At 42.8% G+C, this 288358-nt stretch overlaps 4 protein-coding genes, 1 long non-coding RNA gene and 1 other non-coding gene across 13 annotated transcripts; 3 read left to right on the top strand and 3 right to left on the bottom strand.

Annotated features, from left to right (window-relative positions):
- Nucleotides 1-60346: 60346 nt before the first annotated feature.
- Nucleotides 60347-60453, bottom strand: LOC117197400 (U6 spliceosomal RNA). Its single transcript, XR_004477988.1, has one exon. It is a non-coding gene; the product is annotated as a U6 spliceosomal RNA (small nuclear RNA).
- A 22650-nt stretch (nt 60454-83103) lies between these two features.
- ITIH5 (inter-alpha-trypsin inhibitor heavy chain 5) lies at nt 83104-157320 on the bottom strand. Of its 2 annotated transcripts, XM_004281699.3 has the most exons (14): nt 157108-157320; nt 148026-148070; nt 137416-137579; nt 136377-136478; nt 134300-134550; nt 120561-120730; nt 116856-116972; nt 97723-97891; nt 93994-94303; nt 92399-92955; nt 89527-89580; nt 87440-87556; nt 86333-86710; nt 83104-84764 (listed from the first exon to the last, which is right to left on the bottom strand). In XM_004281699.3, the coding sequence occupies exons 1-14, from the start codon at nt 157195-157197 to the stop codon at nt 84475-84477; spliced, it is 2814 nt and encodes a 937-aa protein (XP_004281747.1). In that variant the 5' UTR covers nt 157198-157320; the 3' UTR covers nt 83104-84474. The 2 variants fall into 2 exon arrangements, with proteins under 2 accessions (XP_004281747.1, XP_049561586.1); XM_049705629.1 differs by lacking the exons at nt 134300-134550; nt 136377-136478; nt 137416-137579; nt 148026-148070; nt 157108-157320 and adding an exon at nt 130132-130367.
- A 390-nt stretch (nt 157321-157710) lies between these two features.
- Nucleotides 157711-166118, top strand: LOC125963487 (uncharacterized). Its single transcript, XR_007475517.1, has 3 exons — nt 157711-157788; nt 165204-165332; nt 166008-166118. It is a non-coding gene; the product is annotated as an uncharacterized LOC125963487 (long non-coding RNA).
- A 13236-nt stretch (nt 166119-179354) lies between these two features.
- On the top strand, nt 179355-216778 carry ITIH2 (inter-alpha-trypsin inhibitor heavy chain 2). Its single transcript, XM_004281700.4, has 21 exons — nt 179355-179562; nt 182259-182333; nt 185255-185287; nt 186846-187015; nt 190135-190239; nt 192748-192910; nt 194532-194639; nt 195459-195587; nt 196952-197068; nt 199316-199484; nt 200438-200563; nt 201947-202128; nt 203000-203185; nt 203559-203698; nt 205537-205706; nt 207451-207588; nt 211832-211945; nt 212393-212591; nt 213146-213318; nt 214556-214667; nt 216631-216778. The coding sequence occupies exons 1-21, from the start codon at nt 179479-179481 to the stop codon at nt 216776-216778; spliced, it is 2841 nt and encodes a 946-aa protein (XP_004281748.1). The 5' UTR covers nt 179355-179478.
- Nucleotides 216779-223718: 6940 nt separating this feature from the next.
- Nucleotides 223719-261505, bottom strand: KIN (Kin17 DNA and RNA binding protein). Of its 2 annotated transcripts, XM_033409104.2 has the most exons (13): nt 261326-261505; nt 257491-257585; nt 255241-255284; nt 255034-255156; nt 254006-254187; nt 251532-251580; nt 250513-250570; nt 237888-238017; nt 235676-235726; nt 230851-230919; nt 229941-230040; nt 228358-228458; nt 223719-224635 (listed from the first exon to the last, which is right to left on the bottom strand). In XM_033409104.2, exons 1-13 carry the CDS (start codon nt 261437-261439, stop codon nt 224573-224575), a joined length of 1179 nt encoding a protein of 392 aa, XP_033264995.1. In that variant the 5' UTR covers nt 261440-261505; the 3' UTR covers nt 223719-224572. The 2 variants fall into 2 exon arrangements, with proteins under 2 accessions (XP_033264995.1, XP_049561775.1); XM_049705818.1 differs by lacking the exon at nt 257491-257585 and having other exon boundaries at nt 261326-261456.
- A 144-nt stretch (nt 261506-261649) lies between these two features.
- Nucleotides 261650-279570, top strand: ATP5F1C (ATP synthase F1 subunit gamma). Of its 6 annotated transcripts, none has more exons than XR_007475441.1 (10): nt 261651-261777; nt 268706-268740; nt 269256-269387; nt 272424-272628; nt 273227-273370; nt 273495-273559; nt 275209-275494; nt 275756-275852; nt 278644-278680; nt 279429-279570. XR_007475441.1 is itself a non-coding variant. In XM_004281702.4 (10 exons), exons 1-9 carry the CDS (start codon nt 261722-261724, stop codon nt 278648-278650), a joined length of 897 nt encoding a protein of 298 aa, XP_004281750.1. In that variant the 5' UTR covers nt 261652-261721; the 3' UTR covers nt 278651-278680; nt 279429-279570. The 6 variants fall into 6 exon arrangements, 4 of the variants coding, with proteins under 4 accessions (XP_049561699.1, XP_033265082.1, XP_033265080.1 ...); XM_004281702.4 differs by having other exon boundaries at nt 261652-261777; nt 275209-275364; XR_007475442.1 differs by lacking the exon at nt 278644-278680.
- Nucleotides 279571-288358: the final 8788 nt, after the last annotated feature.

Below are 288358 nucleotides of genomic sequence, written 5' to 3'. Positions count from 1 at the left end.
AAATTTATTTATTTAATTTATTTATTCGGCTGCGTTGGGTCTTTGTGGCTGTGCGCAGGGGCTTTCTCTAGTTGCGGCGAGCGGGGGCTACTCTTCCTTGCAGTGCGCGGGCTTCTCACTGTGGTGGCTTCTCTTGTTGCGGAGCAACGGCTCTAAGCACGCGGGCTTCAGTAGTTGTGGTACGTGGGCTCAGTAGTTGTGGCTTGTGGACTCTAGAACGCAGGCTCAGTAACTGTGGCACACAGGCTTAGTTGCTCCGCAGCATGTGGGATCTTCCCTTACCAGGGCTCGAACCTGTGTCCCCTGCATTGGCAGGTGGATTCTTAACCACTGAGCCAGCAGGGAAGTCCCAGGACATTATTCTTTTTCAAATCAAGAGGCTAATATGTCCAAAGTCACATACCTTGTCCAAAGCAGGTGCAAAATGAGCTCCTGTTCTGTCTTCCAGTCTAAGGCACTGGCCACACTAGACCTCGGTTTCTCTTCTGTGCCTCTCAGTACTATGACATAGAATTATTTGTATCTGAAATAGCCCGTATAAAGAACTCAGGGTCATTTTCTAAAAAGCATTGAGCATCCAGTAAGCACCAGATATTTAGAGAACTCTCATGTGTTCAGCAAGGAAACAAGACTCACTTTCGAGCCTTGCAAGATGCTTGCCAACTCTGCAGGAAGATGGGGTTTCCAAAATCCTGTACGGTTCAGTGCGGACCACATGGCTGAGTTTGGGGAAATGAATCACATGCAGAAGCGACCTCCTCCTCTGCCAGGCGGGGCCACCAGACATCCTTACCACCTTCCATGACCTTGCGCCTCCCTGTCTGCTTGCCAGGAGCAAGGGCCACTGAGATGGGGGAACTGCACCGTGGACGCTGCCCAGGAGAGCTGCTGATCCTGTAAAGTCCATGAGCAAAAAGGGAACTCGCATGGTGTTAAAGCACTGGGATTTTCAAGCCGTCTGCCCCAGAGGTGTCTCAGACCCTGTCACTGTCCCACCCTCACCCCCTGAGTCCACCCAAGAGGTCCCCTGCAGCCTCAGTCTGGAGGATCCTTACTCAAGGAGCCAGTCTCTCTCTACCCAAGGGCTTTCTTTGGGCACAAGTGTTGCTTGTCCTGCATAAAGAACAGGTAAGAAGTGCTAGAGAGTTAATGCCTTGAGAGCAACCCTTAGCCAATAAGGGATGGAAGTTGATGGATAGAAATCTCAGCCTTCTTGCTTCCTGGGGAAAAAACTGTAATGTACGTTCTACATAGACTCTCAGACGTCTCAGGAGGGCTGAGCCCCAGGTGCCTGCAGTGTTATCTTCTCACTATCACATCCTTTTTAATTTTCCTTCCTTTGCATTTTCCTTTCCCACCCCCAGTATAGAAAATTTGGAAAACAAGCCTCAAGAGGTAAATGAAATGTCTCCATTATCCCATGGTTGCTTTTAAAATTTGGGTGTACAGACAGAGAAAGATAAATATCGTATGATATTGTTTATATGTAGAATCTTTAAAAAAGGGTACAAATGAACTTATCTACAAAACAGAAATAGAGTCACAGATGTAGAAAACAAAATATGGTTACCAAGGGGGAACCAGGGGTGGGGGATAAGTTGGGAGATGGGGGTTGACATATACACACTACTATATATAAAATAGATAACTAATAAGGACCTACTGTATAGCACAAGGACCTCTACTCAATACTCCATAATGACCTATATGGGAAAAGAATCTAAAAAAGAGTGGATATATGTATATGTATAACTGATTCACTTTTCTGTATAGCAGAAACTAACACAACATTGTAGATCAACTGTACTCCAATAAAAATTAATTTAAAAAAACAAAAGGGCTTCCCTGGTGGCACAGTGGTTGAGAATCCGCCTGCCAATGCAGGGGACACGAGTTCGAGCCCTGGTCCAGGAAGATCCCACATGCTGCAGAGCAACTAAGCCCGTGTGCCACAACTACCGAGCCTGAGCTCTAGAGCCTGCGAGCCACAACTACTGAGCCCGCGAGCCACAACTACTGAAGCCCGTGCACCTAGAGCCCGTACTCCTCAACGAGAGAAGCCACCACGATGAGAAACCCGCGCACCGCAACGAAAAGTAGCCCCTGCTCTCCGCAACTAGAGAAAGCCCGCGTGCAGCAGAGAAGACCCAATGCAGCCAAAAATAAATAAATTAATTAAAAATAAATAAATAAAATTTGGGCTAAGCCTTTTTGTACTCTCTTCTCTGCAGATACATTTGAACAAAATGGGATTCCATTGTATAAATAGCATTGTAACTTGATCTGCTCATGTACTGAAAACCAGATGTGTAGCCTTCCACGGTACTCCAGGTATATTTTAGGAAGAGGATTAACTCTATCAGTCTGTAGATTCAAACTGTGCCAGTATTGTAATTTAGCTTCTCCCAGGCCCACCTGTTATACTAAAGTAAAAATGCCCAAAGATCAGGAAGAATTCAAATTTACTTAGCACACTCCACGAGATCAGAGATTTTCTTTTTTCCACGTTGCTATCTCTGGAGTCTATAATAATGCCTGGCACAATACACTTTCAATAAAATACCTGCTAAATAAAGAAACGAATAAACAAAGTATCTGACACCACCTTAGTGACTGGATTAGGCCTCCTGTATAGTCAGTTATGGAGAAAAATCAGTGTTTAATAACCAGCGTCTTGAGCAGTTGGTTTCTGGGATGATTGCTTATTGCCTTTGATCTACTTTATTACTTTATTCCTAAGTCAGACTCTTCTTGTATCAACAACTGCTTTTCAATAACAACCTAACGCACCAGAAGAGGAGTGAGGTTTCCCGCGGGCGAGATGCCCCTCATTCCTGTTGTGAGAACTTTCCCTTTACTACAATATTGCGTCCTTGTAGATCATTCACACGGTGCTGCATTTGCTGAGAAAATGCTTGAGGGCATTTTACAACCCATAATCTAGATTTTCTGTCTGTTGCCAATTTGCGATCTTCAGTAACGTGGCTGCATGCCTGCTGTTCAACAGGGGCCACGGACCCATTGTCAAAGAGCTTATGGCCAAGAGTGTCACTGACATTTAATATCCTGAAATCATCAGAGACCCTGAAAACAGAGCCCCGGGCAGGCTTTTAGTTTTTTCCCTTGAGCCAGATAGGATCTTCATGATTTATAGTAACATTCCTTTTAACGTTCAGCTCGTAGAGTTTTGAGAAGTGTTGCATAGACTTGGAGACCATGTCCAGGTCCAGTTTCATGCTATTGTCACCATTCCAACTATTGGTGATTTCAGATGTTACCTGGCTGAGTAAAACTGAAAACCTTACTCTGAATGGTACTTTTGTTGTAGTGGCAGACTGGTTCCCCAGGTGCTGTATTCCACACCAGCAGTGACTTTCAAACCCTCAACACCCCTCCAGGCTAAAGGAGACACAGACCCACAGGCTGGCTCAACCCCCATGCAAGCCTGCCTGTGCTACAAGGTGCGGTCTCATTTTAGGTGGTATCCGCCTTTTCCTTCCCTGAAAAAATTAGCTTCTTGGCATAGAATGGTGATGATCCCCAGAGAATGACGGAGGGGAATCATTTAGAAGGACAGTGCATCAGTGGCCTTGTTACTAACATCATCCCCATTACATCCAGCTGTCATAGGGCCTTAACGTCATGGACACGCTTCAACGTGAATTAAATGGAACCAAAGAGAATGAGCCATTGTTGGATGTCTCTTCATGACTGGCTTGCATAGGTGCAGGGGAGAGCATGGAGGAGGTTGAACAGAGAGAGCTCAGTGGGCTGAGGCTCCACCAAACACTGAGCTCTGCTGCGCTCAGTGATGAGCAAGTTTCCTCATTTATACAGTAAAGTGGCCAGATTAGGTCATTGCTGAAGAATTGCCAAGTTCTACAACTTTTGGAGGCACCTAAGCGCAGAAATATATTTGACACAGACGTTTAAAGATTAAGAAAGATAGGGGAAAGGTCAATCTTTAATACTGCATTTCATCAAAAAATCCTTACATCACCATTTGGAGTCAGTTGCTGACATGGATGAAATGCCAGAAAGATAATGAATGATTTCCAGTATAACAAAAAATGGAATTACATTTTAAAATTAGTTATGGTGTGCTCCTCAACAAAGACTAACGGAGAAAAGTTCTCTCTGAAAATCTCAGTGAGAGAGTTTTAGGTGGATGTGACTGTGGGTAGTAGCACGTTAACATGTAGTATGTGAACACAGAGCAACATGGAACTGCCCTCAAACTCTGCCGAGCGTCCCAGCATCCTGGATACGTCTCTAAGCTAAGAGTCAGTAGGACCACAGTGGAGATTTTGTCTTTACAAAGGACTTTAAAAGTGGGAATCCACCTCTTTGCCTAAAACTCGCCGAAGAGAATGAAAAACCAATGTGAAAAGTATGCTCTAGGGATTTCCCTGGTTGTCCAGTGGTTAAGCCTCCATGCTTCCACTGCAGGGGGCGCAGGTTCAATCCCGGATCAGGGAACTAAGATCCCACATGCTGCGCAGCATGGCCCCCCAAAAAAGTACACTCTTAAGTTTTGCAGATCCTGATATAAAAGTAAGAGGATGGTCTGGGAGAGCTGGAGACCTGGATAAATCCCCCAGCAAATGTTTATTCAGCATCTATTAGGCGCCAGGGACTGTAGGAAGCTCTGTGTCAAAGAACTAAGGAAAAGTGTTCACAGTTCAGAGTCCGAGACTGACAAATAAACAACCGAAAAGCACCACGTTGCCATAGTGGGAGAGAGGTAAGCAGGGGCTGCTCTGCTAGATTATGGGTTTGGTGGATTTTCACAGAAATTATTCTGTGGAAAGTGACCACCAGGCTGAGAAGGACAAGAGGGACGGGGATGAAGGTAGGGCTAAGTGCTGGCCTTTAGTTTCCAGGTGGAGAGAACTATAAATGAAGAAGCCCAGAGGGGAGGCAGGACATCCCCCAACTCATGTGCAACTTTGGGCAAATTTTGCCGCACCCCTGGGCCTCAGTTTTCTCACCTGTAAAATGAGTTGAATGAATAAGATGATCACTTTTAGATGTGAATTTATACGAAATTCTAACACATAGTCCATATGTCCTTCCTTTTAATAACTAATTCATTAGAATGGTTTTGCTCTCATTCAACCTATGATCATTTGCAGCGCTTACTTTAAAAATTAAAATTAGAATTGATATAAGGAAAGACTTAGTGGGAGGGATTGGGAATTAAGGACCTACATAAAACAGCAAACAAATCTGAAGTTATTTATCAGGGTGTAGCACTTGTTGTTTATATAAGGAAATTACATTTTTAAAACTTTGTTTAACTTTATACAATCAAGGCTTCTTGCCAAATAATCAGCCAGAAAACCTTGGTAAAGCGACTCTGGGGGAAAAAAGTAAAAAAGACTTATTCCAAGCACATTCTGATACAAATTAGAAAATGTTATGTAGTGGATTATCTGTTGGGTGGAGGGTTTTGCCCTTCAATCTTTGGCAGATACGACCTTGACTTGAAAAAAAAAATCTGGGAAATGTATCAAAGAGGCAGTGAAAAGAAGCAAAAACCACCAAAGTGGAAACTTCACTGTGGGACTCAGGTTGGGGGAGTGGGGCGGATTTGTCCCATTTCTTTGGGATGATTCCTCAACGTATCATTTCCACGTTTTACATCTCCTTTTCCCCCTCCCCCATCACAAGCCTTTTCATAGGATTCAGAAGTAGGGGCAGCCCGAGAAGAAGAGTCGAACATATAGAAATCAGGAATAGAAAGGGTTGATGACAAAAATGGGAAAGTGTAAAGAAGAATTGAGTAGAAAGGGCAATTTGGAAAAAGGAAGAGCAGACTAGGACTGTGGCTGGAACCCCAGAATACTAAAAACAAGACCACAAATAATGTGGGCTTCATGGTTTTTAAATATGTTTTGTTTTGGTTTTTTTCCCTAAAAGTAGAACAGAGGTATGGATATGAGTGCCAGGGATGGAGTCTAGGGCCATCAACAGAAGAATGGATAAAGAATATGTGGTGTATATATACAATGGAATATTACTCGGCCATCAAAAAGAATGAAATCATGCCGTTTGGGACAACATGGATGGACCCAGAGGGTATTATGCTCAGTGAGATAAGTCAGACAGAGAAAGACAAATGCTGTACGATTTCACTTATATGTGGAATCTAAAAAACAACAGCAACAACAAAAAACCAAATGAACACACATAACCAAACAGAAACAGAGTTATAGATACAGAGAACAAACAGGTGGTTGCCCGAAGGGAGCGGGGCTGGTGGAGGAAAGAAACAGTCGAGGGAGATGAAAAGGTACAGACTTCCAGTTACAAAATAAATGAGTCAAGGGGATGAAAGGTACAGCGTGGGGAATTAAAAAAAAAAAAAAAAAAAAGGAAAGAAATAGAGCAGAGAAGAGGTGTGGCTAGGAGTGCCAGGGATGGAATCTAGGCACCAATGTGGCAGGCACACTCCTCCTTGGATCTCACCCCCTGGGCTGGGGGGAATCTGTATTTCCAGAGCGCTGAGTTGTACCAGATGGCATTTTTATTCCTGGGCTTGAAGGGCTTTTATAGGAAAGGTGCAAGTTGATCTTTAGGGTTCAACAACTGAAAATTTTAAGGTTTCACCCAATGGGGTCTCTTGGGAAGGTGCACCATCCTTTACTCTTTACCGTATATATAGACATGCGCTTCTATTTCCCCTGAGGTCTCAGGAGAAGAGTGGGAGGAGGGGATTTGCTGGACCCAGAATATCATGTACACACATGATACCTCTGCTTCCTCAGACCACATTCTGAGGCTTAATCAGAACCTGCCTTCTTTTTGATGGGAGTTAAACGTCATATCTTGTCCTCACTTATACTTGACCTGCCACAGCCTTGTTCAGCAAGGTGTTAAGTCTCAGTTAGTGAATAAAAAACACTTGAAACTCCTGGATATACACCCAGGTGCCCTGTATGCCTTCCTAATCTTTATTTTGAAGGACTTTCCTTGCCTGAAGCCCTTGACCTAATAGCTAAGGATGTAGCAGATAGTTCGGATTTGGAGCACATTATTCCCTGGGGGTCAGGTTCTTACCCTTGATCCCCTGCAAAGGAATTTCATACATATGAATTGTCCTTATCTTATTCCACATGGCAAAAAGTGTTTTAAAAAAGTGCCTGTCTAGCATGAGAAGTGCATATATCGTCAATTTCAACTTTCACGTTTCATGACTGGCCATAGTTAGAGTGAGTTTAGGTATTTAAACCGAAATAGTTAAATCCTTTCTTTCTAGGTCTGTTTTCCTTGTGGCCAAATGAGGAGGAACATTTAGGCTTCTTGCTGGTAAAATCCTGTGGTCATTTTTCAGTCCCAGGCCAGTTTCTCGTGAATGAGTTCTTTTCTTTATTTCCAAAGGACTGGGTCATTTAGCAGGCTGCCTCTCCCCTTCCAGAGTACCCACAGCTAATGGAGTCATTGTCTGTCCAGCTCAATCTCCTTGTGCTTTGCTCTTTCTAACGAGCTCAGAGCTAAACGCTCAGATCTTATTGTTTTAAACCTCTTCTGCTCATCACTGTAGAGAAAGAGACAAGGGCAGCTGAAGTAACAAACGTGCAGCAGCTACAAAAGCGCCAAAACCTCAAAAATTATTTACATTGGTATTCGCAGTTTCAAGAAACAAAACATACTCTTACCTTTCCCGATGAACTTATTCTATTCGTTATTGCACTTCTCACGAATTCTGGTTGGGAACTGCTGCATTGATTTCACAGCCCCACTGATGGTTCGAATGGTTCGAATGATTGATGGTTCGAATCCTACAGCTCGAAAGTGTGGGTCTACCAGCTCCTGCTTTCCTAAAATGACACCGGAAGCTGTCATGTCCTCCTAATTCCTTGATGCTCAAGGGTTGATGTAGTTACTGCAACTATTTTCACTGGACCGTTGGGCTCTTCCTCTGAGAACACCCCTCTCCAGCTCTAGACTCGAAGAAACTCTTTGGTAGATGAATAGATGGGACACAGGAGGCCACCCAAGCATTATCTAGGCTCACGTGGAGTAGATGACATCCCCAAAAGAACAGCATATGACTTTGAAGACGAAAAGTAGTTTCACTGTACTTCATCCTACCAACATCGAGCATCTGACTGATACCTGACTGAGACTGGGGAAAAAGCCTGTGGTCATTGAACTGGTGAAGTTGTTTGGCCTTTTGGTGCCGTGCTCCATCCTAGAGATGTAAGCAGCCCAGAAAAGCGCATAGATAGTGAATGTCCCCAAATCCAACTAATTCACTGCTCAGTGCTCTGACTAGACATGTCAGAGTCACCTGCCTGACCCTTGCTAAGCAGGTACATATTAGAGACATTAGTTCAGAATTCAAGGCTGTCAAAGGATTCAAGGATGCGTCCGTGAACTGAAAGATTGTCCAGATGGCAATATTCCCCAAGTTGATCTTCAGATTCAACTCAATCTCTATCCAAAAAGGGCTTCCCTGGTGGCGCAGTCGTTGAGAGTCCGCCTGCCGATGCAGGGGACACGGGTTCGTGCCCTGGTCCGGGAGGATCCCACATGCCACGGAGCAGCTGGGCCCGTGAGCCATGGCCGCTGGGCCTGCGCATCCGGAGCCTGTGCTCCGCAACAGGAGAGGCCACAACAGTGAGAGGCCCGCGTACCGCAGCAAAAAAAAAAAAAAAAAAAATATATATATATATATACATATATATGCCACCTTTCTTCTGCAGAAATTGACAAACTGATCCTAATACAAGAGGCCCCAAATAACCAAAACAATCTCGAGAAAAGAACAAAGTGGGAGGACTCACACTTCACAATTTCACAACTTGCTACAAAAAACAGTGATCAAGATGGCGTGATGCTGCCATAAGGATGAATATACAGGTCAGTGAGTCCAAAAATAAGCCCTTGCATTATCAGGCAATTGATTTTCAGTAAGTGTGCCACGACAATTCAATGGGGGAAGAGTAGCCTTTTCAACAAATGGTGCTGGGACAATGGGACACCCATATACAAAGGGATGAATTTGAGCCTCTGCCTCCCACCATACATAAAAATTAATTCAAAAATGATCAAGGACCTAAGTGTAAGGGCTAAAACCATAAATCTCTTAAAAGGATACATAGGTAAACATCTTCCTGACCTGGGATGAGGCAATAGTTCCTTCCCCCCAGAAACAGTATGCTTGACCTTAAAAGCTCCTGCTTTGTACAGCTCTGAAGATCAGTTCCACACTCAGTGAATCGTTACTCTTGTTACAGTTCGAGCTCCAAGTGCCAGCTTTGAAATGCAGCTAACGGTGCAGCTGAATGCTTGTATGCCTGCTTAGATGGTGTGTGAGCACGTACGTGCACACACAAACACACGCACGCGCACACACACACACACAAACGTTGTTCATTGCCACTCACAAAGCCCAGATCAGTCTCTTCTAAGTTTGGGCTCCTAGAAAAAAAATCCTGTATATGCTTCAGTTTAGGAAGGAGAAGAAGTTCATTACGAGGAAGGGCAATTTCCCAGGGTGAGCCAGGAACAGTACAGTCAGGCTGGTCTTGAAACTGTTTTAAATATAGCCTGGAGGATTTTCTACCTTCATAAACAGAAATGAAACTGGGTTTCAAGAACCACAGAACTACCAAGACCAGATGGCACGAATGTTCTGATCCTCTCTTCAGAGACTCTGAAAGAGGAAGAAGAAAGAGAATCCTTCCCAAGGAAGTACGTGCAGCTGTGGAAGGGCAATGGGGGGCTTTCCCCGAGCCGCAAAGTCATCACAGCCGTGCAGCATCTGTTGGGGGTGAGTACTGAAAAAGCCCATTTTCTGGATTTTTAAGCAGTTACTATGGTTACAGTAGCAGCCAATCTAAAGCAGCATTAGAGAGCTCAACACAATCCTAGCTACAACATTTGCTGAAATGTGCTGCAAAATATTATATGAATGAACTAAAATGTGTCGAGCATTTGCTGTGTACCAGACACTGTTCCAAGAATGTTACCTGTATTAACTCATGTAAATCCTTACGACCGGGATCCATTTTACCAAAAAATGTAAATTGAGACCCAAAGAAGTTAAGTAATGTACCCAATTCACAGAGCTGCCCACTAGGGTTTAGTTTCTGGCCATCTGACTCCAGAGTCTGGGTGTTTAACCTTCCTTCTCTGTTGCCAAACAGCCCAAATAAAATTGCAAAATGAAATTGTCCATCCCTGGGTGTTTTCCGTTTCCTGTACTGCTGTAACAAGTTATCACAAATTTAGTGGCTTAAAACAATACCAATTTATTGTCTTACAGTTTGCGAGGTCAGAAGTCAGAAATGGGTCTTCTGGCCCAAAGTAAAAATGTCAGCAGAGCTGCATCCCTTCTGGCGGCTCCAGGGGAGAGTTTTGTTCTAACCTTTTCCAGCTCCTGGAGGCTGCCTGCATTCCTTGGCTTGTGGCCCCTTCCTCCATCTTCAAAATACATCACCCGCTTCAATCTCTGCCTTTGTTGTCACATCTCCTTTCACCCTGTGTCCCCTGCCTTCTCCTTACAAGGACCCCGGGATTGCATTGAGTCCACTGGATAATCCCTTGCCTCCCTACACCCCCTACAACTCCCACCCCCTCTCCACCACATCCATCGCTCCCTCCGTGGAAATCGGCATCCTTCTTACTATTTATCACGAACCGTCTCACATGAACAACTTAATTCTGCATTTGTTTAAGCGCTCCTATTGGATAGGAAGAGGCTTGAAGGCAAGTATTTCGGCACCCCAGGACCCCTAATATGCTCCGCCAATGGTTAAGTGAGATGGAATGCCTTTTAAGTACTGTAGGCTTCGACTAGGCAGCAAAATATTAAAACCCCAAATCTCAGTTGCAGCCACATCAGAGCCGTGTGTCTTAGGGACACTTTTCAGCCAACACAGTCTGGAGCAAGCCGTGCCCTGGCTCCTGTGAGCCTCATGAGCCGCGAGCTCAGCTGGGGGCTAAAGCACTACAAGAAAAATAGCTGTGGACTCGACCTTCAGAGCAACAGGTTAAAACTCTTGATTTATGACTCTTGGCAGGAACGACTGGCCCTAGGCCCCGGGGATAGCACCATGGCAGCCGGCCAGCCCGTTGGGGATCCACCAACCCAACCCACCTCCCGGTGAGGACAAAGCTCTGGGTTCTCCCCACTGATCCGGATTTGTATAACGGGAGACGATCGGAAACTCCAGAGGTTAACTGTAAAGACGGGGACACCTCTCGGGAATAACTGTGAATTAAATAAACGCTTTGCTATTTTGCCTTTGAACCTTGACTCCCCCATCTCCTGCCCAGGGTAGATTCCTGCCAAGTGTCTAGAGCCTTCCTGCTGATCCCAGCTGTTTCTTCCTAGAGGCCGCCTGGCAACCATTCAAATCTTGGATTCTTTTCTTTTAAAGGCCACTAGTCTCCCTCCTTCTCTCGGGGCTGCGGAAGAGAACTGGACAGCATATCCTGATACAAGTACCCACGCTAAAGTGCTCGTGGCTAAATGCATTCCCCTCCAAGGGCCATTTGCGTCTTAAATGCTGGCTTCTGGGCACTGTCTTAACACACGGAAGTGAATCTTCAATGGATATTTATTTTCTAGGAAGAATGGGATGGAAGTGGGGAGTTTTCAGCATCTCTTAAAAATTCATTTTGAGATAAATGTTCTTACAAAGTAAGGTCGTTCCTGCTGGCGAACTGACATTTGTGTTGGGAGAGATATAGGAGGCTGTTACCAAGCTGATCTTCAGGGCATATGAGCAGTTTATAGGCTTGGGGGCCAACAGACAAGTGAGGGAGTTGGAGGGAAAAGTGTGTTTTTAAACAAGAATATAGTTAGTTTGTAAGAGAAAGGGTCTTGTCCTAACTACTAGAGCATTTAAATATTCTCCTTCCCTTCTAAAATTGTACATTTTCTTAGTGTTTTTTGGATTACTAACTGTAACAGATATATAAATGTTTAGAAAACTTATCAGAATGGAAATGCAAAATGGCACACTCACTTTTGGACGTTGCAGCTTCTTGTAAAACAACATATTCTTAACATAAGATCCAGCAATCACACTCCTTGGTATTTAGCCAAATGACCTGAAAACTGTGTCCACACAAAAAGCTGCACGGGGTTGTTTATAGCAGCTTTGTTTATAATGGCCAAGGCTTGGAAGCGACCAAGATGTCCTTCAACACATGAATGGAGAAATAAACTGTGGTGCAACAGACAATGGGCTATTATCCTGAGCTAAAAAGAAATGACTTATAAAGCCATGAAAGGACATGGAAGAAGCTTAAATACATATTATTAAGTGAAAGAAGCCAATCTGAAGAGGCTACCTACGCACTGTATGATTCCAAACATATGATGTTCTGGAAAAGGCAAAACTATGGAGATGGTGAAAAGATCAGTGGTTGCCAGGTGGGATGATGGTGGGAGGGATGAATAAATGGAGCACAGAGAACTTTTAGGGCCGTAAAACTACCACGTGTGAGACAACAGCAAGTGAACCCTCGGACCTAATGCAAACTATGAACTTTGGGTGATTAGGACCTTGTCAACGTAGGTTCATCGTTGTACCGAATGCACCATCTGATAGGGGATGCTGGTAATGGGGAGGCTGTAGAGGGGTGCAGAGGGGATACGGAACACTTCTGTCTCTTCCTCTCAATTTTGCTGTGAACCTAGACCTGCTCTTAAAAAAAAAAAAAAAAGAAATCTTAGAAGAAAAAAAAAACTTCCCAGTATTGATATTTTTCCTATAGGTTACACATGTTCGTAAATGTTCACTGCCCACATTCCCCAAGTAGAACCGTAATGAATTTTAGGGCAAAAGGACTCCTTGCCTTGAGATTCTCAGAATATTACCCACCACAATATTGTTGTCTGCCAGGTTATAAAGTAGTCTCCCATTAATACGGGTGATTATCTTGTCATAAGGATTAATTTAGGATCCTAAGCTCTTTTATTCATTTAAATTTTGTATGCCCTTACTGTATTTATTTTCTTTATTAAAATGTATATATTGGGCTTCCCTGGTGGCGCAGTGGTTGAGAGTCCGCCTGCCGATGCAGGGGACACGGGTTCGTGCCCCGGTCCGGGAAGATCCCACGTGCCGCGGAGCGGCTGGGCCCATGAGCCATGGCCGCTGAGCCTGCGCGTCCGGAGCCTGTGCTCCGCAACGGGAGAGACCACGACAGTGAGAGGCCCGCGTACCGCAAAAAAAAAAAAAAAAAAAAAAAAAATTTATAGAAAATTTAGAAAAGAGAAATCTTAAAAAAGTCTTCCATTATTCCACCACCAGGGATTCTTCAGGTAATTTTTTCTATGCACGTTTATTTTAAAAAATCAGGATTATACCATATTTAGCACACTCTTTTTTACATTCACTAGAGTTTGTATGTCTTTTTACATCGCTAGATATTCTTCTGTGTCATAGACATGCCAAGTCCATCTGTAGAGACCCTACCCTCTCCACCCAATTTAGGACTGGAAAAGGTGCCCTGAGGGGCCTCATGATCACACCTCATAACACCTCTTCACTCACTCCACGGCCAGTGTCCCCCTACTCCACATCACACACACTCGCACGCACACACACACACACACACACTCCCTCTCTAGCTCTCTCTCTCTCCCCTGATGGGGCCAATCAGATTCTCTCTCCCAGTAATTTGGAATCAGGCTGTGAAAGTCTGGTCTGTTATAATGACCAGGATGGAGGTCTTTGTACTGACTTGTCCTGTGAGTTGGCTGGGACTGGTGAAATCAAGATAAAATGCTACCTGCAAACAGAAGTTATGCAGAGATATCATGAGTAAAGCAAGCGAGCTGATCTACAAATAGAAGCAGGGTAACAGCGTGATCCATGGAGAGGCAAGGATGGGAGACCACAGGTATCTATGGGTGAAAAGGTAAGTAGTCTTGATACCTGATTTCCGCTTCCAGCTCCTATGTGACCTGGTGAGTCTGTTTCCTCCAGTGTTCATAAGTTTATTTTGACCTTTCAATATTTTACATTCTTACTTTACTTATTAAGTGAATTTCAACTGAAGAGCATTGACTAAGACAATCTATAATGTCCTTTCTAATAGCTGCATAGTTTTCTCTTGCATAAAAAAAATCATAATTCAAGTAGTTCCTTGTTGGTTATATATTAATTTGCTTCCTTTTCTTAACTATTCTAAAGATCACTAAAGTAAATATCATTGCACCTAGATCTTTGCAAATATTTCCTAGGGTACATTATTAGATGAGGAATGATGGGTTAAAGGAAATGAATATCATTCCCAGTACCGTTATGTATGAAAATTCCCGTTTTCTGCATCTTTACCGATACTAAGTTGACAATTGAAAAAAGGAGCCATTCTGCCAATGAAATTAGCTAAAAATACTGTCTCTCAGTATTAATTTCTGTTTCTTTGATGGCTGGAGTTGCACATACTTCCATATGTTTATTGCTCGATCACTCTTCTTCCATTATGAAATGCTCATTCGTGCCTTTTACTCATTTTCTTTTATTTACTTGTTTATTTATGTCTTCTTGATTTGTGAGTATTTTCTCTTTTTAAAATTAAGAAGTTAAATTTTGATTCTCACTTACTTTAAGGTTACTTTCTCCTCATTAATTATTTGCCTCCTAATATATGATATTTTGATATACATTAAAATATATTAGTATAGTCTATACAAATTCGTATGGTCTATACTATATTTGTGTAGTAATATTTTCCCTTATGGTTTATTCTTTCAATGTCACAACTAGAAAGGAGTTCACCTACCTAAGATTACACACTTATATACTTTCATTTTTAACTGGGCACGTTGAAAACAAAAATGAAACACCGTGGCACTTGGAAATCAAATACCTAAATGACATAAAATGGAGACACAAAGCAACATATATATGCTGAAAGACAAAATCCATTACTAAACTGTTTTTAAATTTTAGGCTGACTGAAAGTTACCAATTATGAACCCATTCTTTCTCTAGGAAACAAAGCAGGAGTTTCATCTCAGATTAAATTTATTTAAAAATATTTCCATCCCGGTTACATTCACCTGCATTATTTAAGCCCTTAAAAATTACTAGGGATAAAATGAGACAAGAAAATATTAAGTAACTCAGGTGGCAAAGACTTGTATCTATTCCTATCTTTCCCGTGGATAAAACTGCACAGAGGCAATGATGAGAAAATTCACTCTAGACCTCTAAATGCATATCACCCTATCCTTCGTGTGGTGGCATAAGAAGAGTTATCATCTGAATGTGAAATGCTGTCATCTAGTGGACTGCAGACTTCACCATCGACCTGGTTCCTATTCAGAAATGTCCCTGGAGAGTCTTAAATTGGTGGCCACGGAAGTCTGCAACCTATAATTCACATGATTATTTTATTATCTTTTTTTTTTTTGGTCTTGTGCCAGAGAAAGAAGTAAAACAATGCATTGGGAGTTACAGTAATGAGGATACAGCAGGGACCAGGGAGGGGAGAGCTGGGGGAGGAGAGTAAGAGGGGAGGTTGAAACCCATACTGTCAAGGGTACATTGCAAACTAGCTGTTGTGAGGTGTTCTGTTCCTGAAGTAGAGATTATTACCCCATTTTACAGATGAGGAAACAGAAGCTCAGAGAGGTCTAGTGACTTCCAGTGGTCACACAGCCAATGAGTGAAGGAGCTAGGATGGTGGAAGTAACAGGAATAAGTGAAGAGGGTCAAAATCTAGCATCAAGTGGGTGATGGAGACCAGCTTTTTAATTAACGGATGGCCTGTGGGTCTCATATCAGTCATCAGGGGCAGTGTCCAGATGGGCAAGTTTAGAACTGAGCACTGAGTGCTGTCAATTCAAGCATAAAAATACACGTCTTAGTAAGAGTGGCCTATGTATACATAGGCCACCTGCATGTGGGATCTTAGTTCTCCGAACAGGGATCGGATCTGCGCCCCCTGCAGTGGAAGTCCGGAGTCTTAACCTCTGGACCACCAGAGGAGTCCCTCCAGGCCCTATATTAACCCTTTGCTTCAGAGTCAGAAGTGCTTGCTAATTGATTTTGTGTGAGAATTCGGACAACTGTGTTGCAATTCTGTGCCCTGGTTATGCAGTAAGACCCAAACCCAGCCAGGATATTCCCCTACTGAAAATGGAGAGATATGCCTTCTCAATAATGTACATATGCTTTTAAGGAAGGCTGTGCGTCCCTGCCTACATCGTAGAGCTGCATGAAAATGCTGTCTGCAGCCTCAGCTGATTCTATTCAAAGTGTGTGCTCTGCTTTCCTCCTAAATAAAATCATTTCCAGGAATACGAAGCACATCTCTTTTTTTGGAGACTTCCTCTTGGCAGGACCAGTACGGTTGGTTTATAAATTGCACGCAGGTGTGCAAAATAGATCAAGGTTCGCTGATAGGAGCCCACTTGCTACACCTCCTGCACGATCAGATGCGCCCTTAATGAGCAGCTCATCGCTTGTGCAAAAGTTGTTAGCTCCGGCCACTGGGGCGGCTATGCTGGATCCAAGGGGCATTAGCCGTCCTCCTCTTGGAAAAGGGACACGAGCTCCTTAGTTTTGCAGATCCTGTAGTCAAAGCACGACCTCCCTGTTTAATTTTTCACTGATTCATATTTGAAAGAAGTCCCTCTGCCTCTGGGTTAGGCCATTTTCACTGGTGATGTAATTTGCCTTTTTTTATTTTTTTGCTCTCAGATGCTATTGGAATAAAATCTTTACAGGAGAGATGAGATGCCTGCTGGACATTCCTCTCCCAGAATCTGATGCTAGAATGCAGCCGAGTGAAATGAGTGTCGCTGCCCCTAACAGACACTGACAAGGAGAAATTCTTTGGCTTTGCGGACTAATGACTTTGTGTGGACTCGTTCCTGGAAGTGCGTGTGTGTGTGTGTGTCCCAATATGTTGAGTACATTTTTTGGATCTCTGGATCATACTGACTACATGAAACTTAAAAACCACACTGGTGCTCCACAGAGGCTCATAGTCTCCCTCCCTCAACCCGTGGCTGGGTGCCTCATGACTTCATGAACAAAAGAAGGAAGGGAGATGAAGTTTAGGGAAGGAGCAGAGAGGGCAGGAGACTCTGGTACACAGAGCATTGCTCGTTGGCTCACTTACCCACGTCTGCCCTATTCTTTTTTTTTTTAAATTTTTATTGGAGTATAGTTGATTTACAATGTTGTGTTAGTTTCAGGTGTTCAGCAACATGAATCAGTTATACATAAACATATATCCACTCTTTTTCTAGCTTCTTTTCCCATATAGGCCATCACAGAGTATTGAGTAGAGTTCCCTGTGCTACACAGTAGGTCCTATTATTAGTTATCTATTTTATATATAGTACTGTGTATATGTCAATCCCAATCTCCCAATTTATCCCTCCTTCTCATTACCCACCCCCCGTAACCATAACTTTTCTTTTTTACATCTGTGACTCTATTTCTGTTTTGTAAATAAGTTCATTTGTACCCTTTTTTTAGATTGCACATATATCATATGATATTTGTCTTTCTCTGTCTGACTTACTTCATTTAGTAGGACAATCTCTACGTGCAATCTTGTTGCTTCAAAAGGCATTATTGTCTTCTTTTTTATGGCTGAGTAATATTTGTGTATATATATATATATATATATATATATATATACCACATCTTCTTTATCCATTCCTCTGTCGATGGACATTTAGGTTGCTTCCATGTCCTGGCTATTGTAAATAGAGCTGCAATGAACATTGGGGTGCATGTATCTTTTTGAATTATGGTTTCCTCTGGGTATATGCCCAGGAGTGGGATTGCTGGGTCATATGGTAGCTCTGTTTTTAGTTTTTTAAGGAACCTCCGTACTGTTCTCCGTAGTGGTTGTACCAATTTACATTCCCACCAACAGTTCCCTTTTCTCCTCACCCTCTCCAGCATTTATTGTTTGTAGATTTTTTTGATGATGGTCATTCTGAGCAGTGTGAGGTAGTTTTGATTTGTAGTTTTGATTCACATTTCTCTAATAATTAGTGATGTGCCCTAGTCTTTCCCTCTCGACTCCAAGCCACACTGGGATTGTAGACTATCAGTGTTGAAAATCCATGGGATTGGACTGCCTTTCCTCTTTCGGGCTCCTGGAAGCAGAATGCTGTAGCCCAAGGCCATTATACCTTAACAATAGGAAGTTGTGATGGTTGGTTTTACACATCCGCTTGACTGGGTGAAGGGATGCCTGGATTTCTGGGTGTGTCTGTAGGGTGTTTCCTGAAGAGATGAGCATTTGAATGGGTGGACTCAGTAAAGAAAACCCCCTCCCCTAGGCGGGGCACATCTAATCCACGGAGGGCCTGAAGAGAACAAAGTGGTGCAAGAAGGTTTGTTCTCTTGCAGGAGCTGCAGTATCCATCCTCACCTGCCCTGAGACATGGGTACTCCTGACTCTCAGGCCTTCGGGCTTGGACTGAACCACACCCCCTCGCCGTCAGGGGTCTCCAGCTCACAGATGGCAGGTGGGGGTCATCTCAGTAACTGCGTAAGCAGATTTCTTGTAGTAAATCTTCTCAACTGTATCAATTTCTACAAATCTCAACTATCTATTTCTTTTCTATTTTTCCTAAATTTATTTATTTATTTATTTTTGGCTGCGTTGGGTCTTCTTTGCTGCTTGCAGGCTTTCTCTAGTTGCGACAAGTGGGGGTTACTCTTCGTTGCGGTGTGCGGGCTTCTCATTGCGGTGGCTTCTCTTGTTGCGGAACACGGGCTCTAGGCGCGTGGGCTTCAGTAGTTGTGGCGCACGGGCTTAGTTGCTCCGCGGCATGTGGGATCTTCCCCGACTAGGGCTCGAACCTGTGTCCCCTGCATTGGCAGGCGGATTCTTAACCACTGCGCCACCAGGGAAGTCCTCAACTATCTATTTCTATATCTAGCCATATCTATAGTTATACCTATATTTTTATCTATCTAGATGAGGAGTACATAGATATAGATAAATATAGATAAATAATAAATATATAAGTAGATATAAAGGTAGAGCTAGAGCTGTAGATATAGACATAGGTGCCCTATTGGTGCTGTCTCTCTCAGGGACCCTGACTAATACACAGATGAAAGCCAGAAGGGAGCCTCAATTGGTTGGACACAGGACCACCCACGATGGTAGGACAGATGAAGTGGATTTTCCATGGTACCCACAGCTCACGAGGATCACAGCCTGGGCGAGGCAGCTGGTTTTCGGGCTCCCCTGTCCAGTGATCTCTCTGTCCAGCACCACCCTACTCCCTCCACAAGGCTCAGCTTCCCAAGTCCCTTCTCACAGGACTTTTTGGCAATGTTTGGAGATATTTTTCATTTTCACAACTTTGAGAGTGCTAGTGGCATCTGGTGGGTGGAGACCAGGGGTGCTGCTAACATCCTACAGTGCACAGGACACCCCCCCAAGAACACAGAATTATCCTGCTCCACACTGTACGGTAGACAGAAGTAGAAATAAAATGGTGTACACATTAAACTCAATGTTACCTCAACACAAAAGAAATCTAAAAACAACTGTAACTGCATTGTTTTGCTCTATGTTATAATGGGCTTACGTCTCAGAAAGTCTACTGGGCAGCTCTTTCGTAGTTTCCATTTCATTAGTACTGCACAGAGAGTGTGTCGTTCTTTTTCTCATCACTGTTAGTTTCTCGCCATCTCGCCAGAAACTCACAGCAGAGGAGGAAAAAGAAAACAAAATTCAGTTCTCATATTGAGTGAAGTAAGTCAGACAGAGAAAAACAAACATCATACGATATCGCTTATATGTGGCATCTAAAAAAATGGTACAAATGAGCTTATTTACAAAACAGAAATAGAGTCACAAATGTAGAAAACAAACTTATGGTTACTGGGGGGGATAATGACAAGGAGGGATACACTGGGAGATTGGGATTGACATATACACACTACTATATATAAAATAGATAACTAATAAGGACCTACTGTATAGCACAGGGAACTCTACTCAATTCTCTGTAATGGCCTATACAGGAAAATAAGTTTTAAAAGTGTGGATATATGTATATGTATTATATAACTGATTCACTTTGCTGTACAGCAGAAACTATCACAACATTTTAAATCAACTATACTCCAATAAAATTTTTTTAAAAAAGGAAACAAAACTCAGCAAGATGAAGGTGAGTAGATGAAATGGAACTCAGCTACTGCTGACCCCAAATCTGAATTTTAGAGAACACTGCTCTGATATTTTTTCCTCACCATCATCTATCCCTTGAGAGCACTAAGTTAAAAATGAACCAGTCTTGCTGTACAGCACAGAGAGCTATATTCAATGTCCTGGCATAAACCATAATGGAAAGGAATATAAAGAAGAATGTATATATGTATAACTGAGTCAATTTACTGTACATCAGAAATTAACTTCGTAAATCAACTGTACTTCAATAAAAAAAAACAAAGAACCAGTCTGCAATCTGGCTCTTGTTTTGTATATTTTAAAATATAGAGATACAGACACGTTCTTTTAGAGTTTCAGTCTTTTAACCACAAGGAGAATCCATTTCAGTAAATGTCTGTAAACAGGGCAATTGTGGACCAGAATCTGTTAATGGGCAAAGCCAGATTTTTTCCATCCAGTCTCTTCTTTTAACTGATAAATCTCCCCAGAGTGAAAATGGAGCCACAAAATGTCACAACAGGGAGTAAAACACCGTGGGCACTTAGTGACTCAGAAGTGATTCTGCTTCAGCCCTAGAGCGGCAGCAGCTCTGTCTAGAGCCGTGTGGCTGGGAGATTTTCATTAATGGTATGGGGCCCCAGGATGTGTTTTGCAAGGTCTTCAGCAGGGCCTGCCTTCCTGTTTATCTGCCTCGGCGTGCTCTCCCAGAACATACAATTCGAAACACAAGTGGATGTCTTGTACAATTCAAAGTCAGAAAAGACCAGAATATTTTAAATTGGGATGAAAATACAAAGATAGCAGCTCTGGAAGATATGTTTCCCCTAGCTCCTTTCCTTTGAAGGCTGCAATGAAGCCCGTTTATAGAACTTGTCCTTGCCATCTAAGAGAAGAGGGGATATGAACCCAATTATTTGGTGGCCAACTTCACCCCTAAAATAAAGGAAACTGCAAAGCTGTCTTTTACCAGATGCCCAGGCACTGACAGAAAACTGCACGACCAGAGTTTTGTATCCATTCCCTTGGGGCATGATTTAAACCAAGAAATCTGTCATCAGGAGACAAGTGGGGAACCACTCCAGGGATGGCTCAAAAATGATGGTGAAGGGTTTTTGTCTCCCTCTCAACCCTGTAAAATTAAGTGAAACTGATCTCTGGTTGATTATTAAACACTTTGCATTAAATGGCTGGGGGATATTCTGCTCATTAAACCCATGACTCTCAGCAGAGCTATTTCTGCCAGATTTTTTCATGGGGGCGGGGGGCGGGCAGATAATGAGAAGGAAGTAATGGTGTCAAGTTGGCAAAACTCCAGAGGAAGTTAAAAAAAACTTCTGTTAGTAACATCACCTGCAAAATGAATGCCATTCTTTTTGAGATTAAGGAACCAGGTGAACAAATGTTAAGTCAGCACCTTTCCTATGGAAAGCAGTTACTCACTCTGGCGTGTGGAAGAAAAAGTCCAAAGGAATTTTTTCCTTCTTTTTGGAAGAGGCATACATATAGGACAAAATATCTCATTCACTTCATATGGAACCTTTGAAGTATTAATGCCAATTCAGGTTAATGTGTTTCTCTTTATTTTGGTTACCAATTATAATTGTCTCTGGCATCGTTTGTTTGTGCCTTTTAAAAGACTTTGCACACCAGTGCCTATACCATGATAGTTAATATAAATGAGGGTTCCTTTGTTTCCTACAGAACACTCGATGGGGCTCAGCAGTGTGGGTATAAGAGTTATTGTGATGTATTTATTTACTAGATGTGTTTTCTTTCCATTCACATGGTTTTTATTTTTTCCCCCACTTTACTTGAAATCACATCGTCCTCTATCTATCAGGGGATAAAAGATGATTACCTTTTTGTTCAGAATCCACTAAACTAATACAGTTATTCTGTTTGTTGCTAAGCAACGCAGCTGGGTTACCCAGAAGAATCTCACTCCACTGTCAGATCCCGGTTCCCTTTTGATAAGTGACCAAGGAGAGAGTTTGCTGATGGGAAGAAAGAGCTTGTCACCTAGAGACTTGAGGAATCAAAAAAAAATGAACCGTCCCAAGTTTTGCAAAAATGCTTTTATCTTAGATAAACAAATTATGGTGTATTCATACCGTGGGATACTCTTCAGTAATAACAAGAAAGGACCACTGATGCACAAAACATGAATGCACGTTACACGCGTCTGAAAGAACGCCAGACACAAGCGTATGTACTACGTGTATTTCATTTTGTGTCTGTGAAACCCTAGAAGAGATGAATCTAATCTAAAGTGACAGAAAGTGGGCAGTGGTTACCTGGAGCTTCAGGTAGGAGTTGTCTGAGATGGGGCACAGGGAACTTTTAGGCATGATGGAAATGCCCCACTATCTGTATATTGATTGCAGTAGAAGTTGCACAGATGCAAACTGAAATGAAGTTTAAATGGGTGTATTTTATTGTATGTATTTGCTACCTCAACAAAGATGCTGTAGCTATTCGCATCCTACTTATTAAACTTAGATTTAGTTGTGTGATTTTTAAGACTAGGAATATCTTTTTTCTATTGAGAGTCATTCTTTTACAAGGGAAAGAAATTCATGTCACGTAAGGAAAGTGCAACTTAATTTTTAAAGAAGAGTTTTTGCTTATTTTTTTAAAAAAAGAAGGTTTACTTGAGAAGTACTGTAATTAGTATTTCTCCCCTGGCTGCTTTTTCCCTTTCCTTTTTATTTTTATTAAAGTTATACATGTGAATAATTTAAAGAGTCTCCTGATCCACAGAAACAATGACTTTCAACTGTTTCTCTTGGAATTAATTTTGCATTTCCAGTAAAATCCTTGTACTGCTGCTGCTCGACTTCTGTTTTATTGGTTTCTCACTCTAGAAGTTTAGTATTTCAGTTATTTTCTCTCTCTCTCTCTCTCTCTCTCTCTCTCTCTCTCTCTCTCACACACACACACACACACACACACACACACACACACACACACACACTTCTAGTCTCTCATCTGCCTAACGCGGTTATAGCATAATGTTGTTTAACGTTGGAGTTTAGCTTATTGTGACCATGTGAATGCCATTCATTCCTGAGACAGGTGGTAAGCTATGATTATTTTTCCTTTCCTGCACACTTTTTTGTTTTCCCTGTAGTACGATGGGGATGGTTTTTTGGTTGGGTTGGTTTGCTCCCATGAGTATCGGTGACCTCCAGGCTCCCCCACAGCTGTAATCATGGACCCTCCGCCCCCTTCACCCTGTGTGTCCCCTTCACCCCTCACTGGATCCCCTGTTTGCCTGTCTCTGTAATGTTCTTCAAAAGGGTAAGTGACAGGTCTGCTTGACCTGAAACATTTTTAATCTGCCTTCATATACAAATGATTGCTTCTCTGCGCATAAACAATTAGATGGAAATTCATTCCCTTTCTGAAATTTGAAGCTACTTCTCTAATTTCAGTTTCTAGTGTTGTTTTGTGAGGTCCATGCCATTCTGATCCATGTTGCTATAGGAAACCGTTTTCTTCCTCTGAAAGATTCTCACAAAATCTTCTTTCTATCGTCCCTGGGTTCTGAGACTTCACAGTGAGGGGTGATTGTGTGGGTCCATTTTCACCTATTGTGCTAAGGACTCAATGGTCCCTTTCAATCTGGCGACTTATTCCCTTATGTTCTGGAAGCTCTGAATTGTTCCTCTGATGATTTTTTTCCTTCCTATTAGTTGTGTGTTTGGATACCCGAGACCCATCTTCAATTGTCTTATCTTTTCATTCCTACTTTCTATCGCTTTGTGCATTTTATCAGTTTTGTCTTCCAACATTTCTCTGGAGTTGTTTGTTGCAGTCATATTGTGATTTCCAAGGGTTGCTTCCAAAGATGTGGTAGTCTTTTATTTCTCTGCATATATTAATAAATGTTTCTTAAAATTTAGTTCTCCCTATATGGTCACCTTCAAGTTTCTGTTTTCTGTATGTTTTGGTCTCTGTCTTAGTCTGTTAGGGATGCTATAACAAAAATACCATAGACTAGGTGGTTTAAAAACAACACACATGTATTTCTCATAGTTCTGGAGGCTAGAAGTCCAAGGTCAAGGTGCCACAGATTTGGTGTCTGGCATGAACCTCTTCTTGATTTATGGATGACCACCTTCTCACTGAATAGACTTCATCCTCAAACAGAAGAAGGGGTGAGGGAGCTCTCTGGCGTCCTTTTATAAGGGCACTGATCTTATTCATGGGGGCTCAGCCCTCATGACCTCATTACCTCCCAAAGGCCCCACCTCCAAATACCATCACATTGGGGGTTAGGTTTCAACATATGCATTTGGGGGGATGATGAGCATTAAGCCTATTGCAGTCTCTCTCTTTCACAACGAAAGCTTCCACAGATGTCTGGTGATCCTTTGTGATCCACGCATAGTTAAGGCTAGAGCATTAAAAGGCAGATCGGATGCTCTCTGTAACGTAGATGGGGTCTGTTGCGTACAGCCCCCACTTTCCAGTCTTCTGTCAGGTGGGGAGGAAGTAGGAACAGCTCAAGGACCCAACTGCTTCTTGCACAGACTTTCACCTAATCCTCTTGTTTTCAACACCACTTCCAACACTATTCTAAGGGTTATCAGTGCAGCAAATTCCTGAGCCCCCCAGGGTCCTGCTTCTTGGCTTCTATTAATGCAGGCTTGGAATTTACCTTTCTTAGATCTGTACTTCTTTCTACCAAAGAGATACCTTCCATTTCCCGCTTGCAAATCCCCGCCCACCCCCATTGCCTCTCTTTTCTTTTCCTTATCTATGTGAGTTTACATTTCATGATGACTGTTCTTTTGATAACCTCCTTTGGGTTGCTGTATGAAGTTTTAGGAGAGAATAAAGATGCATGCGTGAGATTCACCTGCCATCTTTCACTAGAGAAAATAATCTTTAGAAAGGGTTTTAATTTTATATTTTGGATCAGCAATAGAACAAAAGGAGTTAGAAAAATATACTCGTGGAGACAAAGTAGATATGGAAAAATACACAGAGAAAAGGTTGACCAAGCAAGACACACAACAGAGAGGGACAGTGAGATCAATGAAAAGACACAGACAAGTATGAGATAGCAGCTGGTGGGATGCTATTGCTGTTCAAATAATGTCCCAGTTCTGTGACAGAGGACATCAGGGGCAGAGGATTTTTTTTTTTATGTAATCGACTCTAGCCATTGAACAAACGCCGTGGCAGGATGGTTGCCTGTTACATGTAAGGACTCTGGACTTAAGCCTTTAATGCAACTGGGCTTATCTCCTAATAGGTTAACTATTCCCTCTCCCACATCCTTGCACCTTGTAACCAAAAGGAAGAGACCCTGCTGGTTACAGAGAAGGCGAAGTTCTGTGCACACAGGGCACACAAGACCCAAGGTGACCTTGCTATCTTTGGACTGAAGAATCTCTCAGCCACAAGATAGTTTAGTCTAAATACTACTTATAAGAATGAAATCTCCTGCAAACAACTAAAATATCCAACACTGGAGGGACAATTTACAAAATGCTATTTTTTTTGCACTTCACACATCTATCTCTAAACTTAAAAACAAACCTGCAAGATTGTTACTTGCATCGCCGTCTTACAAATGACAAAACTGAGGCTCAAAGAGGTGATGTGATTCGCCCAAAGTCATTTAAATTTAATTCCCAAGCCAAGTACTTATTTCCCTATATCATGCTGCAAGAGAGGCAAGACGTCCTTTTCAGACCTCCTCTTCTAGGACTCTGTGTTTTTGTTTCTTGAGCTGATTTAAACTCAGCAGAAATGTCTTAATTATTACAAACCAGGGAAGCAAGAAATTGCAAGTTTCTAAAGCTTCACCAGCCAGAGAGAAGCATTTCAAACAGGCAAAGGGGCAGATACTTAGAAAACCATTGAGCTACTGCCACCGTCAGAATTTCCAGGGCTGTGAGTTAAAGAGGAAAACAGCACAGATCTATTGGCAGGTGGCCAACGGTTCTGTCTGCCCTCACAGCACTAGATTTTCAGAACTCTGTGCCCTTGACTGATGGAAACCCTGCAGAATACATTCGAAGTATCATTATTTTGAAACTTGAGAGGACCACAGAAAAATTCTGAAGGCTCTTTCTCGAGCGAAGTTTCAAGATACTACAGAAAACATAAGCCCTCAAATGTGGGGATTTTCCATTTAAAAAGTACAGTATGTAGCAACTTGTGACACAAAAAAACCCCAGCAAAACAGCTGTTCCTTTGGCTGTTTCCTAACTGGGGCTCAGTGGAAGAGATTAGTCTTCACAGGCTTACTTTGAAATCAATCTACACATGAACCGGGACCAGAATCAGAGAGACCACGGAAGCCTTGGTCGTTATCCTGTGTTTCTGCAGCAATTGTGCTACAGTGTTTCCTGCACACCATGCAAGCAAGCATTTGAAGGAGAGCCCTCACTTTGCAAAAGATGAAAAAAATCAGCCGTCCTTTGCCAAGTTATCTGCGTTATCGGTGACAAGCCTGAAATGAAGATTTCACAGCTTTATTTCATCACCATTCTAAAAATAATTCACACTGAAATGTAAACTACTGAAAATGCATTAAGATGCCACCCTCTCTTGGGCATTTACATTTAAACTAGAGGCAAGGGAGGGAACCTTAAGGCAAAGACGTGACCTTGTCCCTGCAGAATTTCAGGTAGGAGGGAGCCAGAAAGGACCTGAGAGATGATAACACACACACACACCCCGCCCCGTTTCCTCATCTATAGAGACCTTGGGCATAAAGACGTAGGTGACTTGCTGTGTTAGAACTCAAACTCCCCAACACCCCAGTTCTGGGTTTCATCCACTTTGCCGGTTTCTCACTCTCTGTGGAAGGCAGGGCTGGCTTTGTGACAGAGGGACCCGTGGATCCGCAGGACTGGATGGCTGACATCAGATCTGCTCAGGGCAAGCTCTCAAATCATCTCAGGTTTTATCATGTCGGTGAGGTAGGGATGGGGGGGTGACAATTCTTAGAGAGAAATTCAACACAGAAACGTTTTGAAGTAGCATTTTGGCTGTAAGGACCTTGACCTGTGGGCACAAGAAAACCCTTCTCTGCAGCCTCAGTGCCATTATTCATTTTATTTTCAATCATGATTTCATATAACCTCTAAATGTTTAGTGTGTAGATTGTTTGAAGTGTCGGCAGTGCGCGCCCTACAATAGTTAAAGAGGTTTATACACGCCTGTTTTCTTTTTGGAAAAGGCTTAGTTTAATATGCAGACGTCTTAACAGCAAACCTGCATCTCCGCAGATGACCCCACAATTGCCTGTTTCTCTTCTTCGACTCGCTCACACTCTCTTTTCTTTCATATTCTTTTTCCTGACTTAGGTATGCATTACTGTTGCTTAGGATAACAAGGACCCACCAAATAATTATGACTAAGTATTCTCTTGGGGGATTCAACATTTTGAAAAGACAGCCAAAAGAGTTGATTCATTTGCAGAAAGATGGCATTTTAGGGAAGTTATAGAAAAAGTGTCAGCAACCGTATTTTGCTCAAAGCTTGAAATTTAAAGCAGGGAAATGTTGTCATGGTAGTAATCCAAGTAGAATTAAATTTCTAACAACCAGGGTGGATCCCGGGGAGAGGAAAAGCTGAAAAGTTCACAAACACACTTAATGTACAATAGGAAATACCTTTGTGTACACCTCTTCCTTTTGTTAAGTTGGCATCCCCGGTCCCTTACCTGCACATTTCAGCAGGTGAAGGACCAGGAACTAGGACACTGGAGAGAAAGGGCCAGTTTTGCTAACACAACACAGATTCTACCGATTGGGCAGCCCTCAGAGTGAATTTGCACTGAACCAGGAAAGAGATGGAAACCCCAAGAGAAAAAGACTCACTTGGTCTCTTTGCAATATTACCGTGGGCTCTGCTTACCGCCCAGGTACCAGGGCCTCGGTTAACATTTTAAGAGCAGGTTTCAGTTCTCTTTTCCTCTGCTTCTAAGGAGGACAAAGGGAGAGGAAAGAGACAAAAACTCAGGACCAGGGGAATATGAGCAAATATTCCTTCTCGAGTGGGTCCCGGGAGCCAAGGAAAAACACGCAGCCTTTCCGGAGTCCTATAATGTTGGATGAATTGTGTTGTCTCACAATTTGTAGGCCATACCCTTGAGAACAAGGTACACGGAGGCACTTAACATAGCGCTTGGCACTGGTACATGTTCTAGAAGTTCTTGTTAAATCTTGATCCAATCTGAGTGTCTAGAGCCTGCTGTGTGCTCTATTGTGAGAACGGACTTTCTTTCGTAGGGTACGATTTCTAGGGATAATTAGCGAGTCGGGCACTGTGGGTGGGGCAGGAGGAGGGAGGGGGGATTGAGAATTCAGGGGGCAACACAGCTCTGAAGATAGAAGGACAAGGGAGCAAAGACTGCCAGTTATTACCGATACCCATCCATTCTCCCTCCTCAAAGAGCAAACCTCTAGGGCTTCCCTGGTGGTGTAGTGGTTAAGAATCCGCCTGCCAGTGCAGGGGACATGGGTTCGAGCCCTGGTCCGGGAGGATGCCACGTGCCACGGAGCAACTAAGCCCGTGTGCCACAACTCCTGAGCCTGTGCTCTGGAGCCCGCGTGCCACAACTACTGAAGCCCGCACGCCTAGAGCCTGTGCTCTGCAACAAGAGAAGTCACTGCAATGGGAAGCCCGCGCACCACATCGAAGAGGAGCCCCCACTTGCTGCAACTAGAGAAAGCCCGCACACAGCAATAAGGACCCAACGCAGCCAAAAATAAATAAATTAATTAAATAAATTAAAAAAAAAAAAAGAACAAACCTCTAAACATCACATACACAGGCACCGAACATTGCATTTCTTGGCCTCCTTTGCAGTTGAAAGTGGCTGTGTGACTAAGCTGTGGTCCATAAGATGTAAGTGAAAACATGGAGGGAAGTTTTCTTGAAGGGCATAGACTTCTGGGAAGAGTCCTTTTGATGTTTCTGCTGTACATCTTTCTCTTTTCTTCTTTGAGGGTGTGATAGCTGGAGCTCCAGCAGCTATTTTGGACCATGAGGTGGCCTTGGAAATGAAAGCCATGCATGCACTGACAATGTCAGAGTGGAAAAGATCAGAGCATGAGTCCCCAAAGACCACCTTGGCAGCCTGGGACTGCCCATCTGCAGAGCTCTGTGACAGAGGAGCAAACTTCTACCTTGCTGAAACAACTGTTATTTTGTGGTTTCTGTTATGTGCAACCAAACCTAATGTTAACAAACCAAGAAATCCATTTTCTTTCATCCTCCAAGTGACCTCAAATGGATGGGGATGGCTTACCATTAACAGTTACCTACATCAAGTATAGTGACAGTTTTTATATCATTCAATGAGTGAAGATAACTTCGTTTGAGGATTTATTTGATTAAAACAGTCTTTTTTTTTTTTCCACTCATGCCCTTTCTAGTTTGCTATCAGATTTCCAAGAAAGAGAAAGAAGTCAACCTGCTCTCTGTGCACAAGAGGTTTCCTGAAACACCACCAGGCAAGAAAAATGCAGGAGCACAAAAACCCTCTACATTTCTCCCACAGTAGTTCTAGAAATCCCAAGAGGAAGGTCTCACATTTGCTCACAGCAAGGTCCTTTGCCTAATCACACTTTCCCCTTCCTGCTCTCCATCCCCCTGAAACTGCCTGGAAGGAATGAATTTGCTTCTGACAAGTCTGGGGCCCCAGCCAGCTCCCCCTCTGTCCAGGTCACTGTTTCTCCATGCTCTGATTGGGTCCAAATGCATCCTTTATATCTTCCCACACATTTGCTCCAACAAGAAGGTCTGGTGCTTACAATATCTTAAGTAGCTTTATAGCAATGTTATTGAAGGAGTTCTTTCACTACGTACTTGTTTTTTCATCACAGACCCATTTCCCTAGAATCCAGCTGGATTGCAAGTCCCTGTGGGGAGTTTTATATCTTATTATTCTTCACATTCCTCACACTTCTCATAGTGTCTTAGTCTGTGCAGAGCTGCTATAATAAAAACACCATTGACTGGGTGGCTTATAAGCAACAAACATTTATTTCTCACAGTTTTGGAGGCTGCAAGTCCAAGATCAAGACAGAGGCAGATTCAGAGGGGGACCTGCTTCCTGGTTCATGGAAGGCGTCTTCTCATTGTGTCCCCACATGGCAGAAGGGGTGAGGGGCTCTCTGGGGCCTCTTTATAAAGACACTAATCCCATCATGGGGGCTCCATCCTCATGACCTCATCACCTCTTAATACCATCACCTTGAGGGTTAAGATTTCAATATATGGGCTTCCCTGGTGGCGCAGTGGTTGAGAGTCTGCCTGCCGACGCAGGGGACACGGGCTCATGCCCCGGTCCGGGATGGGCCAGGGAGCCATGGCCGCTGAGCCTGCGTGTCCGGAGCCTGTGCTCCGCAACAGCAGAGGCCACAACAGTGAGAGGCCCGCGTACCGCAAAAAAAAAAACAAAAAAAAGATTTCAACATACGAGTTTGAGGGAGTGTAGGTCACAAACATTCAGACCATAGCACATGGTACTTGATACCTGGAAGGTATTTATTACATTTTTTGAGTGAATGAGGGCTTCAGTGGCCAGTAACACGAATCCATTTATTCTCACTTCTAACCCTAAACAGGCATCCTGGAACCAAACTCAGCTCTCGCATGTCCCAGCTCTCGTCCTTAATGGCAAGTTCTTCCCTAGAGACTCTTTTTCACCCTGAATATCAAAAGGATTTATCTTAGGTTCTCAGGTTGTGATCCTTGCCACGCACAACACTGGATATCTAGAGGGGCCGGGGGAGAGGAGACAGCCTTTTGCCTCCGTGACCCTGATACACTCAATGGGTCATCCAACGCGTTCCTACTTCTTTAGGTCCTTACTGATGGGCTCAACCTAGCAAATGAGGGTCGGCATTTAACTGTGGAAACACGTGCCTAAAGCATTCCAAATCCCCAACGCCTGACTTTTCTCTGCCCCTCTACGTCCACATTCCTCTGTGGATAGAAAAAAGGAAGAGGCACGATAAAATGGTAGCATCACGATACCCGCTTGGGACTGGGCAGACGGAGTACGAGAAGACAACTTTGAGGTGCTTGGGCTAGACTCCCTCGTGGGGCAACTTTTCAGTGATGGGGGGTGGTTAGTTAATCCCTTAGAGGCACACAGCAGGAGAGCACAAGATGGACACAAAACTGAGCTCCTGAATCCAGATGTAGGAAAGAGGACGGGTTACTATCTGTTCACTTCCTGTTGCAGAGCCACTGGGCTGTCCAAATACAAAGGGCAGAGGCGTTAGCCCATTAGAAATCTACAGCAAGCTCTTCCTGAGGAAGGTGGGAAGTGGGGAGTTGCTCTGTTGCAGAATTCTCCAGAGCGCGGGGTGGGGGACGGCAGTCACGGTGGGGACCCAGGGCCAACAGGACAGGGAAACTGGCTTAGGAAGAGCCTGCGACACCAGCCTCCTTTAGTTTCCCTGCATGACAACACTCTCCATCCCGTTAAATCACAATGGAGTGTACATCCGTCCTGTCTCCTTATCATATACCCAGCAGAGAACACGTTGTCTGACATGTGTTAGGAACCCAATACAGATCTGTTGAGCAAATAAATGAATACACTCACAATGAAATTGCTGATCGCTGTGGTTTTAAAGCAAATCATTGGGAACATTGCAAGACGTTAATATAGAGCAGATGCAGCACGAGAAGCGTGGGTATAAAAATGGGCACGTGCTTCTCTTAGGCCTAAGGATTTTGAGAAGCCAAGTAAGAAACCTTACTTATAGCTAATAAGTAAGTGCTATAATGGCTTATAGCGCTGACCTTTATGTCCAGTTCAGCCATAGATTATAAAACTTACAGAGGCTCATGCATGGCCCCGACAATGTTCAGAAACTCTTTTTCTCTCTCTCCTTCCAAGCCGGCACCTTGCTCTCGTGGAGAGACTAGGAGCTGAGACGCCTGACTTCCAGGTGAGGTTCTGACAGCATTTTGTGTGAGTGTGAGGACGTGTGTGCGGTAACCTGGGTCCAGTGATTTTCTCTCTCTACACCTCAGGGATGGGATAATGGACAGAGTAAGTCCTGTTTAGCTTAACTCACAAGTTTGTGTAGCTACTGAACGGAGGAATTCATGTGAAAAACACTTTTAAAAACCCAGAGTCTAAGAGGCGATGCATTATTCCCATTTTCTAGCTTTTTCTGTTTTCCTCCCATTTCTCATGTCCTTAACTCACATGCCTTCTACTTTTCCAATGGTTTTATCTTTTCCGGTTGTGTTTACGCGGGTTTGTCCTCTTCCTAAAAATGCTGGAAAACTCCTTCTGACCTGTGAGCTCCATTTGATTTTGTCTTTCATAAAACTGAGCAAAGGACTTCGTACAAAACATAAGCTCAAGAGATTGGATACAGTTCCTTTACAGTAGGACTTTGATGTTTATCCATTCTAAATGTAACAGTTTGCATCTCCTAACCCCAAACTCGGAGCCCATCCCTCTCCCTCCCTCCTCCCCTTTGGAAAAGAATATAAAGAAAAGAATGTATCTATGTGTATAACCGTGTCACTTTTCTGTACGCAGAAATGAGCGCAACACTGTAAGTCGACTATACTTCAATCGAAAAACAAAAACAAAACAAACATAAGTTCAGCACACTTGGTGGTGCCGAGCGGGACTCTGAGTAAATTGGGGCATAAAGGGACAGACAGGCTGTCTGAACTCGGGGAACCCAACAAAGTAACAGTATTCTCCAGAGTTCACAGCTTGGACATAATTATGTTCTCAGCTCTGTGAGGAAGCTCCCCTATGTTTTTTTTTTGCGGTACGCGGGCCTCTCACTGCTGTGGCCTCTCCCGTTGCGGAGCACAGGCGCCAGACGCGCAGGCACAGCGGCCATGGCTCACGGGCCCAGCCACTCCGCGGCACGTGGGATCTTCCCGGACCGGGGCACGAACCCGTGTCCCCTGCATCGGCAGGTGGACTCTCAACCACTGCGCCACCAGGGAAGCCCTCCCCTATGTTTTAAGCAAAGTTCGCTCCCTTGACTTCCCCATTTCTCCAATTTCCTTTCCAAACGATACTTGAGTAACGACAATTTACTCAGTGGGAACTTCTGTATCCAGAGAAAAGAAGCTAAAACTCTAGATTCCAAACCGTGCCAAAGTAGAACATATACACATTGGGTCAACAGAGTTTTTCTCAGGACCCAGAATTTCATTTTTGGCCAAAAATAGAACAATAGTTTGAATAAGGAGAGGACTTTATCCAGCCAAGCATCTCACTGCCATAAATGACTCACAGCTCAGAGAAAAGACGAAAGTACTGAGAAAGCCTCTCTCCCTGGTGTTCCCGTGTTTGATATTCCCTAGAACAACAAGAAACAATTGCTACACCAAACATTTAGCGAAAAATTACTACATCAAATATTTAGCAAGTCAACCTTCATTATATCATTTAACCCTCAAAAAACAATACCCACAACACAACACATCAATCAATATTATTATTAACATCCCTTGACCAAGCAAGAAACTGAAATTGAGAGAAGATTAATAATGTGCAGAGGGTCACCAACTAGAAGCGGCAGAGCTGGAATTTTTTTATTTTTTTTCAGAGCTGGAATTTTAACTAGGTTTTCTGGTTTGTTTTATTTTCTTTGCAGCTAATTTATACATTTATTTTGGTTTTAAGGACCACAGGAGTAAGAAGTTGATGCTGTTCATACTTCAGTAATATTATCATTTAAATGATACCAATGGCTAATGGGATTCCTAAGCATTTTTCCTGCGGAGGCTTTGTGAAGCTACCTTGGTTGTTCACACCAGTGGTTCAAGTCCAATGTCATGAGGTAGCAGATGATTTGAGCGGCTCCAGGTCACTGAGCTAAGCTTGGGGCTATCAGGGGTTCCACACATCCTGCCTAGTCTATTAACTTGATAGTGATGATATGGTCAGAGTGGGTTTAAACATGCTGTTTTCCAATTTTCAATGTAATTTATAGATAGTGTAGACATTTCTTAAAAATAATAGAAAGTTCAAAATATAACAGAAAAAAACCTCCCTTATAATTGCTACAAAGCATAGTTGATAGAACGTTGGAATATTTGTGCTCGGTTTCCTTCCAGCCTTCCTTTCTAAGTCCATAATTGGCATCGTGCTTTGTATGCCAGAAAAGTGCCACTTCGTTCATTTAATATCATATTTTTTATCTCCATGTCACTAAAAATTATGTAGAAAATTTTTGTTCCTTTCAACGTGTCATGACTTACCGTAATCTGTTGAATGATTCTCCCTGTAATAGGAAGTTTCGATTATTTCCTTTTAAAAAAAAGTCATAAATAACCGTGGTTTTCTTGGGTTTTGGTTTTTGGTTTTTTTGATTAGTACCCCATCCACAGAGTGGAATGGCTGGGATAGAGGGAAGGAACGTTTTCAAGCACCGGCAATGGAATATGTTGCCAGCTGTGCTAAAAGGCTGTATCGATTTGCACTCAGTAAGGTGGACACTCTCTTTGTGGGGTCCCAGGTCACCCAAACATTTGGAGATTCCCCCCTGCAGCCTTCTAGGAGTTCCCACTGCCATGTCCATGACAGCTTGTTCCTTCACTTCACAGAGCCTGTTCCCTGCCTGAATAAGTGACAGAACTGGAGAAGGATGTCCCAGATCCCTTTCAGTAATCTGTGTCTGCACACCCTAAGCACAGGCATGGGGGCTCTTGGGGCTCAGGGGTCACCCTGACACACCTCCTGGCCGCCATTGCCCCAGGCACATGGCGTGTCTGGGCCATGGGATGTGAATGGTTCCTTCTCCTGCACACCAGTCTCCCGCGCAGGTGGATGGCAGTGGGGGGCATTTTGCAAAACAGCCAACCTCAAAGACCCTCCTCCTGGCTACGCCCCTCTCTTCACAGCCTTCCCTATGATCCCACCTTGCAGCTGCAACAATGGGGCGCTTTTGGACCGCCTGGGGTCCCCTTACAAGCTCTCCTGCCTGTGGGCGCCTCCAGTACCATGATGTGTAAGTAGAGAGTTCTGGTTTACTTCCTTGGGAAACCTGGTACTTTAAACCCAAACACAGAAAAGTGGTCTGAGAGTTTATTCTGAGTCCCACTCAGACTTGGGCTGTTTGCAAACATGTTCCCAAGGGGTAGGGAGCTCTTGGTCAGGTTTTCATTAGGATTAGGGAGACGGTGGGATGGCATCAGTGTGGACAGTGTAGGGGGGCGCTACTTAGCAATTTTCCTTGGGATCAAACGATGAAGAACTTGTGGGTGGTGAGAACCTGCTTGGACCTGCAGGATTCCAGCAACGGAAGGGGTTAAACCAGAAGCTTCTCCTCGTCAAGGATTTTGAGTCCACCAGCTGGTTTGCCACGTGAACTACAAAGGACCACAGACTCCCGGTCTCTGGGTCAGTCCCGATCCGTGGGGGATGATTTCCTCTTTAGAGAGGAGAGCTTTCCAGTTTGACCAGGATGAATAGATCTGATGACACTTGTTGTTGCGAGCATTCACATCTCTTGTTCTTAGTCCTGTGATTTTCTAGGTCAATGATATGATGTCCTAAATTGTGAATAAAAGCCAGCTTTTTTAAAAAAAAAAAAAAGGGACTGAATGCCTATGGCTTAGTATACACTCTTCTACTGAAGTATGATTATTGAGTCCATCTGAGAGGATGAGAAAAGTCGGGAAGTGATTCTTGTTCTTTAGAGGCTGAATATATGGCAAATTATTGATCAGACCTCAGTCCAGTCTTTGCAAGGTTAACTTTGTCTTAATGTCTGAAATGGAAGGAAGTGTTCTTGATGCAATGATTAGAAGTTAACTCTCATTTCTTCTATTTCTTCGGGGTAGGGGAGAGAAAGCTGGATTCCACAGCCCTGAAAGCAGGGCCTGGTAATGAGGCAAAAGCAAGAGGCTATAAATACTCGGGCTGACAGAGCAGCAGATGGTTGGGTTGGACGCGGATGGCGGGGAGGGAAACGTGCTAAGTGGGATTGGCATATGTTTCCTCAAGTCTTTGACCTGCTTGTTACTCTGAAGACTTTATTAAAGGCTTGAAAAAATTGATGTGAAAGTTGTGATCGCAAAGGAAAGTTGGAAAAGAAAATGGGGGAAAAAAAAAAGAGATTCCTTGAGGCATGAGACTCTCTCTCCCTATGTGATTGATTTGTATTATAAGTAATCATTTTATCCATCCTGAAAGATGTCAAAGCACCACACCCAATTTCCCTTCCCCCTGCCCCTGGCCACTACCCCACTAGCCCTAGACTGCAAAGCAGAAAACCAAGAGAGCAGTTGGGCTGTAGGCCTGAGGGCAGGTGCAGAGCTGGTTTGCACCCATAGGAACTTCCTGTTGACTATCACCTTGGGACCATCCACGCGGGTATTCATTGGGCCGCCCAGCCCTGAGGTGAGAACGGCCCTCCAGTTCTGAGCCCTCTATTCAATGAAGTAATACAGTTCCAGAGTGTGATACCAGTTTTGCTCGTGTTAGACCAAGACAGGTTTCTGTTTAGCTCGAATCAGTATTTCCTTTGACTGAGATGTTACCCATTGGCCTTATTTATTTTATTAAAAAAAAATTTATTTTATATTGGCGCACAGTAGATTAACAATGTTGTGTTAGTTTCCACTGACCTTATTTATGATTTACCCTTGGTTCATTATACTGTCAACTCCCTGTGGGCAGGACCCTCCTCTTCCCTGCTCTTAGCATCGGGCTTCTAGCTTGAGCAACAATATGCTTCTTCATCGTCCAACTGCGCTGTTTGTGACTCACTAGATTACAAATTCCCTGATTGCACAAGTCACGTCGCCTCTTGTTTTAATGCTCCAGGGCAGCTGGCAAGGGGTCCTGTGCCTCACATTCCACTAAACGTGGAATCTGATACTCTGTGGTGGGCAGAAGACATTCACTTCTCTCCACAAAGGAAAAAAGGATGGAAAACGGGCAGCTGTGGGTCCACCTGTACCTGCCAGATATACTAGGACCGGGGTGCAGAGGGTCAGACTGTGCAGCCAGTGTCCATCTAGCTGTAAGGTGTAGATGGAGGAAGCCTAATACTTGTCTTCATGAACGTGATGCCGTATGGGAATAAGAATCCCACATCTTACAGTCAGAGTCCTGGGGCCAGGGGGGCAAGTCAGTATCATTGCAGTCTACAGGGGGTCACATTCTGGTATGAGGCAGTGAGTGGAGCAGTAGAGGGGAGGGACCCGGAGGTGTGCCAAGGTCCCCATCTTCTTTCTCCAGGCCACTTGCCCACTGCTTGGAGGTGCGGTCCTACCTAGAAGAGCTGTGCTTTGGACCGGCCACGGGTGTATTGCTTCCTAAACTGGGTCTCTGCTGCCCCACTAGCAGCCTCCCAGGCCTCCTGTTGGCAGCTCTTGGCCGCTAACGGTCTGTGGCTCATTTTCATGTTTGTTTGCCATAGAGTCTTAGAGTTAGTGGTGATGTAAGGACTTCAGAGAAGGTGAACCAGTTAAACCTGGCAATTAGAGAAATTTATTTGAGCTGCCAAATAGAAACTGTAAGTACAAAAATATTTTGAAACAAACGAAAATGAAAATAAACACACTAACATTTGTAGGATGCAGCAAAAGCAGGACTGAGGGAATTTAAAGCAATAAATGCCTATATTAAAAAATAAGAAAGATATCAAATAAACAACCTAACTTCGTACCCCAAGACAATAGAAAAAGAGCAAACCAAGTCCCAAATTAGCAGAAGGAAGTAAATAATAAAGAGTAGAGTTGAAATAAATGAAACAGAATTTTAAAAGTTTAAAAAATCAATGAAACTAAGACTTGCGGGGGTTTTTTGGTAAAGATAAACAAGATTGACAAATCTTTAGCTAAACCAACTAAGAAGAAAGGAGAAGATTCAAATAAATAAAAGCATAAAGGAAAGAAGAAACATTACAACTGATATCATAGAAATAAAACAAATCATAAGAGACTAATATAAAAAATTATATGCCAACAAACTGGGTAACTTAGAAGCAATAGATACATTTCTAAAAATATATAACCTACCAAGAATGAATTATTAAGAAATAGAAAATCTGAATAGACCAATAAAGAAGGAAGAGACTGAATCAGTAATCAAAAACCTCCCTACAAAGAAAAGCCCAGGACCAGATGGCTTCATTGATGAATTCTACCAAATATCTTAAGTAGAATTCATGCCAATCTTTCTCAAACTCTTCCCCAAAATGAAAGTGAATGAACCATTTCCCAAACTCATTTTATGAGGCCAGCATTACCTTGATATCAAAGCCAGACAAAACACAAGAAAACTACAGACCAATATTCCAGATGAACATAAGTCTATAAAGAACTCATACAACTCAGCAAGAAAACAAAGAATATGATTTGAAAATTAGGCAGAAGAACGGAACAGACATTCTTCCAAAGAAGACGTACACATGGCCAACAGGTACATGAAAAGGCTCTGCATCGTTGGTCATCAGGGAAATGGAAAATCAAGGGGTATTTAAATTGCATTGGAGGAACGGCTTCAGTAAGTAAAAATTTTCAAGAAGTCACTGATACATAACTTCTTTCTTTTAAAAAAAAAATCCATTGCCCTGAGCCAATGTAACTCAGGAAAAGTGTATCTAACCTCACAAGGGTGGACGGGACACTCGGAAGATTTGCTCTCCTTGCTTGCAAGGAGAACTGGCTCTCTGATCTCTGCTTCGCAGTTACCACCTTCCCTTCCCTCCCTCCCTCCCCCCATTTGCTTCTTGTCCGCATCTGCCATCCAGGTGCAAACACGCGAGGCTGTACAAGTCTGAGTGAATAGCATCACTCCTCTGAACCTTCCAAACAGGCTCGTCTTTTCCTCGCAGTGTTTCTCAAACAATAAAGAGCAGTTTCACTCCTCAGGAAGACCAGCCTGTCTGGAGTTTTATCCTTCCTGAGACCGATGAGGCATATGCTTCTGTAAGCGCCTCTATGATCAAACTTTTCCTCTGGAGTCATTATATGCTTTCTTATAACGTATCGCGGAAGAGGTCGTCTTCGCTCGGTAAGATCCTTCACCACTAAAGAAGGTTTATACGCACACTCATTCCAGATGTATGTCTGGATATACAGTACATGCTTGCCAAACAAGAAAGTACAATATTCATGATTCTTGTAAACGCCTATTTTTTCTGGTTTGGATTTTTGGTTGTTGTCGTTTCCTTTTTGTGTTCATTTTTTGTGAAAGGTGTAAGGTGTGTGTCTAGATTCTTTTTTTTTTCTTTTCTGCATGTGGGTGTCCAGTTGTTTGGCGCCGTTTGTTGAAAAGACACTAGTCTTTTCTAATAAGGTTTTTTTTTTTCAATAACGTTTTCTGGACGACTGCTTCTAGGTTGGACAGGAGCCTACCACCAAGCACAGTTGAGGAAATCTGTTTTCTGCAGTTGAGGCTAAGTTTATTGGGCAGAGTCCAATTAGATGATCTCTGATATTCTGGGCCGGTCCTGGGATAAAATCTAGAGCAGTGATTGATTTAAACCTTAGAAATGCTTACGATCATTTCGCACACATCGCTCCCGGCCCTGCCTCCATGCCTCCCTCTTCTCCAAGTGTCCAAGTCCTATGCCACCCGCTTGCAGCTCCAGACTTCAGCTAATTCTAGGCTCCTAGCACAATTCTTGTCTTTATGACTCATGTGGTATTGGGCTGTTTCATGATAGGAAAGAACCAAAGACCCGAAGGTATAAACTCCTGAAAAGACCACTCTCTCCCCCTCCTCAACTATATTTCTTTGTAGCAGGAACAATATCATAAACTCTTTGAATCGCATATAGCTCAGGGTATAGCACAGAAGTGAATGCATAATTTAATAAATGCTCGTTAGTTATTTGATTGACTGGGAAAGTCCTTGTGAAAAAGGAGGAGTAAGTGACTCTCGACCTGTGAAAGAATGTATACAAACCTGATCTTAAAAACCACAAAGGAAACCATGACTTTATCAAAGGTCTTTTACTGGCCGACACAGCCCTTTGCAAATGCTGTCTGTGCAACTAGAAGGCTGTCAAATAAAAATGCATTTGCTGCAATATATACAATGTGTGAGTGTGTATTTGCACACATATACATATATATGTGTGTCTGTGTGTATATACAGGAAATTATTAATCCTTGCAATTCTTCATGTTTCCCTGTTCTGCGGTCATGACTTATAAATTAGTGCAATTATCAAAGTTAATATGTTAACATTTAAATATTCTCTTACTGGGTACCATTCATTTATTCGTGAATATTTAATAAGTTTGGTAGAGAATAGTGAACAAGACTGGCCTGGACCCCATTCTCAAGACCTATTTAAAGGATGCTGCTAATATAAACATGTATTTGAAATGATTATCTATTCAGAAAGCATGTCCAACAATTAAAAGCAAATGGTTTTCCCTCTTCTCCATTGTTGGTTGGGTGTTAAGCATATCCCTGGACCGTTCGATACAATGTCTCATTTCTTACTGCAGATAAATGCACTGCTTTTCAAACATCATGTTGTTGTAGCCTTAGAGATCTCCAGCTTCAACAATGTAAGTTGTTTTTTTTCCCCATGTAGCCAGGAACTGGATCAATAAAGTAAAAGCATAATGACTTTCCCTGCTTTATTTTAGTATGTTATCTGATACTATTTGCTTTCTTAGTCTTAGTCAATATTGTTGTCTCCCAGGAGGTGCAGATGTTATCTCTTCACTCAACCCATTTTTCCACCATCCTAAATAAAAAGTCAGCCGGGACAAAGGATACTGACTGTGCCGATAATTTCTTAAGTGATTCTCAAGCAAATGAGAGTGCAGCCTAATTTCTATCCTCATCATTTCCTTTGCTATGACTGTGAGCCCCAGTGGCCGCACCTCTCACCTTGAGCCCCCAGCTGCCTTAATGATTAGGACTCTGTTTTGCGACGGGGCAGCGCTCGGCCACATCACTCGGCTGAGGCCCTGCACACAGCACTGACCGCTCAGTGACACATTTCAAAGCTCAGGCACAATAAATGTGCTGCCTTATGCAACAGGAGGAAAGAAAGGCATCCTTCCACCACAGCCCGGTTTTCTCAGGATGTAGGAAGTTTATGACATTGTGGAGGCACCGTACATCCCCCCTCCTTGTTTCGTAAACCTGCTCTTTACTTCTTTTCCTCCCTCCTGAGTGCTTCAAGGGCTCCTTTCAAGGGGTTAAGAGTCTCAAAGACAAATTTTGGAGCTGCCCGGTATGATTGAGAAAATGAGATTCCTCATAGAATAATTACATTCAGATCCCCCTTTTCCTCTGGCTTCTAAGCTTAATTCGATGTATGGGGGGCATTTCTCCTTCCATGCTGGACTTTCACACCAACTGTGACAATGGTACCCAAGAAAGCTGGTCAGTGATTCCTCATCAACCATGTGAAAAGTGGTTTCCCAAGAAGCATCAGCAGTATTTTCCTATGAATTCACCTCATGCTGTGACCATGGTCCTTGTCTGGGCTCTCATTTTATATACAGGTAAACGGAGGCACAAAAAAATAAAGTTTTTTTTTTCAATTTTTATTGAAATATAGATTCCTTTCCATTATAGGTTATTACAAGTTATTGAGCATAGTTTCCTGTGCTCTACAGCAGGACCTTGTTGTTTATCTATTTTATATATAGTAATCTGTATCTGTTCATCTCAAACTCCTAATTTATTCCTCCCCCATTTTCCCCTTTTGTAGCTCTAAGTTTGTTTTCTATGTGTGTGAGTCTATTTCTGTTTTGTAAATAAGTTTGTTTGTATCATATTTTAGATTCCACATATAAGTGATATCATCTGATATTGGTTTTTCTCTTTCTGACTTACTTCACCCTGGATGACAATCTCTAAGTCTATCCATGTTGCTGCAAATGGCATTATTTCACGTTTTTTTACGGCTGAGTAATATTCCATTGTATATATGTGCCACATCTTCTTTATCCATTCATCTTTTGATGGACATTTAGGTTGCTTCCATGTCCTGGCTATTGTAAATAGTGCTGCAGTGAACACTGGGGTGCATGTATCTTTTCAAATTATAGTTTTCTCTGGATATATGCCCAGGAGTGGGATATACCCAGATCATATGGTAGTTGCTGGATCATATGGTAGTTCTATTTTAAGGTTTTTAGGGAACCTCCATACTGTTCTCCATAATGGTTGTACCAATTTACATTCCCACCAACAGTGTAGGAGGGTTCCCTTTTTCTCCACACCCTCTCCAGCATTTATTATTTGTAGACTTTTTGATGATGGCCATTCTGACCTGTGTGAGGTGATACCTTGCTCAAGTTTTGATTTGCAAGAAATGGAGTTTTTGAAAACCATAGACTTAGTACACAGAATGCACTGTCCCTGGACCGGGTCCAGTGTGGCTGTGAAAACAAGACAGAAAGTGGGGACTGCTGTAGATTCGAATCCCAGCTCTGACGTTGAGTCACTGGGTGACCTTGAGCAAATAATTTTGTCTTATTTTCCTCATCAATATAAAGGAAGAGTTTGAATTAGAGGCACGGGGCTCTAGGATGATAACATGCCCTGAGTTCTGGTTTCGTTTCACAGTAGGATGAAAGACAAATGTTTAAACATATTTACGATTGGCAACTTAGGTGCACAATGGAATAAAATACTTTTTCCATTACATTATAATTTGCAACAGGGGAAAATATGTAGGCTGAGGAGTTTTGTAAGGAGAACTGTGTGGGAGTCACCAATAAACTATAGCCCTTCAAAGCTTTATATAGGGACTACACTGGCAGTCCAGCTGTTAAGACTTCGCCTTCCAATGCAGGGGATGTGGGTTCGATCCCTGGTCGGAGAGCTAAGATCCCACATGCCTCAGGGCCAAAAAACCAAAACATAAAACAGAAGCAGTATTGTAACAAATTCAATAAAGACTTTAGAAAAATGGTCCACATTTTTAAAAAAGCTAAAAAAAACCACAAAACCTTATCTACCAGGTCGTCATCTTTTGTGCCTTTCCCATTTGAGAAATTTTACCCTCCCTTACTTGTCTCGTCAAAGTGAAATAAGGGCTGAAGAGGGTCGTTTTCTGAAGTTCCATTTTTTTTAGCACCAGTGGTTCCTGACTTTCAAGCTGCTTTTTCCGAAACATTAAGCATAAAGTGTAAAGTCTGGAGCTGATTTCTTTTCTCTTCAACGTTTATGAGAGAGACACTCACTCATTCGTTCTGCTTTGAATATCAAATTATTTCATCCACCCAAAGATGAAAATTCTGCACACAGGTCCTAGAATAAATATATTACATTAAATACCTTTTGTTCTGCGTGAAATCTTACCTCTTCTGATTTGCAGTCAACTCCTGATGTATTTTAAACAACAGAATGAAATATGGATTCCTTTGCTGCCTTCTTTCTGGATTTTTCTAGATTAGCATTTCTTAACCTGGAGAGCATGGACCCCACCTAAGGAGCTTTCCCTTCTGGATGGTATAAAATGGTTTTGAATCCTCTAAATAGAGTTTAAAAGACGTCAAGTGTCTGTCTATACCTGTAATCTTTTTTAACCTTGGGGAAAATGTTGAAGTTTTCATCCCATCTTCAAGGGAAACCATAATTTCAAAAGGGTAAGAATCACTGCTCTAGGTATTAATTTAAAGGATTTGACTTGCTCACAATATCGGACTTCTCTTTTATTTTTCCACTTTCTTAGCTGATAGTAGCTAGATTACTTGAGTTAAACTAAGGTCTTCATTTGAACTAGTGAGTGCCTATGTTTTAAAAAATACTCAAATTTCTGAACTGTCAACTTTGTAGATCAGAACTTCTACCAGTCTGTAGACGTCTATGTACTCCCGTCCTGAACGTCTCTTTGTGACCTGTTCGGTACAAAGTTAACATGCTACATTTCTTGATCTTAAGAAAATCCTTTTGTAGAATGAATTTATACAAGATTGTGAATATCCTGGAACTTGCAATCTTTCTAAAATTGCATGTCTTAGGAATAAAGATGCAGACATAGAGAATGGACTTGAGGACACAGGGAGGGAGAAGGGTAAGCTGAGACGAAGTGAGAGAGAGGCATGGACATATATACACTACCAAATGTAAAATAGATAGCTAGTGGGAAGCAGCCTCATAGCACAGGGAGATCAGCTCGGTGCTTGGTGACCACCTAGAGGACTGGGATAGGGAGGGTGGGAGGAAGACACAAGAGGGAGGAGATATGGGGACATATGTATATGTATAGCTGATTCACCTTGTTATACAGCAGAAACTAACACTCCATTGTAAAGCAATTATACTCCAATAAAGAATGTTAAAAAAAAATTGCATGTCTCTTGGGAAGATGGTTATAGGTTTTTTCTTTCTCTCTTTACCAAGCAAACAAACAAAAAAATGTTATAAACCCTGTTTTCTAGATCTACAATTGAGCTACCAAATCAGATCACCTTAGTGCAATTTTACACTCCCTTTTCCTTCCCCTTTCCTCCTTCCTGTTCACCAGTTTTGAATTTTGACTGAGGTTAAGTGTATAAAATGTCTCCTGGAAAAATACTGGCAGAAATTGAGTAAATACAGAGATTGAGTACATCTGACCTGTATAATATAGTGCAATTTATAGTATATGCCAGGAAGTTTCCTCCTTTCTGCCCCACTATCTGCAAAATGAATCACGTTAATATAGTTGCAATAGTCGCTTTGAACCGTACCCATTTAAACGGACTCCAAGTGCCTACAGCCATCTAAAGTAACAAACCCAGGTGAAAAAATAAAGATATTCCTGTAGAAACGATATTGGCAGAAACTTCAATTCCATTTAATTCGTGTATTTACTGGTCGCCTCTTGAATGACCAACACTGGGGGAAATACCAAGGAAGTAAATGTGAGTGTCTGACCCCATGGAGCGTTCAGTCTTATTGAGCAGGTGGGCTTTGCCTCTCTGAAACGGCAAGGAAGCCACATGTGGAATAGAGTCTGGCTTAAAGCACGTGCTCATTCAAATGTATGGATACCAAGGGGTGGGGGGGGGGATGAATTACGAGATTGGGATTGACATATATACAGTTTTGATACTATGTATAAAATAGATAACTGATGAGAACCTACTGTATAGCACAGGGAACTTTACTCCATGCCCTGTGGTGACCTAAATGGGAAGGAAACCCTAAAAAGAGGGAATATATGTCTATGTATAGCTGATTCACTTTGCTGTACTGTAGAAACTAACACACCACTGTAAAGCAACTGTACTCCAATAAAATTTTTTAAAAATCTACAGGAAGTTGGAAGAGGGCTGAGTCGGAGGCACTAAAACAGTCAAAGACAGAATTCTAAAGATATACTTGGATGGAGCCCAGGAGGTGGAGAAAGCATTTGAAACTGGGGCAGTAATATAACAAAGGCTCTCCCGGAAACGGGGAGAGGATTTACAGGACGGGCTGAAGTTGGCCGGGAAGAGAGTGGAAAATGGAGGGTGAGGGGATGAACCTGGGGCTGCTGGAGGCAAGGGTTGGGTCTTGGCCTTGCTGATACACTGGTTGCTGGAGAAAGAAGGGGTGAAGAGGATGGACTCCCAGCAAGAGGGAAGAATCCCCTTAACTTTGGGCACCTCCAGGGTCAGTCAGTACCTGTGACACCAAGGACACACCAAAGGTTTGGACAGATGAATAACAGAGAGAGTAAAAGAGAGGATTGGGTAACGAGAAAGGGAAGAGGAAGAGAAAAAAGTGAATGGATTCATTTCACTAGGTATCCTGTGACCAGGACTTGATAGGGCCAACCTAAACTGGTGGAGTTACTGTTTCATGAAATGCTTTAGTGGGTAAGGAGATATGCCCATGTAATAAACAAAACTCCTCAGACGTGTTCTGATCCTCCCAAACCAGTTTCTTTCCTGGGATCAAGCGTTCCTTGACACAGATGAACAACTTCACTCACCCCTAGTCGTTTAGGAAGTGACCAATAAATGCATGAATTAAACCGAATTGAAGTTTCCATCAATATAGTTTATGAAGGATGACCTTGATTTTTTTCTATGTGGATTCCTTAACTTAGATCCCACTCTACGGTTGGAGCCCACTTAAGATGGGATGATCTAACCCCTTCATACCCATTAGGGTGGCTACTATCAAAAAACCAGAAATTAACAAGAATTGGTAAGGACGTGGAGACGTTGGAATCCTTGTGCACCATTGCGGAAATGTAAAATGGTTACAGCCATTGTGGAAAATAGATTGGTGGTTCCTCAAAATATTAAAAATAGAACTACCACGTGATCCTGCAACTCTATTTCTAGATATAAAGCCAAAAGAATTGAAAGCAAGGTCTTTTTCTTTCCTGATACTCATTCATTTTTTTAATTGAAGTACAGTTGATTTACAATGTTGTGCTAATTTCTGCCTTACAGCAAACGGATTCAGTTATACACATACACACATTCTAGTTTTATATTCTTTTCCATTATGGTTTATCACAGGATACTGAATATGAAAGCAAGGTCTTGAGCAGATATTTGTGCACGTTATTCACAATAGGCAAAAGATGGAAGCAACCCAGATGTCCCTCAACAGATAAACGGATGAACAAAGTGTGGTCTCTCTATACAATGGAATATTATTCAGCCTTAGAAAGGAAAGAAATTCTGATACATCCTACAACATGGATGAATCTTGAGGACATGATGTTAAGTGAAATAAGACAGCCACAAAAAGACAAAAACAAATGCTGCGTGATTCCATTTCTATGCGGTACCTAGCATAGTCAATTTCCGAGACTGAGAGTAGCGCGGTGGTTGCCGGGGGCTGGGCGGGGAGGGAGGTGGGGAGTTATGCTGTTACGGGGACAGAGTTTCAGTTTTGCAAGATGAAAACATTCTTGATAAGGATAGTAGTGATGACTGTACATTATGAAAGTACTTCATGCCACTGAGCTGTACACTTAAAAAAGGTTACGGTAGTAAATTTCATGTTATGTGTATTTTACCACAAAAAAAAAAAAAAAATTGAAAAAAAAAAAAAGTCTGGTCTAAAATGACTAATGTTGCCCGAGGCTCCACCCGGTGGAAGGCCCCCTGCTGCAGCCTCTCAGGGACTGATCCCTGGACCAAGCTGCTCGTCAGATGCCCTATTTAGCAGTTAATTATTTCTCTTTGATACTGGCTTATTCATCTTTTAATACAGCAGTTTTACTGCCTCTGATGATTATTCTGTCTCCATGATTCTTTTAAATCTAATGAGGCGTGGCCAGCTCTGCTTAACAAGGCCACACGTCATTAGCTTCTTGTCTCTGTGTCATCCTGTCACCCTCAATCACCACATGACCAACCGGGCACTCACTGGTCACTTGTCATTGGCAAAAGAGTGTGAAGTGACGTGCTGTCAGGTCAGTTAGCGGTGGTGTTTAATAAACTTCCAGGACCACACACAATCCTGCCTTTTATCCCCGCCCCCCGCCCCCCCCCCCCCCCCCACCCCGCCACAATCCAGGTTGAGGGAACCTGTCTGAGGGATAAATCCGTTTTCCACTAACCCAACGATAAGATCTTTAGGGAGGGTCCTCTGCTTTCTCATCCTCTGCTCCCAGGAATTCTAATGTTTTGTCTCAAAAGCCCCCGCAAGAAGCAGGGAGGAGTAATGCACTGAGCACGGGCTTTAGTCAAAAGACGTTGAGTCAGTCTTGCTGAGCTGTTGCTCACCAACTGTGTGGCTTCGGGCCAACCACTTAACCTCTCTGGCCCTAGTTCCTTTCCCGAACAACAGACTTCTGAGGGTTGTCTCAAAAGCTAAATGAGTTCATTGCTACCTATGTTGCCAAGCTACATCAGCCTGGAAGGAAAAGTAAGATAGTTCCCTTCAGTCTACTTTTGAAATGAGTTAGGGTATAAATTCACATGGGGTCAAGATGGTATCAAAAATTTATTTCTTTAGGTTTTCTTTCTCCCCCGTACCGATCTTCTGTTGCATCACTCCCAAATCATTTGGGAGTGGGAGAGTAGGGGTCTATTTATTTATTTGCTTCCAAGCTCATTCTGAGTCTGCTTCTATAAATGAACTTCAGTGGCAAGAGCACAGGGAAGACTTTCCATCTTGTCGGGGTTATTGCTCTGATCTCAGAATGAATCTCAAACACACTTCCTGAATAGAAGGTCGGTTTTCATCTGGGCACACAGATTTCTCTTATTTTCGGAAGACACAGAATCAAGTCATTTGTCACACTTATCACCTTAGGAACTTGATCAGTTTATAAGAAACGTAACAAACTACGTTTCCATGCTTCCAAGTCTGGAAAGACCACTGCACTGTTATCCTCAAAAATCCCTTCTTAGCCCAAAGCAGAAGACCATGGGGACCAAGTGCCGAGTCAAGGTCGACCACACTGGGTGTTCCCGTGGCCTTGGGGACTGCTGGCTCCCAGGAAGCTCAGGACCACCCCCTCCCAAAGGAAACCACAAGACTCTGTTCCCTCACTGTCCCAGCATTGCTGCCGGGGTGTTTCCTTCTGGTCTGTGACAACCACCTGGAAGTTTCTTTTTCTCACAAAGGAATAGAGTGAGAGATTTGGGAGACTTGGGTCCCCGTGAGTTAGTGAGCCCTGTTCTAGGGTAACAAGGTCCCTCTGCTCCAGACCCACAACTTCACATGGAAACTGCAGAGCCTTCACTCGGTTTTTGATTTCCTCGTGATTTTGCCATTTTGTCCCCAGAACACTCACCTGAAAGAGAGCTGGGCTGGCTCAAAGGCAAAGGAGGGGAACTGGTCCCCGAGAGTCCTGTCTGCCTTAGGCTGTGAGCTCCCTGGGGACAGGGCCGCATCTTCCCTAGGCTCCTTATGTCCATGGTGCTCAGCACAGCACCTTGCATGGAATCACACCCAGCAAGTGTTTCTTGAGTGAATGAATGAGTAATGAACGGGTGCCTCCCTGGTAGCCCCTCCCCCGACCTTGCAGACTGGGACCCACTTCTATAGCCATCAGGTCCTCCATCAGGGACACTCCTCAGAATATTGAGGGATGAGTGACCCTCGTTCCTTCACTTCGAGTGAGGTTTCCATTCCTCTAGCAGCTGGTTACGAGGGCAACCTCGACTTACCGAGTCAAACTGTCTTCTCAAATTCATACGTTCACTCATTAATCCACTCTTTCTTTCAACATAACTAACTGAGCACCTGTCAAGCACCAGGCAGTATTCTTTTTTTAAAACATAATATATTTGCACAACTCAAAGTCCAAAATTAGATTAAAAAGATATAAACTAAGTTTCCCCGTACAAAAGCACTGTTACTTTTTTTTAAATTTATAAGCAGGGGATATATGTATATGTACAGCTGATTCACTTTGTTATAAAGCAGAAACTAACATACCATTGTAAAGCAATTATACTCCAATAAAGATGTTAAAAAATAAAATAAAATTTATAAGCAAATAGAAATATATAAATCTGAGTTCCTGTGTTAAGAAGCACCCTTTATATACTGTTTGGTACCTGGATCTCTCCATATCTACGCATAGATGGCTTCCTGATATTTTTTATAGCTGTATAGTATTCCATTACCGTAAGTGCCATGGTTTATTCAACTTGTTTTCTATTGCGGGGCATGGGTTGTTTCTAATCTTCTGTTATTGTAACACAAACACTGTCACCGTGCACTTTTGTGCACGTGTTATTATACAAGTGCATCTGTAGAATAAATGTCCAGAGGTGGGGTTGCTGGATCACAGAGTACATGCGTTTGCATTTTGGGGAGGTCAGATTCCCTTCAAATAGGGGTTTGCCCTTCTGCAGCCCCACCAGCAACTGTGGGGTCCAGGCTGTGTCCCAAGGAATGGGGCTGCAGTGGGACAAAGACAGACAGGAGCTCAGCTCTTATGGAGCTTACATTCCAGTGCGAGCAGCCTGCAGACAACCTTTACGTACAAATAACCAAGATAATTGCAAATTGTGATACAATGCCGTGAGGACAATAAAACAGGGTTCTGGGGTGGAGACTTAAGCAGGTTGGTGAGTGAGGGTGAGCCGTGCTAGATGAGGGGGTCGTGGAAGGTCTCCGAGGAGATGACACTTCATCCAAGACCTGAATGAGGAGGCAGCCATGAGGTCAGAGGAAGAACATTCCAGAACATCTGAGGGGACAACATGAGAAGGCGTTTAGGCTCCTTCTGGAAAACCGTCCCTGCCCACCTCACCCATAGGTAGACCAACATGCCACAAGGTCAAGTTCAGGGATTCCTGTTACCCACTAATCTAGGGCTGTTGAATTGAGTTGTTTGAAATATTTCCAATCCCAAGAGTGTGTAAAGCCAGGTGAGATGGAGAAAAGGTAGGTTCACTTTGCAGCTTAGAACCAGATCTTAATGTTGTTCACACGTAAGATATTTCTCATAATTTTTCAGTTTCTAGAATCTAGTAGATAATACACTTCTTTAAAATTGTGCTTTAAAAAATATAACATAAAATTTACCACTTTAACCATTTTTAAGGGTGCAGTTTGGCAGTGTCAGGTGTATTCACAGTGTTGTAGAGTCTTAAATTTTTTTTTTTTTTTTTTTTTTGAGGTACGCGGGCCTCTCACTGCTGTGGCCTCTCCCGTTGCGGAGCACAGGCTCCGGACGCGCAGGCTCAGCGGCCATGGCTCACGGGCCCAGCCGCTCCGCGGCACGTGGAATGTTCCCGGACCGGGGCACGAACCCGCGTCCCCTGCATCGGCAGGCGGACTCTCAACCACTGCGCCACCAGGGAAGCCCAAGTCTTAAATTTTTTAACTAAAATAAATAAATAAATAATAAGCCTAGGCTGTGAAAAAGGTTGAAACAAGAGAAAAATCACTAGAATTTGCAGCAGAGTTATGTGAGTGCCTGTGATTTCAAAGTTCAAGGGAAACCAAAAGAGGGAACATCACTTATGGATGAGAATGAAATTGAGGGTCTTTGACGTCTGGAAGTGTCCTTCCCCTAAAAGATTTTGATTACAACAATAGCCTCAACTCTTTCTCACAGCCCACTCCCATCTAGGTTAGAAAATTGCTGCGTTTTTCCAGCTCCCACAGGCACTTTCATGTTTGGTAATGAATCGCATCTTTTACTCAGCAGTAGAAAATAATTAGTGCCAGGTGGTAAATGACTGGATCAAATCAGTCAGCCTCAGGCAGGTCAGAGGTCTCTCAGCGGCTCACCTGCTCACCTCTGTACCATGGAGAGAGGATGTACCTATAGATGATCCAAAGAATGTAGCTCTACTTCAAAGAAATGAAATGGGAAATCTATTACTAGTGGAAACAATATAGCTGTGAGCGTCATCTTCGGCCGTGAGAAAATCCACTGTCCTTTCTTCCTCTTATGCTTAATTTTTCCTTGGACTCAGGGTGCCACATGACAATCATCCACTAGATGGCGCCATCCATCTGTTTAATCTGTCAGTGCGCAGCCCTTCCACTGGGTTGAATCCAATTTTGAGACTCGAAAGCTAGAGGGCAAGATTTCCTCAGAAATGACTTATCAATTAAAAAGAAAGTAAAATAAAGACCGCTTTGAATATAAAATGCCTACAAAGGTCCCAGTCTCCCAGCTGCAAGGCTCAGTTTGCCACGAGGAAGCAATTGACGCGAGGCCTGGATGTAACGAAGCCTGGATGATGCCTTTCTGGAGGTGGACAGAAGACATCAAGGAAAGAAGCTAAGATTCCACGGAACACCATTTCTAAGTTTCAGTAAATTTTGTGACTGCCTGGAAAATGCATCCTAGACCTGTGTGCTTCATTTCACCTGACTGCCCACCGGGGCAAGAGGGTTCCGGTTCCCCCCTCCCGTGAGCCCGGGCTGTCATCTGGAAGTCATCAAGCCACTTTGGGAAATATTTGATGTCACTTCTGTGAATGGCGCTCAAGTTTCCAGGCCCTTCCCTGGGTTTGAGCTCCAAGGGCACATTAGCAAGAGGAAGAGAACATTTGCATACAGGGGTGTCCTGGCAGCTCCAACCACAGGGTGGGCTGGGCCTTCTGTCCGGTCCCTGGCCTTGACCTCAGCTGCCCCCGCTCTTTCCACGCTTTTCTTCTGTCTCCCTCTGTCCCCTTCCCCTCTTATCAGCCTCTTGTTCTTTTGTGATCTCTGACCAAAACAGCCTGCCACTTTCTTTTCTTTTTTCCTTTTGGAAGTTTCATCACAATTTTTTTTTTATTATTATTAAAAACTAGGATCTGATTATTTCAGATTCACAAAGAACTGGACTTGTCCTTGGTGGGCTATGATTTACCACACCCTTCGGTGCCCAAGACCACCCCTCCACCTGGCAGTGGGGGCAGGGGGCAGGGAAGCTGGGGAGGAGTGGTCCTCCCTGTACTAGACCATCAGGCTGATGAGATGCAGGGTGACAGCTCTCCCCAGACCACCCCAGGGTGCGTCCACTTGCATTAACGTCAACATTGGGACGCTGATGCCTCGTAGCTCCTCAGGAAGGCACCTCAGACGTGTTCCGGGAGGAATTCAGGCAAACAGGCCGCCCACCCCCACTCTATGTCGCCTCACACACGTTGCCGCTCCCTCGGCCCTCTGCTAAGCTCTCCCGCCCACCCCCTCACCTCCATCTATCTGAAGTGGCTTTACGGTAATTGTGACATTCATTGGGCAGACATGGCCTGAGTTTTCTAAAAGCACTCATCTAGGGTGCTTTCCAAAAGTGATTTTATTTTTTAAGTTGAAGAAGGGAGGGTGTGGGGAAGTGAGGGTGAGGTTTCCAGCCTCAGTAGCGTCACTGGAAGCGTTCATTGACTGTGGTCATTTTATTTAACCAAAAAGATGAGAGAGTGAGAGAGGGATGATTGATAGATTAGATGGATGGATAGGTGGATGGGTAGATTATGGACACATAGATAGATCTATAGACAGATAGATGATAATGATGATGAAGATAGATAGATATGATGGATGGATAGATAGGTGATAGATAAGTGGAAGATGGATAAATAAACTTTATACTCCACTTTATTTTTCATAGCTACAAAGGTAATCGAAAGAAAAGGCACAGATAATTTATTAGTTAACTTCACAGAGAAATCCTATTAACATATTTTTGGTAAAACGAGCTATAGAGTCTCTGGTTTGCTGCAGGGATGTTGCAGTGTTGGGATGGCCGTGAGCTCCGTCCATGGAGAAGGTGGGCAGCTGTTGGGAAGCAGGAGGGCTTTTCTCTGTAGCGACAAAGCAGAGTTAAGAATTCAGAAGCAGAAGAATGAATACAGAGGTCCTAGGACGCTTCCAAGGGATGGAGTCTGTGTCTCCACCGCAAAGAGCCCTCGGGGTGCGGGCTGATGTCCTCCTGTGAAAGCTGTTCTTTGACCCAAGCGTGCTCTGTAGGTGGACTCTTGAAGGAAGAGAGGAGATTTTGATGGGAGGGCTTTACTGGTAGAGTTCTGGCCGTTTGGTTCATAAATTAAAGTATTCAACTTGAGGTCACATTAGAAAAATGCTCTGGGACTTCCCTGGTTAAGAATCCCCCTGCCAATGCAGGGGACACGGGTTCGAGCCCTGGTCCAGGAAGATCCCACATGCAGCGGAGCAGATAAGCCCATGCGCTACAACTACTGAGCCTGCGCTCTAGAGCCCGAAAGCCACAACTACTGAGCCTGCATGCTGCAACTATTGAATCCCATGCACCTAGAGCCGGTGCTCTGCAACAGGAGAAGTCACCACGATGAGAAGCCCGTGCACTGCAATCAAGAGTAAACCCCGCTCGCCACAACCAGAGAAAAGCTCACGCGCCGCAATGAAGACGCAATGCAGCCCAAAATAAATAAATAAATAAATTTATTATTTTTTTTAAAAAGGCTCTTGTCAATTTCTCTAGCGGTCTTAGACACATCCTGGGACTTACGCATCCCTCAAGTCTGCATAAGTGCCCTGAAGAAGCCGCTTTAAAAATAACAATGATTAATTAAGACCAGGTCCACCCAGTCCTTCTGCTTTTTAAAAGGATCCCCCAAACAGCAGATTTGTTGTTTTACGGATTGGTGTACATACAATGGGCTCACTTGATTACAATGCCACATGCTTCGAATATTTTTACTGAAACTGATCAGGCCCCAGGGAGATGCTCAGTGATGGGGGAGGTTATGCAAATGCCCCCCCAGGGGAGAAAGGGAGATCACTTCAAAGGTGTTGGTCTTGTGATTAATAACAATAAGAAAAAGGACTTTACACAGTCATAGGGTAGGTTCAGGTCTTTCATCTTTCTGTCCTTGTTTACAACTTTTCCTACCTCGGTGGATCTGAAAATATTGTGGTGGAATTCTGATTTTTCTTTTGCCTTCTCTTCTAGTGGAACATTTTAAGGAACCAAAGGAAGAAAGACACGCTTGAGAATCTCGTCGGTTTTGACCACTTTTCATGCGTATCTAAAGAAGATGAAAGTTCCCAGCTTCCAGAGCATTTTCCTCAAGGATAACTTGTAATCATATTACTTTTTTCTCCTGGATATTCCAAGCATGACCCATTTGGGGGGTATGTTTTCTTAGTTTATATAATAACCTCTAACATAAAATACGTTGTTCTTCCTTTTACCTACCACACATGGAAGTCAAATGAGATAAACCTAATATTTACCCACAAAGCCTAAAATTATTTCAGAAATACATTTGACTTTCTTTAACTTCATTTTCTTTTTAAAAGGCCTTGCTTGGGTATTTGGATGTTTTCTAGATTTTTCCACTTTATCCAACTGTCCTACCGATTTGTCTGAGAATGTTTCTTAAACTCTGCATAATTTCCTCATTTTGCAAAAATAAAATGGATGACTTATCATCAGAGTTATTCTGAATGTAAATAAAATATTAATATTATAATTCACTTCTTCCATTGAAGTAACTGGGACAAACATCATAGTGTATAAAGAGCTGTAATATATTTATATTGGATGCCCATCTCATTCATTTCTAAATGTTTGCCCATATGAATAGCAAAGAATCAAATGCATTTGCAAAGGTATGATATAGAACAGTACAGGGTAAACTGTAATGGTATAATAAAATGATGAGATTTAAAGAAACCTCTTTCTCAGTTCTATGATACCTGAAAGCAAATAGTAAGAGCCTTTTTCATGCATCTCGCCATCTCCCTATAACATCTTGTAGAACAAGACCCTAATCTCTGTGCGCATACAGAGTTCTCTAAAACGTGCCATTGTCTTTGCAACCATAATTATTGAATTTTGTCTACAGATAAATATGCATAATATATCTAATTGTCACTAATTGCCCTACAGCTGAAAATGGGCTCTGGCCAGCAGTTAGCCATGCTGAGTGAATCTAGGATGGATATTCAGGGAGAGACCAAGTTTTTGTTGCCTGGAAAGGATGGTGTTCATGTTTTTTAGCCAAAGAACTGTGGGAAGAGACTGGATCATTTCAATAAAATGGGATTGCCATACAGAACTGGCCACCAATATAAAGCCTTAGTTTTTTTTTTTTAAGCCAATGAAAGAGAAGCTATGTTTCCCACTGGGGGGACCCGTGTATGGGTCTTTTTTGATGCGCAAAGCCTACGAGTGTGGGTTTAGCTTGAATTTTTTTGAATTTACAGTTTTAAAAGGAGTTTTCAGTAGGAAATAGATGGCCGGGTGATTAAGAACTGTGGCGGTGAAGCCATGCGTCTCTGAGCCCCGGAGTCTCAGCTCTGGTCAAATCCCTTAGCCTGGGAGAGCCTGTGTCCTCTCATCTTTAAGGTGCAGATTAGAAAATGTACTTCACTGGATTGTTAGGAGGCTTAAAGGAGAAAACGCCTCACGAAAAGCAAAAGGTCTGGCACACAGTGGGCCCTGCGTGGATGCCGGTGAGTCTTACTTTGAATTGGAGAGGCAGCTCCGTGGTGGCCCGTTTCTGTGCTGTGACTTTGGGAGGAGTTCCTGGAAACTCAGCCTAGAGCTTCTTCAATTTCTTCGGTCCCGCTGAGGATCCTGGGAATCACGTAATGCCCGGTAACAAATCCTCTGCCTAAGCTCACCAGAATGGACTGTTCTCTTTGCCAGGGAACCCTGATCAGTGTGGAAACTCCTGAAACCCCTATTGTTAACTGAACACAGGAGTTGCAGGGATCCCACAAAAACCTTCTGTGAGGACCCACACTGCGGGGGGAGAAAAACTGAAGCTCTGGGTAAACAGAAAGTTGACGCCAGTGTCTCTTTTCTCTGTTGCAAAGGTTAAATCCTCCCGAGCTGGATTGCATCTGTCACTCATTGTACTCTCCAACACCAGTGGGAATAATCCCGACATTCCACTAACCGGGGCACTAATTTCACTCCAGCCCATATGCAGCTTTGCATTCCCACAGCAGCACCTAAGACCAAATTCCCTGGGTAATGAAGCAAAGAGGAAAGGAAACAGGAGATGCTAAACCCACACTCATAGGCTCTCCACGCCAACATTAGCATTGCTCTCCAATGCCAACTTTCTGCTGCTCTGGGAAGGGCTGTCTTCTCACAGTGGCACTGGCCATTTCTCTCTCCTTCTGGCTTCTGCCATCCTGCCATCTTTCAAGGTTCAGCCACATCGCCTCCCATGCTTTTCCTGGCTGCTCTGTTTCCCAATATCCTCTCCCTCCTCTGCACTTTTACTCTCTATATCACTGGCAGAACCCTTCGTATACTTGCTTCTATTAGGAGTTGACTTCCTTGTGTGTATGTTTACCTCTCGACTAGATACGAAGACTCTGGCATCTCTTACACTGCTGAACACAGCGCAGGCATGTAATAAGTTGTTCTTGATTAGATTATACATTCATTACATCAGTGTAAAGTTCGCCTCCATGGGTTACATACCAACATGGAAGAAAACTGCAGCCCCGTGACCTATTTACAAATCTGACATCTCATCTGAGTGCTGTGATGTCCTTCAAAAACAAGAAAATAAATGTCAGATTTGTCTTCTTGCTTTTCTGGTCTTCCTGCCGTCCTGGCTTTGTACTTCTGAAGATAGAAAGAATTGGATTTCACGATTGCTTGGAATTAAGCATGAAAGGCACTAGCCATGTAACTCTGGGGTGGTAAAAATATAAAGAAGCTGGGAAGGGTCAGAATTAATGGAATCTGGGGCGGGGGCGCTCCTCACTGACTCCCTTTGTGCGGGAGGAGAGCAGATGGCCAGAGGATGGAAGAAATAACTATTTCCACTTGCTCCAAAAACTGGGAGTGGGTGGGAATAAAGTCACTGTCAGGTCAAGTTCATGCTTGTTGGACTCAGGGAAGTCAGTGATGGTGAGCCTTGACATTCATCTGTTTAGAAGGAGTTTAAAAGTCCTTTCAACAAAATCATCCAGCTCTACGTAATGTTACACTTATGAACTTTCACAGGTAATTTCCGTTGACTTATTGAGGCTTAGTTTTCTCTACCGATGGAGGGTTATGCATCTTTCTTCATCTGAAAGCCCAATGGGGAGAGAATATGTATTTGTTCTCCTATCTCTTTGCTTAATAACACTGCTCCCAGCTGTCTTCTGTTCTTGGCAGAGGGGGCAGGGCAGAACTGCTCTTGTTGGGACTTGGAGGATACGTCCTGATTAGAAGTGAGAAACAGACCACAAGCCGTGCTTCGCAGGGGTGGGCACCCTGGAGGCAAGAAGGAGAAGGACTGGGGGCCTGGGATGCGCTGTAGCCAGAACGAGTTGTACAGGAACGGAATGATCACGTTCCTTAACCAAGAGGGGATCATCAAATTCTGCTCTTCTTTGTTTAGAATATAATGTGCTGCTTTCAGGTCAAGTTCCACTTTTCCAGTTACGTTCTTCCTGTTTAATTCTACAGTTTCTCTGTATTTGCCTAAAGCACATGCCAATTTGTGGCAGGGAAATTTGCCCACATTAGTTTCAAGGATGGTGCAAGTTTGTACCAGGTTTCCATTCACAGATAACAGATGGGTTTTCTTCTCCATCCTTAGTTGACAATTAACAACTATGTGATTGATTAAAAGGTGAGAAAATGTTTATTCCAATATGCTAGGCAACCTTTTCACTCCCTCCCTATTTTTAAAGCAAAGATTGAGGTTCAAGGAGAAGCCTCATTTCATTTTTTGCACTTTTGAGGATAGACGCCTGAGGGCAGAGACCGTTGCTCTCTTAGGAATAAACCCCATGGAGTGTCCTACAACACTGTGCAAATAGCGTATGCATGGGTAGCTGGTGGTGAACACTCAATAAGATCATGTACAAAGAACAGGATGAAAGTCTGACATAAATTCTCCTCCTTATGTAAAAATAAAACTATATATTATATTCCGATGAAGGATGAACTGAAGCAAGTCATGTGTCTTTTTTGTTTGTTTCCTGTGACTGTCTCTATAGATATGGCCCTTGGGGTTGCAGTCATTCATCATCCAAAGGACATGGAGACTTAATTCCTCCCTAAAATAAGATTGATTCTGAATGTGGCTGGTCCTTTGCCGTCATGTCTTAGACACACATCCAGCCGGCCATGGAGGCAGGCGTGGGGGATGCTATCTGTTCTGTTGCCATGACACCAGGCAGTGTTTCCATAACACAGCCTTCCCACTTTCTGGGCAAGCCAACTTGGGCCGTTTGCCCTGCATGATGCTAGTCAGGATGGAAAGGGATCGAGGGCCCTTGGGGATCGCTATTCTGATTTTTGTGTGTGAAAGTTTAACTGCGGCTCGAGCCAGGCATGTACATAAGCGCAGGCTCAAGAGCGAAAGGGGGTGATCCCGGAGGAAGACACGGAGTTGCTTGGAAGGTATTAAATGAACACACTGTCTCTGCTTTCCTTTCCTTTGCAGTGCGAGCTGAGTGTTTCAGCTGCAGGGGTTTGCATGTCCGTGAGATCCGGGTAGCTGCAGAGAGCAGAGTGAGAAAACAAAAAGTGAGGGGAGGGGGGCAGTGAGCTAATGACCAGGGGGACATGCAATGATGAACTTCTGCAGCTTCAAGATTTTAGCCTTTCTACAGAAGAATAAAAAGGAATTCGGGAATGTAATTTAAACTTGATTTTAAGGAGAGCTTTTTGTTTCCGGGAAGTGGCAAAACACCCTCCATCTGGGGCTTGTGTATGTCACTGAGAGGAGGGATTCCCTCCTGTCATAAACGGAGCGTGGTGAGTGTGGGCTGGAGTCTACACTGGGCTCAGATCGTACTTAAATAAGCAATTTTATTGGAGTAACAAGTATCCAAGGAACAAAAGCCACTAACTGCGTTTACTCAGAATCAGAAAAAAAACTTGAATTGGGCCGAGAGGTGTCCTCCTGCTGGTGACTCTGCAAGGGACGTCTATGAAGACGGTCAGGCCGCTGTCACGGGCAGGCATCCCCTTCTCAGCGTGCCAGGGGGACCTTTTCCCCAAGTTGGCCCCATCTCACCATTCCTCCCTCAGTCCTGGTTGACTGCATCATCCATCCTAGTTACCACAATGGAGAGGAAATCTGAATATTTTTGTCCAAACTCTCCCAGCTGGTAAAATAGGAAATAATTATATATCTGCTTTTCTTATCTTCCCAATTAGAGGCTAAGTTCCTTGAGGACCGAAACACGTTTGTATTTATGCAATAAGCACGGGGTAAATATCTGTTTACATAGTGTAAGTCAAATAGCTTAATGCTTTCAGTATGAACTCCTAGGCAATGGTACCATTTGCAAATCCCTTGACTTACCAGGAATTTTTTGGCGACCATATAGATGATTTTTTCCCCCACAGTACCTGACTCTTCTTATTTTTGGCTGCGTTGGGTGTTCGTTGCTGCGCAAGGGCTTTCTCTAGTTTCAGCGAGTGGAGTCTACTCTTTGTTGTGGTGCACGGGCTTCTCGTTGCGATGGCTTCTTTAGGCGCACAGGCTTCAGTAGTTGTGACATGAGGGCTCAGTAGTTGCGGCTCGTGGGCTCCAGAGAGCAGGCTCAGTAGTTGTGGCGCACGGGCTTAGTTGCTCCGTGGCACGTGGGATCTTCCCGGACCAGGGCTCAAACCCATGTCCCCTGCATTGGCAGGCAGATTCTTAGCCACTGCGCCACCAGGGAAGTCCCTCTACGTGTGTCTTTACATTGGATATTTTATGCACGACAGTGTGGTAAACACATGATTTCACTGAAATCTCACTGTCCTGGTTCATGCATACAACTCACATTCCCAGAAACATCCTTTTTTTTTTTGTAAGAACACACAACATGGGATCTACCCTAAACAGATTTTTCGTGCACAATACCGTATTGTTAACAGTGTACAGTGTTGTACAGCACAGCCTTAGAAGTTATTCATCTTGTGTACCCGTTGGCAACAACCATTCTACTATCTGCTTCTATTTTATTTTTCATAAATAGGGAATGTTTCATGAATTTGCTTGTCATCCTTGCACAGGGGCCATGCTAATCTTCCCTGTACCGTTCCAGCTTTAGTGTGTGTGCTGCCGAAGAGAGCACTGTTTTAATTTCCTCACAGAAGGGGGATCATGCAGTATTTGTCCTTCTGTGACTGGCTCATTTCACTTAGAATAATGTTCTCAAGGTTCATCCGTATTGTCACAAGTTACAGGATTTTATTTCCTTTTTTTAAGGCTGAGTAATAGTCCATTGTATGTGTACATCACACTTTCTTTATTCATGCATTCCTCAGTGGACACTTAGGTTACTCCCATGTCTTGGCTATTGTGAACGAGGCTGCAGTGAACATAGGAGAGTGTTATCTCTCTCCGAGATCTGGAATTTAATTCCTGTGGATATGCGTCCAGAATTGGAATTCTGGGTCATAGGGTAGTTCTAGTTCCAATTTTTGGAGGAACCCCCATACCGTTTTCCATAAAGACTGCACTGTAATGCATTCCCACTAACAGTGTGCATGGGTTCCAAGTTCTCCGTAACCTCACCAATACTTGTTGTCTTTCGCTGCCGTTGTTGTTTTGATCATAGCCACCCTAACATGTATGAGGTGATATCTCACTGTGGTTTCGATTTGCTTTTGATGGTAGTAGATTGGGTTAGCAGCTTGACTCTGGCCACTTATCTGCTCTGATGAGGTCCCCTATATAAAGGACCTGACATACTGCCCAGTGTACAGGGGATCCATAAAAGCTGATACCTTTCCTTCCCCTGCTACGAAGAACTCAGCAACAAGCACTGGCAGAAAGTAGAGCCTGGAGCTGCGTGCTGGCTCTGACTCTGCTGCCTTGCTTAGATGACCGGCAGGAAATCATGTGCGAGTTTCCTTCATCTGCTAAGAGGGAGTCATGGCTGCTTTTGCACAGGAATAAGATGCTTTATTGAACACACTTTGTGATCCCAGAAGAAAAGAGTGCTCAAGACCCCACATTATTTCTCTATTGTTAATAATAAAATAAACACGTGTCTGATACAGGGACCCACGCTTAGCAAATAAGCAGTAAAATGACCAAGTGAATGAACAGACAAAGCACCCAAACTATCAGTGTGGTGCCACGTCATGTTTTGGCCATCTGGCTTCTATGGGCAGAAGCCCAACTTTTGGCGAATTCGCTTTGAGTGGTGTCTCCCACGTGGAAGTGTCGGAGGGCTTTATTTCTCAGGCCCACATTTCCACAAGCTGAATAGGAACGCTCTGTACTCCCTTTCTCATTTTTCTTTCTCCCCAGGCATCTCCCAAGAGGAGCTTGTTGGGAAGACAGAGTCTTAGGAGAAGATTTAGCCTTGGTCCTTTGTGCTTTTTCAAGTTCAAGTTCTGCAGTCCCGATTTTCAGAGGGAAATAGAAATGGGAGGTAGGGCTGATGGAGAAAGGAGAGGTTTGGACCTCACGGCTCACAGTGTGGTCCAAGGACATGGCCTAGGCCTCCCTTGGGGGCTGCTGGAACACGGAGGATCTCAGGTTCATCCCCCTCCCCACTCAACACCAGGAGCTACGGCTCAGCAAGTTCTCCAGGTGATTCGTAAGTGGTTAATGCTGGAGAAGAAAGGTTAGAAAAGCTCACACAGCCATCTTCAGAACTGTGAAAGAAATCTGTATTTGGCCGAGTCAGAAACAGTTTCAGCACCAAGGAAGACAGAGAATTCCAGATATAAGAGAGCAGTTCTACAGCAAACACGCCATCCTAGAAGCTTCTGGGTTCCTTTAGGTGCAAATCTCCAACAGATTAACCATCTATCTGGCCCTGGCAGGGGCAGGGGCATGTGGGCAGGAAAAGAAGAAAAGGAGAAAGGTGAAACTATTTTTCCCATTAATTTTAAAGTGATGCATATCTATTACAATATTTTATTTTATTTTATTTTATTTGAGCTGCAAGGCATGTGGAATCTTAGTTCCCTGACCAGGGACCCAACCCGTGCCCCCTGCATTGGAAGCACAGGGGCTTAACTGGACTGCCAGGGAAGTCCCTATTACAAAATTTTAAACACTACATATGACCATTAAAGAAATGGACTTTAGAGCTGCCCTCTTCCAAGACTGTATTAATCATATAAATTTGGGACTTCCCTGGTGGCACAGTGGTTAAGAATCGCCTGCCAATGCAGAGGACATGGGTTAGAGCCCTGGTCCAGGAAGATCCCACATGCCGCAGAGCAACTAAGCCCGTGTGCCACAGCTACTGAGCCTGTGCTCTAGAGCTCACAAGCCACAACTGCTGAAGCCTGCATGCCTAGAGCCCGTGCTCCGCAACAAGAGAAACCACCGCTGAGAAGCCCGCGCACCGCAACGAAGAGTAGCCCCCGCTCGCCACAACTAGAGAAAGCCTGCGCGCAGCAATGAAGACCCAACACAGCCAAAAAAAAAAAAAAAAATCATATAAAATTGATCAAGAGCACAGACTCTGGAACCAAGCTGCCAGGAACCAGCTGGACTCTGGAACCAGCTCCAGCGCTTACCAGCCGTGTGACCTCCGGCAAATTAATTAACTTGTCTGTGCCTCAGTTTCTGTTGCTGTAAAACGGAGACAATAGCAGAGTTGCTATGAGGATTCAGTTTTGTTACGTGTAAAGCTCTTCAAACCATGCCTGCACAGAAGTGTTTGTGCTAATGACTTTTCACATTTAAAACTTAGATCCCTTTGGCCTCTTAGTGTAAGGAGTGGGTAAGAAATTAAGGAATTCGTTTTTCCCCTAAAGGTTCGCCAGTTATCCAAACATCATTTAGGGACTAATCTCTCTTTCCACGTGTCTTATGGGTGGAACGGTGTCTCCCAAAAAGAGAGGTTGCGGTCCTAACTTCCAGTCCCTCAGAATGTGACCTTCTATGGAAATAGGGTCCTTGAAGAAGTAATTAGTTAAGAGGAGGTCATATTGCCCCTCGGTTTCAGACTTTTCGTGCCCAGAACTGTGAGACATTAAATTTCTGTTGTTTCAAGTCAAGCATTTACGGTACTTTGTTACAGCAACCCTAGGAAGCAAATACAGTCTGTGGGACCTGTAGTTGTGGAAAGAGATGTTATGGCAGCTGTGACAGCAGAGTCAGAGCAGGAGGAGGCCTCTTTCCACCCTGGACCCCTCCAGGACTCACGAGCGTCTGACGGAAACACCTTTGGGGACTTCCCTGGCGGTCCAGTGGTCAACACTCCGCGCTTCCAAAGCAGAGGGCGCAGGTTCGATCCCTAGTCGGGGAACTAAGATCCCACATGTCATGCAGTGCAGCCAAAACAAAACAAAAACAAACACAAGAACACCTTGAAGACCAGTACAGCTTCCTCTCCAGGCATGTTGTGCCTCCGTGGCCTCGGGACTAGGATTCCAAATGACCTGGATTACTCCCACCGCCCCTCAGCCAGCTCACAACATAAGTAAAAAGAAGAACACAAAAGTTCAAGTGCTGGGACTTCCCTGGTGGCGCAGTGGTTAGGAATCCACCTCCTAATGAAGAGGACACGGGTTCGAGCCCGGGCCTGGGAAGATCTCACAAGCCGTGGAGCAACTAAGCTCGTGCACAGCAACTCCTGAGCCTGTGCTCTAGAACCCGCGAGCCACAACTACTGAGCCCACGTGCTGCAACTACTGAGCCCGTGCTCCACAGCTTCTGAAGACCGCACGCCTAGAGCCCGTGCTCTGCAACAAGAGAAGCCACCGCAATGAGAAGCCCGCACACCGCAACGAAGAGTAGCCCCCTCTCGCCGCAGCTAGAGAAAGCCCGAGTGCAGCCACGAAGACCCAACACAGCCAAAAGTAAATAAAATAAGTAAATCAAAAAAAAAAAAAAAAGTTCAAGTACTTTTATGGATTTCCATGTTTCTTAAATAGTTAGTAGGAAATATGTATTAATTTTGCTGTAACTAGCAAAAAAGTCTTTGTCTAAAAAAAAACAAAAGATGAGGTCATATTGGAATAGGGCGGGCCCCTTAATCCAGTATATCGGGTGTCCTTAGGAGAAGATGAAAAGACGGAAACACAGTGAGAAGACAGAAGCAGAGATTGGAGTAATGTTGCCACAAACCAAGGAAACCTGGGCTGCCAGAGGCTGGAAGAGGTGAGGAAGGATGCTCCCCTGGGGCTTTCAGAGAGAGCATGGCCTCTGACACCTTGATCTCAGACTCCAGACTCCAGAACTGTGAGACAATACATTTTTGCTGTTTGAAGCCACCCCGTTTGTAGTACTTCGTTATGGCGGCCCTGGGAAGGTAAAGCAACATATAACGGACACATTTCTGTTCTTTTGACCTGGTGGCTCATTCCTGTGCCTTAATGAGATATTTTGATAATCTGCAAATCTCAGGAGAAAGAGATCCTGAACATTTTCATGTTTGCCAATAGTTTTTGAGATAAAGTTCGACATCTTGATATCCAAAAGGGCAAATCAGTAACTATTATCGGCTGTCGTGAATATTCTCATACTTTTCTGAAAGCCTGAGCCTCCCTGTCAGCCCTACTCCTCACTTCTGGGCCCCCGACATTGAGATCTCCACTGTGACACCTCAAATAGAGTTTAACGTCTCAGCCACCATGTCGCCTTGTATTAATTGAGGAAGGTTTACAAAACTTAGCGGGGTGCTTTTGATGATTCATGAAGTCCATCCACACGTTGCACTAAAGACTGTATTTGTGCAAAATAAATGACGATATTAATTGCTTTTTAAGGACTGTTAGTGGAATTGGAGAGAGAATGCCAATGCCAGGTTCTATTTCACTTAAGTAAAGAAAATCAGATTAAAATAATGAATGACACTCCAGGAACTATGAGGTTTCCTGGGGGAGCGAATGACTGTCCACAGGGTCTTAGCCTGAGACCCCCTCTGTGGCATAAATAGGGATGCATTTCATAGCAGCTAAGCGTCAGGAAATATGCTTTTAATTATCACTTAAGATGTAACCTGTCAGAGGTCTTAGTATCACTTGTTTTTAATGAGAATTGATTTTCAGATTGCATTACCCAGAAAGCCTAGGATAATGGAAACCCCTGGTTCTTTCCTGAGACCTTTAGTCATCACATGTTTCTTTGTCAATCTTGCTGGCATCGGCAGCCACCAGACATCCGATCCGCCCACATGTGGCCCCGGCAGAGGGGCCGGCTTGTTAGCCTTCAAGTGATTCTGATGAATGAGATTCTACAAAGCTGAGCCTGGCTCATGAGTATCGCCGCAAAGTGGGGGCCCCTGGGAAAACTAAAGAGGGGTTGAATTTTTCACTGTGGGCCACAGGCCGGCCTTGTCGATGCAAGGATGCAGTGCAGAAACAATGTGGTGATAGGAGAAGCATCCCTCTGAGTGATGCCCACCTCTGGCCAGACCTTTCACCGGTTTCCTAACCTTTTCTGAAATGGCCAAGCAAGTCCTGGAAAGGCACGCCAGGTGCAGATGTGCAGAAAGGCAGCGAGAAGAAGGAAAAGATGTCTGGTTGTCCAAGTCTTCCCCAACTTAAGTCATTCCCATACCATATAGCATCTTCCTGTTTTTCTTGCCATAAAGTGGTACTGCCTTTACAATGATTTACTTAATATTTTACCTTAAGCTGACTTGGTAAACTTTGTAAGTTTACTTTGCAAAGAACACTAAAATCGGTACTGAAAACACATTAGTCTTACTGGTTTGGAAGTAAAACTTTTCAGTGATAGATGGATATTGTTGCCTGCTGACGGTTTTGCCTGTGATGGTTGCCTTTGCTAACAAGGATATCTGAGAGGTGTTAAAGGCGTAGTAACATGATCCGGGACCTTGTCTTTTTCCTTGTCAGAATCAGAAAAATGGAAAGACAGTTGGACGGGGAATAACTTTCTCACTCTTCGACACCATATAATTGTTTTTAATGTATAAAACCTAAAAGCATGTTGGCCTGTGTCCCTTTATTTGGGAAATGATGATAGAATCCATGCGTGATTACGTGCAGACCAGGTTGGAAGGTGACGTAGAGGGAAATTGGAGGCAGATGGAAAGAAAGGAGACAAAAAAGCAAGAGCAAGCAGGCTCTTGCTTCTCTCCACTGTGTGAGAAACATAGTTTTGAAAAAAAAAAATGATCAGAGTTAAAATCAGCCCTACTCTCAGTCCCTCTATGTTCTCCCATCCATTCCATGTGTACTATTTGCCTCCCATGTATCAGCCATGAGGACAAGAATCACTGTCTTGGGGGGGTTGTTTAGTTCCACAGAAAACAGAGAGGTGTGTGGAGAGCTGTAGGGTCTACTAGGAAGTCACCCGAATCAGATTCTGGAGGACCAGGGGTAGCATAGAGGATTCTAGTACCTTGGGAAATGGAAAGTAATCACAATCAAACCAGCACATTTAGGACGATAGAACACAGTGTCACACTGCTTAGGCCCCCTGACCTTCTGGGCCAGGGCACAAGTATTTTTCCCTGCTTCACTATGTATGTTTTGCTGACTATAAAAGAGGAATATCGGCTCTGGACACCAGGTGGCGCTGGTCATTAAAGTTCCAAGGCCCGGAAGTAGAGATGTCTCAGAAGTTAAGCTTTGAATTCACCAAAAATTTCCCTGGTTGGCCTGATGTGATCCCGTGGGTGCCCCCAGGGTGGGTATTAGTCAGTGGTTACTACTGGGTTCATCCTATCCTTCCAGGTGACTCTCCCCAAGCCACGGCCTGGGCTGGGCAGTCTGTCCTGAACTTGCTGACCATGGTGTTTGTGACGGTGGCCACCAACCTCGTTCTACTCTTCCTAGGCTGGACCATGGTAAGAATTCGAGTAACATTTCTGGCAGTTTTGTGGGTTGGTGTTCAAGGGAGCGGTGAGGTTTGGAGCCAGGATGACGATTAGATCTGGCCACCTCTTGGCTATTCAAGCACTAATTATAGGGATTCAACCTGCCGCTCACATTTGAGCCATTTCTCTGGTCCTCCAGGGGAACATAAACCGGTCCATTTTATGCATTTTGAAGCAGTTTTGACCAAACACATATTAGGGCAGAAAAGAAACCTCAGTAGAGTTCCCTTGAGCCTGGGAGGATTTTGTAGATTTCATGACTTATCTCTGTGATTTCCATTGCCATGAAAAACTGAGAGTTGCCTCTACTCGATCAATTCACTGTCCCCAAAGCATCATTCCTTCCTTTGCCATATATAATTGTGAACTATATGCTGAATGATAATTTTCCTTCACGTTTCCTGACGATGGGGAGAAGCACAAGTTGGCCGCAAGTGTGTGGAAGCTGCCCGAACTGTGTTCACGTCTCTGTGGGAGAAGCCAGGTCACCGTGATGATCATTTCCTGTGAGCAAAAAGCTGTTCTTGGCCGAGGCATGCTTAGAGCTCTGATCGCTGCAGAATGTACCTTCCTCCCCTCTTAACTAATGGGGTCAGACCTTAATAGTGATACTAACTTGTAGGGCTCTTAAAACATTTATTGCCACACTAGTGGTCTCCATCCAAGGTTAAGGAAACCTAGTGGACCCTGTACATAGGAGCTGCCTAAAGGTTTTCTAGCTTTGGTGGACAAGACAGGGAATGAGGGACAAGCCTCCTCATTCCTCCCCGAAGGCTTTCTTCCCACGGTTAGTTGCCTAGAATGCTGTCAGCTCACCAGTTCCATGAATGGCATGGATCTAGGAATGTAGAGGTTGAGTTATAACCACAGGCTATGGACTGAATTGTGTCCGCACAGAATTTATACGTTGAAGCCCTCACCTCCAATGTGACTGTATCTGAAGTAAAGAAGGAATTAAGGTTAAATGAGGTCATAAGGGTGGAACCCTGATTTAATAGGATTAGTGTCCTTATAAGGGGAGGCATCAGGAAGATCACCTTTTCTCTCCTCCATATGAAGACACAGCAAGAAGGTGGGCCATCTGCAAGCCAGGAAGTGGGTCCTCACCAGGGACCACATTGGCTGGCACCTGGATCTTGGACTTCTAGCCTCCACAACTGTGAGAATAAATATCTGTTGGTTAAGCCACCCAGTCTGTGGTATTTTGTTATGGTGGCCAGAGCTGACAAAGACACCATACAACAAAGGAAGTCTCGGCGCTGTGTATGAGAACTAAGTAGGGGTTCATGGAGGCACTAAAACTCCAATTTTAAGAACAAAACCGAGACAGGGGTTCAGTGTCGTCATTTATACAACAGAAAGAGTGCGATCAGGCGGCCCCAACGGCGCAGGTGGCAGGGGTCCTATCCATTCCACTCCTGTCAATTACAGTACGTGTCAGACCGGATTGGTTTCAGCCTTGCAGATTAGTAGACAAAGGGTCAGCTCAGTCCTATCGCTGCATCTTGTTTTTTCCCGCCGGCAGCAGTAGCCTTTGGAACAATGTGTGGGGATAGAGTGTCTGCCGCAGAATTCAGGGCAGGGGTGCAGTATTCATTCCCATCCTTGGAGAGGCACCTTCTAACTCTCTCTCTGGAGTATAGTCCAGGGAATCACACACTTTTCACTCCCAGCAGAGCAGAGAGATAGAAACAAGATGAGGTTTCCTCCACCCCCACGATTGGCACCTTCCCCCAAATCCCGCGAGTCTCATGGCACCAGGCAGACTCATGGCACCAGATGCCAAGTAAACAGAAAAAGATCACTTGGGAGCGAGCTGGCCACTCCTTGGATAAACCCACGTCTTTGTTGTCTTATTCAGAAAGGCTACTTCGGAACTGGTATCCTAACTGCCTAGAGGCATGCGTGATGATTCAAGGCAGGTTGCTTAGTAGAGAAATTCAGTGGCTTCGCTATTTATCGGATACATAACTATCGTTTTTGACTACTTAGTACATGCCAGATACAGCCCCAGATCCTCTCCATGCGTCAGCCCCTTGCTTCTTCTCAACCACTGGGAGGCAGTCACTAAGATCTTCCGCATTGTACACGGGACGAAACTGATGCTTTAGAGGTGTTCGTGGACCTTTCCAAGGCCACGTGGTCAGTCACAGCCCAGGGAGGACCAGATCCTTTACTGCTCACTGAATGTTCTCCACTTGTCACTTGTCTTTCTTGAGGGTCAGATAGACATTCATTGGAGAGGGACAGGGGTCCTTCTGCCTTTGTCACAAGCAGAAAATCCAATAATACAGGACTATGGGGAACCAATGTTTTTCTCAATTTTGGCTAAAGATCCTGAATGTCACTTCAGAGAATACGTGTTCCTGCTGTGTACTGGCATGGCTTACCTAAACTGTCAGAAGAGGTGTTTTATTCCTTGTAGATAATCTCCTGGAAATGGGTCTCTTTTGAAAACATTTTCCCCCCAAAAGGACCCCAAAAAGATTTTAAAAATCAAAAAGAAATTGATTCTTTGTGGTCTTCTCATTTTCCAAGGTGTTCTTTTTTAACAGTGAATGTGTATTATTTGCAATCAGATAACAATTGTGCTTTGTTGGTCATTGAAAATAGAGGGCTTTCAGCCCAACTGCCAGTGGGAGCACAGAGGGGCATTTTGCACTGTGTTCTCTCAAATCTCTCTCTCTCTCTCTCTCTCTCTCTCTCTCTCCCCCGCCGCACCCCCTCCCCTTGGAGAGCGTGCTTCATGGAATGTTCCTTTCAAAGTTCTTCCAACGAGAAGGCTAATGCAATGTCTTCTAGTGAAAGAACAAAGCACTCTCACACACACTATCTCTTGCCAACTACTCACAAGTGAAGCAAAGTCCTTCTCAACAGTTGGTAGCTTAAAATAATAGACGAGAAAGCTGAATATATTTGCAATAATTATAGAAGTAATTTTGGAGTATCTACTACTCAACTCACAGAACCACACCAACCAAATACCTTCCGTTTTCTTTGAAAAAAATGATGTAAAATTGTTGAAGCAATGGTCTGAACGGTGGTCCATTTTGATGATTTTGAATTATGACAAATACTAGTCATTTTAAATGGTTTTTGTCTTCCAGGTTTAGCTTCTTGCCATGAGAGAGGTCAAGTGTCTTGGGTGTGTAGATGGGAAAGGGAGGTGACGGACACAGTGTCTGCCTTGGGTCAAAGAAGCGGATCATGTGATCAGTCACGTGATCACCCGAGTGTGTCAATCCCAGCACGCCTTCAGGTCGGAAATGAAATATATGTATATACATATCTAATTTAATATGCTGTATGGCTTATGGATAAACACTTGGGTGACTTATGAAATAACATGGGAGCAGATGTAAAGGATTCATATGGAGAATAAGAGGAGGAGAAGAAGGAGGTGCAAGGGGGGAAGAGGAGAATGACGAGGAGGAAAAGAAAAGAGAAGAGAGAGGAGTTACCCTAACCCATCCTACAGAGAAGCTAGGTATTCCTTTCGAAAATTAAAAAATATATATTTCTGGCTCTGTATTCCATTTGTACTTTTTCTCTTTGCCTCTTGCCTCTCAAGAATCTTTTTGTCGGTACACAGCCCTCTTCTTAAGGATCAAGGCCCCCGCTTTGAGGGGCCTGGGGTCCCCTCTCACCCGCAGATGTTCACCGCCAATCGGCCAAGCTAAACCATGAGTCACAGACATCCTAGGAGCGTGTGAACCTCTGGGCCCTGCCCCACTGTCACCCAGCTGTGCCGCTGACTGGGAGCCAGAACGTCCTGGTGCCTGCCTGGGATTTCCCATGGTCATGGGCTTCGCCTTGATGCCCAGCTGGTCTTCCCACTTCACTTTGGAGCCCCTGAGGGTTTTGTTCTTCCGGTTGGAAAGTAAAGGACTCGGGGCGTTTTTTAAAAATTGTGGTAAAGTACATAGAACATAAAATCTACCATTTTAACCATATTTTGTATGTTATTCTTTTAACGTAGTTAGATTCTCTTAGCCAGCGTTGAAGAGTTTTGCATCCATGTTCCTAAAAGTTTTGTCTATAATTTCCTCTCATTAAGCATTTTGTCAGGCTTTTCTATCAATGTTGCACTCACTTTTCTCCCCCACTTTTTTTTTACTGTGGCAAAACCCATATAGCACTTTGGGTGACAGTGATTTGTCCGTGAGGGTTCATCGATTGTAACAAACATCCCCCTCCGGCGGAAGATGCTGATGGTGGGCAAGGCGGCGGCGGCGTGGGGGGCAGCGAGTCTGTGGGACATCTGGGTACCTTCTCTCTACTTTGCTGTGAACCTAAAATGGCTCTAAAAGTAGTCTATTTTTTAAAGTACCATGAAATTTACCATCTTAATCTCTTTTAAGTGTACAATTCCATGGCACCCAGTACATTCACATTGTTGCGAAGTCCTAACATTTTCCTCTGGCAAATGGGAAACTGTATCCATGAAACAGCCATTCCCCCTCCCCCTCCCCCACCCCCCGGTAACCACCGTGCTACTTCCTCTTTCTATGATTTTGACTATTTTCCATAGCTCGTATAAGTGGACTCAAACAGTATTTGTCTTTTTGTGGCTGGTTTATTTCACTGAGCATAATGCCCTCCAGGTTCATCCATGTTGTAGCCTGTGTCAGGATGCCCTTTTTTTTTTTTTTTCTGTACGCGGGCCTTTCACTGTTGTGGCCTCTCCCGCTGCGGAGCACAGGCTCCGGACGCGCAGGCTCAGCGGCCACGGCTCACGGGCCCAGCCGCTCCGCGGCACGTGGGATCCCCCCAGACCAGGGCACGAACCCGTGTCCCCTGCACCGGCAGGCGAACTCCCAACCACTGCGCCACCAGGGAAGCCCCAGGATGCCCTTTTTAAAGGCTGAATCTTATTCTGCTATATGGATGGACCACATTTTGCTCATCCAGTCATCCACTGCTGGACACTTGGGTTGCTTGCGTCTCTTGTTTATTGTAAATAATGCTTCAAAGTACAAATATCTGTTCTAGTCCCATTTTGACCATTTTTTAAACACTCTCTCAGCAAATTTCAATTATATGATACAGTGTTATCAGCTATAGGCACCACGTTATACATGAGACCCTCAGACTTTATTCATCTTATAGCTGAAAGTTTGTACCCCTATATCAACCCTTCCCTATACTCCCCCGGCACACCTGCCACCCCAGGCCCTGGCAACCACTTTTCTACTTTCTACGAAATCTTTTTTTTTTGGTCTTTCTTTGTCTGGCTTATTCCACTCAGCATAATGCCCTCCAGGTTCATCCACGTTGTTGCAAATACAAGATTTCCTCCTTGTTCAAGGCTGAATAGTATTCCTGTGTGTGTGTGTGTGTGTGTGTGTGTGTGTGTGTGTGTACCACATTTTCTTTATCCATTCCTGCACAGACAAACATGTAGGGTCTTTCCATAACTTGGCTCTTGGCTTTTGTGAATAATATGAACATGGGGGGTGGGGGGCTGCACATATCTCTTCGAGATCATAATTTCATGTCCTTCAGACGTATACCCAGAAGTGCGATTGCTGGATCACATGGTAGTTCAATGTTTGACCACTTTTCAAATGTATAATTCAGTGGCATTAGGTACATTCACATTGCTGTGCACAGAGGCTGAGGCTTCTGGGATCCAGCACACAAGTTTGGGTTCCACCCAGCAGGGAGGACACCCCAATCTCCAGGAGCCATGGCGTGTTTTTTTGTTTTTGTTTTTTTTTGCGGTGCGCGGGCCTCTCACTGCCGTGGCCTCTCCTGTTGCGGAGCACAGGCTCCGGACGCGCAGGCTCAGCGGCCATGGCTCACGGGCCCAGCCGCCCCGCGGCATGTGGGATCTTCCCGGACCGGGGCACGAACCCGTGTCCCCTGCATTGGCAGGTGGACTCTCAACCACTGCGCCACCAGGGAAGCCCCACGGCGTGTTTTTTAGGCGGGCTTCTCACTGTCCTCCGTCCCCAGCCTCTGGTCACCACCACTGCGGTTTCATGGCAGCCCTCCTGAACTCGAGCCCCCCTGCTGCCCCCCTCCCTCTCCCCCTTGCCCCTGCCTGGGGCCCAACAGCAGGGCCCCTCTGGCCATGCACCTTCCCCTGCAGACCCCATTATGTCAGCAGACCAGTGCTGCCAGCCTGACCTGAGCACAGTCAGCCTCTCGCTGACCCCCTGGTGATGCAGAAAGACCCCTCCCTGGGCTCCCAGCAGACGATCTCCCCCACCCCTCCCCGACCCTTCGCTCATCACGTGATTCTAAAGTTTCCGGGCCTGGAGGGGAACAGGCTGGGTGAGGGGAAAGTGCCTCGGGGTTTATCAGGGTTCATCTGACCGGCTAACAGCAGGCGCCGGGCTGCCAGCATCCCCGACACTTGGATTTCAACCATTTTCTCCACTTGACACCTCTCCGCCCCCTCCACACATAATAAGCCCCATTCTTCCCCAGCAGGGACCGCCCGTGTTGGGACCCCAGGCTCGGCTGAAGCCGCCCGGCTCTTCTCCCCTTTCCCGCCGTCCATTCAGCAGAAACCCTAGCTGCCCAGGCAGAGGGGCGCCCAGGCGCTGGCTTCTGCCAGGGGTGATAACGCAGACCCGGCTGCCCAGACTGTGTGGTCATCGGCGGGTCACTAGGTCTCAGCTTCCACCGTGACCCCAGAAGCCAGAAAGAATGGGCTTGCCTCTCCTGAACTTGCAGGGAGGGCTTGGGAACTGCTTTAGTCCAAATGTGAAAGTCCTGCAGAGGAAAGGAATTGAAGAGCTGGTGGGAGAAAACAACGACAACAATTCTAAGTATTGTGCCTAGAATGAGGCTCTGCTCCCTTAAAGGGACAGTCAGTTGGGAGCAGACGAGGGTAATGAGGGTCACTTAAGGACCCATCCTGGGTGAAGCAGGCTGAAGTCATAGCACTAGGTACTCAGGCTTGGCTGCGGTTTGCCACCTGAATACGGCAGCAAGAGCGCTTCTGCTTTGGAGAGCTTTAGTAAGGAATTATCCTGAGAGCTAGCTTTTTTTTTTTTTTAAGAGAGAGAGAGATCTCATATTTTAGACGTCCTATTTTGTCAGGTGCTCAGAAGTGCCTGTGACTCCAAAGATGTTGAACATAAAGGGGTTGTGATCTAGCAGAGGGTCATTCTGTACATGCTCTTCTGAAGCTTGGTTTTGAATTTCATGCATGTTACACAGCTTTCTGTATTCCACGTTGTATAATACATAGCTAGCTTTAATAGCTATAAACTGCGGTATTAATGTGCTCTTAATGACTGTCTTCTGATGACCATTTAGGCCATATCTTTTTTTTTTCAAGTTGATTCATTTCACTATAATTATTTTTTAAAAAATTTATTGAAATAGTTGATTTACAATGTTGTATTAGTTTCAGGTGAACAGCAGTGATTCAGTTATATATATACATATATAAATATATATTCTTTTTTTACTTTCTCTTTCATTATAGGTTATTACAAGATACTGAGTAGAGTTCCCTGTGCTCTACAGTAGGTCCTTGTTGGTTATCTGTTTTATATATAGTAGTGTGTACATTTTAATCATTTAAGCCATTTCATAGTGTCTATGTGTTTGTTTTTATTATTACTAGAAAGTGGCAAGTAACATCCTGTACATGTTGCTTTGTGAATTTATGTGAGTTTATGAAATAAATTCATAAAAGTAAAACAAAAGAAAAAACCAGATGTTGTGAACTGTTTAGCTCCCTCTCGGCTCCCTAATGATTGGGAAGTTACGTCCTTACTTCTCCCGGCCCCTCCCGCATTCACTCTTCCTCCAAACAAGACTTTGGTGCCTGGAGCGGAAACACGAGCAAGCAGATCAGAGGTGATAGGACCTAAACTCCCCTGTGGGTCTCAGGCGCTGGGGCGAGGGTGGCCCAGACAAACGGCAGGGAAGAAAGAGGGAGCAGGGGTCGGAAAGTGCACCCACGCTGCATGGGTGCAGAAGCCAGGGCTGTGCCAGCAGGACCTCAGTAGAACCTCAGAATCTGTCACCGGTTCTAAATATGGGCAGGTCGTCCTTCAATTGTGCGTGGCTCACGTGATCTGCGGTGACAAAAGGATGGGCGCACGAGGTTGGCAGGGACCCAGGAGACTTGCTTTTCAAGTTATTTTACCTTCGGGCAGTGGGAGCCCTCCCAGCACCTCCCATCCTCCTGTTCTCCAGCCTCTGGGAACTAAATCTCCTTGGCCTGTGGACCCTGATCTTGGTCTGTGTCGGCTCTTTGCTTTCTTCCACCCCGCCAAGCCTGCTCATCGCCTCCGTGGAAACCAGGGCACATTGCCCTAGCACGGCGCTGAGCGTCTGATAGAGAAAAAGGAAAGTTGCTGGCGTCTCCAACTCCTCAGCCTGTCTCTCTCTGCCAGGTGCGGCCAGAGGCTCATTAATTACATCAAGAGGCCTTCCCTGGTGGCGCAGTGGTTGAGAGTCCGCCTGCCGATGCAGGGGACACGGGTTCGTGCCCCGGTCCAGGAAGATCCCACATGCCGCGGAGCGGCTGGGCCCGTGAGCCATGGCCGCTGAGCCTACGCGTCTGGAGCCTGTGCTCCGCAACGGAAGAGGCCACAACAGTGAGAGGCCCGCGCACCGCAAAAAAAAAAAAAAAAAAAAAATCACATCAAGAGCTGCATTGCCTGTGCCTCTCCCAAGGAACACAAGTGACGTTTAAAAGCCACCAGATGTGCACGTGAGTTCTGTCTCTCTCCATTTCTGTGTATTTAACCGGGTGGGGGGTTGGGACCCCCTTCCCCAGCGGACTTTCCTCGCCCCAGCTCCCCAGATGTGTTTCTGTGTCCTTTGCACGGAGGGTGATTTGTTTCAGGAAGCTACCAACTGGGAGATGTTTCCTAGGATGTCGTTTCTAAGGAAGAGAGAGAAAGATGAACTTGCCGCAGTCCTGTGTCTCCAGCCCACAGAATTCCCTGCCCACTTCGAGCCCAGACCAGTGGCAAAAAGCAGTCCAACACACAGATACACTACCAAACGTAAAATACATAGCTAGTGGGAAGCAGCTGCATAGCACAGGGAGATCAGCTCAGTACTTTGTGACCACCTAGAGGGGTGGGATAGGGAGGGTGGGAGGGAGACGCAAGAGGGAAGAGTTATGGGGATATATGTATATGTATAGCTGATTCACTTTGTTATAAAGCAGAAACTAACACACCATTGTAAAGCAGTTATACTCCAATAAAGATGTTTTAAAAAAAAAAAGCAGTCCAACATTCAGGGACATGCAAGAGAGCCCCCTTCCCCAGCCTTACTTCTTTGCCCTGTGATGCTCAGCTGATACACACAGGTGGGATCCTGGATCCAGTGTCCAGCAATCACAGCCATCACTGTGGAAGCTGCTTCTATTTTGTCCAAAGCATGCCAGGGTCATGAGAAGAGCAGAGTCCCTGCATCCAGGCTAAGCCAGATGTCAGCTCTGTGATGAGGGCTGGTCATTCCATCTCCCTGAAATTTTAGTTCTTCTATACAATTTATTTTCCTTTCCTTTATAGTGTTTTTATTATGAATAAATAAGTTATTATATAAAATACTCTTAGACGTTTTCCCCCCTATCCTTACCCGTTCTGTAGGACCCAGATCAAATACCAGTACCTCTTTCACCCAGGCTGAAAGCAGTCTCTTCCTTTTTAAACCCCTTCCCACCCACGTTTTTTTCCTGAACTTTTTAAGGGCACACTGCTGTCTCTGTTTATAAGTAATTATACACAACAGTATCTCCAAGATGGGCTAGGGAGGCCCCTCTATCCCCTCCACGGTGGTTCGCACCCACTCGCTATTAGTCGAATGAATGAATAAGTGAATGTACTTGTTTTGAAGCATTTTCTCTTCTGGGAAATTTGCACTGAACAATTCAAAATGTTCCGTCCTTCAATCGTATACAAAGTTTTATCCTATGTTTTCATCACAAGGTCTCAAAGTGTTATTTAGTTTTCCAGGCCGATGAAGAGATCAAAAGGATATGTACTTGCCTCCAAGTTAGACAGGAGAACTTTTAGTTTCTAGAATACTCCTGGACTCTAGCCTTCTTCAAAAGCAAATACACTTTATGTTGGAGCTGAGCCTTCAGACATACTGTTTCTGCATTCCCCAGGAAAGGTCTGTTTCTTTTGTAACATTCTGTAACACTTAGAGAGCTTATGTTACTTTCATGGAGGCAAGAGCCTAGTGATTGAACAGACTTCCAGTAGGAAATGTCCCAGATGGGACAACGGTGCAGGTCTCCCATACAGACATTCATTCACGCTCAAGTATCTGCAGTATTGTATTTTCTACATTGCCTCTATACATTTCAAATAAAATTTAATCATTTCGAAAAAGCACACTAGGGCTTCCCTGGTGGCGCAGTGGTTGAGAGTCCACCTGCCGATGCAGGGAACACGGGTTCGTGCCCTGGTCCGGGAAGATCCCACATGCCGTGGAGCGGCTGGGCTCGTGAGCCATGGCCGCTGAGCCTGTGCGTCTGGAGCCTGTGCTCCGCAACGGGAGAGGCCACAACAGTGAGAGACCCGCGTACTGGAAAAAAAAAAAAAAGCACACTAAAATGTATTTACAATGCATTTCATACTTGTAGTACAATGAAGTGATTTAATTGACACATCGATAAACTTAGGACCTGTGATTTTCTTCTTATATAACCAGAAATTCCCAGTGAGCAGTCAGGACATCAGCCCTTCTCTTACACAAACACAGCTGTTGTTTTGAGAAAATAATATGATTAACAGAGAATTTTCAGGAAGAACTCTTGTGTCAATAAAAATTAATTTTGAGTTGGCCTAGGAAATGTACCCAACACACACACACACACACACACACACGCACATTTCCACGTTTATACGCAACAATAAAAATTTTAAAAGATGGTGCTAGAACTTCTTCCTTTCCTCCCAGATCCCAAATCCCTCTGATATAAATACAGAGACTTTGAAGATGGAAAGTTTGCTTTTATTCCTGAGTTTGAGGTGACGCCAGAATAATGGAAGGGAAGTGTCCTCAAGTCCACGCAGAGCCAGATGCTGAGACCGTGAAGTGGGTGAGCCCGTGAGGTGGAGGGAGTGGAGAGTATAAAGGACCAGTATGGGGGCTTCCCTGGTGGTCCCGTGGTTAGGTCTGCGCTTCCACTGCAGCGGGGCACGGGTTCTATCCCTGGTTGGGGAACTGAGATCCTGCAAGCCACACGGCATGGCCAAAAAAAAAAAATTTTAAAAAAGGACCAGTATGACCTTGGGGGATGTCCACAGGTTGGTAGGAGGAAAGACATGCAGGAAAGGAGACTAGGAAAAAAAAATTCTAATCTCATAAGAGAAGCAAAGGGATCCAACATTTCAAAAAAGAGGAAGAGGCCCAAAGGATCATGTAGTAGGGGCTGGAGACACCCATCGCTGGGACTGGATGTCAGAAATGGTAATGTGACGTCTGAGACACAGTTTGATGAATGTGGTAAAGACAGAAGATGAATCTGATGACTTAAGCAACTGACTAGGAGGTAAAAAAAGTGAGGGTTCAAACACCGACCACTAGCACAAGCCTGACACTGAAATGAAAGAGAAGATGGAAGCCCCAGGGGCCTGGCCAGGGAGGAGCGCTTCAGCCTGGAGGAGACTTCTGGAAGGGTGTCCGAGTCTACGGACGAACCACCCTGAACACGCCCGATCTCGTCTGGAAGGGTATCCAAAACCAAGAGGAAAGAACCTCTGGGGAGTAAGCGTCTGGAGATTCTAGAAAGAAGAGGAGTCATTGAGGCAACTGCCCAGATGGAGTGAGAAGGATAGAGCCTGGAAGAAGGTGGACCGTTATACCCCGAAGGCAGCAGGACAAAGATGCTATGAGACAGAGTAAGCGAGGGAGCTCCTTCTGCAGTTTTCTCAGCACGAGAGGAGGCGAATTGCTGGGGAAAGCTGCGGAGTGAGGTGGTCTAGAAAGCTGAAGCAGAAGGCGGGAGCCATGGAGGCCAATGCACTTCAAGGAAAACAGATTTCAGTTTTGCTAAATGCCTGCGGGAGCCCTGCTGGTTGAATGGACCCATTGTGGCACTCTGACTTCCCCGATGCATTCTCCATACCTGGGGACAAGAGTGACGGATGCGGGGCTGGAGTCAGACCCAGGCAAGGGTCCAGGGAGCCAGGAACCTGCAGATTCACTGAGTGTCATCCACTGTGGGTTCACAGTAACCCCCGAATCTACAGGGCACAGGTCAAAACTGATTGAAACTGAATGAAGACGATGGCTTCAATTCCTAAGCTGTTCCCAGCTGCTTAACCTTACAGAGGAAATATTTCACGTGGGTCCCTCTGTATATGCACTTCTTCCTTGCAGCTCAGTACTCTCCATGTTTGGAATGTTTTCCCCACCTCCTTCCTCCCTTCAGCTGGGCCTCTGCAGAGTTCTCTTGAAGGATTTCTCACACTCTGTTCCAATCTTTGCATATCTCCTGCTCTAAACTGTGGGCTCCATGGAGGCAGGAACTTTGTTTTCCTCTGAATCCCCAAGCCTGGAACACTGGATCTCAGAATAGACTGGAGTCACTGACTGAATCATTTTGCATTTATTACTTAGGACGTTCAGGACGTATCTTCATGTGCAGGCAGAAGATAAAGATCATGGGATCTGAGCACATGACCTCGTCCAGTCCCTTTATTAGAGACGAAGAAGCCAAAGCCTGAAGAGGTGGACTTCATGCCCTTGAGATGAGGAGTTGGCTAGTTTTCTCTTTAACACAACCTCCCAGTGATGTCTCTCTCACTCCTGCTCCAGGTCTGCTTTGGTTCTAATTCAGGATCTAGCATCTAAGCAAGATCTGGCCTGACCACAGGAACTGGAGAATGACAATCAAGAGAAATGCCCTGTGCCAACGGAAGAAGAACCGAGCCAGGTGATGGTCAGTGTGGGGAAACAAGTGACCCAAGAAGAAGGTGAGAGAAGCTCTGGGATGCCCGAGTCCCCAGAAAATAAGGGACTGAGGTTTAAGACACTTCTCTACAAATTTGACAGTTTTATAAAAGGTCAGAAATGGATGCTGTACATTGGCTGTTCCACACAGTAATGTGTTGGGTTTTTTTTTTTTTTTAGCTTTATTGCTGGCTGTCACTTTATTTTTTTTTCAATTAATTTTTATTGAAGTATAGGTGCTTTACAATGTGTTAGTTTCTACCGTACAGCAAAGTGAATCAGCTATACGTATACATATATCCCCTCTTTTTTTTGGATTTCCTTCCCATTTAGGTCACCACAGAGCACTGAGTAGAGTTCCCTGAGCCATACGGCAGGGTCCCAGTAATGTGCTGTTTTAACATGGTTCTTTCAATATTACTCACTTGCTCCATTTACATATATTTCTATGGAATTCAGAAATTCCTACAAACAAGCAGTGCAGTTAGAATCAACAAGTTTTATTCTCTCTAGCCGTTTTCCCTCAAAACAAATATACCAGTGTATTGTTTGTTTTTAGATGTCATTCTCTTACAAATTTTTGTTGAAGGAAAATGTCTGTTAGAAGTGAACTATCTTGTGCCCTACTTATTATTTTAAACTGACTAACATAAATATTTAAAGTCACAGTTCTAAGTATTTGCTTAGCTGTGTTCTTTTATTTGCTGTTTATTTTAGTTGGAACATGTGTGAATGGTTCCAAGAGTCCAGATTAAATAACAACATTGTTTGTATACATTCTGGGTAGCTTGAAGAAAAGAAAAGGAATTCGTATCTTGAATGATTCAGCGTCTTAGTCAGCTCAGGCTACTATATCAAGAATACCACAGACTGTGTGGCTTACACAACAAACATTGATTTCTCACAGTTCTGGAGGCTGGGAAATTCAAGATCAAGGTGCCAGATGACTTGGTGTCTAATGAAAGCTCACTTCCTGATTTTAGAAGGCATTCTTCTCATGTTCACAGGGTGGAGAACAGAAAAACCATCTCTCTCAGGTCTCTTATAAGGGCACTAATCCCATCACAAGGACTCCACCCTCATGACCGAATTACCTCCCAAAGGTCCCACCTCCTAATGCCATCACCTTGGGAGTTTAATTTGGGTTTTCAGCATATGAATTCGGGGGGACACAAACATTCTGTCCATAGCATTCAGCTCAGCCAACACATACATTTAAAGAAAGGAATCCTGTCCCTAATTCACCCGTGAGGACACATGATTCAATTAAAGACCTAATGTTATGTCACACAGAAACAGAGGTGCTCTCTCCCATTCCCAGAGCCCTGCATCACACTGCCCAGCTGTGAGGGAGGGTCAGGATGGGTTATTCTCTCAACACCCGCTCCCTCCATCCTGAACTAATAAACCACTGAAAAGGCAAACGGAAGAAGATAAAGCGCCTAGCATGAGTGGGTAGAGAACGTTCAGCCCATTTTATTTGGGGAATGTGAAACTTTACATTAGGAGACCCCTGAAGACGACCCTTTGAGATGCCTCTCTTTTTCGGATGAGGGAGTGGATTAGGGTCCCAGGGGTGGAGACTTGCTGAAGAGCCCAGCCAGTCAACTTGTTAGGACCCATTAACATTAGTGATGATGTAACCTGAGGTTTATCCCCTCTAATTGCAACGTACTTCTCAACCTCATTCGAGTGCTCATTTCGTAACCCCGACCCCACCTTATTTATAAATGCTCAAGGAAGATAAACGACTGTCCATATGGTGACATCGTGTCAAAGCAAACCAGTGAGCTCTGGAGGCTCAGTCTGGCTCTGCTCTAAGTCTTTTATATGATGTGGGGGAAGTCACCCAACTGCACTCTGACTCCGTTTTCCCACCTGAGAAGAGAATCCCTCCTTGCCGCTGCATTTACTTAAAAAGACCTTGCTATTCACAACACGCGTGGCCAATCGAAAATATGACATTTTTCAGTCAACTTAAAAAAAACCCTGAAGTATGACCTTGGGGTGGAGTTTGGAGCCCACAGATCTCACAGTCTCTGGCTAAAACAGAAAATGCCCTGATACATACCTTTGGCGAAAAAAAAAAAAAAAAAGATGTACAATTGAAAAGGAGGAGAAAGAAAAGTGGGATGAGTCTAAAGTAAAAACACTAAAATAAAAGCTCATCCCTAATACTTTTAAAAATGTGCATTTTTTTTTTTTCTGAATAGGAGAGTAAGGGACGGTCACCCCATTGGAATATCTGGTCCTGTAGTAACAGCCTCCTGTCTGCAGCTTTTTCTTTTTTTTTTTTTTTTTTGGTGGTATGCAGGCTTCTCACTGTTGTTGCCTCTCCTGCCACGGAGCACAGGCTCCGGACACGCAGGCTCAGCGGCCATGGCTCACGGGCCCAGCCGCTCCGCGGCATGTGGGATCTTCCCGGACTGGGGCACGAACCCGTTTCCCCTGCATCGGCAGGCGGACTCTCAACCACTGCGCCACCAGGGAAGCCCTGTCTGCAGCTTTGAGGCCACACCTGGAACACAGATCGCGGCTCCAGGCGCTAACACAATGGGCTGGCATCGTGGCTGCAGGGATCTCTGCCCAGTTGGGCCCGAGGTCTATGTAACAGGAAAGTCCCCGCAGAGCCTGCCCAGGTCCTGGCCAGCCCAGCTCCGGCTCCTCCTCTCCCTCTGAAATATGGAAGCAGCTGTCAGCAGCCTGGGCCTGTGCATTCACACTGCTGGCATGAAAACAGGCAGCTGAGTTGAGTCAAAAATAACACAGCTGCCGGCCCTGGTCTGGTGGGTTCCCAAGGTGGAGAGAGACGGAGACTCTGAGACACAACCGGTCCCGCCCCCCTACCCCCACCCCCGACGGCCCAGGCACTAACTTGAACTCCTGCAGCCACTTGGTCCACAAAAACATGTGGATGTCATTTTGCTGCTCAAATGTTTCCCATTGGAAAACGGGAAGGCAAGGGCAAAGGTGGTAAACAATTTTCTTAGTTCTGATTTCTCTCCTAGTGCTGTCTGCTTCCACATGGCATGAAAGTTCTAGAGTCACTCCCTACTGGAAGAAACGTTCCATGAAGCCGGCACAAAAGCTTTTATTTCATTCGGTCTCACGTCAAAATATTCCATGTCTCTGACCCAAACCTTCCTTTCCCTGCTGTTCGGCTCCAGTGCCCCCCATGTCCATCTGCGTCCTGACCGCAGTGAGGGTCAGGCTTACTGAACCTCCCGTGGTCCAGCAAAAAGCCGGGAAGGAGGGGGAGAGAGGAGGTCTCAAGACCACCATCAACCTCCCTTCCCCTTGATAATGTGACGGGCTTCACAGGTTCCACCATGAGGAGTGACAGTCATTGACTTTTGACACCACCCTGACCCCTGATTTTAACCCCTCCCTGATGGAATCAGATTTGTCCAAAGCCTCTTGCTCACGCTGACTTCCTGGCCTCGCATGTCTGGGATGTGGGAGGGCTCCTTAGATCTGTGAGCATGTCCGCACTTCCTGCTGGGAACATGCAGTTTGGTTCCTGTAGGTCGGCTCTGTGCTGCCAATACCTCCCCATCCCAGTTCTGCAAGAGCCTAATTTATCACCTCCTGGGGGACCGAGAGCAAATCAGGTCGGAATCAGGACCAAGGCTGAAGAGCCGAGTGAAAGATTCATCACGCTGCTGGCCGACGCTCCAGCACTGAGACAGGCCAGTGAAATACACCCACGTGGGCTGCCCTGTTTATTAGAAGCGCTCAGCTTTCTGGAATAAATAGGAGAATCTCCAACAGCGAAGTTAAGTGATTTACAAAGCCCGTTAGAAAAATACCGGTATCTGGGATGCAGAGTCTCTATTTTGAGTCAATTTTTTAAAAACGAAAACAAATTTTCAAGGGCAAGACATCACAGTAGAAGAAAATCCTCTCCTAAGAAAAGACCGAATGGTTTACAGTGATCAAATCTACATGCTATTTCATGACTCGTGGCCTGGGCCCAAGGAGAGGTTCCCCTGAGGCAGAGGTTGGCCGCACACCCGGAGAACGCAGCGGGCTAGGAGGAGAGATGCCTATGCATTAGTATAAGGCAAAAAGCAGAGTGCCCAAGCCTGGCCATTTCCACAGAGAAAACAGACCTGATGGCCACCTTCCTTCATCAGAGTCACCTTGTGGTAGGCAGTGAGATGGACAAGCCAGCGGGTATAAGATAGAGACTTGCTTTTAGCTGTGACTGGTCCCTTTGGTGCCACCACTGTTCTCTACTGGAGATGGGGGAGGGGGAGGGGAAGAGCAGGAAATCCCATTCTTGCTTCAACGTCCTGACCCCACCCTTTGCTCAAGCAGAGGTTAGACCTCCCCGCCACCAGGGGGGAGTCCTGGGCGGCGGCTACCTGCCAAGCGACAAGAACCACACCACGGGGTCCCGAAGACGTTTCCCTGTCACACGCTCTTGCCTTACGGCTGCTGGCGTCAGAGTCCCCGGGATGTGCCTGGGCCAAAGGTGGTCTCGGAGTCAAAAGGATGGGCCGCCAGGTAGTCTTTATACTCCCCGTCAATCAGGTTGGCGGCGTTGTTCCGGGCAAACCAGCAGTCCACCTGCTCTTCCCCGTTGTAGATTTTCCTCTGCTTCCACACCACTGGGACCTGGTGTCCTTTTACCTCGAGGACGGCCTCAGACCTCTCACCTGTCTCAGGGACGGAAGGATGGGCAGGGCTCCTGCCGAGCCCGGTGAGTCTGGCCTCCTGGTTCAGGAACTGACCTGAGAGGACAAAAGAGACGTCAGGTCTAGGTCAAGTGCGAGCAACGTGTTTGAACAAAATCTAACTTCAGTTCGGGCACCGATGGCCAGCAAATGCACGGGTGTGACCCAGAGGAAGGGGATGCATAACACCAGAGCAGTGACTGTGGTCCTCGGCTGGAGTCTCCCAGAGCTGCTCCACCTTTTCCAGTGTCCGGGGAGGGTGTGGGGAGGAGAGACCTGAGTGTATTGGTAGTGGCCTCCACTTCTGGAAGCTACCACGGGCAAGATGCCCAACCCACAAAAAGAGATGCCCAGTCTCCTACTGAGATGGGAGGATGAGATGGGGGCAAATAACAAGGGAAGAAGGGTCCGGTCTTCCCCGCTCTCCTCCCTCTGGAGGACCCCTTCCATGTGTGCACTTAGTGGGTGTGCACTGGGCGGAGGGTGTGGAAAGCAGGGTCAGAATCCTCCAGGTCGAGTGAGGGCACTACCAAGGCCGAAGGGACAGCAGTCTGTGTCTGGGAGCGGAGCTTCCCAGGCAAGCTGCGTAGAGACGCATCCCTCTCGAGTGCCAGGGAATCTGAGCCCTGGCAGAGGCTCCCTCTTTACTTGTGGGAAAAGCGCCCACATGAAACTGCACGTGGAGGGAAGCCAGGCAGAGTGGGCTGCCCGAGGCTCCCAGCCATGGGGGTGCTTCCCGGGAGGGGCCATGCATCTCCCACTTGGTGCTGGGCCATGGGATGTGTCTGCATCCTCTCCCTGAGAGTAAAGAACCAGACCTGGAGAGAAGGACTCCTCATTTCTTTGCTCCCCTTCCCCAAAGGCCTGTGCGAATTAGTTTATAAGCCCATTCCTATTCTAGAAAAGTGTCAGGAAGCAAGAAGTATACTTTTCACACTAATTCGAAAAGATATGTGCACCCCAACGTTCACAGCAGCATTGTTTACCGTTGCCAAGATACAGAAGCAACCTAAGTGTCCATCAATGGACGAGTGGATAAAGAAGATGTGGTACACAGTGGAAGATTACTCAGCCATGAAAAGAATGAAATTTTGCCATTTGCAGCAACACGGATGGACTTGGAGGGCATTATGCTAAGTGAAATACGTCCAGAGAAAGACAAATACCGTATGATATCACTTATATATGTGGGATCTAAAAAATACAACAAACTAGTGAATATAACAAAAAAAAAAAAAGCAGAGTCACAGACATAGAGAACAAACTAGTGGTTGCCAGGGGGGAGGGGGAAGGGGCAAGAGAGGGGTGAGGGAGTGGGAGGCACAAACTATTGGTGTAAGACTGGTTCAAGGATGTGCTGTACAACACGGGGAATATGGCCAGTGTTTTGTAGTAACTGTATATGGAGTGTAACCTTTAAAAATTGTATTTAAAAAAAGCAAAAAGAAAAATTGGCCATATGCCCAAAAAAAAAGAAAAAAGAAAAAGAAATAGACTTTTCATGAGCTTCATAAAGACCACATTCCTGTGGAAACTCTCAACCAAGTAAAGATACGGGCAGCATCAGCTTCGTTTTGGGAAACTGAATTCTGTGCTGTGAGTCAGCGTGGAGAGCAGCCACCTACCTAACAGGCCATGGCAGTTGCCAGAAAGGCCTTGGCCATTGGCGACGTAGAAGCCCAGGTGGTTTCGCTGGTAGGGGGCTGGCTTTTTGTAGAGGTGGAGAAGGATGACGAAGGCCACGTTGCCCTGGATGGCGATGGTGACCTTGGCATTGGCGGACACCGACACCTCCAGCCCCTGGCTCCCCACGGCCGCGCTCTGGTTGCAGGGGAGGACCAGCCTGTCCCCACCATCCACGATGACTCTGGTGGGCGTGATCTCCAGGTAGGACCTCTCGGGCTTGTTGATGAGGATGGTGATGGTGCGGAAGTAAGTGCGCTGTTTCTTGTGGCCGTTTGGGGGAGCGGGGGCCCCGATCAACTCTCCGTTCACCGTCACGCCTTGAAGGCGGGGGGGGGGGGGAAGAGAGCAGTGGTTAGAAAAACTACCCCCACTTTCACAAGAGGGCTTCTCATCCGAATTTCCTTCCTCTCTTGTACCTCTAGAACCAAGAACTTCCGCTCCCACGTAGGGACCACTCAGTGCCCACTGAATGAAGGAAGGAAGGAACGAATGCATGAAGGTATGAGTGATTTTTGACCAACGTCCTGGGTAGGAGAAGCTGATGTAGGTTTGGGTGAAAATATCTTAAAAAGGGGGTTGACATATACACACTACTATATATAAAATAGATAACTAATAAGAACCTGCTGTATAGCACAGGGAATTCTACTCAATACTCTGTAATGACCTATATGGGAAGAGTCTAAATAAAGAGTGGATAGATGTATATGCATAACTGATTCACTCTGCTGTACACCTGAAACCAACACAACATCGTAAATCAACTATATGCCAATAAAAATTTTAAAGTGAAAAAAAAATAAGTAAATAAATAAAAATTCTAAAAAAGGGGGCTGACATGTTTGTCTCCTTTCATTCCAGTGTCTGGTTATAGTTCCCCAAACTCTTGTGTGGCTCTGACACGGTATTTCTTACCCATCAGTTTCCACTGCTCCTGATTTGGAGACCCTGGGACACCACTGAGCAGGGGGGTAGAACGCGAAGATTAGGGTTTTTTTTTTTCACTCCCAAAACTCAAGTTCTTTCACTTTCTAGGCAGAACTCACCAGAGTCCGCATGATCAGAGACCAGCCTCAGGATGTGCCCGGGCTGTCCATCGATGTTGAAACAGACCGTGAGGTTGCTCAAGGGGAAATCCACAACAAAATGGGGGTCTCCATCCGCTGCCAGAACAGGATGAGAACGGAAGAGAAAAAGAAAGAAAAGACATTTATTGGGCACCTTCTTCTATTTTCTCATGAGTTATTGACTTAACCCTGTCAACAACGGATCCCCCGTGTCTACACGAGGAAGGTGGCTGGGAGGTGAAGGGATGCACCAGTTACGCAGTCAGTTCGTGGAAAGTAAATATTTGAATGCAGGTCCCCTAAATTCAAATACGATGCTCCTGTCACCACACTGCAGTCAAATATAGACAACTGAACCTTAGAGGGAAGCGGGGCATCACCCTCCACTCCCCATGACCACTGAGCTCACATTCTTCAATTCCCTGTGCGGCTTCCGCTAATCACTTTCTTCCCCCTTTGCCCTCCCCAGTGAAGAGATGGGGATGAGAACTTCCTGTCCTGTGACCAGAGTGCCTTGGCCCTTGAGTCTTCACAGCACCAGATGGACACAGCCCTTGCATGAGCAGTAATGACCAAGCCCCGTTTAGGGCTGGTGAGAAGTAAAGGACACAGAGTCAACGGGAGGTCAGGTGGTGCAGCCAGCGATGACAGTGGCAATCCCTCCTCTGGGTCCTACTGCCTTTACTGCTCTCAAATTTGTGTCTGCGGATAAGACCACAGAGTTTAGCTGGCCCCTGTTCCTTACCCATTCTCCTCATTTTTGCCTCTGCTAAAGATGAACAGTCTTGCTTCTTACTGTACAGACAAAATATTTCCCAAGAGTCTACGTCAGTTCTCTTTTCTCGCGAGATTGGAGCATTAGTTTCTCTCTAATTTGTACACCAAACACAATGTGTTCCCGAATTCCTCTCTACTTTACGTGTACATGTATGCATACGCATTTGTATATGGTGGGGGGTAGGCGCCAGGAGTTCAAGTGTTTTCAAGCTACAAGCCAATTAATGTTCTTGGTGGAACTGCTGAAACACCCTCTCTGTCCCCAGCGTGACTCAGAAGGGCCTTTGGAAGAATCTGGTTCAACTCACTGTAGAGTGCCTCAAGCACCCAGTGAATGGCAACTTCATAAAGAAATACAAGGTACGGGTCTTTTGTAGATGAAAAAAATAACACCCGTTAAAGATAAAAGTCCATATTTTTGGCACTCTGTGGGTACGAATATAACTACGTGACAGTTCTCTGAGAGTTTCTTGTGCTCATACCATATTATTTCTACTCAAATCTTCCAAATCCCTTTACAAGAAAAGATGCTGCCTGCTCCGAAAAAGAGAGGAGAGGTCTGGAAGTCATTACTCCGTGCTGCATCCAACAGCAAAGTTTTCCTGCATTCCATAAAGCATGTGTGTTCAAAGGAACAACACGCTACCCACTGGAGACCATGTGTTTCCTCTCCCCAGAGCTAATCTCCAGGTTGTCCTGGGCTACGTGAACCTGGACGCCCAGCACGTCGGCAGCAAGGCAATAAGAAAGACTTACAAAGGCAGATGTGTACATCTGAAGAATAAAACCCAGCCCTTGTGTCCTTATTCCATCCAGATTTTTATTATAATCCCAGGAATATGGCCAAGGGAAATTTTAGGGTATTGTAATCTGGTCTTCCCTTCTAAAGCCAAGGATCATGAAAATAATAAAATAATAATGTTTAAAAACCTTGCAGTGTCACAGATATTTGTAACACCAGAAGTTAGAAGCGAGCATACTTCAAATCTCTAAAAACAAACGTCTTTCCAGCTCAATCGTGACTCATGTGTAGCTCTGTCCATCCACCCTTCTATCAGGGCTCCTGCCAGGCTCCTCAGGACTGTGTTACCCATGGGGTTTATGTGATGGTTTAATGACGATCCTGGTTTTGAGAAGTGCCCCATGCTGCCGGTTTGCACTAAATAAATATGGGTCCTCACATCTCGTCCTATGAGCTGATGTTCTAACTGGCTTCGGGAAATTCCTGGTCATCCGCTTCCTAAACATTTCAACTCTCGAATCAGACACCAGCACATTCTTTCCTTTACCTGAGGTTTTGGAGACTTTAATCCTTGGGTTGTATGGTTTCTTGAGAGCAGGTCCTGGAGAGGAGAAGGAAGAGATCCACCACCGTTATTCATTAAAGAGGAGGAAGTGAGAGGTACAGAGGGCTGAGAGGAGTCAAGTACAGCTCTCAGATACGTTTGTGACAAGTTAAACACATCTCTTTTAAAGGAAGCTCTTGGCCTCGCAACACAAAGTGAAGGTGTAAACGACGCGGCGTAACTATTTTATTCCTCTATAAATTAGATAATATTCTTCTTGTCTGTGATTTCTGTGTATATAATAGGAGAAAATATTCCATCATTCTTAAGGTATAGTTATGGGGGGAGGGGGGAAGCAAAGTTGTTCAATGGGGACAGAGTTTCAGGTTTGCAAGATGAAAAAGTTCTGGAGATCTGTTTCATAACGATGGGAATATACTTGACACTACTGAACTACACACTTAAAAATGGTTACGATATAGAGAACTGACTGGTGGTTGCCGGGGGGAGGGGGTTGGGGGAGGGATGGAGTGGGAGGTTGAGGTTAGCAGATGTAAGCTTGTATATAGAGAATGGATAAACAACAAAGCCCTACTGTATAGCACAGAGAACTATATTCAGTATTCTCTGATAAACCATAATGGGAAAGAATATTACAAAAAAAGAATATAACTGAATCACTTTCTGTACAGCAAAAATTAATGCAACACTGTAAAGCAAGTATACTTCAGTTAAAAAGAAAGAATGGAAAAAATGGTTATGATGGGAAATGTTACGTTATGTGTTTTTTGCAAAATAGCAATTTAAAACAACCAAAAATATACAAGAATGTAAAAGAAAAAGATAACGCGATAATCCAGGTCTATAGCCATGTGTGTAAGTACAATTCACAAAGCAGCAGGCAAAAATAAACTCAATTAAAGAATAACCTAAAAGTAAATTACTTTCTGTCAATAAAATAAAATTAATACCTTATTTCAAATTGTCTGTATTAAGATTATGCTCCTCTTAACCGATTTTTGCCCCCCCAGAAAATGAAGATCACAGTATCTCAATGTTTTTTGTTTTGTTTTGTTGCGGTACGTGGGCCTCTCACTGTTGTGGCCTCTCCCGTTGCGGAGCACAGGCTCCGGACGCGCAGACTCAGCGGCCATGGCTCACGGGCCCAGCCGCTCTGTGGCATGTGGGATCCTCCTGGACCGGGACACGAACCCGTGTCCCCTGCATCGGCAGGTGGACTCTCAACCACTGCGCCACCAGGGAAGCCCTCAATGTTTTTTAAGCGCCCCCTTCTCCAACTGGTCCCTGATCAGCCAGACACAGACAGAATCAGGCTGACCACGAAGGTGGAACGACATCTCAGTCTGAACGGCTGCTTTGAGGTGGCTTAAATTGTCACTGACACTCAAAAAAATCATAAAATTAAAACTAAAAAATCATCTTCAGGGAAATCCTATGTCTAACAAGCCTTCTGAGCAATCAGTCAGTTATTCCCTCATCTGTGTTCTTGGCCCTCTGAGTCTCGTGTCATTTGAGTTTGCTCTCTCCTGAAGCTGTTGAGATTTGAGATGCTGACACTGAATCAAGATGTTACTCAAAAAGCCATCTTCCCTGGATGTGGCATGGATCTTGTAGCGTGACGTAACAACATCATGCAACTTACTTTTCATCCTTTTCATCAGAACAAATATTGTACTAGTTTTGCCAAGACAAGTTCCACTCTTTCTAAAAAGGCAACATATCATTTTTCACCCCTACATCAGGTCTGAACTTTTCAATAAATTTCTAGTTCTACACTCCTCATGGGAAAGGGTATCCCACACGTGTAGAACACTTATTATACACCAAGGCCTCTACACCTTTAATCCTTCCAACAACCTTTCAGGGAAGAGATTACTATCTACGTTTTACAGGTGAGGGAATGGAAGCTCAGAGACGTTCAGAAACCTGCCCCAAGCCACACAGCTGGCTAGGAGGAGCCGTGAGCTGAAACTCTGTCTGGATCCTAACCATGTGCTCTCCCTACCATGCCCAGGTGATTCTCAGAGTTGAGGATATGAGGATCAAATGAGGCCCAGGGTTAATGTCAATTCCCTCACCTTAGGGCGTGTGCACCTGACAGGAAGTTAAGAAAAATGTCACACATAAAAAAGTGCTGTTTTCCATAAACAGATTTTACTGAGAATATAACCCTCTGCTTTGGTTGGATTACTTTTCCTGTCCTTTTCCCATTCCTGGTGCTACTAATTTCCCCCTGACAAATGGCACTGAGACAGATATTAAGAATTTCTGTTTAAACTCTGGATTCTCCTGAGAATCCAGAACTTAGTTCCTCCTATATAATAATATCTATAATAAAATAAAATTTTATTAATTTTATTTAATTCTAAACAAAATCATTAAAATTAAAAAAATAAAACTTTAATTTAGAAAATTATAAGTAAAATTAATAAACTATGAGTAAATAAAATACATAATAAAATTTCGTTTTATCTATAAAATAAAATATTCTGTTTTCTCAGGAAAATAATATCAAGTGTATGCATAAAATGACATAATTGAAGTACTTAAAATATAGAAGGCATTTAAAAATGAGTATTTGTTTACTTGTCTGTTCATCCCTGTGCCTCCAATAATGCCTGGTCCACGGGAGGCACTCAATATTGATGATTTATAGATAGACTGGCTTGACTTTCTCGAATTTCTCTATAGAGATCCATGGTTTATAACAACACAAACATAAGCTAAGCCACTCTCTGAAGGCTAGGAGCTGCAGGTAGAGAACATTGTTTATAAGATTTATAATACGAGAAAGTAAAACAGACGACCTTGGCCTGTGAAGGAGACAGAAGGGCCATCCCGAGAGTGCCCTTACCTGGCTGCAGGTGGGCGCCCCTCAGGCTCTGCATCACCGTTTCGGGCCCTGTGGCCGCCGACGTGCCGTAGGTGTCCTCCGGGGTCTCTGTCCGCGGTGCTGACTTGAGCGTCATGGAGGTGAACGGAGCGAGGAAGCGATGGTTCACGGCCAGAGCCTGTACCTCCTGCCTCAGCCGCTCCCTCTCGGGCTGCTCATCACTCTGCAGCCAGGAACTCAGCAGCTCCTTCAGGGTCAGGTAGCTCCAGAGACGCTCCAGGTGGTTCGGGTCCTCCTGGCCACCCCCCTTGGGCCTGGGGCTCCCCGGGACGTCGTTCCCCATCCTCCGGGGTTCCACAGGCACGTCCTTCTTGAGTACGACAAACTTCTTACTGTTGCTGGCCGTGACCTCCACGTGCAAGCGGTCCATCTCCTTGTCCACCAGCTTCCCCGCGATGATGATCTCGGAGCCGTTGAAGTAGTTGGGGAACAGGGTCCTGGTGGCGTGCTCTACCAGGCCGGCTGGATAATCCACGCGGATGTCCGAGAGGAGCGGGGTCCTGATCTCATCGTAGAACCTGGAGAGGAGGAACAGAGAGGGAGGATCGGGGCCTGCACTAGCTGCAGGCAGGTCACGTCCCAGAGGAAATCACAGGCTGTCTTGGGGGGTCGGATCTGATCTTAGAAGCAACCAAGTCCAACATTCCACCCAGCAGAACATCTCAGACAGGAGGCCGTGCGGCCGTAGCTCGAACGCCACTGGTGACGGAGAACTCACTATCTCACAAGCTCCCTCGCCGTTTGCCAGACTTAAATTCTGGTTTCCCCTTCACCCCAGAACACAGCACAGTCAGCGACCACTTTCAACTGGCCATTGGGCTTCAACATAAAAACACGATCATTGTAACTAGCAGGCAAGGTGGAGCTGACGCTACCTATCCCAGCTCCCTCTCAGGGTGGAATTAGAGTAAATACAGGCATAAATTGTTTTATTGCACTTCAAAGACCTAGCATTTTTTTTGCAAAATGAAGGTTTGTGGCAATCCTGCATTGTCAGATGATAGTTAGCATTTTTTAGCAATAAAGTATTTTTCAATTAAGGTATGTACATGACACTATTGCATGCTTAATAGACTACAGTGTGATGTAAACATAACTTTTGTGTGCACTGTTAAAGCAATCCACCTGTGGGACTCGCTTTTTTGCAATATTTGCTTTACCGCTGTGGTCTGGAACTGACCTGCAGTATCTCTGAGGTGTGTCTTGAGATGAGGAAGTGCTTTGAAGTGTCAGGAAGACAGTTATAACCATAAGAGCTAACAGAACACCTAACCTGTGAAAGCCGTCCTGCCAATACTTCACGTAGGTTTTCTCCTTAAATTCTATCATCTGACCAGAATCCTCACTTCACAGTTGGGGAGACCAAGGCACAGACAGTCTTAAAGCCTCAAGTCACAAGGCAGGACCAGAACGTGAACCCAGATCCACCCAGTTTCAAGACCCATGGCGATGTCTCCCATGAAAGGAGTGATGATCAGACTCAGGGTCCGTCCTCACGTCCGAGCCTCCCGCTGAGCCTGCCCCCCCGCCCCGAGGACACAGACAGACCCACGGACCCGATGAGCTGGGCGCGGGCGTCGTGGTCCTCGTGGACGTGCCGTGTGAGCCCACAGTTCTCCAGGGACAGCATCTCCAGCAGCTTGAAGTCCACGTCGGCCCCGATGCCCACGGTGAAGATGCAGACCCGGCCCCGGGCGGCCTCCCTGGTGTTGTTGAGGATCTTCGGGGTGTGGGTCTCCCCGGCGGTGGGCTTCCCGTCTGTCAGGAAGATGACCAGGGACACGCTGCGGTCCTCGATGTCGTTGTGGGCCACGAAGTCGTTGAGAAGCCTGATGCCCCTCTGCAGGGCCCCGTTAATATCCGTGCCTGCAGGACATAGAACAGGACACCTGAGGAGCCTCGCCACCTCCTTTACCTGGACACACCTTCTCGGGCCCCTCACCGGCACCTGCAGCAGTGACGCGTGGGGAAAGCAGCCACCTGCATTCCTGGGGTGACTCCATGTCACAAAGACTGCTAGAAACTTGGCAAATGACTAGGAACAGCAGAGAATTATATAACCTTGTCCTGAAGGTGTCTGATGGCATTTCAGCTTAGGCATCTCCACTCCCTTGGCACGAACGGTTTCTACCTCCTTTTTGGAGAATCACTTTGGAAAGGGAAGGAGGGTGCTGGGTGCAGGAATTCAGAGAAAGCAAGCGTCCCAGAGGGAAGGGAACGGCACAGAATGAGGAGGTGGCGATGCGGAGACCATCGCGGTGACCTCACTTGTGTCCTGGGGCTGGAGGATGCTGGTTAAAGCACTCAATTTTTTTTTTTTTTTTTATTGCTGTCGTCTTTCCTGCTTCCTGCCCCTTCAGGATCACCCCTGCTTGTTAGGACCCCACCAAGCGAAGGCTTTCAAGTTTACACCTCCTACCCCTGCCGTTTCTAATTCAGACACGCTTGTCATCACAGCTCTGATTAAAGTCAGGGGACAGTGTCTGTGGGAGGTGCTGGACAGGTATTTTGCTTGGGGGATGGAGAGACGGATGGCTGGTGGAAGTCAAAACTGCCAACTAACGTGAGGTTTCTGGATTAGCTGAGAACTTCATTCAACTCTGCTGCTGCTGTTCTACCATCGCCAAGAAAAACTGAGAGTTCTTACTGCCGCCGTGAATACGTACTTCCTTTTTCTGACTCCACTGGGGTTTTTTCAAATGGCCTTATTGACGTACCAAAAATGTCACACATTCTGGTCGCTAGGGATTTTTTTCTTTTTTTGCCGAGCTGCATGGGTATGCAGGATCTTAGTTCCCCAACCAGATATCCATCCCATGCCCCCTGCACAGGAAGTGCAGATTCTTAACCACTGGACCACCAGGGAAGTCCCAAAAATTTCACCCATTTTAAGCACACAATGAATGATTTTTAGTAAATTTATGAAGTTGTGTACCCATCACCACCATCCATCCCCCTGACTGGAGTGATTTTTATCTCCCTGCAAAATGTACCATATTTGAGTGAACCAGACAATTTTCCCCACTGCTTCACATCCTCCAGAATTTCTGGCTAAAATACATATGACTGTGACTGTGCAAACACATTGATAATTCGTTCTAAGATGTACACATGGCCCGAACGTTAAGGGAAAGTTACAGCTGAAACAGTATTTAACGTTTCTTTGGGTTCACTCACTTGCCTTTCTGAATGCCCAGGCTAGTTTCACGCTGCCTCTGGATATGTGGGCATGAACCAAAACGCAGGTGCTTATTTTCTCTTTAACCTAGAACGTAACAATGATGCCAAATCTCTCACTGCATTTTTTTTTTTTTTTTTTGAGGTACGCGGGCCTCTCACTGTTGTGGCCTCTCCCGTTGCGGAGCACAGGCTCCGGACGCGCAGGCTCAGCGGCCATGGCTCACGGGCCCAGCCACTCCGCGGCATGTGCGATCTTCCCGGACCGGGGCACGAACCCGTGTCCCCTGCATCGGCAGGCGGACTCTCAACCACTGCGCCACCAGGGAAGCCCTCTCACTGCATTTTAAAGCCCAGGAAAGCCCAGGCAAAGGACACACTTAGCTTTTCTTACACGAGACACCAAAGCACAGCACGGCTTGGTACTGAACATCCGTTAAGTTGGGGCATCTCCCGCATGCTTAACAACGGCGGGGGGGCTTTCTCCCCAGGGAGCTGACACAACCATTCCGCCGAGAGCTCCCCCAGGGTCATCAAAGGACCCAAGTGCACCAGCAACAGGGATCACTTGGGTAGAATGGCCATATCTGACACCTAGAGAGGACTTCCTATGTGCAGCCACTTCTAAGTACTTTAAATATTTTAACTCATCTCATTCTAATAACAAGTCCATTATTATCCTCACTTTACAGATGAGGAAACTGAAGTAAAAGGAGGTTAAATGACTCATAGCTGGTAGAGCTGGATTCAAATCCAGACAGTCTGGCTTCAGAATCTATGCTCATCTCCTGAAATGACACTTTTCTGAGAGAAGTAGATTAATTTTCTGTTCACCTGCAGAGGTTGGGACAATGAAGTACCAAGAAAAAATAAAGGAAACCAATAAGGTTTCTATGGTTTAGATTCCAAAATACACACAACTGTTTTCTAAAGCTTTATCTCCACCTCCCACACACAAAGGATTCTCATAGCAAGCAGAACCGTTTAAATAATTTAAATAACTCTAATGCATATTCTTTGGGTATGCACTGTAGGTCGGGAGCTACGACAGGAAACAGGGGCTAAACAAAGATGAAGGAGAGTTTCTTCCCTCAAAGACTTGACCATCTTGTCAACTTCCTGCTGTAGATCATCACTATAATATTAAATATAACCTTTCATTTCTCCTATTTAGTTACAGTAAAACAGTAACTAGATCGTGTTTCTGTAGAGACTGGTAGGAAATCCCATTTGTAAATCGAAATTCCATCCAAACAAGATCAAGTTCCAAATGAAGTTCAGTTGGGAAACCAGAACTCTGCCTTGGATGGAAAATAACAAATATGTGAGCGATGAGAAACTCAGATGGAAGAGGATGGACAGAAATGGGTGTTTTCTATGTTTCCAGGTATCCAAAGCAGAATTATCTGAGACACCCAGCAGATGGTGTCTCTACAGGGGCCTTTAAGAAAGGTGTCAAAGGGTCAGGTTCAGGTCCAATAAACACTCCAATACTGGGCATCTGCCACGCATCCGCTGTCCTAGTGATGGATGTAACAGCAGAAGTCAGCTCTGTGTCCAGGGTTGAAGGAACTCACATCCAGCACGGTTGGTAACACGCTGTTCTGACTCTCTAACCTTTTCCCGCGTCTGCGTACTTACCTCATCACAACCCCCCAGCCAAGTGTGCAAAACCTCAGAGTCCTCCCCTTTCCACCCAGAGCACCGCCCAGGCCACCTGGGGTCCAAGGGATCTAACAGCTCAGGAGGGCAGCTTCATCTGCTGCTTCCTAAGGTGCTCATATTCAAACACACAAAACACTGAATCATCCATTTGGCTTTCATTCCCCACCCCAAAAAACAATTTACAAAAAGAGCTGCATTGTTTGGGATCCGTGAGATAAACCAGGAAAGGCTCCAAAACCTATCAGGTATTTCCTCCCCCCCTAACTTACTTGACCATCTTAGTTTGGGGTCTGGAAGAGGAGAAACAAGCTCCTGGGAAAGCTCTCCCCTGTTATCTCCTTTCCTGTGATCAGCGTCAGCTTTCAAACCCTTGTCTCTGGGCAGAAAGTTAGCTACTCACGTATCCCGTCGAGGCAAATGGGCAAAGCAGGATGCGCGCTTACCTCCGGTCGGTGACATGTGGTGAATGTAGACTTTGCCGTCTCTGATATTGTTGGGAGTAACTGACACCAAATGGTCCTTCCACACTTTGACCCGGTTGGAAAATCCAATGATATTGAAACGGTCCTGGGGTCGGAGGTCATGCAGAATTGTGAAAAGGGCATCTTTGGTCTAGGCAAACACAAAAGCAAAAACAGTCACGTCTGAGCGCATGAGTCCACGCGTCCCCTGGCTTGGAAACTGCACACCGGGGACAATCCCAGGGTTAAAATTAAGTGCCTGCTACGTAAAGGGACTCGGATAAATGTCAAGGAACTTTGTCACCTAGCTGGAAAAAAAACCATCATTAATATGTTACAATTTTATATAAGACACGAATGGGTGTTTCATATATGAACCATCACATCTGCTGGAATCCACGTTGCATCAAGCCTCTGTATCTTTCACCACTGCTATTCTCTAGACCTGGAATGTTCTTCCTTACTGCCTCATGCCCTTGTTTCATCCGACAAGGCCCTCGTCATTCAGAACCCAGTTAACATGCTGTATTCTCTATTTGCAACATTTTCTAGCTCCTCTGAAGAGAGCGCACATCTTCTCTCCTGTAGGCTAGCGCTGTCCTCAACATACTCACATAGAAAAGTGTGTATTACCCATCATGACTACAGTCTGCTTCATGCCTCTTTCCCTTCCTCCAGTGTCAGCTCTCTGAAGGCAGGTGCATCTATTTTCTTATCACCCAGAGCAGAGGAGAACTCCTGACACGTAGGAGGCGCTAGAGAGAAGTTCAGAGGATGAACGAACGCATGGACACTTCATGAGTTACAGATGAAGGGTACGCATAATAAATACCACTGGAATTTAAAAGAGAACGAAGCACTGCAGGCTGGAGTGACGTGAGAAGGTGTCACAGAGAAGGGGGAATTGAGGATGAGACTCAAAGGAACTGGGTAACTTGAGAGATGAGGGAGGGCATCCCAAAAAGAAGCAAAGGAGGTCAGAGAGACGGCTGGAGGAAAGCAGAGAGGTGACACAGGTGAGTTCCGGAGATGCTGAGTGAATGAAAGGTGTACAGGTAAGTCAGACGTGACTTGTGGAAAGAGGAAAGAAACCATCGGAAACTGAAAACAGAAAAGCTCCAGAAAGGACTGCAGACGAAGCAACCAACAAGGGATTAATCTCCACAACATACAAACAGCTCATGCAGCTCTATATCAAAAAACAAACAACCCAATCAAAAAATTCGCAGAAGATCTAAATAGACATTTCTCCGAAGAAGACATACAAATGACCAAAAAGCACATGAAAAGATTCTCAACATCACTAATTATTAGAGAAATGCAGATCAAAACTACCATAAGTAGTATGGTAGGCAGAATGGCCATCGTCAAAAAATCTACAAACAATAAATGCTGGAGAGGGTATGGACAAAAGGGAACCCTCTTACACTGTTGGTAGGAATGTAAATTGGTACAAGCACTATGGAGAACAGTACGGAGGTTCCTTAAAAAACTAAAAATAGAGTTACCATGTGATCCTGCAATCCCACTCCCAGGCATATTATCTGGAGAAAACCATAATTCGAAAAGATACACACACCCCAATGTTCACTGCAGTGCAATTTACAATAACAAAGACATAGAAGCAACCTAAATGTCCATCAACAGAGGAATGGAAAAAGAAGGTGCGGTACATATATACAATAGAATATTACTCGGCCATAAAAAAGAATGAAATGATGTCATTTGCAGCAACATGGATGGACTCATACCGAGTGAAGTAAGTCAGACAGCTATCATGTGATATTGCTTATATGCGGAATCTACAAAAAGGGTACAAATGAACTTACCTACAAAACAGAAATAGTTACAGATGTAGAAAACAAACTCATGGTTACCAAGGGGAAAAGGGGGGAAGTGATAAATTAGGAGATTGGGATTAACAAATACACACTACTATATATAAAACAGATAACTAATAAGGACCTACTGTATAGCACAGGGAAGTCTACTCAATACTCTGTAATAACCTATATGGGAAAAGAATCTGAAAAAGAATAGATATATGTGTATGTATAACTGATTCACTTTGCTGTACACCTAAAACTAACACAACACTGTAAATCAACTATACACCAATAAAAATAGAAAAAAGAAAAGCTCCAGGAGCCTGGACAAGAGTTTCTAAAACAATCAACTCGATATTGTGAGCAAGCACTGCCTTCTCTAAATAGCATTATTGCTAGACATTGAAAGAGATGTGGCATATGAGGTATGAGGTAGGGGATGCTCATTACATAACTGCCATGTAATGTCATTGCCATGTCATTGCCATGACCTCTGCCACCCTTCACAGGGGTGAAGAGCACTTCACTGTAAGGGCAGGAGGGCTGGGGTTCACCCTGGATCCATCACTTACTACCTGTGTGGCCCTGACAGATAAAGACAAAGAAATACTATATGATATCACTTACACATGGAATCTAAAAACAGAACAAAACCCAAACTCATAGAAAAAGCCATCAGACTTGTGGTTACCAGAGGCACCAGGTGAGGGCTGAGGGAATTGGATAAAGGTGGTCAAAAGGTCCAGACTTCCAGTTACGAGATAAATAAGTCCTGGGGATGTAATGTACAACGTGACGACTACAGTTAACACTGCTGTGTGGTATATTTAAAAGCTGTTATGAGAGAAAATCTGAAGAGTTATCATCACAAGGAAAAACAAGCATTTTTGATCTATATGAAATGAGGGATGTTCACTAAACCTATTGTGGTAATCATTTCACAATAAGTGAAACCATTATGCTGTACACCTAAACATACACAGTGCTGAATATCAACTGTATCTCAATACAGCTGGCGGGAAAAGATTAAATGACAAAAAATTAATGGCCCCATTCTCTGAGATCCTCTCTCAGCACACACATCTATTCTGCACTTATCATACTGCATTATCATTATTTCCTCAAGCCCTTTCCCACCTCAGGACCTCTTCACCTGCTGTTCCCTGTGTCTGGAATGCTCTTCCCTACAGTCTGCATGACCGCTGGCCCCTCCGCATCCTTTAGTTCTGGGCTCACTCGTTTCTCTGTCCTCTCAAGCCCGGCACCCTGCTTCTCTGCCTTCACAGCGTCGATAGCGAGCATGTCATTACATATCTGTGCATTTACTTGACTGTCCAACTCAGCTCCACGCCTCCGAGAGCGGGAGCTTTCTCTGTTCCATCACTCCTGTGTCATACCCGGCTGCGCCTGGCCACACGGCAGAGTCTTGATACATTTTTCCAGAGAAAAGCGAATGGTGAATGAACTGTCCATCTGTCACGCTAGACTCCACAAAACAGCTGTCCCCTTGCTCCTCCTCACCCAATACAACAGTTGGCGCATTGTGGGCTGTCAGTATGTCAGTAAATATCTGTTGAATGAGTAATTGAGACAGAAAGGAGGAGAGAGAGAGGGAATTCTATGACGTGAATACAAAGGAAGTAAGAGAGGCACAGCCCCCATCCTTGAGAAGCTAAGACAGGGAACACTGAGAAGGATGATATGCAGGAAACAAGAGCTGAATGATGGATAGCATTAAAGCAAAAATAAATAGATCAGATCATGACAATAAACAGATGTGGGTGGAGTGCCCTGAGCACTGATGCTGACGGAATTCCTGGAAGCATGCCTCACCTTGACCCCTCATCCTTCCTTCCACTCAGAGCCAACAAAACCCCAGCATGAGCAAAGATGGGCTCGGCGTCATTCTCAGTCCAAGAGTCTAGACCTCTGGGAAGTCTGAAGGTCCACAGCTGGGAGGTGACAGGTGGGACCACAGCAAGCGGTGGCCATCCCTGAGACGACACAGTTTGGAGCCCGACACTAAGGCAGGCACTTGGAAATGTTCCCGCTGCTGGGGCGCAGAGCTGGCTGAGCACCCCAGGGTGCAGGCTGGACCTGCCGTTTGTTTAGCTACTGGCATCCTCAGGTTCCTTAAATAGAGCGCGAAAGCCCTCGAGCGGGGCTGGCCCGGCTCCTTTGATGATTTTTTCCCCATCGTGATGGATGCTCTGCGTTAGGAATAGTCCTTCGAGCCTCTCCACCCTCCTCCCCTGAGCTCAGCAACGACGGGTTTCTTATGACCTTGTAAGGCCACAGCTGTAACTTATCCTCATGTGCACCAAGGCAGGCAGACCCGTGGGCTCCCAGTGGCTCTATTTCCAATTGCCTTAGAACCTTTGGTCTCCAAGGCCTCGTCCAAGAGACCTGGGCAGAAGGTGCCTGGAGCCACCGCCATCCGTTAACCCTTTCCGAGCTCCGACCGTCTCCTTAGACGGCGGGTGGCCTGGGGAGCTCTGTGTTCTGTAGAAGGCTGAACAGGCAGGAGGAAGGTAAGGGTCCAGATAGAAGAGTAAACGTGAGGGGGCTTCAGCTATACTTCTGCACCCTGCGTTTATACGCTGAAGATGAACAGAAACCTGGTCAGACTTTTTCCAAGAGTACAGCCCAGAAAACAGGGTAAGCGCATTCCAGAAAGATCAGAGAAAGCCCAGAAGGGCAGAGAATGTACAATCCAAGCTGCTTTGAAGGCCTGAGCTACCCTGAAGGCACCAATGGATCAGATCCACTCCCTGTGGGTCCCAGAGGGCAACCTGCAAAGACCAGTCTGTACATGTAATGAGAAGGGCTCCTTCTGACATCCCAGGTTGTGTTTGGACTGAAGAAAGATACAAAAGGCACACAGATACAACGAATAGAGGAAAAACTTCTTCTTATTCAGATAGTAAAGAAGCACCTTGGCCTGGAAGGAGCATTTAGACAAGATTCCTTTTAATCTGAGCCACGTAGAATCTCAGAGAACAGGGATGAGTCCCTGCCTGAAACTATTCCATGGTGAGGAATCCTTCTTCCTTTTTTTTCTAAATTTACTTATGTATTTTTTATTTTTGGCTGTGTTGGGTCTTCGTTGCTGTGAGTTGCGGCGAGCGGGGGCTACTCTTTGTTGCAGTGTGCGGGCTTCTCACTGCGGTGGCTTCTCTTGTGGTGGAGCACGGGCTCTAGGCGCGGGGGCATGTGGGATCTTCCGGGACCAGGGCTCGAACCCGTGTCCCCTGCACTGGCAGATGGATTCTTAACCACTGAGCCACCAGGGAAGCCCGGAATCCTTCTTCTTATAGGTACTTTCCTCGGGTGGAAAGGAGGGGAAAGAAGTATTTCCTTTGAAAACTGTCTTAGAGGTTAATTTCAGTGCTACCTTTGGTTTATTATTCATAAGCCTTTTCATCTCTGTCCATTTAAATTCTTTCAGGCGCATGTGAATAAATAAAGACGAGCTCTCGATTTCAGATTCTCTATTCATTCAACATGGTTGGTGACGGTCCCTCTTGCTCCAGTGGGTCTTCAGGAAGCAGAACTCTGTACGCTTCCCTGATGGTGTCTGTGGAAAGGCGCAGGGCTGGGGCCCGGGAGGTACAGCCCCCTTTTCACCCTTCTCTCATGCTGCCCTTCACGAGGGCTGCTCCCGGGGAAGGGAGTGTCTGCGGGCAGCTCTGTCCTGCGGGCTCTGGGCCCTGCATCAAGCCATCCTACAGACAAGGGATGGCCCTTCCTTCCCCCTCCCTGCAAAACTAAGCCTGAGCAGCTGGAGGCTCTCGGCACAGCCTCGGGGCGGGGGGGGGAGCACCCCCTGTGCTGACCACTGTGTCGTGAACAACTCTTAGACATCCCCCAGGAGACAAGCATCGTGCAGTCACGCCCTCAGGCTGACCCATCAGTGGAGCCCATGGAAAACCCAGCTGCCTGCCCACTCCATCGGGGTACCCGCTGATGCAGTTTTCTCAGACACTTCTGTGTCCCCGCCAAACCACACTCACCAGCAACTAACTCTGACACAAAAGGCTTCTGTACCACAGACCCTGGGTTGTGACATCAGAGAGGAAATCCAAGTTCAAGGGTCCTAGATACTAGCCACGCCATGCTTTTCAGCAGAACGGACTTGCTGTGCTCCGAAGCAGTCCTATCACTTGCCTTGTTCTAAAATGTTTACCGGGGAGCTGACCTCTTCTCTTTCCTGGGTCCACACACTCCTTCTGGATGAACCCGAGAGAAAAGCATCTATGATTTTTCTCATCGAAAACAAAAGAAATCTAAGACCTTCTAAAAGTCTTGCTTGAGCCATGAAAGAGAATCATGATCAGCAGATACATACCCTGCAAACAGCCCTAAGTTTCTGAGCGGTAATATTGGGGAGTGGAATACACCAAATAGGAACTGGGCACAGGTGGGCCTTCTCCCTTCCCAGGTGGGTGGAGATAAGGGACACGGGTGGGGACCAGAGGGAAGCGTGTGCAGCTCATCCTCCTGTGAGCTGCAGTCCCTCCTGTTGCCAGCAGGGGGACCCCTCTGTGCCCACGACTGGCAATGGAGTCCTTCCAATGGAAGGACAGACAGAAATAAAAAACAGTCTGTTATCCCATCAAAGTTTGCAACATTAGGTGCTCCCTGCACCCTCAAACCACCTGTCTAAGCCGGCACTGAGGAGGACGGAGATGCCCACCATCCCGGCCTCTCTCTGTGCCCTCCGCAGGCATACAGCCCACGTCACCCTGGAGTCAAGGTCACGGCTAAGACCAGAGCAGCCACGACAAGCCAGCTGGATGCCGCCAGTCCCTGGGTGGCAATTATGCTTCAGTGGCAGTATTCCAAGACCATGGCATTTCACACGGATTCTGCAAAAGGCAGCACAACCTTACATGGACATGCTACAGGTCTTTCAATGATCTGAAGGGAAGTTTTCCGAAATTGTATCGAGACTGACCCACCAAGTAATCGGGTTTTTTAAAAAAAATCCCAATTTTAGGAGCAAGGCAATAAATTGAGTGAGAAAGACCATTTCTCCATAATATATTTGTGTCTATATCATTGTTACACTTTCCAAAGAATCTAGCAACAGATTGGTTTCAGAGAAGAACCTGAAATATTAAAAATGTTACCCCACTGATGACAGTATAGGCATAGTCCAAGAGGTTATGTAAACCCATAAAGGAAAACAGTGATAACACAAAGCCTGGTGCCCTCCTGTCTCCTCTCTGCCGTAAATAGCTCCTGAAATGGAACACATTATATAATTTGTATTAAAAATAAAAACTTTAAGCTGTAATAAAACGAACATAAACCATCAAAGTGTGTCTCTGTCCAATATGAGGAATCTTGTTGAAAGAAACTAAAACTATTTTTCTCCTGGCCAAAGTGTTCCTTTTAGAGAAACAGCAGAAACTCAGAAGCCTTCTTTATATAATTGGAAAATTGGGGATAGAAGTCATCAGATTTTCCAATATTTTAAAACAGTTTAGTAAGTGCTAAATATTAACTTGAAATTTCACCTAGGAGTAAATGGAGAAAACTATTTCTTTGGTCTCTACGTTGTCTGTACTATTACGAAGAGCATATTTTCAAAATTAAGCAAAATCATAAGGCTCCCATATTTAAAAATACATTATTTTAAGCTATTGTAATTTCATTTACTGTTTGAATTCTAATTTCAAATGCTCTTTCAATGCAATACTGTGCTAAATTATGTTATAACTCTGGTTCTGATTACCCAATCTGTGTAAAAATGTTAAATGGTTGTTCCTCCATAGCAAGAGAAAAGCACTGTTCTAGTAAAAGTTCAGATCTAAATTCCAGTATTACTTCAGGACTGGTTCTAAAAGAGAATAGTTGTTAACTAAATTCTGGCTGAATAAAAAAAGTCTGAATAGGTCTAGATATTAGAGCATCTTTTGCAATATAAACATAACTATATTTCATGAGTCTTTGTGTTTGGATAACATTATTCTAACTTGAGAAGCAAACTCTCATATGAATGCTCTGGATAATGTTACAATCTATCACCTAATGTTTTGACTTTGCTTTGACAAATGTATCAGGTATTTACCTAACAATGTCATGGTACATTTTTCTAAAAAGCTCTTTGCCAATAACATTTCTTTGATTCTTTATGATGTAGTAAGCACATCTATTTCCCGTGCTTGATGTAGAAATAACTCAAGGCTCAAAAGAGATAATCTTTTTCACTTCTCTTCACATGGAAGGTTAGTAGTTATCACGATTTGCTCACATGGCTGATGCCATCCCTCTTACTCTGGCCAAGAATATAACCTCACCACTTCTATCCAGGTGGTCATAGGCTCCAGGTGTTCATTCACAGGTATGGCTTCCTGCTCAAGCAGGAAGTAGATAAGAGGATGCTAACCCAGAAAAGTTCACCTAAGTTTACAGATCTTTGTAAATGGAGTCCTTCACCCACGTTCTGACACACCTACTGACTAAGAGGACTGAGTTCTTGGTCCCCAGGGCCAGGTCTAGATTCTGAAGTTTATATTGCCCAACTGCATGCTTGGATGCTAGAGCCCTACCCGCTTCAGTCTACAGATTTTTGCGGTGTTTGACTCTCTGACCACCCCTTGACCCATCCAACTTTCCCTTAGGTATGAGTTCTTATGACTTCTGTGTCCCTGGCATAGGTCCACCTAGGCTACTCGCTTTAAATACCCAGAAATGTGCCCTGGCGAACATCAAGAATATAACAAAAGGATGTGGGGAGGCTGTGAAAAAGCCACAGTCAGTGAGAAACAGTGGAACAGTTATGAGAGAAGTATACACAGCACATCAGCACATGAGGATCGTACACACAAGGAAATCGAGCAAGTGGAGTCACCCTCCAGCAGGCTGGGACAGTGGCGGTGTCCCTGTGTCTGTCACCACTCTGCCCCTTGGTGCCCCTTCCATGCTGAGAATCTGCGGTGTCCTCTGTTTGCTCAGCTGTGCACCTGAGGACTTGTGACAATATCCCTGCCTCTCCAATCAGAATGGTTTTCAAGTTATCTAATCCAAAATATTACCACAAACTTATGGCTATAACTTATTCACTCTCGTCTCATAGCTTTCTTCATGTTTTTCCCCAACCAAGAATTCACTCCGTCCTTTCCTGCCACCTTCAAGGACTAGCTCCTAGGTCACCTCCATCATTAATCTTTTGTCAAGTACCTCAAGCCCTTTCCTTTCCACCAAATTCTTTCCACTATCTAGAATACATGGCATGTTGGATTTGATTAACACCTGATTATCTATATTTCTTTTCCCCAGCAGAATTCTAAGGTCTTTCATTAAAGTGACTTAAACAGGATGCTTTTCCTTTTTTTTTTTAATTGAAGTATACTTGATGTATAATATATCTACTACAGGTGTACGATAAAGTGATTCACAATTTTTAAAGGTTATACTCCATTTATAGTTATTATAAATTATTGGCTATATTTGTGTTACACAATACAACCTTTTAGCTTATTTTATACCTAATAGCTTGTACCTCTTACTCCCCTACCCCTCCCTATCTTGCCCCGCCCCCTTTCCCTTTCCCCACTGGTAACCTCTAGTTTGTTCTCTACCTGAGTCTGCTTCTTTTCTGCCATGTTCACTAGTCTGTTGTATTTTTCAGATTCCACGTGTAAGTGGTATCATACAGTGTTTGTCTTCCTCTGGTGCTTTTCTTATATATACTCTTCCTCTCGCCTCCATGTTTTTGCACGTTATCTCTCTCTCCCTCTCCCTTCTTATCCCATCCCTGAATTAACTTCTGAAAGACTCAACTATCCCCTCCCCTGGGAAGCATTCATTAGCCCCTACTCCACCCCTCAAAAAAGGTGATCAGCACCTCCATCGTGCCGTGACTGGACCCTACATGTACCTCTATCACAGGGAGCACTTTGCATACAATTTTCTACATGACTTTTCTTCTCCGGACCTCTTGGGAGAAAAGGCTCTGTCTTATTTATCTTTGTACCCCCATGCCTCGTACCTCTCCCATAGCACATAATCCACATGTATTTCATTCTTGGAGAATCTGAAGTCTGGAGTCAAAGCCAAGATGCCATCCTGAGGGAGAGTGGGGTCCTAAGCAAGAGAACGAGGTGGCTGTGATGTCAGACCTGGGCAGGTCTTAGGAATTGTACCCCCTTTCCATCAGCCAACCAAGCGGATGCAATCCAGGAATAACAATGCTTTCTGACACTCTGATAATCATTCCACATTTGTTACCTCATTTAATCCTCTTTGACTTATAGCATTTATCTCGTTGTTACTTGTAGCATAAGTTCCCTATCTAGCCCCTTACAGAGAAGGTCTGCTGATCGAAATCCCCACTGGAAAGACGTAAGTGCAAGGTCAGGATGCCAGGAAGGGGAAGCTAGGCTTTGGGTTATACAAAGACCATGCTTTCAGATGCTGACCACAAGGCCCGCACTCTGGACAGATAATACAAGAGTACTCAAAGCTCTGTACTGTTCATGTTTCCTTCCTACGATAGCCACATAGTACCTTCATTCAGAGATCCTCAAAACTTTTTAGACATGACCTCATTTAGCTCAGTCTTAACTGCCTCAGCAAACTTTTTAAATGGGTGCCTCCTACTTATTTAAAATTATCTATATGATCTTTGTTGAAGAGCAAGTTTTTTTTTTTGAGACAAAAAAATTCAAGTTTTCATTGGTGGCCCGGGGTAAAAACATTTTGCCCTCTGCCCATCATTTATTTCCTCATATTCTGAGTCTGAGCCCAAAGACACCAGTTTCCCCCACTGCCTTCTGTTCACGGCCCTGAGTCCCAGACCTCTGTTCTGCAATGTATTTCTGAGACATGCATCTGTTAGTGGCACTGTCTGGACAAAGGCATCTCAGGAGATGAGGATAAACGCCATCAACTGAAACAGTATTGCTAGACAACACCAATTAGCCGCCACTCTAGACCAGGGGTCAGCCAACCACAGCCTGGGGGCCGAATCCAGGCTGCTACTTCTTTTGAATAAGTACAATTTTATGGGAAGACGACAAGCCCATTTCTTTGCACGTTGCAACAGCTGCCTTTGCGCTACAACGGCAGAGTTCAGTCATTACGACAGAGTCCATCCAGCCTGTAAAGCTTAAGATATTCACTGGTCTGTTATTTTTAGAAAACGTTTGCTGACCCCTGTCCTAGAAAACTGGAAAGAGGGAAACTGGACATTGTGTTATTAACTGGAGTCATGCTTTCAGAGGCTTACCACAAGGCCTGCAGCCTGAAAAAGTGAGGCAGGAGGGCCCAAACCTTACAGTGTCCATTTTTTATTTGCATGACAGGTGCACGGTGCCAACCTCTGGAGACTCCAAATTTCTTAGACGTGATCTCCTTTGTACGCCTGCATCCCTCCTTTCTGAGCTCCTTCACGTGTGCAGGGAGCTCTCTCCTCCAACCAGATCACCTCCCCGAGGTCCTTCTGGGCCGGGCTGGCCCTGTCCAGCATTCTTCCGGGCTGCTCAGCGGAACTCAGACTGCCCTCCTTCGATCCCCACCACTTCAAAGGTACTCTCTCCACATCTTAACGTCTTTCCAGCATTCTCACTGCGGCAGATCCACATGCTCTTGAAGAGAACGGCTAAAAGGAATGTACCAGCAGACACCACTGGACCTCATGGTACCCAGAGATTCCTCACTCTGCATCTCTGTGGTCTCCATCCTCATGCTCAGCCTGTCCAACCCAAATCATACGAGGGAAAGCGGCCTGCATCCCTGCACACGCCCCAGGTAGGCTTAAAGCTAAATAAGGAAACACTAACAGTTAATTCTGTGTATCAGAGCAGCAGCTCCATTCATTTCTCACAGCAGCACGCTGCTGGGGGAAGTCTCTCAGGGCAGGTGACCTCTGTGCACTCACCTGAGATGGGCAGCGTTCAAGTGATCTCCTCACTTGGCGTAAGAATAGGTATTGTATATAAAATAGACAACCAACAGACACCTACTGTCTAGCACAGGGAACCATACTCAATATTTTGTAATAACCTATAAGGCAGGGGTCCCCAACCCCTGCCTTATAGGGTGGGGAGTCTCCTGTTAAGAGCCAGGCCGCACAGCAGGAGGTGAGTGCCGGCAGGCGAGCAAGCGAAGCTTCATCTGCCGCTCCCCATGGCTCGCGTTACCCCCTGAACCATACCCGCCCCACCTGGTCCATGAAAAAACTGTCTTCCACAAAACCAGTCCCTGGTGCCAAAAAGGTTGGGGACTGCTGTTATAAGGGAAAAGAATCTTAAAAAGAATATCTATATCTGAATCACTTTGCTGTACCTGAAACTAATACAACATTGTACATCAACTATACTTCAATTAAAAAAAAGAAAGGAAAAAAAAAACAGGAAAAGAAAAAGAACAGGTAGAGCCTGAAAGCCTGAGTGCTGGCCTGAAGTTCCACCCTCATGATACAGTGAAGAATGTTATGGGGAAGAGCTTCAGGGTGGGGTAGACCGGGCTTGACTCCAAACTTTTCTACATATAACTTTGTATATTTCAGTGCACTGACATCACCTTCCTGTCCCTCACCTTCTCATCTACAAAATAGGGATAACCGTGTCTATCTCGATGGATTGCTGGAAGATGAAATGAACAAATGTATGGAAAACCCTTAGTGTGCTGGGTACCTGCTGGTCACTCAGGGGCTGTAGCTACTACCTTTAAAAATGCCAGTTACATTTAATAATTTATGCTCTGGTGGGTTTTTCAGCAAAAATCACTACCCTGCTACATGCCAGGTACCGTGCTAGGAGCTGGGACTGTGTACTCTAATGATCAAAACCAAGATGGTTCCCAAACCCATGGAGCTTACAGACCATTTGCCTATAAGGTTACACACAGAATGTCCAAATAGCACATGGAAGCCCAATTTTGCACAGAGAAGAAGAAAGTGAGGTTCTGGGGCATGAAGTAAGCCAGTGAAGGAAGCACGAATGAAATTCAGATGCGAGTTCTCCGATTCACAAGCTCACACTTCCCCTCATTTTAGTTTGGCAATTACAGATAAGCACCTCTGCGCTTGTTCTTTGCCCTCGAAAACTGTTGACTACATTAAACGGAGAAAGGAAGACAACCTCCCAAAGCCACATGGGAGTCTAGGATTGGCAGAGAATGGAGCAAGTCTGCAGAAAGTTATGACATGAAAGACATCTGTTAACTCATGTGTTAGCCACTGCTTGGTCGCCAAAGCGGGTCCCTTAGCCAAGCTCCTTCATATGAAGGCAAAAGTAGTAGATCCAATTATATAGCTTAGGGGAAAGAAAGAGAAGAACATGCAGACCCTTGTCAAAGAAGACTGTATTTAATAGACACCTACTATCCTCAGTGTTCCCACGTTATGTTTGCTTGTGCCAATCCCTTAAGCAGGTAACCAGACAGAGTAAAAAAGGTCTAACCCACTCACGGTTTTTGTTCCTCTTCAGATCCCCGTCTCACTAAGAAGTTTCACAAACTCAAGCTGGGAGGCAGAAATCTTGCCTGACCCAACACCAGAGCCATCTCAATATATTTTTCAGCAAGAGCAGGTGGAGAGAAAACGGAGCTGAGCCCTGAGCCAGCAGCTGCAGGAGACGCTGAAGCTGCCCCCAGGCTGGTTAAGTCCCAGCATCCAGGCTCACATTCCTACCAGGATGTGAGGACCAGAACAAGAAAATGCCAAATGCACACAGTTTGGGGTGCTCCCCAGGTACTGACAGACCCTTGACTAAGAATACATTTTAAGGTGAAATGACCTTTACAATTCCTTATAGATCAATTGTTTAAGTACTTACTCAATACCAACTATATGCCCAACATTGTGATAAATACAGTGAAATATCTCGGGCCCTTCAAAGATGCGGGAGCCAAGAACATCCAGGATGAGAGTGAATGCATGATTCTTCACAGCACAAGAGTGGACCCGAGACACATGGCTGATGTTGCCAAGCCTGCTGACATATCACCAAAGCCCTGTGTTTGGGGGTAATCTCCCTCTTCACCAGGGGACACAATACTGTGTACCAGACTCTACAAAGAGTAGAGTAAGCTGTTCACTCAGGGCTGTGGCCTTCAAGGAGATGAGAGCTGCTAAAACAGTCAGTGGTTTTCAAAACCACTCAAGGCAGCCACGGGCTTTAGAAATTGCCTGGAGGCTTCTGACATGTGTTTGGCTGCTCTAGGGTGGTTCTCCTGGAAAGCAGCCACACTGCGGCTCAGAAGGCAGCAGAGTGCATGCTAGACGTTCAGTGCCTTGCAAGGAATGGGATTCCCTATCCAGGAATGAAGGAAGAGGGGAGAATAACAGAGTGACATCTATCATTACACTGCACTTGGTAAGGAAATCCCTCCCTCTAGATGCAGCCTTCTCAACTGAGTCTTGAAATGTAAAGGCATTGACCGTGTTGCCATCTGCACATCTGTCACTTCACATGGGAAGGCTGTCTCATCACCCCGTTACTTTCACTGAGACCTCACAGCATCTTGGTTTGATTTATGGCCTTCAGGGTCAGACCTGACTTTGAAGCCTGGCCCTGCCATTTACTAGCTGTGTTATCTACCTTTGCAAAGCCTCAGTTTCTCCATCAGTAAAATGGGGATGACAACCAAATCGTTATAAAGATTAAATAGTCATTAATTAAATAATTCATGTAATTGCCTTAGCATATTGAAAATGCTTCATGCTCCATTTTTAAGAAGCACCTGAATTATGTTACCATTAAAGGTAAGTCTAGGAGCCCCTGGTTCAGTTCATTGATTTTGTCTGCACAACTTGGGGCCGGATTTATCTTTCTGGGGGTTATTTGGTAAGAGGGTTATTGATAGTTCTCCCATAAGAAGTGGGAGAAGACCCATGTGCGCTGGAATGGACTGGGCTTGAGGTTAAATCCTGAAGTGACTCAGGTTCCTGAAGATGTGAGAGGCTTTCAAGCTGCTGTAGCCTTTGGGTGATGAATGGCCTTCTTGTGACCATGCAGTAGAACTGATCATGCATTTTACCATTTGGGTGTTTCTTAATATTTATTAGGAAATCATTTAAATATTATAATTTTGTTGAGTTCTACATATGCATACAATAGAAACTGTCATTATAAGTAATTTACATTATGAAGATGAAAATCGTATTTCTTTAAACTTGCATTTCTTTAGTTACTAGTACAATTGACTCTTTTTCATAATCTTATTGAATCTTCTTATTCTCTGTAAATTGTTTCACATCCTTTGCCCATTTTCTTATACAGAATTAATTTCATTGATCTGGAGTAGCTCTTTACATATTAAAGATAAACTCCTTTCCTCCTCATATAGCACTTTATATATTAAAGATAAACCTCTTTTTGCTGCAAAGTTTTCCCCAGTCTTTTGTTCCCTTTTTATTTAAAACAGAAGTTTGAAATTTTTATATAGCTGAAGTTATTGATCTTCTTCCTTTGTAATTACTTTCATTGCTTTTAAGTTTAGAAAGTCTTTCCTTACTTCAAAAGTAGTTAAATGTGCACCTATATTTTCTTACATATTTTGGCATGTGGTTCATTGATTACTTTTAACTGCTTAATTTATTTAGAATTCTTAGTCTGGTAACAGGTTTAAATGTTATAAATTGGTACAGTCTTTCTGGAAAAATGTTTTTGCAATATGAATTAAAAACCACAAATGGGTTGGTGTTCCTTGCCCTACTTCTAAAAAATGTAACTAAAGAAAATGATCAGGCATACAGCCACGGATTTCTACTGAAGACAGTCATTCCGATGCTGCTTATATTAGCAAAAAATGGAAATAATTTCAAAGTCTCTCGTGGTGGTGGAGTAAATATTGTTTAGCTGCACTGTCCAATAATGGTAACCATCAGCCACATGCGGTATTTAAAGTTAAATGTACTAAAATTAAATAAAATTAAATATTCAGCTCCTCAGTTGCTCAAGTGCTCAATAGCCACATGTGACAAGGGGCTACCATACTGGATAGCAGTGGTACCAAACATCCCCATTCTCACAGAGGTTTCTGTGGAATAGTGCTGCTCTGTGGCCATTAAAATCAGGTTTTGAAAGAATATTTAAAACCATTGGATAATTTATAATATGATGGTGAGTAAAAATATCAAAATATAAAATATTTACTGAATTCAGATTGGTTGCAGCAACTTTAATCATCAATATCTTCATCAAATGCTGTTTTCTATAGAGGAAACCCAAACCCTGCCCTCACGAAGCTTCTTGTCTTAAAGAAAAGAGAAAAAAAAACCCAGAAAATCTGAAGTGCAATAGGTGCATAGGAATTTAATGAGATACACAGGGAAATGTAGCACATGGCACCTACTCTGCAGCTGTTAACTGACTGGAATTCCAAACGGGAATTATTATACTGGATCATACACAAGGCCTAATTAACACTGTCTTCTGTGGCCAACAGTGGTCCCAAAAGAAGCCATGATTATCCTTCTGTCAACATCTATTGATATTATCCACCAAAGGCACAAAAACAACTTAGCAAACAAATGGCATTTAAGAACCTGGAGTACATAAAGCAAGGAACTTTACAGAGTACTTAGTAAATATGGAAAGGTTATAAGGCCTCTGAAACATCAATAAATAATCAACCACAACAAAAGAATGCTTCACTGATATGTGAATAAAACTTTGGAAAATGATGCCCATAAGTAAAACCTACATGCAATTCGTACTCAACCTTCCCACTAAGAACAACTGAAAAGTTAAACAAAATGTATATATTTTTAAATCTTGAAAGTATCAAAGAGTTAATAAAATAGTGAGAAAAATATCTGGGAGAAGATGAAAATTTAAAGAGGTGGGCTCAGCATCTGGGATCACTTTTTAGCTTAAGCATCCAAGAGCTGACGTCCAGAGACCTCCAAGGATAGAAATAAACCAGTTTTTGAAAGGACTGCAATCCAGCTCTGAGCCATCTGGTCTGCCCATAAAAATCTCAAGCCCTGAAAATGGACTAAAATGAACCCAGTTTGTTATTCCCCCAGGAACCTGATAGAAATAACTCAAAACTCTCTAGAGGAATAGATCCTGATCCTAGGCCTGAAACTATTTCTACAAAACATTTTCAATATAATGTCCGTCACACAATGGAAGATAACCAGTCACACTGGAGAAAAGATGAGTGACAATCAAAACAGCTCTTAAGTGGCTCTAGAGTTTGTAATTATCAGATATGGACTTTAAATTGCTATGTGTACTGTGCTTGAGAAAATAAAAAAAATATTAAAAACTTAGTACATAACATTCTAAAAAGTGAGAGAGCAAATCTGAAAAAGAATTAAATGGAAATTCTAGAACTAAAAAACACAATACCTGAAATAACTCAATGGGTGAGTTTAACAGCAGATCAGACCTGAAGGGAGAATCTGTGAACTGGAAGACGGGTTGGAATGAAGCATGGAAAGGCAAAATTTGGAATATACAGAAGACATCATGGGAAACACAGAGAATATGGAGAAAAAAAATCTAACATGGGAATCCCAGGAGGAAAAGTGAGTCGAAGCAATTTCATGGATGACAGCTGACACCTTTCCCATGAATCCCCAAATTCATGAAGCCTTAGGAACTTCAGGGAGAAAAAAATAAGAAGAAATACACACCTAGAACCATTATTTTAAAACTACAGAGAACTAAAGATGAAGAGGAAAATCTTAAAGACAGTTGACCATAAAAGATTACCTTTAGAGGAAAGACAGTTTAAATTATAATGGACTTTTCAACAGCAACAATGGAACCCAGGCGACAATGGAATATACCTTCAATGGGCTGAAAGAAAATCACTGCCAACCTAGAACTGACATCCCCAGTAATAATATCCTTAAAGAGGGAGAGGGAAATAAATCATTTCAGACAAGCAAAAACTGAGAAGTCTGTACCAGCAGACCCACCATTAAAAAGATACCAGTGAATGTTCTTCAGGTGCAAAAAAAGAAAAAAAAAAAAAAAGGAATCCCAGATGGAAGGTCAGAGATGCTGAATGAAGAAAAAGTATTAGAGAGGAAGGAGTCAGCAGGCTGACTGTACAAGAATGTGATGCAGAAGAACCAGGAAAATCTAGCTTACAGGAGAGGTTATCTTCCCCTTATACAAGTTAAAAATTATATTTGGCTATCCTCCAAAAGAAAAGAGTTAAAAAAAATCCTTGTATCACATTTTGGAATATATTTTTCACTATTTTTGGGTGGGGGGAAATCAGACATCATGGAGAAAAGAGCAATATATTATACTGGGAATTCCCTGGCAGTCCACTGGTTAGGATGCCACACTTCCAATGCCAGGGACCTGGGTTCAGTCCCTGGTTGGGGAACTAAGATCCCACAAGCCGCATGGTGAGGTCTATATATATACATATAATACTGCATCTTTTTAAAAATATAAATGGTGAAAGTAACTACAAAGTAATAACAGAAAATGTTTGCAATAATTTATCAGCTAAGATCAGGTTCAATTCTATGTGGAGGGAAACCTAGGGGTGGAAACAGGGGGGACAGAGGGTTCCTAAGAGGTTTCAGATACTATTTTACTCATTAGACCACATATTTATCATTAATTGATAAAAACAGATAATGAATTAAGAAAGAAACCTAAGAGACCTAATTCTTTGTTGAATGTAGAGATATTCGTTGGTCTGGCAACCAGTACAGAAAAAGTTCTGTTTTTCCACTATGTGAGTTGGAAATATACTATAAATGCAAATTTCTGATACTTATGATACGAGAGTAGGATTAGGAATAGCCTTTTCCTATGGTTTGTGAAAAAATGTAAATAGTTGTATTTTGGGGATAATTTAATTTTTCAGCACAGACTACAGGTCCCCTTAATGTCCCCCCATCCCTGGAATTCTAAGATTCATCCTAAATACTGTGAGAATATTAGTCCTGAATTACTGAGATCCAAGTCCTTGGTTCTAACTACAGGCCAAGGGGGCTGCCAATGATTTTATTCCGTTGTTCTTAAAGGACATCACTACTGAAAGGAATTATTCCATCAACAATGGTGCTGTTGAGTGGCCTTCTCGTCGAATTCCCGTCTCATTCACATTATCTACCCTGCCAGTCCCCTTTATTTCAAGGTGTTTCTACAGCCCTCTGCTCTCCTAAAACCCCCAGCCTGAAATGAAAATTTATGTCCATGGCTTAACTGAATCAGTTCAGGAAGGTTCCCCACAGGCAGGAACAGCTGAATGGTAAAGCAGACATTTGTCATCAGTTGAATTCTATTCACTGAGAACATCACTGTCCCAGGCAAATGTGAGAGAGGAAAAAACGGGCAGGAAGCACTCACTCACCTGCCGCAGTTTGGTTCCCACCATGGAGGCACTGCTGTCAAGCACAAACACCACATTCTTGGGTAACGGAGGAAGGTCTTTGGGAGCAAAGTAGTGCACAAAATAGCCATTTAGAACCTGGTGGAGGGAAAAGAATGTAAAAATGGTAGTACCCAGATTAGGTAGGAAAACAAACCAAAATGGATAGTCTATGGGATCTCTAATAAAAGTCAAAGGTAGCATGAAACAGAGTCTAGGGCCAGATTCCATACCCAGAGCAAAAGTATCCATGGTCTGATTCCTCCAACTAATTGCAAATTAATGAATTAATTTATTTATTTAAACATCTTTATGGGAGTATAATTGCTTTACAATGGTGTGTTTCTGCTTTATAACAAAGTGAATCAGCTATACATACACATTTATCCCCATATCTCCTCCCTCTCATTTCTCCCTCCCACCCTCCCTATCCCACCCCTCTAGGTGGTCACAGAGCACTGAGCTGATCTCCCTGTGCTATGTGGCTGCTGCCCACTAGCTATCTATTTTACATTTGGTAGTGTATATACGTCCATGCCACTCTCTCACTTCGTCCCAGCTTACCCTTCCCACTCCCCGTGTCCTCAAGTCCATTCTCTACGTCTGTGTCTTTATTCCTGTCCTGTCCCTAGGTTCTTCAGAACCTTATTTTTTTTTTTTTTAGATTCCATATATATGTGTTAACATATGGTATTTTTCTCTTTCTGACTTCACTCTGTATGACAGACTCTAGGTCCATCCACCTCACAACAAATAACTCAATTTTGTTTCTTTTTATGGATGAGTAATATTCCATTGTATATATGTGCCACATCTTCTTTATCCATTCATCTGTTGATGGACACTTAGGTTGCTTCCATGTCCTGGTTATTGTAAATAGAGCTGCAATGAACATTGTGGTACATGACTCTCTATGAATTATCATTTTCTCAGGGTATATACCCAGTAGTGGGATTGCTGGGTCTTATGATAGTTCTACTGTTAGTTTTTTAAGGAACCTACATACCGTTCTACATAGTGGCTGTATCAATTTACATTCCAAGCAACAGTGCAAGAGGGTTCACTTTTCTCTACACCCTCTCCAGCATTTGTTGTTTGTAGGTTTTTTGATGATGGCCATTCAGACTGGTGTGGGGTGATACCTCACTGTAGTTTTGATTTGCATTTCTCTAATGATTAGTGATGTTGAGCATCCTTTCATGTGTTTGTTGGCAATCTGTATATCTTCTTTGGAGAAATGTCTATTTAGGTCTTCTGTCCATTATTGGATTGGGTTGTTTGTTTTTTTGATATTGAGCTGCATGAGCTGCTTGTAAATTTTGAAGATTAATCCTTTGTCAGTTACTTCATTTGCAAATATTTTCTCCCATTCTGAGGGTTGTCTTTTGGTCTTGTTTATGGTTTCCTTTGCTGTGCAAAAGCTTTTAAGTTTCATTAGGTCCCATTTGTTTATTATTGTTTTTATTTCCATTTTTCTAGGAGGTGGGTCAAAAAGGATCTTGCTGTGATTTACGTCATAGAGTGTTCTGTGTATGTTTTCCTCTAAGAGTTTTATAGTGTCTGGCCTTACATTTAGGTCTTTAATCCATTTTGAGTTTATTTTTGTGTATGGTGTTAGGGAGTGTTCTAATTTCATTCTTTTACATGTAGCTGTCCAGTTTTCCCAGTACCACTTATTAAATACGCTGTCTTTTCTCTATTGTATATTCTTGCCTCCTTTATCAAAGATAAGGTGACCATATGTGTGTGGGTTTATCTCTGGGTCTTCTATCCTGTTCCATTGATCTATACTTCTGTTTTTGTGCCAGTACCATACTGTCTTGATTACTGTAGCTTTGTAGTATAGTCTGAAGTCAGGGAGCCTGATTCCTCCAGCTCTGTTTTTCTTTCTCAAGATTGCGTTGGCTATTCGGGGTCTTTTGTGTTTCCATACAAATTGTGAAATTTTTTGTTCTAGTTCTGTGAAAAATGGCATTGGTAGTTTGATAGGGATTGCATTGTATCTGCAGATTGCTTTGGGTAGTATAGTCATTTTCACAATGTTGGTTCTTCCCATCCAAGAACATGGTATAGCTCTCCATCTGTTTGTATCATCTTTAATTTGTTTCATCAGTGTCTTATAGTTTTCTGCATACAGGTCTTTTGTCTCTTTAGGTAGGTTTATTCCTAGGTATTTTATTCTTTTTGTTCCACTGGTAAATGGGAGTGTTTCCTTAATTTCACTTTCAGATTTTTCATCATTAGTGTATAGGAATGCAAGAGATTTCTGTGCATTAATTTTGTATCCTGCTACTTGACCAAATTCATGGATTAGCTCTAGTAGTTTTCTGGAAGCATCTTTAAGATTCTCTATGTATAGTATCATGCCATCTGCAAACAGTTACAGCTTTACTTCTTTTCCAATTTGGATTCCTTTTATTTCTTTTTCTTCTCTGATTGCTGTGGCTAAAACTTCCAAAACTATGTTGAATAATAGTGGTGAGAGTGGACAACCTTGTCTTGTTCCTGATCTTAGAGGAAATGGTTTCAGTTTTTCACCATTGAGAACAATGTTGGCTGTGGGTTTGTCATATATGGCGTTTATTATGTTGAGGTAAGTTCCCTCTATACCCATTTTCTGGAGAGTTTTTATCACAAATGGGTGTTGAATTTTGTTGAAAGCTTTCTCTGCATCTATTGAATGACCATATGGTTTTTCTCCTTCAATTTGTTAACATGGTGTATCACATTGATTGATTTGCGTATATTGAAGAATCCTTGCATTCCTGGGATAAACCCCACTTGATCATGGTGTACGATCCTTTTATTTTATTTATTTATTTATTTTGCAGTACGCGGGCCTCTCACTGTCTTGGCCTCTCCCGTTGCAGAGCATAGGCTCCGGGAGCACAGGCCCAGTGGCCATGGCCCACGGGCCCAGCCGCTCCGTGGCATGTGGGATCTTCCCAGACCGAGGCACGAACCCGTGTCCCCTGCATCGGCAGGTGGACTCTCAACCACTGCACCACCAGGGAAGCCCGTATGATCCTTTTAATGTGTTGTTGGATTCTGTTTGCTAGTATTCTGTTGAGGATTTTTGCATCTATGTTCATCAGTGATATTGGTCTGTAGTTTTCTTTCTTTGTGACATCTTTGACTAATTGCTAATTTAATCTGTATAAAGTCATTCCTTAAAAGTATATCGACTACACTGACTAAATCAATTTAAATTATCCATCCCTTCTTGACTCTTGTCACTTGAGAATCCTGCTCCCTTCATTATCTGGTTTTTCCTAACCACCTTTCATGTTAAGACATAAAGACTGCTTACATCCTGGATGCACATTAATACATTTTGATATTCCCACCCTGTCTTTGGAGCAACATAACCTAAGAAAAAGGAGCCATGGGCCAGTCTCTCTAAATTAAAATTAAAGACGAACTAAGTTCTAACTTCATCTAAAACACCGCAGGGAAAATTAGATTATAGGTTTCCTTTGCCTCCAGATTACTGACGCAGGAAACAGATAACCACAGCCTCCAACAAGGGAACACTGCTGGTCTTCTTGGAGACATATTTGGGGTTAAAACAGATTTCCTAAGAACTGGAAGTTCTCTCTCCCATAGGTGAGTATTGAAATCCCTAGTTCTGGGTGTAACTAAGAGTATCAAGCAACTAACATGAAACAGCAACAACGAACCCATTACCTGGATGTCCCCAATGCTCTGTTCCCTATTAACATCATATCTAATGATGAAATCTCCCAAAATGCCATTCTGGGCAATCTTGGCTTGTTGGACCACAGTAGGTTTAAAAACGACTTTGGCAAAAGTTTCGTTTTGGTTGATAACTGTAGAAGGAGGTGGCCCAGAATCATCTGTAAGCAAGATACAAAGATAATTAATAACTGAATACATAAATTTTTTCTGAAAAGAAACAAGATCTATTTTGCATGGACACAAAGGGTTAGACTTTATTTTAGTGCAGGTTTATGTTTCATATGAACTCCCAAAACTTTGTACAGATAACATATCACAATGCACCAGGTATGTTAGCATATATTTCACTTCTATGCCTCCTTTTAAATCTTTTCTTATAAGAATTTTTAAAATACGCAAAAGTAGACAGAACAGTAAAATGAACTCCCATGTACCCATCACCTGACTTTAACAATTATCAACCTTTTACCAATCTTTTGCATCTGTTTTTATGTATCCTCTCACAATTGTTTCCTAGAATTTTAAAACAAATCTGAGCCCTCATACTTTATCCATGAATACTTCAGTATATATCTCTAACTACAAGAACACTTTTAGTGTAACCACAAAACCACTGGCACAAGTAACAAAATTAATGCTCAGTGCTTAATTATCAACCTATACTCAGTTTGTATTTAAATTTTCCTGAGTCTCTAGAACCTATCTTGGAAGTTGCTTTGTTTGAATCAGGATCATAACAAAGTCCCCACATCACATTTGGTTTATGTTTCTTAAATCTCTTTTAATCCACTAGTGTCCCCCCTCTTCACCTTTTTTCTAATGCTACACATAAGTGTTGTAAAACACTGGTTATTTGTCCTATGGAGTTTCTTACATTCTGTATTTTGTGATTGTTTACTTGTCCTGTCCTTCAACTTGCTCTTCTGAAGCCCTGGTCCCCAATTTTGGGTTGAATGTAGCATCTGGGGGAGTAGAAAACATACCAATGCCCGGGCCAAGAGCTCATTTAATTGGTCTGCGACACAGCTGAGGCATCAAGATGTTTAAATTCCCCGTGGGGGTCTAATGCTCAGTTAAGATTGAGAATCACAGCTCAGTCCCCTGTAGTTCCTGCGTTCTGGTGGGTAGCGCTAGAGACAGGCTACACTCAGCTTCAGTGCCATGGACAAGAACACTTCTTGGTGATGCTGAGTCCCTACTACTTTATCACATCAGAAAGTACACAATATCTAGTTGGCTACTTTTAGTTGCAGTAAGATTCATGGTGGGTTCTGATCACCCACGATAAAGTTCCTCATCAGTCTTTCCCTTAATAGTTTTATCAATCACTGATGATGTCTGCCTGTTCACTATTTCATTAGAGTCGCGGAAGGCTGCTTTCGAATTCTATCATTCCTTCCATATGGAATTCTTCAGTAAGGAACACTTTTCCTCCATCAGTCATTTGGTTGCCCTAACATACTGTTTGTCCAGAAAACTTATGACTCTTTAAAGAAAAAATTTCCCAAAGCTTTCCCCAGCATGAAACTTAGGATATAAATTGAATTCCAGAAAGAGGATAAATGAATTTTATGTGATTTAAGAAAAATTAGTGATGACAAAGAGCATCTCGTTTCACTCCTAACCTTCATTCCTTCCGTAGGACACACTACAGAGAATTATTTCGTGGACTACCACCTTTGTAAATCGATACACCATGTCTATATACCGAACAACAGTAACCCAAAGTTTTGAGATCTGCATGCATCATGAAGAATATGAAAACAAAATGAGGAATTCGTAAACATCAGTATGTGGACTTTTTAATCCAGATACTGAATCAAAGCCCGGATTAAAACTGCTGCATAGCATCTGATTCTCTTTTTAAATCTATTCAAGTTGTACCATGGAGTAAGCTGACCAGCAATTTTCCATCCCTAATTAGCAAAACAAAAAAGGAAATGAGGCATAATTTGTCCATGGTAATTTGTGTTTAAGAATAAACTTCTTGGGCTTCCCTGGTGGCGCAGTGGTTGAGAGTCCGCCTGCCGATGCAGGAGACACGGGTTCGTGCCCCGGTCTGGGAAGATCCCACATGCCATGGAGCGGCTGGGCCCGTGAGCCATGGCTGCTGAGCCTGCGCGTCCAGAGCCTGTGCTCTGCAACGGGAGAGGCCACAACAGTGAGAGGCCCGCGTACCGAAAAATAAATAAATAAATAAATAAACTTCTTTCTGCTAAGGGCTTATTAGACAAAAGTCAAAGGAAGCTTAGACATTTCCTTCAACAGAACTGACAATTATTATTTAGAGACCATTTAGGTGTAACCTTAACAGGAACCACCAGGCAGAACTGACTCTTCTATTATTTGTACTTATCAAGGGCAGGGATTTCAGGAGTGACCAGAGAGCTAGCAAACAGAAAGTCTGTTCTTACAGAAAGTCAATTGTATGCAAGAGAACATACTTCCAACAGATCTGCTCATCTGAAGAAGGAGCTGTGAAAATCTCAAAGGCATGCTGACAAGTGCCAGCCTGTGTTCCCTGGAGTCAATCTTTCATTGTTATTACTGGCAAAGCCCCAAGAGTGAGAGGTATGATAATACATTAGCTAAGAACTCAGGATCACAAATGAGTCAGAAGGACCTGCATTTGATACTGGGTCTGCCTCTCATCATCTCTGAGGCTCTGGGCAGGTTATTGAGCCCTGGTTATCTCATCTATAAAATGGATGAATGGTCTACCAAACACACTATTGAAATGGTTGTGATGTGATGTACCTAGCATCATTCTGATTCATGGTGGGCAGTCACGCTAGCTAACATTATCATCAACCACAAAGGGGTACAAAAAATAGAAGGGCCAGTGAATTCTAAAACAACACAACGTGTCAAACTTGGGATACTTCTTGCAACGAAGAGGAAAGAACTACTGCTATTCGCAACACGGTTGAATCTGAGAGTCATTTTGAGTGAAAACACAAGATACAAAAGAAAGTATTCACTATGTTTCCATTTACACAAAACTCAAGAGCAGGCATAACTCACTCATGGCAATTGAAGGAGCCTAGCGGTTCCCTTGGGGGGTGAATACTGACTGGGAAAGAGGATAAGGGGACCTTTTGGGGTGCTGAAAATACTCTACGTCTTGACCTGAAAGTAATTGGTTGGGTATATACATAGGTAAAAATTCATTAAATTGCACACATAAGATTTATATACTTTATTCTGGGCATAGCCCAATTAAAAAAAAATTAAACTCATTGAAAGCTGTATAGTCCAATAGATTGAACAAACAATCCCTGGGATGGAACACAGTATTATTTGCCAAATGAACCTCTATCTTAGGGTAAGTCTGTTTGTGTGGGCATTTATATGGGGATTAGGTGTATTCATTGTAGTTCCAGCTGGCAGAATGAGGACTAGGGACAGAGTTACGAGGAAGCACTTTCGTGCAGCATCTCTAAGCTCTAAGAAAGATGTCCTGTTGGCAGAAGCAGCTTTCACAACTCATCTCACTAGAAGTGTTCCAGCAAACGCTGGATGGGTTCATCACCTGCAGGGGTGATGCAGACCAGCTCTACCACGTAGTTTTGGACCACCAGCAGCATCCGTATCACCTGGGAACTTGCTAGAAACACAAATTCTTGGGTTCATCCCAGAAACTCTGAGTCAGAAACCCTGGAGGTGGGACCCAGGAATCTGTATTTTCACAATCCTTCCAGGTGATTCTGGTTCCTGCACAAAGACAGTGGTCATGTGCCTTTGATATCTGTAATTGGGCGCCACTAGATTCTCTCTAACCTTAAAATTCTACATGAATGAGATTTGACTCTCTTGACACTGTCAGGACATACCTACTATTTCATGTTTCAAGTCTCTCTCATTGAAATGGTCTTTACAATTACCCTGAATTAATACCACTCATGGTTGAATGAAAGTACTGAGGATTAAAAAGTATAATTTCTCTCTTCATAATTAATTGACTAGGCTCTTTGATATAAGCCATGAGAAAGGATAGTGTATTATTATTTTTGTTTCCTACTGACCTCTGATGTTTGCTAGTGCATGATGAAAATTCATGAGATTCCTCTAAATAGGCTTATTTTATGTGCCCAAAGAGTGGGTTGATTCCCAGCTGGGTTATTCACCAAGAAGCCCGGTTCCTGAGATTGACCTCCACCCACTAAGTACCAGACAGTCAATGTGACCCAAGGAATTTTCCACTACCTATCAAAAAAAAAAAAAGTCTGCTGGGAAAAATTCCAGAGTAGTATCTCTAGAAAATAAAATCCTCTTTTTATTAGAGAAGGAAAAAATCTTAATAAAAAATTTATTAGAGAATGAAAAAAATCAATGACATTAGTATAGGCTGCCCACAGTTACTGACCAAAATCTCAAAGCAGAATAGTACTATTTAGCTTTTCCTGGCTGTGAATTGGGGCTCATCCTGGTGACCGCCACAAAATCGTAAGTACAATGAGCTAATTTATTAGCAGGGCCCTCAGCGATCATGGGATGTGTCCTAAACATAATGAAGAGTGCAAGGCAACAGGTTGGGAGCAGACCAAGAGTGAGAATCTGACCTACTTTTCTAATGAGAAAGCACATATTTTTTCCTCCTATTGGTTTGCCCTCCTTCGTGACCACTTGGTCAGGGATAGCAGTGAACTTCGGTGATTGCTCTGAATGGAAGGAAACTGTGTCTTCTCATGTCATCCCCCTGTTTTAATCCAAGCATCAGTGGTCTTGTGTAAGATGACCTTCGGGGGCACAAGACTGCCTCTAGAGCATCCTTGAGAAGATTCACCGACTGCCCTTTTCCCACCCACCGTTCCCTGCTTCTCAGGTCATTAGCATCCCCACGATGCCCTCTTCCTGTCTAAAGCCCCATGTTTTCGAACAAGAAGATACGTGTTATTTTAGAACCCACATAATACCGAAGGAAGTGGGCTCTAGAGTTTGGGAGACTCAAAACGACAGACTTAATATCTCTGAGCCTCAGTTCCACATCTTTTAAATCCACATCATAGAATCACAGTCAGAATTAAGTGACATCATATATAAAAGCAAGTGAGGATGGTGCCTGGCACATGGTAGATGCTCAATACATAATAGCCCCAGCCTCTCCCCCTTCAGAAGTACCTTCTTATTCTTTTTGTCTAGGATGAAAGGCAACTCATGAGGGAAAAAAAACTCTTTGGTAACACAGTTTACCTTTTCCCATAACAGGTTTCTCTACACCACTAAGAGCTTGGTAAAAACAAATAATCATTATTTAGAGGAAAAAAGGCACATCATAATGAACATTCTTAACAGGGAATTCAAGAATGTTGATACAGAGAATGATCTTTATAAAGTATAATGGAATTAGTAGCTTCCCAAGAGCTCCCTGAAATTATATACAGAATTTGGCATGAAAGTGTACATGTAGGGACTTCCCTGGTGGCGCAGCGGTTAAGACTCTGTGCTCCCAATGCAGGGGGCCCAGGTTCGATCCCTAATCAGGGAACTACATCTCACATGCATGCCACAACTAAGAGTTCGCATGCCACAACTAAGGAGCCCACCTGTCGCAACTAAGACCCAGCACAACCAAATAAATAAATAAAATAAATATTTTTTTCAAAAAAGAAAGTGTACATGTGTATTTTTTCCTGGAGAGATGTCCGTAGCTTTCATCAGATTCTCCAAGGAGCCCCCATAAAGTTAAGAGCCATGCATACAAGTGCCATTAAATATTCCTATTTTTCCCATTGATTCTATCTTGTAATGATATGGCACGTCATCTATTTTGCATAAAGCATGAAGAGAACAGGGATGTTATTCACAAATAAACACTCCCCTCCTAGACAACCACCTGGGGGAAAAGGGAAGCTGACTGCTATGTACAGTGTCTAAAGGTGAAAAGATTTAGGAGCAAAGAACCACAGTCAAAGTCATCAGCTGAAAGCCACACCTCTTTGGGTCAACTGATGGGGGATTTCCTGGCCTCTGTTTCCTGTGGGCCTTGGGTTTGCCAACTGTCAGAGAAAAACAGCCAACACCTGGTGATTTTATAAAAGGATTTCCAAACAAACACTGTCTACTCATTTCCCCTTGGAAAAGAGGCTAAACTGTCTATACTTGCTTATGTAACTTTCTCACCTGGGCTCCAGTGGGGAGATTTCTTCAATAAAGGGCAAGTCAAAAACATGTGAATAATTGGCCAACTACCCTTCAATCATCACAATAAAGACAACATTCAAGCAAACTGGCAGAGTATTAAAAGAAGAAGTGATGGGGATGTAATTATGGCATGGCGACTATGGTTAATAATACTGTGTTGCATATTTAAGAGGTGCTAAGGGAGTTGATCTTAAAAGTTCTCATCATAAGGAAAACAATTCTGTAACCACGTATGGTGAGGAATGTCGCTAGGTTTATTGTGGTCATCATTTTGCATTAGATACAAATAAATCATTTTGTTGTACACCTGAAACTAACATAATGTATGTCAACGGTACCTATATTGGATAGGTCTCAGGGAAAAACAAAGTGGTAAAGTTGAGGCAATGAAGACGGAAAAGAATTTAAATACCATCATAAGTCCCCTATTACATGCAGTTTTCTTATTGGAATGGGGCTTTCTCCTCTATATTGATAGTTGGTATTTTAAATCCTTTTGGAAAATAGCATCATATAGATATGACAACATACAGCATAGAATGATAATGCAAATTTACAGCTGAAGGCGTTCAAATTCAACTCCATCACTGTATAGGTAAGCGGTGTTTGCCCAGATTTCTTAGCCAATTAGCTTACTACTTCACTCCTTACTCAAAGCTCTTTCTTTCCCCAAAACGATACATTACTGAGTCTCAGGTTTCCCTGTTTGAATGACTTGCCCAGAGAAACTATGCATGAAAACAAGTACAGCTACCTCATACATTCTAAATGCAGATAACCCCTAAAAACATGAATCACCCCTTCCTGATACCATTTTGTGTCCATTGATGACCTCCAACATTAGCTGCTCTAAGTGCCTGAAACTGGACCAAATGAAGGCCCAGCAAAAGCTGTGCTAGGACAGCAAAGGAATATAAGACTAAGAGGTTTCTGGTAAATTCTTCTACGTTGTCCTCTGGCACTCAGGCAGAACACAGCCCAATCACTGAGAAAACCTGGGTGGCATTTTACTGATGCAACCTTACAGAGGGTGTCCTTATACTACTATTCAAAACTGCCAATTCTTCTTACCCATTAGGATGGCTACTACCAAATAAAACACACACACACACACACAAAAAAGAAACAAAAAAAACCCACCAGAAAATAGCAAATGTTGTCAAGGGTGTGGAAAAACTGGAACCCCTGTGCACTGTTGGCGGGAATATAAAATGGTATAACGCTGCAGAAAACGGTATGGTGGTTCCTCAAAAACTTAGAAGTAGAACCGCCACATGATCCAGCAATTCCACTCTGGGGCATATACCCAATAGAAGTGAAAGCAGGATCTCAAAGACCCTACACGCCATGTTCATAGCAATACTATTCACAATAGCCAAGAAGGGGAAGCAACCCAAGTGTCCTTCTACAGATAAATGGGTGAACAAAATGTGGTCTATATGCACAATGGAATACCAGTCAGCCATAAAAAGGAAGGAAACCCTGTTGTGTGCCACAGTATGGAGGAACCCTGAAGACATGATGCTAAGTAAAATAAATCAGTCACGAAAAGACAAGTACTGTATGATTCTACTTATACGAGGTCCCTAGAGTTGTTAAACTCATAGAGGCAGAAAGTAGAATGGTGGTTGCCAAGGTCTGGGGCAGTGGGAGAAGGGAGAGTTGTTAAATGGATATAGAGGTGCAGTTTGGGAAGATGAAGACTTTCTGGAGATTCTGAATAAACTCAACACTACTGAACTGTACACTTCAGAACGACTAGGATGGTCGATTTAATGTTATATGCTTTTTACTACAATTTAAAACTTTTGTTAATTTTTAAATGAACTTATTTACAAAACAGAAATAGACTCACAGACATAGAAAACAAACTTATGGTTACCAAAGGGGAAAGGCGGGGAGGGATAAATTAGGAGTTTGGGGTTAATATACACACACTACTATATATAAAATAGATAAACAACAAGGACCTACTGTACAGCACAGGGAACTATACTCAATATTTTGCAATAACCTATAAGGGAAAAGAATCTGATAAAGAAAAATATATATATATATTTATGTATAACAATCACTGTGCTGTACACCTGAAACTAACACGACATTGTAAATCAACAACACTTCAATTACAAAAAAACTTGTATTGATTTTTCAAAACTGCCCACTCTAAGCTCTTCAAGGGCAGTGACAATGCCTTGGACATCTGCAGGTGCCAGGCGTTCAGCACAGGACGTGGTGAGGACTCAACGTACGCTTGCGGAACATTTAACCTGGACACGACTCAGCACATTGGCACATACTTGGGCAGATGAATGGAAGGGCCCTTCAAGAGGGTCATCTTGAACGTGTGCTGGTGGGCGTGGCAGATGCTCTAGTCGATACAGGTCACCTGCATCCACCTCTGGTTGCAGCCACACTTGTGGTGGACAGTGCCATTCACCCGGACAACACCCCACCTCGCACAGCAAACTAAGACAGCAGGAGAAAGGAAGAAACAGAGTGAGGCCTCCCAGAGAAGAGCAGGAGGGTCACCAGTACCAAGTGAAAGAGAGAAGGCTACCCTCCCCGGTGTCTCGGAGCCACCCTGCTCAGAGCCAGCGCCGACCCAACTAGAGCCAACGTCCAAACAGACAAGTAACGTGGGTCCTCCTATCAGCATTAAAAACAGAACCAAAAAAAACAAATCCAACTACGGAGCCAAATGATTCATACCTCAATAATTTCTGCACTGAACAATGCTGGAAACCCTCACATAACAACCAGATTGCTTCCTGGCAAATGTACAGAGGCCAAGAGGGGCCATGCCCTTCCAGCTGCAGACTGGAGACTGGATCCAGGGGAAAGACACACAGCAGTGGGGAACGGAGCTGGGGGTGAACCGTTAGTCACAATGCAGCCTTTAATAGGGCAGAGCACCAGATTTAGCAAATAAAAAGACAGGATGTCCGGTTACATCTGAATTTCAGATAAACCACGAATGATTTTTTTTAGGTTAAGTATGTCTCAGATACTGCACAGGATATACTGTTTATCTGAAATTCAACTGTAACGGAGCATCCTGTCTTTTATCTGGCAATTCTGGAAAAGGGAGGGATCTTGTAACCGGTCTTCTGGAACCAAATTCTGTCTCCTAATCCCTCCTTCACAACAGAATAAGAGCTACACCCAAGAGCTGACAAAACTGACCAACTTAAGCCAGGAATGTATTGAAAATCCAACAGCATCTTCACTGCCGACAGTCATTTATTCCTGAGTTCTTTTAACAAATATTCATTGAGCACCCATTCTACGCCAGGCACCACACTAGGTGCCTTGATTACAATCCTGAGAGTCTTCACAGCAAAAGGCAGAGTCATGGGTTACCAGACCAAGCAAAGAAAAAGAGAAATAAGATTTTTAAACAGATTCAACCAACCCCTCGTTGTGCATCTACGGATATGCAGAACACAGGCTAGTCTGCAGTCAAAAGTGACTTGAGGGCTTCCCTGGTGGCGCAGTGGTTGAGAGTCCGCCTGCCGATGCAGGGGACACGGGTTCGTGCCCCGGTCCGGGAGGATCCCACATGCCGCGGAGCGGCTGGGCCCGTGAGCCATGGCCGCTGAGCCTGCGCGTCCGGAGTCTGTGCTCCGCAACGGGAGAGGCCACGACAGTGAGAGGCCCGTGTACCGCACAAAAAAAAAAAAAAAAATGCAGCTGTCTGAAAATAGAGACAGAGGTAGATTGGTGGTTGCCTGGGGCTGAGGTGGGAACAGGGAGTGACTGCAAGTAGGCACAAATATCTTTTCGGGGTGATAGGAATGTTCCAAACTTGGATTGCGCTGATGTTGCGTAACTCTGCAAATGTACTAAAAATCACTGAATTATAGACGTAAAATGAAAAAATTTTATGCTATGCAAACTAAGCTTCAATAAAAACTGCTTTTTCAAAAAGCAAAGAATATAAGCGATAAACAATGAAAGTCACAGAACCATATCTGTTTAGTGGTAGAAAAACTTTTCAACATTGTTCTTTAGCTTTACAAATAAATAAGCATGTTAAAAAGCACTCATAAAAAATCTGTTTCTCATAGAAATTCAAATAATATCAAACCCCAAAAATACAGCTACCCAGGCCTCACCCAGATAAATTCTAATTCACGTGTTTCAGGTAGGACTCAGTCGTCTGTATTTTTTGTTTTTTAACCTCTCCTGTGCCTGTAGGGTATAGCCAGGTTTGAGCATCACTGATGTAAAGCAAAAGGGGATAAAACAGGCAAGGTACCTTATTTCTTATTTTGTTTATCTCATTTTATTTTACTCCTAGCCATCAGGGATCTGATCATAAATGGAAGTTTTATGCCCCCCTCCAGTTTTTTTTTTTTTTAAGCATGGAAAGGGCAGTAATTTTGGTGCCATAGGGCCATAAGAAGTTTGAGATTTTAACCTAGAGAGTGAAATAACCAGCTTTAAACATAGATGGAATATCTATCCTGGTGTATGACTTGAGAAGATCACACATCCAGGGATGTTCCAGGAAAGTCTTAATTTCAAATACTCTGTTCCACTGAGCTCACAAATCATAAAAATATTTTAGAGGAGTTACTGGAGGAGAAGGGAGGGTGACAGATGAGAGAGGGAGTCTGGTCTTGTACCGAATACCAATTTGTATCCTTTTAGAGTTTGAACCATGCACGTGAGTTAACTATTTTAATAATCCAGAAAGTATAATGCTTTGGCTTCCAAAGTACATCTCACCGAATTGGCTTTCACATTGAGAAAAAGCCCATTCATTTACGATTCAGTAGCCGTGGGTCCAATCCCCATACATCGGACAAGTAAACTGAGGCAAAGGTAGGTTCCACTGCTTTTAGCCTTTCTCTTTCTTTTTTCGTAACTAGGGAGAGACTCGGAATTTGAACTCACACCCTCAGTATTTTACAAAAGCTCCCAGAGAGGGCTGTTCTAGAGGCTGAAGGAGATAATCTTGTGTGCAAGGGCCGAGTCTAGTAGCTAGCACGTAGTCATCTTTATCTAGAATTGCTTCCGTAAAGATGTCAATGGGTCCAGCGGTCAGAGAAGTCCAGAAATCTGACCTCTTAAGGACAGCCAGATCTATCAGAGGCATGTGCTGGCTCTGGTCCACATTCACACGATCACAGCCAACATCCTGGTCTAAGTGCTATTCTAGCTGCACCTCTATCCTGGATGCTTTCTGGAAACACGCAATAGCGTCCAGACAAAATCACAACATCCTATGCCTCTGGCTCCTGGGGCTGCCGTTTTGCAGGAAGAGGAACAGCTGAGCTCTGGATGGGAATGAGGGGCAAAAGGGCCCCGGTCCACTGCACCTGGCCTGGGTAATGGCCTGTGAGACCTCTCACTCTGGAAGGCAAAATATCTACTCTGGTGCAAAGAGCCAGGAAAACAATTTTCTTAAAAATAAACAGATTCCCAAGAGGTCAATGGTCTGGAAAAATTCCTCTGAGATTCCCACAGGCCCTGCAGATAAGCAGTAACAGGATTAACAACGGGATTCAGACCTGTTCCCTCCAAGCATAACCCACACACCACAACGCGGACACCTCTGAAGAGTCACAGTGGTTCTGAACCTGGCAAGACACACATCCATTTCATTCCTACAGCAGGACGACCATACTTCCCACGTGGGAAAATTCCCCACTAAATTGTGATTAGGGAGAAATGAAATTTTAAAATGTTCTTTCTTATTAGATTAGGTGTGTATTTTTCTTTTTTCTTTCTTTTCCTTTTTTTTCTTCCTTTTCTTCTCTACTTTGCAGACACCTCATTAGCTATCTACTCTTCAAAACGCATCCTGTTTAATACTGTAAGGAGACAAAGGTTAATCAGACAAAGACCTGCTTCAAAATCACTTATGATCTAATAGGGGAGATAAGATTTGCACAGAAAAAAAGTAAATAGAAGGGGATAATACTAATTACGATGATTAAGCTCTTACTCGGCACCACATGTACACAAATGCTTCCCAATGACCCTAAGAGACAGTTACCATCCCTGTTTACAGATGCGTAAGCTGAGTCTCACACGGCCCAGGTCAGCTTTTTTCAAGGACATAGTTCATAACTGATTGAAAATCCATTAACCATACACACAGTGACCTAGATGACCTAAGAATGGTGTCACGTATCTCATGCCATTTCTGAATGTCAGGTCCCTTGATGATATCTGTAACTTTCTGACGAGATCTGGATGGACTGCCAGCCCACTGTCTGGAGTCAACTTATAATAGACCTGAATCCACACTCCAGTCTTTGAGGGTGAACGACTTCTCACGTCCAGAGTCACTCACTGAACTGCGTGCTGGGGGCAGAACACGTATGTTCCGTACTGTCACGTCCAGAGTCACTCACTGAACTGCGTGCTGGGGGCAGAACGCGTATGTTCCATACTGTTCACTGTCCCACATACCAGCTCCGGCTCTTGACTGTTTTTGCATCATGTAAGATAACGACATTCTGTTATTCCTCGAGTCAAGTTATTTCTCTCCTCTCCTTCCAACCTCATCCCTAAATATTCTTGTACGAGAAGCCTTCTTGGGAGACTCTGGACCCTCCTTGCAGTCACAGGGGTTGAATTCAGATTCTGCACACTCCATGATCACTCAGCACTCAGCACTTCCCTGATCTCAGTGTCACAGATGTCTGAAATCTTGTCATTCTAACCCCGGTGAATTTGGGGGCACATCTATGCTGTCACCAATTTGACATAAAGCCTTACTGATATACTTAGGATAAGGCACAATGCAAGTGAATATTTAATGTAAACTATTAGTGGAAATTAATATAGTGGTTAAAATTAGATTAGATTGAATTTTTCATTATCATTTCAACAGAGTGCTGTTTAAAAAATTAAAATTTGAGAAAAAAGCAAATTGAGCAATCTTACTAATGAAGAAAAAATGTCTGTGTCTTAAGTCAAACTGGCAGTACATATTTTTCATTATTTAAATTTAGAAAGATATAGCACATTATTTAGATGTTTACGTTAATGTCAAAAGTTTGCTTTAAAAACAGAGTATTGAAAAATAAAATAATAATAAAAAAAGAGTATTAGAAAATGACCACATACTCCCTTACCCCTAGTATAAAATGATTATTTTATGTAACTTCCTGGTCTTTTGTCAGCTTCACAGTTAACATATTTAACATTAAAGTGTATGTACAACTGTGTCTCTTTTTTCTCTATCACGTGCTGAATTGTTTTTGTAACCCTATTTTACTAATCACGTCTGTGTGGTTGAATACTTAGGATGAAGGAATGTTTTTGCTACTACAAATATTATCAAACGGGTTTGTACATGTAACAGTACCGATATTTTAGATGTCTCACCGAGGTTAGATTCCCAGGAGTGATACGACAGTGTCAAATGATTTGAACATTTAAATCTCCTGATAGAGCCTGGCTTAAAAAACAAAGGTACAGGGCACTGTCTTTGTTTTGCTGCTGTCCTTCAGGTTCCCCCTCCTCTTGGGGCCCGTGCTGCAGGGGTGCCATCTGGTTTAATGCCAGCGCCCAGCCTGAAGTCAGCACACGACACCTGAGTGCATCCGGCCAGCACCGCTCACCTTGCCCCCGCCCGCTGCCCTGGCGACGGCTGTTCTGGAGCCCCAGCACCTCCAGCGCCGCGATGCCCGACCTCTCCAGAATGGTCACCTCCACCGTCAGCCGCCCCACCAGCTGCTGGGGCCGTACGCTGACCACGTGCTCGTACTTCCCCAGCCGCCGCTGCAGGAGCTCCTCGTAACTCAGGAGGAAGGCAGCCTTGTCCTTGCTGGGAAGCACCACGGAGGCTCTGAAGGTCTCCGTCCCCTTCTCCCTGGAAGAAAGAGAAAAGGGAACAGGGGATCGGAGAAAGCCAGGTTCCCTCGAGTCCCCCAGGGCCCCGGCCAAACTCTCTCAGCGAGAGGCCTTAGCGTGGACCACAATGCTTCCCCATCATCAAGCCACCAGCCACTGCAGCTGCCCCCATGATGCATCCTGAGGGGATTCAGGAAGGAGAAAACCAGGAGACTGGCCCTAGATAGTTAAGATGCATATCTAAGGAATAATTTCAATGAGCCCAGACTCTTGCATCTTCCTATACACAGAAGCACTGAATTCATCAACTCGAGATGTCTGTTGTTTTTCAGTGTGTGTGATTAGCAGTAATCTTTTGATGTGTGACTATCTCTTTTTTTTTCAGCAAAAACTCCTCTATATCCTGGCTCCTGTTTGGAACAGTCCCTCAGAGCTGAGAAGCTGTCTCCCAGGCTATAGTCTTCAGTAATGCCTCCAATAAAACATAATTCTTGATTTTTAGGTTGTGCATATTTTTTCAGTTGACATTAGAAAGAAAAACTAGAATTTAGTTTTGGGACGAGTAGCAAAGGCCTGCACTAGAGGAAGGTCAGACAGGTTCAAGGAATTCTGAAGAGCAGAGAATTCAAAGACTACTGAACTCTCCGACCTCTCCTTGTGTCAGACCCGAGGGAGCAAAGGGGAGGGGGACTGACACAGCTGACCTCCAGGAAAAACAGATTCCTGCTGTGATCCGACTAAACGGAACTGTGGCTTGCCTGCTTCTGCACAATTTATGAAGTGTAAGAAAAGATAATCCTCATAAAGCCCACACCTTTTCCTCTAGATACTAAGGTCGTTTTTCTTCAAAGGGAACAGATCACTTTTTTTTCAAATGGGCTGGTAGAGAGGGAAATTGATTATTCTCAGTATACTAGGTGGTTCTCTAGTTAATGTTATCTACGGAGTCATTAAAAGTGAATTGATTTATTGGTTTTCAGTGTTTAGATTCAGTTTATAGACAAAGAATACAAATACCAGGACAGATCAGAATTTTAACGGTGATAACTGATGATGCAAAAGTAAATGATTAAGTAGGAAGAGATGAGTGCTGGAGATGGAAGTGAAAAGGTAGGATGACATGAAGGAGAGAGAATATTATCACTGAAGATAACAGGGCTCGTCTAAGATGGTATAACTGCTTAAATTAACTGAAGAAGAAAAAGATAATAATACAAAAAACTGGAATGCAGAGAGAAAGTGGGAGTATTGTAAACATGCTAAATCCTCTTTCTTCACAGCACAGAATCAACAGATAATATCTGATTTTTATCATGAAATTTTTAAAAAGTAAACTATCATAATATTTAGAGTGAGGGAGGTAACTACCAGAAATCTACAGAAATATCAGAAGTGGATGTTTCTAGAAAGTGAGAACTGGGGAATGGGAGCAATAAAATATTCCTTTTCATCATAAACCCTTAGCTACTATATTGTTAACCGGGTATATATCTGTATTTTTTTAGGTTTTTTTTTTTTTTGATGTGGACCATTTTCAAAGTCTTTATTGAATTTGTTACAGTATTGTTTCTGGTTTATGCTTTGATGTTTTGGCCCTGAGGCATGTGGGATCTTAGCTCCCTGACCAGGGATCGAACCCACATCCCCTGCACTGGAAGGTGAAGTCTTAACAGCTGGACGGGCAGGGAAGTCCCCAACCAGGTATATTTAATTATTTATTATGATGATAAAAAATAAAAAGATAAACCTTTGAAGAAAAGGGTGAGAACAAGATGGGTAGGCAGGGCAGAAAATTTGACACTTGGCTAAAGTGGACTTTTAATTCCTTAATTCAATGGTACTTACCCACTGTCTTCTGTGGTTTTATTCCTTTTCTCTTTTACCTTATCACCATTTTTCTTTTCTTTCTCTGTAATTTCTCCCTGATACACCTTGTCTCCAATAAGCCTGAAACACAAGACAGCCGCGTTGCCAGCTTGCCGTCCAAGACAAACTCCAACATGGATCTCATAACCATGACAACCCTAGAAAATATTTTTATTTGCCTCTTGGATGTGCAGAAAGAATGCATTCCAGGCCAGGGCACTCCCCTTGTATCACTCATCTCATTCTAGGGCAGTTTTCAACAGGTCCAGATGGGAAGATCCAAGCCAGGGGGCCTCTGATTCTCCAGGAGGAAATCAGAAGACCTGCTCAAACTTCCAAGAAGATTCCCCAACTTGAACCTTGCCCAGACCTAAAATTAAACCCACACACCTCATTTGCATCTCTTTACCTCTTAGTTCAGGAGAAAACAAGAAAGATATTCTATCTGGTACATCAAAGGTTTCACGGTGTCTCGTCCTTCAGATCTCAACTTCAACACTGACTCCTCTGATCCACCTCCCCAACTAAACAAGCCGCCTCAATCCTACTTGCCATCTCCACAGCATTTGCTACTGTCTGAAGTTATCTCATTTATTCATCTGTTTGCTTATTTATTGTTTCTCCCCAGTGGAATTTCTGGAGCAGAGCAACATTGTCTTTTTTCATAGAAGTAGACCAATCACCTTGAAGCACACCTGGCCCAGGGTGGGTACCCGTTTGTTGGAGGGAAAGAAAGAGGAAATGAAGGTGGGGGGAGGAAAGGAGAGAGGAAAGAAGAGAGTAATGGAATAAAAGAAGAGGTAATAAAAAGGAGGAAGGGGGAGAGGGAGAGATAGAAGGAAGAAGGGAGAGGAAGGGGGGGAGGGAATCAACATTCTTTCCCACGAACTGTCCACTGGACTGAGAATTTATAAATTCTCACGGCCAAAGACTGTGGTCCTCACAGCATCTCAGGCTCCCCTTGACCCTCCTGCCTAGAAACCTTCAACCCAGGGTCTCTGACCAGGGTGTCACCTACATAGTGAAGTTAGTGATGAAAGCTGCGGCTGGAATCTGCATCTGAAACGTGATTTCCTGGTCCTCAGATGCTCTGTTCAGCAACCTGCAGGCAACCGTAGTGAAGGCGTAACGGGAAATGATGGTGGACTTCACTGAGAATTCTGTCATCAAGGGTTTGGTTTTCTGTTGGAATCAAAACACACGGTATGCTGTGCACCTGGAACTCTCACAACATTGTAAATCGACCATACTTCAATAAAAATTTTAAAAAAAACCAGTATTTTCAATGGCACATGAAAGCATGATTCAACCATTTGGGGGTAGGTATTTTTTTTTTTTTTTTCCGTAAGAGAAATCATCTTCAGTTTGGGAGCCCTTGACTTGTGATTGTTTTCTTCTTTCTTTGTCTTGTCCTGATTTTCCAGATTTTCCCCTCAGTTGTAAAAGTCATGGTTGAACAACCAGTACATGACAGAGAAACAAATTATTTAGCCCAGCTTTAAGAAATGAACACAGTAGGGAGATATAAATTAGGAGGTTGGGATTAACATATACACACTACTATATATAAAATAGATAATCAACAAGAACCTGCTGTATATATAGCACAGGGAACTCTACTCAATACTCTGTTATAATCTATATGGGAAAAGAATCTGAAAGAGAATAGACATATGTATATGTATAACTGAATCACTTTGCTGTACACCTGAAACTAACACAACATTGTAAATCAACTACACTCCAATATAAAATTTTTTTAAAAACTGTAAAAAACAAAAAGAAATGGACACAGTTAAGATTTCCAATTTAACAGAGAATATACTCTACTTAAAGAATAAAATATTGGAATTTTAGAAGTATGTGAAGTATATAACACTTTTCTGTTATAAATGTTTAGATCACATTTCTAGACTCACTGAATTGACCACAACATCAGATTACACCTAAAGAAATTCTCATATTTCCTAATTAATTTCAATATCCACTTAGAGAAACTATACTCTGGGGCTTTTCCTTTCAGATGACAATCACATTATTGTAAAATAAGAATCAATACTGAGCTCAAGAAAGTATTTGGGGAATTAGAAGCCAGAAATAGGGAAGTCTGTGCTAATTAAATTTATCCCCCAAAACTTCTGATAAGGGCAGTAGCTAGGCAGTGCAAATTTAAAAGCTGGTTAAACTATTCACAGTTCTCTGTGCATCTATAATATATGCATTTGCTTCTACCTCATGGTATTATAACTCCTGCTAAGTGTCTTCTTCACCGCATGAGCCAGGCCAGAGTGTGGGCAGTGGTGGTGGCAGAGTTCCACCAGACTGTTCATCTGGTGGCTGAACTTGAAGCGGAAAAAAATCTAAACACATCTGAAAGATTTTCCCCTAGAAAGAAAACAAGTTCTCCAATTCGGTCTGAGAAGGAGGTATTTCAAAACAATAGTTCTTGAGATGTGGTCCTTGGACCAGCAGCATCAGCAGCATCACCTGGGAGCTTATTAGAAATGCAGAACCTCAGACCCCATGCCAAACCTACAGAGCGAGCGTCTCAGGGGGTGGGGCTAGAAGTCTATGTTTCAACAAGCCCTCCAGGGGATTCTGAGGGTTGAGAAGCACTCTTTTAAACTAATATAACTAGGTGACATTTCATGTATTTCTGCTAGAATTTTATATCTATAAATTGAGAGGACTTGTAAATCACCTAAATCATGTCTTCTTCTGAGATCCAAGAATCTAACTCAAAGTCAAAAGTAAGGAATAAAACATTGGGTTTTAGGAAATTATTCCTGAAATCAGAAAGAATTGATGATTATATATATATAAAATATATATATGATTTTATATATAAAATATATAATCACATATATATTTATAATATATAATCATATATATGATATTTTTTATTTAAAAATATTCTTTTTAAAAAAAATAAATTTATTTATTTATTTTATTTTTGGGTCTTCGTGGCTGCACACAGGCTTTCTTTAGTTGCGGCGAGCGGGGGCTACTTTGTTGCGGTGCGCGGGCTTCTCATTGCGGTGGCTTCTCTTGTTGTGCAGCACGGGCTCTAGGCACACGGGCTTCAGTAGTTGTGGCATGCGGGCTCAGTAGTTGTGGCTCGCAGGCTCTAGAGCGCAGGCTCAGTAGCTGTGGCGCACAGGCTTAGTTGCTCCGCGGCATGTGGGATCTTCCCGGACCAGGGCTCGACCCCGTGACCCCTGCATTGGCAGGCGGATTCTTAACCACTGCACCACCAGGGAAGTCCTCTTTTTTAAAATTGGGGTATAGTTGCTTTACAACGTCACAAAGAGTAAGTCAGAAAGAGAAAAACAAACATTGTATATTAACGCATATATGTGGAATCTAGAAAAATGGTACAGATGAACCTATTTGCAGGGCAGCAATAGAGACACAGACGTAGAGAACGGATGTGTGGACACGGCGGGGGGAAGGGGAGGGTGGTATGAATTGGGAGATTGGGACTGACATATATACACTACCATGTGTAAAACAGAGAGCTAGTGGGAACCTGCTGTATAGCCCAAGGAGCTCAGCTCGGTGCTCTGTGATGACCTAGATGGGTGGGATGGAGCAGGGAGGGTGGGAGGGAGACCCGAGAGGAAAGGGATATATGTATGCATATAGCTGATTCACTTCGCTGTACAGCAGAAACTAACACAACACTGTAAAGCAATGTTGACAAAACATTCTTTATGAACATCTAGTCTCTTTAGGACAAAATCCGCTGCTTTAGCCGCCGAGTTGAGAGAAGATTTTCATACAACAACAGAAACTGGACACCTTCCTCGTACACCTTTAGACATTGAGACCTGGACCTTTAGACCTGGACACCTTTAGACATTTGAGTTTACAACCCTACTGTAGTGTGAGTTGCCCTTGAGCTGGATTTAGTCATTTTGTTAATTTATTTCGAACTCTATGCTCTTTCTGATCTCTACGTGCTTTATTGGTTTTGTTTTGGGAACTAGACTTCTGCATATTAGAAACACCCTTGAAATGAAGAAGTTATAGTAAAAGCTATCAAGACAAATACAAAGAAAAAGAAACTCTCAAGTCCAATCCCCTCACTTTACCAACGTTAAGACCAGGCTAGGGTACTTGCCCCTGGTCACACAGGTGGGAGGTAAGAAATCCAGCATGAGAATATGGAGTTGCTGACTTCCAATCCTGCCTCTTCTGTAAAAGGATTCCAGAGGTGGCCTGGCTGATCAAGCCTTTTCCCAGCGGTCACTGTTAGACAGCCAGTAAAATACAGAACTGCCAAAGCATAGTATATGTAATGCTGGTTCAATTCAAAAGTTACCTGTAAACCTCAGTTATCCCCCCCATTAAACTGCAAACACTCCAGACAGGGCAGGGAGCTGAATCCATTCTGCACTAGTGCCACATTCTGACATTTTCTAGAACTTTTTTCTTTTTTCTTTTGGGTTGCACCATGCAGCTTGCAGGATCTTAGTTCCCTGACCAGGGATTGAACCCGCACCCCCTGCCATGGAAGCGCGGAGTCCTAACCACTGGACCACCAGGGAATTCGGCCCCCCCAATATTTTTCTTATCAACTTATCACTTCTTTACACAAAAGTCGAGCACTACTAGGGAAAAAATCTTGTTTAGTTTACGTCTTTGACAAACAGAGCATACAACTCTAGCTGCACGGCATTCCAAACAAAACGGAGCTTCTAACATAAAGAGTCCTTGCCCTGTACTCTTTCTAAAGTATTTAAAGATCTTCTGCACTTGGTACCCTTGAGATTATCTTTGATGTCATGTTGATTTGTTCTCATTTATGAGATAATGATCACTTAAAATCTCACTGCAATTAAAATGTGAAAATTAGGAGACGCCTGACAAAATGCTAAGTTTGACTACTATGGTATCTTCTTTTGCCTTAAGATTAGGGATGTAGCAGAATTTTCCACAACATTACATCACGAGGAAGCACAGTTTATGGTCTGTAGCCCCGAGAGACAGGCGGAGAAAAGTTTCAAGAAACTATTTTAGTTTTACTGCTTCTGCCCAGTTAGTGTTTTCCCACAGGAGCCCCTGTGTTATTTACATGGATAGCCCTTGCCTTTCCATGACTGCGCTGTCCGCCAAAAATCTATTAACATCAATTATGTGCAACTCTATCCCCCATCCCCGAAAGCTACCCATCCCTTCCCCTGCCCCTCCTGGCCTGTGAACACGTGGAAAACGGGGGCCATGACTTATTCCTTTTTTCTCGTCCACAGCTCTCAGCAGAGAATCAAAATCAAGAACATTTGTAAAACTGAATTTTCGCAATCTTGAACAATTAGAGAAAAATAGATACCCTCCAAAGGGAAATAGTAATAAAGTAGTATTTCAGAAGCACGACTCTAGATTCTATGATGGATTGGGAAGAAATATTACACACGATCTGTCCTCTCAAGGCGCGGTGGGAAGAAAGTGCAAAAAATAGAGAGAAGCACAGGAAGATATAGGGAGATATACGTATTTACTTTTTTTTACTGGAGTATAGTTGCTTTACAATGTTGTGTCAGTTTCTGCCGCACAGCAAAGTGAATCAGCTATACGTATACATATATCCCCTCTTTTTTGGATTTCCTTCCCATTTAGGTCACCACAGAGGACTGAGTAGAGTTCCCTGTGCTATATAGTAAGTACTCATTAGTTATCTATTTTATACACAGTACTGTATATATGTCAATCCCAATGTCCCAATTCATCCCACCCCTCTCCTTTCCCCCTTGGTGTCCATATGTTTCTTCTCTACGTCTGTGTCTCTATTTCTGCTTTGCAAATAAGATCATCTCTACCATTTTTCTAGATTCTACACATATGCGTTAATGTACGATATTTGTTTTTCTCCTTCTGACTTACTTCACTCTGTATGACAGTCTCTAGGTCCATTCACGTCTCTGCAACTGACACAATTTCATTCCTTTTTATGACTGAGTAATATTTACTGATTGACTAGAAGACTTTCCAGAGCTCAGAAGGAAGAGAAAACAGTGAAGACCATAAAAGTAAGAAAAGGCTTTTAAAGAGATGTAGGATTTACATGTGGTGAAAGAAAACAAAAAGAATATTCTAAAAACACAAAAGACATAGAAATGGGAATGAACCATAGCCCATTCCTGGCACAAGAATAGTGCAGTTTAGTTAGAAAGGAGGGCACATGGGGCGAAGAATATTGGCCAGGTACATAAAATCGTGAGGAGATGCACCACCCCAAGGCCAAGCACAGAACCTGCAATGGGAGAGGTTTACGAAAATGTGTCATAAAAGAGAGGATATAAAACCATGGTCTAGGTTTTTCCCAAAGCACAGTTCTTAAAAATCCAACATGCTTCCCATATATGCATTCAACTCAGTATTTTGTTTGGGGATGTGGGCTGAAAAACAGGGGGCAGAAGTCAAGTCTTCCTGTGACATAATAATGTCTTCATTATCTTTTCTGAAAAAACGAAACAGATGGAAAAGCATTTTTAGGCAGGGAGTGTCTTAATTAGCTGCGCGGGGGACCAGAGGTTTCTGTGTAACTCATGTGAGTCACTTAAGATCAAGTCACCCAGAAGACATCCTGAATCCCCCAAGATGCCATCTGGAACTGTAACAGGGGAGTGTTTGCCACGGCCTTTGCCAGGAGCCAGGTCTCTTCCCAGAAGATTGACCTTCTGCTGTTTTATCCTGGTCTAAGAGTTCTTTGTCGACCACTAGAAGAAATCAGCCCAAAGGTGGGAGAGAACCTCAGAAACAACTTCATCAGCTCCTCTCACTTTATGGAGCTTGGCAATTGGCTGACTCCAGTCCAGAGATCTTTACTAAACCTGAATGCTTCTTCCTTTTGAGAAAAACACAGCGCATGCTGTTATTACATGAAGCAGAGGACTTCAGACAGGGCACCTCCCTGATGACTGTATTTACCACCCTGGGGAAATAATTTTCCTTCTGTAGACAGAGGGTGTCATCAGCTCTGAATTGCCTATTTGCGGTAATACATTCTATAGGGCAATATTTCATTATGTTTAGAGAGGAAACACAAAATGCAATTATCTTTTTTTTTTTTTTTTTTTTTTTTGCGGTACGCGGGCCTCTCACTGTTGCGGCCTCTCCCGTTGCGGAGCACAGGCTCCGGACGCGCAGGCTCAGCGGCCATGGCTCACAGGCCCAGCTGCTCCGCGGCATGTGGGATCTTCCCGGACCGGGGCACGAACCCGTGTCCCCTGCATCAGCAGGCGGACTCTCAACCACTGCGCCACCAGGGAAGCCCGCAATTATCATCTTTATGCAGAAGAAAAATTCCATTCTGTATACCCCCTAAAACAGATAAACCACGATGGCTAGAGTTGGGAGCAGGGAGACAGACACGTACGTAGCTGGCTCTCAGTGAGGTAATGGGGCCCAGCACCACACTACCTGCTGAACTGACTATATTTTCTTATTTTCGATACTCCTGATGCTCTGGCATTTGGGGCTTTGATCTTGGAGAGGCTGCTCCTCCCAGGGCCAGCTGATTCCTAGAGATAACAAATGACGCCCCTGCAAGCACACCTTCGAGATACAACCAATCAGCACAGAGCCCTCTACCTCAACCACCTCCTTTACCAAACTCTCACACACCAACCAATATTCCCCCTGCCCCGTATCACCCCAGGACCAGGTACCCAACCACTGGGGACCATCGCTGTAGCCCAGAGACTGCCAACATTATTCCAACTGCCCAATCCTAAGCTTACGCAGCATGCCTAACCTGACTCATCAATTTCTTCCTGTAGAAACCCCAATAAAGGCTCTTGGCCGCATTCTCTCTCTGTCCCTGCTGCCCCCTGACTGACCCGGTGCTTCCCCACATAGCGCTGCCATGCCTCTCATCCCTTGGGACCTCTGAGTATAAACTTCCTCCTTCGTGAGGATCATTTCCGTGTCTGTGTGTCTCACCACATCTGCTCAAAACATATCCCGGCTACAAATTTTAGAATATCTGCTAGGAAGGGGATGCCAAGACACAGGCCCTGCCATCGGGAGGTTAAAGGATGGCAGTGAATTATTTTAGGAAAACAGGCCAGTAGCTGTTAAGCACCATGGAGACTCAGAAAAAAAGATACTCCTGTTTTTCAAAACATACACATTTTTGGCGTCTGTGATACAAGGGCTTCCTTAAAAGAGTATCTACTTAATTCAGAATAAAATCAAGCAAATCCCCAGGGGTCCATGAGCTGGCAGTGACAGGAGGGTACCAGCTGTGGCCACCGCGTCCTCTTCGTTAATTAGAGTAGAGAACATTCAGATTAGTGTGGTATGGCTAGAACACAAAATACAAGGAGACTCGGGTAAACGAGGGCTACAGAGGCAGGCAGGAGCCAGAACACAAGGGGCCATAGATGTCCTCAGAGTTAATCCTACAGGTGATACAAAGTCACTGAAGGCATCTGCAAAAGAGAGTGATGCACCAGACCTATGCTGGAAAGATCATTCTGGTACTGTTTGGATGGGTAAATCAAGTCCACATCACAAAATTATAATACATGCATCAATAAAAGTGAGCCTTTTAACGTTACTAGATTTCTAAGAAAATTTAAGAGATTGTATAGAACAGTCTAAGCCAAAGGGCCAAGGAAATCTTTTTAACCAAGAATGAAACCTTGAAGGGTATAAAGAAGAGATAAACTTATTTATTACTCAGGAACTTAAAGCTTTTATATGGCAACTATACTATATACAAAGTTAATAGACAAGTAACAGATTTAGGGGAGAACTCTTCCAATTCAGAAGACAGAGTATGTACAGCACACAAAGATTTCTTACATACTGACAATCAGGGGATAAAAAAACACAATAGAAAAATGGGTGCAGGAAAAATTTCACAGAAGAATGACTCTGAATGGCCAATAAATATATGGGGGAAAGTCCAGACTCAGGGAAATGCACATTAAAGGAACAATGAGGTATCACTTTAAATCTAAGAGACTGACAAATCAAAAGGAGTAATTATAGCACTGCTGGCAGAAATGTACATATTCATCACTGCTGATAGAAATGAAATTAAGACATAAGGTACTAGGTGTATTCAAAAAGTAGCCTGACTACATCTATCAAAATTAAAAGTGTGTGTGCACTCTGACTCAGCAATCCTCTTACTGAAAATCTCAGCCACAGAATTAAAAGCACCCACATAATAGAAAAAAAAAATTTTTTGCAGCAGCATTTACAGGGGCAAAAAAATTGGAAAAATATTGAAAGCTCATCAATAGTAGAATGCTTGATAAACCATCGTGTGCCAACAACCTGTAATATTTTTCACCATCTCAAAGAATGGATAGAGGCAGGCCAGGTGAGGCACTGTTGAGTGAAAATAATAAGAAACAGAAAAATACAATCAGGTGAGGAGGCAGCTGTGTGTATAAGTGACAAGCACAGACTCAGAAGCTAGACTGCTGGGACTCAAAATCCTGGTTCGACCACCTCTTTCGGAAAGTGTAATCTTGGACAAGTGGCTCAATCTCTCTGAACCTCGGTTTTCTCATCTGTAAAATGTCTCTATATTTGGTTGAGCTATGACACATGAGGCGCTCAGGACAGTGCCTGGCACATGGTCAGCATGCAGGGAACAGTAGCTGTGGTTACATGGCCCCACTGTCTGAAAGCAAATATGAGAACTCTCATACAAGCCAATGTACACGAGGGTCCCCCACCTGCCTCTGCCATGATGTTTTTCTCATGGCATCTTCTCTATTCCTGACACACTTCACCATTTATTTATTGACTGTGTCTATCTCTGCCCCGCTTTAGAATTCAAGCTCTATGAAAGACAGGGTCTTTTGCCTGTTTCGTTCATTGCTATACTCCCAATGCCTTGAACATCTCTGGGCAGATAGTAAGGATTCAAAAAAATACTTGTTGGGAATTCCCTGGCAGTCCAGTGGTTAGGACTCGGTGCTTTCACTGCAAGCAGCACGGGTTCAATCCCTGGTCAGGGAACTAAGATCCCACAAGCCGCGTGGCTTGGCCAAAAACAAAACAAAACAAAACAAAAACCTTGTTGAATGAATGAATATGTGTATCCATGTCTTGCTGGGAGACTACCGTCCATGAGTCTGGTATTTCTGCACATTTTCTGTGCAGAGGCACTGGCTACCTCTGTTTTGTACTGCATTTTCCAGGATATTTGTATAATGAACAGCTTGGGAAGAGAGAGGTGGGGTTTTCCTTCAGAGCAAAGGGCAGGTTGGCTTAAAGTCCAGAATAATAAAGAGAATGTCTCCCTCCAGGGCAAAGATCAGGCAGGCTTAGTGCTCATTACAAAAGAGGCAGGTTCCCTAAGCTTAGCGTTTCTCTCTCTTTTTTTTTTTTTGACTAATATTTATTGGAGTATGGTTGATTCACAATGCTGTGCTCGTTTCTGCTGTACAGCAAAGGGAACCAGTTATACCTATACACATACCCACTCTTTTTTAGATTCTTTTCCCACATAGGTCATCATAGAGTACTGAGTAGAGTTCCCTGTGCTATACAGTACCTCTCTTGTGATAAAACCAACCACGTGTGTAGGTGTCGCCTGGCCCTCTCTGTATCACTACATGAGAACTGAGCTGGAGGAAAGGCACCAATCCTGCCACTCTGACTTCTGTTCTTACTGTGAGTAATAAATCATCCTTCATCTCTGGCCCAGGAGTCTCCTGTTTTGTGCCAGCATCCATGAAACAGCAACAGACTAGCTTATTGGCTTGTAAGTTGGGTAAAAATCTAGACGCTTCACAATTCTTTACCCGTTTATGTTCACATATGTCTGTGTATGATGATGTGAACATGAACAAAAACATGAGACAATGAGGTTAGCAAACCTGGGGTATGGGGAGTCGAGATTGGGAGAATAGGAGAAGGGAGGGGAGGAAGAGGCCATGCAGAAAACGATGAGAATACAAAGTCCTGGTCCAAATAAAGATGGTAATGATTGCGACATTGGTCGTGGTCAATCCAGCCTTGACTCGACCACCAGCCAGGAGTGCGGAGGCCTTGGGTAAATGGCTCATTCCTGAGGATGTACAGAGGAATCCATAGCCTCAGAGCCTGAAGGCGTGTCCCCGCATTTTGATAGATCACGGCACACACAGTGGGAAGGAAGGACTGAGATCATTTCACATAAATGCTTAGAATCCTGAACATCTGCCCAAGTGCCATCTGGAAACCTCCAGCATGCACTGAGAGCCTGGACCAACTTCCATTACACAAAGCTTTAATCTATAAATGGGAATTCTTTGCTTGCTTTAGCTGTTGACTTCACAACACAGCCTTTATGTCTTGTGTAAGAACATCATAAAAAAGTAAAGATTCACTTAGGTGTTGGGCTTTTTTCTAAGAAGGTCTTTGAAAACTTCATACTTTGTCCTTACAGTTCTACTGGAATAATTAGGTCTCTTTTCAGAAAAAAAATCCACTTAAAGAAAGCCTTAGAAAAGCCTATAAAAGAAAGCCTTACAGAAGCTACACTGTTTCATGTTCGATTTCTTCTACATGCAATTTATAAGCTTTGGGGGAGCTGCGAACATAGTTATTGCCTGGTTCAAAATACACAGAATAGCAAGGGGAACAGATTTTTAAGAGAATATACGTGAATATACGTACCAGCCTTTGCAACAGCCTGACTTGCCTTGGTACCCTGCGTGCAACCTAGAAGAAGAAAAGAGACATGAAATATGATCGTGAGGTCATTCTCATGTGAGTTACATGAGGGGGGTTAAAACCAATTCAAATTCATGCAAAGGGTTATCCATCCTGAAAAGCAGTTTTGACCTGTAACCAGGGAGCATCCAGGCCAGGATTAGAATTCATCCCTCTCAGACCTGGCTGACTGCTGAACCCATGATGTCACACCCCCTCCTCACCTGAAGGTTCTTACATCTGTTAGGGGAAGACAGATGAAATGGCCAGGACAGAGTTCATTAGAATATGTTTTCGGTTTCCATTCATTTTTGGCTTGAAAATCGGCTCTTTGCTGTTGTGTCTGCTACAACGAGTAAACCTGTCAGCTCAACTCTGATGGGCTCATTTACTCTGCTCAAAACTCCAGGAAACTCTGGAAGCAAAACTGAACTTACCTTGAACTTTCTTACTGTGTTTTTTTGTGGATGATTTGTTATACTTTCCCACATGCGGAGGAGGGGCAGGGGACGGTAATAACATCCTTATTTTTAAAAATTATGTAATAATTAACCAGCCCCTCTGGACTAATTTAAAAGTCCTAGCTGGTTGCTGATTATTTCTCATGACACATCACTGTTTAAAGAACAGAAGTGTTAACTACCGCTGCTGTGAGTGATGAATCGGCCTTTCTGGAGGGCAGTTTGACAATGTCAATCACAGACTTGGAAAATATGCTTAGACTGTATGCATGCCTTTTTCAACAGCTTTACGAGGTATAATTTACAAACAATAAAATTCATTCATTTAAGACAATTCAATGTTTTTTAGTGTATGCACAGAGTTGTGCAATCACCACGACAATCAATTTAGAACGTTTTTATTGTCCTAACAGAAAGGCTCCCAAGCCCAGCCTTTGCCCTGGGCCCAGGCAACCACTAATCTACTTTGTCTCTATGGATTTACTCATTCTGGGCATTTCATATACATGGAATCATACCATATGTGGTCATTTATTACTGGCTTTTTTCACTTAGCGCAATCTTGTAGCATTTATCAGCACTTTGTTCTTTTTTACGTCTGAATAATATTCCATTGTGTGGATACACCACATTTCGTAGTTGATGGACGTTTAGGTTATTTCTACTTTTTGGCTATTATTTATAATGTGGAACTTGAACTCTATGAACATTCACATAGAGTTCTTTGTGTTGGACATATGTTTTCAGTTTCCTCAGGCAGATACCTACAAGTGGAATTCCTGGATCATATGATAAATGTAACTTTTAAGAAACAGATAAACCAGTTTTCAAAGCAGCTGTAACACTTTACATTTCCACCAGTAGGCACGTCTTCTAATTTAGAAATCCTAGTTTCAGAAAAGCATCATATGGGGGAAAAATCAATAGGAAAAAAAATGAATGTACAAAAAAATTCTTTGCAACTTTTAAAACAATTGCTAATCATTGGAAATACCCTAACATATCCTTTAAAAATGGTTTGGTTCAATATATTATGATACATTGATTAATTAGAATATAGCTATTGAAAATAATACTATGGGCCTATATTTACTGACATCAATGTTAATTTTACTAGACTTCTGTGCTGTTCACCAGATATTTCTCCAACTCTCTGCCAGAAGGATTGCATTTCCTGGCCCCCTTGCGGGACTGGCTCTGGCCAATAAGTTATGAATGTTAAGTGGCATCTGCCACTTCTGCGCCAAGGATTTGATCGCAGGTGTGAGGTCCTCCAGAACTGCCTTTTCTCACCGGCACAGTAATTAGCAACGTTTGATATGGTCACTGCTCCACCAAGCCCAAGATCACACTTGCTGCACCGACAATCCAAGATGGACAAGTCATACAAGCAAGAAACAAACGTTTGTCATTTAAGTCACTGAGATTTGGGGGTTGTTACCCCAGTACAGCCTGGCCTGTCCTCACTTATACATTCAGCCATATTTTAAGTGATTAAATCAGGTAGCAAGACGCTATCTTTAACATGATCTCATTTTTATAAGTGTCTACGTGTGTAGAATGTGCCCAAAATGCTAATGGCTGTTACCTTTGAGCGATTAAATTCTTCTTCTTTAAACTTTTTTGGACTACCTCAGTTTTGGACAAATTACTGTGTATCATTTCCAAATAGGAAAAAAAAACAATAAAGATATTTCCATTTTGTAAACTCAAAGTATAACAGACACTGGTTTAACCACTATCCTCTCCCTGATCCCTCCTGAAAATAGATAATGCTACTGTACATTACCGTTATAAGCCATTATAGAGTCTCCTATTCTACAGAACATGGAATAGAAAGAATTAGTACAGGTTTTTAGGTTGACATCGGCCCTGGCTCCATGAGAACCAAACAATGACTGGGAGGACACTGGTTTCTATTTCTAAAATGACATGGGATGATTGGGACCGTCCAAGGAAAGCCAGAATAAGTTTCCTGGGCAAGGTCTCCATCGGGTCTGCAGGCTCAGCTCAGGTCTCTCCCTTCCTAAAATTGTGGAATAGGCTGGGGACCACTTAAGATAGCCATGGTCAGAAGGGAAGCTCAGGCCTGCGCAGGTATTATGTTCTCCGGTTGATCTAAAGTATTTCTTTGAAGTCTCCTCCTTTGTAAAATAGGTTTTCCAAGAAGATAAACAAGCATTAAGGAAAACAAGAGAGGCTGTTTTCTCACTTTTGAGATGACTGGCCTCTCAGGGGATCACGATGGCTACACTTCAGTCCAAATTTAGACTCGGACTGAACCAGAATCAAAACTTCCTGGTACCAGCTAGGATTAGAAGTGGAAATGACAGCAGTCATCTGCATTGTTTTTAGTTAGGAATTCCTGATCCCTTTTATTGTTCGAGAGTTTTCCCCTTGCCTTGTAAGAACCTGGGAGTGTGGGTTAAGGACAGGTGAGTGACCGACTCCAGCTTAATGTCAAGGGCTGCCATGAATAGTAATCTCAGAGCATGGACCGCCAGATAATAGACTTAAGAGATGGCTCAAATAGGATTTTTTTGCTCCTACTGAGCTGAGCTTGCTTCTCCAGCATCAGAACAGAATCCCAGACCACAGTGTTTACTGCGAAATACCAGCCATGACCTTTGCCATCAAGGACCATACTACCTAACCGGAAAGAAGTACACTCAGGAACACTTAGTAGACGAGGTAATTTTTACAAAGGAAATGGAAAAAAGAAGAGTTCACTATGTTCTCAGATGACCGTGAGAGGCTTTACGATGGAGGGATGGCTAGAAGTAGTTGTGTAGGATGTTTGTTGGAGTGGAATGAAAGGGGAAGGGAAATTTACAGAGCATCCAGTTCAATACGGGAAGCATGCTGGGAAAAAGCTCAGAATCTGCCTCTTTAGCTCACATGGACCAAGCAGCATTCCCTACCAGGATGTGCAAGGGTGGCTGAAGACTGCCTCTGCACAAAGAATGTAGCGGTAACACTGTCAGAGCTGGAGGACTGGAATCTCCATCTACTCCATCATCGGACAGTCCAACTAGAGGTAGTAAACAGCAGGCACTGCTTCATGTTCGTAATTTGGATAACAGAGATGGTATTTTCCCGCCAGAATCAATCACAGGGTTGGAACAGGATTGGGAGGGAAGAGAAGCCCCGTGAAAGCATTCCAGAAAATCCACAGATGGGAAAGAGCACAGGAAAGGAGAAGAGGAGTGAACCCTAATTCCACCCAGGGTGAGGGATATTGTGAATACGTAGCACAAACACACACATGCCCATTACGGATGGATGCTTTAATGACCCGGGTGCACTGAAAGAGGGACAGAAAGGCAGGGTTCATGCCCTCAGGCTGTACTTAGGCCAGCCTCAGCCACACACCATCAAACGGCTGAAGACAGGAGTTCCTGGCGGGCTCTGTGCCAGAAATGTATCTACCCGCCGTGCTCCATCTTCTGAGGGCATTCTGAAAACCTGAAACCAAGAGCCAGGAACTCAGGAGTCTGCTGCCTCAGAGACCTGATACAGGACCTGACACCAAACCCAGGGCTACAGGCTGCAAAGCACGGAAGCTGCCACCCATCACCTGGACCGAGGACAGTTAGTCTGGGAGGATCCCAATTCTCAAAAGTTCTCTTCCTTTGGAGAAATGTTGCTGCAGGTTGTCCTGCTATGAACCTCTTGCCCTTTGGAGGGCCCATAACCTCAGCAATGGAAGAAGAAACTTCTTTTGGGGGCTGAAATTCCAAACAATTTTCCAGGCAGCTGGAAAAACAAAAACAAAACCCAAACCAACTATCCTTAGGCAAGTCACCTTGTTTCTTTTAACCTGTGAGAAGCAAGAGAAATGGATCTGGCTTGTGGGAAGATAATGAGGAGGGTGGGACCACCCCCCAACCCCACAAAGAAAGCTCAGGTCTCCATCCTATGGCCCCATTTTCCTAAACGGACCCTCTGCTCCTTAGATACAGAAAGCTTACAGGACCTCCAGCTGGACCTCTGACAGCACCGTGGGCACGGATGCTTTATGTTAGCGCATCCAGGACTTCATGAGAACGTTAGTTAGGAACACTAAGTCACATACGACTCATCGCCCAGCTCGCAGGACTCCCCCATCCTTCTCCCCACCTCCCCCTCAAAGAAACCAGATATGGCTGGCTCTGGTTCGGGAGGGAGGAAATCTCTGGAATCTCTCCTGTTAATACCCTTCTTCCCCATCCAGCCTTAGGACTCCATTGCAACGATCACACCCGTGCACATAAAGGAGACATTATCGAGTGGTCTGGAGCTCACAGAATCTTTCCGTGACTTTCCTTTTCAAAGCGTTAAGAAAAAAACAAAACTGGTCTTGATTTTCTTTGTTTTCCCAAATGCAAAGGTTCTGAGTGAGAGACTATAAAACTTAAAACCGCAGAAATGCTCGATTCAGGGAATTAGAAATGTATCGCCACTGTGCGTGCGGTACCAGAAGCCTATGCTGAACACAACCTATGTGCCAGGAGCTACAAATTAAAATCGTGTTTAAACAAATTACGTTACATTGTAAATATGAAAGTGGCGGTCTTTGGAGGCGTCATTGAGAGCCCGGCTTGGCATTCAGCACTCCTGGGTTCTAATCTAGGCTCTGAAATATCACTTGCGTGCATCACTTCCCCTGGGTGGACTTCCATAGTTCCCTTGGAGCATAAGCTAGCTGAGGCCTTCCTTGCAGTGGCAGAGATTCAACCAGGCTGTGCATAAATAACCCAAATAGCTAACAGGACCTGAGTGCTTACTATATGTAAGTGCTGTGCCTGAATCAACTCATTTTATCCTCACAACAAACAGCAGCAGAAGTGGGTTTGTTACTTTTTATTTAATAGTTTATTATTGTTTAGAAGCTAATAAAAGGTGAGCATCAGGATCCTTCACTTGCACGGTCCCTTAACAAACGGTGGTATTCGTAGTGTTTGTCAAAATGTGTCATTTGCTGTGATTTATTTATCCTTCTAAATAAATGTTTATTTTAGCACTTTTAGCATTTAGCATTTTTCTTTAAGAGGGCTTTGCCCATTATATAAACTTGACTCCTCTCTCAAAACTTAGATCCACCCCTGCCTATGAAGTAGGAACCATTAACAACGCCATCTTGCAGGTGAGGAAACGGAGACCCAGAGAGGTTAAGTTACTTGCCCAAGTACACACAGCCAGTAAGTGGTGGGATCCAGATTTGAACCCAGGCAGTCCGGTTCCACTTGGGGTGCTCTTAACCATATACTTTATTGCTTCTTATTATTTCTACACAGAGCTCCTAGCAAACTCTCCCTGACACTCAACACTTGGTGCCTACTACTATTCTGTAAATTAAAAACTGCTTTTGTAATAATGGGAACACAGCTCCATCCTTAGTTAAACCATGTCAGTTTGAGGGACTTCCCTGGTGGTCCAGCGGTTAAGAATTGCCTTCCAATGCACGGGACGCGGGTTCGATTCCTGGTTGGGGAACCAAGATCCCGCATGCCGCTGGGCAACTAAGCCCGCGAGCCCGCGTGCCACAACTACAGAGAAGCCCGCGAGCCACAATGAAGGCATGACACAGCCAAAAATAAATAAATAAATATTAAAAAAAAAAAAAGAAACCATATCAATTTGAAAGCAGGCTGATTTTATACAAGAGTCTTGCTTTTTAATATTGATTTCCTGAAAGATTCTTTCAAAGCTGAATTAGTCTAAGTGTGGTCCATGTATCACCTGCATCAGGACCATCTGGGTCCCACCCAGACCTAGTGGATGGAAATTGATGGGGGTGGGGCATAGGAATCTGAATGTTTAAAGAGCCCCCTGAGTGCCTTTCTGCAAGATGAAGTTTGAAAACCACTGCAGATAGTGGGTTTATCACACTACGGGTAACACTGTTTACAGATGAGGTGGAGAGGGAGGAAGGGACTTGAATCTAGGATATTATTAGTAATATTTTCAATTAAAGGTATATAACAAGCTAATAGGCAAGCTGCAACACAAGAATTGCAACACAAGCTAATAGGCAAGTTCAGGTACATTAAAATTTACATATTCATTGACATTTAAACATTGTTCACCAAATACCATATGATATCACTTATATGTGGAATTTAAAACTGGACATAAATGAACCTATCTATGAAACAGAAGTGAATCAGGGACATAGAGAATAGACTGGTGGTTGCCAAGGGGGAGGGATGGTGGGAGAGGTTTGGATTGGGAGTTAGGGATTAGCAGACACCAACTATTATATACAGAAAGGATAAATAACAAGGTCCTACTGTATAGCACAGGGAAGTATATTCAATATCCTGTGATAAACCAGAATGGAAAAGAATATGAAAAAGAATGTAAATATATATATATGTATAACTGAATCACTTTGCTATACAGCAGAAATTAACACATTGTAATTCAACTATACTTGAATAAAAAATAAAATTTAAAAAAATTGTTCACATATAATTTTGAAGACCATAATTATTGAGACCAAAGCACTAACTGCATTGCCAGGCACCATTCTAAGTTCTAAGTACATTAACTATTTTAATCTTCAAAATCCTTTTAATTAAGTAATCTCATCATCCCCATTCTCAAGATGGGTAAATAGGGGCTCATAGATGTTAATTAACTCCCCAGTAACTGCAGAGCCAGGATTCAAACCCAGGAAGTCTGGTTCTGGAGCCTGTGCTCTCAAATCCTACATCTTATACACACACACAAATTTTTTTAATAGAGTATAAAAAGGTAAAATTGCAAATTTTCACAGAACTTTATATTTGGAGTCTTTTCTGATTTAGTCATTTTCCAGATGAATAAATAGGGCCGTGAGTTGACGAATGCATGAAGTCACTAAAATGGGCTAAACCTATGTTCTTCTATTCAGGGAAGTTCAGTGTTAAGCCTACTTGGACTTGCAGATGTCAGAGCTTTAATCCCTCCTTCCAGCTCATAAACAGAATCTTTGTTTCAGTGCTTCCCACATTCTTCTCCCTCCACCCCCTAAAAAAAGTTTTAGGATCTTTACCCTAAATTCCTACCCTCAGCATTTCAGCTGCCCAAGCCTGACAGCAGCCACCAACATTAAGTGCTGACACCGTTCCCTGCACCTTAGGTGTATTAACTATCCAATCCTCATCACCCTGTTCTCTCCCACTTTTCACAGAATTGGAGATTGAAGCACCCAGGACCTTGCTCAGCGTCACAGAGCTGATAAGTGCCAGAATCAGGAATCGAGCCCAGGCACCAAGTCTATGCCCTTAACCACTGACCAAAACAGCTACCATTTCTTGAGCACCCACTGTATACCAGGTCCTTTACATAAACTAGCAGCTGGATCCTTACAAGTATGCTCAAGAGGAGGTGTGTTCCGTGCTGTGATGGACAGTAAAGGAAGGCTCAGAGAAGGTAAGCAGCTTGTCCAGACCATACAGCTGTAAAAGGCAAAGGAGAGACCAGCCTTTCTCTCTGGATCTGAAGCCTGCATGTTTCTCCTCCACCGAACAGCCTCCTGGAATTTTTATGGGTTATTCCTCCTGATAGTCCTACAAGAGAATGACCATTTCTTCCATTTCACAGATAAGCACATCCTTGAGGGAGTGTCAACATGAAAGTAACTACGGGATGTTTAGGTAGATTCTGTTTTCCAGATCTGCTCTTCAAACCAAGGTGCTGGGAAAGGGGACACAAAGTATACTTGCTTATCTCTTCTTCCCATCCTGTGAAAGCATGCTATCAGCTAAACAATTTAAATACGTGTGTGTAAACAGCACCAGGAGACATAGAAATGCACTGTCTACTTCAGAAATGCACTGTCTACTTTAATCAGGACAGAGCCATTTCTCCCTATAAGGTCTGTGCTTTGAAAACTGTTCCAACCTGTTTTATACTCTTCAAAGAGCTTTCCTATCCATGGGGCATTGTACTGAGATTTCATATTTGCAGGTTTCATTCACCTGTGAGGTTAAGTCATTTAAAAAATTCTGGCAGATACACAGAATATTAACCAGGGTAACTGAGACCCTTTGGTTCTTGATCCTCTGCCCATCATCTGGCCACCTTTAAACTGCTAAAGCATTGATAAGAACCTGATGGAAAGTCGTGTTCTCCCGGTTTTCAGATGGGAAAAGCAGAGGTTTCCAGGAGTTTGGAACTTTTCCTATATGTGCTTTCTCTCTGGAACAACTAGGAACCGACAGCAACAACACACTACCCCACACACGAGTCTTAAAGAATCCTGTAGTTAACTTGGGGCTCTGGCTCAGAAATGAACAACAAAAAACTAGCAGAAACCCGCGCAGGTAACAGGAGCCAAGGAGATTTGGTTCTGCAGGACTTTGAAGTGGCAGACACAACTCTGCAAGAAACTTCGCCAGCCAGACGCTCTCCTCGAGAGACCAGTAGATGGGGAAGTTCCCGAGCAGAAGGCTGGGGACAGAGAGGAGGTGGAGGAAAGATGTGACAGGAGATGGGGGTGAACCCTCCCTCTCTAGCGTCCAGGATCCTGTCCGGCAGCCACGCGCCCGAAGGAGGCAGTGGGAAAGGGCGGCAGCCCGCGTCTGGGGCCCGCCTTGGGCCCCCCGAACTCCACTTACTTGCTCCGAAGTGTCCCCCCAGCTCTGCACCTCTTCCAGCGACCCCGCGCAGAACGGCAGGGCCAAGCACAGCCCGAGCAGCGGGAGCATGGCAGGGCCGGGGCGGTGTCACCGGAATGCGGCGGGACGCGGCGGGACGCGCGGGGTACAGCGCGGGGTACAGCGCGAGGTGCAGCGCTGGGCTCGCGGCTGCGAAAGCGCGCGGCCCCGCCCCCGCGCCCCACAGGCCCCGCCCCCCGCACGCCCCGCCCGGCCCCTCACCACCACAGACCCCGCCCCACCGCGCACCTCCCGCCCGCCCCCCGCGCACCCCTTCCCGGCCCCGCCTCCGCGCCCTCCGGCCCCGCCCCTTCGGTCCCTCCCCCTCGCCCCTCCGACCCTGCACTCCCGCGAGACCCCCGGCTCCGGCCCAGCACTCCCGCGAGCCCCGACCCCATCCTGCCCCGCGGCAATGCACCCACACCGGTTACCCCCCCCCACCCCGCCCAGAGCGCACAGCTCACACCCCCTCCCTTGTCCTTTCCCCCCCACCCATAAGCCCCGCCCCTCCCTCGGCTTCTTTGCCTCCCTTCTCCACCCAGCGCCTGTGGCACCTCCCTCCACCTCCAAGCCCCCGACCGACCCTCTCTTCCTCTCCCGCTTCTTCACGGACTCACTTCATTACTGTCGCAGGAGAACACGGTAAGGGCCAGCCTGACCCTCGGTACACAGCCCACCCGTTCACCTGCTATATATACCCCCCATATGTACCACCCTCCCACTGCTAATATATATACCACACCCTCACCTACTGTATGTACCACCACCATTCCCCCACCTGCCAGCCTAAAGGCAACAAGAGACCTTCTGCCTTCTTCTGAGAGAACGGCGCATTCCCCTTGGCGTCCAACTCTGACGCTCACAGGCCCAATGAAGGGGTGCTAATTTGTAGTCTAATGCAGAATGGCATTAGCAATGTGGTCCCGTTTTATGTGGCTCTGGCGTAAAGGAACAGAAAAGAGGAAGCTAGGATTGGCACCATGTCGTAGTATTTCTGATTTTTTGGTTGTTAATCATGAAATGAAATGTCATTGTTATCATAGTTACAAACTATCGGTGATGTTTCTGTCTGTCATAGAATAATTATCTGGCAACCACTCACCCACTGACTGGCCGTTTAGCATCTGGGCTCCATCTTTTTTTTTTTCTTTTGCGGTACACGGGCCTCTCACTGTTGTGGCCTCTCCCGTTGCGGAGCACAGGCTCCGGACGCGCAGGCTCAGCGGCCATGGCTCACGGGCCCAGCCGCTCCGCGGCATGTGGGGTCCTCCCGGACCGGGGCACGAACCCGTGTTCCCTGCATCGGCAGGCGGACTCTCAACCACTGCGCCACCAGGGAAGCCCTGGGCTCCATCTTTGTACCTGGTAGACACACAATGAGCTGGAGCTGTGTGTTTCCTCTTCCAAAAGACAAGCACCTCAAAGACATTTTTTATGTCTCTGTAAAAATTGCATCTAAATCAATACACTGAGTAATAGAAGTTGGCATCAATCTCAGTGGCCAAGAACAGGGAAATGGTTAACTCAAATGATGGAACGTCCATCCTGTGGAATGTTATGCAGCTATTAAATAATAATCACGAGGTCTATGGAAACAGGGAAAATGTTTACAGCATAATCTAAAGGAAAAAGTCAGATCACATGACGTATCGAGAGTATGAGTGTAATTAGGTAAAAATACATATGCATGGACATCAGAAGCAGGGAAAAATGAAAACAGTGGGTGGGTTAGCTTATGGTGATATCTCTTTTTAAAATATTTTATTTACTCTTGTTGAAACACTGTTTAAACAAAGACATTAAGAGAGGGGGAAATGTTGCTCTGGTGAAATAAATGAAAGGAAGATCATTGTCATTAGCAGTTGAACATTTAATAGCCTAACCTCTGACTAATTTTAAAAAATGCCACCAACATGAAGTGACAGTAGCTGGTCCAGCTGAGTTTCTGCAACAAAAACACTGGTAAAGGAGAAGGAAGTCAAAGGATTTTTATTTTTAGTTCTTTACTAACCGTGAGTTACAGATGTATCCCAGGCGCACTTAGAAACTTTGCAGCCTACAAAGCCTGCCTACCCCCCTCCTCATTTTAAAACTAAGGAGGAGAGCCCCAAATCTGGAATCAAGGTTTGCCTATTGCCCCCCCACCTCCTTGCCGCCAAAGGGAAATACCTACTGGTGAACTGAAAGTTGAATTTGGACAAAGCTGGGTTATTTGAAAGGAAACAGTAACAGCTACTGTTATTTCCATCAATCCTCCAACAGGACTGGGACCCGGTCTTTGTCTCTACCATCCCTCTCCTACTGGACTCTATTTTTGACCTTATATCTGCTCTTGGTCCCAATTTGTCCCAACTGGTTTCAGCAGAGGTCAAACAGTCAAGAGAAGAGTTTTATTTTCTTCATCTGGTAGGACTCTCCAATTGTACTCTAGGCTGTGGTGCTAGCGGTTGTTACATTGTTTTGTGGCCCCTTTGACCAAATGGATCCCACCTTCCCTGAGGGCAAGCATCTTCCACAACTTGTAACACTGTGCTGAGGGTACAGTTAGCATTGAAGAAGCATTCCATGAATGGAATTAGCAGACTGGAGGCCTGAGGGTGCCCGCCACCCCTGCCGCCAAGCTGGCTGTGCTGAGGCAGAGGAGGCCTGGGCTGTATTCACTTTCTAGCTATGTGACTTGAGAGAGTTTCTAAACTTCCTAGTATTTGCAGACTGTAATAGCCTAGGCTTCTGTGTGATGTCAGAGCATCTGCACGACCAGATAGGGATGATCTTTGAAAACTAGGTAGTGTGATACAAATAAAACACAGTGAGACTTCCCTGGCGGTCCAGTGTTTAAGACTTTACCTTCCAATGCAGGGGGGGCAGGTTAGATCCCTGGTCGGAGAGCTAAGATCCCACATGACTCACTGCCAAAAAAACCCACAAAAAACCCAAAAGAACCCTGTGAAAGGTTTACAAAACTCTTGATAAGCATAGACAGTGATTTATATTGACCTTATAAATATGGATGAAAAAAAAATTAACTGTCCTCCCCTAAAAGGGGCTGAGGTATCCCCGTGCATGTGTCCTTTGATGCCAGGAGTTGCTGACTTTGCAGTTTGAGACCACAAAGCTTCTAGAACCTCAAAGCCAAAACCCTATCCTGACTTTTCCAAGGAGACACGTCAGGGGCTTACCAGGCCCACACTCCAGTTAGGCACAAATCTCCAGCCAGGACCCAGGTGCTCATTGGCAGAATCTGGGTCCAGGGCTCAGCAGCAAGGGCTTCATAGTGCAAGAACGAAGAGGAGCTGCCGGTCGGAGAGGCCCCCGTGCCGGCTCTTGCCAGGAAATGGCTCCCCTGTGTAACTGAAGGATGGGCCAGGGATTCCAGAATTTTAGAATCAGACTCATTAGAGTTAGGGGCTTTCCCCTGGTCCCCCACTTGAGACCACCAATTGATGGGCCCAGCTAGCGTAGCCAGGGCAGAGACTGAAGAGGGAAGGCAGGCTGTCCATTTGGTTTCTTTTCTTCTCCCTTGAATTTACCCCCGAGGGTCACCCCCTGGTCCCTCTATCCAGCTGCTCTGAGATTCAAGCCCTTCCTCCGGCCCCCACATCAGTCCCTCCCTTGTCTGTGTTCCTTTCTGAGTGTTTGCAAGGCCATTGTTCTCTTCTGGGCCAGCTCTTTCTCACCTCCCTGGTCTCACCTTTTTATCTACTTACATGGCCTTGTGTTTCTCCTGGACCCCTGACAACTTTGCATAATCCTGACAGTTTCTTACAACTTGCCTTTTTTTTTTTAATCAAAAAGACTGGGGAGGAAACAGATTCATTTTGGCCTTGGCTCCACGGTTTCTCAGGAGCCCTTGATATCTTGGGAGTCTAGTTATACCCACCGTTCACCTAGTTTACAGACAGTGAGTTTTACCCAGACAGAAGATTTGTGAAACTGGAAGCAGAGAATACAGTTTTCCAATTTCTTCTGATTGATGATTTGCTGAATTTATCAACTATTCACAAAGTGTAACACATCATATTTTATTTTAATTATCTGCTTAGAGATTTGAGACCCTAATTAGACTTGATTTGCTCATGGGCAAGGATTGTCTCATGCTCATTTTTATATTCCCAGTCTGCCTGGAATAGAGTCGACATGCAGTGCATTTGATGGATGGTTGAAAGAATGTGTTTCTGACTTTATGATGCCCTGTGCTAGCTGTGTTATAACAGGGGTTTTAGACACAGTCCACAACCTGGAAGAATTTACCATTTAGATATGAAGGTGGAACTAACAGACAACATAATTTGAGCTCAGTGGTGAGATGCTAAGTGGAGAGGAGGGTGAGATTGTGATTGTGGTCTAGAATAATTAGAAAAGGCTTCGGGGAGGAAGTGGAAATTATTCTTTGCGTGAATCGGATTTGAAAGCCAGGTGGAGAAGACAGGGCATTAAGGAGACAGGGGAAGGAGAAGGTCCAAGAGTGGAAAAGGCTTTGACATCGGGGAAAAGAACACAGAATGCTGGGGGAAAGGTCCAAGTTTGGGGAGTTACCTGTAGAATGTTCCTGAGCTAACAGGTGGGAAAGGAGATCTCAGTAGTCCCCAGGGGCAAACCTGCAGACCAGTGCAGGCTCGTGACAACGTTTTCTCCAGCCCCTTGCAAAAGGAGATAAATAAATGGAGGGATTATGGTATATTTTTTTCATCAAGCTAATTTTTTTTAAAGAACTGTCCTTGTCACTCCTATTAGTGATAGTGTCACTCCTATTAGTGATCGTGTTTTTGTCACTCCTATTAGTGATAGTGTCTCACTGGGGGTCCTTGGGTGAGAAGAGTATGTCCCCAGGGGTGGTGCAGTGGAGGAGGCGGTGAACCAGAGCCTCAGGAAGGCGTTGGGGGGAAAACTTGCCATTTGGGAAATCTCCCAGATGATTCTGAAATCCCGCCCACACCCTCCACAAACGGCACCGTATACCTAGATGTTATAAAAACTATTACTGTTTCAGTGACCCATACTTGCTGCCATTATTAATACTATAAAATGAGTAGTTAAATATATATATTTTTTGCTTTTTCGAATAAACCTTTCATGTTAATGAAACTTTTAAAAAATACATTTTTACTTGATAAACATGTGGTCTAACCTTCTCATGTAAGGAAAAAGTACAATTTCAAATCAAGTCAACTTGACATTTCAGTACAGCCAGGTAAAAGTGAGCAACCAGTTGTAAATCAAGTAACTTGTTCTTAGTAAACCATTAAAGTTAAATTAAATGGCTCATTGCCACATGCTGTATTGATAGGTTATGTTGTTTAGGAATCTGACAGAGACATTTACACAGCCTCCAAAGCTCTCAGTGTAAATTAGGCTCAATAAACATTTCATGGGATGCATTATGCATTTGAAAGAGCACACATACTTTTTAAAAAATTTATTTTAGGGCTTCCCTGGTGGCGCAGTGGTTGAGAGTCCGCCTGCCGATGCAGGGGACACGCGTTCGTGCCCTGGTCCGGGAGGATCCCACATGCCGCGGAGCGGCTGGCCCCGTGAGCCGTGGCCGCTGAGCCTGCGCGTCCGGAGCCTGTGCTCCGCAACGGGAGAGGCCACGACAGTGAGAGGCCCGCGTACCGCCAAAAAAAAAAAAAAAAAAAAAATTATTTTATTGAAGTATAGTTGATTTACAATGTGTTAATTTCTATTGTACAGCAAAGTTATACATATATTTACAGTCTTTTTCATATTCTTTTCCATTATGGTTTATCACAGGATATTGAATATAGTTCCCTGTGCTATACAGTAGGACCTCGTTGTTTATCCATTCTATATATGATAGTTTGCATCTGCTAATCCCAAACTCCCAATCCACCCCTCCCCCACCCACCCCCTCCTTGGCAATGACAAGTCTTGAGAAGAACACACATGCTTTTTAATGACACCCACGCTGTGGACTCCCCACCTAGGATTCATCTGGGCTAAGTGACTGTGATGCCAGTCTATAGTTACATATATGTAGAACTCTCTATAGATTTACGTGGTAGGCCCACAATGAAAAGCCAAAGCAATGTAACCCTCTGGCAGCAGTCTCTACCAGATCTGGACATCCATCTACTCTTTGACCCATCAGTCCCACTTTGGGGGATTTATCATGCAAATAAACCTGCTCACATATAAAATGGTGTAGGTACAAAGTTATTCATCACAGCATTGTTTGTAATGCCCAGAAACTGGAATGAATCCAAACGTTCATTAACAGGAGTCTGGTTAAATATAACATGATATCATGACGCTGGAAGAAAGGATGAGGCAGCTTTCTCTGTGTTGCTGTAGAAAGATACCCAATATATTATAAAATTAAGAAAAAAGAGCAAGTGTAATGTGTGCCGTCTTTAGTGTTAGAAAAGAGGAAGATAAGGAAGCATAGTCGTGATCCCTTGTATTTGCATAGAGCAATTCTAGGAAACATAGACACAGAAGAAGCGTGTTTGGGGAAGGCAGGATGGTGAGAGGGTGGGAACAGGTCAGAATCCAGGAGAGGAAGGGAAGAATTTTGTTCTTACACATAATATTTGATTTTTTTACTTTTGAACACTGTGAATATATTACCTGTTTGGGCTCAATTGATCAATTAATTTAAAATTGTAGCTGCAACAAAAACAACAATAATAATGGAAAAGCTGACTCCTGAGGATTCTCTCACATCAGACTTGATCTCACGTGGGCTTGTTGGGTTAATGCTAACCTCAGTAGCACACATGGGAGGGACCTGTACGCCCCGAAACATAGACACAGACACACACACACACACACACACACACACACACACACACACCCCACACTCAATGACTCTGGTTTCCTATACACTCCCTTGTTCTGTCTTTCTTCCTTGCTTTGCATGGAATGCATTCCACTGACTCATCAGGTTGGTGAGTGCTATTTGCTCCTCTAGTAGAGACCTCATCTCTTTGTTTACACGTCTGTCTTCCTTACTAAACCAAGACCCAGCGGAGGGCAGGCTCTGTGTTCTGTTCATCTTCGTATGCTTCGTCAGCCCCCAGCGTGTCCTCCAAGCTTGAGAAATATTTATTGACTCAGTAAGGAAGACTCAGAATGGCCCGCTCTTCACGGTGTGCCTTTCATTGGGAATTTCTACCACGCCAGCCTGCATGGCCATAAGACCTTAGACAAAGTGTTTACCTCTCTGGGGGTGAATATTTTCCAAGAAAAAGCAGAATATTGACTTTCAATGGCTGAAAATGTTTTTAGCCCACAATTATCTCTCTTTATTATTTATTCATCTTTGTGAGAGTTATAATTAAAAGAACAGGGGAAAGACAACTGAATTTGACCCGCAATATAACATTCTATCCGATGTTTAATCTTCTCTGAGAGGATTAGATCCTGATGGGCTTGAGTTCTCATGGTGAGAGAAGCGAGTTCTAATCTGTCACTTTCCCCACTCCTACCTCTATTTTTCTATGCTGGAGACCCTTGCCCCTTCAAAGATTCCCCCCAGAAATCTGCTCTCAGAAATCTCTATCATCTTTCTCCAAACATACGGACTAAAATCATCGCCTTCCCTTGAAAAATTTTAAGGATTATATGTAGTAATATATTTTTATTATTCCCGAGGTCATCAGAAGGCACAACTAGCATGAATTTGGCCTTATTTCCTGAAATGCACACACACGCAAAAAATCAAAGCCAGTTCCTCACTCTTCGGCATTAGCTGTGGATGGCTGTCTTTACTTTTCTGCATCTGTGTTAAAGAGTAATTCAAAGCCAGGCAAATCATTCTGAAGAAATATTTGTCCGTTGAGCAATGGTTTGTTTCTGTAGAAGTGCTCACTAAACACTGAACAAGCTCAGTGCAAAGTTAGGAATTAATCTTATCTTTTGGAAGAATGCCTAGGGCCCCGAGAGGTGTCCTGGTTTTCTGGGATTTAACCGGGGACCACAGAAGACTTGAAATAGCACAGAGGCTTTGCTGATGCTACAACAGGGACAGAGGATCAGTTCAACCTGCCTCAGTGCCCAACGTGAATGCCCCACCAGGCTTTTTCTTTCTCTCTCAGGCACTGAAGATGCAGAAGCCAGCAAAACTTGGAGTTCATCCACAGTGTGAGTTTTCTCCCTGATGACCTGCTGGATCCTTCCCAGACAGATGTTGGGAGATGTCCAGAGAACTTCACTGAAAGCCACAGGTGTGTCTTTGGAAGGGTTTTGACTAAAGCAAAACATTGTTGGGTTTGTGGTTGATGCCAAGAGATAGATCGCACTCTCTGAAATCAAGACTTAACAACAGAGCTGTCATCGAGTTTTTTCTCCGGTGCTCACAGGCTTGCTGCCTGGCTGGTGAAGGAGAAATTCTCTTGTCTCTGTTACACACGCAGCAGGTTTGAATCTCACAGGTGCAGACTTGCTGAACCAAAATATGTAATCCTTTTTACCCTGTATCTCAAGGTTTTCTCCATACTGAGTTCCCAACCTCCTGTGTAGAACGAACTTTACTCTTGCCTGTTCATGATAAACCATCCATATGGTCTTTTAAAAATCAAATTACTGTTTTCTTAGTCAATTTAGGGTTCTTTGCCTTCCTTCCTCTCCGTTGGATGGGTCCTAAGTTCCATCAAGTCATTAGGGAATGGATTGGGGGTATAAGGAAGGGTCCACTGGTGCTCAGCCATCACCTGTGTTATAGACCGAATGTTTATGTCCACCTAAAATTCATACGTTGGAGCCCTAACCCCCAATGTGATGGTATTTGGAGGTGGGGCCTTTGGGAGGTGATTAGAGTGAGATGAGGTCATAAGGGTGGGGTCTCCTCCTAATAAGAAGAGGAGGAGATACCAGAACTGTCTCTCTCTCCACCCTATGAGGACACAGTGAGAAGGCAGCTGTCTTCAAGCCAGAAAGAGAGCTCTCACCAGGAACCGAATCCGCCAGCACCTTGATCTTGGACTTCCAGCCTTCAGAACTTGAGAAATAAATGTCTGTTGTTTAAGCTCCCAGTCTGTGGAATTTTGTTACAGCAGCCTGAGCTGACTAATACACCCATTAATGTTGGCACGTGCATCATCCCATCTGGTTGCCAGGGTTTAGGGATGCAGGGAAGGGCTGAGCGATGGAGGGATTGGGTGTAACTATAAAGGAGTAACAATTCAAGGGACATCTTTGTGGTGATGAAACTGTCCTGTATCGACTGTGGTGGTCGTTATACACATCTACCTGCGTGATATAATTGCAAACAACTGACCCCCCTTCACACACACACACACACACACACACACACACACACACACACACAAGTGCATATAAAACTGGTGAAATCTAAGGCTGTGGATTGGACCAATGACAATTTCCCTGATTTTGATCTTGTACTATAATTATGTGAGATGTTACCAACAGGGAAGTCGAGTTAAGGGTATGTGGGACTCCACTATTCAGTAAATGTGCCTTGCTCGACTGGCTGATTAGTTTACTATAAGTAATTATCCACATCTTCTGTTTTCTAAGTGCACCTCCTGAATAAGACTTAGAAGTGAATCTCTCTTGGGTATTCATGAGTTTTATGTGTTGTATGTCAGAATCAATATTTTTAAGACGTGGCGATGCCAGCGTTTTTGGAGGGAACACTGCAGGGTTGACTGGTGATATTAGGCGTGTGCTAATGCAGTGCCACTACAGTAGAGCTCCTATGATTATTCTAGAATGACACAGGAGTTCGTATCCACCCACTGCCTGGTCAGTGTTTTACTGTTCTGGGTCCCTATTTTGCCCAAGGGCCTTTGGATCACCTCAAAATAGGTGAGCACCTTGCGCCATCTAGTGGAGACACATATAAAAATATTTCCAGTTATTTACGGCTGAGATGTGCAGATCCACACCTTCCAAAAGGCACTTTGGTTAGACTTAGGAATCGCGGTAAAAACAGAAACTTCGAATCAAACTAAAATCTTTTCCCCAGTAAGCAGGCGCTCTAGAATCATTCTTCCAGACTCTGCCAGACTGTTCTTCCTGATTTCGCACAGCAGCTTCCTACTGAAAATGGACAGAAGACCTAAATAGACATTTCTCCAAAGAAGATATACAGATTGCCAACAAACACATGAAAGGATGTTCAACATCATTAATCATTAGAGAAATGCAAATCAAAACTACAATGAGATATCATCTCACACCGGTCAGAATGGCCATCATCAAAAAAATCTAGAAACAATAAATGCTGGAGAGGGTGTGGAGAAAAGGGAACCCTCTTCCACTGTTGGTGGGAATGTAAATTGATACAGTCACTATGGAGAACAGTATGGAGGTTCCTTAAAAAACTAAAAATAGAACTACCATACGACCCAGCAATCCCACTACTGGGCATATACCCTGAGAAAACGATAATTCAAAAAGAGTCATGTACTAAAATGTTCGTTGCAGCTCTATTTACAATAGCCAGGACATGGAAGCAGCCTAAGTGTCCATCAACAGATGAACGGATAAAGAAGATGTGGCACATATATACAATGGAATATTACTCAGCCATAAAAAGGAACGAAACTGAGTTATTTGTTGTGAGGTGGGTGGACCTAGAGACTGTCATACAGAGTGAAGTAAGTCAGAAAGAGAAAAACAAATACCGTATGCTAACATATATATGGAATCTAAAAAAAAAAATGGTCAGAAGAACCTAGGGGCAAGACGGGAGTAAAGATGCAGACCTACTAGAGAATGGACTTGAGGATATGGGGAGGGGGAAGGGTAAGGTGGGACAAAGTGAGACAGTGGCATGGACATATATACACTACCAAACGTAAACTAGATAGTTAGTGGGAAGCAGCCGCATAGCACAGGGAGATCAGCTCAGTGCTTTGTGACCACCTAGAGGGGTGGGATAGGGAGGGTGGGAGGGAGGGAGGGAGATGCAAGAGGGAAGAGATATGGGGACATATGTATATGTATAACTGATTCACTTTGTTATAAAGCAGAAACTAACGCACCAATACTAACGCACCAATTCTCCAATAAAGATGTTAAAAAAAAAGTTTGACCAGAAAAAAAAAAAAAGATACAGATTCCATTATCACCTTTGTCATTGATGATGCTATTTTCCAAAATGGTGCAAACTTCTTGGTTCAAAGTACAATCATTAATTTGCACAGTAGTTGAATTCCCACAAATTCAATTACATTAAAACATTTTTAAACTATCGTGTGAAATAGAATTAGGTTGGAAGACCAAATAATTTTAAACATGCTTTTCACTTACACAAATGTCTGGTTGGTCATTCAGATGCCTTGTGGCCTTCACTGTCCTGTGCAAAGCAGGACACTTGTTATTCTTGACCTCACCCACCAATTGCTAGCAGCACCTTAGAGTCATTAAGACAACCAGAAGATGCCCCCATAAACTCCCAGAGTAGCCCCTGGCGGAGGCCCACTTCATGGTTCTAAAACATTACAGGGGGCCCCCATTTTTTACCATAAAGCAAGCTATTGTGTGCATGTGTATGTGTGTGTGTATTTATTTTTATTTTCATATTTACACACACTCAGAGGTGGTCCTCCCTTTGCAACGTGAGACCATAAACATGACGCTAGATGCTAATACTGTGCAAACCAATGAATAATAAATGGGAAAAATGATGATTATTCCTTGACCTTTAAAATTTTTTTGTCAAAACCTTAAAAACTCTCTTACTGTTGGTTACAAATGCATAGGAAAATTTAAAAAGAGTAAAACTAGTATTTATTGAATACACCATAAGTTCAGACATCAAAAACATTGAGAAAGTGGTTCACTTTTTGGTAAAAACTTACCAATAGTAGTTGAACAGTGCTGGCCTTCTTCCCGCTGTGTAACTTCTGACATTAAGTGAGCATCTTCTCTATGCCTGGGGAAATTGCCCTACCTCTTTCTAAGTTTGGGTTCGCTTCCCAAATTTCTTCCTTTGAGCTTTCAGTGCTGTGAAACACCTCCAAGGGTTTCTTTAAGTGTGTTCTTTTGGTGGTGTCACTTTCTCTAAAAGACATCCTTCTTTCCATCACAACTGCTTTCCTCATTTATGCAATAAATTCACCTTCACAGAATTTCTGTGGCTGCCCAGCTAGAGTGTCCACATCCCCCATGTCAGCTTTTCGTTGTGACTCCATTTACGTTCAAATCCAAATTCCACTCCCAGCATGATTGCTTTTCATTTTCTTCCTGCACTTTCATCTTTTGGGCCAATTCTCCCTTTCGATCATCCGTGTTTGTAAAATGTCACATGGGTTTATCACCGGGAGACAAGGAGGAAACACAAGTACATGCTTTGCTGTCTGTGTTTGAACCCAATAACAGACGCTTAGCGGCCAATCACAGAAAGACCGTGAAAGAAGTGACATGATTGATCATTGATTATGATGAACCTGCTGTTTACAGAGTGGAATTCTTGCCCTTGAATCTGGGGAGCCTGGAGACTCTCTTGACCCAGTAAAATGCAGCAGAAGTGTGACTGTGTAATTTCCATGGACGGGCCTTACCCATCTACAGCTTCCACTGTCACACACCAGGAATACTCCTGTGGCCCTGCAGCCATGCAGGGAGAAGTGCAGGTCACGTGGGGAGGCCACAGAGAAGAGAGTCAAATTCTGAATTTCATTCAGAATTGAATGCAATATTCCAGGTAGAGTCTACATTGGTGAACGCACTGAGTCTTCACTGCTTCTGGAATTTATTTTGGCCTATCCAGATGTCTTTGGATTCTCCATCTGTCCACCAGAATATTAGGCATTCTTTCCAACAACCTGTCATCTGAAATTTTGTCCAGTGTTTCATTCACGTCTACTTCAAGTATATTTTATTTGAACAAGTTCTGTGAGTTTTATTTTTTATTTATTTATTTTTGGCTGCGTTGGGTCTTTGTTGCTCCCCACTGGCTTTCTCTAATTGCGGTGAGCGGGGGCTACTCTTCATTGCGGTGCGCGGGCTTCTCATTGTGGTGGCTTCTCTTGTTGCAGAGCACAGGCTCTAGGCGCACGGGCTTCAGTAGTTGTGGCACACGGGCTTAGTTGCTCCGTGGCATGTGGGATCTTCCCGGACCAGGGCTCGAACTTGTGTCCCCTGCATTGGCAGGCGGATTCTTAACCACTGTGCCACCAGGGAAGTCCCTCTGTGAGTTTTAGAATGCTGTTTCTCACCACAAAATCCATTCCTTCAATTTAACATCAATCTATTCATCAAAGCTCTTCTGCTTGGATTTGTTCAAACAACGGGTTCTGTAATTAAGCAGTTTAAAGCTCATTCGTTTTCATTTTCCACCTCATCCATGATAAGCACATTGGAAACCATCTGTGCTTATAAGAAGTCTGGGTCTCTAGCATAGAAACACTGGGGTAAAAAGAAGTGAAATTAGTTCAATCAAGCACTGCTTAATCACTGATCCTTTAGGCAGGAAATGGCCCTTTGCCATTCACAAGCTTACAAATCAAGGGGAAGAATTAGGCTATGATACACGGTACGGGCATGTTAATGGATTATGTGTGTGTGTTACCAGCCCCTGACTCTGCTGACAAATTAGTTTGCATCTCAGGACCGGACTAGGCTTGGGCCCATGCCTCAGGTTTCAACTCCAGCCACCAGCAGCACGCACCGGAAGGTGGCTGGTTCCTCCCGCTTCCTGACCCTTGAGAAGGTCTTTATACAGTATTCTTGCACCTTCCCGTGGTTTTCAGACTCCCCTTCTGCCTCCTGGGTGCCCACCTCCCAAGACTTCAGAGCCCAGGCTGTCTTCCTCTGCCATCTCTGGTCCATCTGCCCCCAAATGTCACATTGATTCCTCCCACTTTCTTCCTATCCCATAGAATCTAGCGAGCCTTAGTCACCAGACCCCTTCCGCACACATGACTTTGTCAAAATGCTTCCTTCTCAAGAGTTCTCAAACCCTCTTTTGAATGGTTTCATTCATTCATACTTTTTCTAAAAAAAAATAAAGTCAACCTCAAGCTCCCCAACCTCTAATTTATAGAATCTAAATGGCTTCCTTTTCGGAAATTGAAGGAGCCAAAGGAGCATCATTTACAAGCTCTTTCTCCAGAATTTCTTGTGGTTCCCTGGCATGTAATTAGTCTTGGGCCGAGACACGATTAATTTGAATTAGTTCAGTGCAGCCTTATTACTGCTACATTCCTCCTGGGTTTTACCCATTGCTCATGCTACACCTTCCAGCTGGTTATCCTATTCCAAGGAAAAACCAAGCTAAATAAACTCCCAGTTAACATTACCACTTCTTTCCCCGGCTGTAGGCCTAGTATTCTTCTTCATTGTCCCCCACACGCTCCAAACACAGCTTTAAAGGTGCCTTTTGGTGTTGGGATCTCTCACACATCTATTTATTCTTTTAGACTTCCCAGCACTGCTCTCACAAGTGTGCTGGTCTTCTTGGTAATGACCCCTTCAATCCACCTCTCCTTCCAAGTCCCTTTCACCTGCCATCTCACTGGAAAAGAGGGAGAGAGTTTACCCTATTGCCCTGACACCGAACTGCAAGAGGTACGTTAGGGATGAGAGTGAGGGAGGCTCATGAGGCCCCTCCTTGATGCAAGGCTAACAGGACAGCCTTTCTCCTTGGCTGTGTTCATTCCATTTGAAATGCCCTTGAGACACCCTTGAGGACACAAGAGATGTAACATGAAATGAAAAAAACCACCGAGTACTTACCTGGAGATCAGAATTCCATGGATTAAATGTGCTTTGATACACTACTGATCACTGCTGACATTAACTGAGCACTTAATATGTTGCAGGCACTGTTCTAGGCCCTTTACACATGCTCAGAGTTGAGTACTATTTCTTATCCCCATTTTTCAGATGAGAACATGGAGGCATGCAGAAAATTGCCCCAAGTCATGAAGACAGCTGGTGAGTTAGCAGGCTAGGGTTGGGGCTGGAAATGAGGAGGAACCAGTCTGCCCAGTTCAGACACCATTGCCACTACTAGTCTGTCCCCCACCCTATATCACTCCTCTGTCCACGACCAGCTTGTATCACTCTAGCCCCGGCTTAGCTTCTCAAGCCTCACTTTCATCATCTTTTAAAGTAGACTCTCAGCTAGATGACTTTGAGCATCCCTTGTGGCTCAGATACCCACATACTCCTTGCCCTATTTACACCTCAGAGGCAACCACAATAACTCATATGAAGGTACTTCCCAACCTGGGACAGCAATACCAGCTGTCAGTGTCATAGTGAGAGCAGCTTCCAGATGTGATCCCTTCCCCGCCAGAAACACCCAGATTCCCTGGGAGGGATGCAGGAAGCCGCTACACTGGAATTGACCTATAACGGCTGGTCAGTCCCCAGGTACCCATGGACCCAACTGTCTCCCTTTTTGCAATGGGTTTGAATGCAAACTTCTGAGACAGGGAACACAGAGCAGAAAATAATGGAAACGACTCAACGGCAAAGCCAAGTTTTCGTGGCTCAAGAATTAACAAGGAATAGAAAACCATAATTTGAAAACATCATATGCACCCCAATGTTCATTGCAGCACTATTTACAATAGCCAAGACATGGAAGCAACCTAAATGTCCATCAACAGATGAATGGATAAAGAAGATATGGTACATATATACAATGGACTATTACTCAGCCATAAAAAGAGAATGAACTAGGACTTCCCTGGTGGCACAGTGGTTAAGAATCCACCTGCCAATGCCTCGGACAAGGGTTCGAACCCTGGTCCGGGAAGATCTCACATGCCTCAGAGCAACTAAGCCCACGAGCCACAACTACTGAACCCACGTGCCACAACTACTGAAGTCCACGTGCCTAAAGCCCGTGCTCTGCAACAAGAGAAGCCACCGCAACGAGAAGCCTGTGCACCGCAACAGAGAGTAGCCCTCGCTAGCCGCCAACTAGAGAAAGCCCGCACGCAGCAACAAAGACCCAACACAACCAAAAACTTTTTATTTATTTATTTTTTTTATTTTTTGCGGTACGGGTGCCTCTCACTGTTGTGTCCTCTCCCGTTGTGGAGCACAGGTTCCGGACGCGCAGGCTCAGCAGCCATGGCTCACGGGCCCAGCCGCTCCGCGGCATGTGGGATCTTCCCGGACCGGGACACGAACCCACGTGCCCTGCATCGGCAGGCGGACTCTCAACCACTGTGCCACCAGGGAAGCCCCAAAATTTTTTTTAAAAAAGAGAGAAAATGAAATAATGCCATTTGCAGCAACATGATGGACCTAGAGATGATCATATGAAGTGAAGTAAGTCAGACAAAGACAGATATCATATGATATCACTTATATATGGAATCTAAAAAAAATGCTATAAGCGAACTTATTTACAAAACGGAAACAGACTCACAGACTTAGAAAACAAACTTATGGTTACCAAAGGGGAAAGGTGGGGGGAGAGATAAATTAGGAGTTTGGGATTAACATATACACACTACTATATAGAAAATAGATAATCAACAGGACCTACTGTATAGCACTGGGAACTCTACTCAATACTCTGTAATAACCTATACGGGAAGAACATCTGAATCTGTATATATACATATATATGACTGAATCACTTTGCTGTACACCTGAAACTAACACAGCATTGTAAATCAACTATCCTCCAATATAAAATAAACCATTTTTTAAAAAGAATGAACAAGGAAATCAGCCCCCCAGACTCTAACTTTGTGTTTTTGGCTCATGAAACCTCTACCCAATGTCTAACATTTTTCTTCTGAAATCTCTTTGTGTTCTGTTCCCAAATTACAGCAGCCCACACCTACACCTAAGAGAGAGGAAAAAAGATGTGACAGAATAATGGAATATCATCTTGAGAAATTAAAACAAATAATCTTTGAAGAACCTAAGGCAGAACATCTTAACCTGACTACTAGAAGGAAGGTATGAGAGTTCAAATACGTGTAGACAACAGACCTGCTCCATGTCATGCCCCATCTGAACTAGCGAAACAAGAAGGTAAGGGTCAGATACAGCTATTTGTGCGTTAGCTCACCTTTGACTTTGGACTTTTAAAAATATACTCTTTCACAATGATAGAACTAGAACTGGGTTTTCTAAATGTGTGATAGTTATCACCGCACCGTTATCTAAGCCACCATGCCTTACACTCAGAGCCACAAATCCCAAGTGTATTGATATTCCCGAGAATTCTCATTGGGCACGAAATGAGTTATTCTTTTATTTAAGCATTATGAAGTGTACTGAAATGTTTTTCTCTTAGATTCCTACTGATTCTCACATCTATGAAAGTCAATATTCTGGCAGCATTTGTGGTAGCGATTTCCATGCTATACATCGGGAGAATGTACGTACCAACCGATACATTCCATTCACCAGTGAGAGCCGCCCAGGGCCAGGGCTGGTGGAAGGGCCCCAGGTGCAGGACCCCATGACCTGAATACACACCTGCCCTGATAGGGAGCCTGGCGCTTCTGGACAGCAGGAGAGATCAAACGTGGTGGGTTTTTTCCCAAGACCTTGGAATTTGGAGATAGGCTATCAGCATAAAAAGAGAAGCGTGACCCAGGCTGCCCTTAGCTTGGCTTGTCCTGAGGTCATTCCAAATATCAGATTATAGTCATCAGAGATGAAATGACCAATGGAAGGGGCCAGAATATTGGAAATCATATTTCTATTTGCAAAACATGCCATAAGGTCTTTTTTTTATTAGCAGACCAACAAAAATGTTCCACATTATCCTTGCCCACAGCCAACCACCTCCAACACGCTAGCAATCTCAGAAAACAGCAAAATGTGCTAAGTAACTTTCTTTTAGACCGTGTTAATTTTACTTTCTCAACTTCAGTGTCCACAGTATACTATGGAATTTATTTCAACATTAATAACTGTTAAAGATATCCACCGAGAGATTATCTTGGACCTCTTAGTTGAGGATGGTTTTGTTCAAATTTTGGAGGTTCTGTTTGGTACTCAACCCATAAGGTCTTAATTGTCTTTATCTCAGCAGAGAATGCAAAGCTGTGACAGGGTTTTTCCATGAGGGCTAGGCTGAGGCACCCACTGGGCTGGGAACTCCCCCAGCCCGCGCTACACAAGGGAGGAGAGGGGTGTTTTTCCCGCTTCCGGTACCCAGAAGATACATTTTTCCAGAAGGTATAGCACTGTGCAATTTCAAAGGCTGAAGGGAAAACTTAGGCAGAAAACTAGAGACAACTCTCGGTTATATGCCCTTGATTCTGTTTTACATTCCAAGCTGGGCTTCTTTTGCTGTTTAGAACAGTGACAGTAATGATACAAGCACAGAACAGCTCCTAGATTTGCGCCAGGCACCTATCTTGTTCTTCACTTACTCTTCCTCACGGCCGCCCCATGACGTGAATGGGATAGCCCCATCTTACAAGTGAAGAAACTGATTCACAGCGAGATAAAGTAACCTGCTACAGTGACTAATCTAGTAAGAGGTAGACTCTAGATTTTGAAGATGGTATTGAATATTATGTTCCATTATTGGGAGCCAAATAGCTCGATGTGGACATATTTTGAAAAGGACAATGTATGAAAGGAAAGAATTATTACTCTTGGGCCCAGGTCACCTTCCAACAGTGATTCAAGTCAGTGTTGATACTTAAGGGCCAGTTATGTTCAAAGGCACTGTGGTGAGTACTGTCCGCAGTGCTGGGCACATAGTAGGCTGTCTATAAAGAGTGGGTTTTTTAGTGTATTTTATTGAAGTATAGTAGATTTACAATGTTGTGTTAGTTTCTGATGTACAGCAAAGTGATTCAGTTATACATATATGCATTCTTTTTTAAAATATTCTTTTCCATTATGGTTTATCATAGGATGTTGAATATAGTTCCCTGTGCTGTACAGTAGGACCTTGTCGTTTATCCGTTCTCTATATAATAGTTTGCATCTGCTAATCCCAAACTCTCAATCCTTCTCTCTCCCACTCCCCTCCCCCTTGGCAACCACAAGTATGTTCTCTATGTCTGGGAGTCTGTTTCTGTTTTGTAGATAAGTTCATTTGTGTCATATGTTATATTTTAGACTCTACATATAAGTGATATCATATGGTATTTGTCTTCCTCTATAAAGAGCGTTGAATGAAGGAGTGTGTGGTCTCTACACTTGAGAAAATGTAGCAAGGCATGGAGGTGTGTGTTGCAATTATGCCCCCAAAGGACACGAATGATGAATGTCAGCCAGAGGAATCTGCACAATGTTGGTGACGGAAGTCGCAACTAAGAAGGGCTTTGAAAGAGGGATGTGGTTTTAATAGAGAGACGTTGGAGGAAAAGGGAATTCCAGGCAAGGGGAACTGTGTCGGGGAAAGCACTTGGTTGAAAGGTTTGGAGGTGAGCCAATACTCTGGCTTTGTGGTGTGTAGGCTGGAGCTCAGGCTGAAAAGGTAGAGCACTGACCACCATGAACATCAGTCTTGGCCGGATCCTCTATAGAAAGAGAGTGAAAACTTTGGAGCAGGGAGTAACCGCTTCACAGCTGCACTCGGACGCTGCTTCAGCCGTGGTGTGATGGATTCAGAAACAGCAGCCAAGACGTCTCTAGAAAACATCGCTATCATTCCAGAAAAATTAATGAGAGTAGTGACAGTGGGAATGGAGAGAAAGTGCAATCCATATCGGTTGGTATGTCCCCAGAAATGCTTACCACGTTCACTCTTAGCTGAGACCAAGCATTTGGGGGGGGGGGGCGTGTAAATTCACTACCCAAATCATGCAGTACACACTTAACAAAACCAAATCAACGTACATGATCCGAACCCACGTCATCTTCATTCGTAGCAAACACCGCTCTACCTTCAGCTAATAGATTTATTTGTTTAGCTTAGATCTCTATTCTATTTAAGCAAAATGAGGTGGCACGTGAAACAAGGGATTTTCTTTATTCCACCAAGTTTACCTTTATTCCTTGCGGAAAATATTTTTAACTGATTTGAAACTGATTTTTTTTTTGCTCTTTAAATTGTTTTTAAAATGTTTAATTATGAAGTATTTCAGAGAAAAGTTTAAAAATACACTTGTTTAACAGACGAAGCCTAAGTGTCCCTAGCAGGATGAATGGATGAAGAAAATGTGATATATACATATGATAGACTATTATATTTAGCCTTAAATAAAGAAGGAAGTCCTGACAGGCGTTAACATGGATCGACCATGAGGACGTTATGCTAAATGAAATAAGCCATTCACAAAAGGACAAATACTGGATGATTCCACTTATATGATGTATGTAAAGTAATCATACTCATAGAAAAAGAAAATAGAATGATGGTTGCCGGGAGCTGGGGGCAGGCAGAATGGGGAATTATTGTTTAATGGGGACAGGGTTTTAGTTTTGCAAGATGAACAATTTCTAGAGAGGTACTTCACAAAAATTTGCATACAATTAATAATCTTAGATTTAATTCTCTCTTCTGACTTTCTTTTTAGTATTATTTGCTGTGACATCTAATTTAACCCTATACCAACTTTGTAACCCCCATTTTCAAGTATTTGAAATAAATAAGATAGATTTTAATGCTATCTCAACTTTCAGTCTGTTTTTATCTCTTGGAGATAAAGTGTAATTGTTAGAAACAGCATACAGTTGAACATTTTTAAAACAATCATCAGTAACCCTTCATAATCTTACAGATAAATTTAATCTATTTGCATTTTATATTACATTTGAACCAGCACTTCCAGTTATTTGGGGCATGTGCTTGGATTTAACAAATAAATTTGTCATTTTTTAAAGATCATTTTGCATATTTTAATATGTCAGTTTATCTTTTTTGGCATGGTTTTGATTTCCTCTTTTCACTTGCATTGTTTTTGAAATAAACTTTAAACCGTGTCCCTTTGAACAAAATCAGAGCGCAATCTCAGAGAAGTGACCTGTTCATCCTGGGTTCACTGTAATCCTCAAGATGAGTGTCTGGGGTCCACAGAAGCTAGCTGGGTCTGGTCGGCACGGATCTGGTGGAAACAGCCCTACATCACCAGGTTTCAAAGGCCATCGCAGACTTTCTGTTTGCATGTGGGTGAAAGTTCCCCTGTGGGAGTGAACTTTGAGAAAGTAGAGGTTTTTTCAGCAGCAAGACCCGGACCAGGTGATGGATCAGGGACCTCGGGCAGGAAGCCGTAGTTCCATCCTGGCAAAGGAAACTGCCAGAAAAGACATGGGAGCTGGCCAAACTGAGGTCCACAGCATGGCTCTGTTCAAGCAGATGTCTGGAGTAGCGGCTCATCAAGTACACTGGCCACCCAGCTTGGGAACTACAGGTAATTAGTCTAAATTCACACTTGGAACACTGATCCCAGAGATGGACCCCAGGCTGCCTCTCCTGGACGTGGTCATGAACAACAAAGGATTTGAGGTCAGGCTGACCTTGAATTAAGTCTCCACGTGCTAACTATGAAATGTGGAATCAGTTATTGATACTTAACCTTACTTTCCTCCATTGTGAATGAAGATAAATGTAGTACACATCTCACATGGCTCTTTTATAGTTGAATAAAAACAGGGGGTTAAAGTTAATGTAGGTAAAAGTGCATGACACCACAAAGGGCTCCATAAATCCTAGTTAACATTGTTATTAGGATTCATGACCATGGGCGGGAAGGGATTCCAGGCTGGGCTGTCTCTGGTTCTGGGATGGGGAGAACTGATTTTCCGCTGACCTGAGTGAGACTGACCAGGGGCAGCCGGAACAGACTCTGTTCTCTTAATCAAAGAGGTTCCTGAAACTTCCTTGCTGAAGGGGTGCCTAACCTCCCACACTGCTGCTTGCCCAGTTCTCTCATGAAATAGGTTCTCGGTTTTCAAAGGGAGAGGGAGAGACACTGCCAGTGAGTGCTTTGCTCAGAAAACCGTGGGGTTTCTTCTCCCACTTTTCCTAAATTCCTCCTGCTTTCACTTAAACCAAAGGATTTTGTTTCCAGAAGCTTTTCACTTTAGCTTTTTCCTCTCTGACTCGATTTCTCAGTCACGTGCCTCACCTGGTCTTTCAAAGAAGATGACGCTGATCTTAGGTCTCTCTGATTTTAAGATGAACAGAAATCAGCAAAAGGAAAAAAAAAGAAAAAAGCACTGCACATCTGTCCGACCCTGCCTTACTCTCACAGCCCAGGGACTGCCCCCAGCTCTGCTGTTTGAATAACCTCTGGGTGTGTGACCCACCCACCCCCCCCAGCTTAAGTTTGAACTCCAGAACAAATATTTGTCCTGTTTTGGAACAAAGTTTGAGAGCTCTCTTCTTCTCTTTTCTCTCAATTTTCTTTTTGAAAACCAACTGTACGGCTCTGCTGTGCCTCTGATCGTGGTTCAGGGAGCAGTGGGCTCCTCCCAGACGCGGCACTGGAGAGCTGGGCAGAGCAACCTACCACGATGAAGGGGCTCCTGTGCTTTCTCGTCTGCTTCCTGCTTTCTGAATCACAGGGCTTCGAAATCCCCACTAACGGACTTTCAGAAGTAAGTACTTCCAGAAGACTTCCTTGCTGTCGGCTCCAAAGGTTAGCTCGGTAAATAACCTGTTACCTGTTGCTATTCAAGGACAGCATTCTGTGTGGAATGGAAATTCATGATAAAATTAATCTGAGTAGACGTGTGCACTATTATAATTACTGGAACCTGTATTTACCCTTTTTTTGATTCAATATTTGTATATATTGGAAAACGATCACCACAATGTCTTTAATATCTCTCACCATACATAGTTACAGTTTTTTCCCCTTGTGATAAGGATTTTTAACTTTTTATTTTATATGGAGTACAGTTGATTACCAATGTTGTGATAGTTTAGGCATACATCAGGGTAATTCAATTATACATGTATCTATTCTTTTCCAAATTCTTTTCCCATTTAGGTTGTTGTATAATATTGAGCAGAGTTCCCTGTGCTGTACAGTAGGACCCTGTTGGTTATCTGTTTTAAATATAGCCATGTGTCCATGTCAGTCCCAAACTCCCTAACTATCCCTTCCCGCCGGTAACCATAAGTTCTGGAACATATATTTACCCTTTAGAGCATTAACAGCTTTTGCATGAGAACCAAGTTCACAGCCCGACCCCATAGTGTACCGTTTACGAAGTACAGCTGCCCCCTCCTTATCTAAAAAGTTGGGGATAATAATTGATCTAACCCAAAGGGTTGTTGTAAGAATTAAGTGACATATGTAAACTACCCAGCACAGTGCAAACCTGGGGAAGAACTTAATAATTATTAGCTCTCATAACTGTTATTATGGAATATCACTATCACTCTTTTACTTAAGAGTATATAGAAAAGTCATTTTCAAAGCACTTTGTTTGTCATACCTAAGTGAAAATGATTTCCAAATTAAGGACACTTAATATTCCTGTTAAAGGGGAAGATTGGGTAAATGGACGGGCAGAGTGTAGGAATTACTCCTGGGGAGCTCAAGGTCTTCACTTCAGACCCTTGATCATCCCCAACGTATTGAAAGTCTTGGACTGAAAGTCATACAAGAGCTTTTTTTCTTTTTAATAAATTTATTTATTTATTTGCTTTTGGCTGCGTTGGGTCTTTGTTGCTGCTGCATGCGGGCTTTCTCTTGTTGCGGCGAGCGGGAGCTACTCTTCGTTGCGGTGCGCGGGCTTCTCATTGCGGTGCCTTCTCTTGTTGCAGAGCACGGGCTCTAGGCGTGCGTGCTTCAGTAGTTGTGGCTCGCGGGCTCTAGAGTGCAGGCTCAGTATTTGTGGCTCATGGGCTTTGTTGCTCCGAGGGGTGGGTGGGGTCTTCCCGGACCAGGGTTCGAACCCGTGTCCCCTGCATTGGCAGGCGGATTCTTAACCACTGCGCCACCAGGGAAGCCCCAAGAGCTATTTTGATGCCAGAAAAGCAGCATGTATTCTGGGGATATCCTAGAAGGCGCAGCGGCTTGTGCTACTTACAGAGTGGATTACCTACAAAGATGCCAAAGAACAGGGGGGCATATTTGCAAGAAAAAAAAAATCACCCTGTCTGCCTAGAAACTATCATATTTTCTAACACTTTAAAAACTACCAGAGTATGTTGGAAATCTCATTGACGAAGCCAGGAGTTGGAGGCAAGATATCCAAATGTGTTTGTGCTTTTTCAGTCACTTACTGCCATTCCTTTCACATCGCCATTTCTAACTCAATGGATAATGGCCCACATTTACCTAGTAAGACACCTCTGATGCCCCCAAGATCTACCCAGTACTTCTGCCAGGCACCTACCTGATCACTGGGCTACTGTAACTCCTACTTGGATATCCCATCATCTTCAGGCAAACTCAGAAATGAACTCCTGCTTCCAGCAAATTTGGAGATACTAACTCTCATTTACTCACCTCTGAGAAGTAACTGGCAAACAAATATAGTAAAGAAATCATTGTAGGGACTTCCCCTGGTGGCGCAGTGGTTAAGAATCCGCCTGCCAGTGCAGGGGACACAGGTTCGAGCCCTGGTCCGGGAAGATCCCACATGCCACGGAGCAACTAAACCCGTGCACCACAACTACTGAGCCTGTGCTCTGGAGCCCGCAAGCCACAACTACTGAGCCCGTGTGCCACAACTACTGAAGCCCGAGTGCTATAGGGCCCGCATGCTGCAAGTAGTGAGCCCATGTACTACAACTACTGAAGCCTGCATGCCTAGAGCCCGTGCTCTGCAACAGGAGAAGCCACCGCAATGAGAAGCCCGCACACTGCAATGAAGAGTAACCCCTGCTCTCCGCAACTAGAGAGAAAAAAAAAAATCATTGTAACAGACACAGAAAACAAACTTAACAGTTCCAAATGGAAAAGGGGGGAAGGATAAATTAGGGATTTGGGATTAGCAGATACACACTACTATATATAAAATAGATAAATGGCAAGGACCTACTGTATATAGCTCAGGGAACTCTACTCAATACTCTGTAATAACCTGTATGGGAAAAGATAGTGAAAAAGAATAGATTATATGTATATGTATAGCCGAATCACTTTGCTGTACACCTGAAACATTGTAAATCAACTATACTTCAATTTTAAAAAAAAGAAGTCATTGTTTGAAAAAATGAGATTGCCCAGAGATATAGAAAACAAGACAATATAATATATTGAATACAGTACCTTATGCCTGTCACCAGCTCCCTGCTTTTTGTTGATAGAAATAAACATCCTAAATTCTTTTTTCAGTTTGCAGAATATGGAGACCTTGTGGAACTGGCCCCAGGCAAATTTCAATTTGTGCCAGAGAACCGGAGGTACCAGGTACAGTAAACCTCAGTTCCAAAAGGGAAAATAAGTGAAAGAGATCATGATTGAAGAAATAAGAAAAGGGTTGAGATGATTTTTGCTACATTTTCTCAAGAGCATGTTTTTTTAGCAGCAAAGAGTCTGGTGGTTTTACGCCTGGAGGAAACACTGTCCAGCTGAAATAAAGGGAAGCCTCCACACGGCTGTCTGTTCATCTTCAAACTGTAATGGTCACCTTGGTCCCTTAGAGAATACATTGCTATGTGTTTTCTTCAAAGTTTAAGATTATGGGATAGTTTTACTGCTTTGTATGGAAGAATTTCCTCTTAGGACACTTCCTATTGGGGCCACACATGGTCTCCTACCTAGTCACGGTCTCTACTGTCTCGGGGAGTTGCTCAGAGAGCACAGGGGACCTGACCATGCTGGCGGTCTCCTCCCGGATGCCAGCAACAGCACAGACAAAATGCTCTAACTCATGGGGTGAGTTCTCCAGGGGGCCAAGAAAGGTTTGGCTTCTCCCATGTAGAGCCCAGGTGCTAAAAAAGGAGGTATTTGTGGAAGCAACTCTAAGCTGACCTATGACATCTTTTGTGCGGGTATGAATTTTTGACCTGCTGCAAGTCCAGGCTTTTTGTAGACCGATAGTATTAAAACCCAATAGGCAAGTCCTCATGTCAGGGTCTTCATCTAAAAGGGAAAACGTCATCATATGGAATTGCATTCAAAAAGTCCAAAAGACCCACAGACATAGAAAACAAACTTAGGATTACCAAAGGGGAAAGGGGGAGAGGGATAAATTAGGAAGTTGATTAACAGATACACACTACTATATATAAAACAGATAACCAGGACATCCCTGGTGGTCCGGTGGTTAGGACTGCACGCTTCCACTGCAGGGGGCACAGGTTCGATCCCTGGTTGGGGAACTAAGATCATGCAAGCCGCGTAGCACGGCCAAAAACTAAATAAAATTAAATAGATAACCAACAAGGACTTACTGTGTAGCACAGAGAACTATACTCAGTATTTTGTAATAAACTATAAGGGAAAAGTATCTGAAAAAGAATAGTTATATATGTAGGTATAACCGAATCACTTTGCTGTACACCTGAAACTAACACTAAACTAACACTGCTTCCCTGGTGGCGCAGTGGTTAAGAATCCGCCTGCCAATGCAGGGGACACAGGTTCGAGCCCTGGTCCCAGAAGATCCCACATACCGCGGAGCAGCTAAGCCCGTGCGCCAGAGCTGCTGAACCTGAGCTCTAGAGCCCGTGAGCCACAACTACTGAAACCAGCAAGCCACAACTACTGAAGCCCGCGCGCCTAGAGCCAGTGCTCCGCAACAAGAGAAGCCACCACAATGAGAAGCCTGTGTGCAGCAACGAAGACCCAATGCAGCCAAAAATAAATAAATAAATAAACTATGCTCCAATTTAAAAAAGTCTAGAAGAAGGCAGTCGTTGGCCTCGCTATGTCACATAATACCCCCTAAAATTTCAACTCACCCCAAATCAGGCAAGCAAAGCTAATGTCCCACACCTTAATTATTACTTTAAAATCCATCTGACATTAAAGGTTCACCCGTCACTCTAAAGCCAGTCAGTTTTCCATGCCCACAGGACAGTCATTCATGTGGATACAGTAAGTCCCCTACATATGAGTGAGTTCCGTGCTGAGAGCACGTTCAGCAAGTTTGTTCGTAAGCGTGACAAAGTTAGCCTAGGTACCCAACTAACACAATCGGCTATAAACCTACTGTAATAGGTTTATAATACTTCTCACACAAATAATGCATAAAAAACAAACACAAAAAATAAAACTTTTAAAATAATTTTTTTAAGTTTAATTTTTAAAATTAATTAATTTATTTATTATTTTTGGCTGTGTTAGGTCTTCATTGTGGTGCGTAGGCTTCTCATTGCCGTGACTTCTCTTGTGGAGCACGGGCTCTAGGTGCGCGGGCTTCAGTAGTTGTGGCACATGGGCCCAGTAGTTGTGGCTCGTGGGCTCTAGAGCACAGGCTCAGTAGTTGTGGCACACGGGCTTAGTTGATCCACGGCATGTGGGATCCTCCCAGACCAGGGCTTGAACCCATGTCCCCTGCACTGGCAGGCGGACTCCCAACCACTGCGCCACCAGGAAGTCCCAAGAAAACATGTTTAATCTTACAGTACAGTACCTTGAAAAGTACAGTAGTGCAGTACAACAGCTGGCGTAAAGGGGATGGCATCGAGTGAACAGGAAAGGAGAGTTACTGCCCGGAGGAGGGAGAGAAGGTGGGAGATGGTAGAGCTGAAGGACCGTCAGAAGTAGGAGACGGAGGGCAAGCTGCAATTTCACTCATGCCTGACGTTGATGGAATGCACGTTCGCATCTTCAAAAGTTCGCAACTTGAAGGTTCGTATGTAGGGGACTTACTGTAATTCTCTAGCATAGCTGTTGAGTACAGAATTTTCCACCGTGCTTGACTCAGGGGCTACACCGAGGAGGAAACGCATCCAAGTCTCTGCTCCCATGTAGCTTCATCTAGTGGAAGAGACAGACATGCCTTCCCACTGCCTGACTTTGAAGAAAGACTCTGCTGCTGAGAAAACAATCAGACAAATAGACAGGATAAAGGTGATCTGTGCTACTCAGCTTAAGTTTGGTTGAACATTTTCATTTGAAAACATAGGTTTTAGCATTGTATCAAAGGATGGTGGGCATGCAACCAAACAGTGACTGAGACGTTTGTTCACAGAAACACACCAGTGGGAAAATAGCATTCAAGAGTATTTGATAATTATGTCTTGGCTCCCGTGAATGAATTATAGCTCAGCACTGAAGGAAAAAATATCTTTTGAGAAAGTGTATTTTGAGAAAACAGTTTTTGCCCTCAAGGTAATAAGCAACACGCTTCTGAAGAATGATTATCCAACTTCCTTTCACAGAGGAGTGTTTCTGGAGAATCTGGAGAAATGATGGTAAGTTTACTTTGATTTTGTTAAAAATTGATGTCTGAATGACTTTTCTGTTACCTATTATCGAGAAATCAATACGGGTGCCTCCTTTGTCTTCATCACTGAGAATGTTTACCTGACTTTCGAAATACCCCCTTGCCCAGTTCTGTTTGGAAGTGTGTCTAAAATTCAGCATGAAAGGGTGCAGTTTGTATGCAGCCGGGAGAGCTGTCCCCAGGAGTGAAAATGTCCCTTCTCTTTACTTTCGCAAGTTTTGACAACATTGTAGGTGTTTTTGGAATAAAAACTGTGTATTTATTCCAACAGAATAGTTTTGATTTAAAATAGGACACCTAACAGCTTTGGAGGGTAAAGCCGTGAGTGTGGAAAAAGCACTCTTAAACATGAAGTGGCCCGATTCCCTGAGATGTTCGGAGTAGAGCTTCCTGTGGCAAGAAAACATCAAGAGGAAGGGGTTCCCTGGGCTTCCTGCTCTGAACTGACAGCAACTGTGAGAAGCTCTGGGTTAAGGGGGAAGAAGGACAAACAACGTAGCCTGGGTTTTATCTCAGCTTGAGGTGGGCTGGATGTTAATGTGTTGAAAGGTTTAATCTTGGATGACAAAGTTTAGGCATATGACACCTAGTATTGAAATAAGCAAAACCTTTTGGAGAAAAAAGCAAAACCTAGTCGGTCACATCACTGCCATAATCCTGACTGCTTAGAGTCACCTCCTAAAAGATGTGCGTTTGCAGTACTTTGTCTTTGAGCATACGGATACTGGAACTGCCTTAAATCAGTAGAGAAGGATTGAGATTAGGGGTCCCGAGTACTGGACCAGTAACTGCATCAAAACGCCCTCTGCAAGATATTCTGTTCTTTGCTCACGTCCATCAGCATTCTCATATTTTGTTTTAATTTGGGAAAGGACAAGAGGACTGCAAGAAGGTGAAATTACAATAGATCAGGTTGAAGAAGGTAGGTGGCAGTGTGGGGCTTTGGGGACCACATGTGTCTTCCACCCCACCGTACCCCTGGAAGTGCCCAGGTCCCCTTCCAACGCTGCAGTCCTGCATCCTTCCTTCCCTCTGGCCCTGCATTTGAAGTTATTTCCTGCACTTTCGTAATCCAAACTTGCTTCCCCACAACCATTTTCTCCTCGTATTCTAACCTTTAATATCATTTTTAATAGACTCATAGCGCTTGAAAGGCATCTCAAGATATCTCAGGCCTTTTGTTATTAAATTTTATTTATTTTAATTTCATATTTCCTGACTTTTTTATTTTTATTGATATTTAATTTATGACTTTGCTTTTTTTAATCTTTGATCTGTTTGGTTCTGAAAAGGGCACGTTAAAGTTTACTAATGACAAAAAAAAAAAAAAAAAAAGAAGCTATCTCAGGCTTCTGCCTGAGGGGTATTCCAAGAAGTTAGGAGAATGCTTAGTAATACCTGAGTTACATGCTTCCCGATGCCTTAGAATTGTTTGTAATCAAATGGACCAATGTTAGCATTGAATACGTAGTGAAGTTCTGTGTCATTTTTCTCTGAGTACAGTTGTATTTTCTTGCCAATTACAGGAAGATGTTGATCAAGTGACTCTTTATAGCTATAAAGTCCGGTCTACTATCACTTCCCGAATGGCCAACACTGTCATCCAGACCAAAGTGGTGAACCACTCCCCACAGCCTCAGGATGTCGTGTTCGATGTGCAGATTCCCAAAGGAGCCTTCATCTCCAACTTCTCCATGTGAGTAACTCCTGTGCAGAACCAGAAACTGGATGTGCTCTGCTCGAAGAATCGAACCCCGTCACAGTTAGGGTGGACCTTAATGGCCACCTAGTCCAGTGGTTCTCGCTTTCAGAGCTGTGGACCCCCTGGACATCAAGAGTCATCTTGGGGTGGGTCCCAGTATTTTGCTTCTGTTCAGAGTAACAGAATTTGTGAAGCATTCACTTTTCTTTTCTAATAAATTAAAGCATCCTTAAGCCTATCTCTGTGGTAACAACCTCCCACTTACTTGGGGAGAGAAAAATATATGGAGTTGCCCTGGGTTACAGGAAACCGTATATGAATGTGTAGGAGGTTGCAGGTCAGCATCATCTATCACATGTTTCTTTACGGGGAAAAAAAGTGGAGAACCGCTGATTAAATCCAGTCACGTGTCCAGTGCTTGAATTCCTCTGTGTAGCCGCTGACTAGTGAGAGTTACCCAGGCTTGGCTTGAATATCTCCTTGATGATAAACTCACTACTTTCCAAGGCAATTCACTCAGTGGTTGGCAGCGCTTAGAATTATTTCTGCCAATTAATGGAAATCCGTTCCATTTCCTACTCAACGACTCTAGTTCTATTCACAAAAGAACTTTTAAAAAATGCCCTACAAAATGCATACTGAAGTGTTCAGGGATGAGATGGTCAGCTATCTGAGATTGGCTTCAGAATAAATGAGGTGGAAGGAGGGGGTATAGACAATGGAGGTTGGCTGAGTATTGATAATGGTGTAACTCAGTGATGGTTTCATGGAGGTGTCTTACATTATTCTATTTTTTTGTATACTTAAAGATTTCCATAATAAAAAAATTTTAAACCACCCAAATGTCTTTCAAATAGTGAAGGCCAGTTATATTGTTCCCACCCTGAGGCTTCATTCATCAAGGGTAAACTTTCCCTGTTCTGCCAATAGAGGAATAAATAAAATAAAAGGTTCAAATACCAAGCACTTTGGCTTCTAAAAATGGCAGAGCCATTTTAATTATATTTTCTAAACAAAACAAAGGTGAGGGGAACAAAAGGCAATTTGTAACTTGGAATTGGACTTATTGGAATTGGAATTCATGGATTTTGAATCCTTCAAATTGTCTGAGAAATTTATTAACAAAAAAAAATTATTTTAGTCAGCCTTTTCTAAAAAGCAAATGTAGAAGGAAAAGATTTTATGTAGTGGTATTATATGACACTGTCTAAAAAATTATATTAAAGCTAGTTTAATAAATTCTTATTTTTAAACTATATGACTAGATATTCCAGGTATCTCATCTTTCTGTTTTCCTTCATTCTTTCCCTTTGTCCCCATCTCATTCCTTAGAAGATTTGAGGTGATGAAAGACAGAATTGTGAAATATGTTTATTTTGATCTCTCTGTACTCCTGGCTGAATGTATAAATCAGAGAAGATAGCTCCTTACATCACCACAATTTAATATGAACCGCTCAGACCTCCATCTCCAGTCAAAAAACTTCTGCCTATTTATCAAGGTTCCAAATATTCCACCATTAGAGATTATTTCCTTTTGTCATAAAGACTTTTTGGTCTTCGAACCTTAGCATGATTTGATGGAAATAGTGCCGACCTGGGCACTCGGGGTCCAGTTCTAGCTCTGCCTCTGAGCGAGTGTGTGACCTCAAGCAAGTCGCTTGTCTCCTTGGCTCTTATTTCTCTCACCTACAGAGGTGAACCAAGCGTGCTTGACAAGCATGCTGTTGGCATTTGGGACAGGAAACTCCGCCTCACGTTGCAGAATGTCTAGCACTCTTGGGGTCGTCCCATAATGCCAGCAGCCCTTCTCAGTCATCAGAACAGCCAAAAATTTCTCCATGCACTTTAAATACCTCCTTGGGGAGAGATGCTGCCCACTTGAAGCCCAGATGTTCCATTTTGCTTCTAAAATTCTGTCATTCGACTGCTCCAGCTAACCATTATTGGGACGGATTAGGTGACGGCCAGCTAAGAGACAGAGGTGACATGAGCACACAGAGGTCCCCGAGGGAGATGTTGGAGAGATAAACACAAACTGTGCAAAGAGATTGACAGGCACCTTTCTTCATCTTTCCTTGCTCTTTTCCACCCTCACAGGAGAGTGTAATGCCCCCAGGCCACCCCAGATCCTTAACACACAGGAGGATGATCTTATAAACCGAAAGTCAGCCAGATAACTAGTGACTTATCAGTCACCAATCCTAGGCACATTTGTCATTCCAAAGGGATGCACAAGAGAACAACCCTTAATCTGAAGGGTAAAACTGGAAAATGAAGAAACATTTAAAAAAATTTTTTATATTGGAGTATAGTTGCTTTACAATGTTGTGTTAGTTTCAGGTGTACTGCTAAGTGATTCAGTTGCACAGATACATGCAACTCTTCTTTTTCAAATTCTTTTCCCATTTAGGTTATTACAGAATATTGAGTAGAGTTCCCTGTGCTGTACAGTAGGTACTTGTTGGTTATCTATTTCTATGCACTAGTGTGTATGTGATAATCCCAGTCTCCTAATTTACCTCTCCGCCTTCCACGTTTCCCCTTTGGTAACCATCGGTTTGTTCTTTAAGTTGGTGAGTTTCTTTCTGTTTTGTAAATAAGTTCATTTGTATCATTTTCTTTAGATTCCACATATGAGCGATATCATATCATATTTGTCTTTCTCTGTCCAACTTACTTCACTTAGTATGATCATCTCTAGGTCCACCCATGTTGCTGCAAATGGCATTATTTTATTCTTTTTTATGCTGAGTACTATTCCATTGTATATATGTACAGCATCTTGTTGATCCATTCCTCTGTCGGTGGACGCTTAGGTTGCTTCCGTGTCTTGGCCGTTGGAAATAGTGCTGCTATGAACGTTAGGAAGAAACATTTTAAACACTACAATATGCGAGAGGAAGCTTTTAGGACGGGAGCCCACCTCACCTCTCTTAATCACACTAACAGGTAAAGGGACTCCTGTGAAATATGCAACGTCTCCGTGTTTCCTGCAGGTTCAAAATGATAATTAAATAATTCAGTAAGTCCACCTGGTTGGGTTGTTGGCTTGTTGTTTGTTGCGCTAAGACTACTATTTGGACCAACTGTAGGCCCTCTGTCGTTTTTTAGGACTGTGGATGGCACGACATTTACTAGTTATGTTAAGGAGAAGACGGTGGGCCGAGCCCTCTACTCGCAGGCCAGAGCAAAAGGCAAAATGGCTGGATTGGTGAGGTAAGGGGGGGGGGTCCTCATCCACTGCTGCCCCCACTCAACCCCAAAACCAGCCTCCGAGAAGGCACAGAACCTCATCCTCAGGTGGCAGAGTTAGGTATCTCCGTCCCTGTTTCCCTAAGGCCTCCTGCAACACATGAGTTGTGGATGATCTCACACGTGTTAGCCTTACATAGCTTGCCTTGCATGTAGATGGCTGTCCTGTCACTAAACACTGATTCCCAGCAGAGTACAGAGAGGAACTACAGAAATATTGGTGATCGGGGCTTCCCTGGTGGCACAGTGGTTGAGAGTCCGCCTGCCGATGCAGGGGACGCGGGTTCGTGCCCCGGTCTGGGAGGATCCCACATGCCGCGGAGCGGCTGGGCCCGTGAGCCATGGCCACTGAGCCTGTGTGTCCAGAGCCTGTGCTCCGCAACGGGAGAGGCCACAACAGTGAGAGGCCCGCGTACTGCAAAAAAAAAGAAAGAAAGAAAAATATTGGTGATCTTGTTACAGCACCACATAACACAGAAAGAAAGGTTTGGAATTTGTCTTAATGATCTTCTTGGCCTATTTTTATGGGGTGGCACCTTTTTCAGCACAGTTACTTAGTTTAGATTCTGTTTATTTTTTTCCCCTTACGGTCTTAAATAAGACACTGGAAATGCCACGCCACCCTCAGAGAGGCAGCCTCTCCCACCAGAAATGTCAGAGGAATGTTCACTGATCCCCACACTGCGTATCTAAGCCGCCCTCAGATCCTGCCGTCTTCTTTTCTTCATCTCCTTCTCCTCCTCCAGACGTCCAAATTTCCCCTTAGCTGAAGTTCTTTTCATTTCATTCATGTGTTCATTCATTCAAAAAAATGCACTGAACGTTAACACTACCCAGCTCTGTCAAAGGTGACAGCAACACTGCAACAAATACCATCAGGCCAGTGGAGGAGATGGCCACGGAACGGACAGTGTATAGGTGACTATAACATATGGATGACCATAACATATATAGCATATAGGTGACTATAATATATATATCATATAGGTGACTGTAATATGTATAATATTTAGGTGACTGTAATACATATACAGGTGACTATAATATATATAACCTATGGGTGACTATAATATATATAACAGATGACTGTAATATATATAACAGATAGGTGACTGTAATATATATAATATATAGGTGACTATAACATATATACCATATAGGTGCCTACAGTATATATATTATATAGGTAAGTGTAATATATATAATATATAATGGGGTAATATATAATGGTATAATGTGCTAATGTAGAGATGGTACAAAACCCTATGGGAGTTCCAAGTACCAAGTGAACAGTTCTGTCCAGGGGTCCAGATCATCACAGAAGACTCGATGTTTGAGCTGAGCCCAAAGAGATTAATAGAATTCAACCAGGAGAAAGGACAGGAGAAATTCCAAGCCAGGGAACATCTCCAGCATGCCTCCAGGTTAATAAGTGCTTTAAGTATCATTCTGCCGTCTTTACCCATCACTTTGACCACATCATCCATCCATTTATTATTTCTTCATTCCACAAATATTTATTTGCAGCAGAAACTTCTCCAGGTACTATGGATACAGCAGAGAACACGGAGCTCGCATTGTAGCCTGCCCTCCCCCACCCAGATACATCAGATCTCTCACCCCACTCTCTACTTCTAAGCTCTGTACCCGGCCGTGCTCATCTTTTTCTTCAGCTGCCCTGTATCCCAAGCTCACTTCTTCATGGTACTTCCCTGATCCCAAACGATCCGATTATGCATGGTCTCACCTTGCTTATTTAGCTGTTTAATTTGTTTTTTAATCACCCATTGTTTCTCCTAATGCTCAAATCTCCCTCATTTGACAATCCTGCTGTTTTCTCTATAAAACCATAAACACCTCAAGATTAATGATCACGTTGGACTTTTGGTGTGTATGGGACTAAATAAGGCATTAGTGCTGGAAATACACATTCAATTTGATGAAATAATAGATGTCTTCTTTCTGAAGACTTTCAAAATATAAAGAATCTCTAGAACGAGTCTCAAAAGCAGTAGAGGAAAGGCGTGCTGTCTTTGGAATCATCTAAACTTGGGTTTGAGTTCCTACCGTACAATTGACTCACCGTGTGGTCTGGAGCGATTACTTACCCTTTGTGAGCCTCATCTGTCATCATTTGATAACTGAGGGTATTGGGATCCAGCTTGCAGAGCTGCTATAATAGCAGTGATATGTGTGTCCAGTTCCTGGCACATAATAGGTGATCAATAACTAGTAGCTCTTTGCAGATGACACTCAAATCTGCAAGAAGCTCTGGAAGAAAAAGATCAGGTAGGAGAGGAGAAGAAAATTCCAGGCTGGTGGAATGAAATTTATCTAGAAGTTGCAGTTACCTCTACTGTACCTACCGTTCATTCTTCTGGACAATAGGCAGGTTGCTAGCCCAGGGAAGCCCGGCTGCCCTCTGCGTAGGTTCTGCCTGTGATGACTCACGTGGGGGGCTCGCACCTGTAGGAGCAGAGCCCTCGATATGGAGAACTTCAAAACCGAAGTGAACATTGCCCCCGGAGCCAAGGTGCAGTTTGAAATTCATTACCAGGAAGTGAAGTGGAGGAAGCTGGGGTCCTACGAGCACAGGCTCCACCTGCAGCCAGGACGACTGGCCAAGCACCTGGAGGTGAGTCCATCCCTCTACGGCTCTGTCCCTCATCTGTGCTTTCTGCCTGTCCCCACTCTTTGTGGTGTTCCATGTCACTCGACACTGCAGGTCAGGGTGGCGTGCAGAAAGGATTCTGGGTTTGGAGTCAACCAGGCCTTGCGGATTTCAATGCCAGCTCATCTCCTTATTAGCTGTGTCAGTTTCCTGTGGCCTGTTGTAACAAATGACCACACCCTGGGTGGCTGAGAACAACAGAAACGTCTTCTCACACAGCTCTGGAGGACGGAAGTCTGAAATCAACTTGCTGGCAGGGCTACGCACCTAAAGGCTGCCAGGGAGAGTCTGTCCTTGCTTCTCCTGGTATCTGGAAGCTGCTGGCATTCCTTGACTTGTGGCCACATCACTCTAATCTCTGCCCCCCGGTCACGTCACCAGGGTGTGACCTGTTCTGAGTGTCTTCTGAGTGTCTCGAGTCTCCCTCTGCCTTGCTCTCGTAAGAACACTTGTCGTTGACTTTAGGGCCCATTGGGTAGTACAGGATGATCTCATCTCAAGATCCTTTATTGCACCTGCAAAGACCCCTTTTCCAAATCAGGTAGTAGTCACAGCTTCCAGGGATTTGATGCAGACATGTCTTGGCGGGGGGCTCCATTTAACCCACTACACTGACCTTCCACATGGGACAAGCTATCCTGAGCCTCAATTTTCTCACCTGTGAAAAGGGTACTACAACGTTCTTAGATTCCTTGGTTACAAGTGAGATGAGCTTATGGAAGTAGGTGGCAAATAATAGCAGCTCAGTGGAGGTTGAGGTAGTCGTCTTCATCTGCTCCACGTTCCCCGCATTGCACTCCAGCTCCCTTCACCTCGAGAGCAGTGCCTGCGGCAGGGCATTGGCTACCAATTTGAACTCACCTCTCCTGTAATCTTCACCTCTTGCCGTGAGAACTGAACTGCTCTTTTCTTGGCTCGATTCTTATTGACATCACATGACCACTTGTGTAAGAGGCAGAGCAGATCTGGAAGAAACCCAGGGAAGTGCACAGTTCGACCTGCTCTCCATTTGACACATAGGAAGGTGAAGCAGACAGGTTGTAATTTGCCCATTGATGTAGAAGATTCAAGGGGATGAATGAATGGATCATGGTAAAATTCTCATTCCATTCTTATTTCTAAACAAGAATAGAATGGGGATTTCCCTGGTGGTCCAACGGTTAAGACTCTGCGGTCCCAATGCAGGGGGCCCGGGTTCGATCCCTGGTCAGGAAACTAGATCCCACATGCCACAACTAAAAGATCCTGCATGCTGCAACTAAGACCTGGTGCAGCCAAATAAATAAATATTTTTTAAAATAAATAAGAATGGAATGGAACAGAGTAGACGAAGGGGAATTAAATCCCAGAGAAATGAAGCAATAGAAGGGGAATACTAGGTTGCCCAAAAGGTCTTCAGCCTACATGGTGAGATGCATCATGTCACACACAATTTAAAGAACTTGCAGAAGTGATGGTGGAGCCGTGCTGGGTCATCTTTGGGAAATCCTGAAGATGAGAAGAGCAGCAGAGGACTTAGTAAGTGTATTTCTTGCTCAATCTTGAAATATTTTAATGCTTTGAGTAATTTCTTTCCCACCTCTAGGTAGATGTGTGGATTATTGAACCTCAGGGAATGAGATTTCTTCATGTTCTGGACACATTTGATGGGCATTTTGATGGAATTCCCGTCGTATCTAAAGGACACCAGAAGGTACCACAAGCATTGATGTTACAGAGTCTAAGGGGCCGCTGGCTCCTGGGTTCTGCTCTCCTCCTCTGCCCTGGGGGATAGAAAAGCCATCGGGTGCTGAGCTGAGGGAACTATATAAAGGAACAGTGATCCCTGAGCAAAGTCTAGGGTCTCCCACAGGATATACAGAATAATATTACGGATTGTTTCATTGCATTTTGACCAGAGTCTGTCCCTTTTGGAGGTCCTGTCCCATTTCCCCCAGGTAATTTCACTTGAGCAGTAGCTAAAAGACAGTTTTCACAGGGACTTGAAAACCACTGGTCCAGTGTTTAAGACTCTGTGCTTCCACTGCAGGGGACGCGGGTTCGATCCCTGGTTGGGGAGCTAAGATCCTGCATGCCGCATGGTGCAGCCAAAAACAGACAGTTTTCACATAATACACAGTGGATTTTCATTAATCACAGCAAGAAATATCAGCCTAATTCTCTCTGCCTCAATGGCCAATAGGAACCACCTTTGGAGGGATCGAAGTCCTCTAAGAACCTTTCAGCAGCTCTTTCTAGAGCTGGTAGCTGTTTCTTCCATGGGGGGAAAGGGAGGAATTCTTTGAATCTCTTATAAAGGACTGAAACCAGGCCAGCAGCACCGCAGGCTGTTAGACGTCCCCTCACATGCTTTGGCACCATCCCTTCCATCAACAACGAGACCACTGATGCTGCCCGGATGCAGAATGGCCCTGGACCTCCACCTGTGTGCACGAGAAGGTGCAGCTGTCAACTCCTCACCTGGAGAGGGAGGGGGGCTGAGACCGGGTTGTGACACTACTGTTCTTTCCAGGCACACGTCACCTTCAAGCCCACGGTAGCACAACAAAGAAAATGTTCCAACTGCTCTGAGACTGCGGTAGATGGTGAGCTCGTGGTGATGTATGATGTGAACAGAGAGGAGAAGGTCGGCGAGCTTCAGGTGGGTGAGAACAGACTCTGGGAGAATGGCCCCGCCAAAGCCAAAGAACTGTTTTTTGTTGAATAACCCCCCTTCCCCCCCACCCCCGAATGAACCTCGTCGGCCTCTGGGTAGTTCCCAGCTGCCCAGACGAGTGTCAAGGCTGCAGACCGGGGACTAAAAGCATATTTCTCTAAGTGTCGCCGAGCATTTTATGTCAAGATAACTGAATAAAGGTCATTGGGTCTCATGCCTTTGTCCCAGGAAGGTACGTCTAGGCCTTGAATGAAGAACCGTAGGAAATCACAAAATGGGAATTTTCGATAACCTTCCAAGGCCCTTTGCAATGAGATGATCAAAGAAAGCACAGAGATTACGTTCCCTGTGAGATTTCTTGAGCATTTCCCTTTCCTCTTTTGTCACGTCTTAGATGTGTGTGCATATTTCCCTGTGCTAAAGTGATGAGGCCTTAGTAGCCAAGAGCCTGTGCTTCTCTCCAGGGATGGGGGGGTGTCGGGAAGTGTCCACAGCTACACACCTGACAGCTGGACACTGTAATGTCCTGGGGGAAGCAACCAAAGGGCAGTGGAAAGAGAATGAGGTGAGCCAGTCTTTAGCACCTACAAGAGAAGACAGAGGGGGGGATCAGGAATCCAGCCCCTCCCATTAACTTCTAGAACAACCCAGACTCCCCAGGGTGCACATCAAGGTCCTTCATGGTCTGCCCGGTGGGTTCTCTGCCCTAACTCCTTGAATTCATCGTGCTGAACCACTTATGGAGCCCTAAGTGTGCCAAGGGCCGCACTGTCTGGAAGTCTCTTCCCCGGCCTGGCCCCCACCCCCCCAGCTCAGTCCAACCCTGACGCTGGCAGCCTAACTGCAAACTCATGAACCCACGTTCAAGTCCAGCGTAGATGCCCTTTCCCTGGGGAAGACGCCCCCGTCTGACTTAGATGCACCGCCACTGGGGGTGTTCTCGGAGCCTTTTATTTTTCCTGCTCACAGACTTAACACCCTGTGCTGCAAATTGCCTCTTTATTTGTCTGGGTCCTTCATTGCCCGCGAGCCTCAGGAGAGCAGGGACTCTTCCTGATTCACTGTCGGTGAGCAGGGTGCCTGGGACGGAGGCTCTCGATGAAGACTGGGTGGGGTGGAAGGAGTGGAGGGAAATAGCCTAGGAGGTGAACTGCTGAGAAGGCTCAGACCTTCGCAGGGAAGGACAGAGTGGGAGCAGGAAGGAGAAAGGAGAAGCAGGGGGACACCAAGCCTCTGTTCTCTCCTGTCCCCTGTGAGCACCCCTCTCCTCTCTCAGTCCCCAGACCCTCGTCTTCCTACATTCCAAACATTGCTAATGGTTTGGATCACAAATGTGTTCTGGTTTCCAGGTATTTAATGGATATTTTGTACACTTCTTTGCTCCTGAGAACATGGACCCAATTCCCAAAAACATCCTCTTTGTCATCGACGTTAGTGGCTCAATGTGGGGAATAAAAATGAAACAGGTAAGTACCCCTGGTGGGCAGGGGTACCTGGGGCTCCCTACCTTTTCTGATCCTCTCCTGATGATGCAATTGTTCGAGGCCTCTTGCCACAGGGCTTGTCTCAGCTCAGGCTGCTAATGAAGTCACACAGACTGGGTGGCTTCTGAACAGCAGAAATTTATTCAAAACTCACCTTTTTGAAAACTTTCGTGTCAGTATAACCTCTTCTCACTCTGCTCACTCTTCTGCTTCATATCCTTTTGGTTCTTCTGCATATAACACTTTAATACCTTGCCATTGTTCATGAATAACTTTGACATCACTATATGCCCATATTTTCTAATTATGCTGTAATTCCTTGGTGGCCCTCCTGTCTCACATCTTCCAGTTCAGAGTTCAACATAGGCTTATTCAGTGTTAATGGTATAGATGCAATTCTAAACAAACAAGGAAATTTCTTATTTTATTCATCCATCTATCCATTCAACCAATTTGAACCACCGAGTAACCATTCATTCATTCAACAACCATTTCTGACCACCCAAGTGTTCACTACTGTTCTAGGATCCAAAAGACAGAGAAGACATGGCCCTGCCCACTGTGCTTCTACCCCGGTACCCAGGTCTCAACAGTGGTGTTTCTGACGGTTTGGGCTGGCTGATCCTTTGTTGTGGGGACCACGCTATATGTTGTAGGATGTTTAGCAGCATTCCTGGCCTCTATCCACTAGATGCCAGTGGCACCCACCCTTCCAGTCATGACAATCGAAAATGTCTTCAGACATTGTCAAATATCCCCTGGGGAGAAAATTACCCTCAGTTGAGAACCACTGCTCTAATACAAGAGTTTTTTCACCCCTCCCTCCCTCCCTTCCTTCCCTCCCTCCCTTCCTTCCCTCACTTAACAAGTATTTGTTAAGCACCCACTATGTGTCGGGCACTTAGTTCATCACCGAAGTCTGAGATGACTATTACACACCCAAGCGAACATGTTAAGCAGGCTCTTGGCTCTACAGATCTGGTGCTCAGAGGTGAGATATTAAGATAGACACTTAGGAGCCACCAGTATGTAGAAGGTATTCACAGCCATGAGACCAGGTGAGAACACCAAGGAGTAAGTGTAGATAAGAGAAGAAAACCAAGAGTCAAACTTACACTATTCCAATAATTAGAATAATCTGGGGAGAAGACGAGGAACCAGCAAAGAAGACTAAGAAAAAGTAGCCAATGAAAGAAGAAGGAAACCAAGAGTGTCCAAGGCTCTGGAAGAAGACGAGGAAGTTATATTAGGAGAGAGATGTGACCAGTTGGTCCAGATGCTGCTCAGATTGAGTCTGATAAGATGAGAATAGTCCACCGGATCTCACAGCAACCTTGACGAGCGACGTTTCAGTGGAGGGATGATGGTGAAAGCCTGAATGGAATGTATTTCAGAAGAAGATTTGGAGACAGTATTTTAGACAGTTCTTTCAAGGAATTTTATTGCAAAGGGAAGCTGAGAAATGGGGCAAGTGGGTACATTATGAGTTTTTTTAAGGAATGAGAAATGATAGCATGTTACTCTGTTTATGGAAATGTACCAACAGAGGGAAATTCAAGATGCAGGAGAGGCAAACGGCAGTTGCTAGAGCCATGTCCTTCAGTAGACGAGAGAGAATGCCATCTAGGTCACATGTGGATGGATTTGCATTAGGCGGAAATACAACTACCGGTTCTTCTACATTACCAGGCGGGAAGGAAAAGTTTATGGGTACAAGTACTGGCAGGTGGGATTTTATGGTGGTGGGAGTTGTGGGAGTTTTCTTCTGATTGCTTGCATTTCTCAGTGAAGTAGGAATCCAGGTCATCAGCTGAGACAGGAGAGGGGGGTGTTTGTGGTTTGAAGGGGAAGGAGACAGGAAGCAATAATTACGTGGTAGTGGATGAGAAGGCTGAGTAGATGCGCTTGAGAAATACATTTGATTCTCAGACACCACAAAGGGGCCACCTGAGGCTCATAATCCTCAACTTAAAGTCAAGCTAGTGAGACTGGTCATGCATGACAAAATAAGACAGTAAAAGTTTAAGTATCGAAATACAGACAATACATGTTCAGAATACAGGAGAGGTAGATCTGTGTTGACTCAAGTGGATTTATACGGTTTTCTGGAAAAATTATAGCTTGAGCCACTACTTGCAAGATGACTAGGATGAATTATTGGTCTTCCTCGTTTCATCTTAGGCTTAGAGCTTATGTATTAAGACCCTTCTGTATTCTCTCTCAAAACAGACGGTGGAAGCGATGAAGACCATATTGGATGATCTACGCGCTGAAGACCATTTCTCCATGGTTGATTTCAACCACAATGTTCGAACCTGGAGAAACGATTTAGTCTCAGCTACCAAAACACAGATTGCAGATGCCAAGAATTACATTCACAAAATCCAGCCCAGTGGAGGTAAGTAGGTTTAGCCCACAGCCCAGTGAGAAACTCCCATAGGATTCAAATCTTGGTTCACTTAAGAAATATGATTCCCTACCCCAGTGGTCTTTGCCCAGTCTGCAGTGGTCTACTTTAAATAATACATTTATTATTCAACAATGAATACTATGAATGGTGGTCATGGTGAAAGCATAATCCATACCCCATCCCACACACCTCAGAAAAGGGTGTCAGTAAGTGATACTAGCCTTCTTATGACTCACATAGCAAGAGAAAGACAAATACCATATAATATCACTAAGATATGACACAAATGAACTTATCTATGAAACAGAAACAGAGTCACAGACATAGAGAACAGGCTTGTGGTTACCAAGGGTGACAGGGACGTGGGGGAGGGATGGACTGGGAGTTTGGGATTAGCAGATACAAACTAGTATATACAGGATGGATAAACAACAAGGGCCTACTGTATAGCACAGGGAACTATATTCAATATCCTGAGATAAACCATCATGGAAAAGAATATGAAAAAGGAATGTATATATATGTATAACTGAATCACTTTGCTGTAAAGCAGAAATTAACACAACATTGTAAATCAACTAAACTTCAATTAAAAAAAAAGAAAAAAATCACATATCATAACATAATTGTTTACAGGACAGTGTCCAAGTATGTCAGCAAGGCTGAATTAGGTAACTTCAGTTTGGTGGTTAACAAAATGACTGGTGCTTTGAAAGGGTTAATTCATCTCTAAGGGAACCATTGACTACAAAGTGAATATTTTATTCCACTGGGGGATCTGGACCAGCCTGGTCAAAATTTAGAAAACAATCGAATGATTTGGGTACTGAATAAACTATACATGAGTCATCACCAAACAGATGAACCTGAACCCAAGACGTGATTGTTTCTGTGGAAAGTAAGAGTATGTAACAGAACAGCACATTCTACGACTTTCACAGGGACGAATATCAACGAAGCACTGCTGCGGGCCATCTTTATTTTGAATGAAGCCAATAACTTGGGACTGTTGGACCCCAATGCGGTCTCGCTGATCATTTTGGTGTCTGACGGCGATCCGACAGTAGGCGAGTATCATTTACATTTTTAGTGGTAAATATTTTTACTCTTGTTGCTTGGGAACGTGATTTGCTCAAAATGGGAACTCAAATGCATTTGCCTGAGTGTCTAAGCCATTTTAAAGCCGTGCTTCCTAAAAGAAGGGTTCTTTTGACCCTGAAGCATTCACTCCACTTAAAGCAGTCCCCGGACGTTTGGGGGGAGGACGCTCTTGAATGCCTCAGTTTCACCTCCACAGCGTGGGGAAACTTGAATTTGAGTCACATGCTGTGAGGATTGCTGACACATACTAGTGCAGTGTGTTTATTTCCTCAGCGTAAGGTGTGCGAGGTGGTGTGTGGAGAGTGTGTGATGAGGATGTATCCTCTGAGTCTGCAGTAACCTGTTCTCCCACTGTTCTCCAAATTTCCCCCATGTACTCACTGCACCTGGACAGGTTACTTCTCTCTGATGCATCCTGTGTGTTTTCTTATCCACACAATGGCTCGCCGTCTCCCTGCTTCTATTACAAACACTGTTATTTGCATTTGCTTCATTTGCGTCTTTACACGGACAAGTGCCAGTGAGAGTGAATGCTAGATTGCGCTGCAGTCCGTCTTGTAGACAAGGATGTACCTAACTGTGCGTGACACAGCTCAGTGGAAGGAGAACCAGTGATGCGATCCTGACAAGGTACCAGAGTTCTAGAAAGACGGAGAGCGAGGCAGAGTGGCAGTTGTTGTGTATTTGTTGTAGATTCAGTGCCTGGATCAGATGACTTTTAAAATTCAATTTTAGAATAAAATCTTAAGGAAATAAGCTTAAAAGATTGTCAGTTTCTTACTCCTGACCCTCAACCATCCAGTTCCTGTCCCGGGAGACAGTCACTGGTTACCAGTTTCTTATGTGTCTTTCCAGAGATATTCTGTGTGTATCTGTATACTGTATATACATATACACACAAATATATGAAATATATACGCACGCATACATACATGTATACAAATGCATTCTGCATATGCTGACCTTCACCTTGCTTTTCTCCCTTTAAAAATGTGCCTTTGAGATCGTTCAATATAGACACATAAAGAGTTGCCATGTTCTTTTTTTATAACTGCATAGTATTTCAGTTTGAATATACCATAATTTAACCCATCTCCTTTATCGGTGTACATTTAAGTTGTTTCTAATGTGTTGCTATTCCCAATAACGTTGCTATATACCACTGTCCGTCCTTCATTTCAACATGTATGAGGGCATCTCTAGGGGACATTCCTAGAAGTTGAGTGACGGAGTCAAAGCATAGGTGCATTTTGAATTGGGACAAATTTTGCTAAACTGCCCTCCATGCGTTTTCCTAAATCTTGATAGCATTGGCTTCTCACTCCTTTCCTTCCTGTCATCATCTTTAGGGGAATTGAAATTGTCAAAAATTCAGAAAAACGTGAAGCAGAACATACGAGAAAACATCTCCTTGTTCAGTTTGGGGATAGGATTTGATGTTGACTATGATTTTTTGAAGAGACTCTCCAACGAAAACCGTGGGATCGCGCAAAGGATTTATGGAAACCAGGACACTTCTGCCCAGCTCAAGGTAACTTTTTTTTCTGTTCTTTTTTTTTTCTTCACTTAAAATCATTCAACTAGCAATATCGGATGCCTAAAAGAAGATGGCTGAATTTAAGTAAAAATTGTCATTATGTCAGTTATATTAGGTCACAAGAATTGGGGAAGTGTTCTATTCCTTTCTCATGCACCCCACCCCCACTTGTACACCTGCAGTAACAGTGAGATGAGAGGCGGTAAGGTGATGGATACCAAGTTCCCTACTCCCTGAACAGGTCTTGGGAGACACCATCACAGCTTCTTGTGTCTCTCCAGTCCCGCTAAGCCATCAGTCCTCCTAATCGTCATGGGCACTGTTCTCCCTTTAAAGTATATTGGCATCTTGGAAATCAACTTCTATAATGCAACACAAGTCAAACTATAGCCTGTACATTTCCTTAAATATAAAGGATATCAATTACTTGTTTATTTTGACTAAATGGACAAGAAAAAATGAAGAAGAAGAAGAATATACTTTACTCCACCCTCTGTCAGTACCAGGTACCATCTATCGATAGCAGGCACCATATTTAAACCTGGGGACAGGTAAGAGACAGGTTCTAATTTGGGGATATCCACCCAGCTGACTTATCATGAGAGTCCATGAGCTTTTCATGCTCGTCATAACAGAAAGAAAATATGCTGGGCTCTTAAGAGTAATATTCTTAACAAAGTCTTGATCGTCTCTGTTTCAGTTCATTGAATAACTATGAGAATTTTCCATAGCTTTCCACAGAGATCCTGGGAGAATAAATTGAGCGATGTCTGCTAAGCACTTGAAGAATCTCAGAGAAAAATGCTTTAGATCTATAAAGTGATATGAAAATAATGATTTCTCTGTTTTTTTCTATGAATTGTAGAAATTCTACAACCAGGTCTCGACTCCCTTGCTCCGGAACGTTCAGTTCAACTATCCCCAAACACCAGTAACAGATGTCACTCAAAACAGTTTCCATAACTATTTTGGAGGCTCAGAGATCGTGGTGGCAGGAAAAGTTGACCCTGATAAATTGGAGCAGTTACAGGGTATTATCACTGCAACTTCGGTACTTCCACTTATCTGCTTATTCTAAAAATACTAATTGTCCCCTTAGTATACAAGAGACATCTTGTATATTAACAGGCTGATACTCTGAATTCCAAGAATCATGTGGGTATAATAAAAGCAAAAAGCGAAAGGGAAGGCCTGAGAATATCTGTGCCGTCTTCCCAACTATTGTGTAAATCCTGACCTTTTCCATCCCAAACTCTAGAGGTTGGCTCTTACTTCCTCTTGTGTATTCTTTTGGGTTATTTTGCATTCCCCTTCCAGTTGCCTGCTACCCTGATTCACTCACAGTAGATCCTTTGGAAAATGTGAATTGATTAACTACAATTCTGCCCCACTGGTGTCTTTCAACTGAACCTTCCACTGTCCAGGCTAATGCAGAGTTAGTCTTGGAAACCCTGGCCGAGATGGATGGCTTGGAGGATTTTCTATCCAAAGACAAGCATGCAGATCCTGATTTCACCAAGAAATTGTGGGCCTATCTGACTATCAACCAACTTCTGGCTGAACGGTAAGAAGACCGTACACCACAGGGATTTGCAAAAGCAAAAGACTTGCCTTGGATACTTGACATAATAGACAAAAAAAAAAGAGTTTGGAACCAAGAAAGGCAGCAAATTATTACAGGGTTTGGAGTATTCATTTCCACTGGTTTCAGGCAGTTTTAACTCAAGCTGGGTTCACTCTTTTTTCTTTTTTCTTGACATATAACATGCATACAATAAAGCATGTGAAGCGCATTCATTTTAAATGTACAGTTTAATGAATTTTTGTTCACATCACCCACGTAATCAGCACCCGATCCAGACACGGAACAGTTCTTCCATTTCTGAAGTCCCCTTCATTCTCCTTTCCACTCAACACCCACCTCCCGCCTCGAGTAGAAAGCACTATTTTGACATCTGTCACTATCGACTAGTTTTGCCTATGATGAAATTCCATATAATGATACAAACTGTATTTTTGTTTCTGGCTTCTTACACTCAATGTGATGCCCGTGAGATTCATCCGTCTCATTGCTGTGGGTATCAGGAATTCGTTTGCATTTACTCCTGAAAATAGATTATTGTCCAAAGAGAAATTTATGATTATGCAATTCTGATATCACGTAAGTAAGGGCTTCCTATAGGTACCTATTTCATCTCTGGCTTCTCAGCTGACTGGTATTTAAACGCTCCAATATAAAAACTAATTTCTAGAGTAATGTATGGTTCTTTGATCACGTGTATCAGAATTACAGGGGGGTGTTTGGATAAGAAAATTACTGTTCCCCAGCCCGCCTCCACCTCTTTGATCAGATTCTTAGGAAGAGGGAGCAGGGTGGTGTGAACGGGGCTGGGAAAAATGAAATACGGCTGTATAACTGTGCTCAGAGAGAAAATCCTTCATGTCAGTAAGATTATAAAACAGACACAAGATTGTAAGCTGTGGCTTTAAAGTAAGCGAGAACTGTCCCTGCATCTTTACAGAGGCAACTGGGTGCATGGAAAGGTGTATAGCAAATTGCTGCAGACGTTAAATATTGATTTTTAGAAAACGATCCCTGTAAAGTGGATCAGTGGTTGCAGGGAGCAGTGGGTGGAAAGGATGAACAGGCAGAGCACAGGGGACTTTTTAGGGAGGTGAAACTACTCTGTATGACACTATAATGATGGATACCTGTCATTATACATTTGTCCAAACCCATAGCATGTACAACACAAAAGTGAACCCTGGGTGATGATGACGTGTAGATGTAGATGTATCGATTGTAACAGATGTACCGCTTCTAGTGGGAGATGTTGATAATGGGGGAGGTTGTCGGGTGGGGAAGGGGCAGGGAGTATATGGAAAAGCTCTACTCTCTGCTCAGTTTTGCTGTGAACCTAAAACTGCTCTCAAAAATAACTTATTTAGACTTGTTTCCAAGGGGGAGGGGGTCGGGGGAGGGGTGGAGTGGGAGGTTGGGGTGAGCAGATGTAAGCTATTGCATCTGCTAAACAACAAGGTCCTACTGTGTAGCACAGGGAACTATATTCAGTATCCTGGGATAAACCATAATGGAAAATAATATGAAAAAGAATGTATATATATATATATATATATATATATATATATATATATGACTGAAGCACTTTGCTGTACAGCAGTAATTAACACAGAGAACACTGTAAATCAACTATACTTCAGTTAAGAAAAATACTAATCTGTTTAAAAATTCCTTAGGACTGCATGGATAGACAAAATACTAAGCTTCATGAAGCCAGTTAATTCTGTTTTACCTCATGGTCCCCAGGGTCCCAGTTGGACCCAGAAGTGGTGGAGTTAAATCTACTGATGCTGTCCAATGTCTCTGTTTCCTGAGTACAGGAGCCTGGCTCCTACAGCTGCTGTGAAAAGGAAAATTACAAAAACAATCCTGCAGATGTCTCTGGATCACCATATAGTGACCCCCCTCACATCCTTGGTGATTGAGAATGATGCCGGGGATGAACGCATGCTGGCAGACTCCCCTCCACAAGACCATTCTTGTTGTTCAGGTGAGTCTGCCTACCTGGTGGAGAAATTTTTCATAAGATGTTACGGAAAAACCCAAACGAACTTTTTGGCCAACCCGATATTTTTTTATAAGCCTAAGTCCTGATAAGCCTTGTTGACGTAGATAAAAGTAAACAGGAATGGAAAGAACTTGGTTACAGCAGTGGCAGTCACTTATCTGAACTTCTTTGAAGTCATATACAAATCTCATATAGAATCTAGTACTCAAAAAAGTATTTTTAATGGTCTATCAGATGACATGTCAGGCCCTTCTCCAATCCTGTTGAAAGCAAAGAATTGAAAACTGTCTCACTTACAAATAGATTTGTTTCCTAGACATTGCAGTTATTCCATTTTGGGGCACTACACCGATTTTCAAATGGACACTTAGTTCCCGGGAGGTTTTTGGTGAGGCAGGCAGGAAAAAGCTGTGCCTTCCATTTCTAAACTAGGAGAAAGGGTTTTCTTGGGAAAAATATATATGGAAGCTAAGAAGCTCAAAATTGCCGTAAAAGCTATCCATGATCTCTGTGTCTCGTGGAATGTCCCAAGGTACACCCAAGGGCACGTGTGCCCACATTTAGAAGAGCTTGGTTTACTCATCTCTTCCTTCCTCCCTTTCTTAGGGACTGGTCCTCTATTAACAATCTTGAGAATGACCAGCATTCACTGGAGGGATCGTTTTCTGCATTTTTAATTCTGTCCAAGTGAGATGCCAACTTTATGACAGTGGTCCAGGCTTCAAGAAACTCTTACTTCTGACTTCCAGTTACAATAGCCTGGAGCCTCACAGCTAAATTTATGCAGGGAGAAACTCAGGCTAGATGACCTGGCATTTATAGGTGATTTTATATCCCCTGAATAAAATGCCTAGGTGAACTGGCATTTTTTTCTCAGAGACAAGGAGCTGACTGCATATCAGAAAGCCAAATGAATTTTTTTTTTTTTGCGGTACGTGGGTCTCTCACTGTTGTGGCCTCTCCCGTTGCGGAGCACAGGCTCCGGACGCGCAGGTTCAGTGGCCATGGCTCACGGGCCCAGCCGCTCCGCGGCATGTGGGATCTTCCCGGACCGGGGCACAAACCCATGTCCCCTGCATCGGCAGGCGGACTCTCAACCACTGCGCCACCAGGGAAGCCCCCAAATGAATTTTTTGCAACCAGTAGGGGATATTGGTTGGTTGGGAAACTAAATCGTTCAGTTGATTGTTTTGTTTTGTTTTCTTTTTTATTGAAGTATAGTTGATTTACAATATGGTGTTAGTTTCAGGTGTACGGCAAAATGATTCCATTTTATATATATATGTACTTTCAGATTATTTTCCATTATAGGTTATTATAAGATATTGAATATCGTGTTATACAGTAAATCCTTATTGCTTTCTGATTGTCATTTGGTGAGTGGATAGGAATAGATCCGAGAAGATGCCATCCAGAGTCTGGCTGGACCTCATCTCCCCAGTTTATGGTGAAGGCACAAGGTCCTTCCCCAACCTCCGAGGGCTGGTTCCTCCTACTACAGACCCTAGCCCAGGACCCAGACTCTGCAGAGAAGCCTACAGCAGGCCCTCACAGCATGATGACAGAAGGAGCTGGAAGATAGAGAACTCAGGAATAAAAATAATGGGAGAAAACCTTAGCTGAAAACCTCTGGGGTCTGTCTGCATAAAACAGATTCTTGATATTGTAAGCAATGTCCATGGAAAAGTAAACCTGGAAACTAATGGATACAGTTTTTTCTATGCAGGTGCCCTGTATTATGGCAACAGAGTTGCTCCAAATTCATTCCCACCTTGGGTGAACCCTTCACCGACACCAATGGTCCCAATGCCCGCGGTTGGTGCTCCAGTGCTTGAGACAACCCCTCCTCCACACGTGATGAGAGGTAAGGGAACTTCCACAATGCTTCCACATCCCAGATCTCAATTGGACCATAATGCCATGGAGCATTGGTATACGTTTAAAAAATCCTGGTAAAACTGGAAGCCTTCTATAGGCATCATTGCCTTCCATGGAAAGAAGATGGCCCCATGTATTAGTCAGCTTGGGCCACCAAAACAAAATACCATAGACTGGGTGGTTTAAGCAACAGAAGTTTATTTCTCCCAGTTCTGGAGGCTGGGAAGTCCAAGATCAAGGTGCCAGCCAGGTACATTTCATTTTCTTCGTTTGTAGGGAGCACCTGTCTTCCTGTGTGTTCACATGGCCCCTTTGTGTATGCACTGGAGAGAGAGATAGAGGGCAGGCTCTCCCGTGTGTCTCTTTTATAAGGGCACAAACCCCATCATAAGGGTCCCTCCCTCATGACCTTGTCTAACCTTCATCAGCTCCCAAGGCCCCACCTCTAAACACCATCATGTTGGTGGTTACAGCTTCAACATATGAATTTGGGGGGACAACGCATTCCATAGCACCCCATTTCCAACTATACAAGGCAAACCTTCTGGGATGGAAGAGATGCACCTCTCGTGTGGGGAGGGCCAATGGGTATCAATGGAAAGGACATCTTCTTTGGAGATTGTTCATGACACTCATTTGAACTTAAGTTACTTAACATTTCTGCACTTCACTTCATTTTGAAAACAGGCATCACTATACTTGTGTAGCTGTAAGTACGTAAGTGTCATGATGTAAGCTACTTACATAGCTGTCGATTAAATATGTAACCATCTTTAAAGAGCTGGCGTGTTATAGTCACTCAATAAATAGGTGTTCTGTTTGTTTTGGGCCACACCATGCAGCATGTGGGATCTTAGTTCCCCCGACCAGGGATCAGACCTGTGCCCCCTCCAGTGAAATCACAGAGTCTTAGCCACTGGGCCACCAGGAAAGTCCCTAAATAGGTGTTATTATCAATTTTATAATCAAAAATACTTGAATGTTGTTTCCTATATAACTGCATTATCATACATTATTTTGTGAGGTTGTTTGTTAATTTGCTTACTTGATTTTAATCAACAGCATATTTGAAAATCCTAGTTTTGCTCAGCATTTAAAAATCTTTCTACCAGTGGTTTCAGTGGCAGGCATGGGTAGCAGATGCAATCGTGTGAAAGCCAGGAAAACGAATTTCCTTGCGAGGGTCCTGGCAGCTGCATCTGGCTTCCTTGTGCAGATTCTTTCTTTGCCTTCTGGTCATCAACTTCTGCAGGGTCTTATTTCTCAACCAGAGAGAGGGGCTGCCTGGGGGGAAATAGGAAACTATCTTCTCTCCTGTTCCTGGTCTGCACTATGCCTTTCGGTGAAAGGGGTTTCCACTGCCTACCCATTGGCTGGTCCCATGTAGAAAGCTTGTGTCCCTTTTCTGCCTTTTATTTAGGAGTAAATTTCAACATTCAAAGAAGGAGCACATCCCTCTCCCTCTTGGAAGGTCCAAAGTACCAGCTTAACTCGGGTGGTTTGCAGTTTAAATATCAGAGTAGCTTCTGGTGTAGCTTCTTAGAAATGTGCTGCTTTTCTAGACTGCTTGGAACGTAAGACTCTTCTATCCAGAAATCCTCAGAACTGATTTCTCAGGACTGTACACCTACCACTCACCTGACATAGAATTATAACAGAGAGAACACAGCGAGGACTCTGAATGGATATTTATGGTATCTTTAAATATCTTTAATAAGTATCTTGATAGAGATTTTAAAACATCCCACCTCTACGACTTAGCTCTGAAATTGTTGTTTGGGGGCCCAAGGTGATCTTCTTCTTCACGCTTCCATTGGTGGCGATGCTTCAGACAGAGGTCCCTCCACTCCCCTCCCACATCACCTCCAACTATGGAGCTTTGGTGAAGGGCTCTGCATGTGACTCTCAGAGTGACAGCCTCGTAAAGTGGCACATGAGGGGGGAATCTATGTGTCCAAGGTCGCTGTGCTTGCACAACAGCCATTTTTACCATGTGTTTCCAACGAGTGGCTTCTGAGAGCAAGATCTGATTGCAGTGACAAGTTCATGAGTCACTTAAACTGTTCCTTTGCAAAATAAAACTTTCATAGAAACATGTAGAGCCCGAGCCAATTTATTTTGAAGTGTTCTTCTCAGTAAGAATGCAGTGCTTGCTCCGAGTTTCTTGTCTCTGCTGTATGAGGCAACCAAAAGGACAAGGTCTTGAGAGTCAGACAGTTCTGGGGTCCAACTCTGCCCCCATGACCTTGGCCTGGACACTGAAACATCTATAGGTCTCAGCCCACCTTCAAAATGGGGATGATGATAACCTGCAAGGTGGTTCTAAAGTAGGTTCCTGGTTCCCAGGAGAAGCTCGGTAAATGCTGGCTAGTCTCACACCCATTAACCCCAGGTCCTCAATCTCCCTCCAACCTGATCAGAATGGAAGGCTGCACAGACTAACTTCAGTATGACCTTTTGTTTCTGGTAGACGTCTATCCACTCATTAGGGCAGTACTGATTCGCTGCTGCTCACCAAAAGGTCTGATGGATGGGATCTAGGTTCATCAAAATGGCAAAACCCATGATTATCTTTAATGAAAGCAATTTCCTTCAAGCCAAGTTATCTCAGAACACCCTATTTGTGTAGAGGAAAGAAGAGGCTATCATAATAAAATGATTTTTTTGATTAAAAAAACAAAGAGCTGGGAAGCTTCGTTGCGTGTTTTAATGATGCCCTCTCATGCCCAGCTCCTACACAAAATCAATTAACCAAGTATTTATTGACTACAGAGCATGAGCTTGGTGGTGTGAGGGGTGCAAAGAAGTACAAGATTTTGTTCCAGTTCTGGATGAGTTTATCCTCCATTTCGAGTTCCCAAACACACACTTGAAGGAGCATATCAGGATGGTTGGGAGAATGGGCACGTAATCAGACAGCGTGGCTTTGCGTCATAACTTTGCCACTTACTAACGCTGTGATGTGACCTCGGGAAGGTCACCTGTCCTCTGCAGGACTGCGGTGAGAATTAGTTAATATTTGCAAAGAGCTTTGTGATAGCATCTAGAAAACAGCAACCTCTCAGACATTTGTTAAAGCATGTTATTCATGATGGGTGTAGGGACCACTGCACTGGGGTATTGCAGTGCAGGAGGGAGATTAGATTCAACTCTGAACACACCATGGGAAAGTGGGAATTTACAGACAAAAACCAGGCTGAGGTCAGTAAATGGAATATTACTAAGAGGAAACATCAGTGGAAAGGGGGGGTTCTGGTTAAACTAACCTAACAGGATTCTTGCTGAAGGCAGGCCAGGTAATCAGACCTCACTTGAGGATGGTGGGGGGAGGAGGAACCTGAATAGATATCAAGGGTGATCAGATTTGGAGGGTGGGGGATTCTAGCTAAACCTACTTAGTAGGATTTTTGCTAAAGTTAGACAATGCAGAGAGGAACATGGAAGTCCAAAAGTTGAGGTCAAACTTGAAGAGTTCAGGGAAGCCTGAGTAGAGTTAGTCCCAGGAGAGAGTCTTTGTCACTCCTTCATTAAATTGTTTCTCTCTTGAAGGTAAAGACCATGACTTATTTATAGCTACACGAAGCGTTGCATAATTCAGAGTTTTGCACATGGTTTGGTTTTTTTTCTTACCAAATATTTGTTGAATGGGTAAACAAACAAACAAAAAAGATCAGCCAGAATAATGGTGTCTAGTAACAAAGGAGTACTTTCTTGGGAATAGCTTGATCCTTCATTGCTCTTGGAATTGATCAGTATTAATCTGTATGCCAAAAGGTAATAGTATGTCTTTTTTATTTTTATGCACTGTGTATGACTACTTAAAAATACAGGTATTTTACCTATGTATACACACAGTCACTGTATATACACATATGTAGTACATTTGTAGTATATATTATACATGTAGTGTGTATGCTTGTGTTTCTTATTCCTAATGTCTTTCTTATTCATTTTTTTCTCTCTAGCCTAGAATATATGTGATAGCTACAAAACGAGTATACATTATATTTGTAAGATAACCTAGAACTCTGATGGCAGCTCCATGAGGAAGGGACAGCGCTTGGACCACTGGGTCCTCCCTGGTGCCTAGAACAGTACCTAGCATATAGTAGGAGCACAATAAACATTTGTTGTTGTGAAATTAAAGAAGTTCAGGAATAAAATACTGTTCAAATTAATCTTCCTTTCTATGATTTTGTTTGTTTTCATTTTCTTTGTATATTTTCCAGTTGAAAATGACCCACACTTCGTCATCTACCTACCAAAAAGCCAAAAGAATATTTGTTTCAATATTGACTCAGAACCTGGAAAAATCCTCAACCTTGTTTCTGATCCAGAATTAGGTAAAATAAAAAGATATTATATTGGAATCAGACTACTAGATCATGGTCATTCTTCACTGTCACTACCTGGGATTTCTTTCTTTCCTACCTTAATAAAATCTTATATATATATATATTTCAAACTACTCTTTTCAAACTCTGATAGTGAGAAATGAATTATAAATATATTCCTAACTATTCGAACTATTCTAGATAAAATACTCTGAGTATGAACTAGCAGAACTTGTGATATGATTAATTTAAACCATAAGAAAATAGTTATAAAATGAGAATTATAGAGGAAAAAAATATTTTGTAAATCCTGAAGCTAAATAAAAAAATAATTTTCCCATTCTGTCAAGTTTTATAAATTTGAATTATGGTGCCCACATGTGCAAAAAAAAAAGAAAGAAAGAAAGAAAGAAAAAGAGTGCACAAGAGAGAAAAAAACATTTTTTTTCCTTGCAGGGATTTTGGTCAATGGACAGCTCATCGGTGCCAAGAAGCCCAAGAATGAAAAACTAAGCACCTATTTTGGGAAACTGGGATTTTATTTCCAACGTGAGGACATGAAAATAGAAATCAGCACCGAGACCATCTCCCTGAGCGGGGGCTCTCGAACATCTGTCTTGTCCTGGTCCGACACAGCCCACATCCTTAACCAGAGGCAAGTACAGTTACATCCGAATTAGGGCGTGTCCTTGACACGTGACTACATCAACAAATCCAGACATGCGTGACACAAACATAAAACTCAAAATCATCATTTTAAATGTGAAGAAGTCAAGGTTCAGAAAAAATTTTGTTACTTCCTGCCCTGCTCCTGGCAGTAGTCTATGTGTTTTGGTCACAGTGTGTCTCAGTGCTAGCCTGGCGCCTGGCATACAGTAAGCACTCAATAAGTACATGTTGGACGTGTGAATGAATCCATCAACTGAAATCCAGCCCAGTGTGTCAGAGTGCTCAGAAACACTATGATTCTGTCCTATGAGTAATATCTTCCCATTAGTACCTGTTCATTGTTGATATGGAAACGTATCCATTGACAGAATTTCAGCGCTGGGAGATAAATCAACGTTCTGTGGCCAAAATGTCGTAAAGCTCTTAAAAAACTGGGGGGTTGTACGGGGCAGAGTGAAGTCATATTAGGGGTGGGAGAGGAATGACATTCTAAAACGAGTCTGTTCCGGAATCGTTAACTCGTTTTTGACTTCCCACCAGGGTGCTTGTTTCGGTGAAGAAAGAGAAAACTGTGACTATCACCCTGGATAAAGAGATGTCCTTCTCTGTTTTACTTCATCGCGTTTGGAAGAAGCATCCGATCAATGTCGACTTTTTGGGGATCTACATCCCCCCCACAAACAAGTTTTCTCTTAACGTACACGGGTTGATAGGTAAAGTGTCCGTGGACCATCTGGCAGGTGTGGGACTGACCACACTAGGTCTTGAGCAACTTTGGCTCAAGGTTAGAACATTTGGTTAGAATGTGGGAAAGTGACAGGTATGGACTCAAGGGTTCAGGGAGGACCCACACCCTGGTCTTAATTTATGAAGGTGCCTGAGTGACACACAAAGAGGTCAGTGTCGTTGACAGAGTGTAACATTTACCGTTGCTCGCGGTTTCCATAGAAACATGAGACACATCTCACCATGCAGGGCCACGGGGAGGCCAGGTTTGGGTCAGGAAGCAGAAGCAGGAGCAAGAGATAGGTCCAGGCCAGAGCCTTTACTGGGGTTTCTGTGGCAAAGACAGGACAGAGCAGGGTAGTTTGGGGTTGGCTGGCTTAATAATTTCAGTGGGCACTGGGCTATAGGGTGGTCTTTCCTTGCCTGGCACCTGGCCCTGGAATGATTCCTTCTGGGGCTCCCAGGCCAGAGACAGGAGGCCCGGCTCTGGCCTGGTCCTTTGCAGATCCCCGCCCTGCTCCCGGCTCCTTTGCTCTCTTTCAGAATTGGCTTTCCCAGGGAGGGGCAGTCTCCCCCCAGCCAGACGGAGTTTTTAAGATGTCAAAACATCATAATATACAGAGAATAAGAAACAAGATTCCTACAACCCCACACAGCAGTGCAGGGCGACTCGTAATGCTATAGCTGGGACTATTTGCTGCTCCAGACAAAGTTTCCCAGGGCTGGGATTTCATCACATACTGGGCAAATTAAGAGAAGGGATGGATACACTGTACGTTTTATGCTGAAGATTTTTTTCTCACTGAAGAGAAGTGAACTGGTTTAGGAAGTCTGTGATAACAAGCAGGGCGTCCAGGTCAACCTTCCCTACTTTTTAAAGAACGGTGGTGATTTAAGCATACTGTATAGTGTCACAAACCAAACGTGTTTCTAGATTTGAGCTGTACTCTCAGGTGCTGACCTTTACCCCCACCATCAGAGTGTTTGATTTTACTCGGGGTCCAGTTGATCAGACTCATATGTCAAACGACATACGAGTGAGCAGCATGGATTTGCCCTCAGGAAGAACCCATCCCCATCTGCATCCTTCTCCTCTCAGTACATCTGTCTACCCCAGAAAGTCTAGATGGGGGAACCAAAATGCAGCTTGGATCACATGACCAGCCTGTCCTTTTGTCTTCCCTTGAGTTACATGTAAATAAATGTCTGGACTTTGTTTCATAGGCCAGTTCATGTATGAGCCAAAGATACATATCTTCAATGAGCGACCAGGAAAGGACCCTGAGAAGCCAGAGGCAAACATGGACGTGAAGGGACAAAAGCTGATTGTCACCAGGTATGTCTCGGATGCATATACTACGGGAACAAAAAGGGCTCCTGTTAGGATTGGACTCACGGCCAAATAGAAGAACAAGAAAAGCCATTTCAAGCTTTACCTGTGTCACACTAAACAATTCACCAGGAAGAGACACATACATGGCATTGGCGTAAGGACACTGCATGGAGTCCATCCGAAATGCAAAAAATGACCAGGTACATAAGTACGTACCATCAAATGCCAAGATTAATTAATCTACTCTTCTCACCTTCGTACATTAGAAGCCATACGGCCACAAGCTGGATAACTGAAAAAGCAGATCAAAGGAAGAAATCATAAAAACACCTACTCGCCTTAGTGCTAGCGAAAGAATGTGTAGATTTTTACTTAAGTCTAGAGCTTTCTTTTTGAGCACTTATCCACTGAATGCATGTTTGTGTTTGAATCTACTGAATACATCTTGGTGTAGCTTTTCTTACACAAACCGTATCCATATGCTTCATTTTGAAGTGAGAACATAGATACCTGTAAAGCATCCTGAGTTTAAACTTTTTATACGTCTTTTTCATTTTTCCCAGTCTTTTACAGTTGTCTCACCCAGGCCTAATCTGGTATCATATTAAAGAATTCGGGGCCTTTTTAGAGTTTTTACAAAGCAGCCAACTTTGCTCGATGAGAAATGACTCTTTCGGCACACGAATGTCATTGGCTTCCATGTACTTCATTAAACCATAAAATTACAACAATTAAGCCATAAAATTACAACAATCATTAAGCCATAAAATTACAACAGTAAAATAAAGTTACCACAGAAATAGATTTGTGAACTGCAACAATGGGCTCTTAGTACACTACTCAACTAGTATGGGTTTACCAGAGATCAGTGAGTTACCACTGGGCGTCAGTAAGCGTGTTTCATAGAAGCAACGCTGAGCACAGTTGATCACAGTAATAACAAGTTATCTGAGATTGGTAAACACATCTACTCTATGCTAATGACCAAAGGTAAAGGCTGGGCCCCATTTTCTTCTACTGCCAGCACCTCGTGACGCACAGCGGAAACTAACTCGACCCGTGGGCCACGCGCAAAGATATATGTTTTAAAGCTCATTAATGGCAATATACCGTATAACTTCTTTACCCTTAAAACGAAAACCATGAATGTCTCAGGAACAGCCGGCGTCGCTCCTAAGTAGAACAGTCACCCCTGCAGTCAAGCTGAGAGGCACCTCAGATTCACCCTGCAGGGAACCTGTGAGCTGGTGCTTCGTTTCCACCTTCTTTCCATTTGAACGTTATTTCCGCCCCACAGCCTCCCTGCAGTAGCCTCAGCTCCCCAGAGCACGATGGTTGGATCCTCTTCCAGCCTCACCAGATAAACACAAGACACCCAGGAAATTGTGAAGTTCAGATACTTGGGACATACTTCTGCTGAAACATGAGTGGTGTTTATCTGAAATTCTAATTTAACTGGCATCCTGCATTGTTATTTGCTAAATCTGGCAGCTTCTTCCTTGCTCTGGGCTAATTTGGAGACTATACCAGCCCTAGGCAACCTTAAGGACATAGCCCCCAGCCAGTTCCCACTGCCCCCTTGTCCCTTTCCCCGTGTCCAGAAAGAGGACTGCCTCTGACTACATGGGCCTCCCCTCCAAGGCAGCAGGGAAAAAATAAAAAAGGAAAGTTAATTTGCACTCTTTACCTTCCTGGAAAAGTCCATATTGGTCAATCTCTAGACAGGTTATTTGAATTTCTAAGGACACACTGCTTATTGTCTGTCTTTCTAAACCAAGCCCCTGACTCTGGTGCTTTGTATGACTTGGGGAAGACTTGGGGAACGGGGATGGGGCACAGGGGTGTTAGCAGATACGGTGCTAGAAGGGGGCAGAAAACAGAGAGGGAGAGTGTGTCTTCTTTCTAGATACACAAGCTGGCCACGCCCTGGTCTGTGTCCTAACCACGCCCACTGTTCTCCTTGCAGAGGCCTGCAGAAGGACTACCGGACAGACAGAGTGTTTGGGACCAACGTTCCCTGTTGGTTTGTGCATAACAGTGGGAAAGGCTTCATCGACGGACATTACAAGGACTACTTTGTGCCTCAGCTCTACAGCTTTCTCAAATGGCCTTGAAAAGTTTATAGTTGGGGAAATTCTATGTATAAATATACATTTTTTCCCTGCCACCTTTGTAGTCATTCTTGAGTTTGAATAATTAAAAACTAACCAGATATCATGGTGGTTTATAAAACCTGTTAACACACCTGAAGAAGATAAATACTTTGCAAAGAAGTTTTAGGATGTTGTTGGCGTTTTCAGATGGGAAGGTGTGTGTTAATCGAGGTCGTGCAGAGGAGGGCTGCATTGGTGAGTCAAGCTGCCGTCCAGACGGAGTCCTGGGTTTGGCATTTACTGTAAGGACTTCACTGTTTTTAGTGTCAGGTCCTCAACCTTGCAACTGAATACATTATTAGGTTGTCAGTTACATGGGAAATTCAATTATGAGGTTATTTGGTGAACTTGGAGTAAGAACAGGGGAAGTCACCTATCTTAATTGTTTTGTAGTTATATATATATGAATACAAAGCCCTGTCACCCTCTGTAGGGATAACCTTGCCAAGGTACCTAAGATACCCATGATGCTTTGCCAAAATTCCTTCCTTAGTGTTGGCCTCAGAGACCCTTTTTAGTCCAAGAAGCCTGTATTAGTCAGGATTCTCCTGAGAAAGAGAACTAGTAGGATAGCCATGTCATATATACACACATATATAAACATACACACATATACAGTTGGCCCTTGAACAATGTGGGGCTTAGGGCTGCCAAAATCCCACAGTTGAAAACCAACAAACTTTTATCTCTGTCTCAAAGACAAAGGAATTGATAGATGGCTCACCCAAGGGCAGGAAACAAACAGTATAGAACAGATCAGGACTCAAACCCTAGTTTTTTGTTTTTTTATAAATTTATTTTTTATTTATATTATTTATTTTTGGCAGTGTTGGGTCTTTGTTGCTGTGCATGGGCTTTCTCTAGTTGCGGCAAGCAGGGACTACTCTTTGTTGCGGTGCGTGGACTTCTCATTATGGTGGCTTCTCTTGTTGCAGAGCACAGGCTCTAGGCGCGTGGGCTTCAGCAGTTGTGGCACGTGGGCTCAGTAGTTGTGGCTCATAGGCCCTAGAGTGCAGGCTCAGTAATTGTGGTGTATGGGCTTAGTTGCTCCGTGGCATGTGGGATCTTCCCGGACCAGGGCTCAGACCCGTGTCCCCTGCATTGGCATGTGGATTCTTAACCACTGAACCACCAGGGAAGTCCTCAAATCCTAGTTTTTTGATTCCACATACTGTGATTTCTAATTAAACACAAACTTTTCTCCATACTTAGTTAATTTTAAAGATCTGTAAAATGAAACAACAGGTGCTATATTTGTTTTTTAAAAACCCACATACAGGGGTTTCCCTTGTGGCGCAGTGGTTGAGAGTCTGCCTGCTGATGCAGGGTACACGGGTTCGTGCCCCGGTCTGGGAAGATCCCACATACCGCGGAGCGGCTAGGCCCGTGAGCCATGGTCGCTGAGCCTGCGCGTCTGGAGCCTGTGTTCCGCAACAGGAGAGGCCACAACAGTGAGAGGCCCACGTACCGCAAAAAATAAAAATAAAAAAAATCCACATACAAGTGGTCCCATGCAGTTCAAACCCATGTTGTTCAGGGGTCAATGGTATATATATATATATATATATATAAAAGAAGAGATCTATTATAAGAAATTGCCTTACATGATTATGGAGGCTGGTGCAAGTCTGATCCATTATCAGCCTGTGCTTTCCTTTGTTTATAACTTTCCTTTAAATCTATTCTGAAAATGGATATATGTTCAAAGGCCAAAGTGATGAAATTGCACTTAAAAAAATTTTTTAAGGTACATACATTTTTATGAAGCTTTCTCTCCATAATTTGGTTAAAACCATTTTTCATTTTAGAAAGTAGACAAAACTACCTCTTTTTGGACATACCCAACCAATATTTGTGAAAGCGAGTGATCATGTTTTGACATAATTGCAAAATATTAAACGTGATTATTTCTCTAATTTCCAAGATAACCTCAGTGCTGAAGAGGTAAATAGCACTGCCTTTTAGTTTCATTCCTCTATAAAAATTGGTCACCTATGGCACCTATGATTTTTTAAAAAATCTATTACATCTTTTCTATCCCTATTTCAAAAATACTAATCTTAAAATGCTAATATTCAACACAAACTTCAAAAGTGGGTTCTTATACTGGTTACTTTGTAAAAAATTTTGACCTTAAAACAGCTACCTTTAGCTATATAAGGTTAGATCTATTCCTAGTATTTTACATGTGCTCAGTAGTTTTAAAAATAATGATGAGAATCCTGGGGTGTAAATTTACATGCAGAGTACTGAGCAACATAGTCCTAGCAAAAGAAACTAGATTTAAAATCAAACCCATGTTATTCAAATTATCAAAACTTTTATTAATAGCTGTTTTAAAATTCATTTCCTGTAAAAAATAACCTTATTAATACTGTTCACATGTGTCCCTCTTGAGACCAGAAAATTGCCTTCTCTATATAATTAATTTTGAATTATAAGGGAATAATCAATTTTGAATTTCAAATGAAGAAACCAAATTAATGGGAATCATTGGAAAAGAAGGAACTATTCCACTGTCTGCCTCTTGGTTAGTTCTGAAAGTATTATGCTGTCAGTGATGAGAAAAAACAAGTTGACAATTATCTATGCTTATTCGTTGAACACCTTGGAACCCATTGGTAATTGATCAATATTTAATTTTGTATAAAGTTGGGGTATTACAGGGCTGGTATTTGTCAAATATATTCCTCTTTAGGACAAAAGTAGCCTATCTTCAAAGCTCTCTGTAAGTATGAATCTAAACAGTTCCCATTAAACCAATTAGATATGTATGTCTTATTGTCAGAACTGTCAGGAAAATAAGAGCCTTTGTTTGAGAAACAAGACTGCGTTCAGGTCATACTTCTGTCATAAGTTTGTTTGTTTGTGTTTTTAAATATCTGAAAATTAAACAAGGCTTCTTAGAGTTGGAAAATTGGCAATCCAAAGAAATAAGTAAAAAAAAAAGGGAATTACAGAGTGTCTCTATGTGTAGTAAAAATGAACTATGAATCAGTAGTTATTTTAGTACCTAATGGTATGAGGTCTTATGCAAGTCATTCTACTTGCTTTAAAGGATCACTTAATACCATAAGGAGGAACATCTTCTCTTCAGACTTATCCCAATCGAAAGAGCTGTAAGTGACTCCAAAGACCCAGTAGGATGAAAGTAGAAATTACCTGGCTGCCTAGATACATAAAAATGCTTATATGCTGTAATAATTTAGTAGTCTTATTCCTTTCTTAACACTTTTTCAGGGAATTCCCTGGCAGTCCAGTGGTTAGGGCTCAGCAGCCGTGGTCCGGGTTCAAACCCTGGTCAGGAAAGTAAGATCCCGCAAGCGGCAAGCATGAGGCATGGCCAAAAAAACCAAACAAACAAACGAAACAAAACGGAACACTTTTTCACACTGGCAAAGTCTACATGGGTGACGTTTTCTGAAATATCCATGTGAGAGAAAGAAAAGCCAAGGACGCTTCCTTTTGATGGTATAGTGATTCAATCACCCAGTTAACGTTTCTGGGGTCACTTCAGTCTACCTAATGACGAACTTACAACGAAGGCTGGGCCATATTCTAATCCTGTGATCCCATTTCACCAGAGTAGGAACTGAGGTATGTACAGTTCCTACCTACATCACGGGTAACAGTAATGGTCTCTCACTGCGGTATGTCAAAGTCAGGGCGGGTTTTTTTTTTCTGGCTGCACCAGGTCTTAGTTGCGGCATGTGGGATCTAATTCCCTGACCGGGGATGGAACCCAGGCCCCCTGCATTGGGAGCGCAGAGACTTAACCACTGGACAGCCAGGGAAGTCCCAGGGCGGGTTTTTAATTAGCTACTCCAAATTAGCTAATTTCTCTTTATCGGCCAATCATTTCATTTGAATATCAATTCACTAAACATTGTCAATTCCTACACGACACCCATCTTGGGCCTACACCTGCTTCTCACCCTTTTATCTCCAGCACCTCCTGCGATCATTTACTTAGCGGAGGCGCTTTAGTAAATGTTTGTTGAATAAATTCACTCAAACGTGTCAGCAAAAACTGATAGGCAGTTAGAAGTACACAAGGGTAAAAAGAGCAAATAAGGCAATGGGATCTGACGGCATTCCTAATGAAGAAAACTCAAGGAATTTGGTTTCCTAAGATATCAATGCCAATAATTTGATATGACCTCAAGCAAGCTGGTGAAAAAGAACAGCTTTCCAAAAACTGAGAAGCCACAGACAGACAGAAAATATTTACAAAAGATATTATCTAAGACGATCATCCAAAATATACAAAGAACTCTTAAAACTCAACAGTAAGGAAGTGAATGACCCAATTTAAAAATGGCAAAAGACTTGAATAGACACGATATACAGATGGCAAATAAACATATGGAAAGATGCTCAACATCATATGTCATTAGGGATTGCAAATTAAGACAATGAGATACTACTACACACCTATTAGAATGCCAAAATCAAGACAACACTAAATGCTGGCAAGGAGGGGGAGCAACAGGAACTCTCATTCATTGCTTGCAGGACTACAGAACAGAACAGCCACTTCGGAAGTCAATCTTACCATTCAATCCAGGAACCACACTCCTTGGTATTTCCCCAAATGAGTTGAAAACTTATGCCTGCACAAAAATCTACACACGTAGGTTTATAGCAGCTTCATTCATACTTGACAAAACTTGGAAGCAACAAAGATGTCCCTCAGTAGGTGAATGGATTAATACACTGTGGTATATACAGATAAGGTGGTATTACTCAGCACTTAAAAAAAAAAGAGCCATGAAGCCATGAGAAGACGTGTGGAGGAAACAAATGTAAAAGAAGTAAAAGAATTACTTTTACTTTTTACCCAGTAAAAGAAGCCAGTCTGAAAAGGCTACACACTGTATGAGTCCAACTACCAGACATTCTGGGGAAGGCAAAACTATGTAGACAGTAAAAAGATCACTGGTTGATGGAGGCAGGCAGGGGAGGGGGGGTGAGCAGGTGGATGTTTAGACTGAGGAACCTATTTTGCACGATACCATAATGGTGAGTGTATTTCATTATAAATTAGTCCAAGCCCATAGAATGTACAATTCCAGGAGTGAACCCTGACGTCAGCTACGGATGCTTGGTGAGGATGACGTGTCCATGCAGGGTCATCAGTTATAACAGATGCACCATGTGGTGGGGGTGCTGATGGTAGGGAGGCTGTGGCTCGGAGGGCAGGGGGCACATGGGAAATCTCTACACGTTCTGCTTAATTTTGCTGTGAACTTAAAATTGCTCTAAAAAATAAAGTCTATTTTTTTTTTTAAAAAAAGAATAGCTTACGATGCTTTAAAAAGAAAAAAAACAAGTCAGGGAATTCCCTGGTGGTCCTTTGGTTAGGACTCTGTGCTTCTACTGCAGGGGGCCCGGGTTCAATCCCTGGTCGGGGAACTACGATCCTGCAAGCCATGTGGCTCGGCCAAAAAAATAAAGAAAGAAAAGAAAATAGAGAAAAAAGTCTACATAAGACTTGATTTTAGGTGTCTGCAGTCACTCTGCTTAACGTAACCATATTGGCCTCTAAAAACTTACAGGAAAAAAGGTTCTATAGTCTAGCATCATATTTTTGTGCTTCAGACTTTTTTCAATTAAGTTGACCTTCAATAATGCTACTTTATTTTATCCTGCGACAATTTCAGGAAGATGCTGGAGAAAAGAATTAAACGTGGGCAGTAGGGATGAAACATGGTTTTCTAAGAAGAAAACCACTGAGTTGATTCCAAACTTACAGATTTGGGGGAGGCCTATGAAATTTGTCATGTTTTATTTATCCACTATAATCAGGGAGAACCATTCCCCTTATGGAAATTCCTCAGGTCACAAACACTCGCCCCCATTTACTGATACTATGCTCACTTCCGTTTATCAAACACCTACTAAGTGCTGGGCTTTACGTCTGACACTCCATATGCATTTTCTGTAGTTCTCACAACAACCCTGCCGGGACACACTATTTTTGACAATTTATACATTAAAAGCATTGAAACTCGAGAACATTAACTTTCCTGAGATGACTTAGCTAGTGAATAGAACAGCCAAAATTCAACCTAAAGTCTGCCCAACTCCAAAACCCAGCTCCTTTCCCCAGTACGATGCTGTCCAGCTATTTCGGAAACGCTTTAATTCATCCCATAACATTTTCTGTAAAGCTACTAACATCATCCTATTACTATTTCTTTCGCTGCCTCCTCTGTCTCTGTTCACCAGCAAATATTCTCCCACCTTCTGATAATAGATTTCCCCTAAGGGCGGGGTTCCAGAGGGATGGCCCATGGGTTGGAATACAATCCAAGTCTGGCCAGTCGGTAGTATTCCAATCCTTTTACTTGGAATGATCTGTCCCGGTGTGGATCCATAAGACTCAATCCCAGGTTTTTTGCTGGAACTGTGACAGAAGGGTAAGATGTAAACCTGGAGGCTGGAGATGCTGGCAGTCATCTTGCTGTTTTGAAAAGTACCTTGAATGAACCCAACACAGAAGCCAGAGATGACAGGGGCCCAGCCCTGAATCTGGACTGCTTGCACCCTGAATCTCACTTGAATCGAGGGTCTGCTCCTTCGCAGTTATATGAACTATAAACTTCCTTTTTTTTTTTTCCCATAAGCAACTGTGAGGTGGGTTTCCTGTCTTTTGTATCCCTTCATAATATGCTGCCCTACTTATTTAAAAATGGACAGCTCACCATTGCTGGTGGGATTGTAAAATGGTGTAGCCACTTTGGAACACGGCCTGGCAGCTCTTCAAATGTTAAACATGGTATAACATGAGTGAGTTACAGTATGACTGACTCCAATCCTAGGATCTGAAAACGTACGTTCACACAAAATCTTGTACACGAATGTTCACAGTAGCATTATTCATAATTGCCTCAAAGCGGAAACAACCCAAATCCAGCAACTGATGAATAGTTTTTTAAAAATGCGGTATACCCATATGATGGATAATTGTTCAATGAAAAGGAATGAGATAGTGATCCGTGCTACAACGTGGATAACCCTTGAAAACATTATGCTGTGTGAAAGCAGCTGGTCATAAAAGACCGCATACCGTATGATTCCATTTATATGAAATGTCCAAAACAGGCAAATACACAGAGATGGAAAGTAGATTAGTAGTTGCCAGGGGCTGGGGAGAGAGGGGAGGTTAGGAGTGACTATGGATACAGGGTTACTTTCGGGGGTGATGAAAATGTTTCCAATTAGATAGTGGTGGTGCTTGCACAACTTTGTAAATATTCTAAATACCACTGAAATGTCCACTTTAAATGGGTGAAATTGTATGGTGTGTGTGAATTATATCTCAATAAAGCTGCTATTCTATTTATAGTTTGACTCTTTAAAATGTAACTATATTTACAGTTCAACTTTACTACTTTACTGATGAAAATAGAAATTTAGAGTATATGAAGGATTTCCTCTAACTATATGATTCTAAATTGTCCTATATAAAACACTTTACAATAATGTTCTTTTAATGAAGATAAAAAATCATCAAGGAAATATTACAAAGGAAATAAAAATAACAAAGACAAAATTACATAATTTTGATACTTCATGAGACATAACTAGATTTTTCTGTAAGTTTAGCTAAACAACTATACAGTAATATTTAAATAAATCCATTTGTTTTATACAAAAGAAACACCCTAACACAGTAGAGTCTTGTAATGCCTTTGTGAACACCAATTTGATGCTTTAAGATTTTAATGTGCTGTTAACAAGTTATCAAACTCAGGCAAGTTTAGAAATGTCTTCGTATTGAATTCCTTCAACTCTGCGTCCTTTTAAAGGGCCCTACAAATTAAAATAATTGAAGAAGAGGTTAAGAACACACATGTACTTATAAGACAAGAAAAGGACACACACTTCTGGATCCAAATTTGCCTTTTTCACATCCCTAAGATACCACTAAGGTACCTAACAGCTCTACACATCTGTGAATTTTACAAGTATTCTAAAGCATTCTACGGCAACCTCATCAAGAACTGGCCGTATTTTCTTCAGTGCTATGTGGCATGTGTTACCTCTAGACCCTGTGGCAGAGACTGGCTAGCTGGTCAGTATCTCCTCTGCTTCCTGGAGCAAGTCACACTTCCTGGCTCCTCCTGTGGTCAGGTATGCCATGAGATGGAGCTCTGGCCCAAGGAAGGGAACAGAAGTGACGCGGGCCACTTCCAGGCCCAGGCCATGCTCCCCTCCACAGGCAGCCCGTCACGCTCCCCGCGGCCTGCCTGAAGCACACAGACACGGCAGCTGTCAAAACCCCGGTTGAAGGTGGTAGAGCCACAAGTTAGAAGGACCCTGGGCTCACAAATCACCCCTAAGAAAAGAGCCATTCCCGGATTCAGAAGACCTGTTCTGGACTTCAGAATGAGAAGTTCATGTCTATCATGTTTGTGCCATTATCAGTTGGGTTTTTTTTTTTAAATAACAAATATTATTTTAAGCAATACAAATCCTCATACTCAAAGATATTTGTCTAGTTTAGCTGTGACAGGCTGGTCTTATTACAGAAAATGAGACCAACCTGAAATATATTTTCTTGTTCCCTTCATATCCAACAAAAAGGGAAAGGGGAAAGAAAACTGGATTAATGAAAGATGATACCTGTCATAAAAGCTGATACAGCCTGGGAACACAGAGGCTAAGAATATGGGCTCTGGACCCAGACTGCCCAAGTTCAAACCCCACCCTCAGCAGGTGACATAACCCCTCAGTGCCCCATTATCCCCTAGTGGGGAACAGTAACAGTACCCTACATTACTGGCTTGTTGAGAAATATAAATGAGTTAGCACATATAAAGTGCTCAGAATAACATCTGGAACATAATATGCATATGAGCTCAATAATTCCTTTTTTTTTTTTGCGGTACACGGGCCTCTCACTGTTGTGGCCTCTCCCGTTGCGGAGCACAGGCTCCGGACGTGCAGGCTCAGCGGCCATGGCTCACGGGCCCAGCCGCTCTGCAGCATGTGGGATCTTCCTGGACCGGGGCACAAACCCGTGTCCCCTGCATCGGCAGGCGGGCTCTCAACCACTGCGCCACCAGGGAAGCCCAAGCTCAATAATTCTTAACTCTTATTATTAAATCTTTCAGTTAAAATTTAAAAGTTGGTCCTCTCTGTTGCAAAATATAAAATGATGATGATGACTCTAACCCTGGGCTGAGATTTTAACATTTTTTACCTTCCTTTAAAAAATGCTTTTAAAATGTCTTTCTTTTAATGTACTATAACGATTACATATAAAGGAAATAAGTTCCCAGATAAAGCATGACCCAGTTTGACATCATCAGGTTTAAAGGTCGAAGGTCAATCACACTTCTGTGATAAGAAGGCCAAGCAAGGGATAAAGAAGGGGGCCAGACTTGGGTTAACTAGGCAAGTATCTAAAAAGTTGGGGCTGGTTTTGAACAATTTGTGAGCTATTTAAAAAATCTGCTTAATAAATGTGTAAATTCCAAATCTTATGATACTGATACTAAAATTTAAGATGCCAGAAATAATAAAAATAGGAGAAACCACTCGAAAAGTTCATGTTTTTCAGGGCATTGACTTGGAGAAAACATGCGGACGTAGAGACAAGCTGACCGACATGCACAAACCAGCACAGATATTTTTAATGGAGGCAGGCTGCAAAAGAAGAAGAAAAAACCAAAAAATTTGCATGTGGGTTTCCTCTCCCAAGAGTACACGCTGCTTTGCAATCAACCAGAAAAGCTTTCCCTGCGGATCACCTCCGAGGTTCTATCTCCGTCCGGCTCTGAGAGCGATGAAAGCATTAGAGGGGAAGATGGAGCTGTGGGTTCACAGCAAGGCCGGGAAGAAAGCAGCTCTTGAAAATCATACAGACTGGAAATCAAAGGTGTGGACGGAACCTAGAATATCCTCAACAGTACTGAGTCGTTCTGTTTCCCTTAGATGAAAACGTGAAGCAGGATCTAAGTTGGACAGTATTAGCAAACTAGAAAGTAGAGGAGATTCAACCTGCCAAGGAAATACGAGAGTTTCCAGATCTTATGCTGATTGAATCAGGAAAAAAAAAAAAAACTGATTTAAAAAAGAACTTCAATCTGTTCATGTAGTCAGATTAATAAATTCCCTACTGACAGGTGACATTCCCTGTTCCTTTTTTTCCCCTTAGAGTTTATGTTCGTTGGTGATTAGGTTAGTATTTTCAAGGACAGGGAAAAAATGCTTAATTTACTGAAATGTGATTTCTTTCAAATAAGAACCTAAATGGTTTTTCTAGAAAGCTTTCCTGAGACACATGTTCTCAAACCAGTTCATAGCTGGGCTCAGGGGACCTGAGAACTCCTTAAAGGGAACACATAAAATTTGGCAGTTTATGTGCAGTTTCTTGCAGAGAGCCCAAAACTTTCATCAAACTCTTCAGGAAGTTGATTATTCCCCCAAACACTAAAACTTCCTGTAGTGGAGATGAAAAAGCTTCTCGTTTAGAGATAAAGATACACAGTGCGGTAGCGCAGGGATCTAAAAAGAATTAGGCAGTTAGGAAAGAACATGTTTCAGACCCTTCCTTCTGAAGACAGCTCAGGTCTCACTCAGCCTCATGCACAGACCTGTCAGTGGACCATCAGTTCTAAGTCAACGAACAATTTTACTTAAATGTCAGATTTCTTAAAATCTATTTATTGATCTCTTCTACCTTAAATCCTTTATGAAACAAAGAAGGACATTAAAAAATATTATTGATCTCCGTGCCTTTTCCCCCATTAACTCTGATTATATATTCCCCACTAATCACACTACGGCAGACTGAGTTTTATGTTAGATGTAGGGGGAAAAAACTGGGATACAAAACTATGTGTAATATATACAATGTTATAAAATAGAAAGACTGAAAAAAAACAGACCAAAATGTTAATGGAGGTTATCATTTGCCTGGAGGCTTACGGGCAATTTTAAAAATTATTTGTATTAAATTGTATTTTTCAGCTTTTACCCAAGAGTGCTGCTAGAGACTGAATGTTTGTGTCCCTGTCAAAATTCATTCAGTACATTCAAAATGTGATGGTATTAGGAAGTGGGGTCTTTGGGAAGTGATTAGGTCATGAGGGCAGAGCCCCTGAGAATGCATTAGTGCCCTTAAAAAGGGATCCCAGAGAGCTCCCTTTCCCCTCCCACCATGTGAGGACACATTAACCAGGAAACAGGCCTTCAGCAGACATCGAATCTGCCTGTGCCTTGATCTTGGACTTCCAGCCTCCACAAACGTGAGAAATAGATTTCTGTTGTTTCTAAAGCCACCCCAGTCTATGGTATTTTGTTATAGCAGCCTGAACAGATTAAGACATATAAGGAATTTCTTTTGTAATCAGAAAATAAAAATGCTTTAGTAATGTCAGTCATTAGAGAAAATACGCTTATAGATTTCCAAATAGGAGAGAAGGCAAACAGAAAACCCAAACTTAAAACACCAATCCGATGAAAAAAAACCATAGCACATTTTAAAAGCATTTTGAAATTTCCGTCTTTGTGTAAACTATACTTACGGTTTCAATGACTATAGTAGCTGAAAAAGTCTTCTCATTGATGGATTCTAGGGTACCTTCATTTCCTCTGTAGCCTCCATTTAAAACGAGAATTCTTTTTCCTGTAACAGAAAAGGGTTAACACTTAATACAAAGAAAATGGCCACTTTCTTCTACTTTCTTACAGCCAAATGCAATTACACTGAATCAACATAGTAGAAAACAAAACTCTTCTCTTAGATGTTCTTAACCATTTAATATCTGTATGATGCTACAGTACAGTCTGTAGATATTTTGATTACTGTAACATTACAAGACTCCTCATTTTTTCTACTTATTTGTCAAGGGATGTTTTAATTTTATACCAAGGAGTATAAGGTTCTTGGAGGAGATGCCCAGAGCCCAGAAGTAATCAGAAAAAATTCAGCTTACTTTTAATTTCTCTCTTTTTAAGATCATAAGATGGTTGCTAGTTTCATAAAAGCGTAAATATATGCCTGCTGTTTGGTTGAGCCATTCTATCTCTAAGAATTTTCTCAACAGAAATCATATATCCATACAAAGATCTGTATGTGAATGCTCATACAGCAGGTCTGTTTGTAATGGCCAAGAGCTGTAAACAACCCCAATGTCCATCAGTAGGTGACTGGATAAAGAATCTGGCACATCCACATCATGAAATACTTGGCAATAAAAAGGAATAAAGTGTAGATGCACACAACAACGTGAATGAATCCACAATGAGGTACTTAGGGAAAGAAGCCAGACAGAAACACAGGACACGTGGTATGATTTTATTTATATAAAATTGTAGAAAACTATGAGCTAATCTATAGTCACAGAAGGCAGACTGGTGGTTGCGTGGGGGACGGGGGAGACAGCAGGGAGCGAAGGACTATAAAGGAAACGGAGGAAACTCTGCGGGGTGATGGACACATTTGCTAACTTGATTGTAAGGGTGGTTTTCACGGGAGTATGCATGTGTTGAAAATATCAAATTGTATACTTTATACAGATGCAGTTTATGTTAATTACATCTTACTGAAGCTGAAAAAAAAAGTCCACAATTTCTAATCCATAAAATGAATTTTATTTTATGGAGAAAGAATATAGGATCTGATAAACAGAGGTTTTAGAGACTAACATTATCACTGTGCCAGCAATGATACCACCATGAAGAGTCTGGGTCAGAGGCAAACAACCTAACTACAGAAGCATTTATACTAGATATGCGTAAGACAATTAAGGAAAAGAAAAGGCAAAATAATACTGACTTTTACTTTACCATCTCAAATAGCTAAACAAGTATATTAATAATAATCCTAATATGATTGATTTTATCCAGATATGTCTGTGATTTGCTTCTGGAAAGAAAACAAAGATTCTAGAAAGGGAAAATTTATTTATGCCACAAAATAGCTTTCTCAGAGGACTGGTAAACTACCACCTCACCAAGTCGAACTGGGATCAGTTATATTGGCAGTTATATGTTTCTAAAAAGGAAACTCATACCCAGAACTATCAAGTAACGTCAAAAACTAAGGTTTTAAAGAATGGAATCACTTATTTCGATGGTATATTAAATGGTCTGCAAAAAGATTTACCTGGTGCTGGAATTACTGTTTCTAAATGAGTCTGGTCAAGTTTCAGCTTGTCTCCAGAATCAATCATCTTCACCACAGCGGTGTAATTGTCAATTACTTCCTGCCATGTAAAACCAACACTTTTATAACAGAAGAGACATGTGAACACAAAGTCCAAAGGACAGAAATAAATGTAAACAATGAAATTCTAACCAAAAGGTAAGAGTAACTTGTTTTAAGAGTAACTCCTTGTATCAATGGAGGTTATTTTCTAGATGCCATATATGACCTCAGGCTATGGTTCTTAAAGAATTCAATTCAAAGCTTAGTTAAGGTTTTCATCTGGAAAGAAAAGGCTGGTGACCTTAGAATAAGACTTTAAGAAAGACAATGAGAGGGATAATTCTGTGTCATTTCAAGTACAGTAGGAGGGCAACTTATGCATGCACAAAGGTGGGTGCTAGCATGAAACTATACTCAGGAAAAGCACAAGAAAGAAAAAGACTGGAGCATTGATTTTTTTTAAATTTTAAAATCCTAGAGCAATCAAAAGATAAGTCTCTCAGGCAAACCACAAGGAAGTCCTCCTTGGAACTCTGGGGCACTATTACATTGCCCGTCATTAACAAAGGGAATGTACCTTACTTACTAGCAAGGTGCGCTCACTGAATTTTTTAAGAGGTGCCGATGGGATTTCATACATACCATTTGCTCTAGTAAGAAAGCCGACCAAAGTTAAGTATAAACTATGGTTGGAAATGAAATATTTCTCCAACCGTTGGGAAGTCAGCCTTCCTTTCATGGAACCATCGAGAACCTTAGACACACTGCTTCTGTTACTAGGACTTGATTTTTAAGGAGAATCAAAATGGCTTTACTCAGCCACACGCCAGCTCCTTCACCAAATTCCGTCATAACTCCATGTTCTTACCTTAACAATCCCCTTTTTCTTATGATACTTCTCTCCAAGTTTTTTGGTTATAATTTTCACTACAATTTCCTGGAAAATAAGAAAAAAATAAAGATGGAGGGAATGATATAAATTATCTTTCCTCTTTTGATCCTTCATTTTAAACATTTTCACCAAAAATCATAGTAAAATGTTAACTGCTTTGCTAAATAAGACATTTTGGAGTTGGAAGTCTTCCCAACGATGGCAGAACATTTCCTTAGTAATCTTTCATTCCTTCTGTCTCTTTTTATTCAACACAGTTGGTTACCAAGAGGAAAAAACGCGTATCTCATGGCTGATTTCCATAGTGAAGGTTTCCTGAAATCTAGGACTTTCATCCACCAATCTCAACTCTATTAATCCAGGTCTTTCATAGAGAGCTTCTTTCTTTCTCTCCATTCAAGGAAGAAAAAATGCCAAGGATGTTATATGTTGACATTCACCGCTGACAAAAAAACTCAAGAGAGCAGGAGTCTCATTGGGAACTGCAAGCAACGGAGGCTTTGAGCTAAAGCACGACACTTTCCACAATGCTCTTTTCTCACGATGTTGCTCTGGATTTTTGGTAAGACTGGACTCCTCCAGACTAGCTCCAGCTAAAAGCATCGCTCTTCTGAGCATCTAGTTCTCAACGGGAGAGAAATCTGAGTTTATTTCATATTAATGCATTCTCAGTTTGCTTCCTTATCATTGTTTTCCTGATTTCAATTGGCTAATGGCTGACCATAAAAATTAAATCACCTGACTTAATTCCAGATTCACTACAACAATTCTGTATTTGCTACTTCAAGTGGATACAGCAGAAGTACTAGATGGTCACAAGTACTTCAATAAGCCAGGCTAAACATTACATTAACAAAAACCTAGTAAGGACTTTGGGGGAGAATATTTAACAGCAGAAAAATATGTTTAAGAGAAGGCTTGAATGTTCTTATTCTTAAGCCAGTATTCTATTAAGACTTTCTCAATGAAGCCATATAATACCAACAGCTTCTCTGATTTCTGGGTTAAATTTCTCAAAGGCCCTCATGGGTACACACACTTATAATTTAAACATAATTCATTACTTCATTGTACTATTGACACTTGCTCATAGCACATCTGTCAAAACTTTCTTTTCTGAGTTTAAAAACTAAAGCTCTCCAATCCATCTCTGTGGGCTGCTGGTTATTTTAACACACATACTGCCCGTTTCAAAATGAGACACACTGAGTCACTGGATCCCTGTTGGCTTTTTTTTTTTTTTTTTTTTTTTTTTTGCGGTACGCGGGCCTCTCACTGTTGGGGTCTCTCCCGTTGCGGAGCACAGGCTCTGGACGCGCAGGCTCAGCGGCCATGGCTCACGGGCCCAGGCGCTCCGCGGCATGTGGGATCTTCCCAGACTGGGGCACGAACCTGTGTCCCCTGCATCGGCAGGCAGACTCTCAACCACTGCGCCACCAGGGAAGCCCTGATCTTCACTTTTAATGTAACATTCTCCAAGAGGAGCTAGGAAGAAAATCTGAATAATTTACTATACTGGAAGATTATCAAACTGAAAATAAAATTTTATTAAAACTATTGTCAATGCAGGGACTTCCCTGGTGGTCCAGTGGTTAAAGACTTCACCTTCCAATGCAGGGGGTGTGGGTTCAATTCCTGGTTGGGGAAGTAAGATCCCACATGCCTTGTGGTCAAAAAACCAGGGCGTAAAACAGAAGCAATATTGTAAGGAGTGCAATAAAGACTTTAAAAATGGTCCACATTAAAAAAAAAAATCTTAAAAAAAAAAAGTATTGTGAATGGGAAGAGAACTTTTGGACTAACTAAAAATGCTTTTTTTTTTTTTTGCTTTTGGTTTGTTTTCTTTTTCCTTTAAACCAATGGTTCTGAACAAAGGTGATTCTAAACATGAGAATCACCGAGGTGATTAGTGAAAATAGCCATTTCACCCCAGGAGACTGGATAGTGGTAGTATTGAAGCATATCTATCTTGGAAAGAAATGGTCTAAATTTTTTTGAATTGTGCTCTGGTTAAGAACTACTGCTCTAAGCAAAATTCTTGATTACACTTTCATAAACAATATATGAAACTATTAATATCAAATGCTAGCTACTCGGACAGGGAAAGCAAACAAAATAATTCATAGATGGTTACCTCTCTCTAGGTCCTTCCTTTTCTAATCTTCACCCAGACTTCTACTCAGAGACGGAAGTCAGGGAGACTAATGCATCCCAGGAAGTACTGTTTATTAGGGCAGAGTACAACCTAGTGAATCTGACTGCCAGGGAAATCCTAGCTCACCACTTTCTAAATGACCTTGTGGGAATTACTCAAATAATCTATACCTCAGTTGTCTCACCTATCAAAAGGGAATAATAACAGTAATTACCTTGTAGGGCTGATATGAGAATTAACTGAAATAATTCATATGAAGCACTTTTTTTTTAATAGTTTTTCTTTTCTTTTTTTTAATTGAAGTATAGTTGATTTACAATGTTGTGTTAGTTTCAGGTGTACACCACAGTGATTCAGTTATATGTATATGTTTATCTATTCTTTTTCAGATTCTTTTCCCTTATAGGTTATTAAAAAATATTGAGTATAGTTCCCTGTGCTATACCGTAGGTCCTTGTTGGTTATCTGTTTTATACATAATAGTGTGTAACTGATAATCCCAAACTCCTAATTTATCCCCTCCCTACCCCCTGCCTTTCCCCTTTGGTAACCATAAGTTTGTTTTCCATGTCAGTGGGTCTATTTCTGTTTTGTAAAGAAGCTCATTTGTATCTTTTTTTTTTTAGATTCCACATATAAGCAATATCATATGATATTTGTCTTTCTCTGTCTGGTTTATGAAGTACTTATTTTCTATTTAATACAGCAAGGATTTTCATTTTACATAACTTATTTCATGATCTTTCATGTGGTCACCAGGCAAATGTTTCCCATTGTATAAGAACATAAACTAAGACATGGAAACAAAATTATTTTTAAGCTAGTGAGGGAATAACTATGAAGATTTAAATTAGAACTTTATGCTTTTTGATCTTCAAGATCATTATTAATAATAATAATAAATCAGAAATTTTCAAATCAGAAATTACCCAAATAATTACTTTTCACTCTTGTGTTATTGATCAAGCCAGCTCCCTTAAGGATAACTAAGATACCCTGAAGGTTTTATGAAAACTTCATATTCCAGTAAGTTCAAAACCGAGCAGCAATAAATAAAAAATATTTAAAGTACTGAAATGTTTAAAAATTATTATGCAATTGTTATCTTAAAAGAACAAGAAATAAAGTGAAATAAGTCACAGAAAGATAAAAACTATGACATCATTTATATGTGGAATCTAAAAAATACAACAAACTAGTGAATACAACAAAAAAGAAGCAGACTCACAAATATAGAGAACAAATTAGTGGTTACCAATGGGGAGAGGGAAGTGGAGAGGGGCAATAAAGGGATGAGGGAAAAAAAAGTTATTATGGGCTTACATGAAATCATGTGTGTGAAACTTTTGAAAACTGGAAAGCACTACAGAATTTAAAGAATCTTTCCTTCAATAAAAAAAATTTTTTAAAGACTTTAGTAAATTAGATTAAGAAAAAACGAAAAAAGACAGAAGAAGCAATAATAAAAAAGCAATAAAAAACAAATCTTTCCTTGAACTTATATAATTAAAACGTGTTTTTAGAAAAGGGAACCCTGTTGCACTGCTGGTGGGTATGTAAATTGATACAGCCACTATGGAGAACAGTATGGAGGTTCCTTAAAAAAACTAAAAATAGAACTACCATATGACCCAGCAATCCCACTACTGGGCATATACCCTGAGAAAACCATAATTCAAAAAGAGTCAGGTACCACAATGTTCATTGCAGCTCTATTTACAATAGCCAGGACATGGAAGCAACCTAAGTGTCCATCAACAGATGAATGGATAAAGAAGATGTGGCACGTATATATAATGGAATATTACTCAGCCATAAAAAGAAACGAAATTGAGTTATTTGTAGTGAGGTGGATGGACCTAGAGTCTGTCCTACAGAGTGAAGTAAGTCAGAAAGAGAAAAATAAATACCGTATGCTAACACATATATATGGAATCTAAAAAAAAAAAAAATTGGTTATGAAGAACCTAGGGGCAGGATGGGAATAAAGACACAGACCTACTAGAGAATGGACTTGGGGACATGGGGAGGAAGAAGGGTAAGCTGGGACAAAGTGAGAGAGTGGCATGGACATATACATACTACCAAATGTAAAATAGATAGCTAGTGGGAAGCAGCGGCATAGCACAGGGAGATCAGCTCGGTGCTTTGTGACCACCTAGAGGGGTGGGATAGGGAGGGTTGGAGGGAGGGAGGGAGACACAAGAGGGAAGAGATATGGGGATATATGTATATGTATAGCTGATTCACTTTGTTATAAAGCAGAAACTAACACACCATTGTAAAGCAATTATACGCCAATAAAGATGTTAAAGAAAAAAAAAAAGCTGTTTTTACAACAAAGTACCTAACTGGGCATTCTTATAGCAAAAACTGAAAATAATTCCAGGCTTAAATTCAAATTTGTCCATACACAAATTTGGCATTAAACTCAAGAAACATTACTGGTCCATGAACATGAAGTAACCCTCTAATAACAATATAACAAATACTTACAGAGTAGATGCAAAGACAAGTCATTAAAGTTATAAATCTATCTACAGAATTTACAGATATTTAAGAAATTTAGTCATTTATACCAAATGCTATTTAAATCATTTGCTTAAAAGCACATTTAGAAGTAAGAAGCCCCAGCGGGATACGTACAGGCTGGAGCCAGTAATCTGTTCGGGCAGCTCTTTTCTTCTCCTCTTCAATCTGGAGGACGCATGAGACATTCATAAAATTACCTCTTTAAAATCCTCAATTTATTTCAAATAACATTCCTTTTAGCAAAAGAACACCATAAAACACACTTCACAGAAGATCGATATAATTTGCAATCTCTGATAAACACAAACCTTTTTTTGCAATTAGTTTTTGATTGAAAAAAAAAGCAACCTGGATTTAGGAAAATAAGTGATAGGCAAGTCAACTGACCAAGAAGATAAACGTAAACAACCTCTATTGAGTCAATACTGCAACGCCACCTGCCAGCATTACTCTGCCCTATCCCTGCTTCCTCCCCTGGACTGTCATGCGCTGGAAAACAAGTGATGTATTCAGGGGGCAAAAACATAACTCTTACAGACCAATTCAGCACAGCATAGTTGGGTATACAGATTGATGGCAAAGAGGAGCTTCCCTGTTTGATAAGGATAATAAAGACTGTGAATGGAGGGGAAGAAAAACACAACCAGGAGAGAAGTAAATGAAAGGGTGACCAAAAGGAAAACGTGCTGACCAGCTGACCTGGCTGTATCTCACACCTTTTTTTTCTCAACTGCTCAGTTAACCCTAAGTACCTACTTTCAAAGGGACTGAACAATGTCGCTCTTTGGTTGATTCAAAACCTCATCTTAATTCCTCCAACTTTCCAATATGAACAAAAAATATTCTAAACTTGGCATGGTTATATTCTAAGCAGGTAGATCTGGCTTTCCATTTTACTTTGAATTAAATCAAAATGGCTTATAGGACCTCTGTGGTGTTGCCCCTGTTTCTCTCTCCAACCTCAAATGCCACCACTCTTGTGCTTACCATGCTCTAGTCACCTGGATCTTCCCTTTGGATGCTGAGCTAGAGATCTCCCCTGCCCTAGTGGGGGAACAAGCTATCTCCCCACTCCCTGCCCTCAGACCTCCTCAGCACATAGCATTTTGTAATTACTTATCCACTGGTTCACTTGGTCATGGAATGCCTCCTTCACTAGGGTGAAAGTTCTATGACATGCAGGGACTGTGTTTTTCTCCCTACTCTACACATGCAGGACCTCACATGATGCCCAGCACGTAACAGCAACTCAGTATCTGCTGAATGATCGAATGACTACATCTCACAGCGTACACACGTTATATTATACTTTAAGCTTTTCTAACTGTCCTGCATTGTGTGAGGACTCAGTAACAGGGAAGACCAAACAGTTACTCCCATCCCTTGACAAATGAAGAAAAGGAATGAGGAGACCAGAGGAAATGATGTTACAGGGAAAAACGTTAGCTTCTTGTACCCATTTATTCTTTCTCTTCGCCTTTTCTACTTATTTCATAAATTTATTGATAAGGGAAGGTGATGTGTTGGAAGGGAGAAAGGAATACTTAGGAATATATTAAGAACCTTCTGCAGAACGGCTCTAGAATCTCAGGTAAATTTAGAGCAAAAGTATAGCCCTAGATCCAGGTAATCATAGGTTTTCACTGATTCATCATATAAACTTGGCCATCAGGTTAAATCACATTAAAAATATGTCAGAGGGCTTCCCTGGTGGCGCAGTGGTTGAGAGTCCGCCTGCCGATGCAGGGGACACGGGTTCGTGCCCCGGTCTGGGAAGATCCCACATGCCGCGGAGCGGCTGGGCCCGTGAGCCATGGCCACTGAGCCTGCGCATCCGGAGGCTGTGCTCCGCAGTGGGAGAGGCCACAACAGTGAGAGGCCCGCGTACCGCGAAAAAAAAAAAAAATAATGTCAGAGCTTTCTCTCCCGGGTAGGAGGTGGTAAGTGGAAGTCAGAGGCAACAGGAGAGCCCAGGTTGGTGGGGGCATCCATGGAGGATGCCAATTTCACGAAGCCACCAAAGGCGAGCAGAGCTTTCATCTCTGGCTTCAATTACCACTGAGGTTCTCCTAAACTAACTCTATTGACCATAATTTCATGGAGTGTTTTGAAGACAGCACTTGAGGCAAGAAAATAAACGTATCTAAGGAGGTTCCAGCCTCATTCAGATGGAACTACACCTACGCTCTTTTTTCCTAACCTGGTATGAGCACATTTTTCTCACTTTATATTAATCTCATAATTGGTGAAACTATTTAACTTTCCTTGGTTGGAATCACATCCTTCCCCTAACAGCTAGAGTTGACAAGCACTTCATAAAGCGTACCTCCATGATTTCATCGAGTGCAGATTTCTTCTTCTTCTTTTCTTTTGACTGAGCTGAGCTCTGGGAAGATTCCTTCCGTTTCACCGATGCTGCGTTCCCTACTGTCTTCAGAGCACTTGGTCCCAAAGAACTGATGGGAAGAGGAACCGTGCTGTTAACAAAAACTGTGCAAAGACGCAGGCTTTATATAATGTGCAAAAGGAACAACACAGAAGAAATCTGTTATATGGTTAGCTTCCAACAGATTAGTCAAAACTACAAAGGGCGTGTCTATCACTTACAGGACCGGGAGCACCATGAGAAAATGGAACCCTTCCTGTCCCCCCACCTTCAGCTAGTGCCACTCTATCAGTGTGGCTGAGTGACGGGTGACAGCATTGGCTTCAGGGTTGGGGCCACCAGGGTTTGATCCTACTTCTGCTGGGACCTTGAGCAATTAACTTTTCTAAGCCTCATTTCCTCACATATAAACGGGGGTAGTAATGTGACCCAACTCTAGCTCGACCGGCAGGATTAAGTGAGATGTTTGTAAAACAGCTGGTAGAAGTCCAGCACATTGTTATCAGTTCTATTTCTTTAAAGCAAAGATCTCAACATCCAATTAAAATTTTTTTTATCGTTCCCAATTGCCTAACATCGTCAGTGTACATTCTACATTTCTGAGTGTCATCATAAAATTGTCACCACAGGTCCCAGAATGCCATCCCTGATTTATTACGTATACTTGTCATTCTGAACAATCTGCTATTGACTGAGCCATGCCCTGTGCTTCAAGCTTTTGCAAATCTGCACATGCCTCTTTTATACCTAAAATAGTCTCTCCATTTATCTCCATTTGTTAAACTTCTTTAAGATCCATTCTTCATGAGGCTTCTTGGAATTTGCTGTTTTTGAACCGCCATAGCACTTTGGGGCAGGCATCCCACTCCACCTGGTATGTAATCATTTGTATATATGACTCCTCTCTCACAGTAGGGGAGAGAATATATATATCCACATATATATATATATATTTTTTTTTTTCCCGCCTGTAAAGTAGCAGTAACTATCTTGTGACTCAGATAAAATAGATGCTCCATTAATATTTGCTGACTCACTGAATATTATCAGTCTAATTATTTAATTTGTCATACTTGTAAAATACAAAGAACACATATTTGCACAAAGCTACCATGGAAACAAGAAAAAAAGCGTGATTATAGAAAATACAGTAGAGTTAATATTTTCCACTCTTTGGACCTTTTCCTTTAGGCATTTAAAGGCAGCATTAGCTTTATTAGCAGCCGGACGACTGTAAGGACTCCCAGTGGAGCCTGCAGTCAACTGAAATCCCTGCTTCTTATATGGGGAGGCTGCAGGTCAGGACTCCCACACTCTGTCTTCATGGAAGCCATTCTCTCTTTATCTAACTGGAAGGCTTTAAATTTACCCTTGCGATATTTCACTTACTAGGTTTTGTCCCATAATTCAATCCTCTGACATATTTTTAAGTTCTAAGGTTTGTGACAACTGTAAATAATATACATTGGTTGTGAACAGATTAAGTCCAAATAAAGATAGACTCTTCAACATGCTACTCAAAATAAATATTCTTTAGAGTTAAATGTACTTTGAGCTAGGAATCCACTGAATTTAGCAATAATTCCAGATCATAAACAACCACAATATGTCTATATAACGGGCACTAATAATCCCAGCAGAAGGATTACGTGGCTATTTTGGGGTCTAGTAATTACTTCTTCCTTACATATTCACAAACCACCTATTTCCTACTATAATCACTAGGAAAAGCTAGCTACTATTGTGTTCTGAAGATTTTTCTCCACTTTTAGAAAAAACATTTGCTTATTCTTCTGCTTTCTGCATCTTCTCACATTCTCCGTGATTCCTCAAATTTTATCAACAGTGAGTCGTCAAACACATCTATAAATTACTCAATATTTTGGTATTTGTTTCAGCTTGGAAATTTAACCCAATTTAAAAATGGACAATAGACAATTCTCCAAAGATCTATAAATGGCCAGAAAGCACATGAAAAGATGCTTAACATCGCTAATCATTCGGAAACTGCAAATCAAAACCACAATGAAATACTACCCACACTCATTAGGATTGCTATTATAAAAAATTACAGAAAATAACAAGCACTGGCAAGTGTGTGGAGAAACTGGAACCCTTGTGTAATTGCTGGTGGGAATGTAAAATACTGCAGCTGCTGTGCAAAACCTTTTAAAAGTTAAACACAGAATTACCATACAATCCAGCAATTCCACTTCCAGGTAAATACCCAAAGGAATTGAAAGCAGGGACTTGAACAGGTATCTGGACGCCGATGTTCGGAAGAGCATTAATCACAAGAGCCAAAAGGTAAAAACAACTCAAATGTTCACTGACAGATGAATGGATAAACAAACTGTGGTCTATATATACAGTGGGGTATTATTCAGATTAAAAAGGAACGAAATTCTGATCCATGCCACAACATGGAGAAAGCCCGAAGAGCTTATGCTTATGCTTATGCTTATGAAAGAAGCCAGACACAAAAGGACAAACGCGGTATGATTCCACTCAAATGAGGTAGTCAAATTCATAAAGACAGAAGAGTAGAACAGAGGTAACCGGGGGCTAAGGGGAAGTGTCGTGGGGAGTTACTTTTTAGTGGGCTCAGAGTTTCAGTTTTGGATGATGAAAAGATCTGGAGATGGATACCGGCGATGGTTGCACAACAATGTGAATCTACTTAATGCCACTGAATCGTATACTTAAAGATGGTTAAAATATACATAACATATGTTATGTATATTTCACCACACAAGAAAACTAAACTGAATGGGAAAAATAAAGTTTTCTATTTAGCAAATGTATTCAGCATTACTAAATGATTAAAATGTGAGAATCATCGGGAATAAGAAGATGAACAGAACAGCCCATCAGGATCTCATGATGTAGTGGGAGAACAGATACGGAGGGCATTGCACGGAGAGAGAGCAGTAGATGCAAGCGAGGGTGAGACCACAGAGTGCGTAGGAGACAAATGGCTTAGCAGAGCCGCGGTGCAGATGGCAGGTGGTACGCCTGTAAACGTAACTAGAGGTTATTATATAGACGACGGCTTAAATTGCTGAAAGTCTTTAACAAGAGAAAGACATGGTAAGATTTGACGTTCAGAAAGATCCTTTCTGCTTGTGATATCAAGAGTCTCTTAGAGGGACTTCTCTGGTGGCAGAGTGGTTAAGAATCTGCCTGCCAACATAGGGAACACGGGTTCAATCCCTGGTCCGGGAAGATCCCATGTGCCGCGGAGCAACTGAGCCCATGCACCACAACTACTGAGCCGGCGTGCCACAACTACGGAAGCCTGCGCACCTAAAGCCCGTGCTCCACAACAAGAGAAGCCACCACAATGAGAAGCCCACGCGCCACAACGAAGAGTAGCCCCCGCGCACAGCAATGAAGATCCAACACAGCCAAAAATTAATTAATTAAATTTTAGAAAAGAAGCTCTTAGAGCTAAAATGAATAAATGAAAAATATAAAGAATGTTGATGAGACATGATGAAGGACAGTATTCTAAAAGATTAATAAAGCGGATAATAAATTTGAATACCTCGTTGAAAAGAATATTCTAGAAAAACAAAAATTATACAAATGATAAAAATTGAGGGCTTTTCTCGTGGCACAGTAGTTGAGAGTCCGCCTGCCGATGCAGGGGACACGGGTTCATGCCTCAGTCCGGGAAGATCCCACATGCCGCGGAGCGGCTAGGCCTGTGAGCCATGGCTGCTGAACCTGTGCGTCCGGAGCCTGTGCTCCGCAACGGGAGAGGCCACAACAGTGAGAGGCTCACATGCCGAAGAAAAAAAAAAACAGAAAATAGGCAATTTGTTTCCAGCTTTGCTTTGTATGATAATCTTACACCAGCTGCTGTACCAATAATGCCCCTCCAGCCCAAAAAAAGATTCTAGTAGAAAGGTAAGAGATTGAGACAGGGTCAAATGAGGTTAAAATCAAGGCAGGAAATGAACAGTAGCAGACTGGAAATGGAACAGAAGTCTTCTAGAACAGCCCTAGGATTCTTCTTTCAGTAACTGGAGTGAGCATGTGTGCAATTAAGAGACAGGGAAGCCACCCCGAAGTGGAGTTACTGAGCTGATGAGTTGTAGCCCAGGCAGTGTTATTCATGTGTATGAACACAGCTGGAATCTTCATTAGTTACCTGTCAGACCGGGCCCAGTGCCAAGCCTTCCTGGAGACACGGAGGTGTGTGGAGGCCAGGCTGTGCCTGGAGACGGAAAACCAAAGACAGCGTGTGGCTGACAGGGTCTTGGTGCCCCGGCTGGGTGTCAGGCCTGAGCCTCTGAGGTAGGAGAGCCGAGTTCAGGACTTTGGTCCACCAGAGACCTCCCGGCCCCATGTAATCTCTATAGGCGAGAGCTCTCCCAGAGATCTCCGTCTCAACGCTAAGACCCAGCTCAACTCAACGACCCACAAGCTCCAGTGCTGGACACCCCATGCCAAACAACTAGAAACACAGGAACACAACCCCACCCATTATCAGAGAGGCTGCCTAAAATCATAATAAGTTCACAGACACCTCAAAACACACCACCGGATACAGTCCTGCCCACCAAAAGACAAGATCCAGCCTCATCCACCAGTACACAGGAACCAGTCGCCTCCACCAGGAAACCTACACAAGCCACTGAGCCAACCTTCCCCACTGGGGGCAGACACCAAAAACAACGGGAACTACTCATCTGTAGCCTGTGAAAAGGAGACCCCAAACACAGTAATTTAAGCAAAATGAGAAAACACAGAAATATGCAGCAGATGAAGGAGCAAAGTAAAAAACCACCAGATGAAACAAATGAAGAGGAAATAGGCAGTCTACCTGAATAAGAATTCAGACTACTCATAGTAAAGATGATCCAAAATCTTTGAAATAGAATGGAGAAAATACAAGAACTGTTTAACAAGGAACTAGAAGAACTAAAGAGCAAACAAACAATGATGAACAACTCAATAAAGGAAATTAAAAATTCTTTACAAGGAATCAATAGCAGAATAACTGAGGCAGAAGAACGGATAACTGACCAGGAAGATAAAATAGTGGAAATAACTACTGCAGAGCAGAATAAAGAAAAAAGAATGAAACGAATTGAGGACAGTCTCAGAGACCTCTGGGACAACATTAAAAGCACCAATGTTTGAATTATAGGGGTCCCAGAAGAAGAAGAGAAAAAGAAAGGGACTGAGAAAATATATGAAGAGATTATAGTTGAAAAGTTCCCTAATATGAGAAAGGAAATACTCAATCAAGTCCAGGAAGTGCAGAGTCGCACACAGGATAAGTCCAAGGAGAAACACGCCAAGACACATATTAATCAAACTATCAAAAATTAAATACAAAGAAAAAATATTAAAAGCAGCAAGGGAAAAGCAACAAATAACATACAAGGGAATCCCCATAAGGTCAACAGCTGATTTTTCAGCAGAAACTCTGCAGGCCAGAAGGGAGTGGCTGGACATATTTGAAGTGATGAGAGAGAAAAACCTACAACCAAGATTACTCTACCCAGCAAGGATCTCATTTACATTTGACAGAGAAATTAAAACCTTTACAGACAAGCAAAAGCTAAGAAAATTCAGCACCACCAAACCAGCTTTAAAACAAATGTTAAAGGAACTTCTTTAGGCAGGAAACACAAGAGAAGGAAAATACCTACCAAAAAAACCCCAAAACAATTAAGAAAATGGTAATAGGAATATACATATTGATAACTACCTTAAATGTAAATGGATTAAATGCTCCAACCAAAAACATAGGCTGGCTGAATGGATACAAAAACAACACCAATATATATGCTGTCTACAACAGACCCACTTCAGACCTAGGGACACATACAGACTGAAAGTGAGGGGCGAGAAAAAGATATTCCATGCAAATGGAAATCACAAGAAAGCTGGAGTAGCAATTCTCATTATCAGAAAAAACAGACTTTAAATAAAGACTATTACAAGAGACAAAGAAGGACATTACATAATGATCAAGGGATCAACCAAAGAAGAAGATATAACAATGGTAAATATTTATGCACCCAACATAGGAGCACCTCAATACATAAGGCAAATTCTAACAGCCATAAAAGGGGAAATCAACAGTAGCACAATAATAGTAGGGGACTATAACACCCCACCTTCACCAATGGACAGATCATCCAAAATGAAAATAAATAAGGAAACACAAGCTTTAAATGACACATTAAACAAGATGGACTTAACTAATATTTATAGGACATTTTATCCAAAAACAAAAGAATACACTTTTTTCTCAAGTGCTCATGGAACATTCTCCAGGACAGATCATATCTTGGGTCACAAATCAAGCCTTGGTAAACTTAAGAAAATTGAAATCGTATCAAGTATCTTTTCAAACCACAATACTATGAGACTAGATATCAATAACAGGAAAAAAAACCTGTAAAAAATACAAACACATGGAGGCTAAACAATACACTACTAAATAACCAAGAGATCACTGAAGAAATCAAAGAGGAAATCAAAAAATACCTAGAAACAAATGACAATGAAAACACAACATCCCAAAACTATGGGATGCAGCAAAAGCAGTTCTAAGAAGGAAGTTTACAGCAACACAATCCTATCTCAAGAAACAAGAAAAACCTCAAATAAACAACCTAACCTTACACCTAAAGCAATTAGAGAAAGAAAAACAAAAAACCCCCAAGGTTAGCAGAAGGAAAGAAATCATAAAGATCGGATCAGAAATAAATGAAAAGATATGATGGAAACAATCACAAAGATCAATAAAACTAAAAGCTGGTTCTTTGAGAAGATAAACAAAATTGATAAACCATCAGCCAGACTCTTCTAGGAAAGAAGGGAGAAGACTCAAATCAACAGAATTAGAAATGAAAAAGGAGAAGTAACAACTGACACTGCAGAAATGCAAAGGATCATGAGAGCTTACTGCAAGCAACTATATGCCAATAAAATGGACAACCTGGAAGAAATGGAGAAATTCTTAGAAAAGCACAACCTTCTGAGACTGAACCAGGAATAAATAGAAAATATAAACAGACCAATCACAAGCACTTAAATTGAAACTGTGATTAAAAATCTTCCAAAGACAAAAGCCCAGGACCACATGGCTTCACAGGCAAATTCTATCAAAGATTTAGAGAAGAGCTAACACTTATCCTTCTCAGACTCTTCCAAAATATAGCAGAGGGAGGAACACTGCCAAACTCATTCTCTGAGGCCACCATCACCCTGATACCAAAACCAAAGATGTCACAAAAAAAGAAAACTACAGGCCAATATCACTGATGAATACAGATGCAAAAATCCTCAACAAAATACTAGGAAACAGAAACCAACAGCACATTAAAAGGATCATACAGCATGATCAAGTGGCGTTTATCCCAGGAATGCAAGGATTCTTCAATATACACAAATGAATCAATGTGATACACCATATTAATAAACTGAAGGAGAAAAACCATATGATCATCTCAATAGATGCAGAAAAAGCTTTTGACAAAATTCAACACCCATTTATGATCAAAACTCTCCAGAAAGTAGACATAGAGGGAACTTACCTCAACATAATAAAGGCCATATATGACAAACCCATAGCCAACATCATTCTCAATGGTGAAAAACTGAAACCATTTCCACTAAGATCAGGAACAAGACAAGGTTGCCCACTCTCACTGCTACTATTCAACTTAGTTTTGGAAGTTTTAGCCACAGCAATCAGAGAAGAAAAAGAAATAAAAGGAATCCAAATCAGAAAAGAAGAAGTAAAACCGTCACTGTTTGCAGATGACATGATACTATACACAGAGAATCCTAAAGATGCCACCAGAAAACTACTAGAGCTAATCAATGAATTTGGTAAAGGAGCAGGATACAAAATTAATGCACAGCAATCCCTTGCATTCCTATACACTAATGATGAAAAATCTGAAAGAGAAATTACGGAAACACTCCCATTTACCATTGCAACAAAAAGAATAAAATACCTAGGAATAAACCTACCTAAGGAGGCAAAAGACCTGTATGCAGAAAACTATATGACACTGGTGAAAGAAATTAAAGATGATACAAACAGATGAAGAGATATACCATGTTCTTGGATTGGAAGAATCAACATTGGGAAAATGACTATACTACCCAAAACAATCTACAGATTCAATGCAATTCCTATCAAACTACCAATGCCATTTTTCACAGAACTAGAACAAAAATTTTCACAATTTGTATGGAAACACAAAAGACCCTGAATAGCCAGAGAAATCTTGGGAAAGAAAAATGGAGCTGGAGGAATCAGGCTCCCTGACTTCAGACTATACTACAAAGCTACAGTAATCAAGACAGTATGGTACTGGCACAAAAACAGAAGTATAGATCAATGGAACAGGATAGAAAGCCCAGAGATAAACCCACACACATATGGTCACCTTACCTTTGATAAAGGAGGCAAGAATATACAATAGAGAAAAGACAGCCTCCTTAATAAGTGGTGCTGGGAAAACTGGACAGCTACATGTAAAAGAATTAAATTAGAACACTCCCTAACACCATACACAAAAATAAACTCAAAATGGACTAAAGACCTAAATGTAAGGCCAGTCACTATAAAACTCTTAGAGGAAAACATACGCAGAACACTCTACAACATAAATCACAGCAAGATCCTTTTTGACCCACCTCCTAGAGAAATGGAAATAAAAACAAAAATAAACAAATGGGACCTAATGAAACTTAAAAGCTTTTGCACAGCAAAGGAAACCATAAACAAGATGAAAAGACAACTCTCAGAATGGGAGAAAATATTTGCAAGCGCAGCAACTGACAAAGGATTAATCTCCAAAATATACAAGCAGCTCATGCAGCTCAATATCAAAAAAAAAAAACCAACCCAATCCAAAAATGGGCAGAAGATCTAAATAGACATTTCTCCAAAGAAGATATACAGATTGCCAACAACCACATGAAAGGATGTTCAACATCATTAATCATTAGAGAAATGCAAATCAAAACTACAGTGAGATATCACCTCACACTGGTCAGAATGGCTATCATCAAAAAATCTATAAACAATAAATGCTGGAGAGGATGTGGAGAAAAGGGAACCCTCTTGCACTGTTGGTGGGAATGTAATTGATACAGCCACTATGTAGAACAGCATGTAGGTTCCTTAAAAAACTAAAAGTAGAACTACCATATGACCCAGCAATCCCACTACTGGGCATATACCCTGAGAAAACCATAATTCATAAAGAGTAATGTACCACAATGTTCACTGCAGCACTATTTACAATAGCCAGGATATGGAAGCAACCTAAGTGTCCATCGACAGATGAATGGATAAAGAAGATGTGGCACATATATACCATGGAATATTACTCAGCCATAAAAAGAAACGAAACTGAGTTATTTGTAGTGAGGTGGATGGACCTAGAGTCTGTCCTACAGAGTGAAGTAGGTCAGAAAGAGAAAAAGGAACACCGTATGCTAACACATATATATGGCATCTAAAAAAAAAAATCGTTCTGAAAAACCTAGGGGCAGGACAGGAATAAAGACAGAGACATAGAGAATGGACTTGAGGACACAGGGAGGGGGAAGGGTAAGCTGGGACAAAGTGAGAGAGTGGCATGGACATATACATACTACCAAATGTAAAATCGATAGCTAGTGGGAAGCAGCCACATAGCACAGGGAGATCAGGTCAGTGCTTTGTGACCACCTAGAGGAGTGGGATAGGGAGGGTGGGAGGGAGGTGCAAGAGGGAGGGGATATGGGGATATATGTATACATACAGCTGATTCACTTCATTATACAGCAGAAACCAACACAACATTCTAAAGCAATTATATTCAATAAAGATGTTAAAAAAAAAAAAAAAAGACAGGGAAGCCCAAAGGAAAAACAGAAGTGAGAACTGAGTAATCTTTGTTCCAGCAATGGGGAAGCAGGGCTTATCTTTGTGCCTTACACAGCCTAAATTATCCATTTTTGATATCTAGATAACTTAGTTAAGTTATTCTGGGTTTTAAATATATAAGAGATATAAATCAACAGGAAAATAAATCCCAACCTCTAAAAAAATATACCATAATTTCAGAAAAAGAAAACTTAGTCTCTCCATTGTATTATCTGCAACACTATTTTCACATTATTATAGACAGTTGAGACTGAAGTCACAGAACTTGGTCAAATAAAACTAATGTTTTTACTAAATCACAGTTTGGCATAGGGATATAATAGGTTGAATAGCAGACCCCCAAAGCTATCAGGTCCTCATCCTTGGAATCTACAAATGTCACCTTATTTGGAAGAAGCGTCTTTACAAATGGGATTAAGTTAAAGATTTTAAAATGAGATTATTCTGGATTATCTGCGTGGGCTCTAACTGCAACCACATGCATCCTTTAAGAGGGAAGCAGGGACTTCCCTGGTGGTGCAGTGGTTAAGAATCCGCCTGCCAATGCAGGGGACATGGGTTCGATCCCTGGTCCAGGAAGATCCCACATGCCGTGGAGCAAATAAGCCCGTGAGTCACAACTACTGAGCCTGCGCTCTAGAGCCCGCGAGCCACAACTACTGAACCCCACGCGCCTAAAGCCCAAGCTTCGCAACAAGAGAAGCCACTGCAATGAGAAGACCGCGCGCTCTAGAGCCCGCGAGCCACAACTACTGAACCCCACGCGCCTAAAGCCCAAGCTTCGCAACAAGAGAAGCCACTGCAATGAGAAGACCGCGCACTGCAACGAAGAGTAGCCCCCGCTCGATACAACTAGAGAAAGCCCACGTGCAGCAACAAAGACCCAACACAACCAACCAACCAACCAAATAAATAAATAAAAATAAAATTAAAAAATAAATTAAAAAAAAAAGAGGGAAGCAGAGGGGGATGACACACAGAGGGGAAGGTGATGCGAAGATAGAGCAGAGATAAATCTGAAGGGATGTAACCCAAAGCCCAGGAATGCCTGCAGCCACCAGAAGCCGGAAGAGGTGAGTAACAGATTCTCCCCAGAGACTCTGGGGGGAGCACAGGCCTGCAGACACCTTGATTTTGGCTCAAGGATACTGATTTCAGAACTCTGGCCTCCAGAGACAGAATCAATTTCTGCTGTTTCAAGCCAACTAGTTTGTGGTAACTTGTTACAGCAGCCATAGAAAACTAACATAAGGGCGATCAATTTGGGGCCCAGTGGGACCAATCTCAGCATTCATCTACACTTAGGAATAACAAATAATAAAGGAAAATAGAAACACATAAGGGTCCAAAACTATATGGCATGTGTTAAGATATACTGCAGTCTGTCTTCCTGGTCATATCACAGCAATATTTTGAAAAGAAATTTTCTTTTCAAATGTACCATATATAGAACCCAATTAACCAATTTCTTCATGATATCTAATATAGATGTTACTACTGAAGCACTTTGATCTAAGTTAAGACAGTTGGCAAGTCATCCTGAAGCAGTTAGGCACTGCTGACTCAGACTGCCCATTTCCTTCAATTCTCCTAGACACTTACTTAGTCGTGCAAATAACCACTAGCCTGTAAACCAAAAAGAAAAAAAAACTCCCACCAACAAAAAACTGAGTTAGGTTAAATAAGCACCATGTGGAATATTAAGTAAAACAGCAAATCACCCAGCTTAAAACTAAATTCCAGTAGATACTGAATATACAGTGCCCTTCTGAATATCCTGTCTGATTTACCTTTTCACCTCCATAACCAAACTGAATGCACTGCACATCATAAGTACTGCACAGATATTTGATGAAAGAATATATGAGAACTGCAAGAGAAGAGAACATGAAAAGTAGATATAAATACCTGACTACGTGCCATACCAGGGCTTGAAAAATTGCAGTTGAGGGCCAGATCCAGTCTGCTGCCTGTTTTTATAAGTAAGATTTTATTGGAACACAGCCAAGCTCATTCACTTATGTAGCATCTATGGCTGCATCCTCACTCTGAGAGCAGAGTTAAGTGATGACAAAGACACATGGCCAAAAAGTCTAAAATATTTACTATGTGGCTCTTTATAGAAAAGGCTGGTCAAGTCTTGCTCAGTACCACACCATCTAGAAGGGAAGGCAATTATTACTGAGTGTCTACTAATGCACTTATATTCTACTAGGTGCTAAGGAGATAGTTGAATAAGTTAGTCTCTGTTCTCAGAAAATCATAATAGAGCAGGTACAACAAGAAGTGTGTACTCCAGTTAACAAACTTCATAGTGGGCTATGACAGAAAACTGAATAGTATTGCCATAGCACAGAAAGAACCTTTAAGTGGAGAAGCTTTCAGGGAGAAGCTAATGTTTACCATGTGAAGCATTTAATGAAAATGAGCTTTTCCTTAAAAGATATAATCAGCTCATCATAGGCAAATAAGAAAAAAACCAGTTCCTAAGAAAATAAAACAAAACAAAACAATCACTAAACAAAAAGGAAAAAGAGATGAAAATAAAAACCAGAAAAAAATAATTCACAGTTCTGCACCTTTTAAAATGTAGTAATCAACATTTCATCAAAATTTTCAGGTTCTAAGATACCTGTTCACATAGCTCACCTTGATTTGGAAGATGCTCCTCCTGAACTACACGCTCCTTTATTCAAATTAAATGTAACTGGAAGAAAAGAATTGGTATTCCATATATATTTCAGGAAAATTATAATAAAACATCAGATATAATAAAACAAAATTATAATGAAAATTATAATAAATATCACAATGCAGCTATGTAGAAATTCATGGACATTTTGAATACATGAGAGCTGGAATGCTCCTACCCAGAGATCATAAACTCCTGTAAAATATACTGGACTGATGCTTACAGAGCTGGGAAAGACCATCACATGATGTAGCAGACAGCCTTGGCCACTTCCCCACTCCATTGCCCCTCTCCCCTTAGTAACAGGAATCCAATTTTGTTTGGGTGTCCATACCACTCACGTATGGCTTGGAGGACGCTACGGTCTGAAGGTTTGTGTCCCCTCCCAAATCCAAATGCTGAAAACCTAATGCCCAAGGTGATGGGACTAGGGGGTGGGACCTATGGGAGGTGATTAGTAAGGCTCTTTGGTCTAAACCAATGAAAATAATTCCACTCCCTTTCCAAGTGACTATTTTTGAGGTGGACATGTGATACAGTCTGGTCAATGACATTCAAAAGGAAGTCTGCTGGTGGGAAGAAGGTCTTCTAGGAAAAGTTTCCTTGCTCACAGGGGACTCCAAAGGACAGAGATGCTCTCTGTCTTCTTCTGGACAATACTGGGTCTGCATATGATGGCTGGACTGCCGGCAGCCACCTTGTGTCCAGCTACTGATAGTGTGGCATCCGGAACCATCCTACCTCTGGGACTCTTGGTATGGCAAGGTATTTCCTTATTGTTTAGGCTCATTTTACTCAGTCTGGTTACTTGTTGCTGTAGGCATTCCATCCAATTCATTGTTATCACCTTTTCATTTTACTGAGGAGAATAATCCAGACAGATAACACCTCTTGCTCCCAAACATGTTGCTAGTTTTTGGCAGAGCCAATACAAAAGCATCCATATTAAAAAAGGAAGAAAGAAAAGTAAAACTACCTTTTTCTTCATCATTTTCTCTGCTTAATTCCGTAAAAACAGGGACTTCCTTTAAAAAAAAAAAGTTTGAAGGTTTGGTTTACAACTGCATTTACCATCAATATTCAATAGTCCTTAATTATGACTTGCTACCTAAAATGGTTAAGATACTAATTAAGAAATTATATGTATTGCAAATATTCTCCAATAAAGAATTATTCTACGGGGGGAAAAAAGTAGCTTTTCTGTACCGAACTGCAGAAGTTTACCTACATTTTTATTTCTATTACAATTTAAGCAGGAAACAACAACATAAAGCAATAAACTCTAGGAATCTTAGCTAGAGGATTACTTTAAACAGCAAAACCTTTCTCTTTTGTAGTACGATTTAGTGTAATGATCAAGGGTCTAAGACTGACTCGAAGAAGACTGTGTATAAAATCCTCCTCTGCCACCTATGAGCCTTGTCATCTCGGTCAATCTCATCATCTCCCTAAAGGCTCAATCATTACATCTTTAAAGTAGGGATAACCTACATATTTAGAGTTATGATAAGGGTTAATTAGGATAATATAAATAAAACACTTAGCATAGTGCCTGCCATAGTGTTTGATAAATGTTAATTGTTGTTACTACTGATAAATAAGAAGGATGACCTTGAGATCTAGCTAAAATATTTTGTTAGGTAATGTCCATGTAGGATTTATTTCACAAAGGAACACAAAAGAACATGATCTTACTTTGAAAAAATTGATAAGTTTAAATGTAGAATGAGGAAGCACTGATCAATAGAATTTCCCCTGCTTTTTGGGTAAAGATACTGTTTACACCTGAAAAGTACAATTAACTTGAAGGTTTTAGCAATATTAAGCTAAAATGTTACAGAGCAATAATGTTATTCCAAAAAGTAAACCTCTTTCCTCAGTACAAGATGTGAATCCTTTGTGATTTCCATGATAGGAAGTTATAATATTTTCTCTATTGAAAATGAAGATTTAAATTTTTAAAAAGCAAGAGAATAAAAAGCTTTCAGTCTTAAGGAGTTTAAATTTCACATTTACAGCAGTTTAAGCACTGTTCCTGTTTTAATTTAATGTAGAAAACTTCTAAAAGATTGTGTGACAATATGCATGTTAATGTAAGTAACGTAACACACACTCACTCTCTCACTTATCAAAGAGTTCAATCAACATGGTACAAAAGTTGATTCACAAAGTGATCCTCACTGGTATCTTAATTCTCATCGCCTGCTACTTCCTGCATCACTCTGTACTCAACGGCTTATACAACATGTGCTCAACAATGATCAGAGCAGCTGTATTCATAATAGCTAAAAACTGGAAACGAGCCACATGCTTCTCAACAGGAGAATGGATAAATAAATTGTATTATATTCGTAAAATGAAATACATCAATCAAAAAAAAGAGTGAAGCACTGATAGGAAAGGATGTAGACTAACTACACATACAGAACATTATGGTGAGCTAAGGAAGCCAGACACAGAGAGAACAAACTGGATGATTCCATTCCTACAAAGTTCAAGGGCAGACTAAACTAACCAACAATCAATAGTATTTATCAGAACAGTGCTTTCTTCTTAGAGGACAAGGAATATTAATTGGGAATGGGCATGAGGGAACCTTCTAGGATACTAGAAATGTTCCATATCTTGATCTGAGTGGTGGCCACATGGACTACCTATCTATTGATCCATCCATCCATCCATCTAAAGACACACACATACGTGAAAGTTCATCGAGCTGTAACCTTAAGATTAACGCACATCATCCACTTTACTTCATGTGTGCTACACCACAATAAAAAGTTTTTAAAAATACTAAATGGCTAGTAGTTTCACATACACACTAGGCTGTATTTTCCTGCTCACACACAACTTCTAGTATGTAAGCTCCTTGAGGGCAGAGATTTTTATCTTTTGTCCACTGGCTGTATCCCCAGTGCCTAGAAGAACGCCTGGCACAGAGGAGGTGACCAATACATGTCTGTTGGAATAAATGCCTTGATCGAGTTATTCTAACACCTGAACCAACTTTATCATGCTTTCCCTTCCCCATCTACCTGGATTTTACCCATTAATTCCTCAAGACTCCTCAGCCTAGGGGATGTAGCTACCTCCAAATATTCTAGGTCCTCCCCAGGCTGGAGCAAGTGCCAGCCCTCTGTGTTCTCACACACTGTGTTCATCCCCAGCACTGCATTAATTATAATCAGTTGAAACGCTCTGTTTATGTCTTTGCCACTAGGTACTGACTCTATTTTAGAGATGAGGAAACTGAGGTTTAGAAGATTCCATAATTACACAAACTTGTGAAGTCAGTAAGTCAGGAATGCACCCAGGTTTGTCTCAACTCCACAGCCTGGACTTTTATACTTGGCTATGCCCTTTCTCCTACAAAACTCGTTCAAGGCTTAAACAAACAAGCGATTTTGCTTCTTCAGACCTTTGTCTATTCCCTCTCTTGATGATGCCCACCTGCTCTCTCCCCTCCAGACCTCTTCTCACTTGTTCTTGAATAAATTTGGCAGTTTTTTCTTCATCATCAAGGTCCTGCTTCTTCTTCTTCTCTAGTTCCAGCTGCCGGCGGATCGTCTCAGGGTCCCTATCTATATACTGAATATACCAGCCTTTTGGTGTTTCGTCCACTTTGCACAAGCCTTAAAAAAAGTAATGGATTTAAAAAAAAAAAAACAAACAGTAACGGACACTATAATTTTGAATACAATCAAAGCTGAAAGTACATATAAATGTGGTCTCTCTCTGCAGTATTTACTCATTCATTCAAATACACTCATTCAAACACATTCAAATACACAAATTCATAGAGCACGTGAATTTTCCATATTTACAGTTAGTGACATTTAGACTTTAATTGGAATATTTTATCTCTTTAAAGAGAAAAGAAATATTATTTTGATTTTTGACTAGGTTGAGGCAACACATTTAAACAAGGAAAACATTAAAAAAAAGCATTATCTTGCTTAGCAATTATTCAACTGTCTCTAAGTACTTAACATCCACTGAGTACAGGATATTCTAACTTAACCAAGCAGAAATCTTCCCCAAAATGGAATAAAGAAACACACTCAATAACTAATACCCTGATACAAAATTTCTTTCTCTGTTCTCTTCCTGAACTTTCCATCCTATTAGAAATGGAAAAAGAGGCAGCAAATTTAAAAACTGCCTTAAGAAGGGGTAACAAAAGTTTCCAAAAGTGCAACGAATGTAGTGGGAAAAGTGGAAGAGGACGGGTACTGGTCCTTAACCTAACGAGTGGATGCTTCAGTGATGTACTTTTGCACTGTTGAAAGAATCACTCCAGACGCTCTTACACACCTGCAGCGCACAAAATCAATCCTGGAAGATTATGCTCCTCTCCGCCAGTTTCTAATTGCCCTACTCATCCTCTTTTTCATAAATTTACACAGAAAATATGATCATTCTCTCCCTCCCTGCAATGCAGCCATATAACAACTGTTCACATCATGTCTTGTTCTTACCTTCTCTGCCCAGCCACTTAGTAAAATCTGTCAGCGTCTCCCACTGCGTGGCGTTCATGTGGATATGCTCTCGGTGGCTGATGTACTCATTGTAAACGATGTTGTTGTGAACCCTCTTGGTTCCTAAGAAGAAATTAGGACACTGCTGACCCTGAGCAGATTATGAAATTATAAAGTCATTATGTGCACAAGACTTAAGATACTTACCAAAGCGTCTCCTGAGAAGTTCTAGGAAGTCATTTCGGAATTCCCTAATAAAGCAGGGAGGGAAAGCATTAAGGTGATTTCTACAAATACATAGCATCACCTTCCTGAAATTTAAGCCATCATACAGTTTGCATGAGCACATGATATATAAAACATCTATGTTAATATCTGTTCCGAACTTTTAAAAACTGAACAAGGGAAAAATCCTGAAAGATTACAGCTTTCAAGAATTAAAGTTAAAAGTCAAGTTGGAGTTGGAACTTTTTGTCTTGGTAAAGGTGGCACAGCAAAAGTGACCACACATCTTTGGAGCGGATTGTTCATGGAGTCTCAGTGCTACTGAATGTGGCATAATTATCCCATTCTATTGATATAAAACATGAAGTTGGCACTTAATGTGTCCCTCTGAGCTGAGCACACTGTGTTAAGTGACAGATAAACATAGGTGAATAAGATATACATTCTGACCAAGATGTTTACAGGTGAAGAGAAAGAGAAGGCTGTTCCCATCTGGCACAGAGACATGAAAGCATCACTTGATATTTGAGAAATGACAGATATATAGACAATAGTTATTTCAAATTAAGTATTCAGTAGATATTTTCTCAAAAATAAACAAAGTGAGCCTGTCAGGTCAAGAAAAACAACTGACAGTATTTGTTGCCAATGATAAAATTTGTGCTTTCAAGCAAAAAATGTGAATTCTGGTAAACTAGTATCCGCCACAATGAGTCTGACATACTTCCCAATACTTAAAGATGTTTCTGGCAGCACTGAGTTGACATTAGTGAATATGATTTTATGATATTGCATAATAAAATGTATCACCATTCAGAATTTCAGAATACCTGTGTAACTCAATGAAGCAATATTTTCCAAATGACTGATGTGTGATGTTACAAAACCATACATGGGTACAAGATCCACTTCAAGTAAAAGATCACATGGATTTTAATGTCATAGAGTACAAAAGGTTTGCTAGGGGCTTCCCTGGTGGCACAATGGTTGGGAGTCCGCCTGCCAATGCAGGGGACACGGGTTCGTGCCCCGGTCCGGGAAGATCCCACATGCCGTGGAGCGGCTGGGCCCGTGAGCCATGGCCGCTGAGCCTGTGCGTCCGGAGCCTGTGCTCCGCAACGGGAGAGGCCACAACAGTGAGAAGCCCGAGTATCGCAAAAAAAAAAAAAAAAAAAAAAAAGGTTTGCTATATGGTTTCTGATTCCACATTGCAACTAATCTTTAAGAAACTACCACGCCATTGTGTTTCAATGTAGTATCATAGAAGAATAGCCAAAATTATGTGAAAAGGCTATTAAAATACTCCCCCTGCTTCCAACTACACATCTGTGTAAAAGCTGGACTTTCTCTATGTATTTCAACCAAGCAACGTTTCAGAAGAGAATGAAGGTAGAAGCAGATGTGAGAATACAACTGTGTTCTATGAAGACAGACACTGAAGAGATTTGCAAAAATGTAAAACACCACCACTCTTATTTTTTTGTGTGCTTTTTGTGTGTTGGAAAATATAGTTAATTTTCATGTAAAAATGTTATTTTAACTGTAATAGGCTTATATTGTGATTTTAAATGAATAAATTTTTTTTAATGTCTCAGTTTTAATCCCTAATTTACAAGCTATAACCCACATAAACAAAAGTCTTTGGGGTTTAATACCAAAAGGTCTAAAACCCTGGAAAGAAAGAAAGGGATGGAGGCAAGACTAAATATTAATTGTAATAATAATAATTAACAGCTAATATTAATCGAGTACTGACCACTCTTCTAAACACTTTCAAAGTATTAACTCATTTAATCTTCGCATAAACCCTATGAAGGAAAGACAATACTTGAAAGGTACAAAACCTACAGATGAGGGGACTAAAGCACAGAGAAACCGTATAAGTTCACCCAAAGTCACACAGCTCCTGAGTGGAGAAGCCCAGCTTTGAAGGACTTAATGACAAGCAGTCTGACTCCAGACCTGTGCTCTTAGCCACAATTGTTTTAGACTGAGCAATGGTTTTTCATATGTTTGAAGTGAATGGAAGAAAGACGGATTTGTAAGACATACTTTTTTAACAATTCCACACAATGATAAACTGTCAAAACAAAAACTGAGCACAAAGATAATACAGCTATCACATTAATACGTAAGGAATAAACAGAGCTTCCAATATATTAAATATTAAGCATCTATTAAATGTCCAACTGAATAAAGCTTATGATATAAGGATGGCTTTGAGTTACTTACTCTGAAAAATAATCCATAAACTGCTGAGGATTTTCTGAAGCCAGCAACAGTTGTCTCTGATGAGATTCGGACATACAATGACACTTAAAGCCATTCTACAAAAATGTAAAGGTAGTGGTTAAATCTTGATTTAGCTCATTATAATAGGCCCTAAATATAAGTATTTAATTAAATCCTAGAAAGCTGCTCTTCGATGATAAATTGTAAAAAATAATCAAGTCACTGGCTGTAGGCACCCTATCGTTCTAAAAAATTTTTTTTATAAAGTTGAGTTTTGCAACCCTGCTAATCAAAGAATCCCTGAAGATTAAAGAGACAGAAAAATACTGCTTTAGAAAACAGACATTAGTAACAAACATTACAGGGCACAGTAACAGAAGAGCGATTTTATTTTTTGACTCAATTTAACAAATTCCTATTGGGCACCTACTTCATACAAAGTGTTATGCAAGCGTTTTGAGGACTACAACAAGGTAAAATGGGTCATTAGTGAATTTCCATTAAGGAAACTATTTTCACTCACTTTCCTATACTTTAGCTCATTACCCAAAATACACTTGCATTTTATACATAAACCTTATTTTATCATACTAAATCTGTATCTTCTTCAGATGATTGTAAAAAACATGCAAGTTTTGACTTTGTGTCTATTCTACTTAACATTTGAACCTGATTCTCCACTAGTAAGAGAAATGAAAAATGTGCCTCTCCTCTGTCTCCCCCATCTTGGTGAACAGCACTGTCCTGTACCGTCACCTGGCCAGGACCCAGGACAGCATCCCAGAGTCCTCTACCTCCACTCAGCACTACGTCTACTCCGCCGACCTAATAACTTACCCAGTCCCTCGGCTCAATCCTATTGCCACTGCCCTGATTTCAACACTCAATCTTGCTTAGAGCAGTTTCCTAATCTTCAGTCATCCACAGATGCCTACACAATTCTTGCCTCTTCTGTGCCCTACCTATGCATTACTCTTCCTTAACTGCGTCTTAAAAGGAGACTTGATATCAGTCTCATAAACAAAAAACCAGCACCACTTCCCATAAATTACAAATAAATCAGTAAGACGAAAGCAAAATAATGTTATTAAATTCTAGAAACTCAAGGGAGTGGATGGGCAGGAGGGGAATACTCCAGATCTGACCTCCCTCCCCCTCATTCTTCCGGTATTAGAGACAGAGACAGGGGAGGGGGCTTGTAGGGGTCAGCTTCTCCTCCCCTAGGCAGGGAAGGGCAATGAACAGATGTGAGGGCAAACAGGTCAGAATCACCCCAAGTGTCTTACTCTGAAAAGTAGTAATTAAAAGAGAGAATCAAACGTGTCTTCTCTTTCCCTGAGGAATTCTATTTTAGGATAACATTTGAGGATAACCAAATAACCCTAGTTAATGAGAAAAAGCTCATTTTTTCAAAAGAATGGTGGTCAACAATAAATGTAAAAAGAACTAGAAAAATAACCACTTTTCAACTTCTAATGAAATAAGTGACTCAAGCAAAGATGTTAAAACACATGAGTAAAAGGCTGATGGGAAATTGGAGCTATAGGCACGATTCCACACTCCACTAGTATTTGTTTCCAGTTCCCCCATAGTTACTTGCTCTTGCAAAGGGGAAAATATTACTTTCCAACATTACTTTACAGGCTGTCAACTGTACTCAATTTTCTTAGCACTACCAGACATCATGGGCTTCCTTATTTGATGCAATGTGATATACACAGGGTCACCTATCAAGGATTCTGCTCCCAAATATTTAACCTGAACCTAATCAAGCCTTCAGACCTAAGTTCCAGTTTACAAAAACTACAAGAGTTAGAGAAAGAAGACGAACGACAACCACAAGAAAAGTTAACTGTTACAGGGGGAATCCTCTAGGATCATTACTGGCCTAGCCTCTTCAAGTCAATGTCAAGAAAAACAACTGAGGGGAAGGGAGGGAATTCTATTTTAAATTTAAAATTGAGAGAGAATTAAAAGTCCTAACACCCGACACCAGAGATTTTTAGGGCAATGCAACTATTCTGTATGATACTATAATGGTGGATATTTGTCATGATACATTTGTCCAAAGCCACAGAATGTTCAACACCAAGAGTGAACCTTAATACGAACTATGGACTTTGGTGCTAATGATGTGCCAATGTAGTGTTATTGATTGTAACAAAAGTACCATTCTGTTGCACCAGGCTGATGGTTGGGGAGGCTGTACATGTTGAGGGCAGGGTGGGTACGAGAAATCTCTGTACCTTCTGCTCATTTTTGCTGTGAACCTGAAACTGCTCTAAAAAATAGTCTATTTTTTAAAAAGTTCAAATAACCAAATCCAATGTATAGCTTTTGACTGGCTCTGGGTTTTTTTGTTTGTTTGTTTTTGTTTTTACTTTATTTTATTCAGGTATAGTTGATTTACAATGTTGTGTTAATTCCTGCTGTACAGCAAAGTGATTCAGTTTTTTATATATATATACATACATACATATATAATTTTTTCATATTCTTTTCCATCATGGTTTATCACAGGATATTGAATATAGTTCCCCATGCTAAAAAAACTGTTTAAAAAGCATTTATGGGAACAATTGAGAAAATGTGACTATGGAGTATGCACCAGATGATATGAAGAAATATTTATTAATTTTGTTATGTGTGATGACATATATTGTGGCTATATAGAAAAATATCCTAATATTTTAGAGGAGCGTATTTAAATATTTATAGGTGAAATACCCTGATGCTTGTAATTTACTTTACATATTTCAGAGAAAAGGAAACATGGCAAAGTATTTAAAATGTTAAGTGAAACTTAAAGCGTTAAATCTGGGTAGTGGATATATGGATGTTCCCGGTACTAGTCTCTAGTTTTCTGTGTAAGAATTTTACCTTGACTAGTAGTAAAGAGAAATGAAAGAGAATAACTGTATCGATGTTATTCAACGTGAGGCCCACCTAAAGTATCTCATCCCTCACTTGCAGAAACACTGGATTAGATTATTCCAAGTGCCCAGTGCTCTTCCTTTCCTACCCAATTCAATCTCCAGAGAAAAACGTGATCCTGTCACTAGCCTGCTCTCAATTTTTCCAGGTGCTTCATCATCCATCTAAATAACGGGGAAAAATGTAAACTCCACAGCACAGCGAAGTTTTTTCAAGATCTGCTCAAAGACCCCTTGAGCCACCTTACACATAATTCACTCATTTAAAACTCACAACAATCCTACAAGTAGGGACACTTACTATTCTCACTTTTCAGATAAGTAAACAGGCAGAGACAATGTGACTTGTCGGCTTCCTAATTCTGATTCTGACTCCAGAGGCCACATCTCACTCGCAATAACATCTTAGTCCTGGCACATGGCAGGTGCTCGATAAATGCTTGTTAGGTGACTAGTGTGCAAGAGCTTAGTTCTCCTTTTTCATCTGATCCCGAAAAGAGGCGTACACCCTGATCATGTCTAAGAGCCACGTCAAGTCCGAGACGTCTGTTACTGTCACTCCCGGGCGTCCGGCTCGGCACTGTTCACCCCCCGTTTCTTGACGACTTGAGTGGGGTCACTTCTCCGAGGGCTGCAAAACCTTTTCTTACTTCACTTCTTTTTTGGGGTTAGACTGGGAAACAAGGAGGTGTCAAAGGCCACTGGTTCCCCGCCAGGACGGGGGCTGAAGGGAAGGACGGCCCTACTGAGTTGAGTCCTTCACTCACCCTGCGCAGTCCCCACGACTAGGGACTGGAGACCCAGGCCCTCACCCCGGCGTCGGGGACCTCAGCCTGCATCTCCAGCGGGGTCCCTCCGGGGAGAGGAGGGGGTGGACACGGGGCCGCCCCGGGCCCGCTTACCTCGTCCCGGCACTGCTTCTGGCACATCTGGCAATACCAGCGCAACTTCTGAAGCCCCTTGGACTTGATCCTGTTGGCGATGGCCTTAGGGGTAAGAAAATCTGATTTCCCCATCGCGCCCTCCGCAGCAACAACTTTCAGCAACCCAGAGCCTGGTTGACCGGAAGCGGAACAGGGCTGGCGGGGGTGGGCAGGACAAATACTCTCGGCTAGTCTGAAGGAGGTGGGGCTTCGGAAGCCTGGGCACCACCCCCCCCAACGCTCGCGAGGCTTCGTTCCATCCTGCGTGAAGAAGTGAGACTGAATGAGACCACGGGGTGGGCGGGGCGTGTGGGGCGCTTCCGCGCAGGCGCGGTGAGGCCTGTCTGACCGACCTTCAGCAGGGCCGGAATCACCATGTTTTCTCCGGTGGGCCTAGCAGGGCTGTCGGCCTGGGCCGTGCAGCCGCAATGGTAATGGCAGCTCGCGGGGGGAACGGGAGGGTTGCGGCGGATGGAGGGGCTCAGGCAGGGGGCAGGGGAAGCGGGTGGAGGCGAGTGGGACGGACCCGGGGTCGCAGGGCCGACCAGGCCGGGGTCCCGCAGAGGCCCCGGAGCCCGGGCTGCAGGAAGCGCTCGGAATCGGGAAGGGCGCGCCAAGTCTCCGGAGGCGGGCTAGGGCGGGGGGAGGGCCACGAGGAGTGCTTATCTGGGTCCTCGAGAGTGGGGCCTTGGGCCCAGTTAATTTCAGGGCAGTCTTGGATCCCCTCAGCTACTAAGTAAATGCTTAGGGAGCCTCTGCTGCGCGCCAGGCGGCGAGCCTCTGGGAGGCCTTACCCGGGCCCTCAAAGTGGGAGAGGGGAGGGCCCCAGGAAAGGTCCAGCGGAAGGTTAAGGTGTGCTTTTTGTCCTTGACGCCTTTTGAAACTCTCCGGTGCAGAGCGCAGTAACGCACAACGCGAACTAAGCAGTGACCTTGCAGCAGGCGCTTTGCTGGGCCCAAGTGAATAAAATAAGTGCCTTCGTGGGTTGCAGAGGGGACCTTAAATATCTGTTGGTGAGGAAGGGGAAGAGACCTTGCACTATCTCGAAACCGTTGTGCTGAATCAGTAACCCTGCAAGGTCATGACATCGTCCCAATGCCCCGAGGAGGAGGAGATAGATGGACTTCTATGCGTCATCTGTTCACTGCCATGCAAGTTTTAGGGATTTTAAACATTGGTTTCCCCCCACCCCCCAGAAGAAGCATCTTAGAAGGCCTAGGAATAGGCAGACAAACGTTGGTTTGTATGGTACCCTGTAATAGGATGAGATGTGATGAAGCTAGACAGAGTCTGGAAGAATTTCAGATACAGTGCTAAAGGGTTAGCTGTAGACTGTAGCACTTCCCCGGTTTTACAGTAAAGGAGAATTCTAAGGAGCCACCCCATTAAACTAGATTTTTGTACCTAATTTATGAGAAGGGACTATAAAGCATTAATTAAAATAGGTATGTGTTCATTAAGCAAAAAGTTTATAACAATAAAAGATTTTCAGCTTAATGAAGTAATTAAATCTGATGTGAAAAACCTACATACAAATGTTAGTGGATTTGCCTTGGAATTCAGAGTTTCTTTCTCCTAATATTGAAAGAGTATTCATGGGAAGTAAGAAGTCACCTTAGTTGGATTCTCACTGGTATAGGTTGTCCCTTTTCTTAATCACTCAGTGCACATTTGTTGGGTGCTTGCCCTGCGCCAAGTTGGCACTGGAAAGTGCTAAAACGTGGTGAACAAATCGACATGATCCTGGTGAGCTTTGTGGGACACTTCCTCACATGCAGTGGTGCTCTGCAAACATCACTTCTCTTTCCTTCCTTCCTTCCCATCTTGCTGTGCATTAATGTTATCTAAATATTTTTAGAACTTTAAGTTATCCAAGTTGATCTTTAAAAATGGACAGTTTCTGAAATGAGGACAAAATACATTACATAAAATTGTAAAAATAACTTTTAAAAAACCTGTAAGATCTTTTGAAGATCTTTTAGTAAAGAAGCATTTAAGCGCTTGCTGGGTCTGAGACAACTACTGCTTGGGGTGGGACTTAAACTGGAACCTCAGTCAGCAAATAAATGTCGAAGTCCTGACCTTACTCTCTTTGGAGTGTTGGTTTTAAATTGTTAGGTTATGAATATTCATCAAACGTCAGTTTCCACCTTGCAAGGCATACTCGGTCCTCTTCCTTTTCATACATTCCATCACTCTAGGTGCCTGCTGTCTTTCCTGCCTCTTCTGCCTTTTCCCTTCCACTCCCTATAATTGCCTTTTAAATTCAGAAACTAAAGCCATCTTAATGTTTCACATGCCACAGAATTAATTTGGAAGGGAAATACATTATACTTTTGTCTTTGCAGAACCAGAAAGAGGCATTTCCTTGGTTGTGTTTTGGTTATTGAAAGCTTTTTAAAATGCAATTTGTTGTTATAGTTTTGGTTTCAAGGAGGTTAGCATACCAACATTAAACATTAGGCTTAATTAAACTTACAGTGAAGTTGTTTTAATTGTTCAGGGTGTCAGTAAAATACCCTAAATTTTTGGAAATTAAACTTTTTTTTAAAGTAGTATTTAAGAAAATGGAAATAAGAAATTTGGGGGTGGGAAAGAGTGATTTTTCTATCTCAAATCAGGGGGAAATACATTTCTATTTCCTAGTTTTCCACATTGTCTAAAATGGAACTATTTTATAATAGGAAACCAGTAGGCTGTAAGTTGAACTATGGACACTGAAAAGGGGGAGAGATGGCATTTCAGGAGAGAGAAGAGAGGCCATCATCTGAGGCTGACATAGCAGATATTTACTTTTAAATGTGAGGCAGCAGCCTGTAGTGTACCCGATGGAGTGGTGCCAAACTGCCCGGCTTTGAATCCTGACCACCACTCACCTGGCGGTGTGGCCTTGGGCAAGTTACTCAGTGTCTCTGTACCATTTCCTCCTCTGTTAAATGGGGGTAATGCTAGTACCCCATTCATTGGATTAGTGTGAGGATTAAGTGAATCAGTATTTGTTAAGAACCAAGGACAGTGGGAAAAATGCTTGTGAGGATCCAGATGTATCAGTTGAAAAATGAAAACGAATTTATACATACACGTTCTACATAAAATGTAATGTGAGAAGGTTAGAAGCCTAACAAGACTGAATTGTGTGTCATGGTTGGTGATAAAGTTCTGGGGAGTCACTTGGTGGAGAGGCCAGGGTTGGACTTTCACCCAGGCATTCAGTGTTAGAATTAGACATACTTCATAATTTTCTTTTCCTTAGGAATTAGTGGGTGCTGCTTCTTCCTTAATTTTTATATTATTCAGCATTATACACTCCTTAAAATTCATTCAAGCTGTCTGTAATTTCTTTGAATGATACATAGTTCACCCACGAACCTGCTGTGTGATCATAGTAGATCATGGTAGTCTGCCATCTATCTGTGCGATTTGCCCTCTGCTGTATTTGACGTGTTTCTAGTTTCTCAGATAATCTCCCGAGAATTTTTTAGGACATGATGCAATTTTCCAGAACACAAAACTGACACAGAACTTCCTTTATCTTCTCATTTGCAAAAGCTGTATATTCAGTAGAGCAGTCTGTCGCTAGAGGGAGTTCAGATCAGCTCGTGGTTATTTTGCACTCAAATTGTACTTAAAAAATAACTTTGTAACACAGATAGACGTGTTTAGAATTAAATGAAGTCTAAACATGAGAGTGCTTCAAAATTGGGGAAATTAGGGTGTGTGCACAGCAGAAAGAATCACAAAAGATCCTGTATCTTCCTGCATACCTCTCACTTGGGATACATGTGGAGACCCGAACATTCTGTGTTCATCCAGATATGGCATGCAGTTCAGATTTTGTTCCATATGATGTACTCTGACTAGAAACCTGTGTCAGTTAAATTGGAGTGCATGCCTAAGACCATACTGTCCCAGTGTCACTCTTTATAGTCTCTAAATTTAGAATGGGCAAAGAAGTTATTCCAAAAAAAGAAAATCATCCCCAAAATATTACTTTTCAAGTGCCATGATGAAAAAATGTTCATGGGATGGTCATTATGTTGATAAGTCCGCCCTCTGAAACTAGCAGAGCTTGTCAGTGTTTGACAGCTTTTATCTTTGCCTTTGGGGGATCCACTCTTAAAACCAAACCCCTAATGTTTTCCAGATCATCTCCTTCCTCTTATTTTCTTTATTTTTCTTTCTCCATGGCTGAGTAATACCAGTAGTAAGATACATAAGTCAAGAGATTTTTAAAAAATAACTGTTCTAGTTATGAACTTTCAGACTTACTTTTGTGCACATAAACACATAGAATCACAAAAATGGCATCATATCTTATAGCCTGCATTTTTTAGTTATTATAGACTTTTTTCTAGTCTGTTTTTTAGTACAGTTTTAGATTTATAGAAAAATTGAGTAGCACAGAGAGTTGCATATACCCACACCCCACTCTGGACATTTTCCCCAGTCATCAACATCTTGCATTAGTGTGGAGTGTATACTACAATTAATGAACCCGTGTTGATGCATTATTAACTAAGGTGCATAGTTTCATTAAGGACACTCGTTTTGTTGTACACTTCTGTGGGTTTTGACAAATGCATAGTGACATGTGTCTTCCATTACAATATCATGCAGAATAGTTTCACTGCCGTAAAAATCTCTTCCTAAAATCCTGGCAACCACTGATATTTTTATTGTTGCTAAAGTTTTTTCAGTTCTGGAATGTCTTATAATTGGAATCATACAGTATGTAGCCTTTTCAGATTGGTTTCTTTCACTTAGCGATATGCAATTAAGGTTCCTCCATGTCTTTTTGTGGCTTGATGGCTCGTTTATTTTTATTGCTTAATACTGCTCCAACCGTATGGATGCACCTGTCTGTTTGTCCATTCATTCATGTATTGAAGGACATCTTGATTCCTTCCAGTTTTTGGAAGTCATGAATAAAGCTGCTATAGGAATGTGAATGCAGGTTGTCATGTAGATAAAAGTTTTCAGCTCAGTTGGGTAGGTATCTAGGGGTATGATTGCTGAATCGTATGTTTAAACTATGTTTAGATTTGTAAGAATCTGCCAAACCATCTTCCAAAGTAGCCATACCATTTTGTATAACCACTGGTGATCAGTGAGAGTTCCTGTTACCCCACATTCTTGCCGTCATTGGTATTGTCAGTTTTTTTTTTTAATTTTTGGCCATTCTTTGGGATTTTCTATGTAGTTGATCATGTCATCTATGAACAAAGACAGCTTTATTTCTTCCCTCCCAACCTGTATACGTGTTGTTTCCCTTTTTGTCTTACTGCATTAATTAGGACTTCAGTACAATGTTGAGTAGGGGTGGTGAGACAGGGCATCCTTGTCTTGTTCCCAGTCTTAGGGGGAAAGCTCCTAGTTTCTAACCATTAAACCTTAGGGGGTGTTTTTATGGATGTTCTTTATCAGGTTGAGGAAGTTCTCCTCTGTTCCTAATTTGCTGAGACGTTTTTAATCATGAATCGGCATTTGATTTTGTCAGATCCTTTTTCTGCATCTATTGATGATACCATTTTTCTTCTTTAGTGTGTTGATGTGGTGGATTATATATTTGAATTTCGAATGATGAACCAGCCTCACATACCTGGAATAAATCCCACTTGGTCGTAGTGTATAATTGTTTTTAATACATGGTTAGATTGCATTTGCTAATATTTTGTTGAGGATTTTTGCATCTATGTTCATGAGAGATATTGTTCTCTAAAATTCATTTCTTATATAATGTCTTTATCTGGTTTTAGTATTAGGGTTATGCTGGCCTTATAGAATTAGGACATATTCCCCCTGCTTCTCGTTCTAATTCTCTTTCTTTTTCTTTTTTTTTTTTTTAATTTTATTTTTTTTGGCACCAACTACCATGTCTACTGATAGTTACAAATCTGTTTCAAATCTCAATACCTCATATGTTTCCCAGACCTGGTTAGGATTTCCACTTGGTCGCATGGTTTTTTAAACTAAATCAAATTCAAACTTCATTATCTCCAGGGAGATCTCCCCCACCCAGTTTTTTTCTCTTGGTTAAATGACAACAGTGTTCATTTAGGTCATTAAGTTAGAAACCTTTGGGTCTGCTTGCTCTCACATCTGGTCTCCTGTTGCTTTGCCAACCTCTCAGTCCAGGTGCTTGCCTTCTCTTGTCTGGAAGCCCCTTGTTTGGCCTCCATGTCATCAACATTTGGTATCATTTTGTGCTCTTCACTGCCATCGGAGATACCTTACTGAAAAACTAAACTGATTTGTGGGCTTAGAAACATTCATCATTTTTCCAGTACCTATAAAATAATATTTAAACTTATTAACCCAAGCTATGTCTCCAGCTTCAAAACTACATCCAGTTCCTAGGAATGCCCTCCTTAGGCCCTCCTTTATGCACAAATTTATGGATTCTTCATTTCTCCCATGGAGCTTTCCAGGCCAACACAGGTACTTTATGGACTTAAGAGCTACAAGATAATGTATATTCAATAACATGTCTTCACCAGTAAGAGGAGGATCCTCTCGTAATTTATCTTTCACCAACATTACTTTTAAGTCATATCATTTTGACTTCAATGCATCAGCACTTTAAAAGACTGTCGAAAATATTTAATGTAAATTTCATGTAAATCTAAATTTGCATAAATCTTGTTTATGAGATAATAGTATGCTTCTTGTGGTCAGAGACCATGTCCTGGAGCAGAGTAGCTGCTCAGTAAAGAGCTTACTGAATTGAGTTGAAAAAGTTAATTGGTTTAAATAAACTGTACTTTGACACATGTGGTCATGTTAGAATGTGTAGTTGACCCTAAGGGTTATTTGAAAAGGTTTCGGTGAACTGAGGAAGTCAGCAACAATATAGGCAAAGACATAGGGGTGGGAATAGAGCATGTGTGAATGCCATTGTGACTTCAGTGGAAACTTTGTGTTAGATCAAATAGAATGAGATCTTTTTTTTTTTTTTTTTTTTTTTTTGGTGGTACCTGGGCCTCTCACTGTTGTGGCCTCTCCCATTGCAGAGCACAGGCTCCAGACGCGCAGGCTCAGCAGCCATGGCTCACGGGCCTGGCCGCTCCACGCCATGTGGGATCTTCCCGGACCGGGGCACGAACCCGTGTCCCCTGCATCGGCAGGCGGACTCTCAACCACTGCGCCACCAGGGAAGCCCTAGAATGAGATCTTTGATGATGTAGGGTTTGGTATCAGTATTGAGGTATTTATGTATACACACACACACACACACACACATTCAGTCTTATAGATCATTTCTTTATGGGATACTCTTTAAATCAGTTTATCAACTTTGAAAGTTTTTCTTTGAGCTATTTTTCAAAAAACTAAAATGTTTTTTACCACCTTTATTCTCAGGATCCAAGTTCGAAATATGGCAACCTTGAAAGATAGTAAGTACTTTATCACAATATGTGAATTAAGAAAAACTAAACTTTGACAAATAAAAATGTGCTGCTTTAGCCCATTTACATATTTGGTCAAAATGGACACAGTGAATCTATGTCATCTCTGTGCGGCATTGAACTTGTTTTGGAAAAGACCCATGTGAGGTGACACATGGTTGTTGATTCTGTTGTCTGTAGAATGATAATGATATAACTAGAAAAAACTACTGTGTGTGTGTATAAAATGTTACGGAATATGTGGCAAAAGGCCATTTTCAGTACCATTTAGTGTTTTAAATACATAATTTATTGATACTATTATGTTGCCATTTTGCTTGTCCTCTCCAGGTAGCACAAGGTCTGAGTTATTGGTACTCTAACATTAAGCCTAGTTTAGCAGCTGCTATTAATTGAAGGTCTAACTGCTAATTATTCTACCTTGAAGTTTAGGAAAATATTTCGATAAATTCACAAATGAAATGGTAACTCCTTTATCTTAACACAGCACTTCTATTTTTCAGTTACCAGGCGACTAAAATCAATCAAAAACATCCAGAAAATTACCAAGTCTATGAAAATGGTAGCAGCAGCGAAATATGCCCGAGCTGAGAGGGAGCTGAAACCAGCCCGAGTGTATGGAATAGGATCCTTGGGTAAGAGGAGAGTGCAGTCACAAATTACTAAGTACCGTTTAACCTAGAGATGACTGCTCAGGACTCATCTGTCCTGAGTACTTCCAGGCCCCCATCTATCACAGCAGCCCTGTGCGGGTGGGGACTGTCAGAGCTCCCGCTTTGCTGATAGGAAAAACTGAAGCCCAGTGCAGTCATAACTACACCTCTGTGACTTGGCATCTGAACCTATTTGTTAACCACTGTATGTGATCATGTTCACTTTTAAGATATTCTGAAAATTTTCCTAGATTATTAAATACACCATCAAAAGAACTTGGAAGTTTAGTGCATTAGACTCGAATGCTTGATTTCTTCCTGTTACACTGTGATGTGATCTTTTAGGACTGCAGGGTGGGGAGGGGGTGCCCTGCAGTGGAAGGTGACTGGGTAGTCATGGATATGACTGTGAGTACATGAGCGGAATGTTTAAACATCAGCTGTAAAGAGGGAGAAATTTGCTTATTTCCAAATTGAAGAAAAGATGTATCTGTATCATCTGTGTGTTAATGCCTCTATGTATTACATATAAATTACCTTGTGCAATAGTTTTCTTGTGCTCTTCATATTTTTTAAGCATGCATTTATAGCATGCTTTTTTTAATCAGTGTTTTTGGTTTTTTTTTTGGCTCCATTGGGTCTTCGTTGCTGCACGCGGGCTTCTAATTGCGGTGGCTTCTCTTGTTGGGAAGCACGGGCTCTAAGCACGCAGCCTTCGGTAGTTGCGGCACACAGACTCAGTAGTTGTGGCTCGCGGGCTCTAGAGTGCAGGCTCAGTAGTGAGGCACACGGGCTTAGTTGCTCCGTGGCATGTGGGATCTTCCCGGACCAGGGCTCAAATCTGTGTCCCCCTGCATTGGCAGGCAGATTCTTAACCACTGCGCTACCAGGGTAGTCCAATCAGTTTTTTTATATATAAATTTATTTATTTTATTTATGTTTATTTTTGGCTGCATTGGGTTTTTGTTGCTGCGCGTGGGCTTTCTCTAGTTGCAGCGAGCAGGGGCTACTCTTTGTTGCAGTGTGCGGGCTTCTCTTGTCGTGGAGCACGGGCTCTAGGCACATGGGCTTCAGTAGTTGTGGCTCACAGGCTCTGGAGCGCAAGCTCAGTAGTTGTGGCACACGGGCTTAGTTGCTTTGCAGCATGTGGGATCTTCCCGAACCAGGGCTCAAACTCATGTCCCCTGCATTGGCAGGCAGATTCTTAACCACTGCGTCACCAGGGAAGCCCTAGCATGCTTTTTTTTAAGCATGCTGTAAAGAAACTTCTGTATGAGAAAACGATAGGGCACTAGGCTTCAGTGGAAATGCCTCCTTGCTTTAAAAATGCCATATTTAGGGAATTTCCTGGCGGTCCAGTGGTTAGGACTTGGCACTCTTATGGCCAGGGTTCGGGTTAGATCCCTGGTTGCGGAACTAAGATCCATCCCTGGTTGCGGAACTAAGATCCTGCAGGCTGTGTGGTGCAGCCAAAAAAAAAAAAACCAGCCATATTCAGCTTTTCCTAGGAGGCATAATGGAGACTTGCTAAGTTAGGGTTAGCAATCATTAGCAACCCCAGCCGTTTGCTCTCCTGAGTCCTGTTCTATAACCAGCATAATACTGAGCACCTAGTTAGCGGCCCGGTAGAGGTTGATAAATTACTCTAGCCTATTTTTATGAAAAGGTGAAAGTCATTCACTGTTCACCTTTCATGCTGAAATGAATAAGTGTAATAAATTTGTTTCCCCTCAAAACTCTATAACCACAAAACTATCGAATAAGGAAATTGACTCAGATATCTAATTATAGTATTTGTGGTGTGATATTAAAAATTCAAGTCAAGGCTGCCATTCAGCTTCTAAGTCCTTCAAACTAAAAAAATACTAACTGCTAGATATTAAATGGCTAATCATTTAAAATATTTAAGAACTTTAATAGACATTTTATGCTGTACAATATAAAACAAAAAGAGACTGAAAAGGAATATTTTCTCCACTTCCCTAAACTTTGGAGTTGAGTATTTACCTCTCTCTGCTTTTTATGGAGGGTCCTCAGGTATTGAAATTTGAGAATCGCTGCTCTATACTGAAAAAGGCGATAGCAGGAATTTTGTTGAAGTGGGGAATGTGGCAGCCGTGAAGATGCACTTTGTAACTAGAGTGAGCACAGCTGCTGAATCGTCCTGTGATTTGCACCTAAGCCATGCTTCCCACGGGCTGCTCCTGGCCAGCACCTGAGCACAGATGGGATACTCAGGTAGGCGTGTTCTTGGGAGACTTGGGGCTCCCTGGCAGCCTCGCTGAACTTTCCCTCAACTGTACAGCGGTCCAGGAAGCTGCCACCACACCTTTCATCCCACTGGTCAGACTGGCATCCTGGTGTGATGGCTATTCTGACCCCCTTCCTATTTTCTCTCACAGGCATTTCCCCAGTAAAATCCATGTATATTTTATCCTATTTAAACACCTCTTGCCTTCTGCTTCTTGGAAGACCAACAAAGTGAGGTTGTTAGTAATACCAAAAATAGGGACTTCCTGGCGGTCCAGTGGTTAGGACTCCGTGCTTCCACTGCAGGGGACACGGGTTTGATCCCTGGTCCTGCAAGCCACGCAGCCCAGCAAAAATAAGTAAATAGAAAATAAAATGGCATCCATCATTTAAATGTCAGCGGTTTTCATAAAAGCTTGCTATGTAGATTATATGAGCATTTCAGTAAATATTTGTTTTCTGCTTTTTTGGTTGTACAGTGAAGATCTGTGTTCTTTAGAAATTTGGCAAGTCTAGAGAAGTTGGTACTTCTATAAGTCTGGCCTTTTTACAAGTTCTTTAATTGTGCTAGCAATTTCTTTTAGTCAGTACTTAAGATAATTTGGCCCTTAGGAACCTCTGTCTTAATAGAGATGTAAACCTTTATGGTTTTTAGCCTGATTGAAAATGAAATACATGCACAGACACTTGATTATATTGAGGCATCATTTTGTAAATTAGGGTTATTGCTGTATTTAGTGTAATTACACATACATTTTTTTTTTTAAGCTCTGTATGAAAAGGCTGATATTAAGGTGCCTGAAGACAAGAAGAAACATCTCCTTATCGGTGTGTCCTCAGACCGAGGGCTTTGTGGTGCTATTCATTCCTCGATTGCTAAACACTTAAAGAATGAGGTGGCCAATCTCACAGCAGCTGGGAAAGAAGTTAAGATTGTTGGAGTTGGTGATAAACTCAGGAGTATACTTCACAGGTAATTTAAGTATATATTGTTTAGGTTTAAAAGGCCGCAAGAATGAATAAAGGGAAGTTTCTTTGATAGTTTATTTAAGCAAGGTGTCTTTTTTTGGTTACCATTTTATACACAGAGGTTTTGTTTTGTTTTGAAATTTTTTCCAGAATATAGTAGAATGGATAGATTTCCCCTGTTTTCTATTTATCTTTTGTTTTTCCTTCTTCCAGACCATAAATGGAATACAGTAGGAATATCAGAAGCTATGGGTTTTTGTTTTGGGGGACGTTTTTCAGTTTTTTTTTAACGAGGACCCTAAGGAGCTCTCACAGCCAGGAAATGCCAGAAGTGAATGACAGCTGATTAGGGCTGGAAGGAGAGAAGTAAAGGCAGAGAGAAATGCAAGACAGGAAGGGCCTGGTGTTAGTCCTTAGTTCTTGGCAGGTGCTGAAGGAAAGGGACAATCACGATAATGCAGGGGCGCCTTAACTCAGTGAACACCCCCCGCCCCCCTCAAAAAAGCTTGATCCATAGTGAGCGTGTTTTTTCCTTGTTCTCTGTTCTTTCAGCAGAAGTATTCTGTTAAACTATTTTATGTGACCTCTTCATTTTCTTGTAGGACTCATTCTAACCAGTTTCTGGTGACATTCAAAGAAGTGGGGAGAAGGCCCCCTACCTTTGGGGATGCGTCGGTCATTGCCCTTGAACTGTTAAATTCTGGATATGAATTTGATGAAGGGTCTATCATCTTTAACCGATTCAGGCAAGAAAAATGTTGAAATCTAAGCTTTTTTATGTTTATGTTCAGATTTTTCCATTAAGTAAATGTCTACTTAACAGTTTAAAATTATACTTTTGGAATTTACATTTGCTTTTGCCATTTCTAGGTCTGTCATCTCCTACAAGACAGAAGAAAAGCCCATCTTCTCCCTTGGTACCATTGCAAGTGCTGGTAAGTAGGTTTTGTATGACAAGTATTTTTCCTATAGAAAGGAGAGATTTGTACATTTAGGAAAACAGTGATTGTCAGGGTGGCTTTTTTTCAGCAGTAACAAAAATGACATTGGGCTGTTTATCACCATCTATTAGTGGCTTCCATGAAATCATAAACATTTATTGTTTGACAACTCTTACTGCATTCTTTCATTAATTTAATAAATATCCATTGAAGGCCATCGTTAGATATGATTGCTGTCCTTGGAGGTTGAAGAACTAAGCTAGAATGATCTGTTGGCTTTGCAATCTGTGTGTGGGACCCCTCCCTAACCACAAAACAGACGCTCTAGAATAGAGATTTGAACGCTATTCACAACTAATATACGTTGAACAACTCAGTTCTCTTGTTTTGCTGTTTAAACAAAGTGATCATTGCTCAGTGATGCATCCTGGAAATAATACTCAGGAACTGATTTTATTTTCCCTTTCTGTATATTAGATTTCTCCTGTAATAGGTGTATAACTTTTACATTTTATTTTTTAATAAATCTATAACTTCTACATTTTATTTTTAAATAAATCTTTATTTTTTGGCTGCGTTGGGTCTTCATTGCTGCAAGTGGGCTTTCTCTAGTTGAGGCAGGCAGCAGCTACACTTTGTTGCAGTGCGCAGGCTTCTCATTGCGGTGGCTTCTCTTGCTGCGGAGCATGGGCTCTAGGCGCACGGGTTTCAGTAGTTGCAGCGCATGGGCTCAGTAGCTGTGGCTCATGGGCTCTAGAGCGCAGGCTCAGTAGTTCTGGCGCACGGGCTTAGTTGCTCCGCGGCATGTGGGATCTTCCCAGACCAGGGCTCGAACCCATGTCCCCTGCCTTGGCAGGTGGATTCTTAATCACTGCGCCACCAGGGAAGTCCCTATCACGTTTACATTTTAACGTCTTAGAAATTGGGATGCTTCTACCAGTCAATATGTATTTTTTCAGTATGTCATTTTTAATTGGCTATGTTATTTTCTTTCTTCATGGTACATAAAATAGGAGTTATAATCCACCGCATCTTAAATTTGATGAAATCCAGTACTGTCTCAGCACTTTACACTAATGAGTGAATTTTCAAGTCTGCTGCTACGTTTCCACTGCCTAATTACTAAAATGCACAGCAGCCTCTTAACTCTTCTCTCTTCCACATTCTCAGAAAAGCTTTCCCTCCCTTATTTTCCTGAAACTTTTAGATTTCCCCAATAATCAAATGGCTGAAATGGGATTTTTATATTACACTATACGAGTCTCAGTTCTTTCCTTAATTTCTTTATTGAAAAACGCAGTCACTGACTGTTGGGTGGCTTCGTGCCCAGCACACTGCTAGATACCATCCAAAGGATTGTATCCGTGAAATGTGGTGCTGTTACTTTAAATGTGGACTTCTTAAGTTTTATGAAGTTAAGCATTTGAAGTAGAATATCAAATGCTTTGTTTACACATCATATTTTTCTGAAAATCTATTATCTATAGTATGGAAATAGATGAAGATTTTAGAACTGAGTCCTTTAACCAATCTTACGTTGACTTCTCTGTAATTATAAAGAGTTTTTCTACCAGGAAGCTGTCTTGATTAAATCAGTCTTTGTGCTGTATCGCTTCAGAGAAATCCATGGCTTGTTTTAACAGAGAGCATGAGTATCTATGATGATATTGATGCTGACGTGCTGCAGAATTACCAAGAATACAGCCTGGCCAACATCATCTACTACTCTCTGAAGGAATCCACCACGAGTGAGCAGAGTGCCAGGATGACGGCCATGGACAATGCCAGCAAGAATGCTTGTAAGCGCTGAGAGAATTCCCTTGCGGAAAGCAGCATGAAGACCCTCACGTCAAAAGGCATTAGCGATTCTGGAAGTGGACCAGGAAGCAGGAGAGCTGGGGTCTAGTCCTGGGCTCTGCCACCGATTCTGTGAGGATAGAAAAATTATATTCTCTGCCTTAAAGGAAGTAATATCTTACTTGGTACGCAGTAAGTGTGCAGGTACTTTGAAAAGGTATCTCGTGGAAGAAACAAAACTACCTTCATAAAATTTTTTGAGTGGCCAGTTTGGGTACCCAAAAGGAAACAGAATCTTATTTTTGAATTAAGCAACACAGGTCTATAAATGAGTTAGTGAAAAAGGTATTCTTTTCTAGTTTTAGATCTTGTTGTCTTTTGTTCTGTTTGTAGCTGAGATGATTGACAAATTGACTTTGACGTTCAATCGCACCCGCCAAGCTGTCATCACCAAGGAGCTGATTGAAATCATCTCCGGTGCTGCGGCTCTGTAAGTAACTGTGCGTCACCCTCAGACTCCGTGTCTCATCTGTGCCTGCTAGTTTAGCCTTTGCATGTTTAAGTTTTCTGTTTTGTTTTGTCTGTTAACGATGAAATGATCCATTGCTTATCTTGTTTCCTTAATCGTAGAACATAAAGTTTGATGAAAATGAGATCTCTGGTGTATTTTGATTGTTTCAGCTGAAATATTCAGGCTTAGTTTCTTCTTTTTAGAAATTAGTATATTGCTAGCTTTCACTTTCTTCAAGTTTTAGGAATAAGAACGTGAATAATTCAGTATCATTTATACTGAATGATAAATATTCAGTATCATTTATAAAATCTGTCTTTGAACTTAAAATATTATAAATCAGGCTTTCTGAGTTACAGGACTGGTTTGGGGTTTGGTTTTATATAAATCTGCAGATCATTGAATGGTGGTTGGGTCCAGGAATTTTTAAATTAAGTTTTCTGTATCAGTACTGTCTTATAAGGAGTTCTTAAAATACCACTTTCCTCAAGAAAATGTCTTGGTTGTCTAGCTAGATGTGTTAATGTCTGTGAAACCACGGTTACGATAATGGGAATTCTGTTTTAAAAATTATTAAATTGAACACCCATTATATGCCTCATACAGTGCTAGGCACGGTGTTAAAGGATGTGATCCTTTCTTCCAAGGCATTTACGTGCTAATAGGATAAGAAAAAAATGCAGATAATTATGCTGAAAGATAAAATATGTCGTAAGTTTTCTTTGACTCATTCTCTCTCACCTCCTGCTAATTGGTCACCAAGTTCTGTAAATTTTACCTTCTAAATATCCCTTGACCCTTTCCCCTTTATGCCCTCTTCACGCAGATCCTTGTCATTTCTCTCCCAAATTAAAAAACGTATTTTTTGAGTGGCACGTATGTTTTTTTCCCTGAAATGCCATCTTTCCCCTGCACCCTTGATTGTACATCTGACTCTGTTTATCCTTCCTAACGGAGCTGGGGTAATCCTTTCTTCCAGAAATCCCCCCTTCCTGGTTTGAGTGGGGCAGCCTCCTATGCTTCCCTTCATCATAGCACTTACACTGTTTTACTAGGAATTGCCCTTTTGTTTGTCTGTCCTCCTGCGGCTTGGGACAGGGAGTGTCTCGTTCAGTCTTATAGCCGCATCACCTGGCACATACTTCCTCAGTAAATATTTGTAGAGTGAATGAATGACGTGCCATGAATATATACATTTTTTTTAAATATATTTATTTGTTTTTATTTTTGGCGGTGTTGGGTCTTTGTTGCTGTGCACGGGCTTTCTCTAGTTGCGGTGAGCGGGGGCTACTCTTCGTTGCGGTGCACAGGCTTCTCAGTGTCGTGGCTTCACTTGTTGCGGAACGTGGGCTCTAGAGCGCAGGCTCAGTAGTTGTGGTGCACGGGCTTAGTTGCTCCGCGGCATGTGGTATCTTCCCAGGCCAAGGATTGAACCCCTGTCCCCTGCATTGGCAGGCGGATTCTTAACCACTGCGCCACCAGGGAAGCCCGCCATAAATATATTAAGACCTGGAAGTTCAGCAGAGAGAGAAGTAACATTTTATTGGGTATGTGAAAATGTGAATCCAGGTTTAAGAATCAGGGAAAGGTTTATCACTACGATGACATTTAAGTTGGTCCTTTTGTCTCTGGAGGGTAGAAATGGGCAGAATGCCAGAGACACAAATAAACTGGTTGAGACTGTTTTATAAGTGTTGGTTGGATCCAGCAGGCTTCCTTCTCTTATTTTGCTTTGGAGCGTGAGTTTAAGACTAATCCACCTCTCAGCCTGGTCACTACTGCTCTGTTAACATCAGAGTCCAGTGCAGTGATGAGCGGCCCTGCTGCTTACCAGCTTGATAGACGTGGTTAAGATACTCTCCCTGCAACGCAGTTGTTTTCTATGACACGGGGGCTAATACAGGGATTAAATAAGTGTATTATTCATGTCCTCCTTGCTGTACTTCCTACTGCTGGAGCCACGCTGACTTCTTCTTGGGTGGCGTGCATGCAGAGGCCTGGGGGAAAGTTTGGACTGCGCTCTGAAGGTCTGGGAGCTGTGAGATGTGGAGAGCCAGGAAAAGAGGAATGAATGCTCGGAATAGACGGAGGCTACAGCCTCTGCAGAATTGAGGACCAGGCTCTTTCTTGATTAGGAATGTGGAGACTTCGCTGAAAAGTAGCAAAACCAGAGAAATGAGGAGAGGGAGATTGGGATATGAAGACCAAGAATTTTAAAAAGAACTCAAATAACTGGAAATTGACTAGTTTTCGCTTTCTAGAAAGGCAGTCTAAATCATTTATTGCAAGTTAGCTGTGCACCTCACGGTGGATTATTTATATGAATGGACTTGCATGCTCTGTAACCTGTCAGCTCTTCTGCTTAAAGGCTTTAATGCAAACACATTTGGCTCTTTGATAATAATATAAAAGGCATGAATAAACCATAATATTTGAGGTACCAAATATTTAGTTGCTAGCCTAAAATTTTTTAATATATTGTATGCTGTTTATAGAAAAGTTGTTGTTTAAAGTATGCTTTCATAGTCCTGCCTACTTGCATGAACATGGTTTTATTGCTTCTAACCAGATTCAAGTCTATGACCTTTTGTAACAATCATTGAACTCTGTTTTAAGGGAATATTTTGGTAAGTATTTATATGATATACTCAAGGTAGTGAGTGAGGAAGTGGGCTTTTTTAGTCAGAAATTGTAAATGATTAACTAGCATGGATTGTTTCTTGACCTGCTTGTTTTGTGTTTGTCTTTTTCTTCTAATATAATAACCCAGGGACTAATGAAATTCGAGTTTCATCCTCAGACAAGAGGTAAAGTGGTAATATTTCACACACTCTCCCCTACCCCATCAGAAAAGAAACCCAGTCAGATAGAACTGAAGGTAATTCGGCAACAGTGAAACTGATTCCCTGAGAGGTGAGATGGCCAGGCCATTAGAGCAGCAGCCAGATGGTGGGAGTATGTGGGTGATGTTAGTGGGCTTTTTTTTTCTTCTTAGATATATTAAATAAACTGTAAGGATAAAGAATTAGCATTCTTGGGACCTCTCTGGTGGTCCAGTGGTTGGGACTCCACGCTTCCACTGTGGGGGACACGGGTTCAATCCCTGGTCAGAGAACTAGGATCCCACATGGTTCGTGGTGCGGCCAAAAAGAAAAAAAAAGGAAAAAGAATTAGCATGCTTTTGAGTTATTAAATACAGGCTGGTGAGGAGCAGTGGTTCTCAAATTTCCTGGTCTCAGAACGCTTTGATATCTGACTTCACAAAGGATAGCTTAGTTCTCTCCATTTCTGTATTCATTCTGTCCTGATATTACACGTCACATAGGCTCTGGAAAACTCCACCGTGTGCACCTGAGAATGAGAATAAAATAGGCAAGTAACATTGTTATAAAAATAGTTTTGCCCTCACGGACCCCATGAAAGGGTCACCAGACCAAAATTTGAGAACCACTGGTGTAGAGTAGCATTTTATTATGTAGAGTCAGTTCTTTAAGTCCCACCGAAATATGTATTATATCTTGACATCTTTATTTGTTCTGTACTTTTATTTTTCAGGTAAAGAAGATTCAGCCAGCTGATTTTGTTTTTAGCTTACTGCTGTCCTTGTCAGAAGAAATTGTTGGTCCACTGTTTAAATTAGTAAAGACAGCGAGATATTTGTAAATTATCTTACAATAAATGACTCATCATAAGAAAATCACTGTTTTTTCTTATTATATGAGAACAGCAGTTTTCCAAGTGAGATCTTAAAACACTTAAAAATATTAACATGCTACTATTAAGAAGATAGTTGAAGAGGCTCCTCTGATTTTCTGGTTGCCTAACAGCTGTGGAAAGCCTGGCCTCCGTGGGGTCAGAGTGGAAGGAAGAGGCACCAGGCCACAACCCCAGCCCAGGCACCTGAGCGCCACACCTTCATAGAACAGCCAGCACAGGGAAGCAAACGCGCTGTCCAGGTCATCTGCTGTTTCTCACGTGCACGGTGTAGAATTTCAGGCATATACTAAATCTAAATAAATTTTTAAATCTTTTCCAAGGACTGAGAAACATTTCAGTAGGATATTTACTCCATATTCGCATTTAGATAACCGTTAAGATTGGGTGCGTGAGCTATTCCACACAGCGAGCTGGCCGTGCCAAACAAAGTGTCAGGGTTTTTTCCTATTTATTTAAAAGACGGCTTAGGGGTTTTTATTGCAAAAGTAGTATAGGAATTACAAAAGACTGTAGAACTATAAAAAAATACAGAGCCCATTCTCACTTAACACTATATATTACTCTTTTTAAAAACATTAAATAAATACATGCATATGCTATCATTTTGCCAATAACTTCATAAAAATGAACAATAAGTGATACAAAAATGGATTAGCAACCACAAACCTGTAAAGAGCAGTGTTGCCACTTTAAGAAGAAGGCTGCCAGGGAACGATAAACGGAACAGAATCTCAGGGTCATTTTCTAGCTTCCCTGAAATGTTACAAGAGGCATTTTGATTTCTGAGCCTTTGTGACATTTGTTTTTCTCTGAAGGCTCATAGGTCTTTACCTGTGTTGCTCTGAAATGTCACAAGGATAATTGTTAATAAGCATCCTTGGGGAAGTGTTTGCACACTTGGACGAGTACTTCTGTGTTCCTTATTTTTGGAAGTGGAATCAATGACTCAGACTATATACATTTTTTAATTTAATAGACACTGCCAAATAGCTCTCAAAAAAGGTGGTAAACTTGTGCTAAGTGTATAAAATTGATTTCCTCTACTCGCTGAGACTGTCTATCTTTTAATCTTCAATGATCTGATGGGTGAAAAGACAATAGACTACTCATTCATTGCCCATTTTTTTAAGTGAGTTTTTCTCTTTTTCTCATTGAAACATAAGAGTTCTTTGCCTATGAGTGACATCAGCTCATTTGTGTTGCAAATTAATTTGTGTTAGAAAGTTTGCACTTCCACTACTTTCTTGCAGATGCAGCATGGGGTCTTGAGAAATAAAACTAAGCAAGGATTTAACTTTACCAGCCACACGAGTGTTCGATGTATAGAGCAGTGGTTAAGAGCATAAATAAACTTGGGGCAAACTGGGTTGGAATCCCAGTTCAGCCCTTAACCAGCTGTGTTGACATTGGGCAAGTTACTTAATCTTTCAGTTTTATCATCTGTAAAATGATGATTAAAATAGTACTTACCTCATAGGGTTGTTATGAGGACTAAATGAATCAATATTTGCAAAATACTTAGAAACTGATGTGGGACGAATGCTGTATCTGTGATTAAATGTTGCCTGATCTATGTAAGTGACCATCGGTTCAGTATCGTGTTTCTGATGTTCTGTGTATGAGCACTCTTAAATTCTGAAGCTACGATGATGATAATTATACTTCCCTATAGGAGCTTACCATCTGGAGCAAAGACAAGCAAATAATGAAAAAAAAACGTGGTAAGGTTTTTTGGTAAACTGTTATTGAAGTATAGTGTATGTACAAAAGAAGGCATAATTCATAAGTTTATGGCTCAGGAAAATTTGCAAAGTGTAAACACTCATGTATCTACAATCTAGATCAAGATCTAAAAGGTCCTGTCGTTACAGAAGCCTCCCTTGTGTCCCTGCCCTTTTTGTTATCTCCACAAAAGTACCCACAATCATGACTTCTGTCACCATAGATGTGTTTTGATTGTTTTTGAAATTTAAGTAAACGGAATCATACAGGTGAAGCCTTTGGGGTCGGCTTTTTCTTAAAATTCAACAGTATGTCTGGGAGATTTCATTCACATTTGTAGAGCAGTTTTTTTCATCGTTTTATGTTACCACACGTGATAAATATCTTAGAGTTTAGTAATTCTGTTGATGGACGTTTAGGTTATTTCCAGCTTGGAACAATTATAAATGCTTCTCTAAATCTTTTGTGCACCTCTCTTGGTTTAAATTTGAAAGAATTTCTGTTGTGTACATACCTAGCAGTGGGATTGCTTGGCCATAGGTTCTGTAAATGTTCTGCTTTGGCACTGCCAAACACTTTCACAGAGTGGATGTATTGATACCAGTTTATACTCTTCCTGGCAGTTGTCTACATCATCAACGCTAGGTATTGTCACCCTTTTTCATTTTGCCATCCTGGTAGGAGTGTAGTGTTATATAATAATACCTTTAACTTGCATTTCTCTGATGGCCAATGAGTGGGGTTAATCATGCATATTGGTTGTGTGGAACTTAGATATTCTCTTTCCAAAAGTTTCTGAGCTGTGTGTGTGTGTGTGTGTGTGTGTGAGATTTTTGCTTGTTTTCTAATTGAACATTCTATTGAGATAATTGTAGATTCACATGCAGTTGTATGAAATAATACAGAACGATCCCTTGTACAGTTGCCTCAATTCGCCTCAGTGGGGGCTTCCCTGGCGGTCCAGTGGTTAAGACTCTGTGCTTCCACTGCAGGTGGAGCAGACAAAAAAATAAATAAGTAAAAATAAATTCCCGGGGCTTCCCTGGTGGCACAGTGGTTGAGAATCTGCCTGTTAATGCAGGGGACACGGGTTCGAGACCTGGTCCGGGAGGATCCCACATGCCGCGGAGCAACTAGGCCCGTGAGCCACAACTACTGAGCCTGCGCGTCTGGAGCCTGCGCTCCGCAACAAGAGAGGCCACGATAGAGGCCCGCGCACTGCGATGAAGAGTGGCCCCCGCTTGCCACAACTAGAGAAAGCCCTCGCACAGAAACGGAAACCCAACACAGCAAAAATTAATAAACTCCTACCCCCAACATCTAAAAAAAAAAAAGTAATAGTCTCCTCAGCTGTAAGCCAGGGACAATAGCGCCTACCTCATAAAGTCACTGCACTCAATAAAAAATATCAGCCTTCTACTGGCGTTTGAAAAAGCACACCTTCATTTAAAAATAAAATAAATTCCCCCAATGGTAATACTTTACAAAACTATATCACAACCAGGAATATTGACATTGATACAATCCCAAATCTCAGATGTCCCCAGTTTTACTTATAGTTGAGAATCTGAACTCATAAGGACAACACTTATTTAGATAACCTAGGAAAATGGGAGGGGGGAGAATAGTAGCTTAAAATGTTGGGTTAGATTCCCCGAATTTGCTTTTAAAAAAAGAAAGAAAAAAGCCCTAGAATGGCTAAGATAAAGAGATGATTATATCAAATATGGACTGAAGTCCCATACATATACATGCTGAGAGTTTAAAGCAGGATAAACACCTTGAAAAACTGGTCGGCAGTATCTACTGAAGTTGAACATTTGTATACCGAGTGATCAATGATTTAAAATATATACTGATGAGAAATGCATGCAGTCACATGTACAAGATATTCATAGCAGCACTGTTCTTAGTTCAGATAACCATGCTTTAAAAGGGAAAGATTTACTTAAAATGTCATGGTAATTAAGATAGTGTGGTGGTGTTGCAAGGATGGAAAAATAGACTAATGGAACACAATAGACTAGAAACAAATACGTATACAGCCACCTGATTTATAAGTCACTGTAATTCAATGTGGAAAAGAATGTTTCCAGTAAATGCTGCAGGATCAGCTGGATATCTCTATAGGAAAAATCCCTGATCCTTATACCATACACAATTTCAATTTGAGGTCATAGATATAAAAGGTATAATAATATAGCTTTTTGAAGAAAATAGGAGAAAGGCTTCATGATATTGGGAATAGCAAAGATTTTTTTAAACATGACTCACTCAAAAAGAACTAATCATTTAGGGAATTCCCTGGCGGTCCAGTGGTTAGGACTCAGTGCTTTCACCGCCATGGGCCAGGTTTAATCCCTGGTCAGGGCACTAAGATCCCACAAGCCACACAGTGTGGGGAAAAAAAAAAAATTAATTTGAAAAACATTGATAATTGGGCTTTATTAAAATTAAATTATCAAACGACTGAGGGAAGATATTTACAAATAAAGCTTGTATATAGAGTGTATGTTTTTTTAAACATCCACAAATCAGTAAGAAGACAGAAAATCCAATTCTAAAAAATGAGCTTGGGACTTCCCTGGTGGCGCAGTGGTTAAGAATCCACCTGCCAATGCAGGGAACATAGGTTCGAGCCCTGGTCCGGGAAGATCCCACATGCCGCAGAGAAACTAAGCCCGTGCACCACAACTACTGAGCCTGCGCTCTAGAGCCCATGAGCTACAACTACTGAGCCCTTGTACCACAACTACTGAAGCCCACGTGCCTAGAGCCTGTGCTCCGCAACAACAGAAGCCACCGCAATGAGAAGCCCACACGCCACAACAAAGAGTAGCCCGCGCTTGCCACAACTAGAGAAGGCCTGCACGCAGCAACGAAGACCCAACACAGCCAAAAATAAATAAATAAATTTAAAAAATGAGTTTGAACTATTAATAGCCACAGTAACATGAATTTCCAGGAAATTATGCTGAAAAAAAATTCTGAAAGATTATATACTATATGATTCCATGTATATAATGTTTTTTATGTGACAAAATTTTAGAAATGGAGAACAGATGAGTGGTTGCCTGGGTTCACAGACTGGGGTAGGGGAGTAATAGGAAAGCTGGTATGGTTATAAAAGGGCAGTGGGCACAGATCAAACTGCTCAGGATCCTGAATGTGGTGGTAGATTCTTTTTTTTTTTTTTTGCGGTACGCGGGCCTTTCACTGTTGTGGCCTCTCCCGTTGCGGAGCGCAGGCTCCGGACGCGCAGGCTCAGCGGCCATGGCTCACGGGCCCAGCCGCCCCGCGGCACGTGGGATCTTCCCGGACCAGGGCACGAACCTATGTCCTCTGCATCGGCAGGCGGACTCTCAACCACTGCACCACCAGGGAAGCCCGGTAGATTCTTTTTTTTTAATCTATATAGGTAAAAAATCACAAACATATACACACATAAATGAGTATGAGTAAAGCTGGGGACATCTGAATGAGATGTGTGGAAGGTTATAATTGGTGAGCACATAGCCAAGTGTGGGTGAAGATGAGCCCAGTTTGGGGTTAGATGACCAGACTGAAAAGGCATCCTAGCTTGAAGGAGGTGAGGTTTAAACTAACTCACCAACAGAAGGAGCAGTAACCAACAGAAATTAAACTACTGGGGTGACATAAATCTGGAAAGGTGATCTGAGGCAAGACTGTGAGCACCCCATGCTATGCAGTTTAGACCCACAGAAGGGAGTCTTATAAAGCAAGCTTGAAAGTCCCCCAGGTCACACCCCCTCCTTCTTTGCTAAGCATCAGATCAGTGCAATAACAATGACAAATGTTTGCATTAGTAAAGTTTACTACATAACTTGTCTCTGAGACCTGTCTAGAGAGTATCTGAAGTGCTAGAAATGTTAATTTTAATATTCCAAGATTGAGTTTCCATTGTTATAACTTCTTTTTTCTAATAATTTGTCCTTTAATGAACATTTGTTTCTCTTACTATTTAATATGGGATATTTGCAACTTTCAGAAACATTATTATTATTATTGTTATCACTGGAAACTCTAAGTTTGAAAACTGCAGTTCTGAGCCCCTGCCAACACCAGCTGAATAAAAAGTGATGCCATTGCTGCACTGGGGCCTACAGTCCTCACCTAGAAGACGCATTCTCTGCACTGAGACTGAAACCAGAAAATGAGTCATTGTGGGCCCCCAGTTAGAGTGGGGTCACAGGAGGCCAACTAATAAATGGAGCCTTGGCCCAGGTCCGGCTCACACTGGGTTCCCCGGGTTGATGGACCCACTCAGGGTCAATTCCCTGATTCCTGAATGTGTACGTAGAACACACATATGGGGAAGTTGGTACAATCCCCATGCTGGTTCCTTGGCCTCTGGGGTAAGAACTATGGCAGTGGGAAGGCTGAGCACAAACTTTTGAGATTGGCCCTCCAGTTTGGGGAAGGCGCAGGGGGGAGGGGGAGGCAGAAATCAGGGCACCCTTAAAGACCTAAAGAATGCAGGGGTTGGGGGAGGGGCAAGATAGGGAAAAGGGATTCAGAGGTACAAACTACTAGGTATAAAATAAGATACAAGGATGTAATATACAGCACAGAGAATATAGCCAATATTTTATAAATAATAACTGATGCCCAATGTGACAGTGTTATTACCTGATTGGGAAGCAATCAGGTAATGAGGGTGAAGCCCTTATTAATGGGATTAATGCTTTAAATAAAAGAGATCCCACAGAGCTCCCTAGCCCCTCCCACCTTGTGAGGATACAACTTGAGAAATCTGTGCCCCAGGAGAGGGCCCTCACATGACCGTGCTGCACCCTGATCTCAGACTTCCAGCCTCCAGAACTGTGAGAAATAAATGTCTATTGATAAGTTACCCAGTCTGAGTTATGGCAGCCAGAAAGAACTAAGACAGTAGGGACTACCATAACGCACTGCTCAGGATTAAAGGCTTCAGTGTTCTGTGGAATTGCCCCAGCTGCACTCAGCTCCTTTGCCTGAGATCACCCACCGTTTCCAGGGAAGCCCTCAGGCAATGACTTACCAACAAGGGAATATAAAGGTCCAGCACCCTTGTCCCAACTCAGGACAGAGGTGATAGGCCATCCCCGAGTTAGAGCTCCCTATGGGATTGCCTGAGGCCCTCCTTGAAAATGCAGTGCAACTCCCTTCCCCTGCACAGGTGTGGATCCCAGCAGCACTCAATAAACCTGCAGGTTGATCTCCACCTCAGAACTGGAGAACTGAATCTGCGACACATGTTTATGTAGGGGAATGTCCCTGTCTGGGGATATACATGCTGAATTGTTTCCGGGTTAAATGTCACGAAGTTTGCAACTTATTTTCAAACTGTTCTGGAAAAAAAAAAAAAAAGGTGTGTGTGTGTGTGTGTGTGTGTGTGTGTGTGTATACATAGTAAATGTGGCAAAATAGTCAATATTAACAATTGGTGAATCTAGGTGAAGTGTGTACCTTTGTTTATACTTGCTTCAACTTTTCTGTACGTTTGAAATTTTCCAAAATAAAAGATTAAGGGGTAAAACACACACACACAGAGGCAATATAAGAGATGTAAAAGGAAACTCCAGAAGTATTGGAACAGAAGAGAGCAGGGTGTTGTGAGATACAAGGTACAAGAGTTTCAAAATTAAGGTAGTGTTCAATATTATCAAATGGCTACAAAATGGTCAAGCAAGTCTAGGACTGAAAAGTGTCCCCCAGATTTAGCATCTAGAAGGTCCCTGATAATCTTGGGGACAGAAGTGTCAGTGGAGAAAACATTATAGGCACCCTGCCACCTAGTATCTTGCTCCTTGTCTACAGATTGTCGGAAGAATCATATTTTCCATTCTACTGGGTTTCTGGGACTTCAAAAAAATTGAATATTATGTTCAAAGTTCTGGAATGGTCCCTATAAGGAAAACGTAGAGCCATGCAGCAACTCACAGTTTATTGGAGAGGCATGTAAACTCAAATACTAAATGCACTGTGATAGGCGCAAGAAGAGGGGAACACAGGAGAGAGAGGAGGGGAAGGTAGGAACACTCCAGAAGCTTTTAGAAGAAAAAAGCACAAAAGGATAAACACACTGAGTAGGTGAGCCACTGCAACCTCTACCCATAGGCTGAATCTGGCTTAACCGTGGGATTAGTTTGGCTTGCAAATTAAAACTTAAAAAATGTATTTCCAGGGGCTTCCCTGGTGGCGCAGTGGTTGAGAATCTGCCTGCCAATGCAGAGGACACGGGTTCGAGCCCTGGTCTGGCAAGATCCCACACGCCGCGGAGCAACTGGGCCCGTGAGCCACAACTACTAAGCCTGCGCGTCCGGAGCCTGTGCTCCGCAACAAGAGAGGTCATGACAGTGAGAGGCCCGCGCACCGCGATGAAGAGTGGCCCCCGCTCGCCGCAACTAGAGAAAGCCCTCGCACAGAAACGAAGACCCAACACAGCCATAAATAAATAAATAAATATTTTAAAATGTACTTCCAATAATTAAAAATATTGATCGAGCTATTGATCACAAAATCTCCGTGTCCCGCATCTGGTTAAGATCTGGCAACCCTTGGCTGGAGCGAGGAGAAGACTGGGACAGGCAACAGTTCTCCATACACAGACTGCTTCGCTGAGTTAAGGACTTTCCGCAGGCAACTGAGTCTTTTCTTCCTTTGACAGATCCCAAAGGCTGGTGAAGGGTACATCGGCAAACTCTTGCTCACAAGCATGCCACCCGTTTTTGCAAATAAAGTTTTATTGAAACCAGGGCTGGGATTAGAAAGGAGTGAGGCCGGAATTCGGGGGCAGTGGTCGGATTTTTTAAAAATTGTATTAAAATATTATTGATCTTGATTACGTTTTCTGCTGCCCCCGTAAATTTTGCCGGGAGGTCAGTGCCACGCTGGCCACACCCTGCACCCCGCCCTATTATGAAGGGTTTTGAATGGCGTGCTTAACAGCTTGGACCTGATTTACCCTATACAATGGTAAGCAGCTCTTTTTTTTTTTAGCAGAGGCAAGCAGAGGATTAAATCCAAGTCTGGGAAAGTCCTGA

The sequence above is a fragment of the Orcinus orca genome, chromosome 2 (assembly GCF_937001465.1).
Source record: "Orcinus orca chromosome 2, mOrcOrc1.1, whole genome shotgun sequence".
NCBI lineage: Eukaryota > Metazoa > Chordata > Mammalia > Artiodactyla > Delphinidae > Orcinus > Orcinus orca.
Note: the sequence above shows the minus strand (reverse complement) of the source record. Positions and strands in the feature narration are given on the sequence as shown.

Excerpts from the sequence above, each read along its gene's own strand:
- ITIH2 (XM_004281700.4), top strand. The coding sequence starts at position 179,479 with ATGAAGGGGCTCCTGTGCTTTCTCGTCTGCTTCCTGCTTTCTGAATCA. Across the intron at positions 194,640-195,458 it reads TATCTAAAGGACACCAGAAG|GCACACGTCACCTTCAAGCC; the intron begins GTACCACAAGCA and ends TGTTCTTTCCAG. Across the intron at positions 214,668-216,630 it reads CAAAAGCTGATTGTCACCAG|AGGCCTGCAGAAGGACTACC; the intron begins GTATGTCTCGGA and ends TTCTCCTTGCAG.
- KIN (XM_033409104.2), bottom strand. The coding sequence starts at position 261,439 with ATGGGGAAATCAGATTTTCTTACCCCTAAGGCCATCGCCAACAGGATC. Across the intron at positions 255,157-255,240 it reads ACTTCTCAGGAGACGCTTTG|GAACCAAGAGGGTTCACAAC; the intron begins GTAAGTATCTTA and ends ATTTCTTCTTAG. Across the intron at positions 228,459-229,940 it reads AACAGTAATTCCAGCACCAG|GAAAAAGAATTCTCGTTTTA; the intron begins GTAAATCTTTTT and ends TTTCTGTTACAG.
- ITIH5 (XM_004281699.3), bottom strand. The coding sequence starts at position 157,197 with ATGCTCCCGCTGCTCGGGCTGTGCTTGGCCCTGCCGTTCTGCGCGGGG. Across the intron at positions 148,071-157,107 it reads GGGGGGACACTTCGGAGCAA|GTTGCACGCAGGGTACCAAG; the intron begins GTAAGTGGAGTT and ends TTCTTCTTCTAG. Across the intron at positions 137,580-148,025 it reads TCAGGCTGTTGCAAAGGCTG|AAAACCAAACCCTTGATGAC; the intron begins GTACGTATATTC and ends TGATTCCAACAG.
- ATP5F1C (XM_004281702.4), top strand. The coding sequence starts at position 261,722 with ATGTTTTCTCCGGTGGGCCTAGCAGGGCTGTCGGCCTGGGCCGTGCAG. Across the intron at positions 261,778-268,705 it reads TGGGCCGTGCAGCCGCAATG|GATCCAAGTTCGAAATATGG; the intron begins GTAATGGCAGCT and ends CTTTATTCTCAG. Across the intron at positions 273,371-273,494 it reads ATCATCTTTAACCGATTCAG|GTCTGTCATCTCCTACAAGA; the intron begins GCAAGAAAAATG and ends TGCCATTTCTAG.